Genomic DNA, 223,053 nt, shown 5'->3' with positions numbered 1-223,053 from the left:
TGCTCTACATGCCAAACATAATTATATTCATAAATATTGGGTCAGAGCATGGTGCTAGGGAAAATCTTTTAAAGTGTAAAACATGTGCCAAGTGTATCGTGTCTTTCCTGGTTTAGTTTCGTTTTCACTGTTTGCTCTGTTCCTGTTTGCCTGAGTTCCTAGTTAATTTCCCTGTTTGTTAATTAGCTTCCATAGTTCCTAATTCCACACACCTGTTATATTTCTCTCTTGATTACAATCTCTGTGTATATAAGCCCAGAGAATCCCTAGGTCATGTGTCTATTATCATCTATGTTATACATGGATGATGTATGTTTGTTAGTTCTCAAGCGATCGTCTGTTTTGAAATATTAAAGACTGCACACCTCCCAGGGAACGGTCCTCAGGAGGATTTTGCCTCTTTCGTGGAGTGAGTGCAGGTAAATAATGGATCTGTGTTTACCATCAGCCCAGCAGATGACATCACCAGAGCCCAGCCGGCCATCACCCCGCTGCATGGACATGACTGCAGAGCCCACCGCAGACGGAGAGCTCGAGTGTGCCTCGATGCACGTGCCAGCTCCTTTAAAGAGCACTAAGCAACATCATGTGCTGCCGTGGGAGTATTAGTGGAGTTTGAGGGAATGGAGGAAGACCCCGCCCACACTCCCACCACTGAGGGTGAGCTGCAGCTGGCCTTTGCAAACTGTTTTTTTATGATGACTTAGAAGAGGATGCACGCCTAAATCTCCTGTCCCCGTTGGTCCCGACCAGCTCAAAGTCTTCTGTGTCTCCAGAGTTCCCGCCCAGCCTCCCTCTCCAGCCTCCTCTTCAAAAGTCCGCCAGTCCATCAGCCCCGCCATCGCTAATTCCCTTCAGCACCTCGACTTCTCCTATAATGCCACTCTGTTGTGTGGATTTGCCTTGGGTTTTCCGGTCTCCAGCTCTGCCCAGTCAGGAGGATCCCTGGCTCCACCTCCAGCCTCTGATCCTGTCACTCCACCTCGGCCCGTCTACCTGTCGGCTCCTCCCTCCCTCGGCTCCACCAGATACCATCGCCCTTACTTCTCTATTGGGCTCCCTCGCCCCACCGGCTTCGCCTTGGTCAGACATCACTCTGTCTGCGCCACAGACTTCTCCACCCCTTCGGCTCTGTCTGGCTCTGCCCTCCCTCCGGCTCCACCTCAACCACAGTCCTCTGGCACCCTAGCTCTACCTCGGAAGCTTGTCACTGCGGCTCAGCCTTGACCTCCAGGACCACCGGTGTTGCACAATCCCATGTGCTCTTCATCTTTGCCTTGGGCTCCACAACCATCGGCTATATCTCCATCAGTCATCCTGCTGGTATCGTCAGCCAAGTCACCACCATGGCTCCTCCCTCCCTCGACTCCGCCGTGGGACATCGTCTTGGCTGTGTTCTGGGTCCCCATCTGGCTCCTCTAGCTCTTGGCTCCTCTCACCATCATCACCACCCTGGTTTCTCCCTCCACCATCTCCTCTTATTTCCTACCCTTTGCCAGCCCCTTGTCCTCCTTCAGAGCTGTTTATGGTGTACTGTAACGTGTATGTCCTGTTTTAGTTTAGTTTTTGCTCTGTTCTTGTTTGCCTGAGTTCCTAGTTAATTTCCCTGTTTGTTAATTAGCTTCCATAGTTCCTAATTCCACACACCTGTTCTGTTTCTCTTTTGATTACATCCTCTGTGTATATTAAGAGTTTCCCTAGTTCATGTGTCTATTATCATCTGTTATACATGGTTGTGTGTTTGTTAGTTCTCCAGTGATCTCCTGAGTTTTCTGTTTTTAAATATTAAAGGCCGTTTTTGTTCCTTTTACTTCATTGCTCACTTCTCTACACCCACCGTGACTCCAAGTACTTAGAAATGTATTTTTGTATTTACATTGGTTTCATATTTTGAAAATCTTTTATCATTTTGTAATGTTGTGTGTGTCATGTGGTGTAATCAATTAAACCGTAATATTACATTTAATAAAAAATACAATTTCCTTACACCTTGAATACATATTTTAATTGTCATTGACAAAGTTTTTAATATATTTTTTTAAAGATTTTTTTTTTTTTTACAAATATCATGAATTATGAATGAATGAATGAATGTCATTTTGGGGAGTTGCACCATGTGGCATTTTACAACCTTGCCTTATCATTAGAAGTTTAAATTATATGATATTTTAGAGACTTACTGACCATGACATTGTAACGGCTGTGCAAGAATGAGGCCAGGCGAATCCAAATGCTCACACAGATTTAATAACAAAAGACAAAACAAAAACAATCAAGACCAGAGAACAAGGCAAATAATCCAATCGAGAGCATAAAGAAATAATCCAAACAACACGGAAGGGAAACAAGGAACATACAAAAACCCCAGGTAAACTACATGCTACACCAACAACAACTCATAAAACCTAATTAAAAAGCAAGAGCTTAAATACACAAAGCAATGAGTACTAATGAAGGTGACCATGGTGACTAATATGACAACACAGAGGAATGGAAACCAAACACAGGAAAGGAACTCAGTCACAATGGAAACTCAGAATGCATTTCAACATAAAAGTACTTTAACAAGACAAAACAAAAGACAAAACAAAAGACCCGGAAGATGTCGCTAAAGGGGCCTGAAAAGTCACTAAAAATAGCGACAAAGGCGCTAAGTTGGCAACACTGCCCCCATGGCCATGACAGGACAAACAGGGTTTTCAATAAGGACCTCCGAGGCTGTGACAGGACAGGCAGGACTCTCAAAGATGACCTCCGTAATCGTGACTGGATAGACAGGGTTTTCAAAGGCAGCCGGCAAAAACTTAGAACAGCCTTGGATAGCTCAGGTGCAGCGAACGTGACGCCTGGAGACTCTGGCATGGGAGATGCAGTAGGTGTGTCACGATCCTCCTCCATGACACACACCGTAAAAGCAGAACCACTCAGTTGTAATACGATATCACTATAGTCTTCTAGGGTCCAGTTAGGATTGTGCAGTGGCATACCTGAACTTCCAGTCTACCTCCACTGCAGAGGTCGTACCTGAACTTCCGGTCTGCCTCGACCGCAGGGGTCGTATCTGAACTTCCGTCCTACCTCGACGTGACCGCAGGGGTCGTATCTGAACTTCCGACCGACCTCGACGTGACCGCAGGGGTCGTATCTGAACTTCCGGCCTACCTCGACGTGACCGCAGGGGTCGTATCTGAACTTCCGACCGACCTCGACGTGACCGCAGGGGTCATATCTGAACTTCCGTCCTACCTCGGCGTGACCCCAGGGGTCGTATCTGAACTTCCAGCCTACCTCGACGTGACCGCAGGGGTCATATCTGAACTTCCGTCCTACCTCGGCATGACCGCTTGGGTCGTATCTGAACTTCCGGCCTACCTCGGCGTGACCGCAGGGGTCATATCTGAACTTCCGGCCTACCTCGGCGTGACCACAGGGGTCGTATCTGAACTTCCGGCCTACCTCGACGTGACCGCAGGGGTCGTATCTGAACTTCCGGCCTACCTCGGCGTGACCGCAGGCGTCGTATCTTAACTTCCGTCCTACCTCGAAGTGACCGCAGGGGTCGTGTCTGAACTTACGGCCTACCTCGATGTGACCGCAGGGGTCGTGTCTGAACTTACAGCCTACCTCGACGTGACCGCAGGGGTCGTATCTGAACTTAAGTCTCCAGGCCCTCTTCCACGGGCCTGGCCCTCCATCCCTCCTACGTTCTGCCTCCGCTCCACCACCCTCCTGGACTTTTGTCTAAAATCTAGTATCCACTCCTTAAAGGGATAGTTCGCCCAAAAATGATATTTAACCCATGATTTACTCACCCTCAAGCCGTTCGAGATGCATATGCCAATCTTTTTTCAGACGAACACATTTTCAGTTATTTTAGAAAATGTCTTAGATCTTAGATCTTTCAGGTAGGCCGTCGAGGTAGGCCCCAGGAGCTAGTGTGAAGCTATGGGGTCCACCTCGTTCAAGTCCCAAAATGTGCATGCATCCTTCACAAAAGTAATCCATCTGGCTCCAGGGGGATAAACGAAGGCCTTCTGAGGGTAATCTGTGCGGTTTTGTCGTAAAAACACATTTTACATTTATTCATTTAGCTGACGCTTTTATCCAAAGCGACTTACAATTGCTATATATGTCAGAGGTCGCACGCCTCTGGAGCAACTAGGGGTTAAGTGTCTTGCTCAGGGACACATTGGTGTCTCACAGTGGATTCGAACCCGGGTCTCTCACACCAAAGGCATGTGTCTTATCCATTGCGCCACACCACCCCCACATATTTACATTCATTATTTACACATACATATTTAAAACTTTATAAACGAAAATAACTGGCTTCCGGTAGCGGTCGACGAGCGTTCACGGAGATGGATGCTGGCGTATGACGTAGGACGTAGCGTAGGAAGCGTCGTGATGTAGAACGAACGTGACAGCGCAGCCAGAGAGCAGAGCAAAACAAAACTCTACGTTCGTTCTACGTCACGACGCTTCCTACGCTACGTCCAACGTCATACGCCAGCATCCATCTCCGTGAACGCGCGTCGACCGCTACCGGAAGCCAGTTATTTTCGTTTATAAAGTTTTAAATATGTATATTTTTACGACAAAACCGCACGGATTACCCTCAGAAGGCCTTCGTTTATCCCCCTGGAGCCGGATGGATTACTTTTGTGAAAGATGCATGCACATTTTGGGACTTGAACGAGGTGGACCCCATAGCTTCACACTATAACCACTGAAAGATCTGAAAAAAGATTGACATATGCATCTCGAACGGCTTGAGGGTGAGTAAATCATGGGTTAAATATCATTTTTGGGCGAACTATCCCTTTAAAGGGGGGCTCTGTCATGATTCCTGTCTTGTGTTCCCCTTGTCTTGTGTGGACTTTTGTGTTATTTCCTATTCTGTGCCATGTTTTGTAGTCCTTTGTAGTTTTTCTTGTTGATTAGTTTTCCCCAGGTGTTTCCTATTAGCCACCCCCCTTGTTATCTTGTTAACATTGTTTCCCTGGTGTGTGAATATAAGCCCTAGTGTTTCCCTTGTTACTTTGTCAGTCATTGTTAGATGTGCTGTAGATGTTTGCTGTTCCTCATGGTCCTTGTTTCCCAGTGTTATTTTGTTCCAGCTTTATGTTCATTATTGTTTGTTTGTTTCATTAAACTCCACTGCACTTGGATCCTCCTCTCTGCCTGCCTTCCTTGATTCCCCTGTTCCGTTACAGACACACAGTCATGAGGTCAGATGTCCCCTCTATTACATGTATTATGTTTTTTTTTTTTTTCATGTTGGATTTGTTTGGGACAAAAGGTTTTTAAAATAATTATAAGCATTGCCATGCCACATTGCCACAACCATGTTGCTAATGAATATCTGGTGGTGACATGGCACTTGTAAGAGATTCTGCTTTACACTTTGAATGCAAATGTCTTGCATAGTATTATAAATGTAATGCTACAAATATTATATAATAGAAGATACCTACTCTGTATGGTCCCTGAATGACTTCTCTGAGATAAGACTATGTAGAAAACATGTAATAACTGAGAATTATATGAGAGAACATACAAGTCCTCTCAGACAAGTACATGCGTTATAAACAATACGTGCTGTGCTGATAGGTCACAGTGATGAATTTCCTGCCAGTAAAACATGACCAGCCCCCTCTGTAAAAGAAGAGAAGCTGTTAGACAGCACTGACCCATAAACGTGATGGACAATGAAACGAGAGTGAGTTAACGTACTGTGCCAGAAATGGATCTAATCTCTTACAATAGCTTTTTAATGCAGTCACTCAGTGTAATAGACCCAGTTTACTTTTCTAGAGCAGTCTTTAGAGCAAAATGTCTGTTAAAATGTGACAAATACTGTTTTCCTCTTCAAAAATGTGTCGACATGTTAGACACGTATAGATCTCCATGCATTTTTAATCCTCAATTTAATCCACAAAGATCTGCTTCATGGCATTAGTTTATCTTCAATTTTCACACGCATTTGACCTATTGTTGTGTTCTCTGTTATTCTGGGATTAATCCCTGAGGTCAAAGAAGCTAATTCAAACCATTATCTGTCCGCCTCTGGGATTTGTTCAAATCAAGAGCGGAATCGAGTGTACTCAGATTACACTGCAAAAAAAAAAAGAAAAAAAAAAGCAGGCTTGTCAATCACAATAATAAATCGCTTCCCATTAAGGCAAACATTTTAGGCAAATTTAATATGACTGTCTCATCATTTCTAAACGTCTAAAGATGCCAACTGCCATATGTCCACATGAAACAATCTGCGATATGGCATGCTTTTACTGTTCATTTACTGAATTAAGTCACACTATTTATACAGCAACATGGCTGACCCCCACTGAAAAAAAATTACATTGGATTCATTGTGCTATAGTTCACAGCAACAACAAATCAAGTTACTATTCTGATTATTGATTGTATTTCTCTAGTAATGGCATATTCAGTAGTATATAAAAGAAAGGATGTTCACAAAAACTTCCTTTTATAATGACTGCAGTTGTTACACTGTTCAGTGAAAGCATTGTGAGAAATGAACATGACGTTTATAAGAGTCTGTCAGTTGATCAGTGTTTAATAAAGCCAGACAACAAATATTATCAGATCTGTTAGAATTTGACATGCTTTTTGATGACTTAGGATTTTCAAGGATATTGGTTTACATTAAAGCAACATTTAAGCCATGAATAATACATGAAAAATTACATGCCTAACTGAAATCAGCTAATGATAATGCTTTATCAATGATAAAAAATATATAGGCCTATGTTTGTATAGTGTCACACTTATTTAACCCTAATTAGAGCCAAATTAATCACTGTTGTGTAAAAAGTATTTAAAAAGAATATATAAATTAAAGATTATTGGAGTATGTTCTACAAGTCTAGTCAAGTCAAGTCACCTTTATTTATATAGTGTTTTTTACAATACAGATTGTATCAAAGCAGCTTCATGAAAATAGTACAACAAAGTTTGTTTCTAGAAGAAAATTGCGTCATCGTCCACCTTAAGTAAGGCAGATCAATAATATTGTTGAATTTTAAATGTCCCCAACTAAGCAAGCCAAAAGCCATGGCAACAAGAAAATACTATTTCAGTTTTTTTCTACTTCAAGGTTTTATGTTTAATTTAATGTGTTACTAACTTTTTCTTTTGTATTTATTTGTGAAATTTACTCGTAATTCTTGAATGAAAGTAAATCCTACACCATTTTTCCCTCAGTGTGCAGAGTTTAGTATGTTTATACACTTTAAACAATTAGGCTGTATTTATTTATCTATATGCCTTCATTTTCCTTTCCCCCCTAAAAAACCCAGTATGCAGATGTTAAACTCTGATTTTTGTTGGTTTAGACTGGTATATGAGCGCTGATCAAAGACAAACACACATTACTAGATTGATTTTTTTTTTTTTTTTTTTTTTACAACCCTTTATCTGTGTGACGCCATGTACCACGTAGTCCTCTTTGGATTTTCCTCATTGACAATTTTCTTTTGTGCATGTTTTCAAGCACACTATAAATACATCATCACCATTGCCCGTGTACTATAGGTGCACAGAGCAGAATGGTGCCACTTGGCACAAAAGCCCATTCGCTTGAATCACTATGCTTTGTTTTTGCTGACAGTAATGCAGAATGTGTGCTACTGTCTCCCTATAGTGCTCTGTTGGGGCTGCTGAGCTGTAGATAAGACTTCCTGTCTTGTGTATTAATACTGGGGGAGATTATATTAACAGACTTATTTTATGATGTAAGGTGGGATTTGTAGGGTGCCATCTGGCCATTCACAAACACTAAGCCCCTTCCCCAATCATCTAATCATGACATGACCAAGGGGCTGGAATAGATTACAAGGAAATCTCCCCTCACACACGGATATGAAGTCAAACTACCTGTAAAGCAAAAGGTATAAGCATCAGTCCTTTACAAATATTCTTTTATTAGATGTGTGGTAGACAAAAGCCTTCAGACAATATTTTCTTCACCATCTCAGATCTTTTGGAGCAAGGTGTTACATGTATGGTCTGTCTCCTATGCTTCAATGTGTTTTTGGTTTAGTCCAGTGACCTAGTTTTCCCTAGTCTGTTTAATTAGTTATGTCATTGACCTGTTCCCTGTTAATTTACTAATTAAGTTCCTTTGTTTGCTCTGTATACTTAAACCCTCAGTTCGCCCTTAGTTTCTGTCCGCTCTCGTTAATGTTTGTGTGGCTTTCTCCTGAGTGTTGGTGATTAAAGTCTCTGTTTCCTGGAATTATTCCTCGTCATGTGAGTTTCTAATGTACCACGTTACGTGACACAAGTATACAAGCATTTCTTTTTGCAATATTGTACCACATGGAACAAATGTTTATCTTCAACCTTAAAGTCAAAGTTATTTCATCAGAAGTTTAAAGTTTGTTAGCCAGCCCCTTGAGATGCTTTGTGAATCACCTTACCATCATAATTGATTAAGCCTGTCAAACAATATTATACTGATCCTAATCATGTCCTGCATATAGGGAAATACAGTATATTGTACCGTCAAATCGATTTAATAGACTGAAGCACTCCTTTGTGTATCAGTCATAACACTTTATTTTAAGTGTACCTTTTGAAAGGGTACAGCCCCAGTGACAGCTTTCGTACCTTTTTTTCTGAGAGTGTAGTTAATACTTACTATAGTAATAATAACAGTAAATTATGCAATTACATGCAACTAACCCTCAACCAAATCCTAATCCTACCCTAACCCTATAAGTACATGTAGTTGCTTAATATTACTCAGTACTTAAATATTACACTGTAACCAAGACACCTTAAAATAAAGTGTAACCGTAAACCCTTACCGTAACTCTATATTAGTAGGCCTATATGTAGTTAATTAAAATTACTCAGTAATTATTTGAGTAAGTACAATGTAACTACATCACCTTAAAACAAAATGTAACCTTAGTCAGTCCTAAAATTGAATGTGGAACTTAAGAAAGTATGTTGAGGGACTTAATTATTATGAGTTATGAATGTGATATTATGTTAAATGTACGTTTCTGTGATTGTGTAAAAAAAACAAATAAAACAGAAAATTATTTTATGCAGGAAATAAACAACATATAGATGTGTTCATGAAATCCTATATATATATATATATTTGTGCTGTTTTATTTTCTTTTATGTGCTTTTATAAGGGTTTTATGTCCATCTATCGCTTCTACAAAAGAGGGGATGTGGATGTTTATTCGCAGCATATCGCAGCACAGGGAAACACCATGGATGTTTGGCAAGTCCATTACGTTGGCATGTTCTCCCCACATTGACATGGGTTTCCTCCGGGTGCTCCGGGTGAATTAGAGAAAATACATTTCCAGAGAGTGTGGATGTGTTTCCATCCATCCAGGATGTTTCCCTGCCTAAGATCCAAGAAGCTAGGATAGGCTCCAGCATTCCCACTAGGACAAGAAGTTTGGGAAATGGATGGATGTATTTTTAACATGTTTTATTTATTCTTTCATGGCCCCTGGCAGGACTTTTTTTAATGGCTCCCCGGAAGACTACTCTGCATGGCATTAAATGATGATGTTTCAACATTAATCCATTTAAATGAGCATGCAAAATCACTGAATTAGACTTCTCAGGGAATTACAATATAATCTTCATTGGAAATGTCAAGTGTTGCCATTAAGAATGACATTTCTCATAGGGAGAGTGTCTTTGATATACTGAGATGCAGCACAAATGGACGATAAGCTTTTACTCTGGATCGATCACGTCTTGGCATCGCCTTGGCATCCTGACATCCCGCTGAAATTATGCCAGAGAATTATCATGTTTACAGGCTGGGATTTGTTTAATAGGCCATCAACACATTAAGAGAATAAGATCAAATTACATGCCACGCCGCTGTATGATACCAAAACGATATGATTATAATAAAATGAGCAAAACTGGAAATAATGATTTCAACGCAGCGTCACATTATCATTAGCGGCGACAAAGCAAAAACAACTAAACAAAACAGTCACAAATGTTTCTGTACGTAGATGGAGCTGCCCGGAGAAATTCCTGCATCATTCTAGTTGTATTTCCCTTGTTGTTGACAAAATTTCATGTCGCTACACTGCTGCCAAAATCCTGATTTATGCCAAGATTAATTGTGAGCAATTTGTCCAGCAAAAACAGCTGCTATAATCACTGTTCAGTATGAGAGAGCCAGACGGGATGGACATGTGTTGGAAAGAGCCGATGTCGTGTTGCTTACAGATCCACATTCTGTCACAGAGAATATGCCCAGTCTCAATATAATACATGATGATTACATCGACTCAGTTTGGACAAAAACAAATTTAGAAACAAATGAAAAAACCGAATATACCACAACAATGCCAGACTCCCGAAAAACTAATCCTCAAGCGAAGCATGCATGTCTGTCACCAAGAATAATATGCTGGAGTAAAGGCGAAATCTAACTAAACACTCAAAGCAAATCCAGTGTTCATGAGAGACAATACAAACCTGTACACTGTGGCGAGGAGGAGGTATAGCCTCTTCAAGATCAGAGAGGATCATTCATAAAACATGATCATCTAAAAATAAAATCCTCTTTTACCATGACTCCTTACTAATCTGGGCCACTGCTTTGGCTGTTTGTGTCAATACATGTTATACGTGAACGTGCACATCTGGATCTGATGATCCATTGAGTGTTTGTGGTGTCAGACAACCTTAATTGTGCATTCTGGGATTGGACAACATTAATAAATGAAGATTGCACAGAGGATGTTTTATTTTTATTTTTATGTAAGCAGCATTTCAACAAAATGTGCAAAAATTAATTAATAAAGCACTTATATTTTAATAATAATATATATTTTTTAATAAATAAATAAATAAATATATATATATATATATATATATACTTTTTTCTATTTTTATTTTTAATGTTTTTGAAAGAAGTCTCTTATGCTCATCAAGCCTGCATTTATTTGATCAAAAATACAGACAAAAAATGTAATATTGTGAAATACTATTACAATTTAAAATTAATATACTTTAAAATTAGGGCTGTGCAGTGATTAACTGCATCCAAAATAAAAGTTTGTGTTTACATAATGTGTGTGTACTGTGTATAATTAAATACACACACATGCATGCATATATTTAAGAAAAATGTGTTATTTATACATAAAATATTTATATATAATATATATATATATATATATAAATATATATACAATACATACATGCTATTTCTTAAATATGCATGTGTGTTTATTTATATATGCATAATAATTATACAAACACACACACATAAAACAAACTTTTATTTTTGGATGCGTGCACAGCCCTATTTAAAATATAATTTATTTCTGTGATGCAAAGCTGAATTTTCATCAGCCATTACTCCAGTCATTAGTGTCACATGATCCTTCAGAAATCATTTTAATATGCTGATTTGATACTCAGTTATTATCAATTTTGGAAACAGCTGTGCTGCTTAATTTTGTTTTTAGAACCTGTGATACTTTTTTCAGGATTAATTGATGAATAAAACGTTAAAAAGAACAGCATTTATTCAAAACAGAAATCTTTTCTAACCATATTTATCTTTACTTTCAGTTTTTATCATTTTAACAAATCCTTGAAAGTATTAATTTCAAAAAAAAAAAAAAAACGAAAAAAATGACTGACCCCAAACTTTTGAACGGTAGTGTATATTGTTATATTGTATACTTTTGACTTCTTTCAAAAACATAAAAAATGGTAATGTTTCCAAACTTTTGACCAAGACAATACCCACACTAAAATAGTTCTACCCATTACACTACTGGATTAACACAGAGAAGTTTGTGCAGCAGAAGAGAAGCCACATCTCAAGATCAGTTTGTGTGTGGCTTTACATAATGCCTCCTCAGCTGAGCTTCCACGTAAACAACTACTACAACTTCTCGGCAGTGGATTGTTAAGTCAAAGCCGGTGTCATAACCGTGCATGTTTCATTTGGATTGGAAACACAATCTAGGCATAGCAATGTTCAATCACAATATTTACTTGTAAGAGCCTATATCCTCATATGGACCCTTGTTTACACCACTAGCCTGCTTGAGTCAGTAGTGAGTCTCCTTTAAGAAAGTGTGAAGTCTCACCTTCCCAACCCTGAGCTGAAAGGTAGCTCAGTCCCATGATTGGGCGGTCAAGGGTAGGGTCTAGAATCACGTGACATTCTTCCAACCCTGGGACGCCATTTTGGAGGAAAGTTTGGAATTTCTGACACATAGGAAGAAGAAAAAAAAAGGAGGAGGAGATAACGAAAAGAAGTTTGACGTTTAGGAAAACAATCCTCATTCCTCCGAAGGCGAAGAAGAATGAGGAAAACCTGCGGACGTGAGGATTTGAACCGCTTGTGTTGACACTGAGCCCTTGCAAGCTCACGCGCAGGGAGGGAGGTGTATATTTGCAGTTTGGGGAGTTTTTTTTTGGAAGCCCTCCTGCAACTGGCGGCGACATATGTTCAGTTTTTCCCCCGCAGCCGCGGAGCAGATTGGCGGCGGAGCCTGAATCGCAGCGTCTGTGTGTGTTTTGAATGGAAACGCAGGGCTGTCAGTGGAGTAAAGCTCGACTGTCGGGTTAAAGAAGTGCAGCTCGCGCTCGACTCTACAACCAAACGGCTCGTTTTCATATCAGCCCGAACCGTCCTCATGTTTTTTACCGGATAAACATTAGAGTTTCATGCCAACTGCGTCCGACTTACCCCCCTCTGACACTCTGGACGCACTCGTGTTGGGTGAGGAGCGTTGGTTTTATCATTGCGTGTTTTGTTCATTTCTGTCGCGAGCTCTGCTGGATTGGTTATCGTGCACGAGCCCAACCGAAACATGCCAGTCAGAAAAAAAGGTGAGATACACTTCGGATATACTTTTACACAATCTGGCACCGGAGCTGGTAAGTCACTTCTTTCAGACTGTAAAATATTAATATAATTTCTTATACCGCACTGTATCTCTTAGGTAACTGAAACTAACCTAAACTGTAAAATTCTTTGGAAATAAGACCGGTCATACATTTTTGTTTTGTCCAGTCATCACCACATAGGTTTTAAAACTTATACCAAAGTCATATACCACTTATTTAGGCTCTATTAGACTTCTTAAGACGGCAAACGTAGAGACGAGTTTTAAAATATTTTCTGCGTTATACTCTCGTGTAACGTTATTTATGTAATTAATGACAACCTTCTGTCTGCTCTGTATAGATGCACAGCGGGCTCTGTTACTGCTGGAGGAATACCGGTCAAAACTCAGTAACACTGAAGACAGACAACTGAGAAACTCCATCCAGAGAGTCATCGACATCTTCCAGAGTAACCTCTTCCAGGCGCTTATAGGTACTACACTGTGTCATTCAGCACTTCCCTAGTCATAATGAAAGTACTGTGTCATGCTGTGATCATCTATCTATCTGTCTATCTGTCATCTGTCTGTCTGTCTGTCTAATTTTAATGTTACTTACTATCTTATTTCACAAAGGGGACACATGACATTGACTAAACTTTGTTTGGAGCCCTGTAGGATATTTTCAGTATCTGTTTTTCATTTATGAAGGGTTCATATTCAGTGTGTGGAGGTTGCTTGTGACATTTTCCCTCCAAAAGTTTGTGAGAGCTTGTCATTGCACAGATGTGTTGAGTAGTAAAAGCCAACCAGGGCTGCGTGTTACTCGAGCTATACTGTCATTTAATGGCTATTGCCCCGTTTCAGAGGGGTGAGAACTTCTGACATGTAGGCGACTGTGATACTAAAGGGTACCTAACACTGTGCTGTGAATGGTAAATACTTCGAAGCAGTGTAAACTATTGTTTAAAGTATTATCTGAGGATGTTCTTGTATAAAAAGATCTGTATGCATTCATTTATCTTGCAGTTTGTTTTGAGGAGCCACAAGACAGTGTCTCTTAGTTTTCTTATTTATTTATTTTTGATAGGGACAGTGCACATCAATCAACAGTCAGACACTGTACATAAGCCAGAGGTAACCCAATAGGCTAATTTTCATCTGTTGCCCCTTGCCAACTATAATAAAACGTGTCAATATAATAAAACCAAGTGGTTTCCAAACTTTTTAGACTGGCATACCCCCGGAGGCATTTAAGATCCTTCTGCGTTTACGTTCTCTCTTCCACTTAGACTGCTTTCACAACTTTTCCGTGAAGGGACAATATTTTGCCCCTTAAATTGCTTTTAGGTGCAAATTTTTTTTTTTTTATCTTTATTAAAACAAAGATTTTCTAAACCTATTAAATGTATGTCATGTTTAATATAAAATTCTTAAAATTCCATTCATTTAATTATTAATATAATAAATAAAGCAATGAATTAAACTACATCAACAATTTGACTGAAATCAGTATCAACAAAAGCTATCTTTGCACTGCATTTGCATCTAGATGTAGCCTATTTAGTTGAATCTTGCTCAGTGGCATGAATTCAATTACAATGGTGTAAATAATGTTATGACAATGTTTTAAGTAAAAAAAAAGTTAAATAGAGAAATATGAAATTATGGCAAATGAAGTGATACTTTTAAATATCAAACTAAAACTGCCAGTAAGTGGTGGCAAGTCACTGTCTTAATGATTTGTTCATTCGTTCGTTCGTTCATTCATTCATTCATTCATTCATTCATTTATTCATTCAGTAACGAAGCAAGCGGCTGGCTGTATTTATGAATGGGTCATTGAATCATCGACTCTCCCGATTCGTTCAAAGCCGCAGATTTGTTCTTCTGCTTTGAGAGGCACACCAGTTCTGCTGCGGAATTTGTTTGAACTATTATTTTGTTTAGAAATAGAGCAAGCAATACTGTTTAATGTACATAATTTAAAATGTCCTTTTTCATTGTTGAACTGTTGGATAAAATAAATATCACATTTGCAATCATGTGGATATTCTTGGAAAATTGCATCCTTACTCGTAAAATATGTTATCAACATTAAAAACTCGAACTCACACAGGGTGTGTTTTTGTGTCGAGTTTGAGTCTTAAATCGATCTCTATGCACAGTCTGTGTCTATATTTGTTTGTCATGCTAGTAAGTGCTAAAACCCCATTTTTACAAAGGTACATTGTCGAGAACCACAGTAATGTAGTCAAGTCAAGTCACCTTCATTTATATAGTGCTTTTAACAATATTTCAAAGCAGCTTTACAGTGATAATAGGAAATTAAAGTAACAGAGATTGTTTTGGCTTTACAGCAGCTCTAGAATAGAGTTATTGTCCAGCTAAAGTTAGTTTTGATTGATTCACTTCCGTTGCTTCACTTCCAGAGATCATTAGTTATTAACTTAGGGGCTGCTAACACGACACCGCTCTAACAGAAAACCCTTAACGCACTCCGGCCCGCTCATCTGCAGAATTATTTATCGCTTCCACGTAGCCGTGTGAACGGGAACTATTTTGACAACTATTTTTATCTGTACAGAGTTAAAGGCCTTCACAGGGGAGAGACTAGGCTAGTTGACACTTAAGGACTGCGCTGTCGTCGCGTCCAGGCGCAGGTCCTTCATCAGCCCTGGATCCGGCGGACTGCGGTAAACCTCGGGATAAACAGAGAGACTAATATTATTGTAGACGCCATTCTTCTTATGATGTAACAAGTACATCAGGATTTATGTGAAGTGTTCCCGGTTCCGGCTGACCTAATCCGGCAGCCTAACATTGAATTATAGAAGTCTATAATGTGTTATGTGTATGCTAGGTTAAAGAGATGTGTTTTTAGTCTTGATTTGAACTGACAGAGTGTGTCTGCTTCACGGACAATGTTAGGAAGATTGTTCCAGAGTTTTGGTGCTAAATAGGAAAAGGATCTACCACCAGTAGTCGATTTTGATATTCTAGGTATTATCAACTGGCCGGAATTTTGAGATCGCAATAAACGTGAAGGACTATAATGCGTTAAGAGCTCACTCAAGTACTGGGGAGCTAAACCATTTAGTGCTTTGTAAGTAATCACCAATATTTTAAAATGTATTCGATGTTTAATAGGAAGCCAGTGCAGTGTTGACAGAACCGGGCTAATATGGTCATACTTCCAGGTTTTGGTAAGAACTCGAGCTGCTGCGTTTTGGATCAGCTGTAGTTTGTTTATTAAGCGTACAGGGCAACCACCCATAATAGCATTACAATAATCTAGCCTTGATGTTATGAACGCATGAACTAATTGTTCTGCATTTGTCATTGAGAGCATATGACGTAATTTAGATATATTTTTAAGATGGAAGAATGCAGTTTTACAGATGCTAGAAACGAGACTTTCAAATGAAAGATTGGTATTAAAGAGCACACCCAGGTTTCTAACCGACGTCGAAGCTTTGACAGAGCTGCCATACTGTTAGACAGTATTCTATGTAGTTTTTGAATGTAGTGCGATTTGCTAAGGCAACATACTCTGCACGCAACCTATCAACCAACCCATATGCATGCTGCTTGTGTGGATGCAGGCAGTTTTTGACAGCAAAGATGATTTAATTTGATTGGATGTCATGTCATTTTACCTTTCACGGCACTACCGTTTTCCTGTTTTTACATTAGAGGCGGCATTTTGCCTCAGCGTTTTGTTTGCGCACTCCCTCCGTCACCTCACATACCCTAGTTTGGGAACCACTGTCTTAGGCAAGCTGTTGCAAACTAGGCAAACAAAGCAACCTCGAGGAATGCTGAACAGCCAGTTTGAGTTTCTCTGGGGTTTGACTGGCCGTGTGCCTGCGTCTTCCTGTGTTTGACCCTCAAGGTGTGGAGGCTTCCTGTAATAACTCAATCCCCTGTTTCCAATTCTTTTGAAAAAAAACAACAACAAAAAGCATGAATGTTTTATTGCTTGAGAGTGCTACTGTAGGCATGCTTGGTTACTTGTTTAGGTTTGTCTGTTGAAATGCTCTTGTTTTAGGATAAAGACTGGTATAGCTTCCTCTTTGTGAATGTATTTCACTCATGTATGAAAAGCCAACTTAGAGACAGGGGGAACATTGCAAACATTTTAATTGCATTTCACAAGGCACGCAAGTTGTAAATATCTGCTTCTGTTGTCCAGGCCAGAGCACTGTGTGCCTCACTGTTCTGTATCTCAGAAAACCGTCTTACTCTAAGCTGCCATGATGAATCGTTGTGCTCAACATTGCTGGATAAGTTCATACAACATACGTGTAATCATCCTCATGCGTAGCCTCGTTCACGCGCAGAAATCCCTCTACACGTATATGTCCTGCATGCACACGTGTTCTTAAGAGTGCCGCTAATGAAAAATGCATTGGAGTGACGGATTCCAATTTGACTTTTCCTCAGATATGTATTTTAAAGGACAAACAAAATGTAATCCGTCTGTTGACATGATTACCCTAGTCCTAATCCGTAGGCGGATGATTTACGACGGTTTCTCTGAGAGAGCAGCGCATGCAGACTCGGTGCATGTCTCTCAATGATTAGAGCCTTAAGATCCCTCTCAGGATGCCAGAGAAGAAGAGTTAACCAGAGCAGGGCAGGTCTCCTCCTGCATGCAAAATGTGGGTCACAAGACAGACCAGGTTTACCCTTGACAGAACACACCCGCCTCACGAGTTCCTAGTTAATTGTTTTGAAAATGAGACTCAGAGTAGGGGTAAGATTAAATCACATTACCTAAAGTAGATAATGGCCAGGTTTTCTATTCACACACAGAAGAACCTTTTTTAAAAAAAAAGCTCTTAGTGCTTCATAAAGAGCTGGAGTGGTGAATCTGATATCACACAGGCAGGCTGATATCTTTTCCTAATCTTTATTCAGAGGTCCTGCGACTCCTGCTTGAAACAGAATATGTAATGGATAAAAATCACTTCCTCAAGTAGATGGGAAGCATCTCCTAAATCACACTGTAATCACTTGGGAAAGCGTCAAGCTAGCCAAAAAAGCAATAATATACACTACCAGTCAAAAGTGTGGGATCGGGATTTTTTATGTTTTTAAAATAAGACTTCTGCTCGCCAAGGCTGCATTTATTTGATTACAAATACAAAAAACCCCAGTGATATTGTGAAATATTATTACAATTTAAAACAGGCTGTTTTCTATGTGAATATATAGTAAAGTGTAATTTATTCCTGTGATCAAAGCTGAATTTTCAGCATCATTACACCAGTCTTCAGTGTCACATGATTCTTCAGAAATCATTCTAATATGATGATTTGATGCTCAAGAAACATTTCTCATATAATCAATGTTGAAAACAGTTAATTACATTTTTATTTCAGGATTATTTGATGAATAGAAAGTTCAAAAGAACAACATTTATCTGAAATACAAAACGTTTGTAACATTATACACTACCGTTCAAAAGTTTGGGGTCAGTAAGAATTTTTATTAGATTTTTTGGGGGAAAGAAATAAAATAAATCGATACTTTTATTCATCAAGGATGAATTAAATTGATCAAAAGTTACAGTAAAGACATTTATAATGTTACAAAAGATTCTATTTAAAATAAATGCTGTTCTTTTGAACTTTCTATTCATCAAAGAATCCTGAAAACAATTGTACACAGCTGTTTTCAACATTGTTAATGAATGAATGAATGTTGAAAAATGCATTATGAAATGAAATTAATGTTTTTTTGAGCATCAAATCATCATATTAGAATGATTTCTGAAGAATCATGTAACACTGAAGACTGAAATCATGATGCTGAACATTCAGCTTTGATCACAGGAATAAATTACATTTTAATATATATTAAAATAAAAAAGTTATTTTTAATCCCCCTGTATTTTTAATCAAATAAATTCAGGCTTGGTGAGCAGAAGAGACTTCTTTTAAAAACATAAAAAATCTTACCGATCCCAAACCTTTGACTGGTAGTGTATTTTAAAATGATTTCCTTATGTGGCTGATTGTGGTCTTGTAAATTATTGTAATCTCCAAAGAATATCACAATTATTTTATTAATTTCCTACAGAAAGCATCAACATAGCATAGTCTGTAAATGAGCCATCAGAAAATGAAGACATGTGTCAGAGGTAAAGAGACCCGGCAGGCTCTGTGAACTGGGGAAACTCTATCCTGTGGCTGCAGAGGTCTGTTAATCGGACGTCAATACAGCACTCTGTTTAAGGGCTGCCTTACCACAGATCTCATTCTGGAGGGAGAAAAGTGAACATGAGACTCTGAGAAACCTGGGAATGAGTTACACCTCTGTTTTGATTGGCTCAGAGCGGATCTCCAATCAAACATCCACACAAACTTAAGGAGATTAAGTCCAGTTACAGATCTTTTGCTTTTTGCATCCTATTATGAATCCACTGTCATTTACATTTTACATTAGCTGTTTTTTCTTCTGGTATTATAAAGATCACGTAAAACAAGACCATTTGTACTATAACAACTCGGTCATGTTACATGGTAGTACTACTAAAATAGGCAGCGATTAAAAGTGTTAGAGCTCCATTTTTATCATGCACATTACGTTCTCTCAGAGCATGGATGGGGTCACTGAACTGACATGAATAAACAGAAGGCCTCGTAATGACATTGGTATTATACTAAGGGCAGTATTAACCTCTTAATACTGATTCTCAAACAATGATTAAAACAGAGCTCCTCACTCATAAATTCATGCTCATTAGTAATTTGCTCCTTCAATCATAACTTCATCAGATGCCAGACTGATTTGCCACAGAGACCAGATTAAAGATCTAACTCATAACCTCACTGGTTATTACTTTTTTTATTCATCATATGCATGTTTTATCCTGGCTGACCAAAAGCCTTAGTTCAGCAATGTTGTTGACAGACCATACTGTTTAAATCTGCTAGAACACACAGATTGCTTTGGAGTCATCAGGCCTGATGTGAGAAATATGCTTTTAAGCACAATTTGAACATGATTGGTTTTCCAGATGATGTTTGGGTTATTATTAATTATTAACGGAGGACGTCTGCGATGTACTGATTGGGATGGGATTGGGATTTCTGTGTCTGGTTGTGGTCTGTGGGGATTACAGAAGGTAATGTGCTCTGGATATTTGCGTCACAAAACTCATTCAAATGAACAATTTATATATGTGATTATAATTATTACGTTATGTACTTAACTCAACCCGAGCTGCTGAGCCATTTTCAAGAAAATGCTGAAGACGCATCTTTTTCATCAACACTTGACCCATTAATACTAACACTTACTATTTTATATCCATTTACATGTACTGTGCTGGACTAACTGGGGACTGGTCACAGCAATTGCATATTGTTTCCCTATTGTTGGTTTGGTTGCTTCTGTTGCTCTCCTCATTTGTAAGTCACTTTGGATAAAAGCGTCTGCTAAATGATTAAATATAAATGTACTTTATTGAGTGGAGAAATTAATTAAGAAGATGATCATACCTCACACTGCTGCTCCAGTGGCTTTTTTTTTAGCAGTTTGCAATCGAACTCTCTTCTTGTCAGATAGGATTCCAGCAGTACGCAAGCCACTAACTGTTATTTTACTCAGAAAGTTGGCAAAAAGGTCAAAAGCGCATTGAGAAATGTAATTGTAATTACAGTGTTCAATGAAGATAAAAATAAATTAGCAAAAAAAATCATACACCGCAGTCTCAGACACTCATATCTGGACAGATTAGATTTCTCACAGATTTTCCCCCGGAGTCAGTTGATAGTTTGCTCTATAGTTTTTACCGAGGTTGTGTGGAGAAAACACGATTCGATTTCAGGGTTAACAAATTTGAGAAATACAAATTTACCAGACCAGGGAAAAGTAGTTTCATCCGAAAATCACTTTTGGCTGTTGGTCCATAGTTTCCCTTCTGTAAGCGGAGCTTATTTGAGACAAATGCAAGGCGAAACTTGGCAAAGTGTAAACGCATATGCTTGTTTAGGCTACTCTAATATTGGCATACTTAAATTTGGGAGCCCTGCAATCCACATGTAAGAGAGCTGCCATGGATGGAGCAAACTAAACTCAAACACTAATTTACTACTCTAAAAATACAAAAAGTATACTTCAAACATACTTGTTCAGCATAACCGTACGCGATTGATAGAGGGGTTTTCACCATCTGCTTCCTGATGTGCTTCAATGAGGTTTACAGATGAAGTTATGAAATATTTTGCTCAGATATTGCAGCTGACTCAGCTAGAGTGCTGTGTAAATGCACACTCTTATATAATGCATTTTTAATTTGTTTGATGCATGATGATTCAGCACTTGAAAAATCGTTAGGTCCTTTGATTTATGCGTCCCAGATTGTTTTCAGTAAGATAGCATAGTTTGTTCTCATCTCATCCCATCCCATCTCACCCCCACTTACTTTTGGACTGGTCGGTTGCCAATCTGAAGATGCACTTGACATTTTGTGTTCTACAATTCTTTTTCTATTTCTTAACACGTTAAAGGGTTAGTTCGCCCAAAAATGAAAATTCTGTCATTAATTACTTGCCCTCATGTCGTTCCAAATCCAAACCCGTTAGACTTACGTTGATCTTCGGAATACAAATTAAGACCTTTTTGATGAAATCTGAGTGATTCAACGTACACAACGGACACTTTGACGCTTCAAAAAGTTCATGAAGAGATCGTAAAACTAATCCATATGAATTGAACAGTTTAGTCCAAATTTTAATCCAGATTTGATTTGAATTTAAATTTAATTTGCAGCAAACGTGCTGCATAACACGAGAATGAATCTCATTGGTTCTTGCTGAAGCTCAAATGTGCTTCGTAACACGAGAATGAACCTCATTGGTTCTCACACTTAAAGCAAACATGCTTGAGCTTCCGTTTACCAAAACTGATGTGTTGATGAATGTTTATATGTGAATAAAAGTCTAAATTCAATCTGTTCATTATATACAGTGATCCAGTCTCTTCACTAAATTAGGACTAAACCACTAAATTAATATGGGTAAGTTTTACGAACTCTTTATAAACTTTTTGAAGCGTCAAAGTTGTAATTCTGTAGCTGTCACCAGAGAGACAGAATGCTCTTTAAGATTTAATCAAAAAGATCTTAATTTGTGTTCTGAAGATGAATGGAAAGTCTTACGGGTTTGGAACGACATGAGGGTGAGTAATTAATGACATTTTTGGGTGAAGTATCCCTTAACAGAGTTGTCACATTACCTGCTGTCAAATGTCATACATGTTATAAACAAGACATGCTTTGGAATAATGTCAGTCAGTAGCTATGTTTTCATCCAAAGTTGCACATTTAACTTTGAATAAAGCATTTGTTTCCATTCCATTTGTTCAGGAAAACAAAATCATCAAACTGGCACAAAATATATGGAGGTTGTTGCAATCGGGGAAGCCACTGTGGCTCTTTTTTTCCTTACATCATAAATGACTTGCGTCTCAGAACGCGCACACAAAGCGCAATAAACGCTGTCATCATGTTATCTTGCGTTTGGATGCCTTTTGTTTGAAAACACAATCATGCGAGACACTTCTGGCAGGTCATTATACCAAATCATTCTGATGACAGACATTGGCTCAGGCATTTCAAAATGATCAAACCAACATTTAAAATGCTGTGCAAGTGCAAAAGTTTTTTTGGGGGGGCATTTTTAGATTTGTCTTGGCGTTTCCATGCAGCATTTTATTTCATTTTATTTTTTATGCAATATACCAAAATGTGCATAAAATAGGTGGATGGAAACAACTAATGGCACAGTGACACACATACAAATGTCAGTTTCTTAATGTTAGGTGTTTCAATTTCCGGAAAGTGATCAGTGAGCACTTTTATGGTTTAGCATAATTTCCCCCCTAAAAAAGTTATATTTTTGAGAAAGTGAAATGAAGGCCATTGCATTTCACCTGAATAACTTTAGCGTTTCAGTTTCAGTAAATAGATTCAGTATTTGTTGTTCTTTCTTTCTTTCTTTTGTTCTGAGAGTAGTTGCATGACTGAGAGGTCAGTGAGATGTTAAATGGTAGGATTCTGTGACAGCCTCCAGCTTCTCTAAGGCTTACAGGGCCATTGACAAGAGAAAGAACAGCGATTAATCTCAAGAAATAAATCCTGGATTAGACACTTTCGTGTCCGTGGCGTGGAACAAAACTTTTCTTTTTGACCAGCCTTAATACAGGCACCAAAGTCACATTTCAGATCTAGATATAAAAAAATGCTAAATTATTAATGGTCATAGCAGGACAAATCATGATCATTCTACTACATTAGTTGGAGCTCAGTTACAAGCCAGTGGTTTTTTAAAGGGGCTGTGAAGTTACTGGACTCAGTATTTCTACAGGGAAACCAGAGATGAGGGAATCACCCCCACCAGCTGCGTGCATTATAAAAATATTTATTCTCATTTCTGTGAAGCTCCATGTGATCCAGCATGTATTTTCAGCCCTGTTACCCAATCTCTTCCATGCATAGAAGACCTGTAACCCTCTGCTATTTTCTCTCTCGGCTGTGCGTCGACCAGCATAGCCAACCACAGCACGGCATTCTCTCGAACAGTCATTTCCCCTCTGCTTGTGGAAGGGACTAGTTCCCTAATTTTAAAACCTTTTGCATGTGTGAACAGTTTCTGTTTGTTTGATTGTCACAGTGTATGAACTTTTTATCTGCCACATTTATACATAAATATGCCCTGTTTACTCACGACTGCGTGGTGGCTTTCAAATTTTCTTTATGCAAGACATTTTCATAATAAGAAGGTCATCTGTTGTTTTTGTTGAGGCCATGCGTGCTGACCCTTGTATCATTATGATTGTAACCTGATGAATGTAGTAACAGCTGTGAATGACCTTTAAATCTCCCATGCCCTCCAGCTTCAGTCAACACTCTTGTTTGTAATCTTTAAATTGTTGTTCACTACAGGATGTGTATTTATAGATGCATGCCATTAGCCACCAAATCACTTCAGAGACCCTGATCATTTATGAAGAAGATTTTAAAGCTGCACAATTAGTGTGTCCTTGAATGACCTTCAAAAACGTATCCAGCTCCCCGTAAAAAAGGGATTTGAATACTTAAGTGACAATTAAAATGGAAATTTTGAACACAAATTTGGGCACTTTATAGTTGTCAAAGGTTAGAGAAACACATGATGAACTACGCCCTGTGTGAACTTGAAATCATGCAGTCAATTGCTAGAATTAATAGCAGATATTACTTTTTTGATATGAAATGATCTGTGCAGTGAATACATTTATGTGTGACATAAGTGTCTACAGTAAATGGTTTGTGGGCCCCTGTATCTTGCTTTTCCTTTTTAGTAAGCTCTCTCAGGTATGACATTACAGAAAAATGTCCTGTTGAAAATGCATGTTTTCTCTTTTAACAGATATCCAGGAATTTTACGAAGTGACCTTATTGGATAATCAGAGATGCGGGGAATCGGTGAAAGTGCCCGATGTGATGCCCCCAATGAACCTGTGGGATTTCTCCAGCATTCAAAGCACAACGGTGACTTCAGACACCCTGCCCAGCCTTAGCACCAGCATAGAGGTAAGAGTGCTAACATCTCACAAACAGTGTAAAAACATTGATGTTTTTAAAGAAAATGTCATGCTGCTTGTTTTTCATTAAACAAGTCATGCCACAACATGGTCGTTTAATTAGACAGCATTTAGATTACTAAGCACCAACCAAACATGACATGATTGACATGTTAATTGGGAATAGATGGTAGTCTTAAATATTAAATGAAAGGATGCTGTGCTGATGCTGTCATTGGGGCTTTTTTGTTCTTTAACATCATTTGTAACTGTTCTGGGGTGCATTTCCCAAAAGCAACTATGGGAAACAGCGTTCAACGGAGCTTGCGACCATAGTTGGGTAATGATGCTTTTGGGAAACGCACACCTGAACGGGAACGGAAATGTCTCCCCTACATGAAACACTTGTGCTTTTGCTGTTACACACTCTGATGTTATCATCAATCAGTCAATCTGAGAATCTGACATCTTGCTTTGCATGTTACCACAGAAGTCATTGTTGGTGGAATTCACTGTAATCCATCTTAAAGAGTCTACTGGAAATCATTCGCTGAATGACTCCTCACACTCACAGAAACTGTCGGAAAAGACACTGTCCTCCTGGATTCAGGGGGAGTTTTTTGGTCTCAGTAGCTGTGCGTGATGCTGCTGAAAACAAATATGACAGAAGAGTCTTTACGCTCCATGGCTCTAACTGCAGTCTCTGTGCATGCTGTTTGAGAGCTTGAATACTTTAGCAGCAGATGTTCTCTTTCCCTGAGCAGAGGAACAGAATAATGTACTTATGCAGAATATCCTGAAAGAAAGCAATGTTCAATCCCTAAATGACCTCTTAAAAGCACAACAAGATAGATAAGTTGTTACGGAATTGTTTCATTATCCTTTTTTAAGTAACTAAACTGAACAAGCAGTGAAAATTTAGGATTAGATATGCAGATACCTTCAGACTTTTGCTGCTTGATGTTTGCTTGTGTGTCTTATTTCAGTGCTGGTCATTTCTCACCACACTTTTGAAAAATGTGGAGAAAAAATTGGCCGTGGACGGCGTGGAGAGGAAAAGAGAACATAACAATTGACTCTTCCAGTCAGTTTTATTTCTCTTTCAGTTAAACATATCAAAGGTTCACAATGCATACTACTAGTACTACATGCAAAAAAATTGTAAACATATTATACATGGTTTTGTAAGCTTCATTACACACCATTACACCAGTAATTATCTTTAATTTAATAGTAAAAAGCATGGTAAATATCACTTGTGAACCATTTTTATTTTGCATCATTTATAATCAAGCTGCAATTTTGTCAAATTATGCTAATAGTGTGAACATAGAAAGTGTATCAAATGTTTATTCTTACATAAGGAAATTGTGTGTTTTTAGAAAACATATGCCATGAAACATATCTTTATGGCAAGACAAAGGATTCAGGCTCTTTATTCCAAAGTTTCCAAAGTTCATTCCAAGTTTCAAATGTCATTCTACCATAGAATGCTATAAAACACTGTAATGAAAGAATTCTTCTCAATGTCCATTGTTGTGCATAGTTGAAGAAACACTCGTACTACTATTTTTAGTTTACTTGCTGTGTAGATAAGCTTTGGCAGTCTAAGGTAACTCCAGAGGTTATCTACCTTTTTCATACGCCCCATGACAATCAGTGAAAAGTTTTCTCTGTAAACGCAATACGCATTTACAAAAACTGGGTATAACGAGATGATATTATTCTACTCACCCTTCAACCATCGGATATTAAAAGGACATTTAAAAGTGTAAGAGCACTAACAAATTACTAGCACAGGCCATTAATAACCCCAAAAGATCGATTATTTCCGCTGCAATATACATGTTAAAAATCTAATAAAAAAATGTGCATTAACTGGAACATTGAGTAATAATATTTCAAAGTGATTTTCGTCATTGTGATAGACAATAGATATTGTATTTAAACAAACCTGGAAAGAGATGCGAGGATTTGGGGAGAAAACCAGAGATTCTTATGCATTCCAGTGAATTATTCATGGGATATATCATAAATTAAATTGGGAGAGCAGACCACAAATGCGCAGTATATGTTGTCTTTTTTCATAATGTTACAGTGGAATACAAAGGAAAAAAGAAAAAAATCAGGAGGAAAAGAATTCAGCGACTGAAAAGAGCTCTTGCCATAATATATATTCTCGTTACCATGACACATCATATAGAACATGAAGGAAATTTTACAGCTCATTCAGTCAAACTGTCGGATAAGGATTATTTGTAGCATAACCTTATGATTTGAAATGATGAGTCTTTTTGAGTGCCTCCCATAATCTAAAGCGCAATAGTCTTGTGAGGTCTTGTAAGTGTGGATACAGTTTGTTTTACTAAAGGTTACTAAACAAGTTTTGCTCAACTATAACATCTGACAATTGTGAAAGAACTAAAAAGATTATATATAAACAAACTAGTTAGTGACTTGTCAGACCACATTCTTGGTGTCTTACCATAAAAACATTGTGTAAACAGTGTTGATGTAGTTTGCATGTTTGGATCAGTCTGTTTGTCACAACACCACCACCTGCCTGCAGTGTGTAGACCTGTACAACATGAACACTCACTTTGAGTATGTTTATAAAAGAACAGATTATTGGATCCAGTCATTAGCTTAGTTGTGGAAAAAGGAACTCAACTGATTGACTAATATCTCAGTTACAACATTCTCAGACTGACCAGTGTCTTAAGACCAAATGGTGTTTACATTTCTATAAGTGAGTTAGTCAATAAGCTGATCTGATTCTCTAAACTTGTTCAGCTACTGTAAATATCACTTAGAAAACCTGTGAGGCTTGAACTGCCAGAGCCTGAAAAATTTACTTGGGATGATCCGTTATACCATTAACGCAATAATCACGTATTCAGAATAATTCTTCTCATTCAGCTCTAACTTACAGGGCTTTCTAATATTTTGTTTTATACAAACAAAATATTAATTGTTGCCTATTGCCAAGCTTTTAAACTTCATACTAGTGGAATGTAGGTCATTTTAAATAAACTTACCTAACTCGCACCTCTGCTGTGTATTTCAATGTCCTTTCTCTTTTCCCTCTTGTTTCTTTCTGTGTTAATAAAATGGCCACTCTCAGGACTCTCCCCTCCTAAATGAAATCCTTCTTGTGCTCGCTAAAGCGAAATCCTCCCACAGTGAGCTGGACCAAGTGAGTATCACACCGGCACGGGTCTGGTGGGTTGGGCATCCCCCATGGCCGCATGTCTGGGCCGTTCATTTCCTCCTACCCTCGTCGACGGGGTTTGCTCCAAGAATAGAGGGACTCATGGGTCATTGCGCCCTCATTCATTTAGGCTCGCCTCATGGGTCTTCTCTGGACATAGGTCATAGCATTATCGGTGGGATACCAAGTTTTGGTGGCCAAGCTGTGGGTTGCATTTTCACAATGCTGAAACTTTATTCAAAATGTGACACATTTGTTTCTGAATGCGATCAGCCGATTAGCTGATAACTTTTTTTAAATGATTTGTGGAATTGGATTTTTAATTACATGATTATTAAATTGTGCTGTTTAATGTAATAATTTCATAAAATAAGTTAAAGCTTGTGAAAATGTCAATTTGGTGTTGTAAGTTTAAAAATCCCCTTTTACCAATGTGTATTGGACTGTGTGATTAATGTTTTTTTTTTATATGTACCAGCAAAATGTGTATTTTATATGTCTTATGATTGTACCTGATATCAAACAAAATTTCACTATGGACTCATTACACAGACTTTAATTACAAATTTCTGATGCAATATTTAACATCATAAATGTAGCAAAGTTTATAACATTTTTTTTTTTTTTTAACTGTACATTTATAACACTACTTTGTGTTATATTCTACAGTACTTGCGAAGGGATTTATAATACAGCTTTTTTTAACTGGAACAATCCATCTTTCCAAAGTCATAGAAATGCAATTGTATATTTCTCTTTTACCGCTGGAAAAATGGAAACACAAAAATAATATTTGGTATGATGTCCCATGTACCTCTATAGAAATATTTGATGTATAGTTTACTTCTATGTTCCAAACTTGGTAATGTGAAAAGGGTCCATAATGGAAGAACTTTTTTAGACAGTAATGTATTTATATTCTGAGAGGCTAAGAGGTTTGTGTCATTACTTTATAACAAGGCTAATTGTGGGCAGTCTTGAGGGGAAACACATTACAAGTACGCAAGTTACGAATCGGCTTACTTTTTTCAAGAAACTAGTCAAGTAATGCATTGCTTTTGCAATTGCAACACAATATCTGTTACTTTTTCAAACAAGTAATGCAAGTTACTTTTTCCATTTATTGACTGACACACCACTTGTCCCCATGTGGAGATACATCGGAAGTGATCTCCTGACGACGCGCAAGTTAAAGAAGAACCCAGACGCAGCTGGATCATTTCCATAATGACTCAATCCACCAAGAGCAGCACAAATAAGCGTATTGTTTAAGACATGCTTTTTTGGGCATTAAATAATGGCACAAATACCAGTAAATTGACTAGCACAAACCTTAGTAAATCACCTTGCATTATTATTCATTTTAATACTCTCCTATAAATTGTGCATCGCAAAGGGAAACTCCTACAAATGCATATACAAAAAGGTCAGCCGGAAAAATAACCCTCTGCATGCCTTTCAGTGCTAATTTTTCACTCCGTAAATCCTGACAGAAGTTCTTTAACACCAAAAAAGGTTTTGCGCTGGCTCAAACTGTTAGTAAATCTGGCCCTTGGTGTGAAAGGACCTTTACATTTGATAAGAACTTTTGTTATACAACAAACAAAGCAGCAAGCCCTGCACAGGTGAAAAAAAGTAACGTAACATTACTTTCCATAAAAATAAAAGGCCTACTACCGGAATGCAGTTTCCATTTTTGTCAAACAGCGACCCCTGGAGTACTTGTATTTAACGTTACTCTCGTTAATACACGTGGTCAGTTTCTCGTTTTCTTTTCCTTGACTCCGACGACCGTGCTTTCTTTATTTTCCTCGTCGACTCTGCCATGATTCACATCTGAAATGTGTGCTAGTGTCTTCCATAGAGGCTGCTTCATATGTTGTTGACGTATGACCGTAAAGCAAGTCGTGATTCTCGCTAGGGGCGTGAACCTACACTGCTCTCACGGTTCGGTTCGATTATGATTATCATGTCATCAATTCAGTTCAATTCGATATCACGATGCATCACGATGCACTACATCCTCGATTTTCAATTTTATTTCACAAGTGATATGTGCGTGCGTGTGTTCGCCTGTTCGGGAAGTCGCAGTGACATTCCAGTTCAAGTTTCAAGGGAGTAAAGCCTGTTTATGCCATTAAGAAAATGAAATTCTGTCAAATCAGTTTTGTTTTAAATAAATGTTCATTTAAAAGCAGCGCTCATTCATCAGTGTATCGTTACCATTAGAGATGCGCGCATCAACTGTCGCCGAGTCCGCTGTTGAAGGGGACGATCATCCATTTATAATCACGCGTAACAACACATAAGAATAATTGTAATTTGACCATCGGGTGCGGACACTTAAATCAGAGAAAATTATTGGGGCGGGTGGATGATTTGTTTTTGGCTACGGATTCGGGTGACGTTGGAGCTCATCCGTTTACTCTAAAGCAGTCAGACTCTGCCAGGCGTTAACAGCTCGGGGTGAAAAAGGATTACGTGGTTTATCAAGTTAGTGGTATTACTTTCTGCATATTTTATTTGTGCGTGACATGAGCGCCCACAACGCGTGTCTTCTCCAGGTCGTGCTTAACAGGTTGTGCATAAAAGCCGAAATGTGCTCAGATGTAGGCTTTTAAAGTAGTTGGAGTATCGTCTCGCCTCCCTCTGCCATTGTATGCTACCGCGACAAAGCACGTACGCGACAAATGACGTCAGAAAAGCGTCAGTACATTATAATCGGTTATGGTCTATTACGGAACCGATACCGAATCGTCCTCATCTACATCGCGATGCATCGTAGAAGCGATTAATTTCGACACCCCTAATTCTCGTGAGATTTGGCGGGGCGCCACCTCTCAAACCTGCATTGCTGGTTTTGCCAGCGCCGTCCCCCCCTGCTTTGCTATCGGGATGATTCGCCCTTCTACGAGTTAGTTTACCATCAAAATGACTTCGAAGCTGTTATATTAAGGTACAAATCTTGCATAGTGTGCCTTTAACTAAGTAACGCAATTAGTTACTTTTTTTAAGGAGTAACGCCATATTGTAAAGCATTACTTTTAAAAGGAACTTCCCCCAACACTGGTTGTTTCCACCGACAGGGTGCTGGTGCTTGATCTGAAGCTGCTCCACACCCCGACAGCCTGCTGGTCTTGAACCAAAAGCCCCTAGGGCCCTATCATACATCTGGCGCAGTGCAGCGCCAGGCGCGACACAAGTGTTTTTTTGCTAGTTTCAGCCCGACGCAGTTATCATTTTCACGTCCTGCACCACGTTGTTTAAATAGCAAATGCATTTGCGACCATTTGTGCGCCCATGGGCGTGCTGGTCTGAAAACGAGGTGTGTTCAGGCGCATTGTTGGCGCGTTGCTATTTTGAGGCAACTGAAATAGACTGCGCCATTGAGCAACTGGAATCTGGTCTAAAGTCCAGGAATATTTTTTTTGTTATTTAAAGAGCGCGTTACTAATGTGTGCCTATAGGCGGGTCCACAACGCGTGTACACTAGAGATGCGCGGATGGGCTATTATTTCATCCGCAACCGCATCACAAAAATCATCATCCGTCCGCCATCCAGCCGCACCAACGTTTTTGACCAATTTTCAAAACCGCACCCGCCCGCCATCCGTTGATTTGTGTATACATATATTTTTCATTTGATTGGTTCAACCGCCCGCCCGCCACCCGCCCGAATTTAATTAAAATATTATTTTTCGTCACGTCATCCGCCCAATCCGCGGTTTATCCGCGGAGTCCGCGGCTGTAACCGCCAACCGCGCATCTCTACTGTACACTTTATTCCGTAGATCAGGGGTGGGCAAACTTTTCGGCTCAAGGGCCACACTGGGTTTTAAAATTTGACAGAGGGCCGGCCCAGTAGCAGATTATGAAACACGATTTCATCTTTTTTTTTTTTTTTGCGTGCATATGCTGCACACTGTAAACCCCTTGGTTAGGATTAGGGGTGCGGAGTGCGTGCCTATTACACGCCATTAAAGGGATAGTTCGCCCAAAAATGAAAATTCGGTCATCATTTACTGACCCTCAAGTTGTTTCAAACCTGTATGAATTTCTTTTTTCTGCTGAACACAAAAGAAAATATTTAGAAAAATGTCGGTAACCAAACAGTTGATGGACCCCATTGTTTTCCATAGTAGGAAAAAAAAATACTATGGAAGTCAATGGGGTCCATCAACTGTTTGGTTACCGACATTTTTTCAAAATATTTTCTTTTGTGTTCAGCAGAAAAAAGAAATTCATACAGGTTTGAAACAACTTGAGGGTGAGTAGCCTAAATGATGACCGAATTTCCATTTTTGGGCGAACTATCCCTTTAAGTGCGTATCATATGCACGCGAAAACTGCGTTTCATAAGAACTACAAATACAATTCGTGGTATTCGCACTTTCATGACATCGGGCTGAGCAAACACATTTACGTTGTGGCAACGTCTGCGCGAAATTCAACAACTGAGAGATGACATTCTGACAATACATTTTTTATGCTAGATATCCCCCATTTAGCATGTTATGTTTTGAGGTTAATTTTTAATTAGATGTTTGATAATTATAGCCTATACTTTTTAAATATTGTTTATCCTTATTATTATTTAATGGGCCTAACCATAAATTAGAAACAAAACACCTAAGTGTACACTTAGAAGAGTAAAAATGACAGAAGGTTACGTTCATTCAACTTTATTAAAACTGCATGGCAATCAATTTGCACTTCCAAAAGTCATACATTTGTGAGAAAAAAAACGAAATAAACGAATATACAAATTTATTTTTAGTATAATAAAATAAAACATAAAAAGCAAAGGCAGATCAGAACATTTAATGAACAAAACCGGGTTCAGTAGCCTATATGGCAGACAGGGGAGCGTAGTCGAAAGCCGGGCGAAAAGGTCGGTAAACGGATTAACGGAATCAGTCAGGAGGATCCATCCACAAATCCAGAGTAACGTTAGGCAAACTAAATAGCAGACAAATCAAAGGAAAAACTAAACGTGTGCAAGCGGTTACCAAACATTTTTTTCTCTGTGAGTTTTCAAAAAAAGGAAAAAACATTAACGTGCACCAAGTCTATGCCGCGGTCTGTTTGGTTTCCATGGTGACGCGTCTAGCTTGTTACGTGACACACCGCAGCCACAACAGCGCTGAATGAATGATGATCTGCTTTTATGTCATTTTTCCTTTTTTACATTTGTTAGCTATGGCATGAAATATCTGATATTCCGATTGTCAAATATATGCCACGCAATATATATAAAGCAAAGTATTGCAAGAAAAAGGCAAAATGAATGGGATCTTAAGACATTTTTTTAAATACTCGACGGGCCGGATTAAACAGCCTAACGGGCCGTATGTGGCCCGCGGGCCGTAGTTTGCCCACCCCTGCCGTAGATGGTCTGCATGCACTTTAACCTTGCGCACGAGCAGATCCGTTTCCTCGCTAGAGAAGCGTTCAGTTTTTCCGCTTGCAAATTCTACCATGTAAATAGCGAATCCGCCATGGCGCGAGTGCAACTGGCTTTTATAGGGAATGGGAGATGAGACTCTGATTGGTTTATTGCACGTTACGCCCAAAACACACCCATTACTCATTAAGAGAATAGAGACAACCCTTTTAGACCATGCGCCGGACGCGCCGACTATTTTTCCCGTTGTTAAAAAGTGGATTCGGACTTGAGGATTTGTACCCTTGCGCCGTGCGCTTTAGACCATGCGCTTAGATCCTTAAAATAGTGCCCCTAATGTTTAGAAGGTAGAGTGTCGAAATAATGTCAGTTTAAATAAAACATTTAAATACAGGTCAGTGTGGTAAAAATAACATAAAACTTAAATGCACAAACAAACAAACAAAATGTTGGGATCCCTTTCTTATGTTCAGTATGTTTCGTTATTGTACTATTAACAAATATAACGTGTGGACTTATTTAACTTACCATTGTATAAAAAGCAGCTCATAATGGCGTTGAGACACTGAATTAATTACTTAGATGTTTAAAAAATGTCTGCGATGAATGTGTATTTGTAAATCAACGTTCATTTTCACAAGTCAGAGGAAATGTTGGCCGTTTCTAAGTGCTTTCCAGCGGCCAAGTTCCGACTTCATTATAGCACTATTTTGTTGGAAACTAGGTTACCCAGTGTTCTTTTTGTTTTCTTTGGTCCAGAAACCTTTATGCAACAGCAGTGTGCACTAGTAGAGGCTGCTTCTGAAGGGAAGGGCTGATCACTGTGCACATCAAATATTTATTCTTACACTGCATTTCAGGGCAATCTACAGTATGTGCTATAAAAGGCTGCTTTTACACCGCCAGCTCAGTGTTAAAATGTGTGTGAGGTGACTGATGGTTGGGCCGCTTCTGCTGGGAACATGCTTGAGTTCTGCCAAAACACTTTCTCTGTGGGGTGTCTGGATTTCTCTCTCCTGGATCAGTTGTCACTTTCAAATCATACTCTGGTGTCAGTCTTTACAGGATGTGGCACATTCAGAATGATTTATATTGCAGTGTAATTTTTAAATGTTCAGAAAATGTACAACACTTTATAGCATAATAAGGTTCAGGTAAATTCCGGAAGTTTTGATTATCCTGAAGAGCCATTCATCAAACAATTGTAACAGAGATATTATTTTTTATTTGAAGATGTATGATTTTTTTACTCTGAAACGAGTTTTTTCTTTTTCTTTTTTTTCTTGCTAATTAAAAACATAATTTTACAATGTATTAAAGTTTGGTCATGGGTCGCAATTCTCCATGGACATTCAAATATGTCGCGAGGACTTTTTTTTTATTTAATCTGAAGCTGATTACATATAGATGTCTGGGACCGGTGAATATTGTTATCTCTATAGACAACGCGAAAAAGTTCTCCTGTCGATGTTTTTTTTTTTTTTTTTACCCCGCAGAATCCAAGAATGCGGGCACGCACTTCCAGAAAGACAGACGTTGTCCACAGCGTTTTTTTTAAATATTGGTTTATAGTCGCAATAAAGTAAAGTTATTCACTCTGCAGAGTTGCATTAGTGAGATGCTGGATGAAGCAGCGCGCGCTCTCGCTGATGCTCCTTCGGGTTTACTTGGAGACGTGCGCGCATCTCTCTCTCTCTCTCTCTCTCTCTCTCTCTCTCTCTCTCTCTCGCGAACTTCATCGGCATGGCCAACATGGAGAGCAAATACAAACACGTGGATGGCTGTTATTTTTCTCTCGTTCCTTGAGGAGTAGCGGTGAGCTCCGCATTTATGAACGGATTCAGCGTGATTCTCGTTAAAGAATGAGATGCTGAGAGGCGCGAGGTCTCTGTCCGATATGAGAGAATGGACTGCATTTGTATTGTTACTACCAAGGTAAGCGCACAGATTAACGATGATTTACTGCGACCATCTGAGTGATTGCATTTACTGCATTATAGTTCGTTTTTTTTTTCTGTGTACATAGCAGTAGGCTACTTTACTAATTACATAGTTATGGCAGTATTATCATCTCATCCTGGGAAGTCAATTTAATTACTTTAATATTCATAATAATATTTTAATATTGTTTTTATTGTTGTTGTTATTATTGTCTACTAAATAATAATTATAATAATAAGATTTTTTTTTTCTTTTTTTTCTTTGGACAATTTATTTGTTTAACCAACAATATAACCAAATATTCGAGATTGGGGGACCAAATGTCAATCTGCTATTTGAAAACCCTTATTGATTGAGCACTATTCAGTGTCCCTGTAATTGCCCTGTATTTAACCCAGGGCTTGCCCTGATCAGTTTGCTGCCCTATAGGCAAGATTTTACATGATGCCCCTTGCATTGCAGTCAATTCCACTGATCATTATTGTGTTCATATACTCACACCAGATCTGCATGATTCTGGATAAAATTTTTTTTTTTTTTTTTGGGATCACGATTCTGAATAGACAATTAAACAAAATAACATTGTAATTTACTAGAGGTTATTACAAAATGTTGATTGCTGCAGTCTATTTAAAAATATTGAATTATTTTGTTTTGTTCTGAATGAATGAATGAATCAATGACTAACTAAAGATTTCACTTGTTTCATTATTAGATGGATCAGTGTTTTTGAACGAATCTCTTAAATGATTCAATGCTCTCGCAATGCATTTTTTAACAGTCACTTGTTGCCAAAGATCGCAATCTTTTAACGATTAACCGTACAGCTCTGTTAGCTAGCTATTTCAAATCATGTAGTTACTAGCATCGTCTAACTATTATGCAATTAGATAAACTGTTCATTCATCACATTTCATTACCTTTGTCTTTATTCCCTTTTTCTTCCCTTCTCTTCTTAATTTTCTTTGGTGGGCACCAGAGGGCTTCGGTCTTTTTGACAATGTAGGCTATCTGGCTATAATGCTAATTTAGTCATGTGAAATCGGCCATCTGTCAAGTCTGTGAGTTGCATTTATTTTAATTTTTTTTATATTTCAAATTAAAAGTATTAAAATAGTATTCTAATTTTTAGAAAAACACGGCCCGGCCCTGATGTAACCGATTCTCAGCAGCACCTGTTTGGTTATCTGGCTTTGCTCAGCATCTTGAAGCTTTTGTTTTTAGGTCATCTACTCAAGTTTAAGACAATGTGCTGTTTTTGTTAAACTCATTCCATCCAGATATTATGATTTATATCATCCCCATATTTTGGGCCTCAGTGCTCTCCTTTCTGCCAAGCAGAGCTACTGAGCCCATATGATCCAGAAGCAGCCTGCCCATGAGCCATGAGACTTACCATCAGAGACATCACATGTCTTCTTTCCTAGTATCCCCATGTACCAACAATACCAAAAGCTTAAGGGACGTGCTGTCCAAAATGGCTGATTATATTACCACTGGTGTGATGTCGTGAAACTTCTGCACTTTCTTCCTCCTGTAGTTTCTCAGTGGGCTGTTGTTCAGTTCCTTCATTACAGCACTTTATACCATATCTGTTCATAGATGACTGAACACGCAATACTGAATTGCTCTTTTTTTTTTTTTTGCTGATTTGTTTGAAGAAAGAAAGATGGCAGCAGGAAGTCTTGTCAATATCTGGTGTTTTGTATGCAAGTCTTTCCCATCCTGCTTTAAAGCCGTTTATCTCAAGGGTCTTCTGTCATTGATCTTGACCTTCATGAGGCTGACGTCCTGTCTTTGATCTCTAGTACTGTCTCTCTTAACTGTGGGCTGAAATACCTATTGCTTGGGTCATATTGGACTCTTTATCAACAATACATGAATAGCAAGCATATTGAATATTGTGTTAATTTGTGGAACTTTTTGTAGTAATAAAACGGTTTTCATATGACTTGAGCTCAAAATACTCAAAATATTATTATATTTGAAAATTCTGCATTGTGTGTCTCTTGGTTTGGGAAACTGGGCCGTATGAGGCGGTCATTGTGACTGGGCCAGAACAGCGTCTGATGTGTAGTACTTATTTTCTGTTATATTATCATCCATGGTGTGAGAAGAATACATTTTCATTATTTTTTCATTATCAATGCGTGGTCACATTAGCAAAATTTTGTATGAATGAAGCACAGCTGTCTCGACTGTAAGCTGGACCTTTGATGACTATGTAAATAAAGTTGTATTGCACTGCAGTGCAAGCTGAATTTTGGCTCAGCGTGGAGTAACGTTTTGCACTGAACTGTACGCACAAATCGCTGAATGTTTACTTCATTTCTGTACTGTTTACTGTGATAAATATTTATTTTCAGCTACTGCATACACTTAAAATGTATCATCCCTAAATATAGACTCCACCAATGACATTTCTAAATAAACTGATGAATAACCTATGAGCTTCTGTTGTCAGAAATGTTGCAGATGAGGCTATTTCTGCTCGAGACTCAAGAGAGCAGCGTTTGTGTTCCCTGTGTGGGGAATTCTCTCTTTCTGTCTCTTCTCCTCGTTCAGACTGCGAGGCTTCACAGAAGACGGGCTCCAGTTGTGTGGAGTGACTGCATGTTTTCTGCATGCATGACTGCTCATTCTCATGTCTCCTCTGGTTGGTGCCAGCCTCAGGGCATGTCAGACTTGCAGTTAAAAGCACATAGATTTCCATGCGGGCTTTGCATCGACTTCAGCCAGTACCAGGAGGCAAAGTCAGAAAAAATGTTTTAATACATCTTTGGCTTTCTCACTGTCCTCAGAAAATACCTTTATTTACACCTTATACATTTATCAGAATTTAGTATCATGTGATTCGGAGGTTTTTCCTCCATAAACTTTCCTTTTAAACATTTTCTTTGCAAGTTACTGATGCTCTACCGTCCACATGATATTTGCTTGTCAACACTATGCACTCTGAAACGTTTTAATCAGGGTCAGAGTTTACAGTGCAGCTTTTATTAAGTCTACAGGCCTATTAAGCTTAGCAGTGGAAAAGAGCTCTGTAATAAAAAAGAACTAGCCATAAACTGCCCTGAAGAATTAAACAGACACAAGTAATTCAGCTCAGTTATGTGTGTGTGTGTGTGTGTGCACGTGCGTGTGTGCGTGTCTGTGTGTGTGTGTGCACCGCCTAAATATGGTGTAGTACGGCTGGGTGGGAGTCGTAGCGTAGCCTGCATCAAATGTCATGCTACACATCATCTCAATCCACGCAAATGAATGACTCATTGGTTCAGAAATGGACCATTCTCCTCTGGGCATTACAGTCTGCGCTAATCACTTCTTTAAAATATTCATCATCTTTGTCTGTCTTGAGAGGTCTCACAGCATTAATAGATTCAGATAAAAGTAGGAGGCACCATTGTCATCTAAACGTGAATTGCTATACTCTACCACATGGCTGATGTCTCTCAGGTCCCTGTTACTCTTGCCATTTTTTTTGCATGGTGGTGAAGATGCCAAGCTTTCTCATTCTCCTTGTGCTTTTATGCTGAATTATGCATTTAGTGGCTCTGAGATATCAAGCTGGAACACAGTATTTCTTCATCTAAAAATACTCTGCTGTTTTTGGGTCCAAGAAGCTACTGGTCAGCACTGATGGAGTAAAGGCCCGTTCACACCAAGGACGATAAATATAACAATAACGTTAAAGATATAGTTATACAAATTCTGGGGGGAAAGTCGCGTTCTGCAGGGCACTGCGATACGACCGAAAAGGGCACCTTCACTTTCACGATTAAAGGGGCAGGGGCCGTTCAAAAAGTTTAGGAGATTTTTAATGATACATTTAGATAAGTTTAAGATTTTTAGTGTTTTTAAAAGAAGTCTCTCATGCTCACCAAGGCTGCATTTATTTTATAAAAAAAAAGAAAAGAAAAAAAGATATAACAGAAATGTATACTTTTGCATTAAAAGGATGCATTAAATTGATCAAAAGTTACAGTAAAGACATAAGATACAAAAGATTCAATTTCAAATAAATGAAATAGAACTTCCTATTCATCAAAGAATCCTGAATTATTTTATTTTTTTACATATAGCACACAGTGAAAATGACATGAATATGTTACGGTGGGAACTGAATTTAACGTAGCATAGTTTGTCGATCGCATTCAATTCACACAGACTGCGTCGTGCATATCGTAACACGTTCATGCAGGCTACAAATGCACACCAGAATATCTGACAGCTGGATTCGACTAAGACTGCAAGGTTTGTGAAATTTAAATGTTTATTAGATATTCAAATAATTGTTTAAATCATAAAAATGCATATTTGCTGAATGCTGACGGTAAATACGATAAATGAGAAAGTTATAGTGTTTGCCTTTCTGTTGCTAATAATATAAAAGCTATACTTTTTCATATACAATTTACTTTCTTTACCAGTTTTATTTAGTAACCATAACTAATGAAGATGGAGAATGTGAGCGCTGTGTGCTCAGGCGCTGCCGTTCTCAGAGCACACGAGTGTATGAATGATGCATGAATGTTCTCAGTGCCATCAAAATAAGTCTTCGGCCAAACAGAAAAACATATCAACTACCAGTATCTGTTTATGCTCACTTAAGACATAACCGACAGTGTTAACGAGGACACACGCCAACATAGTTTTTATGTGTGACTGTTCAAGTGTATAAAGAAATGGAAAAAGCACTCAATTCGCATGCTGTTTGAGAGTTGGTTTTCTGTGCGCACACTTCTCAGACTAAACGCGAGTACCAAATTGAATTATCTTTCATGTCTCTTGTGCTTGAATGTTTAAATTGACAATAATTGTGCAAATGATAAACTTTTGTGATGCCACAGTACTGGTATCTTTGACGCTATCCTTGGGCCATTGGTCAGTCCTGACGATAATACCTTTCATAAGTATTTATTTTTAAAATATTGATCTCTATCCATTGTCTCCTAAGATCTCTTTTTACTCTTAATATTTTTTTTACAAGATTTTGCTCCAAGGTTTTGTCTATAAAAAGAATACAGTAGAGTACAGTACAGTACGGTACAGTCCGAATTTTAGAAAAGAACCGCCCACTCCACTTGCACATGCGCAACACTCTACCTGCTCCCGAGAGGGAACGCCTATTAAACGTGTGCGAGAGAGTTTACAATTTGTTTACAACTTACTTGCAAGCACGTATGACGGCCTTACGTAAACATATCACCAGAATGATTGACAATTAGGAGGACCAATAGTCTTGATGATCCACCCGGAAAAAGAAAATCCTCCACTATACCTTTAAGACCCTATGAAATCAAACTTGTTTGGCTTTTAGACCATGTCTGCCATCTTTGAAAACATTTATATGAGTACACTCCTCAAAGTTGACAAACTTTTAGAAGACTTAATAATTATCATTATAAAAAATCTGTCTATCTTTTAACTACATATTGAACAGCCCATTCAGTAATGACAATGCTTAGGTTTCATAAGCCTCATTTGCAGAATATCTGCTTAATTTAAAAAAATTTCATGACTGAAATGAATAACTTATCTTTGAGACTCTACGGAAATATAGAAATCTACCCTTTGTATGTTTTTTTTTAACCCTTTTTGTACGTTTTTGTATGGTAAACTAATATAAATTACATGTGAAACTCAATACCTACAAAGTAAAGATTACCTACCTACCTTATTCAGTTTCAGTGAGAACAGTGTTGTTGATTACCTTTTTTTGCTAACGCATTGAAGTTTGGTGTCAGTTTAGTTGTGGCAATTCTCAGGACAGATCTCAGGTGTTCATCAGGTAACTGGGATCTGTGGCGCGCTTTGTTGATGTTCATCACGCTGAATGTCAGCGCTCACACGTACTGTTGGTAGAGCCAAACAACACCAGCATCTTCTGTGCCAACTGTCGGATGTTTGGAAACTTGGTTTCGTTTAGTGAAGCATAAAACTTCGAACCTCTCCTTTAAGACAGAGTCACGCTGAAGATCTATCAGTTCCAATTGCAACTCCTGTGGCGATGTTTCAGAGTCCAGTAACAGGACACCAGCTGAAGTGACTTCTCAATTTTTGTCAAAATTAGAGAATCGATGGCAAAATTCTCTGTGCTGGTCGTCCAGTGATTTGCTGTATATCTTTGCTTGTTGAGGGGCCTCTTTCAGCGTCGCTGGTGTGGAGAAATGAGCGAATGTGTTGCTTGAAATTTGTCTTGAGAATAAAGTCAATTTGGCTTTGAAGGCTTTCACATTTGTATACATGTCATGCACAAATTGATATTTCCCTCGTAGCTTCTCGTTCAGCACGTTCATGTGTGCCAATATGTCCACAGTGTACGCAAAATCACAAAGCCACTCTGTTGCTCAGGTCAGGGAAATCGTCAGCCTTGTCCATTAACTCCAAAAATAAGCTTATCTCCCCTTTGAGCTCCCACTCTTGCTGACATGCTTTCCCCAAACTTAACTAATGGACGTTTGAGTGTGGTGATCAGCATCAGTTTCTTCAAGGAATTTAATGAACTGACAATGGTTAAGGCCCAATCCCAATTCTATTTTATACCCCTTCGCCTACCCCTTACCCTTGCTCCTTGAAACAGAGTGGCAAGGCGTAGGGGTGATAATATTCCCCTAAGAAATGGGACACCACTACTACACTGTTACACATCATTATACGTTGTCGCTAGCGCCTACGTCACAGGAGATGCGCCAATGTTTATCACAAACATTTGTCTTCTGAAGTTTGCAAACATTCGAAGACCTTTTTCACTTGGGCAGCCATGTTGCCTCTGTAGCAGGTGTATGCAGGTGTATTTTCACTCGTTTTGCTTTTTAATTAATATTAAGACATTATGAATTATAATAATTAAAATTAATTTCATCTACACCCTAAATTAAGCTTAGTGCTTTATTGTCAGCCCCAGTGCTACCAGATATTTTTTGTAGAACTCAGTGGTGCTGCTGCCCTCAAATGTTAGTCTGGAGCCCTGTGAACTTAAAATAAAATGGCACATTGTAATATCTGTACGTTAAATTATTTATTATTAAAGAATTTGTCAGTATTACAGTTATTTTGGGGGAAATTTGAATAATTGCATTGCAAGCTGATTTAAGGTGTGCCCCTAAATTTTCTGCTTGCGCTCCTAAAATTTTCTGTCAGAGACTACAGCGCTCCTAGGAAAAAAAGTTAGTCTGGAGCCCTGACGAGCTTTACGACTACCTTCACTACATGATCAAGCTGCAATAAACTTGCATAGGACTTCCTGGTAGAGGTCTTCACGGGTCCAAAAATTCGTGCCCGAACCCGAAAGAGACCCGTAATGTGCTAAACCGAACCGACCCGGACCCGTCTATTATTTCAAAAGCTGGACCCGGACCCGTGCAGATCCGAGAAATGCCTAACCGGACCCGACCTGGACCCGTCTATTATTTGAAACCTGGACCCGAAACCGCCGGGAAGACACAGACCCGACTGGACCCGATTGTCATATATTCCACCTTAAAATGCTATTACAAGTCAATAAACCTGTTGCGAAAAATACAACTTTTTGTCTTACCTAATTTAAGGAGCCATGGAAGCGTAGTAGTCTCCTCTCCCTTCCTTGTAACGTTAACGTTACCTGACTGGCTGTGATCATGCATTACAATCCTCCGACAAGAAAGTTATTCATGTTATTCCTCTAGTTATTCCAAGTCCAAGCTTAATCCACTCATTATTTCAGCTTCAAAAGTCCACTTGATGTCACGGTGACGGATGACAAATGCAACTTTGCACATGTAACATACATTCTGACTCGAGTAAACTCGCATAATAACTTTGACTGTTTGCCCTTTTGAACTAACGTTATAATAACGATTGCTCGTTCAGTGCCATGGCCGCTGACGTTATTTATTTGCTATCATCTCCGTGCTCTGCTCTGCATCGAGTCTGAATCTGACCACTAAAACTTTAAGATTAAACAAGACTGTTAATTTATATTGTAAAATCTAAAGCGCGGTTTGGCGGTCCCTCACTGAAACTCTGCTGGTTGCCATAGAAACATGACACGCGCTTGAGACTGCACATGCACGCTAGCTGGATCAACCTAAAATATGCTTTTTAACGCAATTTATTTTGAGTGTCCTAATTTTACAAGTTGCAAGTTACAAAAAAACACCAGCAGTGTCTAATCACGGTTTTCTCCGAGTCTGATCTGATGACTCCGATCGCACGGGTATTACACACAATGTTAAACAGACCCGGGACCCGAAGTAATAAATTCGGACCCGACCCGGACCCGGCTGATAATTTAAAATATAGACCCGAACCCGTACGGGTCCCGGGTCGGGTCCCGGGTCGACGGGTCTCGGGTTCACTGTGAAGACCTCTACTTCCTGGTGGATTATGCAGTGTAGGTAAATTCACATCCAACTCAGGGTTTTCCTCTTTTACCTTATCCTGGATTCTTTTCAACAGCAAATTTGGCGATCCTTCTGTGGTGACATTCACAAGTTTACACCATGGTAACTTCAGTCTCTCGATGACACCAGACAACCTGTCATACAAGTCCACTCCTCGTGTTGTCCTCTTTATGATCTCCATGGCTAAAAACTCCTCAGTGATCTCAAAATTATCATTAATCCCTCTGATAAAAATTAAGAGCTGCACAGTTTATTTGATGTCGTTACTTTCGTCCAGTGCTAACGAATAGAACTTAAAGGTGGTGGTATAATGCCCTTTTCACAAGTAAAATAAGACTTGAAGTTTTAGCTCAAAATACCCCACAGATAGGTTTATATAGCATGTTAAAATGATCACTTTTTGAGGGTGAGCAAAAACACACCGTTTTGTGTCTGTCTCTTTAAATGCAAATGAGCTGCTGCTCCCGGCACAGAGGGCGGAGCTTCAACAGCTTGTGCTCTTTTACCTCACATAGACATTCACTGAACTGATTTCAAAAACTTTAGGCTTCTATGCTCAAACCAGAGTCAGACAATGATGGAGAGACTCGAGAAGAAATGACAACATTTCTGGCTAATGGTTAGTTGATAAATTTATGTAGCTTATGTGTAGTTATCTTCTAGTCATTGATTAGCAAATTCTGTCTTGATCATCCATAAATCGTGTTCCGGGGGCAGGGTTTATGTAAATTCTAGGGTTAGTGATGGGAGGAAGCTCGTGTAGTCCATACCAGCCGTTTGTTGTAGTCCTTAAAAAGCAATTTCTTTTAAAAGAAAATATCTCCCTTTGCTTTGAACTTTGAGCATTGTAACTTTGCAGATGTTGTTTATGCTCAAACAGCAACATTACACACTGACTAAAGTTAGAAAATGAAATCATAACCAACCACCCCTTTAAATGACAGCTTTTTTTAAGTCGCTGGCCAAATCTTCGCCAATTAGTTGTAAACGGCGAGTCACTGTTCTGCGTGATAAACTCATTTGTTCAAATGTATTTTTGCTTTCTGGACACAAGAGACTTGCAGTCTCTACCATGCATTCTTTCAAAAATCCCCTTCGGAGAAAGGCTGCTGGCCTTTGCTAATTTGAATTAGCAGCAAATAACTTCCCTTGGTGCTTGACTGAATAATAGTGGTAAAATATTTAGCTGAACCTGTAAATTGGCTGCTAACCTCTGAGCAGTATCCGTCCTTTCTTGCACTTACTGGTTGCTAGCGTAGTTAGCGTGCTTGGTGGAAAAGTGTCAGCTGATATTGCATTCTTTGAAAACCACAAAGGTTTTTTGGCATATAAGACATACTGCCTTTGATCGGACTTATAAATATTTAGCTGTCCACTCTTCATTTAAAAACTCTGCACTCACTGTCCACTTTTATTTTCTTTGGTCCTCTCGTTGTTAAAGGAAACTGTTAGATTTGCATGTTTTTAAAACATTTTGTCAGTGATTCTAAATCAAGACAAGGATACTAAATAATTTTGAGCAATGTAATGTAAAATTACAAATCAGGCTTTCACGATAACTGAAGGAATAAGGCTATAAGGCTATGCCCTTCTTGTTTTTCACTTCAAGAATGTTTAATTGAATGTTAAATAAATTAATAATGATAACAATTCCACCAACTGGCTTTTTTACTTAAGACTGTGTACCATTGTTATTTGTACAGAGGCTCTAGGTTTGCACTAAACAAGCCTAAACAGACAGTGAGTGAGAGAGAGAGATCGACTGACCGCGAGCGATTACCTGCGTCTGTCCTTCTTCAGGTCAAACCATATATTCGTGAAAAAAATAAGTTTGCCGCAAAAACAAACATTTGTGCTGGTTTAGTGTTTCAGAGTTTGAACATTCGTTTTTTGATTGTGTGATGTCACTTCTCCACCTCACGTTGTTCAAATGCTCGAAACCGGTGCCATTTGTTTTGTGCTCTGTTTGTGCCGTTAAAACAAACACTGTAACTATTTTCCTTCCCCCAGATACAACAAATATAATTCGGGAGCTGTGATGTCACTCTCCATCCCATTTAGTCTAAATCACACAAAACCGGTATCCTTCATTATGAACAAAATGAACTGGAGAGGGGGAAGCTTTTCTTTGCTTTGTTTGCCAGAGAAGTGGTGTGTGTATCATGGGAGTTTGAATGGGATGGAGGACTCCTCTCATGAGACCTGTTCAGTGCAGATGCTGGCACCTCCACAGAGACTACTTAAATGTCTTTACTGCTCTCAGATCTGCTCACAAACAGATTCATTGTGAGAACAGTCATGGGATTTGTTGCCCCACATGCCCCACGGTCTGGGGATCATAGCGGTTCTTTGTGTGTATATGCTTTACCAGTTTAAAGTTAGAAAGAATTAATTGCTTATTCACTCTAAACCATCCTCAAAATGAAAAAAAGCAGGGTTGGCAAAGAGACATTCTTGTGATTAAAAAATCATTTGTGGCATAATACTCTTTTTGACCATCGCCCGGACGGTTGTAGTTGTGAAATCATTTTGTTCTGGGCCAGTTGGCATATCTACGCTTCTTTTTCCACTGTGGTGGTGATACACATTCAGGATTAGAACGTGCATTACCTCAGTGACACACGAGCTGGCGAGTTGCACTTTGGAGGATGATCTCGTCATCCGGGCTGGGACCGGTTTGTAATTGAACCGTTACTGAACCATGCTCAGATGGGAATGCAACTGGAACTGTTCATCATCATGCTTGGAAAAGCGTTCTTAAGTCGGGTCTCTATATTGTGCCCATTTCAGTTGCATTTGACTGAAAATTACTGTGTGTGACTGAAAAAAGATTTAGACTAAACTCCTGTTGTGCAGTGCAGATGCATTTTGGGAGCTGTTGATTAATTCCAGCTGTGATCAGCTAGTTTTCATGTCTTCAGTCAACAGAGAAAGAGTAAAAAAGTTATGTGCGATGTACAACACTTCAGAGTTTGTAATTATTTTTGTGAAACAGGTTAACTGCTTTTGTTTGTTAAGCTTCTGTTGTTTGTTTTCTGGTAAATAAACTGAAAATATTACATTTCATGGGGTAAAAACGTCACCAAAATAAAAACAAAATGCGACCACAGTTGCAAAAATGCCCCTGAATGGGTTCTTTCCTTAATATGTATAAAATAGTTAAGCAACATCACACAAGCAAGACTTCTAATTCTGCTTGTAACTGTCATGCTCCAAAGAATCACACAGTCCACTTTTTCTGAACTTGTTTGATTGCTTTGAGGTTATAATTTAAATTCTTCACATATAAAACGTTTTCAACCCGCCCCCTGTTCGAATCTGCCAAGATTTTCTGCTTAAGCACAGCATGCTTGACACCATCAAATTACAGGGAAACAAGACAGAGAAATCTTCTACCCTAAGATACAGGGAGAGTGTTATCAGTATGAATGATCTGCTGGATTACATTTCTAAACTGCTGGTTAGTTTGGTCACTGGACACTTTAGGTTAGGCTTTTGTATTCATTTGCTTCCCTCTCCTGGTTTTATATGGCATTACATACTGAAAAGCCCAAATCAATGTATAAAATTAATTGACGTGAAGAAAGGCTTGTCCAGCGTCTTCTGAAGGTGGTTGTACATAATGTACTTGCATGTTTCTAATAGCAATCAAAGGAGAGCAGATCAACTACTTTTTCCTCTTAGTTAGAATCTCTTGTGTCAACTGATAAAACATGCTCACCTTTGTGAAATAGAGATAATAGTAGAGTGTGTGCAAGCACAAACCCGTAGCATTAGATCCATGAGCTATAGATCTAGTCCACAGGGTGGAGCTGTGCACATTTATTTCAGGCTTCCCAAAGAGGTTTGCAATTGTGACAAATCCTTGATTAGGTTGGTGATATTACTCACCTTTACTCAAAAAAGAACTTGACTAAAAATAAATGGCTTTGAATAAAAGTTTAATTATCAAGCCTGTTGTGTCTCATTGTTGGGCTTGTGGTGAGAATTGTGCTAAATTACGCTTCTCAGGAAGTACTTGCATGCTCATTAGAAGGAAACTATTTTATGTAATTGTTTGTAATGAAGCAAACCCCCCGGGAACAGTCTGAACAATCTTGACCACAGTAACAGCCCAAATGTTCTTTTAAGAAAAATAACTGTACTTGCCACAATACCCAGCTTTACTCTGATTAATAGCTAAAATTATGAGTAGCGTTTAGCCACCCCAGCTACCCGAATAAATGTATAATTTGGTCAGTTCAAAATACAAGCTCTTGTTCCAGGGGTTTAGATGTTGCTTTTTCAATCAATACAGGTGGTACTTTTTTTTAAATATACTCAAAGAAATTGATAAATTGTTAAGTGCCACAGATGAAAAAATTAAAATTTTCAAACTTTCTCAGATCAGGTTGATAGACTCTCTGCTATCTGCTTATTAGCAGTTGTGGAGCTCTACACTGATAAAAATGATTTTGTGGTGAAGTAAATACTACAGGAAAAAAAAACAATGTAATTTACATGAAAAAGTTAGTTCAGGCAAGAATAAAAAATAAAAAAAGTAAATTCTATATTAGTACTCAATTCAAGCGTGTAGAAATGAAAGCGTAAATATCAACACTATAAAATTAAGTAAAATTACTCAACTTTTCTGATACTGGTGTTCCCATCATGTACTGGGCCTTGAATAATTAATGAGGTTGATTTTACACTGTTTTACAGCTGTATTTACACTGTTTTATCATTTAGCCTATCATTATCTTTTGTTGTTAGGATTAGTAACTTGCCATTTTGTGACATTTGGATTAAATTTTCTACTCAGAATGACACATTCAAACACAAAAACGGTCCATCAAATGTTACCGTCATTGTGTATTGTCTACCAAGTATGGTCTCTGCGTTCACGTAATGGGTAACATCTGAATTGTAGATATGGTGTCTCACACAGATGTTTCTAAGTAAAGCATATACTTTAAAAGTGTGGTTTAATTCAATGAGTGAAATGTATTGCAGAGGAAACTTCAACTAAATAGATATTACTCAACCTTTTACTAGCCAAGTTAAAATTATTTATTTTCTTTGTTACTTTCACTTAACTTAGTTAAGTAGAGTTTACTTAATTCCATATGTGAAATTTACTTAAAAAATGTGTGTGAAATTTACTTAAAATATTTGTACAAAAACTTGCCAAATACAAATTAAGTAAATTCTATTTCTTGTTTTTTGTAGCTGCCAGAACTAAATTAAGCTGCAATTTGGAATATGCCATTACACTGAAAAAAATTATTCGTTGATTTTAATCAATTTTTTTATCGTAAGTGGTTGCACACAATTGATTTTTGCTACATTTAAACAAATGCATTAAGTTGAACTAAAATGTATTAAAGTCAACTTAATGCATTTGTTTAAATGTAGCTAAAATCAAATGTGTGCAACCACTTACGATAATTTTTTTTATTAAATTCAACAAATAATTTTTTTTCACTGCATATGAGAGAAGAAACTGAAATATCTTAGGGAAACCAATAAGATGGCACAACAAATTGTGCAGTTGTTTATTACAATATTGTTTTGCTTTGAATTTAGTCAGATTTAGACAGATCATAGCACATGTATGCGCACGTTGCTTACGAACATGATCTCATTAGCTGTAAGGATTGGATTAGTGTGTATGGCAGTATTTTGCTACATCCCTCTTAGCTTGACTGCTGATTTAAAATGTTCCTGAAGCAAAGTCAAAGCCTGATCTTTGTCATTGCAGACCCTCCCCCATGTTACTGCCCCTTTTTGGCCAATGACCCGAGCGGTTTGTCCTGTCTGACCGTTCCACGGACATCATAATCAAACCTTATACAATGGGATAAATAGACTAGAGTAAAGCTTAAGAGGTTCTCTGAGTGACCCTGTCATGGACCACTTTCTCCATCGTATGGATTCCTTCAAGAAATGGCACCATTCTCAGAAGGTCACAGCCAGACTGTCCAGTCAGCTGCCAATGACATTCTGTCGTCTTATTGGCCAGTCTCCGAGCTTCCCCTCCCCCTGCCCCTTTTCTCTCCTCCGTGTAAACGTGCAGGAAGTCTCTCCATTATTGCTGCTCCTCCGCCATGTGAGGCTGTGCTCCCCGAGGATGTTAATTTGCTGTTCCTCTATCTCACTGGTAACTGCTTTAGCTTTTTTCCTTCCCCTCAATGTATCAGGTGACGTAGAGCACCCACGCTGAGGATGAGACAGAGAGAGACTCAACCCAACTCCTGTCTGACGGAGCCCATGTGACAAACCCCACGCTCTACAACAGCTTTACCCTCCCCTCCCTCCCCTCACATCTCTCCTCCTCTTCCCCTCATTCTCTTCACAACTCACTGCGTTGTGTTCACTGTGGCGTTCTCCACCTCTCTGTTGGGAAAGAGGTGCTTGTCTGGTGTCTTGTGTGATGGAGAAGATTTAACCAGAAAACCTGAAAGCTGTACTTCACGCATGCACGCACTCTCTCGCACACGGCATGGCTCCAGCGAGGCCTTTGTGTAAACATCTACTCTGTGACTGACAGCCGTGAGGTCGCTGGTCAAAAAAGGAGAAGGACGGACCGTGGAAGACCGGTAAGAAGGTGCAGGGACAGATTCTTCATTGCAAGCAAGTGAAGCAGAAGAAGAAAGGCACTGAGAGACAGCGGAAAACAGTGGTGACGGAGAGGGGGGCGTGTGGAAAACTCGCTGGATGAAGGAAGCAGACTGGCTGTCCCTTCCCTGGCGTGATGGAGTGAGACGAGGAATGAGGGTGGATGGTGAGAGCGGGCAGCAGCAGCAGCAGTGGAGGGGCAGGAGGAGGAGGCGGTGCGGGGGGAGGTGGTGGAGCAGGAGGTGGCCGGAGAGGCAGGAGCAAGTGTCGCTTGCGGAGGCGAGTTTCTGGCTCTTCGCTGGCCGAGCGGCTCAGCTGCCATAGCAGCGAGAAAATGTCGCCCAGCATCAAGAAGTTGGACTGTTTCTCGCCCATGCTGTGCCATTGCAAAGTGGCCTGTACGAATAGCACCATCTCGCTCATGTTTGGATGCAAGGTGGGTGGCGGAGCTCTCTGCTCTGTTTCTCAGGTTTGCTTTATGGTAGAGATAGAGGACAGACTGTGAGAATCTGTCCAGCATGTGCATCCAGGTGTAGCCAAGTGTTGCTGCCAAAATTTTATTCTATACAGCAGCCAGAAAAATCAAGGAAGAGAAAGTCTGATCTCTAAGGCACATACAATCAACTTGGTGAGATAAGTGTTGTCTTAAAGATCCAGCATACACCAAAGTAGAGATTTTCCCATGGAGAGCTGACACAAAACATGTCCATGGACATGAAATATATATATGAATGTATAAGAGAAAGTACAAACATTAGGTTCTTTCTTTTAGATTTTGTTTTGGTTATTTATTTTTGGCATTGGCCTTTATTTATAGGATAGTTGCGTATAGAAATAAAAGTTGGAGAAGTGGGATCAGGGCATGACCGAAGTCGGACCCGGGTCCTTGTGAGCCGACAGCTCTTATACGTTACATACATGTATACATTTTTGTACTCACCAGTGTATATTAACATGAGTTATAAAACCTGATAATAAATAAATAAAACAATCAAATTTTGTTTAAAATAGTTTTAGATAGAATGTACCATGTCACACGACATATCAACTTTCAGAATGTGTTTTATGTTAACTAGCAGCATGTTTAGAAGTATCAGTGCATAAGTCAGGGGTGCCTTTCCTCTATCCACAGCTTTCTCTTTTAATCAGCCATTGGCTTATCTCTGCTCTGACTATAGTTAACACTCTGCTCTCCAGTAATAACTCTCTCTACACTGATGAAGATTGCACACATTTCATTGTGTTAGCTCAGGGTAAAGCCTGCTTGTGCCTAATGAGTGTCACAGTAATGCGTTAGCTCTGGCATCACCAGAGCACAAGAAACTCCTGATCAAACTCTTACAGAATCTCATGTATGAAACATCTTGATTTGTATACTGAATTATTCAGTACAGCGTGATCATGAAATTGTAGGTAACATATAGTTTTGTAAAAGTGACTGATTGTTTGATTAGTGCCACATGTTCTAATTTTTTTTAACTCTCAAGCCTATGAAGCCACAATTAATTCAAATGATAATGTCGTCAGTCACTCAATAAACCGTCAGAAGTCATTGGGATAGGCAGCGTTTAACTAGTGCCCTTTGGCCTCTGGCATGATTACTGCCTGTATGGTGCCGTATGGCGTCTTATGCCACCTCGAACCATGGCATTAACTTCTCAAATCCTTGATGCACAGCCCATAGGATTACATTCCATCTGCTCTGCTCGTGATTGACATTCAATTGGAATTCTTTGTCAGTTGTTAAAAAATGGTGAATTCTTGAGGGGCAAACCTCAAAATACTACAAGATTATTGTGAACTTTTATTACAAGAACTTCACCATAATTAAATTGACCAGGCCAAGATTGTTTCAATTTCAACCATTCCTGAAATTTCTATATTGTGAAGACAGCACTGAACCATACATATGACAGGACTTCAGACTGACATTTGAGAGCAGTAGCACGGTGCCACTAAGTTCTCCACCAGCTCCTGATTTGGTCAGGGTTGGGGGACTTTTAATCATAAAGTTAATTTAATAATACAATTTATATTGTTTTGCATCAATAAGTGCAGTAAGTGCAAGTGCATGTTTATTTCTTTGAAATGCACATTTGACAGTAACACACTGAGCTTGAGTTGAGATACAGATCAAATTTACTTTTATTAACATTGTACAACAGTAACATGTAAAAATCTAAATTTAATTTATTAAAATTTTTGGTCATAACATTAACATTTAAATTGGATAATATTTAGAGCTCTAAAGTGCTGGGAAAATTGTAAAGCACTTGAAAAGTGCTTGAAATTTCACACTCAAAAGGTTGTACGAACCCATAAATGAATAATGTAAAAACATTTGACTATTTCTGCCACACTACCATGGTTAACAGTTAGCATTACTACATCAAATCCATGGTGAATGTTGGTGATTTGTGGACTAGAAAGCCTTCTTTAACTTGTTCATTCATAGCACAATGTTTCTCCTGGTTTCCAAATCAGTGCTGTTTGATCTGATATGACTTATAACAGAGAATTCTGCGCTGATGCTTCTTACTAGATCTCACAGCGATGTTAATACTGTGCCGAATTCAAGCGCATTCTCACTGGATCTCCCAGCGCTGTGTAGTTAAGGTGTCTCGTGACCAAAGATAGGCCTGCGAGTAAACCTGTTCAGAGGTCACGCTACGCTGTCTATTATTAATCTGAGCTGACAAACAGTCCGCACTGCGCAGCTCAAACAGGAAGCGCATTTTCGTTATGCTTTCGTTTCGTTTGTCATTTGATGTTTTTCATATGCAACAAGAAACGATGGAGCTTATCAGTTGGGCAACGTGGTGGTGACACCTGTGTGACCTCTAACAAAATGTACCTGCACCGACTAGAAAAAAGGTTGCAGTCTTGAGCCCTGTATGAGATGTGTAATATGCCAGCCAATATGATTAACCCTTTCTTCAGATGATCAGAAGTGCTTAGAAATTTTTACATTCCCACTAGGGCTGCACGATGCGATAACTCATTAAATAATGCGACATGCGATACGATAATGCTTAAAGTGTGTAGAATAAATGTCAATTATCTTTCAAATATATTCAAAATTATATAACCTACATATGTTTCACATTCTTTTTGTGACAAGAAAACATCCCTTCAACTTCTGAAAGTGAACAGCAGTGTTTTACTGTAGCATAAGAAGTGTTATTTTAGCATCAGTGTAAACCACAAGGTTTAGGGTTTCAGGCCTACGTTAGGTTTATTTAACAACAGAAACTGAATAATCAAATGTAAAAATAAAACACAGCTTAGTTTTCACTGTATGAATTAAATATATACTGATTCTTATTAAAGCTGCAAAAGTGATTCAGCCAAGAGCAGTGAGTGATTTTTCTCTTTGTCTTTTGTTCATGACCCCAGTTATTGCAAGCCGTTGCGATATATACATTTGCGATATTTCGATAATTTTGATATATTGTGTGGCCCTAATTCCCACTTTGAGAATTGAAGTACTTGTAAATATTCTGTTGGTTCAAGTCAAACATGGAAATGATGTTTTTAGGTGTAATATGTAAGTAATGACTGTTTAAAATGACTCCAAGCATTTCTCTGATTAAACTAGAGGGGAAAACGGCAGTGTGACAGTGATGTATGAGGGAGCCTATGCTGGCTGTTGGACTGCTGCTTGTGTAAATACTAATTTCTTAGTCAATCGTCCTTTTGTTCCAGAACACGCCTGCTGAATATACAGCTTCTATTTTTAGTTTCTTAACAAACATGGGAGGTTATGATGGCTTTGGTAGGCTTCCTTTCTCTTTTGCTCTCTGTTTCTGCCACGCTCCGTTGATTTAATGATAAGTCAGGCTATATATCCCAATTTGTGAGCAGCGCAACACCTCACCACGTTAACACAGTTAACTTAGAGGTGCACGTACGCTTTTCACCAGCTTCTCTGGTCTACTGCTCGCAAAGTTCTCCTTGCAATCTTTGCCTTTAAAAGGCCTTGTTTGATTTGAAAGAGTAGTGGCTGAGCGGAGGAGCTTATTCTGCTCACTGGATTGCCAGCTCAGTTTTAGCATCTGATCACACAGATGGGATAATTGCCCAAATGCCATGTCATGTCACCCCAGTTTTTGTTGTTAAAACCGTTTCTGATGATTGTCCTCTGGCACTGGAGCCAATGGCTTGTGTGAGGATTTAGTTACAGGCGATGTAAAGCATTACCATTCGGTCACCCTGTAATAACTGTAGGACAGCACTTATCTTGCTGGTTAATGCATTATTTAGACAGATGTGGAGCTGAGGCTCATTATGCAATTGTTACAAGAAATTATACATTCAAACATGTATATTTAATTGTAGCTCCTGGTTATGTGTGTTTATAGTAGGGCTGGGCGATATGACCAAAATTTTTTTTTTATATCAGTCGATATCGATAATTATCACGATAAAAGTCAAATCTTTATTTCTTCCAAGTTTAAAGGCAGATTTTTGCTCCTAAGTGAAAGTTGTAGAAACCAGAGCGTTAATTGTGGTTTTAAACTACTCTTTATTGTCAGAACATATCATGACAAACGCTTGCCAAACAGGTGAACATTTCACAAATCTGAGGTAGAACATTCAAACATTTGTCATTTTTCCTTAACAAAATAAATATCTTTATTGGACAATTAATTTCTTAGTTTCTGCATGTGCTAATTTTTATTTGGTAAAATGTAATATTCTGACTGTTTGAGTTTTATTAAACTTAACCATTGGTCATCCAGTATCATGCATTTAGCATTGATAACCTCACTAGTATCATGGCAAAATGTAACTTTATGGTTTCTATGGTATTTGTATGAAAAACAGTAGCCTAAATACATTATTAAATACTGTAATTATATTCCATCAGTCCTTTAATACATCGTATACATTAATAATATAATACAATTCAATATGTATATCCCACATTTCATGGTGCAGTTAATATTACTAGGCTAACGTTACAGTAAATCCATGGTAAATGATGGGAATTTGTAGACGGAAAAGCCTTTTGCGCACAGTGTTTCTCCTGTTTGTCAGAGCTGTTTCATCTGCCTTTAAACTGGTTTAAATCACTGAGACATTGTGTTCTTCGCTGAATTCAAGTGCTTCTCACTGGATCTCGTGACGAGAGCGATCAGAGTAAACGCATCGGCTCTAGTGAGCTCGCGCTGCGCTGCCGTTTGGACTTTGAGCCGAGCGGATAAATGGTCAGTGTGACGCGCGGTTCAAATGAGTTTCGTTCCGCTTTTGGCGCATAAACATTATCGAACTCTTGATATCGTTTTATCGAGAAAAATTATATCGCGATAATTATCGTTATCGTTTTATCGCCCAGCCCTAGTGGTATTTATTTTTTATTAGCAGAATATGAAAAAGCATTCACAGATATGTGCATTTAAATTTTACATCATCCAGGTTCAAATGGATCCAATCTGCCCCCTTATTGTTCTTGTACTGGATGCTTCCCTGTATTAATAAGGAGAAAAGAAGAGTCTGTTTACTAGAGTATTTCATCCTAATCCTTAAGGATAAGCTTATGTTCTAGTGAGTGGGATGTTGACAGTGTAATTTTGACAAGACCTCTGAGGCACATGTGAACCAGTTCTGACACTAACTGTAACTTCACTTTTTTCAGAGATTGCAAACTTATAAATGACGCAAGGAAAAAGAAACTAAAGATCCTTTAGTTCTTTGTCTATGTCTTTATGAAATCTTTTGACAAATTTTTAAGAAACCCTAAAAGCTTAAAACGGCTCTTAAAAATAATTGATCCTGCTTGTCAACTTGAAAATACTAGTCTTTTAAAAATGTTCACATTTAATGTCAAATTAATATGTTATTTGAAAAGTTTATATCTGGAGCATAAAACAAAATCATTTCATTTTACCTGAAAACCTACTAGATTTTCATTTTCTCATGGCAGGTTCAGAGAAATGTCCTCTTGGAAGATGAGCAAGGTGAGGGAGTATTTTGGAAGCCTACTAAAACTCTTCCGTTTTTTTCTGTCATGTCAAACTAGTAGGCTATATAACAATTAAGAAAAACTGAAAGAACTGATTGAGGAACGACCACTCCTCGAGTAGACAAAGGACCTTGCTGGAAATTAACATTTGAACTCCCCCTTGTGCACTATCGAGACGAAAGTCTCACCTCCGAGTCATCCTAATCTACATTTCATTCCCTCATCCCTCACCCTCTCTCTCTCATGCTAAGATCACCTGAATTCACCCAAGAATATATGTAGTTTAATGTGAATGATTATCATCGAGTATTATACATGTTTAGTATCATTTGAAATGTCTCAGGGCGACTGGTACAAATGTCTCATTCCCAAATAAGTAAAACAAAAGGTAATAAGGTTTTTAAGAGTTTAGAGATAACTGGCAAGGCGGGTTGATCTCTAGACAAATGGTCTCCTACCCCGAAAAGGTGTCAACTCTGAATGCAAATTACCATTGTTAGCAAATGTTTCCATGTGAAAGAGGTTCTGTCTATATAACGGAATGCAGCAAAGGGTTCGGGGCCTTCTGTACTTCAGATTAGCCTGTGAGGCTCATGTATTTCTTAAATGTCGGGTTCGCATCCCTTCTCTTTAATCCAGAGCTTTTGATGTTTTGTATTGATTATCTTTGAAATTATTATGTAATTGGCATGATACATTTACCTGACATAATAAATTGTTACATTTGATTATTCTAACTGACTTTGACGACATTCCCATTAAAGAGTTAAAAAGAATAGTGAAACATTCGCTCACATTTAATGATGCACAGATATCATTAAAACGTTTTCATTTATAGAGTCAGATGAAATAACGAGAGAATACATATGAGAAAATGTATTGCATTTAATCCAAAATACTTTGCCACGAGAAAAGACAGTAAAGACCTTCCGCCCTGGTCGGATGCCGGACTTTGGGCCGATCGAGCGCGAGCTTACACTTGCTTATAGGCTTGTTATAATGTATAATATATAATATATAATATAATATAATATAATATATATATATATGTGTGTATATACATTATGTATATAAATACCATCATTGTACCTGACCCTGTGAGCAGTCCATGATCAGACTCTTTTTTGTTTGGATTATTTATTTATTTAAATAGGAGTGTTTTCTAAGGCAACCATCACTATTACGTTTGCTCATACTTGAGAGGTTATTGATTGCTCAACCCCTTATTCTAAGTATTAAACATAGGCACAAAACTTGTCCCGCAGTGATAGTGCCATGTAATTCATTGTAATTTAAAACTTTTCTTCACATCAGACTTAAACTTGTGGGTAAAACATTTAATCTTACTGACAAATTGCCACATAAAGCAGGTTATTGCAGTGTGTGTGTGTTCTCATTTGAAGCTGTGAATGTTGGCACAGTGTGCAGAGGTGGAAATTGGAGTCAGTTTGGATTCCAGTCTGCTGTGGTGAAGTATCAGGTGTATCCCAGGAAAGCTCCAGATTGAATAGAGAGCTGCCTACCTCAGTCACAAAGGACCATGACTCAATAGTGAGTGGTCGTGGTTGCCAGGAGACCCTCCTCCTCATGTGCTCATGAGGGAAGACTGTGAGCTCTCGTCTTCTATCATGTGCTTCCTCCCACATGCTCCACACACCGAACACCTACAAATCAATCTCAATGATAGCAATTCTTTATTCCGGTCTTGCTGACATTTCCATTTATGGTTTTTAGAGAGGATTACATAACATGGCAGCATTGTTAGGGAAACACGGAACATCCCAGACTGCGAACAGATAAAGAAATGGCTGCATCTTTAGATACCTTTGACTCTATCTATGTTGACTTTATAGTGATATAGGTAATTTACAGTTAAACTATTAAAATATTACCTCACTGGATTTTATGAACTACCGTAATCTTAAAAGTACCGTTTACAGAACAAATACAATAAAGTCCTTTCTAACTTAGATGCCAAGGATCCCCTTCCTAAATTATAAAGACAGTATATTTCCATGCATAAAAATGTATTTGTACTGTATGAGAATATAAAGAATGAAAGCACAGAGAAACAATGTTGCATAAAAATGTGAAATAATATTCTTAAATTAAATAATTGACTTACAATTTCAATGTACTGAAGCCAAAGCAAATGATTTAAACAAATGATAAAGAGAAACATGTTCTCTAAGTTCAAATTTATTTCTACAGGCACATTAAGTTTTAATTACTGTTAAACGTTAGGGCTAACTTGTATGTTCTGTTTCTATTCAGTTATAGTGTTTCTGTGTGCCTCATTTCTTCAATCAGTTTGGGAGCAAGGCACTTGTGTGTCATAATAAAACCGATTGGAACACACCAGGAGAAGGGAGCAATGAAAGAGTCAAGACCACGTATTTTCCTCATTAGCTTCACATTAACACGAAAAAGTTAGTCAACGACAATAGGAATATCTTATTGTTGTTAATAGTACATTTATAATGAAGTTTTTAAAATATGCCTTAGATGTGTGTGTGTTCCAGATCTGCTCTTAAACAAAGCAATTTACACATTTCTTACCTCTGATACTTTTTTAAAACTTAATATGAAATGCATGACGAAAATGTAATACTGTATATCACAACAAAACAACTTGTATTATTCTGTTTATACATTAACTTCAACTTTCACGCCATACCTAGATTATTCACTTCGTGAAGGGATTCACCGGCGTTTGGAGCATCCCTGCAAATGGCGTTCTGAAGTGCCCTTCAAGGGTGCAAAAGCGCCTTTTGAAATTCGTGCTTTGTCTCCATAATCATTCATTAAGTTAAGTAGGTGTCTTGTGTGAAGTTAACGGTCTCAGTGTGTGCCCTCAGTTCATTCTGTTCTGTTCAAAGCAGTTAAAATATCAGAATGCAATAAATGTGATGCAGTATTTACATAAAGCATTTACATTAAACATTTAATATCTTAAGTTAACATTTAAAGTTTGTCAGCCCTAAAAATACATTTTGAATTGGATTGTCCCATTGAATTGCCTTGATGAGCTCAGATTTTATTCATGCTTTGATGCATTTCCGACTGAAACAAGAAGTCAGGGTGGGCAAAATTATGAAATAATTTAAAATTTTGATTTAATATGAAACTGTTACTATTAGGGATGACAATTTACACAAATTCCCATGATCGATTGTCGTTTAAATTAACGATCAATTAATTGATTGATCATAGTTTTAAAACTGCAGTGTGAGTCTACTTCAGTTCAGCCAACAGCATGGTAGGGTCTGCTGTTCAAAACGCCATGTTCCTCACCGAATGAATGAGAAGGGTTTTTAGTCTAAATAAAAGGCTAGTGGGATTTTAAAATGAGTAGATGTTATTGATCATTTAATTAAATTCATTATTTAATAATAAAATATAACGATTAATACAACGTGTCACCAATGCCGCCTCAGATGCGTGCTCAGAATGTGCAGCTGCTGTTGTGGATGCGCTCTACTGTAACAACGCGCTGAAACACGACAACTAAACTCAGTGAATTCACAACGTTTTATTACAATAGTGTTCTCTTTATAATGTTATGTAATATGACAGTCCCAGTCATAGTTATTATTAGTCGTGCATTGTTGTTTGAGCTGCATGCGCTGAAGCTGAAGATGATCAGCGGCACGCTTTACTACAGCGTTAATTCTTAACCAAATGCATCCTATATGAGATAAATCAGGTATAGATTGGCCTACACAAAATAAACCATATAGAAAATAGTAAATGTGTGAACAATTGAATTGACCAGCATAGGGGCCGGGAGACTTCAGATTCTAGAGAGCATTTGATTGGACAGAAAATCTAAAAAGAAGCAGAAGTGTAGAATGATGCCATCAAATTTGCAGATCTGTATTGGAGGTAGAGAGAAGCTGCAAATTTTGAATGCTTCTAAATGATTTTTAAATAAAATCTAAAATACTTTAAAATATCTTTCTGCGAAACCCTTAGTGCACTCTTGTAGCCCCATAGGGGTCCTTCAACTCCTTTTATTCTATAACAGCTTGTTGTTATACATGTATATTTCTGGATACTCACTCAGGTCTATGTTAAATATGTAACTGTATCTCAGTTAAAATATGTAACTGTAATAAATGGACAACACATATTTAAAGGTAGCGTAGGCAATTCACGCACTCCATATTGTGACCGTTATTTAGAGATGACAACCCGTGATGCTCTTTATGGAGCTGTTCATGTCCTCACAGACTCGGATTTATGTGTTTGTGTCAACACTATCAACGCCGAAATTAATCTGCTGCATAAAGCTCTTTAAATTGTTTACGTTCAATATTATTATTAGAGATGCACCGGTTGATCGGCTGGTGACCGGAATTGGCCGATTTTCACGTGATCGGCCGTGACCGGCGACCGGCCGGTCAGTCTGACAAATGCCGATTTTATGCCGGTCAAATGCACTCGGGCGCCATGATTAACATCGCGAAACATCAGCATCACACGTGCACACGGAACACACATGTTGGAAACCTCGTGAATTACGTCCGTTCAGACCGCAAGCGCGTATTTTTTTTTCGGCGTGCATGTTCATCAATGGGTGCATTCACAACGGAGCAGGAGCAGCGTGTGAGCGTCAAGTAGGAGCGTCGCGAGCAGTGAAGCGCGTGTTTCGGCGCTGAGTCTATTTGCTGCACTGCTCACGCTCAATTAAAGGGAAAGCACACTTTTGATGGACAAAATAGCCTAAATAGGGTTTCACAAAAAAGTGCCCAAAATGCACAGAATTTGCGTGTTTAACAAGAACTGGAGTAGGCTATGTCAGAAAAGAAGACTAATATTTATAGAAAATGTACCCATTTAAACTTGTTTTATTATTCAGTTTGTACAAGTGATTGCAATAGGCCTGTGTGTGTGTGCTTTGAGAAATATCTTTATACTGCAAGGCTATATTTATTTTATTTTTTATTTATATATTATTTTATTGCCATTCCCTGTTTTCATACAGACGTTTAGTTTGCTAAATACATATATAAAAAAAATGATTGGATATTGAATGTGAAAAGGAAATGGTTCTTCCATAACACTGCACTTCAGATGTGTGTGAATTACCCACACCTGGAGTAATTTATATAGTTCTATTTTATAGCGTTTATCTGTTCAAAAAAAGATGTAGGCCTACTTTGCAAATTGTAAAATGTTCTATAACAGGAAAGATATAAAATAAATATTTGTGTGTGCTGTAAAGTGGTTAGAAAAAATGAAATCGGAATCGGCTAAAATCGGTATCGGCAGGTCAAACTTAATGAAAAATCGGAATCGGCCCAGAATATTGTAATCGGTGCATCTCTAATTATTATAACGTTATGTGCTTTGAGAAATGTAGTTTAATGCTGTCTCGTATGACGCGTTCATGTGTTTTGGATGAGGCGTGGCTTTGGAGACGCTCTGAGGGGAGGGGGGGTGGGATCTAATGCTTTGCTCCGAAATTGCCTACACTAGCTTTAATTATTTCTTGACATAAAGTCTACTTGGAATTGAGCTTTTGACAATACCATTAACTGAAGGAGAAAGTGATGTATGCGCACTGATTATGCTTAAAAGAATATGAGGACATCTGTCTGATGGATAGATAGATTAAGATGTAGAATGACATGTAAGATGGTTGTCTCGGTTGTCCTGAACATCCATCATTAAATATATTTTCTAAAACATTGTGGATGATGGACATAATTCCCTTAAGTAAGTAAACCAAAGCACTTTACAGTGTAAATTCCCCATTGATCTTTCCTGTAATCTAGCTACTGATTATACACCATGCAAATTCTTAAAGCTAAGTGGTTGAACTAGTCCAGTGAGGCTTATGTTGGCTTTAAATAAGGCTGCTTGAATCACAGGCTTACTCATAGTGAGTAGTCAGTATCTGATAAACCTGTTGCCATGGCAACTGTGTCCATCCTCCGCCTGTGTGGAAACAGCTCATCAGTTTTCTATGAAAGCATGTTCCACTGAATGTATTTTAGAGGGAGGGGAACCCATTCATCATCATGTGAAAGCGCTACTGTAGTGCAATGGAATGGGTTGATAGCAAAGTCCCTTTCAAGGAAAGTCTGTGCAGTGGGCGGCCATATTTGCTACGCCTCCGAACGCCTCCGGGCAGCTATTTCGGACATCCAAGACCAAGTCCTATCTGTCTGAATAGCGGAATCCTGAAATTTCAAAAACTGCTTTCCAAACTCACAATGAAATAACATATTTCAAATCAGCAACAAAATCTGACATTAAAGGGGTCATCGGATGCAAAATTCACTTTTATATGGTGTTTGCATATAAATGTCTTTGCAGTGTGTGGACACAACCACCAAACAATGAAAAAAATCCATTCACTCCTTTTTTTTTTTTTTTTTTTTATCCTCAAAAACCTAAACACTCTCAATAATCAATCCGTTTGGATTTTCTGAGCAATATGATGTCATATTGCTCATGCTCCGCCCACGACCACTGACGGACTGTCCCATATTAGCATATTTCCTCCCTCAGCCATTTGTATACTGTCCACCAAGGCAGCACTTTGTGTCTTGTGTCGACATGCCCCATGGAAGAGAGGGGTGGGGTGAGCAGTTGCTCATTATCATTTAAAGAGACATGCACCGAAATGGGTCGCTGTGAACAGAGCTGTTTTTGAGGAGGTAAAAAGGGTGTTGATTTACACAACCATTGAGGAATTTTAACCAAAGTATGTTACAAGCTTTACATGAAGACCCTAAAGAATCATACCAACTTGTGGAAAATGGGCATCCGATGACCCCTTTAACTGTCCCGTAAATGTTGTTTCTTAAAGCGTACTTTTCTGGCTAGATCAGCCAATGCACATGTGCAGTCCTAAAGTCTCTCTAGTCTTCTAACAGCAGCTGCTGTGACTTAGAAGGTGGGACGTAAACCATGTTGCGCATTGCAGTTTCTCAAATTCGTAAGTAATAGAAGTGCACCATTTATAGTCTTTGGTTGATAGTCTTCTGTTTTTCTAGAATCAAATGTGGATAATTGTAGTTATTCACAACATTTATGATACTTAAGCTCTCGCTTAAAAAGTATATTTTGAAATGTTGAAATGAGGGAATACAAATAATTTACTCAATCATTTTGCATTAAAACTGTATGCTTTTGACTGTTGCTCTACAGTCCAGTCAAGACACTTCACTGCATCTCTATTTTCAGTCAAGGATTTCCATAAATTTCAGGATTAAAGTATCTGCAACCAAATTCCTTTTTCATTCCTTTTGCACCAACTACATGATTACTAAAATCACCTAAAGCCAGTCTTTTTTTCATCATCCTCCTAATTTCACATTTTTGGTTGTCTGGATATGTCTGGATATCTTAGCTCTGTTACAAAACCTAGACAGATGTCTTGCTGTCTAGTTCCTGCATAGACAGCTGTGTTGTAAGGCAACTTCCTAACGATCATAGAACCTCATAAGTGACTGATTTTTAATGCTGAAGCAGAAACTCTGCGCACAAATCTCCTAAAAAAGAGACTTGACTATTTCTTTCAATAAGTTGGCGTCAGCATGTTGCTAAGCTAACATAAGCATAAAATTATATAGTGTACACAGACATTGGGTAAAATAACCATTTAGATTAAACTGAACTATTTTTTTAATATTACATTTACATCTCATGTACATTTTGGGATTGGCTTCTCTGACAAGGCCTAAATAGTCTTCAGAGGCATTAAATAATTAAATTACCTACCTTTTAAAGCAACCTTCATTTCAGAAGCCTGCTTACGATGGCTTAAAATTCTGCCTCTGTAGGAAGTTTTCAAATAGTATTTTTGTGACTACATTATCAGTGCAAACCAAGCAGTTTTCAAAGGGAAAATAAGATCTCAAATCTCTCCTCAAGCATTCATCTTTTCTGACTGGTCACTGTTGTTCTTTACAGAAGTACAGACAACATGACGAAGACACAGGATCTCCACAGGAGCAAAGCTCGCCCCAGTTCACCGATGAGGCTCCTGGGCCAGAGCTGGTCCAAGTGGCTGAGAAGAACCTTTCCCAGATTGAGAACATCCATGGCTATGTGGCACATGCACATATCTCCCCAATGAAGGTAGGCTCTGGTCTTGGAATCTACACTTCCTGATCAGTTCACCTGTTTTAACATGTGCCATTTTGTCTATCACCTCATTGTCCAAATTCTGCCATGCAGTTATAACTGTGTGTGCCTCACTCTTTACATACACAAAACACAAACACACGTTTTAGGTTTTAGAATGGCTTCCCCTTTCTTGCATTATTACAAGAAAAAGCCAGACAACCATATTACTGCTACTGCTTTTGTACATTCAGCTGTTTTTTTGTTGTTGCCACAATCGATCAAAACGAATAACTTTGACTAAAGCATACAATGAGGTCAGAATGAGAAAATGTTGGGCAAATAGAATGATTTTGCTAGATTGGCTCTTAATCCACCAATGCACTTGGTTCAATGGGATTCTCATTATTAGTGTGCAAAGTGCTTTATAACACAGAGGGGGTTTCAGAGCCCACAGGCTCATTGGACATTGATCTAAACCACACCGCTGAAGCATATGAAAGACTGGCACAATGGACACAAAGACATGTATCCCCGCCTTGCTACTTGCTCTTAACTATAGCGTTTGTTGCAGGTATACATAAAACATGGGACACATCTTTAATGTTTTTAGATGAGCAGCTTTTAAATGTATTCTATTAGATAATAGCTTTTGTGATTTAAACTTCAGTGGCAATGAAAGTAATAGAGATGAGAAGTTCAGTTAATTTCTTAAGTTCTTTTGTTCAAAGAATCGATTCAAAATTCATGATTCAACCATATGTTTTTGCATTATTACTCAGAAAAGTTCACAGATTTGCCATTTTGCATGAGTTTAAAATGCTCTAAAAATGTCTTGATATAATAGTTTAGTATGTTTTGAGTTTCTAAAGGAAAGGTAGCAGGTTCCCATTTTGACAAGTTTCTCTTTTTCGGTGGCTAAGATTTTGGTGCATTACTAAAATAAATCTGTATTAGCTGTTTTGTATGTTTAATGTATGAGCATACAAATAAAAATGATTAAATATTCGATCGTAAGAATTCTGACATAATTTACACACCCTAATCTGGTTCCGAACCTGAATTAATTACTCAACACTTAATTCTCAGTTATGAAGAAAATTCTGGTCACTCTTTTGCAAAATAATGAATGGAGCTGTTCAGCTCCAAAAAAAGCATGATAAAAGTGGTCTGTATTACATACTGATATGTAATTTGTTACTCATTTACATTTTTTGAACAATATAAGGTTGGGTAAATTTAATAGTGTAGAATAGAATTAATTGAGTTTTTCAGCCATTTTGACAGCCCTAGTTCTATAGTGTGTTCAGTCAAATCCATATTACTGAATATTAAGTGTCCCCAACTTAGCAAGCCAAAGGTGACAGTGGAAAGGAACCCAAAATCCATCTGGTGATAGAATAGAGAAGAAAACCTTAGGAGAAATCAGGCTCAGTCAGGGGACCAGTTCTCCTCCGGCCAAATGAACAAACATTATGTGGCTCCATTAGATTGTGGATTGATATCATTCAAAATATTTCATGTAACTCTTTCTGCTTGAAGATCGGCATACATCACGCCAGAATTTGGTTGGGGGGAAGAGGAACTTTTATATTTGATTTTATATTTGCCACAGACAGTGCATTTATTGTTGGCTTCTTTGAATATGTATGTGAAATTGCTCAGCCCTTTATTTTCTCAGAGTGAAGCACTATCTCTGTGTGCTAAGTGGAAGGCAGTAGAGTGACTCTGTCCAGAGAAGGTGAATATACTGTGAGGCAGGAAGTGATATGTTTGTGTGAACATTTACTAGGACTCGTCCTGCGCCTGTTGTGCTCCAGCGCTCACTTCTGCCTTTAGATTTATGACCCCATGGCAAGCTCCTCCTCAGTCCTGATCAGAGCCTAAGCCAAAAGCATGCACACAACAAACCACACATGAGAAATCACACCTGCCACTTCTCATAACCTTCACTGCTCTCACTTAAACCGGCACCTTTTCATTCCCCCAGCCCGCCTTGCAATGTGCCATCCATCTCAGACACACCCTCACAATACAGTACAATCCAGCATCTCCTCAGAGACTCTCTAAACAGCCTTTTTGACATTTTTTTCTTTTCTTTTTACTTTAAGACCTCCCATGGCTCAACATAATATTTGAAGGCCCCTCCATATACACTAAGATATTCCTGTATTTCAGCTGTAATTATGAAATAAACAATTGCTTGGTTTAAATTATTATTTTTTTGATATATTGAATTAATTCAAGTGGTTATTTAATTTAATATATTAAATTGACCACAATTAATTTTGTGATTCATACATAATATTCTGTATTCTAGAAATCTGTTCTGTAATAAAAACCAATAGTTTTAATAGGGAAAATCTATCCATCCATCCATTCTCCAAACTGCTTTATTCCCTGCAGGGATGCTGGAGCATATACAGGTACAGGGATATGCAGAAAGCTTAAAGTCCCCCTGTAGTCAATAATTTAATCCCTTAAAACTCATCTTTGATCACCAAAATGACGTATTAAATTCTTCATGCCTTAAAATAGCTTGAATGTAACTACAATCTTGCTTCATGGTTTGTCTTAAAGCATATTAAAAACACAACATAGACATATAAACAACAGTAAAAAAATAATAACTTGATTTCACCACAGGGGGTCTTTAAATATATATTAACTTTACTAATGTACACCAACATATATTCTTAATGGTTACACCACACAACATGTTAGAAGACAGTAAATGTAAACATTTCTTCATAATTGTATAAAAGTTACAAATAAATAGATAAAACCAATTTGAATGCAAAGAGTACATTTCTAAGAATATGGTACATGTGTTTTGAACTTCTTTTTTTAAATTCCTTTTTCTCTATTGTGGACACTTTTAAATGTTATCGACCCAGTAATTTATCATTTGACAATTTGACAAGGATACTTTGTGAGGGAAACTTTTGGAGATTAGTGGTTCAATCCATCGCAGTGGTGGGTTCTATTGCCACCTTGTGTTACATAGCAGTCGTTGCAGTTGTACATGTCTCAAACTGCTGATACTGGTCATTATGTACCAATGATTTACATACGTTTGCTACTGAATGTGTTCATGGAGGTGGGAGTGACATGGTTGAGACTGACATTCTATCCCAAGAGTCTTTTCATATGTGAATTTGTTTTACATTGAGTTTTATAGTGTACATTTGTATCTTTGTATATTAAAACAGTCTGCATGATCCTCATAGTTGCCATTTGGGATTAATGTTTCCATCCCGGTGATTATATACAGTCTGTGTTCCATCGACATAAGCGTCCTTGTGATACCACTCTCCGTTTGCTGACTCTTAGGCTTTGTCTCAAAACCTAGTGAGCTTGCCTAGCCTAGGGACTGCATTTTTGGGTATCATAGGACGTTCAAACATGCATGTGATGCCCCAGACCGATGACTAGATGAGCAGCTCACTAGCTCTAAATCCTTACTCCTCATTTTGTCCTATTGTCTGTCCTCTCTTTATCCTCTTCTCATGATGATGCAATTGTAGGCAATTTGAAGTCAAGCTTATATTGTAATACTATGAGTTCAATGCCCCTCTATAGGTTGAATCGCTGGAATGCATCTTCGATGGGCCGTCCGCTGTAGTGAACGAGGAGAGTCCTCCGTCTCCTACTACTCCTACTACTCCCCTCTCCAACCCGTACCCTCAAAGTCCTGTGACCGTCCAGGTAACAGTCACCCCTCCAACTTGACGAGCATCTTTATGTGCTTCTGATGTAGTATTTGTGGCTTGCCAATTCTGTGTTTGTCATATGGCTGTCAGTGGTGTGGTCTGGTGTCGATCATCTCCGTGTGATGAGAGTGGCTGGTCGATGCAGCTTTTTATCGTTTCATGAGGAATCACGTACGTTTTATCAGACAGGCTTGATGCTGACACTAGAGGGTACATTACAGTACCTCTCGTTGGTCCTTCCTGTTTGTATAAGCAATATTTCATTTTGATTAGTGCATGAGCCTGCTATAATCTACATATGTGGGTTCTAGTTAAATTATCAACTTGTGTTGCAACTTGTTTTAAATGCAACAGTTGTTTGTCTATGAATGTGGAAGCGATAGCTTTGCTGTTGCATTCGTCATCTGTTGGTGCATGCTGTCATGCATGGAAGCACCTTTGCTTCCAGAGCGCATGGCCAGTGTTTTTCCGTGCTGTAGATTCCAATTAAAGCCTTGGTTCCTGCATGAAATGGTCATGTTATATGATCATGGCAAATTCCTGGTTTACTCCTTTTCTGACTGCACATAAGCTAGGTCTTGGGATATATGAAGTGAAAGTGCTAATTCAGGTCTAGAAACCTAGAAGTTTGTGTTTTCTTTGCCACATGCTTCTAAGAATGAGGCAGTATTGGTATGGGTTTGAGGTGAGGCTGTGTCCTTCAGTCACTTTTCTCATACAAATCATGAGCCTTGAGCTGCCTCCCATTTCTCGTCAGTGACGTCAGTCCTGATAAATCTTCCCATGAGGCTTGAAGTTGAATGGCTTTATCGCACGTTCAAGAATGCATTAGGCGAGCACGACAAATGCAAAGAGGTCAAGGTTCTAGAGTGCCATCCCCTACAACCTGGGAATTTCCATAGGCACAGGAAAGGATATTGCCCTGCCTCATCTCCAAGGCAATGTGAGGAAGAAGGGGAAAACATCATCCTCTCTTTTATCACAACGCAGCATAGAGACACTGCAGCCGTTTATCAGAGAGTACTGTCTGCATCGCAAACCTCTGGACTCATTTCTTTCAAGCAGTCAGAGAGGAGCGCAGTCAGTGCTAGCCAAGTCAAGCACCCAGTCTCACTCTCTCAGCTTCCTGCTGACTCATTTTGAGCTGGAAGAGACGAACGCAGGCACCTGCATCTGCTCGCATCCCACCACTGCACAGCCGCGATCGCATCAGCGTGCCAGGAACTGCACCAGCCACAGCAGCGAGAGAAAGAGAGAGAGAGAGAGAGAGAAGGTGAAACGAGTAGCGTTACTGGGGGCTAGACTGATTGTAAAGTGCTTTATTTCTGCTGCAGTTTACGTGCGCCAGGGAGCCTGTGTTTTTCTCTTTCCCTGCATGCTGCTCTTCGTAGGTACCTGCACCGTATGTTTTTGTCGCCGACGCGCACTATGTGCAGAAACTGGCTTTAAGATGCCTGCGTAAGAAGAGGTGGAGGGGGCAGGTCAGAGTCGGGAAACCAGTTCTATTTTACCGGAGCGTGAACCCCACACACGCACACTCCAGCCTCAGCCCACAATGCTCAACTCGGTGTGGTATGCTAAAAAGATGGGTCGCCGGATCATGGGTACCCTCAGGAGAACCAAGAGGCGGCGTCTGCACTTGTTGGTAGGTCTGGAACTCCGCAACAAGAAAAAGCTGCGTCTCAGTCACGGCAGTGAATTCTTTTGGTAAAGCAGATGATAAATGCTTAAACTTAGTTTTGGATGTTGACAGAAGTTACTTGATTTGCCTTGTATACAATTTATTGTGCATCATTTGCAACTGCATTCATCTGATTCGTGGGAACTTAGTAATATGTGTTTTCACCCAAAAGACCGAATGGACCATATAATCACGCCTTAGATTGTGAGAAAGCAGAGTAGCGTAATTTTTTGTTAGCACGTCATGGAGTCTGAAAGGCACTGATTGACAGACTGTCTCGTAAGGCCACAGTAAAGTCCTTTGTTTTGTTGTGTGAAATATGAGCATTGATCTGCATTTACATTGTGGCAGTCACCTGCGTGAGTGTGTGATGTCAAACACACATCAGTGTGTTTCGATGAGAAAATGTGAAAGCACATATCTCTTCCCTCTGCTGCCTGGCAACCTGCGTGCCTCTGTCATGCAGCAGTGCTCGCTGTGTCTTACACACACACACACACACACACACACACACACACACACACACGGTGTGCACTGCACAAAGCGTGCACGTTACAGATGTGAATGGTAGCGGTGCTTTGCCACTGATCCAATCATGGTTGTTGAGACACTGGAAAGATTAAGCTCATTTAACTAGTCAGATTTACTGTAATGGTCCCTAGTCGCTAAATGATGCATGTAATTTGTCATCAAATGCATGTTACATGTTTAAATACCCATGGTAGCGTTGGTTGTGCCTATTTATGGGTTTGCTTGTTTGTGTGTATTTACTTGCAGTCCCTATCAAGACACAATTGTTTTGCTATTGGCTACATTTAAATCATTTAAATAATGTAACCGGCACCTTAAAACCCAACAGGTAACCAGTCATGGTTCAGGTCAAAGAAGTGAGTATGTTTGGATGTTTAGAGATGTTCAATTAGCAGTATTGAATACATGTGGAATCTGCACACAGAACTGAAACTCAACAGATATCCACAGAATTGTGATGTGCCTTTTTAGGGCTATACAGATTTCCCAGTTTGATTCTGTAGCAGACTGTTTTCATTAACCGGCAACTTTATTTATAAATAATCATTTTTAAGTTAATTTTTCTTTTATGCCATAGACTTATTGGCAGTGCTCCGACATATCTTACAGTTTAAGACGTATCTTGTCATCGTTAAAAGATCAGCCTTGGCAGAGTCAGCAGAGTCAGTTTAATGCGCTGGCATTCTCAACAACACTGACGCTGAAAACGGGAGAAACATTGTGCCACAACGATATAGTTTAACGGTCTTTCAATCCACAAATCACCAACATTTACCATGGATTTATTGTGGAACACTAACTGTAACCATGGTATTGTGGCAGAAATGTGTGATATATTAATATCAAATTTGATAATATTATAGGTGTTATATGTGGTTTTAACTGTGGTTATTGTGATATTCAAATGTATGATACTATGGAAAACCAATAGTTAATTTTAATATGAGTAGAATCCTAGCTAATACAGTCAGAAAATGTAAATTTTACTTCATAAAAATTAGGTTGTTACAATATTACAATAAATGTATATCTACATCCCAGCTCAAGCTACTGTCAACTCAAACTACTGTCAAAATGAATGTTTGTAAGAGACAAAACATGTACAGTAATATTATTAAATTAATATAATTATTCCATTTTCCATTACTGCAAATAATTTAACCTATATTAGACCAAACACTAACATATATTTGAGATGGGTACCTGTTAATCATGTTTGTGCTTTGATAGTTAATCTGGTGCATCTGAGTGCATTAATGTATTGAGGATCTCTTTTGATAAAAGTAAATTTATGGGTTATAGTTTTGGGCAGGATCGTCATCAGCAGCAGTTCTTTCATGTTGCCTGAACAGAACAGGCTTTTATCAGAGGCTGAATACAGAGAAAGGGTGGTGACAGGAATAGCCAATACATCATTTGTGGATTCTGACTCTGCTATCAACATCTATTGAGAAGCTGACCAGCAGTCTGACCCTGTCAATAGCTGGCCTAATTTGTCTGCCATTGTGTGGCCTATGGAAGATTTGAAAACGGATATCCAGCGTTAGGTGCCCATTCTAGCTATAGAAAGAGTCAGACGGTACCTTCATGCAGTAGCTGTTTTAGTTGCTCTAACACATGATTTTTTTATCTCATTCTTTTACTCTTAACGTGTTAAGACGGTCAGATCCGTGAGTTACTATTATTGGTGTGGATTCCCCATGCTGTTCAGTGCTGCAGCGTGGTGGTTTAATCGTCAATTAGCAAGGTGACAGGATGGCTCGGTTCTGAGAGGCGACTATAAATGGGGTTTGCTGGCATCTCATTAGATATGCACACAGTGTATTCGGGGATAATTTGGAATTTATTATTGATGTCCTGCCATATCTATTGGCAATCTTTTCAGAAGGAGGTGGTGGTTTAGCATTGTTGTTTGGGATGCCATCTTACCCTCCGAATCAATAGTTAAAGCTAAGTCCAGACAAGCCAATTCTTCAGTATAATTCAGTGGTGTTTATGTGCAGAAGGCTTTATCTGATTGCATGAGGGGATGCAACACTATCACAGCGCTTGAGCCAGCATGGTGTTGACACGCGAATGATAATGTTTTCGTACCATCCAGTCCCTGCTGTAGGCTCTAGTGCACTAATGAATATGTCAACAGATGAAGCCGAAGAGCATGTTTACTGTGGCTTCTGGTGCGAGACAGGGGACCGGAGCATGCTCGGGAAATCCTGCTGGCTCTCTTAGATGTGCGAGCAGTTGCCATGGCTTTATGCTCCTAAGGGAGTGGAGGCAGAGCCTGGTGACAAAATCAGCCAACTCATCCGGCACCTGTGGCACATCTACGGAACTGATGAACGGAAGAGGTTCCTTCTGAGTACCGGTGTTAAAGATCGGGTACTATCTCCACAGCGAATGGTAATGCAACTGATCCGGACCTGGAGAATACTTCATACCTTTTTGGTCTAATTACTGACAACTACTACACTTTTGATGGCATGGGAAAGCCTTCTCGGAGGAATGGAGATTGAACTTTATTTTGGAATGATGCATGTTTGGGTCCCGGTTTTCACTTTATGAAAAAAACTGAGGGTCAGTTTTTAACACTTGGAAGCATTGTTGGCTGGGCTGAGTGACATTCCCAATTGGACTTGGATAGGCAGCTGTTAATCATTCAATGGCCTTTAAATTTAGTATCTTGGAAGCACATCGAATTGCACAGATGGTTTCATTGGAACAAAGTAGTGCCAACTCGTAATTTGTCCAGCTACTGATCACCGTCTTTGAGTTTGCTTCCCCATCTTCTTGTGGCTGATAAAAAGGCAGCTAGCTTTGCGTAGAATACTTACTTTCTTCTTTTCTCTCTGTCTTCTAATTTAATCTCTGTGGTGCATCTGAAGCGAAGCAGAGTTGGATGATTGTTGCTGTTTCACTGGCCAAGTTTTGAACGGCATGGAGTATCCAGGGTCATGAGGCTTTGTCCTGATGAAAACTCCTGATATGGCACAGCACAGGAAGCCACACTCATAATTAAGGAAGTTGTTTGGAAATGCTCTTAGACTTTGACTAGATTTCTTTTCCTGTTTTTGTCATCGACACACTCCTGAGAAGTGACTGGCGTGCATCCATAGTACATTTGCAGTGATGAACTACATTTTCGGTGGAAACACCCTGTACACCAGGGGAAGTCGAGGCGGCAGCACCAGTTCGGGCCATGGTGGTTCATCTGGACCCAAGCTTAGACAGTGGTCCATACGTAGTTCCTCTGAGGAGACTGCAAAACAGACCCCGTCCCGCTGGCGCAGAGTCCTTGCCACCCTCACCCACCTCAATACCTTCTCTGACTGCATCATGTCAAGCACGAGTCAGGTAAGTTCTGCAAGCTCATGCAGAGGTGCCACAGGACACAGACATCAAGAGCTAATGTTAGCTTTCAATCCTTATGAGTCAATGACAAGCTATCTCTTTCAAATAAACGTGTGTATGTGTTTCAGTGTTTACTTCCACTCTGCCGTTTATTTTTATTTTTATATATACAGTTGAGCTAACAGTGATGTTTAGTATAATTTTGTCGATGTTATATTTACCCAGATTGTTGATGATATTTTTTTGTCTGTTTGTCTCAAGACCTTTGATTGCAATGACAGATTATGAACTTTTGAAAGTTTTTTTTATAAATGTAAGCAGTTTAATTTAGAGCATACAAAAGTCCCTAGGATATACATGCTTTAAATTATATTATATTATAATACTGTTGTTTGCAATGCTGTCGCCAGGACAATGTTAGTTGTCAGTTGACAGGCCATGTGATTAGTTATCCTATTAATTGTGTTTAATCGTTGAGCTTCACCTTACACTATGTGATCGGCACATATGCTAATAATTCACAAATAATGCCACTACATGTTGTAGCAGAATTTCTTGCCCAATCTCTTGTTCCTTTGTAATTGTAGTCAGGTGAAAATGATTTGACAAATAGCAGCAGTTTCACTGAAGGTCAGAGAGATAATTGAACAGTTGAATCCCCTCACACAGTGTAAAAGAAACTCTCTTTTAAAATAAATCTCTGCACATGCATGAATATGTAAGTATTATGCAAAACACTGTATACTTATTTTTAAATTGAAATTGAAATATCCTTTTCAAAATAATTATTAATACTAAATTGTATTTTCCATTTACAATTTACAGTTGTTGGTATCATGTGTTAGTTAGTAGAGAACATGCAAGCAAAATTGTCCAAGAACCTTGTGTTGGTTGTGTGGCCAGTAGGTGGCACTGGAACTGCATTGTTTTCTGAGGTAAAATGGCTTGCTGTAAACTTGATCTGAATCCTGACCACATCCTTAATTTTGGATTTAAATCTCTCACTTGCACCTGAAATGAGCAAAGTTTAAGAAGCTTAAACCGTGGTCTACAGGGGGGCACACTTTTATTATTAATAATACCATTATACTGTTAATACATTTTTTGAAGCATTCAGAGAGTTAACTTTTCAGCACTTTTCAAATTACAAATAGACTGATTCTCACTCGTAAAACTAATGCTGTGTGTTTGACACTGTAACATGACATTTATTAAACTGCACTTTAACCTGCTTATTGTATTCGAGTTCATCCCAGCTGACACACGTACTATACATGCTGAAGCAGTGGTTGTTAACAGCTTGGCACACTCAGACTCATCAGTTCAAATCCACTTATAAAATCAGCCTCCAATCCAATGGCCTGAGTTGTCATGTCAACGCAGCTATTCTAGGCCATTTCTCTATTCATAATATTCCCAAAGGAAAAATCCTTTGCATCTATACACTTATGGTAAGCCATCTGTCACAAAAAGGGGTCATATGTAATATACATTATTTTGTATGTTCTTCTGTTGTATATGTATCCTTTTATTATTGAGTGACATTGATTGAATGAAACTGAAATTCAGACCACAAACAAATATTTGTGCATTTCAGGCGTTAAAATCTAATGGACAATCGACTTAAAGAGAATTTTTATATATAATATCGGTAACACTTTACAATGAGGTCTCATTTGTTAACATTGTTTTAACTAACATGAACAAACAATGAGTAATTCATTAGTTAAATCATTAGTTAATAAAAATCCAGCTGTTTGTTCGTATTCGCTCACAGTGTATTAACTAATGTTAACAAATACAACTTTTCATTTGAATAATGTATTAGTAAATGATGAAATTAAAATCAACAAAGATTAATAAATGCTGTAGAACGGCAGTTCATTATTAGTTCATGTTAACTAATGTAGTTAACTAATGAAACCTTATTGTAAAGTATTTCCATATTATCTTATTCATCCTGACTATGATCACACAGAACATCAGAGAAAAGCTCCCCACAAACGCCATGCTGACTCAAGTGACGCAAGGAGGTCAGATATGCTTAATTATGTGGGTGAGGAGCTGTTTGCTAGATGGATCCCCCTCATGCGAGGTTACAGTCGCTCTGTGTGTTGGCGCTGTTTCAGCAGGCTGGCTTTGTATGTGAATCGGAGCTCAGCATTGATTATTCATGCCAGGAAAAAGCCCCTCCACGCCTGATGGCTTTGCCCATTGGAGCTCTCTAATTGGCATGAGAATCCAAAGAGATGAGAGGAAGGGTGAATGAGAGAGATACAGAGCGCGCAAGAGGATCGTTGCGCACACCAACGCGTGAGAGACTGGGGCTGAATTTTCCTCCAATCGCTGTTGCCAAGGCACTGCACCAAAACACAGCAGCTTTTTCAACGTCAATCTTGTTCTCCTTAAATTTGACGTCGTCTCCTAACGTTTTGTCCACGTGCCGACCATGACGACCTTCTACTCTGGCCATGAGTACGGCATCCGGAGAGCAGACAGCTGTGAGAAGAGGAACGACTCTCATGCTCGAGTCCACCTCAGGCAGAACCCGCCATCCTCCTCCATCCTCAAGCAACCGCACCTCCAGCAGACGGTGAGCCAGGAGGGCTGCTACAACTCTTGCACCCTGCCCTTGAACATAGGAAAGACCAGGACCAAGTTCCTCAATCTGCGTGACAGCGTGAAGAAAAGCCCCACCAAGAGCACGGCCAAAGTGAGTGGACCAGGGGAGAGGTTTTCCTTTTGGGCCTCTGTGTCATTCGATAAGGTAAGTTAGAGGATAAGGATGAGCAGCTCCACGCTTTGGACCTTAATTGACTCGGGATGCTTTTCTATTCTTGCTGTTATTAAATTAGGTTCCTCCTTTACACTCATGGCTGGTGTGCTCTCTTACATTTTTGTTGATCTTGTTATATCTCATTCACTATCGTGTCTCTTCAATCTACAACACTGGAAGTGGTATTTGTCAGCTCCTTAGTGTTTTCTGGTTTGTTACTGCATTTTTTTGTAGTTTTTCTGCCCCACATTCGCTTTATTCTCTTAGCAAATGTGTGGGTTGTTGTATTTTATATATGCACTTTTTTTTCCCTTTCAAATGTCAGTTATCATCAGGTCGACGCCAAGCTTCTTATTTGCTAATGTGTTGTTTTTCCATGTTAAATTCATTTAGAGCAATAATCCCACAATTAAGGGTCTATAGTGGGACACCAAAGTGGAACTCCAGTCGATGGTATTGACAAGCCCTAATTTTAGTTTCCGTGCAGATCGTGTGTTTGCGGTTTTAGGCACCACAACAATTAAAGTGGCATCAGTATTGTTTAAAATCAAGCAAACCCTATATATATGGGTCAAAGACAAAAAGGGGTTTCATGCATCAAAAAAATAAATGTGTAATACAGTTTTAATTTTAGTTTTTTCTGCCTGTGCATTAAAATTTTGAAATCTTTATACTTTGCTAATATCCTTCAAACCACTAGGTTTTTTGTAGTTTTTGTAAGGAAGTGTAAGGAATATAATAAAAAAATTGGCCCCCAAAAATTACTCCTTGCAGCTATATTTATGAATACTTTTTGTTTGCCAACATAAATGACGTTATCAGGATAAGTCTTTTGGGTGGAGAATCCCCTCAATGGTCTCTTTTGAACTCTCTGTTCAAAAATCTTGGTAAGCTATTATTCTGTCAATCGCAATCCTGAATTCCGTTTTCTTTTCCTTGCTAAAGGCCGTTTACACCAAGTATGATAACTATAAGGATAGTGATACAGATATAGTTAAAAAAAAATCATTCTAAGATGTAGGCTAGTTAAAAAAAATCATTCTAAATATTAAAGAATAGTAGTTAACACCACAACTATAACGATAACGGCACAGAGAAACGATATCGTGGAATCACTTTCAGAGCCATTTTTTTTTTCCAGCTAATGAGTGATAAAAACATTGAAAGCCAATCAGAATCCATTCCACTTTAAAGAGCTTCAGCATTTAAAGCGGGGCTCAGTAGTTTCGGGATTTCTTCGCTGTATTCTCGCTTTTTGCTCGCAGGTTTCTCTCTAGAGCTCCCCCCACAGCTTCGGAATAGATATTTGACAACAGTGTTGTAAAAACTCGTTGGCGATTCTCAGACACCAGAGGCTAGCAGATCAACGACATCAAAGCAGATGGGACATTCTTTAAAACGTCTTCTTCATTCGGGTTCGAACAGCGTGAGGGAGCGCAATAATGACAGCATTTTAGCAGATTTCTTTTGGCCGTAAAGCAATTGTTTACATCGCGAGACCTGATATCACGCGATACTTCCTGATGCGCCGGCCGGCGTCCCGCCGGCTCAAAGTTGCAAGTGCGGATTTTCCACTCACGGGCACCAGGGGGGTGCGAAACGACCACCATTCAACCCGAAATAAGTAATATAACCATTCCAATGACTCCGAAGCTGTTCAGTTAAGGTAAAAAAGTTACCTAGTTCACCTTTAAAATGGCAGATGACAAAACTGCAGTACATGCTTAGAATGAACAGTGTTATCATTCATTGGTGTGGACGCTAATATAGTTACTGTTATAGTTATCTTTATAGTTATTGTTCTTAAGACTGCCGCCCTAGATACTGGGTCTGCATTTGCTTTTTGTCATTTTACAGTGTCTTTTAACTCTGTTCGTGAGCATCTAAAATGAATCAATAACAAATTAAACAATACAAAAATGCATTAAAATATTAATATTTATTAAGTTTAACAAATGTTTTCAGTGCTAAACATTCCTTTTTATCTGTAATATGAATAAGATGCTATTTTTTTTATTTATACAGTGATACTGCCATTGTGTAATAAATGACACTTTGGTGTAACAATTTATATACATATTTATGCTAACTAAGGCTGTGTTTATTTGATTGAAAATACAATAAAAACATATTCATTATGTAATCAAAATGTAATTTATTCTTTGTTGGCAAAGTTGAGTTTTCATTACTCTAGGCTTAGCCTAAGTGTCACATGATCCTTCAGTGATCATTCTAATATTCTGATTTGGTGATGAAGTAACATGTATTATTGATGCTGGTTAATATTTTTGTGGAAACCATGATTTTATTGTAAACTGCATTGTTAGCATGAACTAAAAATGAGCAGTATACTTCTAGAGCAAGAGTCTTCACCCGGGGGTCTGCAGCTGTACTGTAGGGGATTAGCCAATTAATGTTTGATCATAAATCATTTTTTGATGACTGGCAACTTTTTAGTCTTAGTAAAGGGGGTGGACTTTGCTTGCTTTTGAGGTTTTATATATATATAATCCCTTAAAAAAAATGTTTTTTCATGATGCAAAGAGGCCCGATGGCTTTTACATGCTGCAAAATTTCAGATGTGACTGACATCTGCATATAAATGCGGGATTCACTCCGAAATTGCAATTGACAGTGATAGCTAGCACGGGACAAAATGTGGCATGTCAAAATAGATACAGTACGTGCAATGTAAATGCAGATGATAGATTAATAGAAAAATATTCGTATCAGTATATTTTTTTAATTCCATTTATTTGTAAAAGTAATGACTTGTAAATAATCTTAAATGTCTCACTGTATATTGTCTTGTTATGGTGGAGCCATTGCTTACACATTAAATCTGCACTTTACTGGAGAACCCTCACTAATTTCAGATACTCAGTGATTTGATTCTTAATTGTCCATCTCACAGTAAAATTAAAACTTTGATGTTTTAGTTAATTTGAGGCTAAAGTTCAGGTAAATGTTTAATTGTCCAACTGACTTGTAAAATTAAAATGTATGACTCTGTAAATTAAAATAATTTACAACAACTGTGAACAACTCATGAATTTTTATCACAACATGGAAACCTATAATAAGTGTTTATATTCAGACTATTTTAGACTGGTACGGCCGTTCCAAACTGTTTTCAGTGGCAAAATGAAAACACAGATGTGTGTAAATCCTATATAGACACTTTAATTTCTGACTGAGTGAAATGCCTAAACTTTCTTCGTAGGATAGATACAGCGTTAATTGTGAAATCTGTGCATATTGTACATCAGTGGCTGAGAATCGCCTGTGATCTCAGTTGGGGGATTGTGAGTGTTATGTCCGAGTAAGTCCAACTCCTCCAAGCCATTCCCCAGGCTGGATGTCAAATAATGACGTGGACATCTGCCCTGTCATAGTGTTACAGTCATGCTCATCGTTCTGCTTGTCGTCACACAGCTCAGTAGCAAGAGTCTCAATAACACTCTATGAACACAAACAAATGCAAGTTCACTGCAGACGTTTGGCCATTAAATGCCTGTTTTAACATACTTAAAGGTGAAGTATGTAGTTTCTGAGGCACTAGTGGCACCTAGCAGAATTAATAAAATAAAGCATATTTTAAAAACAACCTTGCAAACGCCCCTTACATGCATTGTGCCTCCCCCAAATCAAACATCACATAGAGCTCTTTTTTTTTCTTTCCTGCAAGAAACCCATCTACATAGTGTTGATAATTTACGTCTTAATCGTGGTTGGGAGGGGCAAATCTTTTATTCTTCTCTCCAGGCAAGGGTAGATGTCACAAATAGTATAACAGAATGGCCTTTATATGATTATGGAACTGTTGAATTTTCAAGAGTTCGTCATACTTTTTCCCCGATTGATTACTTTTTTCTGGATAATGGTTCAATCTTGTGCATACTGAAGTATTGTCATATCAGATCATGCTCCTTTAACTCTTGACTTGACTTTTTTTTAACTTAGCTCCTTCTAGGAGAAATTGGCATTTTGATATTTCTCTCTTGGCAGATGAGAACTTTGTCTCCCTTAAAGCTGATCAAATTTCTTTCCTTTTAAGCGTCAATAAATCAGCAGACGTCTCCAATTCAACAGTGTGGGTTTAGGCATATGTAAGAGGCCATATTATTTCTTCTGCCACTTACAAAAGAAAACACTCTAAAGAAAAGCAAATCTTTCTTGCAAATGAGATTTCTAGGTTGGATGAACAATATGCCAGGTCTCCTACACCGGACCTGTATAAGAAGTGTCTTAAACTGAAATCAGAGTATGGTTTGCTTTCTTCCAATGAAATAGAGAGCCTTTTGAGAAGAACTAGAAGTGTTTATTGTGAAAGTGGGGAGTAATCTGGAAAACTACTGGCTAATCTACTGTAGGATCTGCGCAAAACAAATTATCAGTGATCTTTGTTTGGATAATCGGGAGGTCACAACTGAACAAAGCATAAGTAATGATACGTTTAGAGACTTTTATTCAATTTTGTATGCCTTTGACTAGGAACGCTCCAATCAGGATTTTTGCAGCCAATACGACTACCGATTACTTGTCATGATGATCAGGCCAATACCGATCCTGATCATTCAAGCTTTATATGAGTGATAGCTCTCAGTTGTGTTTTAGATAAAGTAATACCACAGATGTGGCCTTGGTTATATTATTTACAGTAATGTTTTAATTATTTTAATTGAGTATCAAATAAATAAGCACAACAAATATTTTAAAAAGGCCTTTAAAAAAGAGCTTAAGCAAAAGTTGCACCTTTATTTAGCGCTTTTTACAATACAGATGGTTTCAAAGTAGCTTTACAGTTCAGCTGATGTAAGTTCAGTGTTGATTCAGGTCCATTGTAAAGATAATAAATGATTAAATTAGTTAATTTTATCTATAAAGCAGATAAATGCTGCAAAAAATTATGTCAGGCTACCCCAGAGCATGTTCTCTTGATGCCATGAAGGCATTTGATAGGGTGAAGTGGGAGTACCTTTTGTTATTTTTTAGAAACATTTGGATTTGGCCCGGTCGTTCTTGGCCCGGTCGTCACTATTATATAGTGCTCCCTCCGCAGTAGTCCTGACAAATAGTCTGTACTCTAAAGTCTAGACCATTTAATTTCTACTGTGGGACTCGACAGGTCTGTCCTTTAAGCCCATTTATTATTCGCCATTGAGCCTTTAGCAATTGCCCTTTGCGAAAGTCAGTAGATTACTGGAATTACCCGTGGTGATGTTGAACATAAGGTAATAACAGGTCAGGCATCTGATCAAATTGATCTTTAGATATATTTGAGTACTTTTTCGAGGAAGATCCTGGCAGACCACTCTCGGATGGCACATGGGACCATATCCGACCCCATGCAGGTCCACTCATCATCAGTGTGTGCTCGGTACTCGCTTATTCAGTTCAAAGTAGTACATAGAGCTCATATGTCAAAAATGTAATTAGCTCAAATTTTCCGTGGTACTAGTCCCATGTGTAACAGATGTCACTAAATTAGGGCACTATTGGCTATCTGTATTTGACACTCTTTCAGCTCCAGCACAGGTTAGTGCCAGATCCCCTGGTGATAATATTTGGAGTTGCCCCAGAAGAGTCATGGTTATCAGCATCAGCGTGTAAAGTCCTTGTTTTTTTCTTCCTTGTTTGAACGTAGAGCAATACTACTAAAGTGGAAAGAGGCTGCTTCACCCACTCACATCCAGTGCATCAGAGAAATAATGTCTTGGTTTTGCCTTGAAAAGATCAGGTTCTCGTTAGGAGGATCGGAAAAACAATTCCTTAGGATCTGGCGCCCCTTCATTGATTATTTTGATCAACGGCTTATTATTGACAATATTTCTCTCTATTAAACCCTAAATGGATGCCAAACCAGTGTTTTTTTATTTCTTAATTTTTGTGCATATAAGTGTGTGTTTATGTGTGTAGGTATGCATATGCTACTTTTCAATTTTCAATTCTTATAGTAATCAATGGTCAGCATGGATGTAATCCCAGGGATTTGTTGGTGTGGGTCGAGGGATTGTTGAATCTAATTTGTATTGAAAAACTCATAAAAATTTTTTAGCGGTGTTGCTATGTCATGAGTAAACAATTGAGTAGGCTAAAACGCAATCATTTACTCACCCCCATGTCATTCCAAACCCATAAGACTTTAAGATCTTTAAAACAAAGTATTTTTAATGGAACCTGAGAGATTTCTGCACCTCTACTGAAAGTCCATAAATGCTTCATTCATTCATTCATTCATTCATTCATTCATTCATTCATTCATTCATTCATTCATTCATTCATTCATTCATTCATTCATTCATTCATTCATTCATTCATTCATTCATTCATTCATTCATTCATTCATTCATTCATTCTGATACTTCAAAAAGTACATAAAGACTTTATAAAAATTAATCTATATGAATCGAGCGGTTTAATCCAAGTCTTATAAAGAGACACAGTCGCTTTATAGACCTTATGTAGCCCCGCCCCTTTTCAGCGCTGCGCTTGTTGTCTTTTCTCTTCCGGTCTGTATTTTCTCAGTGATCTTGCGTATGAATGAACGGCTCGTTTTAAAGTCTTCCCGGTCTACTGACATTTGTTAAGACATCTGGTTTAAACATTACAATCCGCATGAGAACTTTCGTTAACTTTACAATAAGTAAATCCACTTCACCAGCTAATTACTCCTGGACAGCAATGCCATAGAGATATACAGAGCGACCGCAAAAACGGAAGTTTAAAGACTATTCTAAGGATGGCTGCGCGCTTGTTTCTCTGGCGCATATGATTACAATACATTTTTGCTTTTATTCACAGATAAACATTGATCAACACACATCAAATATGGTTAACGGCAGCTCAACTGTACTTGCCTGAAGTGCAAACAAACCTCACTTACTTGCAGAAGCACTAATGTACCTGCATGACACACAACATCATTGTTCTTGTGTGTCAAGAAAGCAAGTTTAGGCTTACGTTTACCATATTTAATGCGCTCAATGTATGTGTGTCGATCTATGTTTATATGAGAATAGAAGCCCAAATTAAATCTGTTTATCATATAAAGTGACCGTGTCTTATCAAAAGACTATTAGTAAACCGCTCAATCTATATTGATTACTTTTACAATATCTTTATGAACTTTTTGAAGCGTGAAAGCTTTGGTGGAATGGATAGCTATTTGAGTGAGCTATCACTTTGAACATGTTTTCTTTACAGTATTGTAACAAGCTGGATATTATAAATATATAATAGAACTCTGGAGTGACTTTGGATGTTTGCAGTGGTTTTGTTGATTATGTCAGGAGTAACTGTACCATGTGCAACTGGGTGGATTATGGCCGTATTCTCATTCACATGCTCATTTCCATTCTCCCCTCATCTGAATTCTTCAATAATCACTAACGGAGCGTCTCGCATCCCCCCGCCCTCCACCTTCAGATTTGCTTCAATCTAGCACACATTCTCATACAGACACCTACTTGCACCCATCCTCCATGGCTGGTTCCTGTGCAATGATGTGCATTGTTGTGTTGTTGTGTATGTATATGTGAACTGACCTCTCCCCTTCCATGCTATTGTTCAGCAGACAGATGCTGTCCCACCCTCCACTCTCATAATCCCTGTGATCCCAATCTCCACTGTCCCTGCGGAGCCCGCTGTCATCTCTCCATCGACGTCACAGGTCTTTTTTTTTCTTTCTCTATTTTCCCACTCACCCCTCCCTTCTTTTTTTTCCGCTCTCTTCCTGTTGGTCATTTTTTCTTGATCCCTGCCATTCCACTGCTCGTTGATGGGGCTGAAGGATTATCGGCCCTAGAGTCGGGTAAAGTACCACGGCTCCCCTTGACTAATAGCCTCTGCGTGTCAACCAGCCGGAGGAAGTGGAAAGCTCCACAGAAAGACAGACAGACAGAGAGATTGAGCGAGCGAGAGAGAGAGAGTGGATTTAATTTTAGGCTACTTTTGGCTCGTAATAGCATTCATGCTTCAGCATTGCATGTTCTGCAGTATAAAATGCCATGTACGTACTTATGCTGGCAGTGCTGTGTTAATCTGGTGTGAATGCCAGTGGTGGTAAATGTAGCATCATGTGGAGAGTAAGTGAATATACCTTTGCTGTGTAGAATGCTGCAAGCTTAACACAGCTTTTCCTACTTGCTGCATCTACTAAACGCTTCCCGTTCCAGGTTCAATTTGGATGGAACTAGAAATGTGCTGGAATCGGTGCCTTAACTGGACTGTTTTCTCTTGCAGGCAAATCCTCCCCCTGTCGTGGTAAATACAGAGAGCTTGGATTCAGCTCCATATGTAAGTTTTCTTTTCACTTATTTACACTTTATTAACTTTTTTTATTTATTTTTAAATTCAGAATTCCCTCAGACCAGCATGCCACATAGTTCTATCGGTTTCCTTTTTGTAAGCAAGCTGTTATTTCCAAGCTACTTTTGGTGATACCAGCAGAAAAAGATGTAATACCTTTTAAAATCAGGTGGCATTCCCATTTTGCTTATATAATGTCATGGATTTTCAATAGAACCTGGATATCCAATAAGAAAAAATATTGGGTGGCTCTTGACTTTATATATCTCAAATTGATTGGATTGAGTGGGCATCCTGTACCAATATGGTGACTGGAATGTGATGCCTGAATACACTGCCATTGTGGGTACAATAGCTTGTCATTGGGTCAGTACCCTCAAAGGCACATCTTTGAACCTCATTTACACCTAAAATGTTGTTAATATTATCCTAAGGGTACATAGTACTTGTAGCAAAAAAAGTAATAGGAGTTCATATTACAACTCCAGGGTACTAATATATCTCGTTTAGGCATAAATAAGGTACAAAGGTGTTCCTTTAACGATAGTGCCCCAGTGACAACTTGTTGTACCCCAAAGGGCACAAATTTGCATTACATAATACAATAGCTCATGCAGCCAAGGTGACGTCAGCATAAAGCCACCTCAGAGGCGGAGCAAGTTATTACATTTTGATGAAAGATCATGAAGACAATAATGTAATAATATCTGAATTACTATAAGTGTAGTCAATATCTTAAACTCATGTTTTATCAAGATATATTTTCTTCAGTCATATTTTATTTATTGCACTATGTGCTATTACTGGATTCTGTTTTGTGTCACTGACTTGAGCCTAGTACCAGGGTAGCTCTGGACCTTCAATGTCATGATAGCATAGAGTTTGGAATATCGTTTCTAAGGCCCATTAGTCTAGTGTGGTGTTCATTCAGCACTGTAGTGAACTGACATCTCTTGGGTTTGTTTTCCACTTCATTTCCCTTGAGTCTTCCTGTGGAGTAGTGAGGTCAGTAGTCTTGATTGTGCCACTCAGGGCCACTACGTCTGTTTTTCTCATCAAGCACACACATTCAACCACCACTTCAGCCTTTCTGCTGGATCAGCAGTGCTACAGGTTCTGGGTAGCATACAGAGCCTCATGGGACTTATGTGATCGGGGACCATAATTGACTCCTTGTGGAAATTATTTTGTGAAGGCAAGTGGGGTGAGAATAATGTTTTTAGGTTTGCTTGTTTGAGTTGAGATGAGAATTAAATCAGACTAATATCTCTATCATTTATTGAATTTGTTGACTTGAAGATTTAAAAGGAATCTGCACACCTAATCATAAATTAAATGGCAAATTCAAAGTAACGTGTACACTACTTTTCAAAAGTTTGGTGTCGTAAGATAAAAAAAGAAAAGAGGTCTTATGCTCACCAAGGCTGCATTTATTATATCAGACATACAGTAAAAACAGTTACATATTGAGAAAATTGATTAGAATTTAAAATAACTCTTTTTTTTTTTCAATACATTTCAATATATTTTCAAATGTAATGTATTCCTGTGATTGCAAAGCTGAATTTTCAGTAGCCGTTACCCCATCATCAGTGTCACATAATTCTTCAGAAACCATTCAAATACGCTGATTTGGTGCTCCGTATTTTACTGTATAGTTGTGCAAAGTTTACACCTGCTGAACCAAAAGGTGTACATTGTGCAACTAGTTAAGTCCCTGATCTTAAATACTAAATACACTCAATATAAATATCAAATCTTGAAAACTACTAATCACAAATAAAGTGAAATCAATGAATGGAAATGTCCTTGCTCATTATCTTAATGTACGGGGGGCTTTGTGAGTGTGGCACTGTCTATGTGCTGAGACCAAACCAGACGTAGCCAGCTACAAAGCTAATGAATACGTAGACTCATTTCCTCTATGCATTACATAATCAAAGCTGAATTCTTCTGGAAAATTGCTTTGACACATTGTATGGACATATTGCAGTCACATATTGTATAGACACAGTGGTTTAAGGGTCATCTTTGTCATTTTAGTGTCAGGAGGTTTAAATAGACGTCAAAAGAGTCTTTACCATTCATAAATAATGAATCACATAGTACTACAGCACACCTGAGTATATATTAGCACCGTTTGTTGCTTTTGCAATCTGAAGGAGTGTTTAGACCTGGGAATTGTAATGTGTGATGTCAGACTTAACTGATTTAGTAGTAGTAATCTTTATTTGTCCCTTCACAGGGCAATTTATGCAGCATCAACAATAAAATACAAACTGACATAACATGAGACATCACAAACACATGAACTACAAAAACCCAGCCGTACATCAAATTTTCCTCATAACTTTAAGATGTATATATAAAAAAAAAGCCTAAACTTTAAAATTCACCGGTATCCTTATGCTTCAAATGAGTATTTACAGTCAAAACTGCATTTGACACAAAAGCTCTAGAAGCTCTAACAGTCCTCCACTTATAGACTATATCGTCTTCCCGAAGGGAGGTGTTCAAATTCCAAATACAACATGTGAGATGTATCATCTAAAATGGTCAATGACTTTCTAAGATAGTTTTTCTCACACAGAGCAGACAAACTTAACTGTACAGAGCCTGTAATTTTTGACCCTAGGTTAACAACTCTCTGCAATTGTGATCTGCTTTTGATACTTGATCCATACAATAAACAAATCAGCAAAGGTTAAAACTCATTCAATAAAAGATCTATAAACATGATCAGTATAGATTTGTTTACATCGAAAGACTTAAGCTTCCTCGTCTGAGCTTTTGATACAACAAGATTTTTATTTTAGTTTAACTTTTCACCTATAGCTGTACAGGTACTTCTATAGCTGGAAATTCGTTGCCCTCATGCATCGAGTATTGGGCGCCCAACACCCTGTCGCTGGTTTGTGATTTGTTCCTCCTTGGACCACTCTTGGTAAATTCTCACCACTGCTGAACAGACCTTGCCGTTTCAGAAATACTCTGACCCAGTCACCTTGCCATAACAATTTGGCCCTTGTCAACGCCTTTTCTCCTGCATCCAACACGTTACGAGAATTGATTGTTTGCTTATACCATTTAATCCACCCAGACCTTGTTAGGAGATGATCAGCGATATTCGCGTCACCTGTGACTGGTCAATGGTCATACTGTTTTGTTTATAGGATCAGTGTATATATGGCCAAAAAAAAAAAAAAAAAAATCAATAAGGAATCAATATATGGTCCCTTAAGATACAATCTCTTTGCAGATTATACACCACGTGATGGGAATATGGACCTCTGAAGCAGCTTCTTTGAAGCAGTTGCCAGTTTCATTCATTGTTTTGGTCTTCATAATACAAAGCAAAACATGGTTACAAATAGCGATGCACAATTTTTTTGATGGATTGATTACTGGCCAATATTAGAGTTTTTTTATTTATTTACTGGATGTGTATTGGCATATATTAGAGACATAATTGTGCATGGTCATTTCCTTTATTTTAACATTTAGATTATCTCTATACCATCAATACTTTCTTAATCTTAGTTATTTTTTTTCTTGCAGTACATTATAATGTTGTAATGCTTAAATTAATTGTAGCATGTAAAACTAAAAAAAAATTTGATTTATTTTTTATTTACACAAAATAGTATATCATTTTATTATCTGCTATTTATCAGTTTATCAGTTTTCGGCGATAACAGGAAAATTCATTGTGAATCCCTAGTTATAAATGCTTTTTCCAAAATTTGTTTATCACCAGGCTGTCTCCATAACCAAAGTTGTTTTAAAGAAAGAAGTAAAAAAAAAAAAAAAAAAGAGATTTATGGAGTTTTACAGGTTTACTTGGTCTGTTTGCATTAAGTTTTATTTTCCTGAATGAAATCTCATTGCCTCCCTGTATACCCAACATGCAACAGTCTACTAAACAATCCATGAAATGAATACAGGTCTCCTGTAAAAGATAATGAATTGAGTATTGAAATATGTAAAGAGTCTCTGACATGTTGTTTTATTTACAGGTTAACGGTACCGAGGCTGACTTTGAGTATGAGGAGATTACACTGGAAAGGGTGAGTGGACTGATCAGTACTGCTTTTGTTCTCTGGTTTCTCCATAAAGCAGTTCCTACAGGCCACTAAGGGAAGCTTTAGTTCAAAACAGAGCACGTTTTGCATGAAAAATCGGTAATGTGAAAGCTGTCGTGCGATCCCGGGAGCGCACTGGGGAACCGAACTCGAGGCTACCTGTAGTAGGTGGTCTGAAGTGGAACTGTGGTGTGATTCACTTGAATGTGAAAGCAACTCTGATTTGGGTCCGCACTTGTTCGAGCAGTAAAGTAACCTGCATGTGTGTTTTAGCTGATGATGATGTCACTAGTTCAACAAAACAGATATAGGGGATGACAGTGGTGATTTACCCTGGATATGAGCGAGAGTGAATCTGCAGTGTAATCGTGCAGCAACAGAAAGCCACCTTCATTTAACACACATACAGTAAATGCGAGTCGTTCACTCTGATGCACATAATAGCACCAAAAAAACCCCAACAACAATATATTGACCAGCGTTCTGTTTTCAATTAAGGAGAGAGGACCTTATAGCTCAACTGAGTGGTGTCAACTGCGTGTCAGCGTTCATTTTAATGTAATATAACAAAGACAGACAGATTTTTTTTTCTTTGAAATAACATGCACCAAAAGGTCATTCACAATAATCTGGTAAAGTAAATGTGGTTGGTTTTGATTAAGTATTGACTGATAACAATTTGCATAGCATACAGGACAATAACAAATCTGTAGATTAGAGCTGAGCAGTGTGCAGATGAATCTTTTTAGAATTGTATCACAGATCCCTCTCCGTTATTTCCCCTCTGAACAGCTTGTGTAACACTGACTCGGGTTACTGTGTACTTCTCCCGCAGCCATTCCTAAAGTACAAGCGGATACGCAACCAAAGCTTTAAATACCCCACTGCAGTGACTCCATTTAACAGCTCAAAGTCTGTCAATTAAAATGCAATGCATCAGAGCCATCAGCGCTTGAGAAAGAATGAGAAACGCTAACAAACTCACTCCATCTCTGCAGAGTTACCAGGGAGGAAAAAAAAAGAGCACCATCTTGCCTTCCACAGTCAAGACTTAATCCCCGACTCTGCCTAAGGCCCCCCCCCCCCCCCCTTCTCATCATGCTTTTTTTGTGACCCAATTCAGCACTGCTCTGTAGTGCACATTTATTAACTCTGCATAAATAAACAATGCTCCTCCACAAGCTGTTGTCAGCTCAACTTTAAGCCTGCTTCTTAATCGCAATAACAGAATAACTTGATGTTGCAATCCACAACTGGAGCACTTGAGGTGTTTTTTAGTGTGGGCATCGTTTCTTCATGCACTTTGTCTTGTTGGCTTATAATAGTTAGCGTGTGACCAAAAAAATCCACATTATTAGAGCATTCTTCTAAACATGTTTTGAGTATCACTGTAAAAGGCAGTGAAATAATGACAGTATTAAGTACTATAACAAATTCTGGTCATTGTTATTGACTGTGGGTTGACTTTAACTGTGGTAAGAGCTATTTCTCTGTCCAGGGCTGCAACAACAAATCAATAAAACCAATACAAATACAATACATATCAATGTGAAGCTAGTTGACAGCTGTAGCCCTTTTTATTGTGGCATTTATTTTAGGACTGCTAACAATTATTTAGATTATTTCTTAGATTTATTGAATACAAATCTTTTTCTGTATTTTCTTAAACATGCAAATCTAGCTCACTGTTCTCCTGCAAGCAATGTGCAAATAAAGGCCATACAACAGTTCCAAATGTATACATGTGCAAAAATGTTTAAAATATAAACATTAAAAAACTGCAACTTTCTCAACAATGTTAAAGCACCATGACTAAATACATTAAATTATAGATGTGGGATTTCAATTAAATATTTTAATATAAAAGTAAAATGCAAGTTGTGAAAGTTATGCACTGAACTCAGGCACTTTTAAACGGTACAGTCCATACCATAGAGTTTTATTAGACGTGGCCTTTGATGTCAACAACAAAACATATAGGGAAGATTTTGACGTATTAGCCGAAATAGACTGTTGTTTTAACTGGGTAGCAAAACAATCTTTTATATATAATTTTCCTGAAATGCATTTACACTCACAATTAACACATTTGAAATTTCATTTTTGTTAATACCGCACAATGAATGTAGCCAAATTTAATTAATTGAAAATGCATTGCACAAGGTTTTAAGCAAACCCTGTTAATACACATTTAGTGTCGATTAAATAAAGAATGATTTCTTCACTTATGCAGTGTATATAGTATATAATTGATTAGTACATGGCCAATGTAGAATGCGGTCTGTTATTTCTTGATAACAGACCGCTGCGAAGTATAACACACCGTTGCCATGAAAAACAGAGCGTTGCTATGGACCCAGGATTCTAACCGTAGAGACGGAACGGACTATTTTCTTTAGCGGAAGCTATACAAACGTTTTTAAATCAATAAATTCCTTTTTAAATCAATATTTTGTGTCAAATTATTGATTTATTTGGTGGGTAGCCATGTAATAAGCGGGATAATGTAGAGTGAGGCGGTTGTTATAGCAAATACAACCCCTTCAGGCTGATTCAAGCCTGTCGGGGTTGTATTCGCTATAACAACCGCCTCGCTCTACATTATCCCTTACGTACGTGGGTAGTTTTAAGCCAGTGTTTATTAAAATTATCCCAAAAATATGGTCCATTGGTTCCTTTATTACTTTGATCAAATTATAGAATGAAGATAATAGCCTAAATAAATGAAATATGACACATTTTCCAATGCATTACTTTCATATTTTAGAATTTTCATTTTCGCCGTTGTAATTTCAAACGCATTGCCAGTTGATTTTAGCCAACATTATGTTCCCATAGTCACTGACCAAAGCATAGATTGATGTTTTAATTGATGTTCCTCCAGAATCTAACTTAAGGTTTCCTCTCCTCTCCTCTCCTCTCCTCTGCTGTGTAGGGGAATTCAGGCCTGGGCTTCAGTATTGCCGGTGGCACGGATAACCCTCACATTGGTGAAGACCCCAGCATTTTCATCACCAAAGTCATCCCAGGGGGCGCCGCCGCTCAGGACGGGAGATTGCGGTAAGGCTACGGTTCTCAAGAAAAAGCTATGGTTCTCACATGTTTCCTGGTTTATTCTCGTTGCTTTTCATACTTTAAACAGTTAAACAAAACATTCCATGTGGTCAATGACGCAGCAGTTTTTTTAAGCATCGTGGCATAAGTGACCTTTTTTCAATTTAATACTTTTAACAATCAGTTCATTCAACAGCAAACAATGCAAGATACATGTTTCAAATCACAGTTGTTGCTGAAATAATTACAGTAATACAGGCTACAGTTGCCACATTAGAAGTAATTGAATCCATAATGTTTGTAATAGTATCTTATTAAAGTTTATAGTAGAGTTTGCTGGCAATACAGTAAATGATTTCACTCTATACCATTTGACTGAATCTATACTGTAGTGGACCTTTACAGATGAAGGTTGAGTTACAGTAATTCAGTAGTCTCTACCATGGTAATCTGTTTACAGTATTGCATACATACTGTAATGTACTGCACACACACACACACACACATGCGTGTGCACACACACACACACACACATGCGTGTGCACACACTTTGTATGAAGGTAAAATGATGCCATAATGAATTGCATGCGCAGGGTAAGATTTGTGAAAGTGTACATAAGATTGCAAGCGTAAATTAAATTTGCATGCGCAAGATTTGTAAAGCTGTAAATCGCCTTTCAAGTGTAAGAAAAAAATATTTGCAGCATTTAACTGTTATTCGTAAGTGTAATTCATGTATTGTGAAGCTGCAGCTTCATGCTAACGCAAAATAAATAGGATCTGTATTCATCTGACTTCCATTTTTCCGCGCTAACACTTTTGGCACGGTTTTTGCGCACAAATACGGCCAAAAGCACTGCAGGCCTGTGAACAGCAATTGGCAACCGAAAGCAACAGAGTTAGGAACTGCAAAACAGATTCAGTGCGTAAAATCAAACTTTGTGTAAAAAAATAAACTGTTGCAAATGTCTATATGACTTGTTGTGTACATGAGGCAAAAAAAGTTACCGAAATAACCCGATTTGTACAGTTGCGTCTTTCCTTTACCTGCGCTTCCAGTTTTGGCACGGTTCTCTCACTCAATGAGTTTTGCAAGCGTGAAGAGGAGGGCGGGTCCACCTTCTTCATGTAGCCAATCAGATGAGCTTCTCGCCGACTCTAGGTTTACTCTTATCTGATTGGTTCAATAAACACGCCAGTCACCAGAACACATCTTTATCTTCATTTGGCTCAGAAACGGTCTCGTCGCCGAAATGGTACTTTTAATGCACACATACATGTTAAATAAACAAATAGATCATGATTGCTTAATAGCCTGTGAACCATTAGGCTGCCTATATGAGTCCATACTGAATTTCGAGCTGGTGTGTTAAGAAAATTAAGTATCTGCACTACTGCATGCATAGGCTACTATTATTATTTAACTTAAATGAGTTACAATAATATTTTTTTTTTTCCCTTTAACATGTATTTTAAGAGCATCTCTGAATTATGCACCATTTATCACCTGCAATGCCAACCACTAGATGGCTGTATAGCCCTATATATAATCATATCAAGAGGCTGTATATTCCCTTGGTTGCTGGGTTTTTATTCAGACATAATTAGTTACTTTTTGTGAAAGTTTTTGATTTAGTATTAGTTTTTCATTACAGTCAAATCTGGACACAGAGAAAGCATTTTGTTATTCATGCTAGCTACATAAAATAGCTTGATCAGTCACAGGAAAGTAATCACTAATCAGAATGAATATTGACAGTGCGACCAAGACAATATTTCAAAATATAGGCTATAACTGAGTGTTAATTACCATGAACAGAGACATGATGTGAAAAACACTGCATCAGAATGGTATTATTACATAAAGAATGGTTATTAAATGTTTTGATTGTAAAGTTTAACATCTGCTCAGTGGTGTAACAGATTATATAATGTATCAAATTTCAATCCAATAACGTTAACACCAGCTTGAAATTCAGTATGAATGTTAGTCAGCCTTAATCAGCCTAATGGTGCACAGCTTATTAAGCAATCATGATGTATGTTTATTTATTTGTTTGTTTATCTATTTATTTAACATGTATGTGTGCATTAAAAGTACCATTTCGGCAACGAGAACGTTTCTGAGCCAAATGAAGATAAAGATGTGTTCTGGTGACTGGCGTGTTTATTGAACCAATCAGATAAGAGTAAACCTAGAGTCGGCGAGAAGCTCATCTGATTGGCTACATGAAGAAGGTGGACCCGCCCTCCTCTTCACGCTTGCAAAACTCATTGAGTGAGAGAACCGTGCCAAAACTGGAAGCGCAGGTAAAGGAAAGACGGAACTGTACAAATTGGGTTATTTCGGTAACTTTTTTTGTCTCATGTACACAACAAGTCATATAGACATTTGCAACAGTTTATTTTTTTACACAAAGTTTGATTTTACGCAATGAATCTGTTTTGCAGTTCCTAACTCTGTTGCTTTCGGTTGCCAATTGCTGTTCACAGGCCTGCAATACTTTTGGCCGTATTTGTGCGCAAAAACCGTGCCAAAAGTGTTAGCGCGGAAAAATGGAAGTCAGATGAATACAGATCCTATTTATTTTGCGTTAGCATGAAGCTGCAGCTTCACAATACATGAATTACACTTACGAATAACAGTTAAATGCTGCAAATATTTTTTTCTTACACTTGAAAGGCGATTTACACCTTTACAAATCTTCTCTTGCGCATGCAAATTTAATTTACGCTTGCAATCTTATGTACACTTTCACAAATCTTACCCTGCGCATGCAATTCATTATGGCATCATTTTATCTTCATACTTTGAACATCGTGGTGGTTATCTATAAATCAGTTATGTAAAAATAATTAATTACATTTGGTTATCCATATCAGAAATTGCAAACAAGTTCTATAGAAACTGTGTATTGAATCAACATCTATAGAAATCTATAGGTGTACCAAATGATTCATTGATTAACCATTAAGATCAGTTGGATTAAATAATAGACAAATGTATTAAACTGAACAAGAAGAGATGCAAATCAAAAGTTTGATAGTAATGGTATTATGAAAGGCAGTTACTGTGAATGAAACATTTATGTAGATAAAACACTTATTTTGTGTTGTGAAAAGGATACTTTGTGATTTTGTGTATTGTACTTACACAATTGAAAACATGATGAAATGTTTGAAAAAAGTGCACTTTTGATGATCTGTTGTGATGTTAGCACTAAGAGTTTTGAAAATGTACACCTAACTTGTGAAAATAGTACCAAAGCGAATAAAAAAAACCCTGTAAATGGCCTCTAAGACAAGCGTCTGATCAGGGTCATGCGACCACACATTCCTTATAACAATGTTAAATTTTTTTATTTACCAGTGTGAACCTTGATTTAATGTTATCTAATGCAATGACGTCCAGACATGTTTTAAATGTGTCCAAATACTAGGATGTACATGAGGACAGCCTTCAGTAAAAACTGTCTTTTAAATGTCTGTTAAAGTCTCTGTGAACCAGAAATTACAACCAACTTTACTTCAGTTTTGTTATATTTTCCAAGTGAAACGGAATATTGAATAGAGGTCATGGTTTTATTTTAGCGCTCCTCCTCTCCGTCCCTCTCTCATAGCAGACTGAACCCAAGCTATCAAATTGACGTCATCAGAGAAGGAACGCCATTCCAGAGCAGAAGCAAATTTTCAGATTTTGATTAAAGATTACCACGAAAAACACATTTTTTTCGATGTAGTAACGGATTAATTGTTCACCACAAGACTAGTAATGTGCGCTAACAAACTAAATGGGGTCAATTTTGATTTCATGAGGACTTTAAAATCAATTTGATATGTATTTCGATATGAGATAGTATTGTATTGACCATTGAGCGTTGTAATAGATTTCCTCCTCTTGCATGTTTTGTTTGGGGATGGATTTTTCCTGTTTTGGAGTGGTTACTAAGTGATGGAGCCCTCCAGTGTCTCACTGCTGTCAGAGGCTCATTAATCCAGCGCTACTGAGGTCCTGACAGCATCACACTGACAGCTCAACCCACACACACACACACACAGAGAGAGAGAGAGTTTAAAGAGCCAGCCCTACCACTGTATTGTAAATTGAATTGTGTGAAAGAGAGAGTTAATTAATATGGTATGTCATGAGATACTTTGATATGCTTACAGACTGTAATGTATAATTGTATAACTTCAGTTTGTTTCGATGGACTTGATAACTTACTTTTATAGCTTGTAATTTTTCATGCCCAGTTAGAGCTGTCACTGAGAATTGAATTGTAGTTTTGGTTAATGCTCAAAGTTTGTATTCTCTATTCTTGTGTGAAGATGCTGTGTTGAAGTTCTGCATTTATGTTATCAGGTCAATTTACATGAACATTGACAGAGCAGGCAACATTCAAAATAAAGAACACTGTACGTCACCAGGAGACTTTGTATTCAGTAACAGCTTGACAAAGCGATCCTCATCAAGATGTAATGCAGTGTCCAAAGAAATCAGTGTAAAACATAAATCTAGCATAACAACAGAGTACAAGATTAAGTACTTTCTGCTCCACTAGCGGCACTAAGCAATGACTGTTGTTTACTCAAAGAGAGTCCCACTCAACTATTGGTTGCTAAGTGTTGCTGTGTCTGGCTTGTCTGAATGCTCAAACAGCATCTTGATAGTGTCACAAAGCGACAATTTTTATACATGTCTGGGAAATCAGTTTATGAATGCCTTTATGTATAGCTGCCTTTGCATATTAAAGGAAACTCCACCCAAAAATAAAAATTCTCTCATCGTTTACTCATCCTCATGCCATGCCAAATGTATATGACTTTCTTTCTTCAGTGGAACACAGAGATTTTCAGAAAAAGAATCCGAATCTGTGAGTCCATTTAATGCAATGGGATCGTAACCCAAAAGTTGACGCCTCAAAAACCACACAAAATTAACACACATGACGAATCAATTGATGAATCAGTTGATGAATCAATGTCTTCTGAAGCAAAACGATTGGTTTGAAATGATAGAAGAAAGAAAGTCATACAGGATAGTAGAAGTTACAAACTTCAACTTTAGAGTTTGCTGTTGATGGTCAGTTTGCCTTTGTGATGTCTTGGTTCTGTTCGCTGTACTTGAGAAACAACACCGAAGGTAACTTTTTGTCAACAGAGTAACAAAAATGTATCAGGACACTTGATGATTATTTTCGGTTGAACAATGCGAGTAGTTAAATGGGATGGTGATGTCCACACACCTCAGTGTTTCTTGTGCATGTGTTTGACCTGTGCTTTATTCCACACAGGGTGAATGATGTGATTCTGCGAGTGAACGAGGCTGATGTCAGGGACGTGACCCACAGTAAGGCTGTGGAAGCACTGAAGGAGGCAGGGTCACTGGTCAGACTGTATGTCAGGAGGAGAAAGTCTGCATCAGAGAAAGTCATGGAGATCAAGCTCATAAAAGGACCCAAAGGTACAGTAAAACCAACCAACTCTTCATTACTGCCGTTGATCGTTGCATCTTATTTTAGACTTTTAACAGTGTAACTGGGATATTAAAGGTCTTGCCAATTCTAAATGTTAGGTCAGTTTTTCATTTAAATTGGTGATCTTGGGTAGTCAGTTTTTGGTATTCTGTGTTTCACACTGTTAAACGATAGGTCCATGTTTATTTGTGTATGAATTTGGTTAATAACATTGATTAGACAAGTACAACGTGTGGAGCTCGCAACATCTTTGTGGTTGAACCTCTTCATCTATTTAGTTAGCATGTTTTCCATCACTGTTTGATGTTTACTTTCAGCATTGAAAGCTTTTTTTAGAAATAGTTTTTTTTTAAAACATATTCATTAAATATTCATGATCATTTTTCAGTTGCAGAAATGTTTATTTCATTCTACTACACTCAGAACATTGTGGCACCACATAGTTTCATTTCAAAGTGTATAAATGTGAGAAACATTGCTTAACCCAGGTTTAAAAGCAACTTTATCCCAGAGTTAAAACTATGCTAAACCAGGGTTAAGAATAGCATGAAAAACCTGTAATTATGCTGTTTTTTTTTACACTGCATACAATACATCTTGCCAATCAACAATGAAATTATTGATCAGAATGAATGTGCATCATGTTGCAAGTCTTTAACTTAACAATAGACTTGACTAGTCTCTAATGTTCTAAATTATGTACAGTTGTAATCAAAATTATTCAACCCCCATTGCAAATCAGGTTTATTGGCAAGATTTACAGACTTTCAGCTGTTTGCAATGAACAAATAAAACAAAAGTAATTGAAATAGCTCAACACAACAAATGTTTCTATTGGTTTCCCCAAATTCAACTGAAAATGCAACTTTTAATGACTTCTGCAGTCTCAAAATTATTCAACCCTTTCATGGCAAGCATCTTTAGTACTTAGTTAGTAGAACAACCTTTTGCTATTATGTCTGTACATTTTCCCAGTAAACCTGATTTGCAATGGGGATTGAATCATTTTGATTACAACTGTATAAAGTTATAATTGTGGCTCTTGCTCTTTTAAAAAGGATAAATAGCATATAACAGCCATCCAAATGTGGCATTTTCTAGGTATTTACTCCTCCTTAATCGAAACCTCTAATCCTTCCCAGCATTACACTGAGGAAGCAAGAGTGCTGCTAAATCATTTCTTCAGATCAGAGTTAAGAGTGTGCTGTTGTTCACACTTTAACTAGAGACCATAGACATTGTCCCCTCTTGGGAAATTATATATATATATATATACACACATACACACACACACACACACACACACACACACACACACACAATACGCAGTGGGGCTATTTTAAGGCCAGCCATAAAGTTTCCACAACACTGCAAAGACTTTAAGCTGCTGTTGCCATGGAAACATTCCCCTCCCATGGTTTTATAGACAGTTTGTTGTATAATTTATGCAACAATTTATTTTTCTGTATTCAAATTTAAAGATTACAGCATAGTATTTGTATGGCGTGTGTGTGTGTGTGTGTGTGTGTGTGAGAATGTTCATTATGACAGATATGGCTGATTATTTAGCTACTAATAATAGCTTTTTTCTCATATTGTCTGGTTGATTTTTTTCATGTTTTAGGTATAGTGCCAAATGTATTAGAGCTAAACATTAATGTTGTTGTCGCCATCAATTAACCTTTTGTTTTTCGTCTGTATCTTTGTTTATCCCAGGTCTTGGTTTCAGTATAGCAGGGGGTGTTGGGAATCAGCACATCCCAGGGGACAACAGCATCTACGTCACTAAGATCATTGAAGGTGGAGCCGCACACAAAGATGGGAGGTTGCAGATAGGAGACAAACTTCTTGCTGTAAGGAAAAAGGACAGTGCTTATTGCTGACCATGTGCTTGTTAAATAGACTAAAGTCTGTGTTTGTGTGTGGTTTGGTGGTCTTAGGTGAATAGCTCCTGTCTGGAAGAGGTTACCCACGAGCATGCCGTGACTGCCTTGAAAAATACTCCAGACGTGGTCTACTTGAAAGTGGCTAAACCCAATAGTGTCTTCATGAATGACAGTTTTGCTCCTCCTGACATCACCAATTGTGAGTTCCTCTTTAAAATGACCTGACTAACATCAGAAAAGTCACAGATTATATTCTTATGGTATGAATTAATGGTAAATACAGTGAAGGAGTTGTCAGGTAGGCAGATATTTAAAGCACAATATGTCGCAAAGTCTACAGTATCTACTAATAGCATACATGCTGGATATGAAGAATGAGGTAGGTTATGTTATGCATTAATACCATTGAAAAGCTCCCTCAAAACATCTCTCAGTGCCACTGCACATAAGCCTCGATGGAAACATTTGTAAAAGCTGTGAAATGTGGTGGTGGTGGGATAAAGTGTGGTACTTGTGCAGACCAGATTGTTGCGTGCGGTGTGTGAGGCCCATGCCCGGCAGTGAGTGTATTGATCTGTGCTCTGCTCATAGCCCTGCCAGCAGGAGCACTAATAGGCCACAGAGGGGAGGACTAAACTAGTATCGATTGCTCTTGACTGAACGTGCCGCCCCCGCAGCCATTAAAGCCTACGTTGTGCTTAAGTGCAGAGGAGGTGAAGTCACCGCTGTTCAAATGCCCCCTCCGTGTGTCTTCCTGCCCTTAAACATGAGACTAATTACTCAGAGTAATGCTGAGGGCTGGGATCTCCCTGACAATATCATCTTTATGTGTCAATCAACTAGGGATGTGGAAAACACACGTTCAAAATAGACTAGTTGGTTGGTTGCCTGAATCACTATTAAACCAATTGGAAGCCCTAATTTGGCTAATTGCAGGTTCACCTGACCCCATTTGAATGTTTTTTTTTCTTTTTTTCTTGGGGCATTTACACAGGATTCATTCTTACAAACAGCTAAACCAGTGGTTCTCAACCAAATTTCCAAGGGAGGTGGATGACTTGAAAGTATTTAAATTAATAAATTATTTTTACTTTATTAAAATAATCTGTAATCTATAAAAATACACTAAAAACACTTAGAATTATATAAGGGGTACACAAATTTAAACTAAAAACATTTTTCCATTATTTTTCTCAATTGTTTTTATTGAAGAACACAGTTACATAACTTGAAAATGAATCTTGGTTAATTATTTTAAGCACTTTAAAATAAACCATGTTAATTAAACCATGGTTTAAAGTCAAAAAGCTTGAGAACCATTGAGCTAAACGGGAAGCAACCTTTTGAGATGCTTTTTGTCTGACTACTAGCGCTGTTAAATTATAATTCGAGTTTCGAATATTCGTCGAAGGCAGCATGGCATATTTAACTATTGCCTTCTCGTCTTGCAACAGTGTTTAGAAAGCCATGTTAAGTTAAAAGAAGTTCAAAAAAAAAAAAAAAAAAAGTGTCTCGAGACACTGTGGAGTTTTTTAAATGCAAAAAAAAACCTCTGTGTGATCATCAGTTCTGCTCTTTGTATTAAACTGTGGTAGGTGTACATGATGCTGTTTTATTCATAATTGTTTATGCAATGCACAAAATTATATTTGATTTATAAATGTTAGTTTAAATGTTATGCAATTTTTGGACAGTCAGTCATGTTATTTGTAAACAATTTAATTTGGTGCATTAATATTTTGCTCATTCATTGCTCCCTCTTGTGGCCTCGGGAGACAAGTCAAAAGCTTTTTCCCCCTAACTGAAATTATGTCTTTTAAATTTGAATATAATTTGAATATTAGTAATATTTAAGAATAAAATTCGAATTTAGTTTTTCAGCCATTTTGACAGCCTTACTGACTATTTTTAACATGTCTAACAACTAGAGAACAATACGCAATCATCAACATGCTAAACAAAGCACCATAGCCAAAAATATCACAACTAAAAAAATAAATCCAAGTGAACTTGTCCATCTCACTTATCAACTAGTCAGTTGTTGGGCAACTGAAGGCTGGAATACACTCCACAACTTTTAAAATGTGAACTGTTTTTAAAACTCCTGCCATCACACACTTGCTGATTTTGTAAATGGTAAGTGGATAAAAGTTGTTCTGAGGTCCGAACACAACAAACTCGCACAGAAACGAGCACCTAAATGCTAGGATACGTATAACAAATGAAGACAATTTGTGTTCTAAAATCAGCTCAATATATTCAACAGGATATAATCATAGTCTAAAGCTGAAAATTAGAGTCTGTTCCCATCATACAATATGCAGTTTTGTCTGTCAGATCCGACTGCTGAAAATCTCTGACTGTCTCTGACTTTTAGCAACTAATGTTAACATGTCCAAACTGGAAAAAGTTATTTAGTCTATTCCAGCCTTAATTCACTTGTTGATCGTCGTGACCCATCCCTACAGTCAACATGATTTGTCTCTTTTGATGGAAAACCCGGGTGAACACAGATGAACATGTCCTTAAGGCCTTTAAAATATGATTCATGTCGGTGTTCCCCGGTGCAATACATCAAGCTATAGTATTACCTTCGGCACTGCATTGTAAATGGGTCAAGCATTGTAATGCAATGCCAAAAGGTAAGCAGGTTCAGCTTTGACACCATTTGTTGTTGGCCTTTCTAAGCTGAGACAACGATTGATGCATCAGCATGCATGTCTGTAGCTGATCCTCTGTGTATCTAGATACATTAATTTATTTGACACATCTGTTGCAAATATAAACTCTACTCAAGATGCTTATTCTCACTCCAAATATTTTTGTCTTAATGGCTCTGGCCAGAAGTGACAGGTCAAAGATGTCCATCTGACGCATGTGTTCATAGACATGACAATGAAACAACTGCGCTGACAGAGCATGAGAATGCCACATGTGTGAACAACCCTCATCTGCAGTGCTGTTCATGTGGATGTCAAAGCACCACAGGCTGCTTGTTTTGAGAGATGCGAGCCTGACGCAAGTCATCTGAAACTAGCTTTGTGCTGTAGCTTCAAAGCACTACAGCTTTTGACCTGCAATATCTTGACTTTTGATGATGGACAGAATAACTTTCCAGTAAGCTAAAGTCTGTTGAATGAAAGTTACCGCAAAGTTATTGTACCCACCCCATGGGTGCCCACAGTTACATTTACATAATCAACCACCTTTATTCTCCACTGCTAAGCCCTCCAACGGCTGTAGACCCCAGACTCATACAGACACAACATCACACCATCAAATCAGACACGCTTTCGTCATACAAAGCCCTTGATCTCTCTACCTCTTCTGATGTGCCCCGCACATCTCTCTTTAGACACACTCGTTTTTAATCCTTAAAAAGGATGCTTGCCATGTACCCTAATACGATGAAGGATGACTACTTTCTCAAAGTCAAAGCTTGCACAACTCTGCTCATTTGCGCTGATCCCCCTTGTGTAATGGACAATTAGACAAAACCACCCCCATATCGGTCACAATTTGTGACCTATTAGACACAGATGAAGTCTAGAAATCAGTTCAAAACCACTAGAAGAGAAAAGGTCCCTGACCCTAATTAGAAGGATCACATGCAGAATACTGCAGCCAAGGTATATTGGTGCCTTCATAACACATGGAATGATAAATGGTTGATTGTTGATGGCAGATCTAAAGAAGAGATACAGGTACTTCTTTCAGAACCTTGCAAGCTGCATTGTTGGCTGCATCCAAAAACTTAAGCAGTTGACTTGTTATCTCACTGCGTTATCAGGCAATGACTTTGTTGGCAGCAGGTATCAATTTGGCCCATATAGTGTAATATAGTGAGAATACAGAGGGGAAAAAATCTGAATGTCTTTTTAAATCAGAATGTCAATTCAACTTAATCTTCCAGTGAAACTACAGACTTTTCTCTGGTCATGTATACTGGATTTCTCTGATAATTTAGTCCGCTTAAACCCTGCCCCTTTCTTACAATAGACTGCAAGCTTACATTCAGATTTGCCTCCATCCAAGTAACAACCATCGGTTAGAACCACATCCCCACTGTCTATTTTTGTCTATTTATTCTACTACCAGTGCATCACAATAATATTACCTGTATTCTTTGGAGAGGCAACCCTAGCATTAATTACGTACATTCAGTGTTTCGTTCAGTGCCAAAAATTGTTAAAAAGAGTTTCTGCCTATGTAGCACATTCCAAATCAGTCAGTTTCTTAACCGTTAGATGATAAGCAGGCAGCTCATTAGGCTGTGGAAGATAGCTAGGGTTGATATAGCTACAGAAAGACTCGCACCACATCTAAGACCCATCCATACATAATAGTGGAGCCAGCAGACAAGGATGCTTTGCTCTGCTTGGCTTGAAAGACAAATAGCAAATTCAATCATGGCTGGGATCACATAGTCAAGTCTGTATTGCTAATCCAAGCAGCAATATCCTAATGCAGTGAGGGCAGCATGTGGAACGATGGCACACTGGCCTCAGAGAGCCAATCTTGAGTCTGAGATAATGAGAAATAATTCTATTGAGTGTGCACAATCATTCAGCAGCCTGACTCAGAATGGTAATAACGCTGTTTATAGCTTGTAGATGGTGTGCAAGCGCTTTTCTTTTTTGAGTGTGGTTTTTGGGCACTCTGATCTGCTTTATTTGGTTAGTGTGTTGCAGAGGGGGAGCCTTCGTGTTAGTAGATTATATTTTTGTCCCCATGGAGAGCCATAAAGCATGCATTTTACCATCTGTTGTGCTTTTTTTAATCGTGCCACTCTGTTCTGTTCTGCCTGAGGGTAAAGCGAGGTTTCTGCTGCTAAACCTCTCGTTCTATTATATGCCACAGTGTAGAACTGTAGAAGAAAAAGCTACTGTCACTGCTGCTCCCAGCCAGCTGGGCCCAAATATACATCTCACAACCATCAGAGAGCTCATATCACAGGACAAACAGTAGAATAAGACCTGGATAGGCACATTGATGAATAAAATGGCTTAACATGGGTTTGGAGAAACTAATTGGAATTGCATTTCATTTTTAAGACTATCTCACATTTTTTATTTATATAGCTCTTTATGCAATACAGATTGTTTCAAAGCAGCTTCATATTAATAAGCAGGAAAATAACAGCGTTATTGTGAAATTCATCAATTATGCAACAAATTCGAATTTAGATGTAAAGCAGAACAGAAGACAATAGTGTCATTATGCAGCTCAATATAGTTCTGTATCACTCATCAAATGTCACAAATCAATATCACTCATCAATACATCAGGAGAAAGATATTTGGTTTTAGCATGGGAATTTACCTAGATCTTTGCCAATGGATAACCAGATAATTCAGGGAATTTTACGTACATTTTATTTCAGCAATTGTATATTATATTATATTATATTATATTATATTATATTATATTATATTATATTATATCTAAGTATAAAATTGTCCCTTTCTTTCTAAAATACATTGTGGTCTTGAATCTTGGACTCTGAGAGCACATATCTGGTCTCATCCCACTAAAGTGGTGTCACATCTCATGACGGGAGCTTTGATGGTCAAAGATGGGATCTTTGTTACCCTGGCTTTCACCACTACAACGTTTATCATGTTTAAGCATGCATTCCACACTAGTGACATTACCACTGTAACTGTTGATGGCAAATATCGACAAACGGACATTATTAGCGATGTTGGGAAAATTATTTATTTACTTGTCTTGGTTGATGTATCATCTATTATATCCATCTCCTTCCCTCATCCCATTTACCATCATTCTGTCATTATGCAAGTACGGATCACACTTATTTCCAATAAACAGAGCTCATTTTAGGATGCACCGATACCCAGGCAGCCTTTTGTCATGAGCTCAGCTAACTGTCTGCTTCAAATGAGACATTTTCAGAGAGACAAAGACAGGTAAGAGAAGGCTAGTTTAGGCTCAGTTTCACCCTGACCTCCAGGTCTTTTTCACCCACATGGATGGCTATGTAAGCGGAGCCGCAGTGGAGGCGCAGGTGTTAAAAGCTCAGGCCGAGGTATCATTTACTGTCAACGTGTGTCTGTTTAGCTTAGGTATGCTAAAGAGCTTCTGAAAAGCATAGTTGTGCAATTTTGGAGGATTAGGTTAAGTTCTTTGAGATCCTAGAAATGATTGGTGCAAGCTTCTTGGGGAATGCAGATCAAGATGTTATAGACTTGTTTCGGTGACATGTTGAACTTGTTTTTCTCTTTCCCAGCCTATTCCCAACACATGGAAAACCATATCAGCCCTCCAAGCTATATGAGCCAGCCGATGCCCCCAGTGCATTCTGGACGCTACTCCCCGACCCTAAAGACCAATGCGGGGGAAGATGATGTTTCCAGGTATTGCCTCAAAATTGGCTACATAAACCTATTATGGTGCTCATGCACAGACTATTTTGCAACAATGAGACACGATGCAACACCGTCTGTCTGTATAGACGAACGTTTTACATATTAAAGTTGAAATAAATGTTTTATTACACAAAACTAATTCGTAGTCCTTGCTAGGGCTGGGTATCAATACATATTTCCTCATTCAATTCCGATTTTGCATTCTGCTTACATGTAAGAGACATTTCCTGTCATCTAATGCTTTAAATTATAAAGGTACCTTGGTAAAACTTTTAAAATTGGCAACAATAAAATACCCTATTTAACATAATAATCAACACAAACAAAAACATAACAACGTGTTGAGTTATTTTAAAATGATATACTCTTAAATACTTCATGAAAGAGTAGTTTGAGTCATTTTCAGTGATTCATTAAAAGATTCATTAAATTTATCAGACTACACCGATGGCGCGATCACCAGTTGAATACCAGATTAATCCTGTTCTTATAAGCTTATTGTTTGTGAGTTCAGCAAATGGGAAGCTTCAAGCTGTTCATGATTATTTTTTATAAAGTGTTGCCTGAGCAGGTCAGTGCTCTGATGCTCACTTGTGATGTTCAGGATAATGTCATGACGTTCTATGAACTTTGATAAGAGTTCACTGGCATATCGAATTGCTATTCACCTGACCCAAGCTGCAGTGCTTCACTGAGGGAGTTGTCAAATGTGAGGGCAGATAGCAGTTCCCCTCTCAGCACCTCCCTCTATGTCTGATAAACATATGTATTGATTTTACAGGGTTAATCCCATTTTGATTTTAGAATTTCCCCACTTTAAGAGAGCACAATCAAAAATCAAACTGGATGCAAAAAAGAGTGTGGTTAAAACATTTATCCAGATGCAACAGCAGAACTTTAGAGAAATCCGACCTGAAATGACACGTCTGTGCCGATTTAGCGATTTAATAAGCTCCAAATTTAGCCCATCCACGTCACGTGTTGGTTCATTTTCATAAAAACCGCAGCGCATCATCAAGCCTCTTAACCAGCTTGCCAGAAAATGAATAAACAAGATTGTCGTAATCCAACAGAACAAACGATTCTATTAATCTGACCATTTAGGTGCACGGGGGGATTTGAATTTTAGCACAACAATCAAGCATACAGTACAAAGTAGCCTGAAAAGAGCATTCTAGATGTCATTGTGTTCGGTGTTGTTGGTGTTGTTTTTTCAGAGGAACGTTCTATTTAATAGGTAAAAGCTGATGTGATCAAATGGTGTTTGACTACAGGATCAGTATTATAAGATAGCCACAGGGGTGTTTTTGATGGTGTTGTAGAACAAGGCTGTGTGCAGTAGAGTAGACCAGCAGTGCCTCCAAGAGGCCAGTTATATACACCGATCCTGCACTCTTAAAGCAACGTTTATTGTGGCATAATATCGATTACCACAGAAAATAATTGAATTTTGCCTTTCAGTTTGTAAATCACATAAACAGTAATACACTATGGACATACAGGAGCAATATATTCAAGGCAATTACATTCACTTAAAAGCAGAAATATGATGCTTGTATATTATTATAGTATGTTATTTGCTCCATATAAAAGGTGCTTTGTTGATAGTTATATCACATCTTTTTCTGAGATTCTTGCATGCATCATCCAAAAATTACAGGATTCCTGCATTACCTGCATTCCCCTTGACAAACAATTTTTGATAAGATGTGCTTTTAACTGCAACAGACTCACGTATAGTAGATGTTGTGGATTCATTGCATTTATGAATGTACTTTTTGAATGTACTGATTCTGATTGTTAAATTTTTTTTTTTTAGAGTCACTGGTGGTTTTGCATCACTTGCATTTGTACGCTATCTAAAGATCCTGTAAACTCTTTGAAAAGACTATAGTTTACAGTTTTATACACACAAATTATGAATGCACAAATTAGTGTCCCATTACTTAAAAAACAACAACAACAAAAACAATAAAGGCAGAAATCCCATGTTCTTTGGAGATAGAACTATTAGATATATTAAACACATGTATAGCCATAAAATGGTATTATGGCAACACCATCCATGTGTATATTGGTATAATACTGTTCATGTGTTTTAATGAAACCATTTCTTTTTATACACTAATATTCTCCTGTAAAGTCTATTATACACACAAATGTCTTATGATTGCATTCTGGCAGTATTGACGTTTGTGGCCTTGTGTTTTACGTGAATAGCCTATTTCAAAGTCAGAATGGAAACACAAATCAGAATATTAGAATGATTTCTGTAGTAACATGTGACACTGGAGACCAGCTTTGCCATCACAGGAATAAATTACATTTGAAAATATATTAAAATAGAAATCCGTTATTTTCAATTGTAGTAAAATTTCACAATATTGTTAATAATGACACGTACAATACAAAGAACACAGCACATCATTTTTTTTTTTATTCAGGAAAATGTAAGGATTTTTTGCCAGCTGTTTGTTTCGGACTCCATGAACAGCTTGTGTTCAATGCTATATGAGTCTGTAAGTTTAGTATTTATGTCAGTCTATAAGGACATATGTTGTTTTGCAGGGAACCCAGGAAGGTGGTGCTGCATCGAGGCTCTACAGGGCTTGGCTTCAACATAGTGGGTGGAGAGGATGGAGAGGGCATATTTATTTCCTTCATCCTGGCCGGAGGCCCTGCAGACCTGTGTGGAGAGCTGAAGAAAGGAGACCGCCTGGTGTCTGTGAGTATTTCAGTGGCCACTGTCACATTGAAGATGAGTTTCTAACAGCACAGTATTTCTTACAGTATTCAGCAGACATACTAAGCTTAGTGCTAAACAGTCTGCAGATCACTGTCATACTGCTTGCCCTATAGATGTAAAAACGACTGTCCCTTTCTTAGGTGAATGGAATAGACCTACGCAGTGCCACTCATGAACAGGCTGCAGCAACCCTGAAGAACGCCGGACAAACCGTTACCATCGTTGCCCAGTATAGACCAGAGGGTGAGTCCTTCTCAATGTAAGACAGTGCCATGTCAATCATTTTGATCGCCCATTAAAAACAAAACAGAAATCAATCAGCGATCAGCAGGAGTCTCTTAGCTGTGTTGTTGCGAGAAGTAAAAAGCCAATAAACCAATACTCCAGTTTTATAGCCATCAGTTGACTCATCTGAGTCATTAAGTCAGGTCAGGGTCGGAAAGAGAACTCGTAAAAATTTGATTTGGAGATTGAATCATCCAAGGCTGACCGTACAACTCGTCCTACAGACCATTATTATACTGTTAACAATGCCAGTAAATTTGTAATGCTCTTCCCTGCATTCCCCTTGATAAACAATTTTGGAGAAGATGTGCTTTTAACTGACTAGTGTCCTTTCTAAAAAACCCATAAAGGCAGAAATCCCATGTTCTTTGGAGATTTGATTAGATTAGATATGTTAAATAAATGTATTTGCCATAAAATGGTATCATGAAAACACCACCCGTGTATATATTGGTATAAATCTGTTTTGTTTAAAAAAAAAAAAAAAATGTATACACAAATATTCTTCTGTGAAGTCTATTATCTATTATACACACAAATGTCTCATGACTGCATTGAACAGCAGCATTCTGGGAGATGGGCAGTATTGACGTTTGTGGCCTTGTGTTTTTAGAGTACAGCCGATTTGAAGCAAAGATCCATGACCTAAGAGAGCAGATGATGAACAGTAGCATCAGTTCAGGCTCAGGATCCCTGAGGACCAATCAGAAGAGATCACTATACGTCAGGTACTGGACAAATATCCACCAATATGTTACAAGGGACTGGTCACACCAGCATGTAAAGTCACCATGAAATTAAAATTGACAATTCTTATTTTTGGGGGGAATATTGGAGTTATTATAAATAGTTTATTCGTGCACATCATTCTTTTTTAATCTCGCAATGACATCTCTTCTCTGATGACTTGAACACTGCACAAGGGCAATAAAACAAATCCTCTAGCAACCTGTCACTTACATGAGATCGCAGCAATTAGCTAACAACAGCGATCCAATGGTACAATCAATTCCTGATGGATATCAAGTGCCGCCCTACATTTTTTTCTCATTCAAGAAGACGTTTCACTCAGATATTCATCACTGAAGCTAGGGGGAAAAAAAGGCAGCGATTTCTGTTTCATACCAACTTTAAAGGCCCGTTTACACTAAGAACGATAGCTGTAATGACAACTATATTAGCGTCAACACCAATGGACAATAATGTTCTGTTTATTCTAAGCGTGTGCTGCAGTTTTGTCATCTGCCACTTTAAACGCTCAAGCTCTTTAAAGCAGGATGGATTCTGATTGGCTGTCAATTTTTTTTTATCGTTCACCAGCAGGAAAAAAATCGTTCTGAAAGTGATTCCAGTGATATCGTTCCTCTGTGCCGTCATCGTTGTGGTGTGGACTCTACTATTCTTATTTTTAGAACTACATCTTTATTGTTGTCATTATAGTTATCATCCTTGGTGTGAACAGGCCCTAAATGTAGTGTTTTTAATACATTTCACAATTGATTTGAAATATTTACAGTTCACACACATTCATTGTAAATCAGGGTGTCAAACTCCTGAAGAGTCACAGCCCTGCAGAGTTTAGCTTCAACCCTAATTAAACGCCCCTGTTCCAGATAATTAAGTCCTTCAGGCTTATTTATAAACTATAGGTATGTTTGTTTGAAGCAGGGTTGGAAGTGAACTCAGTAGGACTCTGGTCCTCCAGGAGCTGAGTTTGACACTCCTGATTTAAATGGGCCAGCAATTTTTAAAGCTTCTTGTCAGACTTCACCGCATGCACTTAGATAATGCATCAGGTATCTAGTCTGTGTTTTTCTTGTGGTCTTATTTTGACTGTTTTCTGCAGGGCACTGTTTGATTATGATAAAACTAAGGATTCAGGGCTGCCTAGCCAGGGCCTGAACTTCAAATTTGGGGACATCCTGCACGTGGTGAACGCTTCAGATGATGAGTGGTGGCAGGCACGGCAGGTCACTGCTCAAGGAGAGGTGGAGGAAATGGGCGTTATCCCCAGCAAGAGAAGGTGAGAGATTGAAGCTTAAAAAAATGAAAAAAACAAACAAATAAATAAACGCACATTGGAATGTTAAGGTTTACTTTGTAAACTTTGGATTTGTACCAAATAATATCACAATCACAGGTCCTCCAGCACCTGAGTGTATAGCTGATAACTTACCCTCTGTAGCCTAAAGTGCAGGTCTTCGGCCCTGTTTACACCTGGTATTAAGATGCGTTTTGGCCGATCGGATTACAAGTAGACGAGGGAAACACATTCCTGTTTACTCCTGGTGTTTTAATCCATCTCTTTTGTCCACTTTCAACCGCACATTTATTCGAGGGGAGGGTGTATGGGCGGGTAAATGTGTGGACTTTTTCAGATCTTTCAATCTAATGAATGAAGTAAGCTCAAGCAGTTTACATATAAACACTCCCAGAGACGACAGAAAAACATACGGAAGCATCAGATTTCGAAATCAGAAATGGAGAGAGAACATCGCGCTTGAGACGTTTTTCATCTTCAAATCAAACTTGGGTCTCCAGCCAACAAAGTTTAAATCCCGTCTTGCTAGTGCGCTTCCCATAATGTTTACGCAGTAGGTCAGTAGGCGAACACATTCGACCACATGAGCGTCTACACTACGTTGCGCTCAAAACGTTTTAGACCTCGTTTACACCTGCATGGGATGATGCTTATGGAGGACTGGTAACTGAACAGACAAGTGTCACTCATTTAAGAGGATGAGAGTTCCCGATGTGAGCCGTCAGCTCTTTGGAGACGTTAGTCAGGCCTCCACAGACAGCGTCCTGAGCGAGATCCAAATCCACATGAATGGCCCGTTCAATGGCGCAAGCTAGAAAAACTCACTGTTAAGAGAGTCAAAGCTAGTCCACAGTCTAGTAAACGTTGGCAACCTCTTTAAGTTATTCTTGACTGTGCTGATGAAAGAAATGTTTGCTGCTTGCGCCGACTTAAAACATACATAAGAAACACCATGAGACAGAAGAGACTCTCGGCCATTGCAGTATGCTACTGAACATTGAACAGGCCATTCGTGTGGATTTGCATAAAACACTTAATCGCTTTGATGCTGTGCCTGGTGGACTTCATTAAGCCCTTCACAATGGCGTTAGCGGACAGGCATGCAGGGATTTTGGCATTTCCAGTCAATGTAATAAATTATTATTATTACTATGTTACTTTTATTATTAAATTCATTTTACAATTAATTTGCCCCGTATAACTGATGCGTTGCGAAGATAATAAAAGATTGGTTTGATTAGCTTACTCCTCATTTCAAAAACAACTTGACACGAAATACTTCTTATTTTTTCATTATGGGCCAGAAGAGAAATATTAAGAAATATTAAGTCTATTAAGAGAATAAGCAGAATTTACACATTGCTTGTGTGATATTCACTCGCTGCCTTGGCTTAAAATGGAAACATTTTTTCTTTATCACCAGTTGCTCGCAAAATAATAGACAATAATTTCATTTTCCATGATAATAAAATTAAGTAAATTTATTAAATAAATGAGTAAATCAACAAGTAGGTAAATAAACAAGTAACAAAAGTCATCCCTCATCATCTGTCCTGATGAAGATTGCAGTGTAACATGGATTTAAAGTGGATAACAGCAATTGTTATCTGAGATCCTTGTGTTTTCTCTCTAGAGTGGAGAAGAAGGAGAGAGCCAGGTTAAAGACAGTTAAGTTTAACTCCAAGTCACGAGAAAAAGGGGTGAGTGAACCATTTCATACATGCATACAGTACTTACTAAGATACCAACAATATTCTGTTCTAAAACCTAGTGAGTTGCTTTGACTTCTAAGACCACATCCTTACTGAACTTTAACTTTGTGACTGATTTGCAACACTTTTCCCATAATTTCCCATAAATAAAGAACCACACAAAAGACTTGACACTTAAATTTTGTTGTTCATTTTGTAAGATAATTTTAAAATTATGTAATAAAGAAAAAAATACCTAGCTCACTTAAATATTGGGTAAATTTGGGTCAAGTTGTGTTAGGATTTTCTATACTTTTCTGTTAATCAACATTTCTCTCAACTTGACTGCCGTCTTGAATAAAGTTTTGAGCTCACAGTGTGTCCTGGGATTGTATTCTCTGCAAACCAGACACTATTGTTCAAAAGTTTGGGGTCGTTTTTTGAAAATACAATAAAAACTGTAATATTGTGAAATATTATTACAAATTAAAATAACTTTTTTTCTATTTTAATGTTTTTTTGTAATGTTATTCATTCCTGTACTGACAAAGCCATTACTCCAGTATTCAATGTCAAATGATTCCTCAGAAATAATTCTATGCTGAGAAACGTTTCTTATCAATGTAGAAAACAGATGCATAATATATTATGATTCTTAATTTTTTGATGAAAAGAATATCTTTTGTAACAAAAATGTTAATTTAATGCATGCTCGCTAAATAAAGGTGTTCATTTCTTTAAAAAAAAAAACTGACCCCAAAAATTTGATTCATTACATTGGTAGTGTACATGTTGATTTTGGCCAAAACAAGATATCTTAGAAAGCAACACAATGTTGTTTCCTTCCTTATGGAACAACCTCAGGATTATGATGTCTAAAATGCTGTAGAAGTAGGCAACTCACTAAGGATTAGAACAAAACTTCTTTGTTGCTTATATTGTGTGTCTAGAATGACATTGAAATGCATTTTAAATTACTTTACGAATTAGTGTTGGGTAATGTTCCTACCTCTGTGAAAGTTAGACCATTTGATATTAACTCACATTTAATAATGCTCAGTCAGTGCATTCAGTGGAATGTAATATTCTGGATGACGTTTACTAATCAGTCTGCCATATGAATGGTCCGGTCTAAATTAACAGCATGCGTAGCTGCAAGTGTTGCAGGCCCAAAAACGGCCATATGTTATATATAACACATATAACAATACTGTAATACATCTATAACTCATTTATGAGGCATAGAAGTCAAAACACCAGATTATCTAACAGCCGACAAAACATGCATGATAGGAAAACGAAGGACAAATACGCTTGCCATTGATGTCGGACTGCTCGTCCTTCTGTATGCCACACCTCCTCCTTTCCTGTCCTTCATCCTCACACTCTTCTCCTTCTGCCTACCATGCCATGCTCTCCAGTAACTCAGTGTTGCAGTGCAAACAACCAGGCTTATAACTGATCTCTGCGTAAGAATGGAAACGCACCTATAGTCCTGGTGCCGAAGAACAGAGCCATGTAGTTACTATTACTTAAATAATTTCACATACAGGCTCTGTTCACAGCAAAGGATGTCATACTATATTTTGAAAAATAAATCAGCCCAACTTGCTTTGTTTTGTGGCATGTTGCCACAACCAAAGCAGTTATAGGCCTCCACATGCTTCTGGCACACTCACAATGCTTTTTACCCTCTGCATGCAAATCTGAACGCTTCGAGATTTCCTGCTGCTAGCTTTTTTTGAGTCTTCGACTCAAAATCCATTCATTTGTCCACTTCAGGTCATCATGCATTTCATGTACAATTCTTACTTTGTGACGTCCTCCATTAATTGAGTAAACACCTATCTATGAGAAATTGATCGTCAAATGTATCTTGAATCACTTGCAATGCCAGTGGCATTTGATCAAGTCATCAGAGGTCCACAAAGCCAAGAGCAAAACAATCATCTTTTATTTTTGCCATATGGACATTAGACAGCCCTCTTTCCCTTCCCTTCTTTTCTTTTGCCCTCCCCTTCCTTCTCTTCCTCAGCAGTCCCTCAATGACAAGCGTAAAAAGAACCTCTTTTCCCGCAAGTTCACCTTCTACAAGAACAAGGAGGCGAGTGAGCCGGAAACAAGCGATGTGGACCGTAAGTACAGAAAGCGGCACTACAGCGCAATGTTGGGTGAGAATAGGGCAGCAGGTCATGAGGACAGAGGTGGGCACTGCTCCACTGGACACAGCAGGCATCACAGCCTACTTTAGACACAGCAACACCCGTGTACAGAGAACGCTCGGTGCCTGCTGTGTCCAGTGGCTGGACCAGGCCTTAGAGTGTCTCAGTAACCCATGTACTCTTGTGGTTGTTGTCTCTCTCGTTGCTCCCTTCCTGACCGCTCCACAGGACAACCCAGATGACATGCTATCCAAAGGCCTGAGTAAGTTCCCCATGTGGATGCCCATTTGGTCACCTCTGGACCAGATCTCTCTTCCTCTCGCATCTCTCATTCTTCACTCTCATAATTCATGCTGATCTTTCTCTCGAGGGCACTTTTAGTTTGTCCCAGAGTTCAAGAGCTTCTCCAGACACGCTTAAACTACCAGAATAAAACTGTTTTCTCTTTCTGTTGTTGATGGTGAGGTGAACGGTTGTTTTCTACTGTCTTTCTCACCGTTCTCTATGGAATCTCCCCTCATTCAGTATCTGCACATTTTATTTTCTCATGATGTTCTATTGAGAAAAATGATCTATTGATCTGATATTTATTTGCCATCACACACTTTAGATCTAATTACAGTTTACTGCAGAGTCATGCACGTGGGCGCGGGTACCCGACGGGTGAACTGCTAATGTAACGGGTGGAATAACATTTACGTGGTCATTTGCGGTGTGAGTCGTGAATCAATAGGCACGGGTGCACTGTGGGTCCAATAGCCAAGACTATTTCGACTCGTTCGGTACCCACTGATAGGCAGCTGCTTTCAAACGGTCTCGTGCTTATCACGCTCTGTAGTTTAAAGAGTAAAGAATGTCAAAGGTTTCTAATTACAACACAATTTGCAGCGTTGAGCACAGCGTTTGTGCGCTGCAACTGAAGCGATTGACAGCTTCAGTCATTAAGGGAGCGTTTCTGTATATAATCAATTCGCAATTTGAACAAGTTTTATTTTTCATGCTGCTAAGAGGACCACAATTATGCCCATATGTTCAAAATAGCCTTTATAGTTAGTTTATAGTTTTGTATTGTTAACGCGACAGATCCACGTTCTCAGCTTGTTTTCTTTTCATTATTACCATGTTGTTGGGCTGCGTGCCTATTTTTCTTAAATGCATCAACTCAGAATGCCTAATGTTCATTTGATTGCTTGTTACTTGAGAAAATCAATAGTTTTTCTTTACCAGATTTAATGCGGGTGTGGTGCGGTTTTCTTTTCTGTGTTTAGTCATTCTTCAATTGCGGTTGGCAAACAAGACACAAAATTTGTAAAAATCATGTTTTATTTTTAAATAATAAAATGCATTGCTACATATTTTAAATTTGTTTAATATGATATGTCTAGTAAAATGAAAGCTTAATGATTTTTTTATTTTATTTTTTAGAAATTTAAATCAATACTGGTGCCACAAACATTTATGTCTGTGGTGTTACCAGTATTTGAAGTATGCTATATGCAATAGTATGCAGTAGGAATGTGCAACTATAAAATGGTCTTTGGTGTCAGGTTTGGGTGAAGGGATTAGGCTAGGACTCAAGATGCAAGAAGCAATGGGCTTTATTAATCATACAAAATCAATAAAATATAAACCTACCCTGAGGGGGGAAACAGAACTTGACTTGACTGGCACAGGACTGCAAACACAAGGAGAATAGGGCTGCACCCGAAAACTTAGGCAGCTGACTTGTTGCCTCGCTGCCCTATCAGCCAATGACTTTGTAGGCAGCGTTTGCGCATGAAGGTACCTCACGAAACTGATTTGGGACAGACTTCTGAGGCAGCTTCATGGTTTAATGATCTACAGCTAAATAGAGCGAGCTTCGGTGAAAACTAAGTGAATATTTAATGACTACAATAGTGATTTCTCGCTTAATCATAAGTGGAAAACATTGATCAAAAATGTACATTTACACACAAACTGATGACCAGCCACAACTTTCAGACACCATCTTTATTTTTCTAGCTCAACTGTCACTGAATGCAAAGCACAGGATTGTGGGATATCAAAGACAGAAAGTCTGCAAAGTACACATCTATGCTGCCTTCAAAAATCGATCAGATGAAGGAATCTCAGGAGACAAGAAGTGAAGCTAACATTGCATTCAGACGTGCCTTTATGCCTTCCGACCTTGGAATGTGTCCTTAGAAGACAGCATTTATCAGTTTTCGGATGCAGCCTAGATAGGGAGCGAACAAGGCAGGTGACGAGTGAAGACAGGTGGGGCAAATAAACCAATAATCAGGTAACAAGATGGGCGGAGTTAAGACAATAGACAGGACATGGCACAAGGAAACACATGACAAATTCACACCAGACATGGCTAAATCACAAGCCATGTGCTCAAACAGAATGAGACACGGACACACAGCCAAAGAGACACTCATAAGCCGTGTATTCACACAGAACATGACAACATGAAAGCACGCAGCTGGTGTTTTTCACTGCTACACAGAACGCGTGAACTCGCTCAGACAACTCGCTCACACAACAGAGCAAATGCTCATCCCGTGCGCACACAACAGAAGACAAACACAAGGAGCATTAATGTCTGAATCCCGACACAAAACCAAAACCAAACTAGACCGAAGTGCCGAAGAGTCCAAACACCACGCCCCGCACATGAAACAAGAGCGCAAGCCTCGAGCACGCTTGAAACCGCGCACTCAGACAAAGACAAGACAATACAGGAGTGTCAGGGCTCTGTCATAAAACCTAGAAATAAACTAAAGGGACAGAACCCTGACATTTGGTACCTTTATAACTTTAAGATCTCAAAACTTTTAATTATATTAAATGGCTATTGAAGAAAGAAAGTTCAGATATATTTTTGAAGTAACACCAGACGTAAAATAATATCATAGACTTAGAACAAGGTCTATGCTGTCTATAAAGATAGTATACCTGACAAGAGTGATACAATTATATGATTATGAATGTCCTAAAGCAAATTCTGTAACACTTTACAATAAGGTTTCATTAGTTAACTACTTTGGTTAACATAAACAAATAATGAACTGCACTTCTACCGCATTTATTAATCTTAGTTAATGTTAATTTCGACATTTACTAATAGATTATTAAAATCAAAGGTATGTTAACATTAGTTAATGCACTGTGAGTTTACATGACCAAACAATGGCAGACTGCATTTTAATTATATAACATTAACAAAGATAAATAAGTATTTAAGTAATACAGTATTAAATGTATTGCTCATTGTTTATTAATGTTAGTTAATACATTAACTAATGTTAACAAATGAGACCTTATTGTAAAGTGTTACCGCAAACTCTATGATTTTTAAATAGAACATTTCTGTTTGTGTATTGTCTGTGGATTTTCTATGGAGTCATGCGGTGTTACCATGAGAGACTGTACCACCACAGATTAGCACAGATCTAGACCTTTCTAAAATGGAGGCTGCTCCAATCATGATGGTTTCAACGTCTGGCGACATTTTAGAAATATTAATAAGAAATATTCATTTAGAAATAAAAAAATCTGTTAGTTATCAGCGTAACATCACAGACTCTAATAAAGGGTGATGCATGAAATTGTTATAAATTTAGCAAAACTTATGAAAATTAATAAGAAAGAATCAACTCACCATGCCACCCCTGCAATGACCTTTACCAGTTACAGTTAACTAGTCCAGTTACAATTCCCCCTTTTCTTAAATGGACAACATCCATTACTGTAACACCACTGAGATGAAGTTGGGAGACACAACTTGTTATGAAAAAATATAACAAAATGTCTGCTTTTTTTAAACAATTGAATTCAATTGTACCTGGTAAATTAAATCGAAATCACAATATAGCCATTTAATTTGTTCTAAAAATGTTATTTTTGCAATTACATCCCAGGATACGTCTGTATGGCGGGAACATGCAGATTTTGTTGCACATGAAATTTCTCAAACTCAATTAAATATGTACCAGTTTAAACATGTTAAAACAGTGCACAAATTGTTTCCCCTCTACACAATATAAAAATGCAAACATTTAATGATGTATTGGTTTTTAAAGTTTATTTTAACTGTTACAAATTGGGGGTAACTTGTCGCTGCAATTGAAGAATGGCCCCGTTGACGGATTTTGTTTTGAATCAGGACATTGGTTGTCATTTAGTAGCTTTTAATTTACATCACAACTCAATAAAACCACACTAATATGGACAAAGACACCTTCAGAAAGGAAATTATTTTTTTTGTGTCAAACTTTAAATGTGCCTGCGTATGCAAAATGGGTAGTACATATTTTAAATGTTTTATGTTTACACCATTTTATGTTTAAACCGTTGCGTGAGCGTGTGCTTAATACCCTGTTTATGTTGTTTAGATTAATATTTGCTGCAAGGAAGGATTAATTTGTTTACTGTTTTTTTTTTCTATTTTCATTCAGATTTATAGGCTATTTTATGCTAACACTAATTTTAGATGTATAATAAACCTGATAAGAAACCTAAAACTATGGCTGGTAATAAAAATAATAATTGTGATTAATCTTATGATTTCTGACCAGCATTTAGACAGCAGAATGAACCCGTAATAATGTCACACTCTGTACTTTTAACTTTTGTTTTATTTAATATTATTATTATTAAACATTTAAAAAAAAAAATTCCATGAACTTTTCTACAAAGCTCAAGCTTGCATTCCCCTGGGGATCGTCAACCACAGTTTGAAGACCCCTGCGCTAGTTAACTTTGTCAACTTTTAAGAGACATATTAACATATAACTTATTTGGACTAAAGTTTTGATTTCTTGTGGTCTTTAAATTGGAGAGGGACACAGTTACAGTGACGATTCTCAGGTGGTGTACTGTGTCCCTCAGTGGTGTGTGTGTCTGTACTCCACTTTGCTGAGACTCAGGATTGCTCTTCCACTCTTATGTGAAGTCACCTCATGCATCATCATGTGCTCCTGTTCTTGGTTCTCATCATCCATTCCCCTCTGTTATGATTTCAGAGCATGTCACCTCTAATGCCAGTGATAGTGAGAGTAGTTACCGTAAGTTCTTCTTTCCATTGTGTCCTTCATCCGTCGGCCTCGTCTGCTTTTCTTTCACATTTAACACTGTTCTTCTCTCTCTCTTCCTCTCTGCTGTGAGTTAACGTGTATGGGAGATCCGATTTAATAATACAATATAAAAATAAATATATCGCCGAGCAGTGTTATTCTGGACTTCTCAAGAGTTCACATCGCCCACCCCCTTCACCAGAGCAGCACTGCAGTGAGGCAGGCTGGGTAATGTTCCACAAGCCACACAGATACAATACCAAAATCAATCAGTGAGCCCTCCGCCAGTCTCCATAGCAACAGTGCACCCCCATCCCTACCCAGCCCTTGCCCTCTCTCTGTCAGAGACAGTCAGAGTCACAGTGTTATATCAAAGCCACTCTGAAGATATTACACACCGCTGTGATCAGCACTGCAGACTGTGCATTACCAGCTACTGCATGATACCAGACACTTTGAGGCACGATTATATGCGTCACAGCATCATAATGGGATCGCCAATGAAATTGGGGCAAATTTAATGAATGCAAACATAAATAATAAAAGATGTATGCAAGCAAGGGCCCACTCAAAAAATTGTACTCAGCCACTGGTTCAAATTTGTACGTAGCTTCTTCAATATTTCCACTTGTTCTGCTAAATCACCGTTCAAAAGCTTTGAGATTTTTTTCTTTCCTTCTTTTTTGAAAGAAATTAATTCCTTTATTTAGTAAGGATGTATTAAATTATGTAATAGTTAATTACATTTAATTGTAAAGACATTTATAATGTTACAAAAGTGATCTATTTCATATAAATGCTGTTCTTTTGGTCTTTCTATTTATCAAAAATCCTGGACAAAAAATTTTTTAGCAATTTATTTTATGCTGATATGTTTTAGTAAATGTTAAGTTTTCATTTCTTCAGCATTTATGTAGTTTGCAGTGATATGGAAATTGTATAGCTACAGTGGAGTGCAATGAAGCTCCATCACAGCAATTCATTCATAAATAATTGTTTTGCTGGAAAATGTCGTCACACAGTGCAGGACCTGCACTGACCAGTTGTAATAGTATAATCAGTATTTGATTGTATCGGCACAACCCGGCAGTACAAAAGCTTGTCCTGTAAAATCAAGTCTTCATTGAAGCTGTACTTTGTGTGATTTCCTTAAGTATTCTTCGTGATCTTTCATACATGTGATGAATAACTAACAAAAACAGCCAGGTTATTCTGCACTAACTCACAGTGTTTCACATTGCTTTCTTGTGGGGTGGGAATAAATGCATAATATTTCATATGTACACTACAGTATGATGCAATAAACAGCACTAGCATGGCACAGGCCCTTACAAATCCTAAGGACAATGTTCATTTATTTACAGCACGTTTCTGCCTCTAACTCATAGTGCACAGGCAGGCCTGCTGAGATCCACAGAAAGAGCTGCACTTTAATCATTATGACAGTCTCACACCAACCATGACGGAGGACTCCATTGCCTTAACAGTGTTCATTTGTGTGGCGTAGAGGACCTCTAGCGGCCTCGAGTGGATCTCGCATAGCTTTTGTTGCAATTTCACACATTCAATAATAGACTGGTGCAGGTATGACGTCAGAACCCAGTTCGCCGCTGGTTCCTTTGAGATTTTCCTATGTGGTTTTATAATGGCCTTTTTTCACTTAATGAGTAAAATAAAGCCTGTGGTAAAAATAACTTGACGATACTTTGACGTTTGTTCTACAACTTACACTGCACACACTCACACCTCAAGCAGTCTTATCTAGTTACTTAATAAAAACTTGCGTTTTTAAAAATTAACATAACTGCTTCAAAATTCACCTTTTTGCTCTGGGCGTGTGTACTTTATGTTGTAGAACAAAACGTCCAAGTATATTCAAGTCATGTTTTCCACAGTTTAATCGAAAAACCCCATTATAAAAACCCATAGGAAAATCTCGAAGGAACCAGCGGCGATTTAGTCTTTGGGTTCTGACGTCATTCCTGCACCACTCTATAATGCATGAGCAGAAAGCATTGCATTGATTTTAGTGTCTTAATATGCTTGGCTGGATACCGTAAACCAAATGATGAATTGTACGGAGATATTTTTCCTAAGTTTAACTGTGTGTATGTGTGTGTATTTCTCAGGTGGTCAAGAGGAATATGTGCTCTCTTATGAGCCAGTCTGTCAGCAGGAAGGTAAAATGCTTATGATTCTCTGTAACATCAATATTAACCCATGAGATTTAACATGAACAGTTATTATTAGGAAAATGTAATTGATTTCACAAATGTTATTTCCACAGTGAACTACGCACGGCCAGTGATAATCTTGGGTCCGATGAAAGACAGAGTAAACGATGACCTGATATCGGAGTTCCCTGACAAATTCGGTTCCTGTGTTCCCCGTAAGTCTCTGTACACCGTGTGTATGAGCTGATGAGATAATATGATGAGGGACACATCGTAACAGTGTCTGCAGTGGATATTACAGGATGGTTTGATGAGATGAGAAAAGCAGTTTTGACTACATTGACGTCTTTTTTTTTTCTTTTTTTTTAATACAATTCTACTAGTAAGTAATGTTAATTATTATTCCCTGTGAGGTTATTAATCTGGGGAATGTCTGTGATTTAATTAATTTCCCTTCAAAATGGAGTGGACTCTGACCATTCATGGTGCGGTTTGATTAAAACGGGTATTAAGAATACAGAAATATGGCACTATTTGAAGGGACAGCCATTTGTAATGCTGTCTGTCACCATAGTGGACGTTATCGAGTGCACTCATTCAATTCCACAATGCACCGCAATAACGAGCGTACAACCGATGTACGCTCAACGGCTAGAAAATACCCATCCACCGAGAGTCTCGCCAGAAGATGGCACTCACAGCTGAATCATCCATCCATCCATCCATCCATTTCCCAAATCACTTATCCAATTTGGCTACAGCGTAATATCATATTAAATTGTTCAATTAAGGTTTATACATGATAGTTTCCACAACAGAGTTAAATATAAATATTTTCATTACTACTGGAGCGTCCAGTTTGCTAAGTGTCAAATGATTTTGAATCAGCAAGCACAAACTACACAAAAGTGGCAGCCCTTCTGGCGCACCCAGTGTCCGAATTCACTTACTCGTTTTCATTCACTCCTTAAAGGCTGGGACACACCAAGCCGAAGGTCGGCCGTCGGGCCATTTTTGAGCGTCAGTCAGACGAGTTTTTTTGCTGTGTTCCGCACCATTGGCTCTAGTCGGACGCCGTCAGGTTTTTTGGGCCGATACAGCATGTTGAAGGTTGTACAGGTTTCAGTACAGTTTGTACATCTGCAGACCTAGTTTCAGTGTCCCTTTTTTGAATGACGAAAATACCTGCTGATATAGGCAGATATTTACTTACATGCAGACACAGAACGCACGTGCTAGTTTACAGTTGCCTTTAGTCCTTTTGGTGTGTTCAAGTGCAGTTTTTTGCCCGAGAGACGACAACACAGTCAGCTTTAGTCGCCGCTAGTTCTTTGACGTCGGCTTGGTATGTCCCAGGCTTTAGATGAGGGAGACATCCAAAATGAGCAGTGGTCCCCAGGACAAGTTTGAGAAGCACTGCAATAGCTTCCAAAAAAGTAACTGAGGCCAATGGTTCTCATCTTAATTTTTTTTTTTTTATATAAGCTTATCAGGTAGAAATTGTGACAAAAAATATTTGTACTGATCTTTTTCCTAATTCTTACAGAATAAAACTCAAAGGCTTTCGAATATTGTTGCACAGCATAAACTGGGTGGCTGTGTTCTGAGACCCACAATAATAATGATAATAATGTAGCTTGTGCTCCTCTCTGTCTCAGATACAACGAGACCGAAGCGAGATTACGAGGTGGACGGGAGAGACTACCACTTTGTCGTGTCCAGAGAGCAGATGGAGAGAGATATACAGGAGCACAAGTTCATCGAGGCGGGCCAGTACAACAGCCACCTGTATGGAACCAGTGTGCAGTCTGTCAAAGAGGTGGCGGAAAAGGTGAGGTCATTACCAACACCAAGTCTACTGTACATACATTACATTTACCAGGCAACAGAAAACAGTATTTGAATGTCATTAGTCAATGTTTGCATATGATGTTATTTAGGAATTGGAGCTTAGCATTATTTCTGGAGAAATAAGCACAATATGCATGATACACCTGCTCAATTGCTGACAACACAGGAGTCTAATGCTTAACATGCATCCTTAATGCTAACCAGATGAAAACACTGTGTGTGTGATACTCTCTTCAGGGCAAACACTGCATTCTAGATGTATCAGGCAACGCCATCAAGAGGCTGCAAGTGGCTGTGCTTTACCCCATCGCCATTTTCATCAAACCAAAATCAGTGGAGAACATCATGTGAGTGAAAGACAAGAAATCAAACTAGTATTTACAAAGAATGTCATGCCATCAATGACTAATACATTACTATGGTGCTGATGGAAAGGGTGGGATGTCTATTCTCTACCCTATTTTCCATTGTGTCATATGTTGTAAACTGTTCCCAGTCAAAGGCATCGGGGTGCCGTCAAATCTATTTATTTCTCAAACCTTTTTTAATGTTGGATCACTCACTAACCCACAAGCAATGCAATACATCAGTGTGTAATTAGAGGGCAATGCTGTTTGCTCTGTCCTCAGGGAGATGAATAAAAGACTGACGGAGGAACAAGGCAGGAAGACATATGACAGAGCCATGAAGCTAGAACAGGAGTTCATGGAGCACTTCACAGGTCTGTCTCTCATACAGGTGTCAAGACTACAGCCTACCACAACTCACATTTCTGATATTACAATACACTATACAGTGGGTACGGAAAGTATTCAGACCCCCTTAAATTTTTCACTCTTTGTTATATTGCAGCTATTTGCTAAAATCATTTAAGTTCCTCATTATTGTACACACAGCACCCCATATTGACAGAAAAACACAGAATTGTTGACATTTTTGCACATTTATTAAAAAAGAAAAACTGAAATATCACATGGTCCTAAGTATTCAGACCCTTTGCTGTGACACTCATATATTTAACTCAGGTGCTGTCCATTTCTTCTGATCATCCTTGAGGTGGTTCTGCACCTTCATTTGAGTCCAGCTGTGTTTGATTATACTGATTGGACTTGATTAGGAAAGCCACACACCTGTCTATATAAGACCTTACAGCTCACAGTGCATGTCAGAGCAAATGAGAATCATGAGGTCAAAGGAACTGCCTGAAGAGCTCAGAGACAGAATTGTGGCAAGGCACAGATCTGGCCAAGGTTACAAAAAAAATTCTGCTGCACTTAAGGTTCCTAAGAGCACAGTGGCCTCCATAATCCTTAAATGGAAGACGTTTGGGAAGACCAGAACCCTTCCTAGAGCTGGCCGTCCGGCCAAACTGAGCTATCGGGGGAGAAGAGCCTTGGTGAGAGAGGTAAAGAAGAACCCAAAGATCACTGTGGCTGAGCTCCAGAGATGCAGTCGGGAGATGGGAGAAAGTTGTAGTAAGTCAACCATCACTGCAGCCATCCACCAGTCGGGGCTTTATGGCAGAGTGGCCCGACGGAAGCCTCTCCTCAGTGCAAGACACATGAAAGCACACCTGAAGGACTCCAAGATGGTGATAAATAAGATTCTCTGGTCTGATGAGACCAAGATAGAACTTTTTGGCCTTAATTCTAAGTGTGGAGAAAACCAGGCACTGCTCATCACCTGTCCAATACAGTCTCAACAGTGAAGCATGGTGGTGGCAGCATCATGCTGTGGGGGTGTTTTTCAGCTGCAGGGACAGGACGACTGGTTGCAATCGAGGGAAAGATGAATGCGGCCAAGTACAGGGATATCCTGGACGAAAACCTTCTCCAGAGTGCTCTGGACCTCAGACTGGGCCGAAGGTTCACCTTCCAACAAGACAATGACCCTAAGCACACAGCTAAAATAACGAAGGAGTGGCTTCACAACAACTCTGTGACTGTTCTTGAATGGCCCAGCCAGAACCCTGACTTAAACCCAATTGAGCATCTCTGGAGAGACCTGAAAATGGCTGTCCACCAACGTTTACCATCTAACCTGACAGAACTGGAGAGGATCTGCAAGGAGGAATGGCAGAGGATACCCAAATCCAGGTGTGGAAAAACTTGTTGCATCTTTCCCAAAAAGACTCATGGCTGCATTAGATCAAAAGGGTGCTTCTACTAAATACTGAGCAAAGGGTCTGAATACTTACGACCATGTGATATTTCAGTGTTTCTTTTTTAATAAATGTGCAAAAATGTCAACAATTCTGTGTTTTTCTGACAATATGGGGTGCTGTGTACAATAATGAGGAAAAAAAATGAACATAAATGATTTTAGCAAATGGCTGCAATATAACAAAGAGTGAAAAATGTAAAGGGGTCTGAATACTTTCCGTACCCACAGTATATGTAGCAATGGCAAGGTCATTGGTTTGATTCCTAGGGAACCAGGGCTCTGAACCAGTTCAAGAAACGAAAACAAAAACCGGAAATGAAAGAAATTTTAACAGGAACATAAACGAAAACGAAATCAAGTTTAATCATTCTAAACAGAAACGCTAGTTTGAAATTACCTGTAACCGGTTAATAATGTTATTTTATCATTCTATTTAATATTTTAACTGTAATTTCTAAAAGAGCATTTTACCATCAGTTACTGTTATCACAGCTTACAGGCGGTCACAGTTACAGTAGCTTAGGACACTAAAGAGAGCTTTTACCCGTGATCACCCGCATGAACATGCCATGAGGACTGCAGATGTGAAACGGCTCATGTCTCAGTTGTTAAATTTGTTCACGCAAATATTTACACATTTTAAGAAATGTGCTGAAAAAAGCAGTTGAAAGTGAGAGGATGATTATATCGTTAAATTATACAACTTTGTGGTTTTATGTTGACAAATTAATCTACAAAAAAAGTGTTCTTGTGGAAGTTGCATTTTAAGTGCCCTTGTTTCAGGGGCATGTGACTCTTCTGCTCTCTGAATTCATCCCTTTTAAAGCACCACTGCTAAAATGTAAGACTAACTAACTAAAAAGCCTAGATAAACTCACTTAATTGACTCATTGGATGACTGTTCCACCATTCCAGCTGTTGTCAGTTTATACTGTATGCATGAGTTTCTCTACGCTGTCACCTCACTGTGATGGTCTCTGCATTGCAGCGATCGTTCAGGGCGACACCTTGGAAGAGATCTACGATCAAGTCAAGCAGATCATCGAGGAACAGTCTGGGCCATACATTTGGGTGCAGTCCAAGGAGAAACTATGAGCGCCTTCAGGAGATTATCGTCCCCTTCTCTCTGCCTGATTTATTTATTGATTCTCTCATTTTTTTGTTGTTCTTTTTTTTTGTTGATAATCTCAAGTCGGGCTTCTCCAACCGACAGCGTTCACTCAACAGATTAATTCCTTAATCCAACATACTTGGATCTCTGTTCAGTCCTACATCTGCACCTCCTGACTTTCAAGAGAAGGTGATCTGTCCTCCTCAGATCTCCTCTGCTTCCACGCTTACAGAGAGCAAAAGCTACGCCAGAGCGGCATCTGTTTACCAGGGGTTTGGAGACGGGACAGTTCCTTAATGTTTAAGGGAGGTTACTTTGTAAGGACAAAGACAGCGATCTGGATTTTCCGACACGCGTCTCTTCGTTTGACCCGTTCGTTTCTGTGTTGTTTTTTGTGTAAATGGTAACATGGAGCCAGAGTCTCAGGCATCGGATTCATTCGAATGGTGAGAGAAACACAAAAAGGCAAAAGTTTGCACGTTGTAGCTTTTAAGACCAGGTGTTTCTCCGGCCCTTCTTTCTCGTTGTCTGTTCCGCACATTGATCGTCATTGATTTACTTCTTTTTCTCCCTCGACTGTTGTATTGGCATGCTTGTTGTTCTCCTCATTCTAATCGTCTGCGTTTCAGAGCCGTTGTGTTTAGATGATGTCCCGCCACCGTTAGAATGCCGGAGTCTACAATCAGTGTCTTACACAGAGTACATGTTTTCAACTCTCCGCCATTTGTAAGGAACTGATATTTTTAAGAGGCAATAAAATGCCAGCGCATATGTGGAAGAAATTTATTGTACAATGAGATCTTAACAGATATTTAACCCTCCATAAACTGCCTATTTTGTTATAATAAAAGTCTATATTGAGCTTTACTTAAGCACTATTATGATGGGAGTTATTTTCTTGACATTGTAAAATGTATATTAGAGCAAGATATTTAACAAAAGAAATAGTATGAATATATTTTTTTTCCCCTTTTTCTGTTACCACCCTTTATTTTCCCAAACTGAAATGAACGACAAGATGCAGGGCAGCGAGGAGAGCGCAGAGAAAACAGAGCCAAGACGATTATTGACACAATATTTGAGGCTAGTTCTGTCTCTTCCTCCTCTCTGCCCACCATTTCAACAACATCATCATCATCATCATCATCAGCTGGAAGAAGAGCTTCACAGAGACTCCTCCTTTTTTTTTCTTTTTTCTAAACCCGTCCCGGAGAAGGGGTCCCGTCTGCTCTTCCTCCGACATGATTGTTTTCTATACTAAGACTGCTTGTTCTACCACCTCAACACCTCTGCTTTTTAGGGACATTTTGGGACTGGACAAAAAAAAAAAAAAAAGAAACATGTAAATAACCTACTGATCTGATTCATTCCATTGATCACAACGAACAAGAGAATGGTTAATTCAAGAACAATAAAACAAAATCTTTCTCGTACAGCACAGTGCTGGTGTGAGTCTTCCTTCAGATGGAGTGCTGGAGTATATTTACATCTGCAAGGACGTAAACATCAATACACTTCTGAAAGTTGTCACAGTAGTGATTATGGTAATGCAAGGCCATGTATGGCACATTAAAGGGACAGTTCAGTTTGGTATGATTTATTCGCCCTCATGCTGTTTCAAACCTCTATTATTTTATTTCTTCTGTGGTCCATACAATGGAAGTCTGTGGTCATCAAAATGGTTACCAACATTTGATGGAAATGATGACAGTTTTACAACACACTGTCACAACTATTTTACAATTTCTGCGAATTGGTAGCTAATTCGTATAAAGTCTTACAATTTCATTGGCAGGTTTTCATATGATCAGCTTACTCCCCACTGGCGGTCAGGTTTAGGGGTGGACCTTCTTAAAATCATGTTTTCATTCAAATCATATCATCACCTCATAAAAGTTGTGTTTTCTCTTGAGATTGGGTTGGAAGTTCACTGTCCCTTTAAGTGTTGAAGCAGTGGCACAGGAACTGATGTGGAGCTGCTGAGATTCAGTAAACAGCAGTATGATTGTAATTAACAAACATCTGGAAGAACAGTGAAACATTCCAGTGCTTCATAAAGTATCTGCACTACTGGAAAGTTGCTTGTCCAGTTTGTGAAGCGTAAGCTTTTCAGACATGAGCTTGTAAAGATAAGTGTGCGTGGTTTCATCCCACTGATAGAGCCTATTTGTTTGACATTACACACAGTTAGACTTCTAACCAGCGCTTGTTGACTTCATGTATTATAGAAATCCACCGCCGCCTCAGAATAAAAGTAAAAACGGAAAATGTGAGTTCCAATTAAAATGGCCACATATGTGTCAGTGCATTTTTTCTTTTATAATTTTTTTTCTGATAAATTCATGACAAATGTCCCTTTATTCTATAAAACCATTAATTGTTTGTACTTTTAAATAATGAATATTAATCTATGTTTCATCTTAAACCCCCAAAATGTCAGGTTGTGCAACTGTCCGAACAAATAAACACTAAGAAAACTATTTAAAATAAAAAATATATATATATCAAACTAAATACAATGACATTATTTTAGGTTTGAACCATTTCAAATAAACAATTTTTATTATTATCAGTAGTTTTAAAGCTGTTGAGATAATTGAAAAAACCTTTGTCTGTGAATTTGTATATTCTCAAATGTCAGGGTGGCACAACTGCAATATGGCTCTTTTATTATGAATTGACAAGGTAATAACAGAAAACATGATAATGCATCATCCAGATCCTTGTGGCAGAGTGTAAAGGTTTGTAGATCTCTCTCAAATACTGGTAAAAACTGCTTATTTCAATTATGGGTTGGCTGATACATTTTCCATGTCAGGTAGTAGCCTACAACTACAGTATAAACAATTATTTTGGTTGTACCGCCTGACAGAAAAAGTCAAAAATTGAATTAAACACTTTGAAATGTTATTTAACAACTGAAACTTGTTTAAACACATTGTTCGTGACCCAAAAATATGCAATACAACCGTTTTGAAACGATTTAGTTTTTGTTTTTTAACACCTTTTTTAAGATCATTTGTCAATGTGTAACCTTTGAAGTGTTATAGAGACACAAATGAGCTACATAATCTACCTTGATTTTACATTTTTGAAATTGAGCTCCTGCGCTTGCTCAGGTCCTCATGAAACTCAATAAATCACTGTAGCTTTGAACTGTCTTTATTTAATAATCTGGCAACACATTTTGTTACAATAACGTGACAACGAATCCCAAACATTCATTTCAACCATTTATTTCTCAAACAACATGGCACTCCCGGTCATACAAGCAATCTTTACAGTGCTGTTCATTTAAGTTAAATAAGTCTATTAGGGGCCACAGAACTCCAGTCTGAGTCTTTAAATGACGCTGTCCTCATATTCACAAGTGGCACAGAATATGAGTTCTCTGTTCACTCATTCAGCGCTTCAGCAGTCACTTTTTGTCTTTTATCCGTCGGTTGGCGTCCTTCATTCCCTCTTTCACCTCCTTCACAAACGTCTCCCGCAGTCTTGAAGCTCTCCGACCCAACTCTCCCACATCCCTGGGAATCTGTGAGGTCTCCTCGCGTATCTGGCGATAAGTGTGGGATGTGAGCAGCTTGTTCGAGGCGTTTTTCCCGGCGATCTGAGCTTTAGTGATGGCGAAGACCGTGATCTGCGCAGCGCGTCTGATGGCTCGAGACTCCGCGAGCTTCTCCACCACCTGAGCGTTATTTATCAAGGCATGAAAGATCCGCCCCAGCACCATTTTGAACCTGTTACAGATATATACATTAGGTTTTAATGACATTAACCACGTTCACGTTTAATACATGTTTAGTTTAACTATTATTTCGTGATGTAAACAGTAAATTACCTTCAAAGGTCCCCAATCGAGCTCTCTACACTCCACTGAGCGGGTCTTTTTCACTAGGATTTGCATCACCGTAACTGTTTACACGACACAGCGCCTCGACAGGCGTGGAGAGTAATGCATTTTACACAAACAATCATGTAATTTGCTTAAGTTCAATTTAACAAGTGTTTATAAACGTGTCCATCCAGGTTATTGTGTTATATTTACAATGTTTTTAATAGTTTCCCTGAAACCTCACGATTTCCTTAGATATAAAGGCAATACTACCACAGGGCAAAGAATAATCTGTATAGTCGTAGGATTTTAAATGCTTTATTTGAACATTTAGTTTACTATGGTACAACAAAATTTGAAAATCACAAAAGTTAAGAATAACACCAATAGAGAGAGAGTAAAAAAACGAAACAAAAACATGAACAACCAGTATCATAGCTCAAAGTAAAAACAGACAGTCTAAACTATAATAACTATAGCTTCCGACAGACGGCCGTACGCATCGATTTATTTTCAAATGTATACAATGTTTAATAGGGAGCCAATGCATTGTTGACAGAACCGGGCTAATATGGTCATACTTCCTGGTTCTGGTAATAACTCGAGCTGCTGCGTTTTGGATCGGCTGTAGTTTGTTTATTATGCGTGCAGGGCAACCACCCATAAAAGCATTACAATAATCTAGCCTTGAGGTCATGAATGCATGAACTAATTGTTTCGCATTTGCGGTTTTACAGATGCTAGAAACGTGACTTTCTAATGAAAGATTGGTATCAAAGAGCACACCCAGGTTCCTAACCGACGACGAAGACTTGACAGAACAGCCATCAATTGTTAGACAGTATTCTAGGTTAGTAGGTCCGGAGGTTTTTGGTCCAATCATTAGAAACTTTTATTAAGTAATAGGATTTTATAATATTTATATCAGCTATGCATTCCGTTAACTTCTTGAATTGGCAAGTTTTGTCGAGGTGCGAAGAAATATAGAGCTGTGTATCATCGGCATAACAGTGAAAACTAATGCCATGCTTCCTAATGATATCTCCCAAGGGTAACATGTACAGAGTGAACAGCAACGGTCCTAGCACTGAGCCTTGTGGTACTCCATACTGAACTTGTGATCGATATGACATCTCTTCATTTACTGCTACAAACTGATAACGGTCAGATAAGTATGATTTAAACCATGCTAATGCAATTCCACTAATGCCAACATAGTTTTCGAGTCTATTTAAAAAATGTTGTGGTCAATGGTATCAAATGCAGCACTAACACTGTAACACTAACACTAATCGAGTAACACTGATAGAGAGATACAACCACGATTGGATGATAAGAGCAAATCACACTGTAAAAAATGTCTAACCTCCCTAACTCAAAATTTTCTAGTGACTGATAACATCAACATTTTTCAATTGGCCCAAGTGAAATTCTGTAAATTATAAAATTAAATGTACAGATTTTCACTTGGGCCATTTGAAAAATTTAGATGTTATCAGTCACTAGAAAATTTTGAGTTAGGGAGGTTAGACATTTTTTACAGTGCATTTGTGACTCTAATGAGAGCTGTCTCAGTACGGTCAAAATCCTGACTGGAAATCCTCACAGATACCATTTCTTTCTAAAAAGGAACACAGTTGTGAGGATGCTGCCTTTTCTAGTATCTTTGACAGAAAGGGTAGATTTGAGATCAGCCTGTAATTGACATTCTCTGGGATCAAGTTGTGTTTTTATTAATAAGAGGTTTAATAATAGCCAGCTTAAAAGTTTTCGGTACAATTCCAAGTGACAAAGATGAATTTATGATATTAAGAAGATGATCTATGAACTCTGGAAGTATCTCTTTCAATAGCTTAGTTAGAGTCTAACAGACATGTTGTTGATTTAGATGATTTAACGAGTTTAGACAATTCTTCCTCTCCTATAGTAATGAATGAATCGAATTTTTCCTCAGGGAGACTACAGGGCTTTCTTCTGTAAATAATATGCCTTTGTAGCACCATCACCGCCTGGTAATAAAGACACAGGACACGGAGCTGAAGCATCACCTCTGTCTCTGTATTGTCTGAGCAGCGCGCTCACTCCCCCAGCAGTTGAAGTCCAATGGCAAAATAATCGATCGTCCATATGCAAAGAATATCGCCATCAACCCAAATAATATGCATTAATGACATATAATGGCATTTCCTTTTCCAATGACAAAAACATATTGTGATGACACTAATTATAGATTTTTCTTTTCTCTTTTTATATTTTTTGTAACCACCACACCATCACTTGTAGCCTATTTGTTCCTCAGCAAGTGGGAAAAAACGTAATAGGCTACTCTGTCATTTATAGTCATACAGATAATATGACATCATTCGAAACCGTAAAATGTAGGCTATATCTTTATTTGTGTACATTCAAAATTACTACAAAATGTCATGCCTTTGAAAAATAAAGAAAACAACAGGATGTGCTGCTTTAGCGTGTCTCCGTCTCCTTGAACATCTTTCTGGCGCACACTAAAAATGAACCAAAATACAGCAAATAGACTTCTTGGCGCGCCTGCTTTTGAAAATCAACATTTAGATTATTTGAAAAAATTGCATTATATAGGCCTAAATCACTTTGGAATAAATCACAGCGTGTTTCATGATAAAAAAAACGTGACTTTACAGTCCGGAAAATAGGATACGGTAGGATATTGTTAGATTATAAATAGAAAAACAATGTTAGCCTACCAGAGCTTTTTTGTGAATTATATTATGTATTAGAAATGTGTGTGTGTGTGTGTGTGTTTTAATAGCCTATCTGTTGACTAAGTTTGGTTGAGTGGTTATGCTTAATAATAAACTGTAGCATATGCCCATCTGCAGCGGCTTCCGTTTAATATGCACCAGCTGCAAATGCAAAAAATGTTTTATTCATTTAAAATGCTGTCACTCTTTGTATTTGTATTGCATGTTCAGTTTTAATCCAACTAAACAGCCTATATAGGTCTCCCATCACTCACAGACCTGTGTCATCGATTAACGTCATAATGATCGCCACATTCCTTAGAGGCTTAGAATGTTTCTGTGAGTCATTGAGTGCAGCGCTTTATGCATTTAGTAGCGAGTTGGCGAGTGTGTGTGAGTATGCTTTTTACACAGGGTTTGGAGATTTGAATTTTAATCTTTTCATAACTCGTAGAAGAATCTGCTTAAACAGTGGAATATTGTCTCAATTTACAGTACATTTAGGCTAGACAAATAAATGGGCATGGTACCCAGTGGCGAATTGAGAGGCTGATATGTAAATCAAGAATTATCAAACCATTTTTTCTATATAATTGTTAATAATTTATATTTCATTGATAGCAGATCTGATAGCAGATCTGATAAGTGATATTGAAAGCTGATTGACCTTAAGCTGATTGGTGTAGTCGATAAAACTTGCCTGGACTATGGGACATAGAAAATTATTATATACTTTTACATTATGTGCATCTGAGTTATGCACATTAGTGCACATATACATAGAAATTAGTATATGTGGGCCTGAAAACAAGCTTTCAGGTTCTTATACTGTATGTTTTTCTCAACTCTTCCTTTTCTCTTTTTTCATAGTGTTTCACAGATATAGATTGCAAAAAGTATTGCTCACTCAAGATCATCTTTCATCATCAAATCTAACATCAATATGAGTATGCCCACCATTTATGAGTGTGCAGAGCCGTCCACATCTGCTGAATTGTCGGATGAGCTCAGTACGGCCCTTGCTGCGGGGCGGTGGTGGGCAATAATGGAGGTTTCAGACCCCATATCTGAGGAGCCTGTGTATGGGGACCTCATCTCAGGAACAGTTGAGGCAGGAGATACTTCATGGCCCACATCTCTGGACTTCAGTGAAGCATCTGAGAAGGCTCAGTCCCAGCAATCAGTCTTCTCAGATGTTACACTGAAGACCACAAAGCAGTGGAGGCAGAAGACGACGCAGGGAGCACCCTTTTCTGCCAGATCCACACAGGATGCACGTCTGTCCTCCAGATCCTCACAGGATGCACGTCTGTCCTCCAGATCCTCACAGGATGAACGTCTGTCCTCCAGATCCTCACAGGATGCACATCTGTCCTCCAGATCCTCACAGGATGCACATGTGTCCAGATCCACACAGGATGCACGTCTGTCCTCCAGATCCACACAGGATGCACATGTGTTCTCCAGATCCTCACAGGATGCACGTGTCCAGATCCACACAGGATGCACGTCTGTCCTCCAGATCCTCACAGGATGCACATGTGTCCAGATCCACACAGGATGCACGTCTGTCCTCCAGATCCTCACAGGATGCACGTCTGTCCTCCAGATCCTCACAGCACTGTAAAACCGGATAAGTTAATATAACTCAAAAAATAGTTGAAACTGATTACATTGAAAATTTTTGAGTGATACTAACTAAATTTTATAAGTTAAAGAAACATCCTTTTTTTAAGTAACTGGTACTAGGCAATTTTAACTGATACTTACTTAATCTTACAAGTTACTATAACATGATTGATCAAGCCATTTTAAAAGTAGTTTTTGGGTTCACAGTACATATTAAAATTAATTAAAGTTTTTTAAATTAATTTAAATTTTTTAAATTTTTTAAATTAATTAAAATAAAGTTAATTAAAATTACATTACAATTTTTTACCTTCATAAAAAGTTAATTTATTAGTAACAAATTACTCTATTCATTTTTGTAAGTTTTTAAATTTACATTATCAAGTAACTAAATTGCTAACTATACACATTCTGAAATAAAAAAACAGGTTAACACAGACAATTTAAATTCAAGTTACTCTTTTATTAAGAAACCAGAAAACATCAACAATTAATTTTTTGTCAAATGGAAATTCTCCAAAACAGTGCAAGGCCCTTGAGAAATGTTTGCTCAATGATTTACTACACTGCACATAATAACCTTATTAGAATACAGAAATCAAAGATATGATTACTACATCGTAAACTGCAATGTACTGCTTTGTCGTACTGTACGTTGAACAATCATACTTTAAAACACATCTGTAAGCTGTTTTCAAAAAAACGAATTTCCTTGCTCTATGGTGTGCACTAAAAGTGCAACTGTTAAATTGCCACTAATGAAGAGGAGACCGAGTGGTACGTCATCAATATCTGGTTCATCAGAATGTTCTACCTGAAGACAAGAACAGAGAACTGTTACTCTAAACTTCCAAAGGAGGACAGCTAATAAGTGACATATATTTACATCTATTCTATTCCAAACCATTCTATCCCATACAATAACTACAATTATAAAAAATAATATATTAAAAACCTGGACCTAGAACCAGGATGACATCTGAATGGCAAGTGAGATTGTTGGTAACCAAACAGTGCAACACTTACATCCCATGTCTTGAAAAAGTTGGAGTTGCAGATAGGTGGGGAGAGCACGGAGGACGGCAGCTCGTCATTCATGGATGTCCACGTTTTCCTTCAGTGTGAGAATAAGAGACTTGAGTATGAGAATCTTGATTTAACATGGAATATAATCAGCACAGCCACACGATACTATGCATTACCCTAAAATGTCTGTAAATACAACAAAAATATTTCAAAATCCACTGCAGTTTCTATATCAGGCATCAAGAAGTGTAACCAACTGACCTGGTCATATATCCTGAAGAGCTGACTCAGTACTTCAGACGGGGAGCATGCTGGTCCAATACGTCCAACAAGTGGTTCTTCAGGTTGACATTGTAAGATCTGCACAAATTAATAAGTGATTAAGTCAAGGTATATGTACAAAATGTACATTTGTGATCCTATAGAAAAACAACTTGTACTGCAAAATAACATTTTGTGTAAAGTTTAGAGAACCTGACACTGAAAACGAACCAAAAATAAATATTTGCTGTCAGTTTACTCACCCTTTGGCCATCCAACATGTAGGTTACTTACTTTCTTCAGTAGAACACTAAAAAATATTCTTTAGTTTAACCTGTGGTCTTTGGTGATTAATAAAATGCAAGTCAACGGGTGCCACCACTTTGTGAGTCAAAAAGCTGATATAGACATCAGATTCTAACATTATTACCAGGAAAACGTCTCTGGTTACTTGCGTAACCTATGTTCTCTGAGTAGGGAACGAGACGCTGCGGATAGCGCAGTGGGATATTCTCTGAATGTGCCGATTGTCTGAAGCCCTATAGAATCACGCCAATTCATTGGCTGATGGCGCCCGCGCAATCTGGCTCCGCCCCGACACTCTTACGTCGCATCATTACATATTCGCGCGCGCCATCTGCTCCTCAGATTTCTCTGCCGAAAAGAAAAACTGTCAGCAGCGCGAGGAGCTTGGCAGCTAACGCAGCGTCTCGTTCCCTACTCAGAGAACATAGGTTACGCAAGTAACCAGAGACGTTCTCTTTCATAGGTTCACTCAACGCTGCGGATAGCAATGGGAAAGGACTACCAACCTCGCCAAGCTAGAGCGCTTTCAATGACTGGTACATAATGAGACAACGACCAAGATGAGTTCAAACAGAAAGAACCTGGGAACCCGGGGTCATGTCAAGATCCAAATTATAGAACCTTACAAAAGTGTGCGGAGAGGACCAGCCTGCCGCAACACAAATGTCTTCCAAAAGTGCTCCTCTAAAAAGAGCTTGAGAAGATGCCATACTTCTGGTGGAATGTGCTCTAATGCTAAGAGGTGAAGGCAATCCACGCACCTCGTAAGCCAACGAGATAGCTTCTGTGACCCAGTGAGAAATCCTCTGCTTTGATGCAGCAAGCCCACGGCGGCCAGCACCGAAGCAAACCAGAAGCTGGTTAGATTTCCTCCAACCGCCTGAGCGGTCTACATATATCTTAAGAGAACGAACCGGGCAGAGCAAGTTAAGCTTCCTATCTTCCTCAGAAGAAAATGGAGGAGGGTGGAAAGCGTTAAGGTTAACCACCTGCGAGCGGAAAGTAGTGGAAAGAACTTTGGGGACATACCCTGGTCTCGGCCTCAAGGAAATCTTGACCAAGCCAGGAGCAAAGTCCAAGCAAGACTCGCTAACAGAAAGAGCTTGTAAGTCTCCTACCCGCTTTAATGAGGACAAAGCCAACAAAAGAGAAACCTTGAGAGTCAGAATCCGCTCCGGAGCTGACTCCAAGGGCTCAAAGGGGGCCTTCGTCAAACCCTCTAGGACAACAGAAAGGTCCCATGAGGGAACTCTAGGGGAGCGAGCCGGTTTCAGGCGCTTAACCCCACGCATGAAGGCCGAAACTAACCTTAGTTTCCCCAGGGGAATCTCGTCCGATTCCCTATGTGCTGCAATAGCTGCGACATAAACTCTGAGAGTGGTAGCAGCTGCTCCAGAAGCAAACTTCTCCTGCAGGAATTCCAGTACTGAACCAACAGGGCAGTTAACTGGACTCCTATCATGTGCTAAGCACCATGTCTCAAAAACCTTCCATTTGGAAGAATATAGCCTCCTTGTAGAAGGGGCTCTAGCACTCGCAATGGTCTCCTGAACGTCAGTTGGGAGATCAGAACTTAATGCTAATGGCCTCTGATCGGCCAGACATACAGCTTCCACATGTCTGGGCGAGGATGCCATATCCTGCCCTGCAGCTGGGACAGCAGGTCCTCCCTGACCGGGATCTTCCAGGGGGAAGATTCCAGCAGAGGAATTAGCTCCGAAAACCATGGCGGAGACGGCCAGAACGGAGCTACCAGGAGGAGGCTGACTCTGCTCTCTCTCACTCTGGCCAAGACCGCCTGGATCAGTTTGATGGGCGGGAAGGCATAGAGTTTCTGCGTTGGCCAAGGGTGAGCGAACGCATCTATCCCTAATGGGGACAGCGGGCATTGGGACGACTCTTGAGATGCAAAGAGGTCCACTTCCGCTTCTCCGAAAACCTCCCAGATCAGGGCCACTGTCTGGCGGTTCAACATCCATTCTCCCGATCTGAGTTTCTGCCTCGACAGAAAATCTGCTGCGAGGTTCAGAACCCCTGGGACATGAACTGCTCTCAGAGATAGGAATCTGCTCTGAGACCACAGGAGAAGGTGACGCGCATGCCTGTCCAGGGTGCGCGACCGAGAACCCCCCTGCCGGTTCACATAAGACACCACTGCCATGTTGTCTGTTCTGACAATTACATGGTGTCCCTCCAGAAGAGGGAGAAAATGATGCAGAGCCAGAAAAACGGCTCTTAACTCCAGGCAGTTTATGTGCCAAGAGAGAGTCTCGCCAGTCCAGACCCCACACGCTGGTCTGCCCTCGAAAACTGCTCCCCAGCCGGTGAGAGAGGCATCCATCGTAATCATCTGGCGACGAAATACCGCACCCATGCTGACCCCTTTCCGAAGAAAAAGAGGGTCCCGCCAAACTGACAGGGCTCGAAAGCAACTGCGCGATACCTTCAGTAGGCGAAGGGTTGGCCCGGAGGGCCGAACCCCTGAGAGACACATGATGGCCTAGCGAAAAACGGGCCAAGCATGACGTCAGGCTGGAAATCCGTGCAGGAGCCAAGCGGGCCTGCATGAGAACAGAATCCATGTTGACCCCCAAGAAAATGGTGCTTAGAGCCGGAGCAAGAACACTCTTCTCCGAGTTCAACCTCAAACCGAGAGACTGGATATGACTCAGGACGATGTCTCTGTGGTGGGTCACTAGCTCCCTGGACTGGGCTAAAATGAGCCAATCGTCCAGGTAATTTAGAATACGGATGCCCTGGAGCCGCAAAGGGGCCAGAGCTGCATCCATACACTTCGTGAATGTCCTCGGGGCCAGAGCGAGGCCGAAGGGAAGGACCCTGTACTGGAACGCTCTTTCTCCAAAGGCGAAAGACGATACCCCTGGTAAGCGCTCCCATTCTTGAAAGAAATGTGAAAGAGGAAGAGGGATGTTGTAATGCAGACGACATACCTGAGTGAGGGTGCCGTGTTGACGTTCGTGAGGTAGAGAAGTTGACTGTGCAGGAGAGCCCTTGGTGTCCTGGCACGTGATGGGAGGCATCGATGCTGGGGTCACGGTGACCAGGTCCGCCTGCTCCGGAGGAAAGCGAAAAGTGCCTCTGAGGATGCGACCGGCAGTTATAGAGAGTGTCGGGGGTGAGGGGAGAAAGCAAAAAGCGTCTCCTTCCTCCCGTGCCGGGCTGAGTAGAGATGGTGAAAAATGGCCTGCACTTCGAGACACTCTGAGTGGCGAAGGTGACAGGGCAAGGAAAGGAGAGCTGGGAGGTGGGCAGAAACGCTTGCGCGGTCTGTCCCAACCTTGAGGAAGCAGAGGAGCTCTCCTTTTTCCGACCGGAGGGTCAGGAACGGCTCTGGGCCGCCGGAGCGGTCGGTTTGTCGGACCGCTTCATCTGGAGGCGCTTGTGAGGCCGTTGACGGGGAAACGGGCGACCGCGGGCTCCCCAAACCGTGGAAGGTGGGGGATGCACCGGTTCGCTCCTCCTGGAAGAGAACTCCGGTCTATAAGAGGGACGTTCTCTGGGTCGAACAGGGGAGGGAGCAGAAGGTTCCCTAGCCCTCCTGGGCATGAACTGTCTGAAGGCGGCCGATTGGGATTTGGAGGAGCGGAATTTCTCAACCACCGTGTTGACCGCCTCACCAAACAATCCTGTTTGAGAAATGGGGGCGTCCAGGAGGAAAACCTTCTCCTTGTCACGGATCTCCGTGAGATTAAGCCACAAGTGGCGCTCCACCGCAACGGAACCAGCCATAGAGCGACCTATAGTGCATGCGTTATGCTTGGTGGCTCTTAAGGCTAAATCTGTAGCCTTACGAAGCTCCTTGACCGCTTCAGGGGTCACGCCGTCGCCCTCGTCCATTTCCTTCAGGACGTCCGCTTGGTAGGCCTGAAGAATGGCCATAGTGTGCAGGGTCATGCCTGCCTGCCCAGCCGCCATGTAGGATTTTCCAATGAGAGAGGAAGTAGTCCTACATGCTTTAGAGGGGAGGAGGGGGCGCGACTTCCAGGACGGCGCAGACGACGGAGCAAGATGGTCGGCTAAAGTCTCCTCAATCGCCGGAATGGCGGAATAGCCCTGTTCCACAGAACCTACTAGGTTGGTGAAATCAGCAGCTGCCGCATTAGTGAGGCGCGCAGAGAAAGGCTGCTTCCAGGATCTGGAAATCTCGTGATGCAGATCACTGAAAAATGGCAGCTTTCTCCGTTGAGGCCTAGAATTAGGGCCACTGAGAAGTCTCTCGTCGAGTTTCGACGACTGAGGTTCGCGGGGCTCGTCGGGCCAATCAATAGCGAGCTTCTCCGTAGCGCGCGAAAGTACGTCAACGAGCTCCGCGTAGGCCGCAGTAGGCCGCGCTTCCTGGCCGCTCGGCGGGATAACCTCGTCGGCGAGAGTAGGCCCGAAATCCTCGGAGTCGGAAGCCTCGGTCAAAAGTACATCCTCCAGCCCGAAAGAAACCGCGTCGCGTGCTCCCGGGCTGGGGCGCAAATAATTGTGTGAAAATTCGACTGGCGTGCCGAGGGAGAGCAAGAACGGGGCTCGTCTGCTCGAACTCCACATCCTCAAGCTCTACATCCGAACCCCAAGTCGCGGATCCTCGAGAGGCCTCGGGAGCGCGACAGGGGGAGACGAATGATTCCCTCTCAAAAACCGCGAGCCGCGATTTGAGGGTTTTGAGCAACAAATTTTCACAGAATTTGCATTTAGACGATCCTATGACTGCCTCGCGCGCATGTGAAAAACCCAAACATTTAACACACTTACTGTGTAGGTCGTCGTTAGCGATGTAACGAGCACATGGCGGAGTACAGCGTCGGTATTCCATGGCAACTTCACCGTAAGGAGAAACAGAGTTCCGCTTGAACAGTCGCAGAAGCGCCGAGAATAATCCAGAAGTCGTTTTGAGCTCAGAAAAATCACGAGCGAAGGGCAACGTGACCGCTTCGTTCTGAAGGCAGAGAAATCTGAGGAGCAGATGGCGCGCGCGAATATGTAATGATGCGACGTAATGAGCGTCGGGGCGGAGCCAGATTGCGCAGGCGCCATCAGCCAATGAATTGGCGTGATTCTATAGGGCTTCAGACAATCGGCACATTCAGAGAATATCCCACTGCGCTATCCGCAGCGTTGAGTGAACCTATGAAAGAGAACAAGAGTCTGAAGCTCAAGATTTCTGTCTCACAGGTATTAATTTTGTGTTGCTTGTTTATGTTTTTTGACTCGCAAAGTGACGGCACCCATTGACCTGCATTTTATGAATCACCAAGGACCATTAGTTAAGCTAAAAATCATCTTTAGTGTTCTACTGAAGAAAGAACGTCACCTACATTTTGCATGGCCCCAGAGAGAGTAAATTAACAGCAAATGTTCAGTTTTGAGTCAACTATTCCTTTAAATATAAAACATTTTCAAGTGAACTAAGAAAAATATTTTTTACCTGTGACTCCATTTTAAAGGCAGGCCAGCGTTCCAGGATCTCACCAAAGGTTAGGTTATCAGTGATGACCTCTTTGTGCCGTCTTCATTAACTCCTTTTAACAAAGATAGCAACACAAAGTTTGCACTTCAACGCACGCCATTGATTTTTTTTTCCCCTTTTCAATTTGTTTTGTGCACCAAATAATATTAATTCACTTTTTTTTTTATGCAATGAAAGTGTATTAAATAAAAAAATGGACATAAACATACCAAACTTAACTGCCAGCTGCTTCACTTTTAGCCTGAAAAGAGAGAGATTGAGAAGTTAGTCAGGTTGTAATATTTGCCAAAATACTAGGAAAAATATATGTGAATACACATGTAACTTAATAGGCATTATGCTCAGTCTGATCACATAAAACAGACCTTAAACGTTTAATTTTTTTTATAGCCTACTGTACAATTTGCTTTTTGAAATGTTACATTTTAAGTAAGAACAAAATAAATGTCTCTCCTAAATAACACAAGCTTTAACGTTTAGGTATGGCTTGAGCAAACTATTTTAATACATTTTATAAATATATGTCCTTACAAAAATGTACAACACGTGGAACAAATTGCATCAAATAATTGTCAAACCTCTATGAAAACCACTAGGCTACTGTTACTTAAGCATGTGTGCCAATTAAATATGAGTCACAGCCCGCCATTTTGAGGACATTCAAATTGCTGCCCGAAAACTTGTTAATGTGTGCACAACCGATGCAAAAACACAGACTATTAATTTTTTTTTACTAACAGTTAAATACAGTTGCTTTATCAAGTCAATTCATATTAACGTTACCTTTAGTGAGGCAGGATAAAATGACTCAAATCCTTATTCCCTTTGCAAATGCATAAAATACATTACGAAGACACTAAAACTATTTGCAGAAAATAAAACAGGGAACTTACCAGATCAGTGCGCCCAAAGAGAAGAGGAATATAATGGTGGGCAGCACAATGAAGAAAAGCTGTCACCGGCAGGTTCAGAAATCAGTTTCCTCACAGACAACACCGATCGAAAAATATCATATCCAACGCTCTTTTTTATTAAATACGAGCGAGGTTTTCCAGCGTTGCAAACTTATTTTCTTCCGAGGCAAGTCAGGCGCAGCAAAAAACATGGCGTCTTCGCGAACTTGCAAAGCTAGTTGAAGGAGGAGGAGCACGTACGCAGGTGCGTGACGTCATACGGGATTATAGTAAAACTATTTGAGTGAACTGAAAAAAACTAATTAAAGCAATTGAGTGCAGAATACTTAAAATTTCACTTTCGTTCTAATTACACAGAAAATTAAAGGCGAATTAACTTTTTAATTATTTTGAGTAATTAGAACCCATTTTATTTATCAAAGTTGTACTGTTTGGTTTTACAGTGAGGATGAACATCTGTCCTCCAGATCCACACAGGATGCACATGTGTCCAGATCCACACAGGATGCACGTCTGTCCTCCAGATCCACACAGGATGCACGTCTGTCCTCCAGATCCTCACAGGATGCACATGTGTTCTCCAGATCCTCACAGGATGCACATGTGTTCTCCAGATCCTCACAGGATGCACGTGTGTCCAGATCCACACAGGATGCACGTCTGTCCTCCAGATCCACACAGCATGCACGTCTGTCCTCCAGATCCTCACAAGATGAACGTGTGTCCTCCAGATCCTCACAGGATGCACGTGTGTCCAGATCCACACAGGATGAACTTGTGTCCTCCAGATCCACACAGGATGCACGTGTGTCCAGATCCACACAGGATGCACGTGTGTCCTCCAGATCCACACAGGATGAACTTGTGTTCTCCAGATCTTCACAGGATGCACATGTGTCCAGATACACACAAGAACATGTGTCCTCCAGATCCACACAGGATGCACGTGTGTCCAGATCCACACAGGATGCAAGTGTGTCATCCAGATCCACACAGGATACACATGTGTTCTCCAGATCTTCACAGGATGCACATGTGTCCAGATACACACAAGATGAACATGTGTCCTCCAGATCCACACAGGATGCACGTGTGTCCAGATCCACACAGGATGCAAGTGTGTCATCCAGATCCACACAGGATACACATGTGTTCTCCAGATCCTCACAGGATGAACTCGTGTCCTCCAGATCCTCACAGGATGCATGTGTGTCCAGATCCACACAAGATGAACGTATGTCCTCCAGATCCACACAGGATGAACTTGTGTCCTCCAGATCCACACAGGATGAACTTGTGTCCTCCAGATCCACACAAGATGAACGTGTGTCCTCCAGATCCACACAGGATGCACATGTGTCCTCCAGATCCACACAGGATGCACATGTGTCCTCCAGATCCTCACAGGATGCACATGTGTCCTCCAGAACACTTGTTCCACCGCGTTCCCCACAGCAACCTCCCGGGTCTCCCCAGGGAGCATCCATGCCCAGTTGGAGTGAGAGGGTGTGTCCATGGAGCACTGAAGCTTCTGTAAGTCCCTTCTATCTCTTGTTTTTACTCATTTTAAGATTTATTCAAAAAAGAAAACACTGCCTTTTAACTATGCTACTATGCATTCAAGGTCCTTTATTTAAAATCGTTTTATATTTCAAAATGATCAAAAAATACACCTTTAGATTTAGTCTAAGAAGCACTCATTTTGAAATTATTAAACACTTTAATAATTTAATCTGGGACAATAATCATATCCTTTTCAATTCTGATCCCTCATATTGAAATGGTAGAAGCAGTTTGGCTTTAGATTTTCTTTAAGAATCATTCATTAAATCTGGTCAGCATTACATGATTATGTCTGTTCCTTCGACAGGACAATGCAGGTGTGGACAAGTCATCCCCACAAAATAAGCAGCACGTCAAAGTCAAGAACCACCAGTCGGATCCAGGCCGCTTAGAGCAAATTGACTATTTATTTACCATATTCACAAAATTTTGTGTAATTTCAAATATTTAATATTTAAATTGTGTTTGTACATGTGTTATATGAATGCATGTATAAAAAAAAAAAAAAAAAAAAATCTATATCTATATATATACACTGTGTATTTATTTATTTATTTGTCAGTGACAACACACATTAATGACAACACACTGGGCTGATTAAATTCACACACTAAGCCAAAGGATAGCATTGTAACAACATATGAAGACTTCAGATGCAAAAGCCTCTAAGTCCGTCTAACGGCAAAATTTATGGGATGATACAATCTATCTTTAAGTGGAGTTTGCATATGCCCACTTGCATATGAGAGATCATAAGTGAAGGCTTTAAAACCAAGCAGAATCCTTTGTCGGCTGATCGCTCCCGCGTATACATTTCAGTAAAGATTGGATGAACAACATTATTATTGTTCACAAGCCCAACATCCAGCCACACAAGACATGCAATCTACCTGATGAAAAGAGAAGGCGTCTTTCACTGTTGTAAGACAGCCTAATGCTGTTAAATAGAAAAAAAACATTTTACATTTAGCATCTTTTAGTGTATCCTTATAGTCTTATTATTGTTCGTTTTTTTCCACAGAAATGGAAGAGCCCTGAAGACCCAGAGATGGGTCTTGTGCATGTTGCCCACTTGGGTCCCACCTAGTACCAAGTGCAATCCTACATTAAATTCATCTGGGCAATTAACATGGGGCCATTATGGAACCCGCGGACAATCCTACATGGGGCCCTTTTTTCAGCCCATTTCATACCCATACTGTGTCAAATAAATACCTAGAGTTGTGTTTGTTTTCTTCTAAGAAAGTCGTAAAATAAGCAGATCTAGCATTTTTTTAAGGTTTCTTCTGTATGCAATCGTGCTCTCTTTCCATGAAATTCGAAAAACGTCTAGTTTTGTTTACCTCCAGTTGCGCTCCATTTTTCTGGCTGCTCTCTTAAGGGCCCGAGTGTGCTCATTGTACCACGGCGTTGGACTATTTTCTTTAAGTGCAAAGGAGCAACTGTGTCTAAAGTGCGGGAAAAGAGAGAGTCAAAAGTTTCTGTCACAATATCGAGTTCTTCTTAAGGTATCTGGGATGTGTCACAGAGTTAGCCACACCGTCACAACCCCAATCATCACAAAATTCACCAGGACCCGCCCACTCGTTCACAATCACCAGAGTACTGACTCGCTGCACCTATACTCCCTCATTAACACACACTTTAGCTGTGTCCCAATGTGAAGGCTGCATCCTTCGAAGGACTGCAGACTTCAAGGATGCAGCCTATGCGTCCTTCGAAGGACGCACCATGTAAAAGTACTTTTTTCAGAAATATACTCTTAAAAAAAAAAAAAAAAAAAAAAAAAAAAAACTCAGTGACATGGGAGCCGTCGATTGAATTTAGCGGATAGTGTAAATATGCACTCAAACACTCTGGAGACCATCCCAGATGATGTCCCACCAGAAGAAGGCCTTACCAGGGTCTCTATTGTGGAGCCCATCCCGGTCCAGCGGCTCCACGAGGGGCTCCCTGCTCAGCTCAATAAAAGTCTACATTAATAAAAATGTAAACTTTACACATTTAAAGTTGCATAAAAACAATGTACAGATTTTTTACCTTTTAAAAAATAAAAGTGAAAAAAAGTTGAGCAAGAATATGTAGAAAAAATATATTTTTTTCAATCATTCTCTCAAGAAGAGAAAACGTACTCGGTTACTAACGTAACCTCTGTTCTCTCTAGAGAGGGAACGAGTATTGCGTAAGCTAGCTTACGCTGCGGGAAAGTCTCTTTTCTCGAGATACTGAAGCCAAAAATTATCCTTAATTTTTTAAAACTTGTCAACGCAGTGCGGCAGCCTGCAGACCTAGGGCAAGCGAATCGCGTGCCCATTGGCTGCTCTCCTGCAACTGCAGCAGCCTCTGGCTGAGCCTTGCGCGTGACGTCACGTCCAATGAGCGCGCTTGGCGCGCTTAATGCGTCACAGCCCGTCATTAGGGGTGTGGCTTAGCGTATATAAGCAAGGAACAGAGGCTGCTTCGCTGGTTTCTGTCGCATGAAGCGAAATGAGCTCGTGGCGAGAGCACGGCGGGTTACGCAATACTCGTTCCCTCTCTAAAGAGAACAGAGGTTACGTTAGTAACCGAGTACGTTCTCTTACGAGAGGTTCTCTCGTATTGCGTAAGCTAGCTTACGCTGCGGGAACACCTTTGTCAACGCCGTGCGCGCGCCCAGCATCCTGAATGAATCCCATGGGGAGCCCAGGGAACGCGAAGCGGAGCTGGGCGGCCACGATACCACAGTACACAAGCACATAATATGGGGCAGGGAGCGGCACAGCCGGTCCAACTAACACTTCCATATAGTGTAGCTCAACCAGTAGAGCTAAATCAGCAGCGTAGCCCGCGCACAGACAGTGGGCTGGCTTACGCGAGACTTAGACTGATAACACTTTGGCCTGCAAAGCGGGAACTTCCAGGTTGTAAAACCTAACAAATGTGGAGGGGGAGGCCCAGCCTGCCGCTGCACAAATGTCATGAATGGGAATCCCACTGGACCACGCCCACGATGAGGCCATGCCTCTGGTGGAGTGTGCCCGAATGCCCAAAGGGCACTGCAGGTTTTTAGATGCGTAAGCAGCTGCGATAGCATCAACTATCCATCTGGACAGGGTGTGTTTCGAGGCGGCGAGACCCTTGGTGCGCCCACCAAACGAAACAAAGAGCTGCTCTGAACGCCTGAAGGCGGCGGAGCGCGAAATATAGCTTCTCAGCGCCCTAACTGGGCAGAGGAGATGACTATCTGCCTCGCAGCCAGCATTCGGCAGGGCTGAAAGGGAAATGACCTGCGCTCTGAAGGGAGTGCCCAAAATTTTTGGGACGTACCCATGCCTCGGTCTGAGAATAACTTAGAGTCATTGGGTCCGAACTCGAGGCACGCAGCGTTAGTGGATAACGTGTGAAGGTCTCCCACACGTTTTACTGAAGACAGTGCTATCAGAAAAACGGTTTTGAGCGTGAGGTATTTCATATCCACAGTTTCTAAGGGTTCAAAGGGATGTGCTTTCAGTGCGTCTAAGACCAGTGAAAGATCCCACATAGGAACCGAAGGGGGTCGCGGGGGGTTCATCCTCCTCGCTCCTCTAAGGAAGCGGATGACAAACTCGTTCCTTCCTAATGCGCGGCCCGGCTCTGAGACAGAGAGCGCTGAAATGGCCGCGACATAGACTTTGAGCGTGGAGGGGGACCTGCCCGCGTCCAGTAGCTCTTGAAGGAAGCACAATACTTGCGAGACCCCACATGTCTGTGGATTGAGCCCTCTGGTAGTGCACCATTTGTTAAACACAGACCATTTAGACGTGTAGAGCCGCCTTGTGGAGGGGGCTCTAGACTGTATGATCGTGTTCATCACCCCTTCTGGTAGATCAGCATGTAATTGTTGAGGCTCCACGCATGCAGAGACCAGTGCTCTGGGTGGGGATGCCAAATCGAGCCGCGGGCTTGAGAGAGAAGGTCTCTCCGCACCGGAATCGGCCAAGGGGCTGAGTCTGCCAATTGTATGAGTTCCGGGAACCAAGCTTGGTTCTCCCAGAACGGGGCTATGAGGAGCACTGTGTGGCGCGCTTTCCTGACTCTCTCGATGACCTGAGGCAGCAGAGAGACTGGTGGAAACGCATATAGCGGGCCGCTGGGCCAAGGCTGGGCCAGCGCGTCCTCGCTCTTTGAAAAGAACGCTGGGCAGTGTGCGTTGTCTTTTGACGCAAAGAGGTCGACTTTCGCTCTGCCAAAGTGGCGCCACAGCGACTGGACTGTTTGGGGGTGTAGAGACCACTTCCCAGGGGGAACGTTGTCCCTGGACAGTCTGTCGGGGCCCTCGTTCAGATGGCCAGGCACATGCGATGCTCTCAGAGAGCGCAGAGAGTGCTGAGCCCATACGAGGAGGCGTTCCGTCAGGGCGCAGAGTTGCTTTGATCTGACACCGCCCTGGCGGTTCACATAGGCCACTACTGAAGTGTTGTCCGTGCGGACTAGAACATGGTGACCATGGAGGAAAGGGAGGAAGTGCATGAGCGCTTTCTCGACCGCGAGCATCTCTAGACAGTTTATGTGTAGGAGATTCTCCTGGTCTGACCAGTGGCCATAGACCGGTCTGCCTTCGAAGAGCGCTCCCCAACCTAGGTTGGACGCGTCTGTTGAGACAACTTTCCGGTGTGAAACCACTCCCATATTCACTCCCGTGTGATACCATTCGGCTGCTAGCCAGGGCTGCAGGGCTGAGACACAGACCTGAGTCACTCTGATTAGCGAGCCGCCGGTCGCCCAGGCTCGATGGGATACGCGCGTTCTCAGCCAGCGTTGAAGCGGGCGCATGCGCAGTAAACCCAGCTGAAGCACTGCTGCAGCTGAGGCCATATGCCCCAGAATGCGCTGAAATGCCTTCAGGGGAACCCGGTTGCCTTCTTTGAAGGATGCAGCGAGGCGCTGGATGCTGCGCGCGCGCTGCTCCGACAATCTGGCCGTCATCGCCACCGAGACTAGTTCTATTCCGAGAAAGGAAATCGACTGCCGGGGCGAGAGCGAGCTCTTGGTCCAGTTGACCGCTAGACCCAGACCCTCCAGGTGGTCGAGTAGCGCTGTTCTGTGAGACACAAGTTCTGTCTCTGACTGCGCTAGAACGAGCCAATCGTCCAAATAGTTCAGAATTCGCATTCCCTGACTCCTCAGGGGAGCGAGAGCCGTGTCCATGCATTTCGTAAATGTACGGGGTGCTAAAGACAGGCCGAACGGCAGGACTGTGTATTGATAAGCTCGACCGTCGAAGGCGAATCTCAAAAATGGCCTGTGACGGGGAGTTATCTGGATCTGGAAATACGCGTCTTTCAGATCGAGAGAGATAAACCAGTCTCCTGGGCGAATTTGCGCGAGGATCTGTCTGGTTGTAATCATCCTGAACGGCCGTCTCATGAGAGCCTTGTTCAGATGTCTCAGATCTAAAATAGGTCTTAATGCTCCGTCCTTCTTGGGAACGAGGAAGTAACGGCTGTAAAAGCCTGACTCGCTCAGGGAAGGATGAACCTGTTCTATGGCCCCTTTTCGCAGCAGCTTTGCTATTTCTGCTTGAAGCAGATGTGCTGTTTCCAAACTCACTTTCGTTTCCGTCTGCGCTAGAAAGCGCGGAGGGCGACGAGCAAATTGGAGCGAATAACCGTGTCTTATGGTGTTGAGCACCCATTCTGACGCGCCCTGAATAGCCTCCCATGCTTTTGCATGCATAGCTAGGGGTCGAATGGTCTCTGGGTTCAGATCGCCGCGTTGCGCGGGATGGGGAACCTGTATCAGAGAAGACGGGGCGGCGCACGCGCCGCCGATGCTCGGACACGAGGGCAGAAGAACAGGGCTGGCCGACTGTGCAGAATTTAGTAGCTCGATCTCGGACGATGGAGCGTGAACTGCTGTCAAATAACCCAGGCGCGAGAGCGGCGTGGGGATTATGGTGTCTGAAAGTGGGTGCGCGTGCTCGTGAGCTGGCGCGGGATTTGCACTTATGACACGGCCAGTGTTTGGGGGCTTTATGAGGTTTGCAACCTGTCTGGCAGAGCGGGCAGTGGGCAGGTGTGAGCACAAGGCTGTGGGCACATTTCCTACACTTGATGCTCGAGCGGAAAGTTTCCGCTTTAAGAGATAGCGCTCTGGACGCGTTGCCATGGGAACCTGGTCTGTGTGAGGCAGTGAGCACACGGGAGTGGGCACTTTTTCTACACTTAATACCCCTGCGGCTTGAGCCGTAGCAATTTGAGGTAACTGAGTGACAGAGCGAGCAGCGAGTAGTTGTGAGCACGGAAGTGTGGGCACATTTACTACATTTAGTACTCGAGCGGTGTGAGGCCGCTTTATGAGAGAGCGATCTGGGCGCGTTACCATGGGGATTGTACTTGTGTGAAGCAGTGAGCACATGGGTGTGGGCACATTTTCTACACTTAAAGCACTTATACTCTTTTTGAGATTTATCTGGGTCGCCGTGAAAACGGCGTTTGAGTGCAGGCGAGCGAGTGTTAATACTGGCTCGTTGGCTGCGGTGTGTGCTGCTGCAGTAGCCTGAACATAGGGGACTGACAGAGCTGTGCGTTTTGATGGCGGTCCGGCCGTAGCGGGACTCAACCATCTTTTCCTCCTTGCGGATGCTAGGAGGACTTCGCGGGCTCGGGCTTCAACGCGATCTTGGGCCGCGGGCCCCGTGGGGGCGGCGGTCTGTGACGGCTGGTCGAGCGTGACCTGGGGCGGTTGCCCTGGCGTCGCTGCGAAGCGCTGGGGGGCCTGGAAGAGCGCTGGTTAGAGCTGCGCACAAGAGGCTGAGTTTGAGGGCGGCCTGTGGCTGGGCTCGAACGGCGGGGCAGGAAGAGGTCCATCGCCTGCGACGCCTTCTGTACTTCAGAGAACCGATCCACAATTCCGCTGACCGCAGGGCCAAAGAGGCCGGTGGGCGAGAGTGGTGCGTTCAGAAATACAGCGCGCTCTGACTCACTCATGTCCGCGAGCGTCAACCAAAGGTGTCTGTCGATGACGGTGAGCGCGGCCATGGATCTGCCGATGGCTTGAGCAGCGGTCTTGGTAGCGCGTAGCGCGAGATCCGTAGCGCTGCGCAGATCGGTTAAGGCAGACTGATCCGAGCCCTTCTCGTCCAGTTCACGGAGGAGGTCGGCTTGAAGGATCTGAAGAATGGCCATTGAGTGCAGGGCGGAAGCAGCCTGGCCGGAGGCGGCGAAAGCGCGGCCGGCGAGAGCTGAGGTGGTCCTGCAGGCTTTAGACGGCAGGGCAGACTTTGAGCGCCATCTAGCAGACGGCGGGCAAAGGTGCGTTGCCACAGCATCCTCAACGGCGGGGATGCCGTTATAGCCGTTCTCGGCGGCTCCGTCCACCTGGGAGAGAGCCGAGGAGACTGGCGAGCGGAGTCTGGTGGAGAACGGAGCGTTCCAGGATTTAGTGAGCTCGGCGTGGAGCTCAGGCAGGAAGGGTGCTGACCTAGAGGCAGGCGCAGGGCGGCGGCTAGGCAGAAAAAACCCGTCAAGGCGATTGGGCTCCGGCTCCTTAGGTGGGGACCAATCCAGTCCCATTCTCTCGACCGCTAAAGTGAGGAGGCGGAGAAGCTCTGCGTCAACACTAGCGCGGGTTCTAGAAGACTCCAAAGTCGAGGGGGCGGAGCGGTGAGAGCCCGACCACTCCTCGCTGTCAGACGCGAGCAGAGAGCAGCTGTCAGCGGCATCATCTGCAACATCCCCCAGGACGACGGCAGTGCGGGCAGGGGCCGGCCGCTGCGCGTCGGTGAAGGGTGGGGGGGAAGGAGAGAGCGAGGCTCGCGGGAGAGGTTCCGGCGAGCACTCAGCTGTAGCGTCCAGTTCCGGCGGCCTTTGGGAGCGACGTTTCTTCTTACGTGGCCCGGAAGAAGTGGCCGGAGAAGGTGGAGTTTCTTCAAATTTAGCGAGTCGAGCCCGTAGGGTCGACATCGGTAACTCCTCACACTGTTCGCAGCCGCCCTCGGAGAGAGCGCGAACAGCGTGGTCGAAGCCCAGGCAGAGAGCGCACAGCACGTGGCGGTCTCCGTCGCTGAGCGCGGCTCTGCACGAGCCACAGGATGTGCGAGGCATTTGAAACAACGCCTCGCGCTCTTTTAGATGCAAGTGTGTCGCGGCGGACACACAAACACACAACACAGAGCAGAAAAAGGATATATATGCCGGATGGCGCAGCAGGCAGGGAAGGCTGAAGGCGGCGAGCGGCCGGCGTCCTCAGGCTGAAATCCTCGGCGTGCTGGTCGCTGGATTCGACGGCGGCTTCCTCGGAGATCAGCGATGCGAAGAGCTTCACTGAAGAGACAGAAATCAGCGAAGCAGCCTCTGTTCCTTGCTTATATACGCTAAGCCACACCCCTAATGACGGGCTGTGACGCATTAAGCGCGCCAAGCGCGCTCATTGGACGTGACGTCACGCGCAAGGCTCAGCCATAGGCTGCTGCAGTTGCCGCACTGCGTTGACAAGTTTTAAAAAATTAAGGATAATTTTTGGCTTCAGTATCTCGAGAAAAGAGACTTTCCCGCAGCGTAAGCTAGCTTACGCAATACGAGAGAACCTCTCGTAAGAGAACAGCCTGTCAATCCTCTCCCTACTCTCCTCCTGTGCTCTCCTCACCTCTGCCTCCCTTTCTAGTTGCCCTTTGTCTCGCCGCCTTCGTGCTGCTGCTGCTGCTGGTGCTCCTGCTGATGGTGTGGGTGCTAGTGCTGGTGCTGCTACTGGTGGTGCTGGTGTTGCTGGTGCTCCTGCTGCTGCTGGTGTTGCTGCCCCTGGCTCCTCCTCACCGTGGGCACCCACTGCTGAACTCGGCCCTGGTGTGTCCTCAGGGATTGAGGCAATGACTGTTCCAACACCTCATCCATGAGGACAAACCAGGGCCAAGTTTCAACAGTGGGTTTCCCACTCACACCCTCACCTGTCCCAGGACATTAAAGTACTTTTTCCAACTATTAACAACATACGTTAAACATATCAAAATCAGCATAAACATTTACATTTACAGTACATAAAATAAGAAAAAAATGATGTAGACTTTTATTGAGCTGAGCAGGGAGACCCTGGTGAAGCCGCTGGACCGGGATGGGCTCCACAATAGAGACCCTGGTAAGGCCTTCTGCTGGTGGGACATCATCTGGGATGGTCTCCAGAGTGTTTGAGTGCATATTTACACTATCCACTAAGTTCAATCGATGGCTCCCATGTCACTGAGGGTTTTTTTTTTTAAGAGTATATTTCTGAAAAAAGAATAACTTCTAATACTGCATTGTACTTTTAATAACTTCTAATACTGCATTGGAGAAAAACTACTAAAACGTACTCGGTTACCTAATGTAACCTCAGTTCTGTCTAGAAGAGGGAACGAGTATTGCGTAAGTTGCTTACGCTACGGGTAAAGTCATCTTTTCTCGAGATATGAAGCCAAAAAATTATCCTTAATTTTGTATTTATTGTCAACGCAGTGCGGTAGCAGGCAGACCTAGAGCAGGCTATCTAGCGTGCGGCAACTGCAGCAGCCTACCACTGAGCCTTGCGTGACGGAATGGGGGTGGCTTAGCGTATGTAAGGAAGGGCTCGGGGGCTGCTTACCTGGTTTTCATCGACTGAAGCGAAATGAGCTCGTGGCGCGAGCACGGCAGGTTACGCAATACTCGTTCCCTCTTCTAGAGAGAACCGAGGTTACATTAGGTAACCAAGTACGTTCTCTTACAAGAGGTTCTCTCGTATTGCGTAAGTTGCTTACGCTACGGGAACCCCTTGTCAACGCCGTGCGCGCCAAGCATCCACTACATAAGTACCAGGGGGGAAAGCCCGGGGGACACAGATAAGTGGGAATGAGGCGGCCAACAGAGTGGGCCCGCACATGTACATAAGCACACAGAGCGGCGCATATATATACTGTATATATATAGAGCAGCGCAGCCAGTCTGTACTGAAAATGTTTTGACCCTTATAGTGCAGCTCAACCAGCAGAGCTAAATCACGACTTAGACTAATAAAAGTCTAGCCTGCAAGATGGGGACTTCCAGGTTGTAGAACCTAACAAATGTAGAGGCGGAGGCCCAGCCTGCCGCCATACAAATGTCATGAATAGAAATCCCGCTGGACCAAGCCCACGACGAGGCCATGCCTCTGGTGGAATGAGCCCTGATGCCCAGAGGGCACTGCAGGTCTTTAGACACATAAGCTGCCGCGATAGCGTCCACTATCCATCTGGACAGACTGTGTTTCGAGGCGGCGAGACCCTTGGTGCGCCCACCAAACAAAACAAAAAGCTGCTCCGAGCGCCTGAAGGTGGCGGAGCGCGTGATGTAAATTCTCAACGCTCTGACCGGGCAGAGGAGGTTACCGTCGACCTCGCTGCCAGATGCCGGCAAAGCCGAGAGCGAAATGATCTGCGCTCTGAACGGGTTGCCGATCACCTTGGGGACATAACCATGTCTCGGTTTGAGGATGACTTTGGAGTCATTAGGTCCAAACTCGAGACACGCGACGTTAACAGATAACGCGTGTAAGTCACCCATGCGTTTGACTGATGACAGGGCTATCAGTTTTGAGCGTGAGGTATTTCAGATCCACAGTATTTAAGGGTTCAAAGGGATGAGCTTTCAGGGCCTCCAAGACCAAAGAAAGATCCCAAATAGGAACCGATGGGGGCCGCAGGGGATTCATCCTCCTGGCTCCTTTAAGGAAGCGGATGATGACCTCGTTCCTTCCTATTGCCTGGCCGAGCGTCGACTCTGCGAACGCTGCAATAGCCGCAACATATACTTTGAGCGTGGAGGGGGACCTGCCCATGTCCAACGGCTCTTGAAGGAAGCAAAGCACCCACGAAACCCCCACAAACTTATCTAGTCTAAATTTTTGTTGGTGCACCATTTAGTAAACACAGACCATTTGGACGCGTAGAGCCGTCTCGTAGAGGGAGCTCTAGACCGTGTTCACAACCCCTTCTGGCAGGGCAACAGGTATCCATTGATTATCCATGCATGCAGAGACCAGCGCTCTGGATGAGGATGCCAAATCAAACCGCCGGCTTGAGAGAGGAGATCTCCTCTCACCGGGATCGGCCATGGGGCTAAGTCTGACAGCCGCATCACCGAGTGGCGCGCTTCCCTGCTTCTCCTGATGACCTGTGGTAGCAGTGAGATCGGAGGTAAAGCGTACAGCGGGCAGCTGGGCCAAGCTTGGGCCATCGCGTCCTCGTTCTTCGAAAAGAACCTTGGGCAATGAGCGTTGTCTTTTGACGCAAAGAGGTCGACTTTCGCTTTGCCAAGAAGATGCCATAGTAACTGGACTGTCTGTGGGTGCAGGGACCATTCCCCCGGGGGAACTTTGTCCCTGGACAGTTTGTCTGGGCCATCGTTCAGGTGGCCCGGCACGTGCGCGGCTCTGAGCGAGCGCAGTGAGTGCTGAGCCCAAACGAGGAGGCGTTCCGCCAGAGCGCAGAGATTTCTGGATCTGACACTGCCCTGGCGGTTCACGTAGGACACCACAGACTCGGTTGGAGGCGTCCGTTGAGATCACCATTCGGTACGAGACGACTCCCATTGTCACTCCCAACTGGTACCATTCGGCCGCTATCCAGGGCTGCAGAGCTGAAACGCAGCTCTGAGTCACTCTGATTCGCGAGCCGCCGGCAGCCCAGGCTCGGTGAGGCACTCGAGCATTCAGCCAACGTTGTAGAGGGCGCATACGCAGTAGACCCAGCTGGAGCACTGCTGCAGCTGAAGCCATATAGCTCAACATTCTCTGAAATGTTTTCAGAGGAACAACGCTGCCCTTCTGGAAAGACGCGGCCAGATGCCGAACACGGCGCGTGCGTCAAGCGACAAGCGGGCCGTCATAGCCACCGAATCCAGCTCTATTCCCAGAAAAGAGGTAGACTGACGGGGGAGCAATGAGCTCTCGGTCCAATTGACCGTGAGACCCAGGCTTTCCAGATGGCTGAGAAGCACTGTTCTGTGAGATATGAGTTCTATCTCCGACTGTGCCAAAATCAGCCAATCGTCCAAATAGTTCAAAATTCGCATACCCTGACCTCTCAGGGGAGCGAGGGCCGCATCCATGCACTTTGTGAATGTACGGGGTGCTGAAGACAGGCCGAATTTGCGCGAGGATTTGTCTGGTTGTGAGCATTTTGAACGGTCGCCTCATGAGAGCTTTGTTCAAATATCTCAGATCTAAGATAGGTCTGAGAGCTCCGTCCTTCTTGGGTGCGAGGAAGTAACGGCTGTAAAAGCCTGACTCGCTCAGAGAAGGATGTACCGGTTCTATTGCCCCCTTGCACAGCAGCTTTGCTATTTCTGCACAAAGTAGGTGTGCTACTTCCAAATTCACTCTCGTCTCGGTCCGTGCTCGAAAGCGCGGGGGACGGCGAGCGAACTGTAGTGAATAGCCCTGCTTTACAGTATTCAGCACCCATTCTGACACGCCCGGAATCGCTTCCCATGCTTTTGCATGTATGGCTAGGGGTAGAATGGACTCTGGGTTCCGATCGTCGCACTGCGTGGGGTCGAGAACCTGTATCAGAGGTATCGGTGCGGCGTGCGGGCTCTCGATGCCTGAATACGCCGGCTCGCTGACAGCGATGGCTGGCCGGTTTACACTCAATGACTCGATCACTTTGGACGGAGAACATTCTGTGGCGAGAAAAGCGGGACGCGTGAGCCGCGCCGGGGGTAAGTAAGTGTGAGCGCTCGTGAGCGGGAACAGGGCTTACGTTCACAACACGGCCGGTATGTGGCATTAAAGGTTCCGTCTCCTGGGATAACCGTGTAACAGAGCGGGCAGTGAGTAGGTGTGGGCACTGTATCGTGGGCACATTTCCTACATTTAACACTCGAGCGGTGTGAGAGTGAGAGACACAGGGGGGATCGTGCTTGTGTGTAGGGGTGAACACTGGGACGTGGGCACATTTTCTTCACTCAGAACACCATCGGCGTGAGCCAGATAACCAGAATTGTACTCTTATGAGATTTCTCTGGGGTGCCATAAAAACGGTGTTAGGGTGCAGGCGAGCGGATTGTACAACGCGCTCGTTGGCTGCAAAATACACATCTGCAGTCGCCTTTTTAAGGGGACTGACAGAGTGAAATGCTTTGAAGGCTCATATGTTTAGACGCTCATAAATACTCGAGCACCATCATGTGAGCGGGAGGGTGCGAGAGGCGAGTTCGCTTTCTGTATGTAAGAAAGCTGGCCGCGAGCTCGGAGAAGCGAAAAGCATAATTTTTATCTGCCGCCAGAGCCAGGATTCGAAAACGGGTCTCTGGCACGAAAGCCTAAGATTTTGCCACTGAGCCACAGGGGGAAAACACATAAGCTTTCGGTTAGCGCAAGCATATAAGAGAGCGTCATCATGTTTTGTGTCTGCGTTTGTTTGCAGGCATGCGTGTATTATAACAGGCTCGTTTACTGCAATATTAATATTTCCAGCCGCCTGAACTTAAGAGGGGACTGAGAAATGTGAGAGAATTGGAGGTTGGTCCGGCCTCGGCGGGACTAAAAACACTCTCTTTCCTCCTTTCGCCGGTGAGTGAGGCACGCGGGGTGCTGAACATTGCTTGTGACCGTCTGCTCTGACATCCCTTGTGAACGGCACAATTTGCGCGGCTCAAACAAAAGGGAGAGAGAGCGGGAACAGGGGTCGTGATAGGCGAACAGCCAGAGAGCGTCATCATGTCTTGTGACGGCGTTTATTTGCAGGCGTGCATGTATTATAACAGGCTCATTTACTGCAATATTGATATTTCCAGTCGCCTGAACTTAAGAGGGGACTGAGAAGTGTGTGAGAAATGGAGGTTGGTCCGGACTCGGTTGGGACTAAAACACTCTCTTTTCTCCTTTCGCCGGTGAGTGACGTGCGCGAACGGGGCGCGAGGGCGGGGTAGCTTTCTTGTAACGTAAAGAAAGCTAGCCCCGTGACCGTCCGCCTCTGACATCCCTTGTGAACGGCGCAGTTTGCGCGGCTCAAACAGAGGGAGAGAGCGCGAGGAAGCTAGCCCCGTGACCGTCCGCTTCTGACATCCCTTGTGAACGGCGCAGTTGTGCGGCTCGAACAGAGGGAGAGAGCGCGAGGAAGTTAGCCCCGTGACCATCCGCTTCTGACATCCCTTGTGAACGGCGCAATTTGCGCGGCTCGAACAGAGGGAGAGAGAGCGGGAAGTGAGAGGTGCGAGGCATTTGAAACAACACCTCGTTGGAAATTTCTCTTTTTAGAAGAAGAGAGAGTATGTGTCGCGGCGGCGAACACACACAGCAGAAAAAGGATATGACGCCGGATAGCGTAGCAGGCACGGATGGCTGAAGGCGGCGAAGACGACCGGCTTCCTCAGACACTGTCCTAAGCTTGCTGGTCGCTTGCTCTCCAGCGATGCGTAGAGCTTCGCTGAAGAGATGAAAATCAGGTAAGCAGCCCCCGTGCCCTTCCTTATATACGCTAAGCCACCCCCATTCTGGCTGGCTATGACGCGTGAGCGAAGCGCCCTCATTGGGCGTGACGTCACGCAAGGCTCAGTGGTAGGCTGCTGCAGTTGCCGCACGGCAGCCAATGAGCACGCTAGATAGCCTGCTCTAGGTCTGCCTGCTGCCGCACTGCGCTAACAATAAATACAAAATTAAGGATAATTTTTTGGCTTCATATCTCGAGAAAACTCGAGAAGACTTTACCCGTAGCGTAAGCAACTTATGCAATACGAGAGAACCTCTCGTAAGAGAACCTTAGTTAAGCAAAATGATCTTGCATACTCTAATGTACTTAAAGTATCAAGAGTAAAACTAGAGGTATGTATTCTGTAGGGGAAAAAAACTCCTTGTCAGGGTTTTTATGATAGTTTTGTATTTATATTATGCTACTACTGCATTTTACTTCTGAATATTTTCAAGGTTGTTACATTATATACTTTTGTGTAGTTTAATGTAAAATCATATGTGAGGGAAAAAAAGTACTTCAGTAGGTTACTTCACATTTGTATGTGAATACTTAATGAAATATGCAGTTCCGAAAATTAAAGTAACTAAATGTAGGCCTATTGTCACAATATTAACAAATTGTTGCTAACTACAGCTGCGTCCCATATGAAAGGGCGCATCTGAAGCACTCGGACCGGTCTAGCCTACGGAGGATTGTTCTTGTCGCCTGGCAACTGTGACAGCTGCCGATGACGAGCGCGAGAAATACTGGACTTTTTTATATTCAATTGGGTTTTATATTCAAACAGGGCTAAACCGAAAATACATGACCTGGCAGCGCTGGGGCTGAAACATCCTCACCATGTCCTCCAGTAAAATATAAAACATAAAAATGACAATAGCCAATTCTGGCTCCATAGCTGTTTACTCAATTATATGAAATGAATGATCAGGATGGTAGCTGTCCTTTCACACCGTTGCTTGGCGCCAGGAGTGGTGATCAGAAACACCTGGTTGCGCAATTAGGAAATCCTACGAAGGCTACATGTTGCGTCCTTCGAAGGACGCATAGGCTGCATCCTTGAAGTCTGCAGTCCTTCGAAGGATGCAGCCTACACATTGGGACACAGCTAAAGTGTCATATTACTAGAGAGAAGAGCAGCACCATCCCAGGAGGGATGAATACCATCATCCCTATTTTGCAGACACCACTTAGATGTAATGTAAATCTAACTGTATTCGTCTGAAAGAAGACTGTCATATACACCTAGGATGACTTGAGGGTGAGTAAATCATGGGCTAATTTTCATTTTTGGGTGAACTATCCCTTTAATGGTGGTTGGCAAACCAACCTAAAGGTGCATTACAGCCACCTACTGGATTGGAGTGTGGACAGCCGATTGACAGGAAAATAATTAATAAAATGAATAAATTAATAGATATCCATACTAAATTCTCTCACTTTCCCCAGTATTTTTTCAAGATAATTTATTAGGAGGCTGTACTTTTCCAGATGTTTTTCCCAGCAAATTCTCTAGTGTCATGTTTTGCTTTCCAATTTGCATCTCTAACTCTGTTCTTTCTTCCTCACATATTTTGCAATCTAATATAATGCGTTTACCGTTCTAGAAGCTATAGGGACATTTTGGCTCTGATTATTTTCTTCCAACCACTACAATGCCAATCAAATTCCTAATAGATCTACAGTATACACTGATAAAGTGATCTGCTGCTCTTTTATGATAATGAGGAATGAAAAAAGCAGTGCCAGTACGGCTTGTCTCTGACCGCTTTGATCCATCTGTAAATAATATGAATAGTTTATTCTGATAATGGTCCATATAGCTTGGAATTATTATCCACTGTGGTAGGCTACTATTTTAGATTTCTCTTTGAACATTTGTTGTAGACATTGTGTGCCTTTGCATTTCCTACCCATCTGAAGCTGTAAAAAATAGTTATACTATGATCTGAACATTCTTGTAAGATGGCCTTTGTGCGGTAGCTGTTAATTTAGCATTAGGACCACACTTTAATTGATAAAAAGCTGTCTTTGTGAGGCTGTTCTGTAAAGAGGTGATAGTGTATCTGCTGGAAACAGTCCTCAGCACGACGCACACACACGTCCAAGCTTGCTTCACTTTCAGTGGGATTGCATCATCTGTGGGGGGGTGGGCATCTTTTTACGTTGAGGTGGGCCGAATTAATCAACGTACTTGGTCTTCAGCATTGACAGAAGCTACGTTTACCTTCCATCTTTATTTTGAGTTTTTCCCTCATAATAGTAACCTGTTTATGTAAAAGTCATTCCTCTCTCTGTTTTCTATACAGGAATAATTCAATTTAAGTGAATATACTGTGTGAACTGAATGTTATGTTTTCGAACACTTAACTGCATGTAATTTGCAAGTGAATGAAAATGTATTAGTTTGAATTTATATTAAATGCAATTATTTAAACATAAGTATTTTTTGACCGACATAAGTAGGTTTAAAGTACATCTTTATACCGGTATGTTATTTCATAATTACTTCTGTTGTCTGAAGGTGTACTGTCAAATGTACTGTACTGACAAGCATTTATGGTAAACTAAAATATACTTTAATGTCATTTCTATTGAAACGTTTCATGTATTTAAATACAAGTGTACATTCAATACAATTAAACACACTTCTTTTTCACAAGAAAATACATTATTAAATGATTGAGATTTTGGATGAACTGTCCCTTTAAGCCTGATCACTTAGAAAAGTAATAACACACCTCTCCTCAACAAGCGGTGCATTAAAGGGTCAGTTCACTCAAAAATGAAAATTCTGACATCATTTACTCTCTCAAGTTGTCCTAAACCTGTATGAGTTTCTTTTTCCTGCTGAACACAAAATATATTTTGAAGAATATGGGTAACCAACAGTTGATGGGCCCCATTGACTTCCATAGTATGGGGATAAAAAATACTAAGGAAGTCAATGGGGTACATCAACTGTTGGTTACCCATATTCTTCAAAATATCTTCCTTCGTGTTCAGCAAAGGAAAGAAACAACTTGAGGGTGAGTAAGACAGAATTTTCATTTTTGGGTGAATAACTTTAAGATATGCGCAACAGTAATGCTAACACTAATAAGCCACAATAATTAAATGAACAGATGGAGTGGCAAGATAAAAAGTTAAATAAACAAGTGTGTTTGTGTTAGGAAGACAAAGACAGAGTGTGTTTGAATGCTTATGGTGGATTTCTGCCTACTTCAGCTGCCACAGCCAAACAGGAAAACCTTTAAATAAGAATAATTTTACCACTGAACGTCTGAATTCACACGCACTTTCCATTCAACTCTGTGAACTCCATGTGAAGTTTCAGCATGGCATTGAGGCCTCACATTTACTGTAACAACAACACTTTCTGCTGTGAGTAAAACACTCACAGATTCACCTCTGACCAAACCAAACATAAAGAAATGTTGAAATGTTCTTAACACAATATCACTTAATAAAAATCACTCCTCTCATATAACACACTGACTTAGCAGCACTGTTTTCCCAGCATAAAATGTTTAGGTTACAATATTCTCAAAGAACAATATGCTTGAAACTGCCACACTTTAATTTGTCACTTAAGAGGCCGTTTACACAGAATGCGTTTTACCATTCCACTGCCTTACTTTTGCATTGCTATTCAATGTAAACACACGCCAGATGGACATGTTTTCAAGAATGTACAAGTCACCGTTTTTGACTTCAAAAGCTTTCAGACTTCAAAAAATGATATATCACCCATATCACTTGTGTGCTATAGAGTCATGCAGGTTTGTATGATATTAGGGTGAGTAAATGACAGAATTTTTTTTTTTGCATGAGCTGTCCTTTTATGCCATACTGTATAAGGATAGTCTTTGGTCAGTCCTGCATTGTTTTCTGCTTGATATTGCTGAAGCTCCTGCTAATGCTGTTTAAATAATAGATTAGATTGTAATCTGAGAAAACTGCAGTTTAGATGGAATCAAGGGGTCAGAGAAGGGCAAACCTGCGTATCTTCCACTATTCCCCCTCTCTCTCGTTGTGTGTGCCAGACCTCTCCCCCTGCGTGTGGGACCCTGATAACAGGATCTTCTGAGAAAGTGAGGAAGTCCTTTCAGGCCTTGGGTGTGTGCCTCACCAGAAAGAGAGATGTGCCAAAGGATTGTGTGCAGAAACGTGTGTATGTGCGCAGCAGCTGTAGGAAAAGCTTGTGGCCGTGGCGAGTATCTGAAGCTTCTTGTTGAAGGTCGTGGTGTTCTGTGCGTTGTCAGCAGAGTCTGCTGCCCATATCCAGCACACTAACACCTTGAAAAGAGCCTGTCGCAGATGTGGAGACAACTGTCTGATTACTAGCCTTCAACTAGTTATACAGTAAGACACAAAGAGTCTTATTGATGGTTTAGTTAAGAAAGATTGGTTTCTCAGTAGACCAAACGCCAAAAAACAAACAAACAAAGTTGACATTTCAGAACACAGTGAGTAAACCAAGTGTAGCCAGATGTTAAAGTCCCCCCTGTAGTCAATAATTGTATCCCTTAAAACTCATCTTTGATCACCAAAACGACATATTTAAACGTTTTTCCTTGGGGAAAAAAAATTCTTCATGCCTTAAAATAGTTTGAATGTAACTTTACACACTTGCCTCATTTAGTATACGCGGTTCTTTGAATATGCAAATTAGCCCGGCCTCCACATCACTCACACCAGCTCAGAGATCCACTCGTTGACCTGATTGGTTACAAGGTAGTTTGTGACATCAGAAACACCAGCGATTTCAAACAGTGTTTTTGAGACAGTTTTAAGGAAAAAAATACTCAGCAGTGTTGACTTATGAATTTGCACATTTGTCTTAAAGCATATTAAAAACACCACATAGACATATAAACAACATTAAAAGCTGGATTTTCACCACAGGGGGACTTAAAAAAAAACAAAAACAAAAAACGTATCGACACGAAATAAAGTAAAAAAAACAAGAGAGAGTTGGTTCTGTCTGCAATCCCAGTACTCACCACACACACACACACGCACACAGGGTAACCCTTCAAGTTTTTACTTTATACAGTAGTTAAGAATAAGGTTGATAACAGTAAAAAATAACACAAATATAAATTATTATAAGATGCTTCATGCTTCAGGACGGGGTTAAAGCCAAAATACCAAACAAAAGGGTAAGTTACCTGGAAATAAGGGAATCTAATTAACATCGAACAAAAAATTATTGAATAAACAACAGATCTCTTCCCTGACTACCTTACTATCCCAAAAACAGTTGAAAAGCAGGGGTTAGTAACAACAAAAGGGGCACACACCTCCCTACTGCATCAACAAGCAAATATAATGGGGCACACCAAGCTTTCTGCCACTACAGCCGCTACAACAGGCTTTCTTAAAGAAGCATTACAGCTCAAAGCGTAGGCTACTTCATTCAGCAAAGTCTGGGAAAGTGGGCAGGCCATGTTCTCTCTGGTCAACAACCAGTTCCCTCTGTTTAAATGCAAACTCCTCTCCACAAACTCTGATGAGGAACAGGTGGCATCAGTTATGCTCCTGCCAGAGGACAGGGGCTGCGTTCCAGTCCCCTTTTAGACACGCACTTGCAAACTTCCCTAAGCACTTCCCCTCAGGGGAATCCCTGCCGCCATTTTGAAGTGCGTTCCACTCTGGACGAGGGAAGTTTATATGGACAGACCCTCGTTCCCTCGATTTTGACCGAGGGAGCGAGTCTACTTCATATGTACACTTCAGGTACCTATATGTCCCACAATGCAGTACGATTGTGACGTCACCACATATCTCGTCTAATCACCACCACAACAAACAACTCTATGATATATTAATTATATATTTTTACATTTAAAACGACTATATACATTTGGATGCTGCATTAAACAAATTCTTAAAGGGAAAAAATTTAAATAATAAATAAACTCCATAGCTGATTCCAAGTGATCAAGGGCTTAGGACATTCCAATTCAGCCCGCCGCAGTTTCCGCCAGTAGTTGGCACTCATGCAACGTAAGCAATGACGTACATCCGAGTGAACGAGACGGAGGGAAGTTAGCGAGTGAAGGGCATGACAATTTTGGACTGGAACGCAGCAAGGGAGGAAGAGAGGAGAGGCAAAAACTACAGCAGGGAAACACAATTACACACACTTATATTCACAAAATTAACATTAAATGACATACTTCCTGGGAAGTAACAGTATATATTGTAACCTGCACCATCATTTCCCTTCATTTGAGTTTTATGCAAACAAAAAAATTATATTACTAATAATATATCTTATAATAATTAATGTAATCATATATCATATAATATCATATCATATCATACAGTTGCAATCGAAATGATTCAACCCCCATTGCAAACAGCTGAAAGTCTGTAAATTTTGCCAATAAACCTGATTTGCAATGGGGGTTGAATAATTTCGATTGCAACTGTTTATATTTGATAGTCAGTTACCATTACCAAAGAAAATGGTTTAAATAGGCAAATGCTTGAGAGTCTATGATTTGGACCATTATTTCAGTGATTATGTTTATATCATGTTATTTGATTGGCATCAGTTCTTCTAACCCTAAATGATAGAGTGTGTAGCTAGACAAGAAAGACACAACACACAATGTAGAAAGACACATCATGGCCATATTCCAGGATTACAATGACAAGATTCATCAGGCTCGATTTGTGAAAGAATGTTTGGGTGGAGCATGAAGAATCATTTTCACACATGAATTGGCATCACTGAGTCCAGAGCTTAATTCACTGAAAGTCTTTGGGATGAGCTGGAGGAGACTTTACAGAGTGCTGGACTCTTGTGTTATCAATACAAGATCTGGACCAAAAATGTATGCACCTCTTGATGGAAATAAATGTTGTGATTTTATTTCCATCAAGAGGTGCATCCATTTTTTAAGTCAAGATCTTGTGTATATTATATTGATTTCTCTCCTATTATCTGACAGGATATTGGTTCAAATGCTGGGTTTAAATGGCAAAGCATTGAAAATGGATACTTCCTCATAATTACTGTTTGTTGTCAGGACACGCAGATGTTCTCAAGGTGAGAATGAAAGCCGTTTGTGGACAGATGTTTATGTGATTAGTGTGTGAACGTTGCACAGGTGTGTGGGGGCGAGACACTGTTATGATTTTCTCTGGCTGGTTCATGATATCCGTCTCAGGACTCGCACATACTATGCAGCAATATTTACTATCAAACAGAGATGGCTGCAGGGGGGGTTTATTTGTTTATAATTATTTATCTATTAATCTGTTTGTCTAACAGCAAACATGGAACTGTTCTCGCTAGAATGAAGAATTACAGTGCAACCATGAGAATGTCAGAAGTACTTGTGTGGACATGAATTTGATTTCATGGGAAAAGGGAAAGAAATGAGAAAAGCAAATCAGCTTGCAGTTGAACAGCAGGAAAGGTCATGAAGTCTGATTTACTGAAACTAATTCAGTCTGTGCACAAGAAAAAGACCATGTTAATGAAGCTTTAGTGAAGACATAAATAACACTTCATTGTCTTCTTGTTCTGTGGAGACTTGCATAGAAATAAAGGAAAAGACGTCTACTCACAGAACATTTGTTACCCCCTTGCACAGAAAAAGTACATTACAAAATATCTTTACAGTGATGATCATCATAAAGAAAAAGTTATCATACTTGGGATGTTTATAATGGTTGTAAGAAACGGCTCAGCCCAGCAGCAGAGGTGCAGGATTCGCTCTGAGCCTCAGTAATAGTTCGTTATAGAGGCATAAATCAGAGACCACCCATTGTGTCAGAGATCGTGAAGAAAACTGTTTTGGTGTCTTGGAAAAATGGGGTTTCCTTAATACTAGCAACATAATAGTGGGTAAAAGTTGCTTATGAAACATAAGTCGCACTAAACAATATTTAAGAAACAGTATAATTATTGCTACACACACACACACACACACACACACACACACACACACACACCCACGCACCCACACACACACACACACACCCACACACTCACCCACCCAAACTCACCCACCCACACACACACACACCCACCCACCCATACACACACACACAAAGATCTCATTTTATCATTGTGCCCTTGAGTAAAACCTAATAACATCATGGTGACTCTCCAAGTCGTAAGTTGTTTCGGCTAAAAGGTGATTTGTTTTCATGAGCAGTATGAACTTGAAAAGGTCCATATCCAGATCAGATGGCACACAACCTGCCTATCCTGCCTACACACAACCACAAAAATGTAGTCCGAACTACCCCTAAACCTAACCCTACTCATAAGTTATCCCTAAAATCAGAGGGAAATGATGGGTGAATAACACGCCTAACCCTGGTTTAAAGCCTAAACTTGACATAAACTGTAAACTTGTCCCTCAAATCTGATTGATTGATTGGAATGTTGTTCAAGGATCAACAAAGATGTTGATCCAGAAACATGTTGCACTTGGTGAAATCAGGTTCTGTGTACAGACCTTATAGCCAGCTTCAACTCCCCTTCCACCAAATTCTGGCGTAATGAACCCCGATCATCAAGCAGAAGGAACTGGATGATATCAATCTACAGTGTGACCTGTGATGCAGGCTGGAATTATAATCACATTATGTTTGTACGTTTGGCCAGAGGAGAACTCGTCCCCATCTGAGCCTGGTTTCTCCCACGGTTTTCTTCTCCATTCTGTCACCTGATGGAGTTTGAGTTCCTTGCCACTGTCGCCTCTGGCTTGCTTAGTTGGGGACACTTAATGTCCAGCCAATTTGCAGGCTCAGCTCTAAAAAGAAAATGGTGTCATTATTCGGCTGAAATCAGTTCAGTGTTGATTCAGTTCTGTTCAATAACTGTGTAAAGTTCATCAATTATGGAATAAGTTCAATTCATCTAAAAAGCAGAGAAAACAGTGATGTCATCGTCCAGCTCAGACTCAGTTCTCATCCGATAGCGTCAGTGCAGTCAAAATCAAATCAATAATATTACTGAATATTAAAGGGGCAGTTCACCCAAAAATGAAACTACTGTCCTGTACTGTCCTGTCAAACCTGTATGAATCTCTTTCTTCTGTTGAACACAAAAGAAGATATTTTGATGAATATCGGTAACCAAACAGTTGATGGTTCCTATTGACTTTCACAGTGTGGAAAAAAATACTTTGGAAGTCAGTGGGGTCCATGAACTGTTGGTTACAAACATTCTTCAAAATATCTTCTCTCAGCAGAAGAAAGAGATTCATACAGATTTGAAACAACATGAGGGTCAGTAAATGATGACAGTAGTTTCATTTTTGGGTGAACTGCACCTTTAATATTCAGTAATATTATTGATTTGATTTTGACTGCACTGACGCTATCGGATGAAAACTGAGTCTGAGCTGGACGATGACATCACTGTTTTCTCTGCTTTTTAGATGAATTGAACTTATTCCATAATTGATGAACTTTACACAGTTATTGAACAGAACTGAATCAACACTGAACTGATTTCAGCCGAATAATGACACCATTTTCTTTTTAGAGCTGCATTACAGCAGAATTGAATTGTGTTTGCATCATTGATCAGAACCTTTCCTGTTTATTGATCTTTCCTGTTTATTGCTGTGAAGCTGCTTTGAAACAATCTGCATTGTATAAACTCTAGCTATATAAATAAAGGTGACTTGGCTTATTGCTAATTGATGAAATTGTAAAATTTCATATTTGGAGAAACATGACAACATCAGCCATGTTTTTTGCTGTGTTCCTGAACACACACTACATGTAATCAAAGAAACGTACAGTTGCTTAAATGTGCTTCAGCGTTCCGAGAATTAAGCATCTCCAACATTTGCACACATGCACAGTTAAAACTAAATCTGAGTTGCTACCGTATTACGCACAGTATTTTCACAGGTGCTGCTGAATTTTGACGAAAACCCACATTGGTTGTGTCCTTTACTTTTCCTGAGCTCCTCCTGGAAAATGTCTCACAGGTTAGATTACTTTGGCCCAAATCTTCTTCTTCTTCTTCCTGCACAGTTACAGATGTTGGCGTGTGAGTCTGCTGAGCAGGCACTTTGAAAAATAAAGCAATCTTTTCATTAGCCTGCTTACAAAAACAAGAATAAACATGCAAGACCTTCCTTACTGGGGGAGAAGATACATAAAATGATTACACTTATCTGTGACACATTGCACATGTTATTATAATTAATTAAAAAACGCTATGCATAATAAGCAGATCCACATAATTAATATTAAATATATGCTAATTAGTATTAGCTACCCAGATCTTATGTAGCTAAATATTCAGTAGCATACGACCATATTTTATAGCCTACTGGAGTGGATACTCTTAGAATATAAATGACAATTGGAGATTAGGCTGAATTTGAAGATATAGTTAATACAAAATAATAAAAAATAAATCTTAGTCTTGAACCTACTGAAGGAATAATTCCCTAATATAGAAACCCGGAAGTGACACCAAAGCAAAAGCACCCCGCCTCCCGCAATATGAAAGTCCTGCGGGGTCTCCAACACCAAGGTTATTAGTGCATGTGTGTCGCTCGCTCGCGGTGGTCGTGACTTTACCTTCAGTGACAGGAGCTCGAGAGCATTGGTAAGACTTATGGTCTTCTAATAGAAATGCGTTGTCTGCTGAATGCTGTCGATCATTTCTACTGTAATGGTGCAGAAAGAGGGGTGCATAGCTTTCTGAACCATTGAAGTTAACTATTATTTCGCATAATATTGAATTAATAAGTGAAATGATTAGAATTATAATGTAACTAATCGCTTTTAATTCGTGTGGAGGCTACTGTAAATGCTTGTATACAGAGCAGGTGCGGACTAGACTTTTCCTACAGAGAGAGAGAGAGAGAGAGAGAGAGAGATAGAGAGAGAGTTCATGCACGTGCTCTGCAAACCCTTCTGACCTTCACACAGATCGTGGCAAATCATAGGACATGGTTATTGTTTTACGTGGAAAATTAGTTTAACGACAAAACTGACTTTTTGGTGATATCTTTAAATGGCCTCATAAATATGAATTTATTTTTAATATTAATTATTTTAATATTAAATAATTTTACTAACGTTGTAGTTCGATTTCCATTTTTATTTTTAGGAGTTTAACTAAGTTGTATCTTTCCATTGTGATTTGGTGGCAGGTAGATGTGACATTTTCTTCAGGGTCAGCTCTGAACATTTGTCCTTCCCTGTGTGTCTCTTCATCTAAATTATCTCTACTAGCTTGAAAGGCACAATATTTACATTGCAGGGAGTCTTACTTGCATGCAAATAGAGTTAGGTAGTAATATAATTTTATGTATTACAATTTTATAAAATAAGCAGTTGAGCTAATTTTAGCTAATCTGAACCTAAAAATGACTGATTTGTTGCACAAATATTAACTTTTAGTTCATTTTTAGGTTACCCAACAAAACATCATTAGACTGTACAGTGATTTTACACAGTGTGACCATCACATGATTCGCTACAGTTTAATCCTCTCTGCCAGTTCTGGAAAGATTAATCAACAATGTCTGCACATTCTTGGAAAACTTAGATCCTGATCCAAAATAGTATGACGTTAATCTGTAGGGCCAAAAAAGTACAGTTATGCATTATTGACGCATGCGTCTAGAGAGGTTATTTTAAAATGTGAGTAAACGACGCAAGTTTAGACTAATTCGTCCATTTATGTCTTAGAAAATATGATTCAAGTGGCGGTGGCACAGAGTCACATGAAACAGTAGCTTGGTGTATTGCATGAATGGATTGAACCAACAGCACCCTTTACAAAACCATTGAGGATTTTTGGCCAGAGAAGATTTTTTTTTTCCATAAAAGAACATTTGACTGACTTGTCCTTGAACATGACTGGCTGTAACAGACAGTCTCTGAACTTTGGTTTAGTTTCTCTGCTAGTGTGATTGTTATTGTTCTGTTTTCAAGTGTTTTAGCCTTGATTGATAAAAGTTTCCTTTATAGTTTATTGGGCTCTCATTGTTCCCACAGTAAGTCGTATAGTTAAGCACGAGGGCTAAGGCACCCATAGACAAGGTATGAGGATTAGTGGGCCGTCATGAAAGAGCTCAGCAGACTTCTGTGTAGTTTCTGAGGAAAAGACAGTACGAGGTTAAAAGTCAGGCAGGCCCCAACGGACATGAGGATTGGTTTGATCTGATTGTGTTCACAAGTTTTTTCCTGGTAGGGTGTAGCCCGAATGCTTTTCCCTATCTCTAGCATGCATGTGTCCAAGCAAGCTCACACAGTGCATTTGGCGCAATTCTTCAGTGTGACTTTTTTCTCTGTCTTTAGTTATTTCAGAACAAATTCATTGTTAGACTTTTCTTCTCTGTTTGCTGAATGAAACTGCTTGCAGTCTTTTGTGCTTTGGGTTATCATATTTCTTGTAACCTTCAACCACTGAAAAAACAGATCTGGTCCTTTAGATGTCTCTTATTCCATAGTCCTGCTTGTAAAATTTTATAATGAATACATTTTATAAACATGCCATAATATTTATATATTATATAATCTTTATAAAAAGATTAGCCTAAGGGTTGATGTGAAATTTCTAGCAGTTTGACGGGCTAGATTTAATCTAAAGCTGTTTTAAACAACACTTTCCCAGTTCTTGTACTATGCACTATATGGTATATTTGTATAAAAAAAAAAAATATATATATATATATATATATATATATATATTTCACTCCACCAGACTATTTTAAAGGGATAGTTCAATGAAAAATAACAATTCTGTCATTGAGTTTTGTATTAAATCATTAATACATATGAAAGCTTTCAACTCGATGTAAAATAGAGAGAAACTTGATCACAATATTAGCAATAATGACCATGAAAATATAATTATTAAATAAAATAAATAAAAATAGCTATGCTTCACTGTTCACTACTGATGCACATATAATTGTAATTATTTAAATTTTATTGCCAAACGAAATTTATGAATCATGTACAATAAATAAAGAGAAAAAAAGCAAAGTGCGTCCGCCCCCTTTTTCAGCAAACTAACCGGTTCCGGAAGTATTTATTTTCCTTTAATTTCTCTCATAGAGATTTAAGAAAAGTCTGTTAAAGCGTTATAATCCATTAAACAAGCCAATCCACTATGAGGTGAATCACAACACTATAAACTTTGTCAAAAAAAACAAAAACAAGAAGACGTTTACTAAATCACTTTTCGCATGAAGCATTGTGAACAGCATAATCAAATTATTAGTGATTGCTGTTATTTTTTGTACAGCATCATGATGAGTAATGTAGTTTTCCACCATGAATCCTGCTGTTGAACACTATAAGTGGAAATAATGCAGGATTACGGCTTCAACAGAAGCAAATAGCATCGATTATAACAACCTTGTAGCTCACAGCAGGGTCATCTTTAAAGTTTTTACGTCCAGAACCTGACTGTTGCACTCTATAGAAATAAAATCAACTCGTGTTTTATTTTATTTTATTTTATTTTATTTTATGTGTGCTGTATCAGCAACTATCAAGATTTAGTTCTAAATCCGTATGCTGTTAATTTTTCCATTAACAAAAGAATATTTTTAAATATCTTCATGCATTTTTAAAATTTTTATTTAATGACAGTTCACAGTGACCACATCTGTCACGCCCCCAAAATATATGATCAAATATGACTAATGAGCTATAGGCTAATTTAAGTCCTAGCTCAGACTAAAACAGACTGATAACAACCTGATGTATTCATCAGTGGTTAATAGAGCATCTTTGCAATGACACATGTAACAGAAAAGTGTGATTACACTAACCCTACCTCTAAACCTATCACAGAACACATTCTGCATTTTTACATTTTCAAAAAATCTTGTATGATTTGTAAGCTTGTTTCCTCATGGGAAGCTCAATTTAGGTCCCCAACAGTGACACGAGGCCCCATGAGTTTGTGTGCATTCAGGTTTAATTCGCCACCGGGATAGAAAAAACATGTACACACACACAGAGGTGTCAAGCTAAGGTCAAAGTTCATGAGCACTGTCATATCAGCTAGAGAAACATAAACAAAACATTGTGTAGTGCACCTTCACCAACATTACAATATAATATCATTAAACAGCCCTTTTTTGTTGACATAAGGAATCTATCTCTGTTTATGATAGGTTTATCTCCTATGATAGGTTTATCTTTAACTCCTGTGTGATTTCTTTTTTTTTTTTTTTTGGGTTCCACTGAACATTTCTCATTCTCTTGCAGAAGTTATTTGAGGCCATGGATCAAGCCAGGACAACAATTTCAAAAATCGTAAGACAATCTCCTCATACAAATGTATTTTGCCATGGCATTATAACTGAGTTATCTGAACCAATCATTTACCATTTGAGAGAGAGAATAAAGAAATCAGTTTCATTATAATAAAGCATGAGGTCTGTGGTCACTCACATTTAAATGTTTCTCTTTAATCAAGCAGATTTTAGGAACTTCAGCTGAAACCTCCTTAATGTTCCTGATATTACTTTTACTTCTTGTGCTGAAAAATCTTCTATATTGAAGAGAAACGCTCACACTTCATGACTTGCCCTTAAAGGAATATAGTTTACTTAAAAATGAAAATTCTGTCATAATTTACATAATTGAAAACTTTAGAATTTAAGATATTTTGAAGAATGGCGGTAACCACCAGACAGTTGATGGACCCCAATGACTTTCATAGTAGGAAAAAAAATACTATGGAAGACAATGGGGTCCATCAACTGTTTGGTTACTGATATTCTTCAAAATATCTACGAGAACCCAGGACAGTGTTTCATCTTGGTGTCTTGCAACTGTATTTTTCCAGTTCAATGGGGAGCCGCGCTCCTATACTCGCTTTAACCTGACCCAGAACATGGAGGGTGACAACAGCCATGTGGAGATGAAGCTCTCAGCTGACATGGATGATGAAGTGGAGGCTAACGGTGTTGGGGAAAGCATAAACCAACATAATCGTCCATATTACCCAAGCAAGCTGAACCAGCGTTCTCCCAAAACCATCTGTGGATTTGTCATTGCCATTCTGTTCCTCTTCATTATTGGTAAGCCGATGTGCCGGCGTAGTTTCAAGCTTATTTCATGGCCCTCTTGAATACTTCATTCTGATTGGTCAGTCGTAGAATTCTGTGGTCAGATGTTTTTGTGTAAGACTGCTAAACTGTAACCATTTTTGAGCATACAAATAATGTTTTTGTCTTTCAGGATACCTCATTGGTTACATGTCTAATAGAAGCACAGTCAAAAATGAAATCAAGTCAGATTGTCCGGTTTTTAGTGAGCCTACCCCAGAAAGACCACAACCAGTTTATTCGTTGGACTGGAGTGATCTCAGGACATTGCTGAAAAAGAAACTGACAACCGACAACATCAAGAGCAACCTCAAGTAAATACAACTGCTCTTTTGCTTTTTCCATACGGTGAGATGAGCAGGTGCTCAAGTTAAACATGTTTTGTTTGGTCTTTCTGTTTCTCTTTCTCCCTCTTGCAGGGAATTCTCTAGTGCCAGTCACCAGGCGGGAAGCTCAGGCGATGAGGCGCTTGCTAATAAAATCATGGAAAAATTCCGAACATTTAAAATGACCCCCTGGACCGACGAGCACTATGTGAAAGTCCAAGATCGTGGTACCTCAAATAAAGTGCTGTTTAGTGGTAACGCTGTGGGAACAACCGAGGGGTATTTGGCATACAGTGCAGTTGCTACAGTGGAGGTTAGTTTTGAATGTTCATTTATGTTGACAACCAACTGACAAAAGAGCACCATAAAACTATCGTAAAAGTAGTTCATACAACTTGTGCAATATTCCAAGTCTCTTGAAGCCGTGCTGGATTACATCTGAGCGTATGCAAATTGTTTTTGCTAAAACTACACTAAAGCTCTGTTCGGACTGGACCAGCTTTCTAAACGACGTTTGAGTTACAATTCCAATTACTCCGTGTGGGAGTGTGTGGGTGATATGGCTGTGGCAATATATGACATATATGTCCTTTAAAGCCGGGGACACACTTAACGACTGTAAGGCCATTTATGAATGTCATTTTTAAAGTTTAAAAGTTTCAAGTTCATAGAAGTGTCTGTTTATACTTAAACCCACATAAGTGAGCAGCGAAATCTAGACAAGTATCTTACTCTTACCTGACACTCTTAACTTACATTAAAATGGACAGTCTTCGCAGTTTCCGCCATTTGGCTCTATTAATTAATTTTATAATTTAATTATTTCATAGGATACCATCCATATTGAAATAAAAATGAAAGCATGCTGAAGATTGGTATTTTCAGCTTCAGAATCAATATTTTTATTCTGGTGGTGTCACCATTGTCCTGTGCATTGGGTTACCAGCACCAAGTCCAAGCCTATTCATTTACACCCACAATGTAATATCAAATTTTGCATTTTAATCAATGTCTTGGAGTATCGCAATAATATCGTATCGTGATGTGTATCGAATCGTGACGTGAGCCGGGTATGTCTAGTGATTAATCGATTTGACCACACTAGTTTCAGACGATTTCTTATTACTTGTTAGGGCCCGAGCACCGATGGTGTGAGGACCCTCTTGGAATTGCTCCGTTTATTACTGATTCTGTTGTGTAGGGAACCGCTCTGTATGCCCATTATGGACGAGCAGAGGACTTCAGACGCCTGCGAGAGCTGAATGTTGATGTGAATGGAAAGGTTGTCTTGATCAGAGCTGGACTATTAAGTTTTGCTGAAAAGGTTGGTGCTCTCACTCACTCACTCATATTTTAAGACTGTTAATATTTACTTATTAATCCTCTGGTTTTCATTTGCTTATTACAGGTGGCTAATGCTGCTAGCTTGAATGCTAGTGCGGTGCTAATTTACCCAGATCCTCTTAACTACGAAATTAATGACGACACTGCTCTTTTTGGCCATGTAAGTTGTGGAACCTTTCTCTTATCAGATCATTTGTTTAATTCAAAGTTTATGTACAGTCGATTCATGATCTTTTAAAACGCTCTTTTCAAAGGTCCATCTTGGCACTGGTGATCCCTACACTCCAGGATTCCCTTCCTTCAATCATACCCAGTTTCCCCCGGCTGTGTCTTCTGGCTTGCCCCTCATTCCGGCCCAGACTATCACCATAAAGCAGGCTACTGAGATCATGAGGTGCAGTTGTGACCGCAAGTGACATTTCTCTTGCTATTTACTATCACTGTCTGTTGCTGTTACTGATATACTCATTACTATCATTAATAGTTTAGTGTTTGAAATGAAAATTGAATGGTGTGTTGAGGAAAGATGTTGTATAATTTTTTTCTGTTGGATGAAAAAGCAGGCAAATCTTATATACTTAGAGGACCAATTATGCTTTTTTACATTTTCAGCAAGTGTGAAATGTTGCTGTTTGAGCATAAAAAGGGTCTGCAAAGTTACAAAGCACAAAGTCACTCCAAAGGGAGTTATTTTCTATATCAGTAAACACCGTTTCTGAACTCCCTGCTCCCTAACTCCCATCTGCACATGCAGATGAAAAAGTTTTTATGAGCGGCCCGATTCTCCCGCTGACCACTCCGGGCCTGCCCTGGGATATGCTTTGATTGTAGTTTTGAGTTTTCTTCCTGGAACTAACACGTCACAATATTCTTTGTTTAAATACTTCCCGCCCAAGGAATGCAAAATAAAAGCTGTTTTTTCCATCCCGGATCTAACACGGTTATGGTAAGGGGCATGACATTTCCGAAACGCCCTCGAAGCGGTTGACCAATCACAACACACTGATCCAGCCGTCCAATGAGAGCACATGTGCTTTTCAGAAAAAGGTGCTTCATAGAGACAGGAACTAAACGGAGCATTACTGAAAGACGGGGAGGAGAGATGCTGCAACAATGTCAAATATGTAAAAAAATTATGTGTTTTTTGAACATTCAAGTATGAATACCTATTCTATTAGGCTTCAAAAACAAAATCAAGACTTTGTAAAAGGGCATAATAGGTTCTCTTTAAGAAAAGTTTATTAATGTTCAAATTTGTATGTTTACATATTTTATTCTTAAGAATCTTATTTATTTATATATATATATAATGTATATATATATATATGTATATGATGTAAATGTATGTGTATATATTTCATGAAGAGCTTGTCTGAGGCAGTCTGTTGCATTCATTCGCTCTCTCGCTAGAGTCTCGTATTTGTGTGTGTGTGTGTGTGTGCGCGTGCTGAGAGTGAACGTGTCCAATGTATGTGTGCTAAATGTTGCCAAAAATTATATCAGAATTATAAAACTAAAAACGAGTTCCCTATTTGACTTGTTTTTGAGTTGTGAAATTTTTCTGAATTCGTAAATCAGTTGCATCATATTTAATGATGTCTGATTACATTATCAGTCAGTGGTGTCACTTTTGTGTACTCGTGCTCATCCTTTGTAATAATAATATGTATTAAATGTGGCTAGTGTTTTATTGTAAAGTATTAAATATCTTACCTTTGAGGATGTAAGAGATTATCCTAACTTTGAGAGGTTATTTACAATGATTTTAAGAACATTCTTTTTCAGGAATTTTTCTTAAGTTTTCTCTTTGGAACTCTGAAAAAATATAAGAACTTTCTTATGAAATGATTTTTGGAAATACAGAATATTTTGAACTTTGTTTAATTAGAGAATAAGTATAAAATAGCAGTTAGTTTTATGAATGTTTTGTGAATCTGGCCCCATAATATAATATAGGTTTGTAATTGGAATCTTTTGACTTGAGCCAGCAACAACCTACAGTAGCAACCACGCAGAACACCCTAGCAACCATCTATCGACCCCATGACAATGCACCAAAAAAAGAAATGTCTTGGAAGCCACCCAGATCACTCTAGTATCCTGGCTGCAAGAACCACTCACATTCAGTTTTCTGTCAATGTGGTTTGTTATGATTCCCTTTATTTACGTATTTGTCACATTTGTTCGCAGTAAGTTAGGCGGTCGGACTTTACCTGATGGCTGGAATGATGGGATGCTCTGGGATACCAGGCTCGGCGATGAAGACGACAATATTACCGTGGAAGTGAACAATGTCCTTGTTCAGAGAAAAATCCACAACGTGTTTGGAGTCATTAAAGGTTATATGGATGCAGGTACTGTATACTGTTACACTGGGCTTTAAACAGCACATCAAACAAGTAATTGGTCCCAGTCCCTAATCACTTGGTTTTTGTCTTCATCCTTTGCTTTAGATCGTTATATGGTGATCGGAGCTCAGCGAGATGCATGGGGCCCTGGATTTGCCAGAAGCACAGTTGGCACTAGTTTACTGGTGGAGTTGGCCAGAACTATCACAGACATGATCAAGAATGGTACATTGCAAATAAGTAGTTTATTTACATACATTTATTTCACATCACAATAATGAGGTAAAAATTATAATTATTAATTACCGGTAGCAATAATTCTTGTTGATTATAAGTGCAACTTTCTTTTCTTTCAAGATGAATTCAAGCCAAAGAGGAGCATAGTGTTTGCCAGCTGGAGTGCTGGTGAATTTGGTAGTGTTGGGGCCACAGAGTGGTTAGAGGTATGAATGCATCTTTGATTGCCTTCTGTTCAAAAATGGCCTTGTTAAATATGGGAGTGAGTTTGTGTGACCAAATAATATCAAACCAGTAAGCATACATATTTACATAAATTTCTTCAAACTTAAATCAGACTTAAAGTTTTTTGAATTACTACAACCAATTACTAGTATAATACCCAGATAGAAGCATATCATTTTAAGCCTTTAAAAAAAAAAAAAAAGGTTTTAAAAAATTGGGGCTTTTGCTCCGGAGGAACCTTTTCATAGTTTCTAGAACTAATGGCGGAAGTACCCGCTTTTTGGCGTGTTCGCACCACAGGAACTGGGAATGATTTTAACATTTTAACTAAACAAGCGCGACTTATGCCACTTCAGAGTTCGTACTGGCGGTGCGTATTCAACCAGAAAAATGGCCTCGGGGAACATTTAGTTATTGGGGAACCACCCTGGTGAAGAGTTCAAATAACGAAGTTCCTAGAACTACCAGGTGCGAAAGACCCTAATGGGGCCCATCAACTGTTTGTATAGTCTGTTATATTCTATTTCATCATTAAAATCTATTTTCACATTGATCTTGACTGAGTGGTGCCGGACCTGCTACTGTAGTATGTTAGGATGCAACTCCAAACATAGACTTTGAATTTACAGTGTGAATTTATATTTTGTGGCTTTTGTACCCATAGGGCTACCTGACCTCCTTGAATTTGAAAACGTTTTCTTACATCAGCCTTGATGAAGTTATTTCAGGTTTGTAAAGGGTTATTTCTTAAAGAGTTGAAGTTGAACTTTGTTCTTGAGTTGATACTGATCATCTGATATTCTCTTTAGGTTTGGACTCTTTCAAAGCATCTGCCAGTCCACTGCTGTATGACTTACTAGAGAGCACTATGAAGCAGGTAATGTATCACATAGGGGTGTGTGCGACATTGCCAAAAAATATCTCAATATTTTCTGGGATTTTAACGATATACACAGACTGTTTAATGTTGCTCAGAGGTGACATGAATGCATTTAACCTGCAGTTACAAGTGCATAAAGAATGTTTATTAGACTTTGTTTTAAACTATTTTCATTGGAGATATGGTAAAAAAAAAAAAAACCTGCCAATATTGTGTCTAAAATGTAAGTCACATAATATGAATGTTTTCTTTATTGAAATGTTGTATAAAAGCAATATCACATTTGTAATCGTGTTGATATTTGGAGAAAAAGTGGCACTCTTCGTGTGATATTAACTATATTAAATTATATAAATATAAAAGATATAAAGGGGCATTTTTGCACGTGTGCCCTAAATGCACAAGCGCACTAGCCTAAACTACTAGACTGATCACGTAGTGTATGCGTGCGCTCTCTGAGTGTTTTGAAGGACATACTCTATAATTTCAGATCACATATCATTAAAACAACAATTTCGATATTATCGTAGACAATATATATCGCACACCCCTAGTATCACAAATGCTGAATCTTTGTCATTAATCTTCTTATAACCTGTCCTGAGCTGTCCTGTAAAGAAAAATAACTTCTTCCCCATGCAGGTCTCCTCTACAGTTGATGCAACCAAATCCTTGCATGAACAGTTTGCTGGATCCAACTGGGATAAATCTGTGTAAGTTGGTCCCGCCCTGCTTATGCTCGGCAATTTGACTATCATTTATATGCTATTTTATAGTATTATTAAAGGGGTGGTTGATTATGATTTTACTTTTCTAACTTTAGTTAGTCTGTAATATTGCTGTTTGAGCATAAACAACATCTGCAAAGTTACAATGCTCAAAGTTCAAAGCAAAGGGAGATATTTGCTTTTAAACAAATTGCTTTTTAAGGACTACAACAAACGGCTGGTACTACACGACATTCCTCACGGGTTAGTGACATCACAAACCCTAAAATTGACATAAACCCGCCCCCGGGAACAAGCAGTCCATGTTGAGAAGAGGAAGAGTTGTTGTAGTAGAGCACATTTGTGAGTCTGCTCAAGCTGTTGCATGTGTCACTCTGGGGACAACAGAGGCTTATTTTACATATTGTAAAAAGGGGTATTATACAACCCCTTTAATATTTTAAATGAGCTTTTATCTTTTTTTTCAATTTATTTTGAAATTTAATACATTTTCAATTAAACCATTTTTTTGTTTGTTGTAGTAATCTTGTAATGTGCTCTTGTCTTTTTTTTTTTTTTATTAGTTTATTTTAAAGATTTTTATTTAACTTTTAATGAAAAATAAATAAATAAATTTTAGTACTTCACCGTAGTACTTCATTTTAGTACTTCACTTGCTGCAGTCTGTAACTTTTGGCGCTCTAGCGGTTAATAAACAGAACTGCGTGTGCGTCTTGCGGAAGAACATTGTAGCCGGATCTACTTCTCTATGTTTATGTCTATAACGAGTCACGCAGGGACTGGGATACTCCGCAGCGGTACGACCCGAACCAGTCTAAAATAGTCCAAATATAAACACTTCTTATAGGTGTACTGTGGTGATTCAGGATAAGACAAAAACACGGTTTGGAAAATTGATTCATGATGTGCGAGTACAACAAAACTAACTGGAATAAAATGCATGTTTTTAGGCAACATTTCATTTTATTTTATTCAGCTTTATGTCAATGAATTATATTATTTAATAGTTCTAGTCCAGTACCAACAATGTTAAAAACTCTCTACCTTTTTCTTTCTTCACAGAATGGAGCCTATGGGTTTGTCTCACTCTGCTTATCCATTCCAGAGCTTCTCGGGCATCCCGTCGCTTTCCTTTCGATTTACTTCGGTAAATATTCAGGTTTTACTGAAGATGACAAAATAAAGTAAGGTTCAGTTAGTTTCTTGATGGATGATAGGAAGTAAACCTCTGCCTGATGTTTTTCAGAGTTCAAAGTCATACCCGTTTGGCACTTTTGAGGATACCGAACTAAGTCTGGACCGGTACACTTCCTCTTCCACTCTGAAACTGGCCAAGACAGCAGGGGAGGTGGCTGGGCTGGTTACTCTTCGGCTGGTACACGACCACCTGCTCAAGCTGAACGTGGCAAAGTATACCAGCGTGATCCGCACCTATGTGTCCCAGATCAGGGCTAAAGTTGAATCACGCCAAATGGTGAGTCTATGTGTTTACTCTAAAATAATTTGGGCTTAGTGTCTGTTGAATATCTACAGAGCACCTAAAGGGACATGGTGATGGAAAAAACATGAAAAATTAATTTCAATGCTTTGCATTTGCTCGTAAAAGTGTCGCGTTCCCCTGAGAAACTTTGCATTCACTCGCAAAAGAGTTTCTCAGGGGAACGCAAAACATTTGCAAGAGAACACAAAAGCATTTACTCCCATCTTATATATTTTTTTCCTTCAACTTGTCCCTTTAGGGCTCTGTAAATATCTGTAAAGTACAGAAAGCAGCTTTAATTCACTTTTTGCATTTTACTTGTCAAGGTTCGCCGCCTTCCTTCCACTTTGTCGATGCAGTGGCTTCTGTCAGCTCAGGGGTCGTACGATCGTGCCGCCAGCAACCTTGTTTCTGTCATCCGCAACAGCGATCTTGGCGACATGGAGCAGTGTCGCATCATCAACGATCGCATTATGAGGGTAAATAACATGACACCCGTCCAGCCATTTCATTCTTTCCTGTGTTGACATTAGGGCTGTCAAATTTTTTATTTATTTCTTAAATATTAGCAAACTTCTAATAGGCAATACTTAATGTTAGTCTGTATAGGCCTTTATCTCATTTCCTGGTTTTGGAACGTTCGAAATCGCCAAGCAGTGTACTCGCACTTCCGGTGGTTACTTAGTTACACATTTAGATGAAAAGTAGGTCAGTAAACTTAAATAAAATCGCGATATAGACAAGTGTCTGTCAATATTAAACCGCATAAAGACTATTTAAATAGGAATCATGCATGTTCTGCGTGTCTCTGTGAATGAATGGCACCGATGCGTTTCAATTACCACACACACACACTGAGGCACGCATGACGCTCGCGATTTTTTTCAGCCTTACGTATTAACATTAATGCACTTCATCAACACAGCCGCTCTGAGAGTCACTTCAGCAGCATTTTAGCTTCATTTGAGAGAAACTATCATCATAAAACACAGAGACTCAAAGGTCTACACGGCAACCCGTCAAAATAAAAGTTTGGTTTAACCTTTGAAGAAATGTTTGCTTAAATCATTACATTTTAAACAATTGGTTATAACAATTTAATTAAACCATTCAAATGGAATCAAGAAAACAAAAAAAAATGAAACTTGGGAGATGCGAGAGCGAAGTAGTCCAGTGATAATTAACATGCAGCCATGGAGAATGCAATAACCGGAAGATGCTGTACACTGCTTCGAGGCGTTCTATTGTGTTGTGATAAAGGCCTATTGTCTCCTATTCCCACAAGAGGGCACAAGCGAGCACAATAAGCAAATACAAACCAAATCAAGCATCCATCTTTTATTGAAATTAAATGACATTCACTTTTTAAAGTGCATTAACTTTTGAAACAATTGTTCTTAAATCAAATATAATTTCCTTAATGTCCATGCAAGGAAAATTAGGTTACAATAGTGCATAAAACTGTGTAAGTGCATCAGTAACCTGAGAAAGCACGCTTCAACAGACAGCGTAATGTACTACATGAACACAAAATGGCAAACTGCCAAACAGAAACAATCCACTTCTACTCACTACACATATTGTTCGTCAAAAACACCAGACGGTCAACGATCTGCAGCGAGTGCCAGGTGTGGTCAAGTATGTCTTTGCCAGCTGCGCAATATGTGGATACATACCACATGATTTTTGCCACCAACTGAGAGGGTTTTCGTCAGCAAGTAGCCTTTTTCCATAATTTTTCAAATTATCAGCGCTGCCTCACTGTGCTGTAAACTGGATAAGCTAACAAAAGCAAACCGCGTCAGTTATGTCATCATGTCTCGCGTGCCTCTTGACACACCAAAAATTCAAATTTTTGCATATGAATGTTGTTTTTTTTGTGTTCTTTTTGACGAATATTCGAAATGAAAAAATTTATTTCACAGCCCTAGTTGACATATTTCCTATTGTAAAAGAAAGTTGGGATGGTATATATCAAAGGGCTGCTGCTTTGCTGCTATTGATAGTGGTATTAGGAGGAGGGTCATTCTCGCGATCAATTGGACAAAGTTGGATATGATGATGAGATAAGTCATTAATATTTCTGTTTTGCTTTCTCAGAAGATAAAATGTAAATTTTAAACAAATTTTAATGCTATATTCCTGCAATACCGGAGGTTGCAGTTTCAGGACTACATTTCTAGGACCCTCGTTTTTGTGACAACGCCACCTAGCCAATCCTACTCCAACAGAAGAGACCTGAAATAAACCTAAAACAAACAGACTAGACCTAGAAGGATTTCTGTCAGACTTCTCTAGTTATTTTAGCTGTGCAAAAACAGTTAATTATAATTGACATTGTAAACCGGTATTTGTTTTGATATTGTTAGTAACATACTAAATTACACACTAGTTTCTAGGGCAAACAGTTTTTACGGTTAACTGCACTTTAAGTCGGTCACACACCAGACGAGAAGCGTCACACCGAACTGTGACTAATTAAAAGGAAGTCTCCTGTCTTTCTTTCCATCAAAACTTAATTTAAACCAGAATATATGGCCTCATATATTGAAACAAATTAGGTTAAATATTTCAAGAGATTTACCAATGGTTGTGTTTAGAGGTTGGTTAGGACAATATATAAATTAAATTGACATAATAAACTACTAAATCATTCCTGTATTAATACGAATACAGAATTGAACAGTAAGTGCTCTGAAATAGTATAAACATACGGAAAAAAAAGAGGGTCATATAAATGCAGTCCTGAAACTGCAGCCTCCGGTATTGCAGGAACACCCTACTCTAATTTTGCTACATTTTTAGATCCAGTTTAAATGAATTGCTAAGCATTAATTTTGTCAACTTTTACACTAGAATATAGAGTACCTCAAATGTAATAGAAATAGGCTAAAAACAACAAAATAACAGCCTTAAAAATCTTTTAAAGGTCAGTCCGCTTGCATTCTAGGGATATACAGTTTTAAAAACAGTGCAGAGCTGCAGTTGTGACATGAAAAAGACAGATTTTTTTAAAAGTTACTATCATGTGGATGTTAACACTATGTGTCTGTGTGAAGGTGGAAGGCAGTCTCCTCTCTCCTTACGTGTCTCCACGTGAGAGTCCGTTCCGGCACATCGTGCTGGGCTCTGGCTCGCACACACTGGCAGCTCTGGTGGATCACCTCGAAGCCATTAGAGGAAATCTCAAATCTGCTGACGTCGACCAATTCAGGAATCAGTTTGCTCTCGCTACCTGGACCATCCAGGGCTGTGCCAATGCATTGGCTGGGGAAGTTTGGAATATGGATAATGAAATTTAGAGAAGCAGATTCAGCTCACCTCTTTAACTATTTGATAACTTTGAACCATCACTCAAGACAAAAAAGGAGAAAACGATATTGGTGCTCTGTTAACGTAAATTTATGATTAGAGGTTTACCTCAGTATTTAAAGCAGTAAGTTGACCCAAGAATAGCAATTCTGTCATCCTTTACTCACCCTCATGTCCTTCCAAACCTCTTCTGTGAAACACACATGAAGATATTTTGAAAAATGTACTGGTTGCTCTTTTACATGACATTACTGGAGATTTCAAACTTCAATACAGGACACAAGAGCACCATAAAATATCATAAAAGTGTGCTATGATTCAACTTTTTGAATCCATCCAGAATGTATGTGTGAAGAACAGAACAAAATGTATAAGAGGTTAGAATGACATCAGGGTCAGTAATCCAACATTTTTATTCTTGGGTGAATTGTTTCTTCAAGATCTAGTTTAGATTACACAAATTTGGAATGTGTTATTGGGTTTATTTTCATAATTTTCAGACTCATTTTGGGAACATCTTGCGTAATACCTGAACAGTCTGGATTTAGAGGTTGATGTTTATTATACAGGCTACAGTTGGAACCTAACTCACCTGTGATAACATGCATCCTAAAGCACAGTATTTTTCCAGTTTTTAGGTTGGATACGCTTTTCAGATCAATTCTGTCAAATAGTAGAAAGAGGCTTCCCTATGTGGCTCTGAAATATCTATTTATTAGTTTGTTTTTATTTATCAGTGACAGGGATCACTATAAATAGCATTTTGTAACGCCTTTTTTAACAAATGTATAATTATCGGAAGCAGTGCCTTCCATAATTATGACAGTTATACTGTCGAAATGTGAAAGCAGCATCTGCTACGGAGATAACCTTGTTTTCAAAAGCTATGACCAGAAACTACCACAGTGCATTTCTTAAAAACAAAAAACATAAAAAACATACTATTTTCAGAAAATTACTGGTGTCTATTAGTCTCTGGCATCCTCCTTTTGAATCAATGTTATTACCTGATCCAGAATAATTATCGGGAGCAGTGCCTTCCATAATGCGAAGAAGATGATGGTAGATTTTGCCTACCGATGTGTTGATATCGAGGGCAGTGCCCCTCATATTTCACTGTGGTGTGGATGTAATTATCGGGAACAGTGTTTCCCATGATGATGTACAAATTGTCTATGTTCACACACTCCTACCATACTAGTTATCTGTTGTGAGTCATGTAATCTATTGAACAATCAAGTGCTGTTACCTTCTTCTGCCTTGGATGAATCAAATGTGGAGTGGGTGAGGATCACAGCAGAGATCGAAAACTATAGAAACCTCTGTAAGATCCTGTCACAAGATTCTGTCCTGATCTTATTCGGTTTTCATATTTCTTCTGTTTCTAGTGTATCAATTACTTGTTTGTGCCTTGTAGATTATGATGAAGCTTTAAAGATTGAAATACTTTTCCTTTTTTTTTCTTTCTCTTTTTTGTGTGTATTTAACTTCAATCAAATTGTATTCAACTTCTTCAAACAGATTTAATTGAAACTATTCAGCTATTTGGTTTTATTGGTTACCAGTATCATCTGTTTATCATCATATCATGGCCGTTAATATGAATCGAGTTGCAATTAGAAAATAATGTTTATGCACTGATAAAGAGAAAGACACTCATGTACAACTTTGAAATGTGTCCGAACATATAACATGGAAGAGATGAAAATGGAGATTAAAGATTATTCTAACAACTATGTCTTTTAGTTATCGCTTGCAGTTTCATGATTGTCTATATATCCATATCTTTTAAAAAGTTTCTGAAGAATGCTATGTAATGGCTCTAGTAGTTTTGTTGTGGACACAATTGGTTTATCGCATTACACATGCGCTGATTCTCAGTTTTATGTTAAGTCTGCAAGTGATTAATAAAAAAGTTTGAACAAACTCATTTAAACCGAAGACTCTTTTGGATCCATGGAAGCTCTTTGTGTCAAGCTAACTGTGGAGCGACTCTCATCTAAAGTTACTACATTGAAACTAAATTTAGGTTCTTTCATCACTATTGATCTAACATTTTTAACCAGGACATCTATGACTCAATTAGTATTTTTTTTTTTTTTTTTTTAAGAAATATTATTCATAATCATAGTTTGCATGTGCCATGGCACACCAAAAGATTTCAGTGTGATTTAAAAAAAAATCTGATATTGCGCTTTTCATCAGAGAAATTGGATTGTACATTTCAGCTAAATTTACACCAGTAAAAGTAGTAGATTACGTCTATTACTTTAGATTTGTTAAATAAATTTCACACACTGAACTGATGTTTCATTGTATTATACAATCACCAGTATTTGTGTGTAGGGACCTGTCTGCAATTCTTCAAATGACCAGATGGTAGAACTAGAGTACTAGAGTAGAATTATCTTTGAAGCTCTTATGACTGTGGCACTGCCATCATTTATTAAACAGAGGTTTTGTCAATATAACTCGCCTTAACAGCCGTCAAATAGGTACTATTTGTTACTAACGCAGTCTCGTGTTTTATACTGAAGCTTTATAGGTTTTATAATGAAGGTGCTTTTCAAAAAGCAATACATCTTCCCCTAACAATGTACAACTATGACATATTGAATAGACTCAGAATGTACCAGTTATTTGGTGGTAAAACTGTGGACTTGAGTTTAAAATTAAGTTTAGTGTCGTCCATTGCCATGTGGAGTGCTGTCATAATAAAAGTGTCCTGTCCCTTTAAGAGTGGGTTGTCAATAGATGCATATGTACAGCGCGAGTGAGATTGAGTAATCAAAGCGACAGAAACGCGAGGCAGAAATGAGTGAGAATGCGACAGCGGTTGTAGAGCACAATATATATTACACACTGAAATAAATTAATAAAACGCAAGAATTCCGTTGAACTTTAGGTATACACTCACAGGACCAACTTCGAGTGAAGTTTTGTTCAGTCACACCTGGCGTTATCGAGTGAACACCGAGTCTGACAGGTAGGACTCAAAGACAGCGCGTGTATCATCACACAGATAGTCGAAACATTTTACCTACCACTGTTTTACAGTTTTAACGGATAAGACGGCGTGGAAAAAGAGAGGAAATTGTTTTAACGTTTCCTCATTTCTTAGTGCTCGCGCTGATCTCATTCTCAAGGTCTCACCTGCGCGTGAGGAAAGTGAGTGGCGGGAATTTGGCTCCTAAAGGCTTAAAGATTCACCCGCAGTCTCGGAGTAAGTATTTATTTGTGTTAATATGATTGAGATTTCACAAAAACCGCGTCCAATTGTACGAGGTGTTCGGTTTACCATTTTAACAGTGTAACTCATCATGCATGCAACTGTCTGAACAGTTCTTGTGGAGTTCAAGAAACAATCCCATCTCTTCTTATCTAAAAGTGTATAATTTCTATGTGTTGAGGACTCAAATGTCTGAAATCAAAGTTGATCTATTCTACATTAAACCGTATGGCTTTTGCTGGTGTCTCTTTCCCTGCTTCAGCAAGCAGAGCTGGATGAAACAGTCTCCTCTTCATATGTCAGAGACCTTTAATCATTCCTCTCTTTCTCAGATAATCGTCGTTCTTGTTGCATCTTCATTAATTTGTGACATTAGAAGCAACAGCAGCCTCATCTCTGCATTGTTATTGCATTTCTGTGAACAAAGAAAGACTCACTTGTGATCAATGCTGAATTACAGTCACACAGGACAAAAGGTTGATTCAGATGGAGAATGTATGGCAGCTCAGGGTCACAAGTATAACTGCAGCTGTTGCTCTTAACCTACATTGTAGCAGAATGTAACTTAAGTGTGAGCAAGTTGCGTAATGACTGGCATAAAAAGTGTCATTATTTGTATTATGGCAGGCAGCACTGCGTGACTCATCCAGGGCCTGTAGGTTAGGGGTGTGTGTGTGTGTTTCTGAGAGCAGACCTTCGGTGTGTTTGCGAGGTGATGAATGGTTTGAGGGCCACCTATTTAGTAGTTTCTCGCTTTGTTTGTATTGTAGGGCCCTGTAAGGTTCTGCCTTTCCTTCTAGAGCTCAGTGTGCAGGAGATAAGCACTGTTGTTCAATAAACGCTGCCCCTAGGCCCAGTATCTCGGTCTAAGTGTGATAAGTGTCCCTGCATGTAAAGGCAAGCCAGGCCGCAAAACTCGCTGCCGCCCGGCTCTTCTTTTATGTTCGTGGAGTAAAGAGCTGACGGAAGACACGCACAGATCCTCTCGCCCCAAGGTAGATTCGTTCTTTGGTACCTGGGGATCAATGGTCTGATTTAACATCTAAGGGGCTGTTAACACGACACCATTTTTTAACTAAAAACGTAAAACTTTGTATGCGTTTTGGCTGTTCGTTTACACTACAACAGCGTTTTAGGTGGCTGAAAATGCAAACTTGTTTCAAAGTGCACGTTTTTGAAAGTGGTCACCGTGTAAATGACAAAAACGAATCTCTGAATATGATGATGTTATGCACATGCGTATTACGTGTTAAGTTTATGGTGTGTCATCACCATCTACTGGCCTGGCAGCAGAATACAGCATTTTCAGTCGTTTTCGCGGATCCGTGTGAATTGGGATCGTTTTGACAATGTGTCACCTGTACGCGGAAAACTCTAATGAAAAACTTCTCCGTTTTAAGCATATCGTTGTCGTGTAAACGTACCGAAAGGCTACGTCCACATTAATCCGGATACATTTGAAAACGCGTGGACAGAACACACTAGGCGTTTTCAAGCGTTTTCCAAAAGTTTCTCATCCACACTGAAACGTTGGAAAACGCTAAATCCACCTTACTGCGCATGCATACAACCTCATAAAAGCTCACTGAGATGAGAGAAACGGAAAAATAAAGTTATCACACAGGCTACCATATTTTAGCAACCGTGTGAAAGTGAATATCACATGACAGGCACAATACCTCTATAAACATGAATATCTATTGGTACAATATGAGTCACGTGACTAAACTTGCGTCATCGTTTTTAAATACCTCCAGTTTCACAATCCACACTACAATGCGAAAAATGTGTTTTCTAATTGATCCACTTTGGAGAGCGTTTTCAAAAAACGTTGTTTTCATTAATAAAAACCCCGTCTCAGTGTGGACGGAAGGCCAAAACGTAGAGAAAAAGATGCGTTTTCAAACGGAAACGTACAGTATTAGTGTAGACCAGGCCTACATTTCACTAGAACTACACCGTTCCCTCTGTGTCATCATTATTGTGTCTTATGCTTTTGACAAACTGTGTGTGTTGTACCCTTGACCTCACTGAGTAGCACCAGATGTTAAAGATCAGTTTCAGCCTCACAGTGACGGCATCACAATTTAAAAAGAAATCACACGGAGATCAGCCTTTAAAAGAGGATTGAAATTCTGAGAAATTCAGGATGCAAGCTGATAAGCAACACCATGCTTGTGTAGTCAGCAGATCGCGGACTCAGGTGACGGCTTTCATTTTGACACAGGCTCAGTGAGCCCTGGATTACCTCCACTGGCTGTGTGCCCGAAGCTAACAGCAGCATCCCTTCACCACTTATGAATGTGGCCACATGCCAGTCTTCTCTATGGCAGGCCGAGTCCAAACTGGTAACAGCTTCCGATGAGAGATCACAGAATAAACGGCTTGCGTGAGTTGTTGGCTCGGTTAAAAAATCACATCGAGCCCTTTAGACAATTTTTTTTTTTTTGTATGCGGTTCGTTATTATAGTGAAGCATTTAGACCAGTCAATTTCACAGCAGTTCGGACTCTAACTGCTCATTGACTGAGTACAGATCAATGCCTTCACTGGATTTATTAGCTCGTTGTGATGTGTGCCTGTTTTCCTGTCTCTGTGTCTGTGTTTTATTCATAACCTTTTTCATATATCATGTTTAATTTGAAGCTTTGCCCATGATGGTGGTGCACTTCACATCAGTCGTCTGCTTGAGTGTTAATAAGTGCTTTCATTAATGTTGTTCTCTTGTGCGGAGATGCCAAGAACATTTCTAGTCCAGCTTTGACTCGATCTTTACTATCATAGCTCATATGAACTCGGCCGCTGGGCATGACAGATGCTGGCCGTTAATGGCAGGACACGAGAGATGACGGAGAGCGGTCCAGATTTCACATCACGGCAGTTTTCTCCCACATCCCATTTTAATTTGAAAGGTTTCTCTACAAAAGTTTGTGTTGGCTGGTTGGGAATATTCAGTTATTATGATAGCTCGGCAGCACTAAGTTGCGTTTACTCGTTTTACATAATTTAGACTAATTCACATAGATTATTATCTCATGTTGTAAATGTTTATTACAACCATAAAGCTGAAATTATGTCTTTACGGTGTAATTAGTTGGACAAAACCTGTAATTGCAATCTGTGCAGTGCAGATGTAGTAATTGTCTGGTAGGAAGAAGAACTTTTGCTGAGTGTTTACTGACCCCATTTGCACCGGGTAGTTCTAGAAACTTAGTTATTTGAACTAGCCAGGGTGGTTCCCTGAGAACTAAATGTTCCCCGAGGCCATTTTCCTGGTTGTATTCCAGTAGGAACTCTGAAGTGACGTAAGCCGTGCTTGTTGTGACTTTTATTTTTATTTTGTTGTGCGCTCCCATTCTTCATTAGTTTACGATCTGTCTAACTGTCCTGTCTAATACGTTATTCGGTAGAACTGTTATACAAAGAAAGTAGACAGTATATGAAAAGGTATTAGCGTATGCCGTATGGTTGATGCCCAATGTCGCTAGCCGAGAAGAAATACATTATCATGTTTGGCTTGGTCCGCTGAAAGTAAGGATTTTCTCCTCAGCGTAAAGGTTGAGAGGCTACATCATTCACCTCTGACAATTTGTTCTTTGTAATTATCTGTCCATTAGCATAAGTTAACCTTGGAATGTATTACTAACCAAAACTATGGGGTGAGTTTAGCCTTTAGAAAATGTGTTGTGTTGTGTCACCAAATAGAGATGAATATCCAGTTGCACTATGAGGCAACGTATTGATTTCTTTCATTTTACACTTGAATGGGTTGTCATGTCACTTTCTGACTGATTGACCATGGGACACATCTGTATTGTGGATAAAAGTATTTCCCCCCCAAGCATTCAGTATAATACCTCTTTGTATCATTAGCAGTGAATCCAGGATGTTGAATAAGCTTTTTCTTACTTGATCAGATTCAGATTAGTCTCCAGTTGCCATGATCAAGTGAGTAGGTTCAGGAAGAGACACTGTCAGTCTGTTGACTGGCTAGTCAACCATCACCATACCAGAGTTCCTGCGGGTCCTTAAAAAGTCTTAAAGCCCCCTGTTGTCAATAATTTTATCCCTTAAAACTCATCTTTGATCACCAAAATGACATATTTAAATGTCAATTGACATAATGTAAATGACATAAATTGATTTTTTTTTTTTTTTTTTTTGAGATTCAATAAATTATTGAACAACACATGATGGTTATTGATGAATGTATCTTCCTCAAAAGATAAAAGCTATGACAAACAAACATAAAAGTTTGCTCGCTGTCTTCCCAAATATATTTCCGCATAATTTTTTTCCAATGGTGAATTTGAAACAACAACAAAAATGAATAGTGACGCTTTTTACAGTAAAAGGGTTTTCTGTAAAAAAAAAACATTTGACTGGTTTTATTTTTTGAGCTGGGATTATTTAACTGACTGCTAAAATGCAAAAAAATTTTTAACCATGACATATAAAACATAAACAAACATATATAGCTTCCATATTTTTATTCAAAAAGATGAGTTGCTCTACATGTTCAGGTGAGAGCTGAGTGCGAAAGGCTTGCTGCCTTATTAATTTTGTTCTAATGTAATGTAAAAATGTTCTACATTCTGTTGAGCCCCAGTATAGCGTCCCGACGCACAAACAATCACTGCAAGAATAGATGCTCTCCATGAAAGGATTGCCTCTTGATTAAAGACAGCGTGTCGAAGCCATTCACTATGGACTTGTGGACCTCGCTAACCACTGAATCCTATGTAACACTAACTTGCTATTACATCACTGAATGGGAAATTCACAGCACAGTATTAGAGACACACAGAAGCTATCTTTGACCTCACTGCACGTTTTTGAAGACATTTATCTGTCAGTTGTCATATCAGACAACAAGGTGCTGCCATAACCAATCAGATTTTTTTAAGCCCACACATTTTTATGATTAATCATCGCTGTCATGTTTGAGTACTCGGGTACTCATGCCTATCCTTAGCAATAATGTAAAGTTTCTGGTGTATATGCACCCCATGATCCGTTAAGGGTGTAATATCTCTTCACGTAGTTAGAGTTTGGTCTTTAAAAATAAAATAAAAGATAAAATAAAATAGGTGTTATTCTGCAGTAGAACATTATTAGCATTGCCTCCTAGATTTTAAGACCATTTTTAAAATTTGAGTCACTTTATAACACCAAGTTGCGTCTTCACTTGTTAGTGGGCGGCAGACACACTGGACACATTTGCATTGAAATCCCCGTGCTCTGCCTCGTCGAGCATGTTGACAAATTATACCATTTGACTCTTTTCAGGTCGTTTTTTTTGCTTGTAGATGTAGCATCCAGGTTTAACCAGTAGTCTTGTGTATCATGTTGAATCATGATACTCAGAACACGTTTATTGTTTCTCTGTTGTGTATTAAAATTGTGTTGTCAAAAGTACCAGATCTTTGGTAACAAGTCTCGCTACTGAAATTTAAAAAATGTGACGAATGCCAGCATTTCTGCAGTACCGGTAGAACGGAGTACAGGTATATTCGATACTCCCTGATAGACGCCTGTGTAAGCGCTCAGTGAAGAGCGTCAAAGGTTTCTATTTACTACGTGTTTTTGAAGAGTTGATCATTGCAGCCAATCACAGACCTATCTGTTGAGCGCATGAACGCAGTGGCCAATCAGAGGTATTTAAGTTAGTCAGAATCTGCTGAACACGGCTCAAAAGACCAGGGGCCTCATTTATAACCGTTGCGTACGCACAAAACAGGCCCTGAAAGAGGCGTACGCCTAAGTTGTGATTTATAAAAACAAACTTGATGGGAAAATTTGCGCACCTGCACGCAAACTCTGACCCATGCGTACGGACATTTTGGAGATGGAGCAGTTTGGCGACACCGATGGTGAGCTGGAGTTAAAGGTGCATTAAGCAACTTTTCATGTTAAAAATACCCGTTTTTCTAACCCATACATGCTTAAACAATTGCCTGATGGGCTGAATGAGCCCTTCTATGATCACTGCGATTGCCTCTACAATCCTGTACAGTAAAATAAATAAGAGGGATTCGGGACAGAATCGACTGGGAGTGACGTCATGCGCGTTCACGCTCACCTGGCTATGTCTGGCAGGTTTGTGTATTCGCCGTCATTATCCGCATCAGCGAAGACAACTCAAGCGACTTTTGCAAAAGTAGAAGATGGATTCAAAGAGACCGGCTTCTAGTTCATCCCAAACCCCAACGCAAACTCCACGTAACCGCGTGCACAACTCTGGTTGCAGTTTCGCGTGTCGCCAGAAGGGGGCATAGTTCTGCAAAAACTCAGAGACTCAGCACCTTTAAATGTCTTTTTGGTCACTTTTAGACAGAAAATCTAAAGACATATACAGAAAGATAATACAAAATATAATTTCACTCACCAATCCTGTCACTTGAAGCAAATATCCATCCCTTCTTAAATGTCCGCGCCAGCGAGCGCGCTGGGCCGTTTAGTGAAACTGACGCAAATAACAGTTTAAATAAATAAAATAATGATTTAAACTATGGTTTACTTCTGATATAAACATTTAGATTAAATATGCCATTCAAATTAATGGAGTTTAACACTTAAACATGAAATCATTACTGAGAAGTTAATTATTTTTTTTTATATTCAATCAATAGAAATATTTGTTGTGGATGCGATGTTTTTGAACACTTTTCCTGTGGCGTGCTGTGTTTTAATGTTTTAACCACAGAGATAATTGCTTATCATGATAATACCAGATTGTCTGAGAAAATAGTTTCGTGCAAATAATGCCCAAGGCCTATCTGTTTCCATTAAAAATATAAATAAATTAAAAATACAATTCGGCCAGTGGAAAAGATTGAGAAAAACTTTCTCTGAAATGTTTTTTACACTATTTAATTGATGTATTCAAAAACAAGGCAAGATATAGGCAACTGCTTGATTTTTATTAATGTAATGTGTCTTGTACCGTTAAACGTTATCACGTGGATGAATAATCATATGCAAATGATATGCAGGATCTGCATAGTAAAACTAGGCGTTGTAAGCTCCATATATGGTTATTTCGGGGTGGAGACGCATGTGCGCACAATCTTCCGCTGACTGGGATTTATAAAGTGAATTCTGCGCAGGTTCTGGCTTACGAACGGTTTTATAAGTCTGAATATTTTTTTGTGTACGCCATTTTTGGCTTTCAGGCACACGTACACTTTTAGTAAGGATCCTACGCACAGTTTTACAAATGAAACCCCAGAGCTTTTGCTCACTGCATGCTTTAGAGTTCTGCATGCTCGCAAATCCCTGGAAATGCAATGTAATTAAGAGATTCAATTGTGCATTGTAGACAGCTTTTTTGATTATAGTTTTGCATGAGTGTAGATCCAGTGAACAGGCGCTTAACGTAACCTAAGAGATTGACAGCTTCAGTGATTATAAAAGGAGCTCTCTTTGCTTGCTTGTATACAATTAGAATTTTTTTTTCTTCATGCAGCTCTGGACACTGCAAAATCTGTATTTAAATACACGATTGAATCCGAAAATGACAGTGATATAACTCATTTTAACGTAAAGACGGAACTAAACAATTTGTTACTGTATATCAAAATAGAACTTGTTCTATTTAATGTGTATTTGTTTCTTTGTTCCTCATTTTATTACAATTTTTTTGCTTGATCTTTTTATAAACAATGTTTAAACCACAGACTGTAAAAAAAGATGGACGACACCCCTTCACTCTCTTCCATTGGTGGAAAGTGAAGCCGCCAAAGTCCTAATATGGCACTGACATCTTGCGCAGATTTGGGACCTGCTTCTGCGCGGTAATGAACGCGGGACCCTGCAGTTCTGAGCCGGAAGTCAAATAACGAACAAAGGGCCCTTTCACACCTACCTTGTTTGGTCCGGATTTTCAGACTTTTCAGTTTGGTCCGAATCAAAATTACAGGTGTGAAACCTCCCCCGGACCACGGTCCGGACCAAACTGAACAAGATTTGGTTCGTTTCTAGTGTGAAAGCATTTTCTGTATGGTTCGGACTTTCAGACCATTTACAGGAAGTTCCGGTGGTTCCCGCGTAGCCTAAACAACTGAAGAAGAATATTTATGTTTCTTCCAGCTGATTTTCACACACACACACACACACACACACACACACACACACACACACACACACACACACACACACACACACACACACACACACACACACACACACACACACACACACACACACACACACACACATAATAATGCCATAATAATAAAAGTATAGTGGCGACGATATGCGTCTGTTCATTCATTCTTGATCGATCGAGACGCTTTGGCTTCACTTTTGAGCACTTGTACGGCACGCTTGGTTTAAAGATTTGAAGTAGTGTAGTGTTGCACGATATCCTAGAAAGATATCGCAATACCCAGCTATGAAAATTGGTACGATATGAAATTTTATTAGTACCGTTACTTTAAGAGTGGCAGCACTCTAAATAATAAGAGCAGTATTTCTTTATTTTGCGTCAGGATATGTGTGCAGTGCTTTGCTTCCACTGTTTTACATTCACTAAACAACAGAAGCAGAACAGTAAAATATATACGCACAACACTTGACAAAGAAACATGCATGCATGAGAAACTAAAGCGCTCAGACCTGAAGCACGCGCACGCCTTTCAAGGTATGTCTTTAGTGAACGTAAACCGTTTGTAAAAATAAATCGTATGCGTTTCATTGGGTAGCCTACGTGCAGGTCTTAAAGGGCCTAATTTTCTGTGCTATTAATGCTTGAGTGAATAAATTTGATCTAGCCTATTTATTAAGAGTCAGTCTATAGTTAATTTATAGGGTGAAGACTTGATTTTTTCAGCTACAGTACTTGGTCTATTTAACAGTAGCATTCAAAAAAGAAATTAAGCACTGTTTATTTTATTTTATTTGTTTCTCATAGTATTTGTCATATTGTTTGTAATTTGCTTTTTTGCTTATTTTTAATAACAAAAATCAAATCAAATTAAATGTCTAAATTGTAATTATAAAATTACATTTAAAAAATATTAAATAACTCGTTTCATGAAATAAGATTTTGGTCATCCCAACCTGTTCAGAATTGTGAAAGGTTAGCAAATGTTAACATGATTGATAATAATGTAAATGTTGCAAACATCTTTGTAAGGATGTACACACAGGCATGCAATTATTATTATTTATTTATTTAATAAAGGAGAGGGAATGGTCAAAAAGCAGGGCAGGAACAGAGTTTTTTTTATTAATTTATAAAACAATGAATTGTAAGTTCTGTAAATGTTTCAATTACTTTTACTGTTTTAGTTTTTTTTCCCCATGGTATCAATTCAGTGTCGGTATCGAGGTATTTTAGTCTGGTATCGTAGCAAAGTCATAATTTTGATATCGTGACAACACACTAATTTGAAGGCTACATGCTGTTTAAATGTATTATGTACTTATATTTATCATCAATTAAACAAATTTATTTTAATATTTGTAATTTTCAAATAGTTAAATAAAATAGTTCCAACGGTTTTTGCTATGGTACCGTTTGTTATTAGCCTGTTACAGTAGTTTTCCATTAACTGACATAGGGTGCCAAGAGTGGTCCTCCTCCCTTGTAAAGATGACGTTATGCAGCTCATCACAGATGTAATAATGAAAAGAATTACTCAACACAGCTCCCTATGATTCAGCATTGATGGCAGATGTGTAATGTTTGTATATCACCCTCTAAAAGAAGTGGATGAATTTCTTGCTGTCCCACACAGTCTGAGTAGTCAGGCTGTTGCTTTACCCTCCATTGTTCATGATACAGTTAAAGACTCCTGCATTCACTCTGTGTTTATTTAAGAGCCTGAAGTTCATTTTTCAGATACATGAGCAACCTGTCAACCAACCCCCTGCCTGTGGCTCTGTTTCTTCTTATTTGCCTATCAATAGTTTTAAGCACTGTGTCTAACTTATGAGTGAAGCTGTTGTTCATGCTTACTTATGATTCATAAGGTTCGTGCTACGGTTTGTGCTTGTCAATTGTGACATCATGGACCAAATTCAAACAACAGTGACTTGCTATAATCCTTTCTGTTTAGTGTGGTTCTGATTTTTTGTTTGTTTTTTTGTTCAGTCGCAAAATTTAGGCTGAATTCTATGGTTTTGAAAGTGTTAATTTATAGGGCCGCATGTTATATGGCATGCTGTACCACAGTAGTACACTGGTATAATATAATTTCAGTACCTAATCTGGACGAAAATGTAGTACAGTTCGGCAATACAGGCAGTGTGACATGAAGCATAAAAGTTAATGTGAGATTAATTAAATGGGTCAATGACATGTAAGAGTGCCCACCACAAAGCAAAGTAAAAACCTTTTAATAATATAATTTAAAACTCCTATTTTTGTACCATTTTGATGAACATTTGCAGTATAATACATTTTATTTGCATTTAATATTTTATTTAATAAGTTAATAGTTCCAAACAAAAACAATGAGCGTTGTGCCATTGACAATGCAGCATCTGTTTTCCCCACCATCCTTTGGCGTTACATTATTTGATCACATACTTATTCATGCAAATGCTTTTAAACCATTCAAGCGCGATAAGACAAAAGAGAACGCAGTGTAGTCTTGAATTTCTTGTCTGTGTGACACACACACACTCGAGCGCACAGAATGACATTTTTAGACAGTGCTTGAACGGACAAAAACACACAAAATTAAATTAGTTAAATGAAGTCTTAAATGAACATAAAGAGTTGCAGCAGGTCTTAAAGTGACAGCAGCCTAATAAACCCGCTGCTGTCTGTCATTAAGAATAATCATAGCTACCTACCTGAAAATCTTAAAGCACTGTTTACAGTGGTTATATGGTTACAGCACAAGGTTGTGTGGGTCAAAAACAATAACATTTTTTACAGGGCAAGTAAAAACTGGTCTGACTGGACTAATAGAAAAAATTGAAGGGCACAGGCAAATGTGTCATTTATTATAACAGGTTTATATGAAGATTCTTTTAAGTTCACTTAAAAGAACTTAAAAGGAGTGAGCTTTTAACACATTATAGTCCTTCACGTCTATTGCGATCTCAAAATTCCGGCCAGTTGATAATACCTAGAATATCAAAATCGACTGCTGGTGGTAGATCCTTTTCCTATTCAGCACCAAAACTCTGGAACAGTCTTCCTAACATTGTCCGGGAAGCAGACACACTCTGTTAGTTCAAATCTAGACTAAAAACACATCTCTTTGACCTAGCATACACATAACACATTATAGACTTCTATAATTCAATGTTAGGCTGCCGGATTAGGTCAGCCGGAACCGGGAACACTTCCCATAAATCCTGATGTACTCGTTACATCGTAAGAAGAATGGCGTCTACGCTAATATTAGCCTCTCTGTTTATCCTGAGGTTTACCGTAGTCCGCCGGATCTGAGCCGTATCCAGATCTGATGAAGGACCTGCGCCTGGACACGACGACAACGCATTCCTGAAGTGTTAACTAGTCTCTCCCCGGTGAAGGCCTCCTTCCCTTCCCTTTACCTCTGTACTGATAAAACGTTGTCAAAATAATTCCAGGTCACATGGATGCGCGGAAGCGAAAAAAAAAATCTGCATTATGAATTTATAAGGCCAGACAAGTAATTTGGTGAGATCAATTTGTAAAGAAAGACATATTTTTCACAGATTCGCGTTTTCACCGCCACTCACCGTCGATTTGATTATTATTATTATTATTATTTTTTTTTATAAAATCATTTAGTTCGGTTAGAGAACAGACACTATTAAACTGAATGTTTCTGCTTAATACACTGTGAGCCGAATGAGAATCGCAGCACAGATCAGCAGCAGGAGTCAGATTTCATTCAGCACGAGAGTGAGGTGTTCATTCAGCACGAGAGTGACAAAGGTGACTGCAAATATTTGGTGTCAAAGCGAAATGTAAAAGCACCTATTTAAGCGAATTTGTCATAGCACTGTTTTGTTGTTGTGTTTTTCATTAAGAATATAGGCTAATGAACTCACCATTCAAGCAATCCACCCCGAATTGGCGCTAGTTTGAAAGTGAAACTAAAATGCGCACGACCTCACGTGTGCATGGGTGCGGAGCGAGCAGAACAGAGCGAGTGTTTTTTCATAGGAGTGAACTGAAAACGCTTGCTCTGCTCTGCTTGCTCCACGCCCATGGACACGTGAGGTCGTGCGCATTTTAGTTCCGCACCATTATGAATGACCGTGCGGACGCGTGCATTTTATGTTTGCCTTTAAATTAGCAATTTAAAAAACCCCGCCGGTGATACCGGTATTAATATACTGCTTCTGTCTTTGTTGTTTCTACATCAATTTGGCAATTAATTAGTTGAAATATTTAATTGTTTGATAATAATATATATAATACATAGGGCTTGCAAAAAAAGAAAGAAAAGAAACCCCCTGTTTGCATGAATACCCTGTTTAATATGTAGTAAAGGTATGGTGACATGGATATTTACTGTTATGGAGAGCTTAAATCTCTCTGTGGTACAGTGAATGACTGCTGTTATTGTGGCACAGTGAGCGCAGAGCGCCATGGCACTGTTCCCTCATCGTGGTGCCATGATGTCAGTGACACTCAGTGCTTTGAAATGTGCTCAAGCACGCAATGTCTGTGTGTTGTCATTTTGTCTAAAAGTTGTGCTCTGTCATTATTTGGAACCAACAGTGTTCGCCTACGGTAATGAGATGATTAGTGATAGTTTGGTAAAGCAGTTTCCTCCCACAACGCCCCAAACACAGCCCTTTCCCTGAACTCTAATTACATAATGTTTGTCTTTCGGCTGAAAAAGTCAGTCATCTGCCGTCAGTCCCCACAACAAGTTACCCAGGACTGCAGAGGAAATGGTCAACTGTGTATGTCTGTGTGTGGACAAAAGTGTTCTTTGTGTGCAGGAGAGTAGAATGGGCTGGTGTGTCTGACGCTGAACTGCCTGTTCCTCGCTGTAGGTGGAGGTTTGGTGGCCATGTGAATCAGAATGATTCAGGTCAAGGCGCCTGGTGGCATTCCTAAGCTTCCCACTGACTGGTGACTGGGCACAGACTCCGCCCATCGACCACTATCAAGCCAAGTCACCTTCATTTATAGAGCGCTTTTAACAATATAGATTGTTTCAAAGCAGCTTTACAGTGCTAATAGGAAATTAAAGTAACAGAGATTGTTTTGGCTTTACAGCAGCTCTAGAATAAAGTTATTGTCCAGCAAAAGTTAGTTTTTGTTTTTTAGGATCCCTCCTAACCAGGCCACCGCCCGCCTGCTGCGTCATGTCTGACATCATCGAAACACATACACATACAGTACACCGTTATGACGTGCCTCCCTATATGGAGTGCCTCCCTTTAAAGGCACACTATGTCATTTTTCGCCACTAGAGGTTGTTTATTCAAAACAAAGGCGTAGCTTGATGACGCCTTGATTTGGTGGGAGAATGAGTTGTCAGAGTTGTCTTCACCTCTGCAGCTGCTGGAGAATACGACCGGATTTGGGCAGAAATCATATTCATGGATGACCAGTAATGTATGAAAGATTTATTAACGTTACGAAAGTCGCTGGAGTGATTGCTAATGAGAGAACAGTTAAGCTTTTTTTACGCCACAGACGCGCCGCTTCCGTTTCTTCCGGTCATGCGTATGTGGGATAACGCAGCGCTGTTTTATCATATTAAATACATATTAGAGTGTGATGAAAGTTGTTATAATGCTACTCTGTGCGTTCCCTCTGCGGCTACTATATGAGACACTTGTTGCACACTGCAGTGAGCTAGATCGATATTAGGCATGGTAAATATGGTACTCTCTGTAAATCAAGAAAACGATAATGAGAACAATAACTGTTGATGAATGTATCCAAACAGTTGCTCACCTCTCTAATAAAACATGAAATGTATTAAAGCGTCTTTGGTGTTTCCATGGGTTCTACAAAATAAAACCGGAAATCGAGGGTAACGTGGGTATGATGTCATTGATAGGTGACGCACGGTTCCTGGTTAAAACTGCTTATTTTTCTGGATTTAAACATTCTTAGAAACATTTGGGATAATGTAAGTACACAAATCAACAAAATATATAACATTGTTCTAGTGGTTTTTTGATATTTTGATCCAAAAATCTTACATAGTGTGCCTTTAATAAATACGTTTACAATACTATACTACGCTTAATACAATACTACATTCCTCTTTCACAGGTCGTAGATGGCTCTATTTGTTTCAAAGCAGCTTTACAGAAAGTCATACTGTGATGTCTATAGTGCCTTAATTCACCCAAAATTTTTAATTCTGTCATTTACTCACCTTCATGTCGTTCCAAAGCCATAATACTTTCGTTCATTTTCGGAACACAAAGGGAGATATTTTTAATGAAATCGAAGAGATTGCTGTTCCTCCATTGACAGCTGACTACCACTTTCAGTAGGGGAACAATATGCAAGCTCCATTGACCAGTCCCTGTTAGTCCAGCATAGTACATGTAGCAAAGTTTTTATATATTTTTTATAGGTATGGAATAGTAAGTGTTACACATTATAAACCCTGTGGGTCTATTTGAATCCTTCTGTTTATCATGTAGTATTATTTATTTAGCTATTGTTAACAACAACTCTTTATTTATTGATAAGGAACATGGAACAAATTCCATTCCGTTCCTTTGGAACAACTTGGAGCTTAATAATGTACAATATCTCCGCAATGATGTTGCAAATTAATTTATTTTTCAGACACCCAGTAGAACTGCCAGACCTGTGAATGTGGTGAAGTAATTTTAGCTGTGCATAGAAACATTTCTCGTCTTCAAAATGGATATTTCCTCTTGCTTGTCCTCAGAGTGGATATTTCTCTGATCCCGCTGCGAGTGACAGAGGAAACGAATGCATGCAAGGTCTGAGGTCGGTGAAATTAAATGGTTTTCTGCTCCAGATATACTCTTAATAATAATTTATTTATTTTAAATCATAACATTAACAGACCAGTAATTTGAATGTAGCATTTTGTAAAAACATAAAGCAAAACATAAATGTGAAAAAAAGTAAACTACTAGTATTTCCATTGTCGAAAATTTCCATTTTTAAAATCATGTGAAGTTTTCAGCCATGTGTGTTTGGTGCATCACAAAAAGTAAAATAATGGGTGCTGAGTGGTGTAGGATAATGGTGTGAATCATTTGTTGAAAGACACTGCTTTGGGTCTTTGTGTCAGTGCTAGATAACGAGTGATATTGAGAATGGCGTACATACAATGCCCAAGGAGAGATCTCACTTTCAGTTTCTGCAGTTTCTGTGTAACCCAGTCTAGTTCTCACTCATACATTTTCAGTGATAATAGTCTCGCCAGCAAATTCCCTCCTTACTTTTCATCCAAAGTAGGTAATTTATCTGTAAATTACCTACCTAAACCTGCATGTATGGCTTCTGTCTGGTCCTGATCAGAGACCAGATGCCTTCTGAAAACAGTCCAAGTCTTTGAAAGAGTTAAAATAATATTAGCAAATGTTCCTGAATTGACTTTGTTTAAAAAACACGTGTGGATTATTTTCTCTGTTTTTGTCTCATACCCTGTTTAACCAAGCAATATACAACAAAACTGTAAAAGTTATCAGCTCTATTCATTTATTTCTTTTTGGCAAAATATGGCAAAAGTTTTGGTTTGGCAAAACTTTACATTCTGATTAGGCCTGATAAATATGTTTTTCAAAGGTGCTTTTGCTTGTTGTCCCGAAGAACATATTTCCAGGCTATGGTAAACACAGCTGTAGGATACTCTGTGGGATAATTACAGTACATTCAAATGAACTTTAAATGCTGTAAGCCATTTAATGTTATGCTCATTCCCAGCAGGCCTGAGTTGTATGTGGGTGTGTAAGTGTATTCATACAGATTGGCGTCAGAGTACAATCAGCAGTGTGCAGGAGTGATACTATCAGCTCAGGCTTTTTCATAAGAGTTGACAGGGAGTACATTATACATATTTGAAATATATGCAGCAATGAAGAAAACATGAGTTGGTGACTAGGGCTGGGTTGAAAACATTGATTTCTCAATTTTACTTGATTTTCACTTCAAATCCTAAGAATTGATATTTTAGTCTATTGTTTTCAACTGATGCGTGAACAAAAGCGCTCCTCCCATCCAGTGAATCACAATAAGTTTTGTGCTTTGTTGCTTTTGATATGAAACAAAGTTTAGCTTTCAAATTGTCAAGATAATTACAAAATTAATTTGAACCTTCAATATGATAGTAATGCACCAACTGACAGGGTTCCCTGTATAGTTTACTAGGGCTGGGTAAAAATAAAATAAAACTTTGATTTCTCGATTTTAATTGATTCTCATTTTGATGAACCATTATCAATTCTTAAACCATTAAATTCTTTTAGTCAATGCTGTTTTCAGCTGATGAATGAACAAAACTTTGTATAATAAATTTGTTTTGAAAAACTAAGAATTTATTTCACAAAAATTGTTGACACACACAAGTACGGTCCCCCTTTACTTAACATATACATAAATTGTAAGAGTAATAGGCTACTGATTAATAAATAGAAGGCCTAAGGTAAGGCTTTAAATAGCAGTCCCAAACTAGTTTTTGTTAATACAATTAAGTTGGTATGAGCTACCACAGTCATTTAAAAATACACAAAATAACACAAAGTGGAAATATGGCATTTTGGTTTATGGAAACAACAGTTACAACAACAACAATGGTGAATAGACAATACTAGCATGGAAACTGCTCCTGAATAGAATGAACATCCTACCTGCATGCAAATCCTTCTCAACATACCAGTTATGTAATTTATTGGTACTTTACTATTATTTCATGACTTACTTATTGACAATTGAACTACGACGTTGCATGCTCGTAGTTTCTTTTGCGCATAACCCCAATTTATACTTCTGCATCGAACTCACGCCGTAGCTATGTTGTAGGCTGTGTGTAGCACACGTACCCTGACGTGCACCTCTTAAAAAATTTAACAATGCGTCAATTCTAAGCGGACCGCAAGTGCTGTGATTGGTCTGCTAGAACCCCTCCCCTGGGTTTCTGCATGTGTAATTGCACGTCAAAGCGGACAACGAGGCAGAAGTATAAATGAAAACCGACGCATAGCCTACAGTGTAGAGGCTATGGCGTAGGTCCGACACAGAAGTATAAATCAGCCTCAAGTGAAGTGATACAGCACGTGCCGCCGCATTTGGACGTACAATTGAAGAGTGCGAGTTACGAGCACAGTAAAACATCTGACAGGAAAGTTCGTTTTCTGAGGTGAGAGACTTTTTATTCTGTAACAAGTTACGAAAATAACGATAGAATAATGACACTGACATAGAGCCTGACAGCATCTCATCTGACCGCAGATACTGAATCGAGACGGGACAACACATTTTTCTCAGGCACTCTTTACTTAAACTGCATCTGTCAACCTGTTTCATGTCTTTCAAAATAAAAGTCTTGCATCAGAAAAACATTTAGAACCGTCGAACATTTAACACTTTAAAAATCATAAAAATAACACAAAAACAAAACGAAAGTAAAAAGTATGTATATAAACAAAACACAACATAAAGTCCAGGCCTGGTCCTCTCTCGTCCTTCACTGTCATCGCTCCTCCTTTTATGGTTCCGTACCTCCTCCGTGAGAGATACGAGACCGGTGCAGCGCGCAGGTGTCGCTCATTATCAGTAATCACGCCACCAGCCTTGCGCCATTCTCTCACGGCCCTTGACTCACTTTTAACCACCATTGAATGTTTGTTAATTTCCGATTGCAATCTGATGTGGATTTTAGTCATATAAAATGATAATAATAATACAATTTTAAATAAAATTTTACTGCTCCCGATCGCATCGCCTCCACGATCCCAATAAAAAAATATAGCTGCAAGCAGCAATTACCGGGGCCAAGCAGAATAAGACAAGACATGCCAACATTGCTGAAAGTGTCAGACCAACTGCAACAATGAGCAATTAAAGACATTTAAAGAGGATTTTAGGCGAAATGGCTGAAAAATCATAAAAATAGTAATTAAAAATATGATTTAATATGATTATCACTTTCGACCAATAGGTGGCGCAGTTACAAAACTGATGTGATGTGGTCAGAGTGAAGTAACAATGACACATACAAAGTTTGGTGTCAATATGTCAAGGCATTGCAGAGATAAAGCCTGAATAATGCTTTTGCCATCATGCCTCAACTTTGCTGCTGCGGTATTTGAAAACAGTTTTGTCTATCGACACGAAATCCATAACTTTTAGTCAGCACAGTCTGGAGATGATAAGATTCGATTTTGGTGGAAATCAGACAAATGGTCTAGGAGGAGTTCGAAAAAGTATGCATTGAATGAAAATCAAGATGGCGAACAGGAAGTTAGGCCATATAAGGAAAACTTGGTATCTATATTATCGGCTTGACCCAAGGAATCTATTAAGAACAGTGTCATTTTGCATAGGCAGATTTATTCAAAAGTTATTAGCAGTTTTGGGAATTTTGTTATAACTTTTGACCACAAGGTGGTGCTGGTCCGAAACTTCTCATGCTCCTTCAGGGCATCGTGCTGATGACCCATACCAAGTTTTGTAACAATCCGTTCATGCGTTCTTAAAATACAGCATCTTAGCACAAAATTCAAAATGGCCGATATAGTAAAATTGGATATCAGTCGACTCGGCATGTTGCAAGACCAATTTTTGTAGGGCCTTATGGGAATCTGGACTTGGCCACTCTACCACAGCCTTAACCCTCTGAGGTCGGCAAACGCGCCCACGCGTTTTGCTGGATTTTTTTCAGTTCAGTTCAAAAGAAATAAATTTTGCTCTGTTGACTTTGATATTACAAGCAAGTTTCATACATCAATCGATTCTGTTAAATGTGTATTATTTTTGTGTATACTCACAATAAAAACAAACTGTTGTGCTTTTTGCCAAATAAAGAAAAATAAACGTGATGCTAGTTCTGCCTTATCTCTGTCAGTGAAGACCATTCTGAAACGCGTCCGAAAATGAACAATAACTCAGCGAATACTGAGTCAAACAGGCATACAGACATACAGGCATGAAGCTTGAATTCTCTTCTTTAAAATGAGGTAATTTATATAAAAAACAAATATTCTCATCTTGTGAAATCTGTATTAAAAGAGAGCGATTCCAGTCGAGCTAATTAGAACTCATTCAAATGTAATGTGACTCCGCCCACGGAGAGCGCGTGCTATTCAAACGCAAATTACTGAGGCAAACCTGTGAACGCCCCCCATATCAGCTCGAGAAAACACAAGTTTATTCAGATCATTGTAGCCTACGTGCTTACACCATCTGGCAGCGCTGTGAGGAATAATAATAACGGAAAATCTACCTCAGAGTGCGGGTATTGCAGGAGAGAGGATCCGAATATGTAGTAAGTTTTTTTTTCCTTCTCAAGTTAATCGCGTTTCTGTGAATGAATGAACGGCAGCCGCAGAGATGCGCGCTGTTTACCACAGCTCGCAAAAAGACAGTTTAAATTTAAATTGTGTCTCTGTGTGAATGAATGATGATGTTTTAGCAAACTGTATTGCTATACTGAGCTGAGTAAAAATCGACAGAAATATGTTGAAATAAAATGTAGGCTATTTGTATAAGCAACGTATTAAACTGAAAATTAACATTTATATGCCCTAATATTTCATAAAAACAACGTTACAGTCAGGCGTTTCTGTTTGTGAATGAATGTTTCGGTTTTAGCAAACTGTATTGCTATACTGAGTAAAAATCGACTGAAATATGTTGAAATAAAATGTATTTGTATAAGCAACGTATTAAACTGCAAATTAACATTTATATTTCTTATAATAAAAATGAAAGACCTATGTTACAGACATATAAGACATAAAATATCTGCCAACTCAAATAAGCTTTTGTTTGCCAATATTTGCTCATGTTAAATATAGCATGTTTTGTCAAAAATAAAGTAATCAAATAATCAATCAAATCCTTAACTTTGAAATATGTATGATAAAATGTATACTTTAGTTTTTACAAAGAAAGATTACACTTGAATTGTTGTTGTAATTGTAACCTTTTTAATAAAAAAATATATTTACAAGGTAGATGTAAACAAACTTTTAAAAGGTAAATATAAGCCTTTTCTTTAAATAATTTTTATTGTGTTTTATTAGTGACAAATTTGGGGAGAGGATAAATATTCCAAAACTGAAAATACAGTATGAGAATTAACTGCACAATTACTAGACATGTTTTCCTTGGATATTATAGGCCAAATTGCAAGCACAATATGTGGAAAAATAAAAAAGAATTGAGATGCTTCCAACTGTTGCTCTTGCATTCTTGTGGCTCAGTGACTCACCTGAATGAATGGCTAATTAAGTATGCAGGCCCCATTGTCTCCTAAGGTGTGAACCACTAAATATGCATGATCTGTGACGCCCACTCCGCATATTGCCTTTCCAAACAGAAAGTGCTTTGCAAAATTCAAATCAATGTATTGTGTTATGTGAATGATTAGGCAGGGTGATTTTCACATCATTTTGAAGAAAAAACACTAGGCAATGACATCTATTAGACAAAAGTCTTATTGGCACATATTTAGTATGTGTTTTATGGTCTTATTTCAGAAACTTTAGTTTTTAGTTTTTTCAATAACCACGCATAAACATTATTCTCTCAAAAATGCAGACATGTACATTCTTGTTGCTCACATATTATGGTAGCCCTGTTTGTGCTAAATAGTGTGTAATTTTTTTTTGCCATTAATATGTTTATAAGCAACTGAAAAAAGCACAAATGTCAGGGCATGTCAGAACATCTCAAGGACCCCAAAAACACCTCAGACCCCAGAGGGTTAACCTTATCAGGATCCATATGCACTCCCTCAGACGAGACGATGTACCCTAGAAAAGAAACAGGCTGTGCATGAAAATCGCATTTCTCCGCCTTGACAAAAAGTGATGTTGTTCAACCCCCGGTAATCAATACAAGGTCGCAGAGAGCTGTCCTTCTTACCCACAAAAAAGAACCCCGCCCCCGCAGGTGAAGAGGAAGGCCGGATGAACCCTGTTGCTAGAGAATCCGAAATATATTTCTCCATGGCCTCCCTCTCCGGGACAGAAAGTGAATAAAGTTTGCCCTTAGGTGGAGACGTACCTGGTAATAAATCTATTGCACAGTCATAGGGACGATGCGGAGGTAGAGAAGCAGCTCGAGACTTACTGAACACTCTCTTCAGGTCGAGATACTCGCTGTGCACGTTTGACAGATCCATATGCTCATCCTGAAACACAGAACAAGACACAGAAGGACAGGCAGACAACAAACAAGCAGCATGGCAACTCTCACTCCAAGCGAGAATAGAATTCTGACTCCAATTAAAGTGAGGGTTATGAAGCACAAGCCAGGGATGCCCAAGGACTACTGGCGTAATGGGAGTGTCAGTAAAAAAAAAAAAAAAAAAAAGGTTTCAATGTGATTACCAGAAGTGATGAGTCTTACTGGACCTGTGGTGTGAGTGATGGAAGAAAGAGATAGACCATTAAGAGCATGACCAGCAATAGGCTGGGAGAGAGTAACCACAGGAAGTTTGAGTTTATGAGCCAGATCAGAGTCAACAAAATTACCCTCAGCACCAGAGTCAATTAAAGTCTGACAGTCGTAAATGGATGAGGGCCCTTGCAATTTAACAGGAAAAAGGGTAGCAGCAAGACAGGATTTAGTCAATGTGACCCCACCCGTCAGTAACCTCTTACCTACTGACGGGTCCTGGCTTTTATGGGACACTGCGCTGCGATGTGTCCAGCAGCTCCACAATACAGGCAGAGACCCTCATTTTGCCGTCTACGACGGGACCTGCCCACCTGCATGGGTTCCGGTTCTGAGAAAACGACATCAGCATCGCAGGAGGTGACGGGAAGAAGGTTCAGCAGATTGGGTGTTGGGGCTCGGCGCGCACGCTGACCTCTCTGCTGCAATCTGTTATCCAGCTGTATAGCTAGACTGACCAAATCATCCAGCGCTGTAGGCAGCTCCAGTGAGTAAATCTCATCCTTGATATAATCAGCAAGTCCATGTAAAAACACATCCCACTGTGCTTCTGAGTTCCAACGGCACTCCGCTGCCAGGGTGCGGAATTCAATGGAGTAATCTGCGACGCTCTTATCACCCTGACGTAACTCCGCCAGAAAACCAGCCGCCTCTCTGCCCGAAACCGCCCGATCATAAACCTTTTTGATCTCCTCCGAAAATGATTGGAACGTAGCACAGCAAGGAAGCCTCTGCTCCCAAACTGTAGTACCCCAGAGAGTTGCGAGTGTCCCGCGAGTAGCGTTATGACAAAGGTTACCTTCGATTCCTCAGTAGGAAACGACGATGATTGCAGAGAAATGTGTAGAGAACACTTGGCAAGGAAAGAGCGGCATTGTTGAGGCTCACCAGAATAAAAGGCTGGCGGCGGAAGGCGGGGTTCGGTGAAACGAACAGTTCGATCTTGGTTAGCAGACACAGGTGGATTAGACGCAATGAGTTGCTGGATAGACTCAGGCTGGAGACGCTGTACCTGGATGGTCCGCTCCGAAACTTGAGAGACCAGGGCTTGAACAGCGCAATTAGAGGCTGCCATCTGTTCCTCCTGGCGATCAATACGTGAGTTACTGTGTGACAATAAGTCTCTAAAATCTGATGTACCCGCTGGATCCATCTTGATCGGATCGTTCTGTCACGAAACAGAAACTCAAGATCCAATTGCGAGTCAAATTAACAGTCTTTATCAGACAACTCCAAACACACAGTCTCAGTAGAAGTGCAGAATAATCCGGCCGTGCAAAGTCTTCAGCAAAGACAAGGAATAACTTCATCCAGTCCTCACCATCCAGAGAATGAGAGAACAGCAAGCAGTAGAATACAGACTCGAGTCACTAGGAGAGCTGACAGAGAGCAAGACAAGACATGAGCAACAACGATCCGATAACACACACACAGAACGCCAGCCAAATAAAGACAGTGCAGATGAGTTACACCTGTGCCCACTCTGATTAACTCATCAGGTGCACAGTGATTAATTAACCCTAACAAGCTCAACGAGTGGACCTACACACAGACATTGGCTGTGTCCAAATTCAGGGTCTGCATCCTCCTGAGGATCCTTCCTACCCGGTTGAAGGAGGAGGGGTCCTCCGACGACCGCAAAACCCGGAAGTCGGTGTTTGTGAATTTGGACAGCCTACCCTTCTTTCAGTTCCCTCCCGTTGCTCATATTCTGTCGCCTAGCAACCGTGACAGCGCTAAGCAAGAAGCGGGAAAATGGACAAACAAAGAGTTATTCTCCTCATTTTAATTCTTTTGGAAGAAATAAAGCAATATTTTTTTGAAAAGCCAGTTTTTAAAAAACTTACATCGAAAAGCATACTCCTCTGCCACTCCGCTACCGCTCGCTTCGTCCGCCATTACGCTCTGCCGAAAAGAATTATGGGATAGGTAGGACGGGAAAGGATCCACCACACCCATCCTTCCAATTCGGGGAAAAGGAGGACGTATTTGTGGGCCGCATTTGAAGGATCCTACGAATTTGGACAGCCTTCGTCGCGGCGCTGTGACGTAACATCCTTCAAATGAGTACTCCGAAGGATGTAGACCCTGAATTTGGACACAGCCATACACACACACACACAGAAATTAGCATACGGATCCATGAACCGTGACAAAAAGTTATTAGCATAAACATGAGTGAAACTTTGGACAGTTGGTGGCGCTAGAGGGATTGAGTTGGAGACTCCAAATTTGCTATGGTGACTTCAGACTGTCCTCTATCAGTGTGCCAAATTTCATAACTTTCCCGCAATCGGTTCTATGGGCTGCCATAGACTCCCAGTCGGAAGAAAAAGAAGAATAAGAACGGGAACAGATACAATAGGTGCCTCCGCACCTTCGGTGATTGGCCCCTAATTAAATACAGATGATGTTATGCATAGTAACACTTAGTTAGGTGTTATAAGCTCCATATATGGCTATTTTGGGGAGGAGATTTGGGGAGTACGAAAAATCTTCCGCTTCTCTGTTTTATAAAGGGAATTTTGCGCAGGTTCTGGCGTACGCATGGTTTTATAAATCTGAATACTTCTGTGTGTACGCAAAATCTAGCTTTTGTTCATATGGATACTTTTAGGATGAAATCTACGGAATGTTTTATGAGGGCCCTGGCTTGGTGTGCCAACCCCTAGTACTAAATGCTGACTTCTAGAGAAAGCTGTGGAGTTGTTACAGTCCCACTGAATAAATATTGTCTGCAGTTGTACTTGAATCCAGTGTTGAAGCTTGCCTTTTCAAAGAGGAAATGGATGCAAAATGGCATATTTTATTTCATAAATAATCCAACCAGATCTGTCAAGGTCGCACTGGTGCCACTACCAATTTGGCCAAACTGATAAGCGGCGTCGTCAGGTAGGCCCAAAATACAGCGCAGTGCGAGATTGAGCGAATGCATTGGTTTACTTGCTGACCGGTCTCGATCATCCGACTACTAAACATCACTGTGTGATCCAGTGAGAAGCTCACTGAGTTTGAGTTCTTCAGTACAAACCAGAAATGTCTTGGTGATTTAAAGTTTAAAGCCTGATGAAACATTGTGCCACAATGATCCAGTTTGAAGGCTTTTCAATCCACAAATCACCAACAATTGCCATGGATTTACAGTAATAACACTAACTGTAACCATGGTGGCAGAAATGTGTGATATATAAAATTTTATTATATGAATTATGTAGACATGAAGAACTTTTTTTTTTATTATTTTTTTTATCACCAGCCACTACAGCTAGTGGTTTTCCAAAGCTACTAGCAACTCAGCATTTTCACTGGCCATAATTTTGACATCGAAACCATAGGGAAAAACTGCCATATAGATATTTCTAATATTATCTCATAATTTGGGAGCTGGTATATTTGGCTGCTGTCGCTTTAAGACCTGACGCATGAACCCATTATACTGTTTTATATTGCCATGTATTAAAGGAGCAATGAAATATAATATTGGTATTTTCTGTTGTTAAGCTATAGCAGTTTTTGTGCATTACTGTTTTTATAACCAATACCATAGAATTTACGAGGCTAGCTATGGTAATGAGGTGCCATGCATGGTTTTACCTGATTTTTATGATCTACAAATGTATGATACTATGAAGAACCAATGGTTAATTTTATTAAAAGAGTCCTAACTCAGTCAAGTGCTGTAGAACTTTGTGGCACCGGTGCCACTGCTCTCAAATGTTAGTCTGGAGCCCTGTAATAATCCACTTCTTTTTTTTTTTTGGTATTACAGTTGCAGTGGATCCACATGGACGGAGATGTGCACGATGGTGTGATGGACTTAGCAGCCTGTGAAGTCAGCCACTGCACAGACAGCCTGCCTGCGTGCTGTGTGTGAACCTATTGCTGTGCAACACACACACACACACACACACAGCCCATAAAGCTAAAGCAACCAACAGTCCTCCTACATAGCGGACAGCTGGGTAAGTGTACTATGCATTGTGCTCATGTCATCATAAAGGTGTGTTACCTGAAAATAAGTTGAAGTGTGTGTTTTTTGTCCAGGGGGTATTTTCTGTTGTAGCAATTTCGTTTTTGAATGAAAGCTGGTGTTGACTTCAGTTATGAGAGACCTGGCATTTGGAGCAGGCACTATTGTGCGTCTATACATGTGTGTTCTTGCGTATATGTATATCACTGCACTGCGCACATGCCACACAGCTCTCTACCCATGTCCCATCCATCATTAGCTGTGCGGAGGGTCAAATGGACAACGAAGGTGAGGGCTCTGTATCTTATTACTCCGTGAACTGAAGTGCCTGGAACTCCGTCATTTGACTCTCTGCTCGCCCATGTTATCCAGAATCAAACACCCTCCGTGTGGTCCGTAGCCTTGACCTGCCTCCTCATGTAGCCCCCCTGTAGTTGCTTCGAGATCTGTCTCTTTTGCCTGATTTGGATGTACTACACTCCTCCACTGTGCAAACACACCCAAGGGTGTGCTTGTCATGTTATTTGTTTCCTTTATAAACAGAAGGCAAACATGTCTGCCCCATATATCTGACTATTTAGAGATATTTTCTCTCAAATCACACCACAAAGACTGCACTGTGCTGTTTTGGGCTGAGATAAGCCCAAAGCGCATGTGTGTGTGACTGTCTGAGTGCCTGGCATAGCGTCATGGTGCAAAAGTTTTGCAGTCAGTGAAAAACATCAGTCTGTGCTCTCAGTACTGTTTGCTGAGAGGAAATGATCTCTGGCTGAGTGTAATTACTGTACGCTTATCTACTCTGCATGGCTCAGTCAAACGGCACTATAATTAGAACAGGGTTTTAAAGAGTTCATTACCGACACTTTTAGATTTTTATCTGGAGGTGGAGCAATTCTGACATACACCTGCTGAAATGCCTTTGTGCGTGGGTAAGCGTTTGTGACCGTGTCGCACGTCGCACAGTTCATGTCTCCTGGCTTGTGAGTCGAATTCTGGATCCAGAAAATCTTTTTTGATTCTGATATACAGTGTTGGTCTTTGGGATTCTTTTGTAGCAAGGTGATAAACTCAATCTGTGACGTTCACATCAGCTCTACCTCTCGATAAGAATATGTCCCTGAGCGTTTTTTTTTTTAGAACAGAAGGGAGGCTCGCAGAGGTTGGGGGGTTTAGCTCCCATCAGGGGAAGTGTGTTTATTTTTACCTCATAGGAAGTGTATGTCTGTGTGTGCCGAAATAGCCACGAGCGTGCTTCTTGTGGAGTGGTGTTGCGAATGCCTGGAGAGACTGAAGAGCCAAGACTGACAACTCTGGGGCTCAACTCTGGGGCTCTGCATGGAGGTACGAGGAAGGAGCTCAGAGCATGATGTTATTTTAACCCTTCTATCTGTCACTTCCTGTGTGTCACCCATACCCACCCCCACCCCATTTCTCTGTCCACTTATTCAAATGGACCAGCATTGCCTTACAGTGCCCCCACCTCAAGGACATATGTCAGTGGTGACAAGGCTTCCTGGAGTGCTACTAATGTGGTCCTTGGCAGTGATTTGGGATGAAGACCGATGGGATTTGGGATGAAGACCGATGACACCAGACAGAAGGAGGGAGCAGGTTACAGAATGATAAGATAATTCGCTGTGTGTCATATAACAGAGCAGGATATGATGCAATAGGCCAGGTCTCTTACAGAGAACACCTCTGTTTTCAAACTAGCACGCCCACACATGCACATGCACAGTCACTTTGTATATAGTATGGCATGCCAATGATAGCCACCCACACAGTAAAAAAATCCATTCATAAAAACGGCGCTCATGCCTGCTGCTTATGCACCACAGACAAAATCACTGTTAAATATGTTAAAGTACTAAAAGCAACAGTAACAGATAAATAAAAAATCACCTTTTCAACATAATATGCAAAGTTTTATCCTTTTCACTGTCTCCTTTTATGTCTCTAACCCTCACTTCCTGTCAGCTGACTGTCTGCTCACCTGACTTGGTGTGTCTCTAAGGACCTGGTTTAACTCAGTCGAGTAAACACTAAGCCCATGAGTTACAGTGCTGCTTTTGCCTGTTAACTTTAACAGTCACAAATGCAAGCTTACATGCATGTCAACAGCCGTATTTTGCTTGAAATTAGACTTTCGTCAACCAAACCCCTTAGATGTAAAATATTTACTTGAAGTACCCCCATTTCAATAATAACACATTCTCTCTCTCTCTCTCTCTCTCTCTCTCTCTCTCTCTCCGAAAAACATAGATACTGTACATTTAAGCGAAATACAGAACACAGACAACAGGGTTGACATTTTATCACATCACTTTATTAACAAATCAATTTCAACACAGGATATTTGGTAAAAATAACTAATTTTAAATAAGGAAAAACACAGAAATACTGAAGTCTTCTGCATAACAAGATGTCTTGATATGGGGTCAAGAAAACGTTCAAAAGCCGCACTGGATGGTTAAAAACCTGCAAATAAAAATACCATAACATTAATGACAAAGTTCCCCTGCATCCCATCTGGCAAGTGACATAATTTACTTCATTATACTGTACTTAATTGACTTAATTGACTTAATTATACTGTATACACTTGAACGAGTTGCTTTCAACCAAGTATCATCTTTCATGTCAACCAATCTGGGCCCGGTTCCCCGATAACGCTCACTCTTAGCGCGCTAAGAAGACTCGAAAGATATATCTTACCAAAGTTGTTTATGTTCCTAAGTGTGTTCCCTGAAGTGTCCCTTAGGAAGCTTCTTAACACGCTGCCTCTTACGTTCGACGTTACAAAGGCGCTGTCCCAAGTGAAGGTGCTGAATTAGTTGGCAGCGATTGCTCAGGAATCGATTTTCCACTTCACGTGAAGGTGCATTACGGCGTTAAGAAAGACAACACGTTCTATGCAAATGAAACATTCCTCAAATTATTCCAGTAACATTTATTTTAACATAGTTTAAGTTATCAGTAAAATATAGACTATTAATTAAATTATCAAATTGTCAGTAATATGTTCACACGATATGTTGTGACGGGTAGACGAACCGGGTATCCCTCGCTAATCATCCATCCTCCTTATCCCGTTGTGCCACTTGTGCCGCTTCTTGACATTGGTTTAACGACTTCTAAAAATTATGTAATACACTTTTATATTAATGGTAAGGTACTTTACAATCAGAATTGATTGGTAAGCAGCTGCAGTTTCTTCTGTTTAATGCGGTATTGATTGCCAATGGTTAATGTTTTCAATAAAAAGCAACCTATCTACAATGAACAGAGAGAGAGAGTTAGATACAGAATATGGTGGGGAAGCAACGTAAAAAAAGGGCACCAAGCTTCTCGTCAGAGGAACTTGAAGTTTTGCTGGACGAGGTGAGCTTACATAAGGTGACACTGTTTTCCAGCTTTCGTAATAACTTGTGCAACAGCAACAAAAAAGAGCTATGGAGTGACATAGCAAGGAAGACTGCTGCACAGTGGCGGCGACTAGCGTCTTGAGCTCAAACAACGCTAAGAGAGAGCTTACGAATGGTCCAGGCATCACAGGAACTTCCCTCCACTGGTTTGAGTCCTATCTCACAGGTAGATTTTTCAGGGTCGCATGGAGAGGCAAGGTATCCAAAGCACATCAACTGACCACAGGGGTTCCTCAGGGTTCAGTTCTTGGACCCCTCCTCTTCTCCATTTACACCACATCACTGGGACACATCATACAGGCACATGGTTTCTCTTACCATTGCTATGCTGATGACACACAGCTCTTCCTCTCATTACAACCAGATGATTCCACAGAAGCTGCACTGATCTCAAGCTGTCTGGCGGACATCTTGACATGGATGAAGGAACATCACCTGCAGCTCAACCTGGCAAAGACTAAGCTTCTCTGCCTCCCTGCCAATCCGTCTCTACAGCACGACTTCACTATCCAGCTAGATTCATCATCAATCACCCCATCAAGGTCGGTCAGAAATCTTGGAGTAATATTTGATGACCACCTGACCTTCACAGACCAAATTACAACGACAGCTTGATCATGCAGGTTTGCACTGCACAACATCAGGAAGATCAGGCCTTTCCTAACTGAGCATGCAACACAACTTCTCGTCCAGGCCCTGGTAATTTCTGGGCTTGATTACGGCAATGCTCTTCTGGCTGGACTTCCATCATGTGCAACTAAACCTCTACAAATGATTCAGAATGCTGCAACCCGTCTTGTCTTCAATGAGCCCAAAAGGGCCCACGTCACTCCTCTGTTCATCTCTCTGCACTGGCTACCACTCACTGCTCGCCTCAAGTTCAAGGCATTGATGCTTTCTTACAGATCTACCACAGGCTCAGCTCCCTCCTTGTTTCAGTCGCTCCTACGAGTCTACATCCCTACCAGAAGCCTACGATCGGTCAATGAGCGACGGCTTGTGGTACCATCACAGAGAGCCACAAAATCACTCTGCAGAACATTCTCATTCACGGTTCCATGCTGGTGGAATGATCTCCCCACCCTCATCCGGAATGCAGAATCCCTGACATTATTCAAAAGACAACTGAAAACTCATCTCTTCCGTGAGCACGTAACCTCATAAAAAAATTAAAAAAGAATTCTTCCCTTTTCCTTGTATCCTCCCTTGTCTGAGCAATGCCTGAACTTTGTATTATGAGCACTTCTTGCGTTGCTTTTGCCTCTTGACGATAACTCGCTTAATTCAGTCCTCATTTGTAAGTCGCTTTGGACAAAGGCGTCTGCTAAATGTATAATGAGGTAGTAGATTTGACGTAGATTTTGCTTTATCGTTTAGTTTGTGGTATGTAAATATATCCAGCTATCAGGACTGCTTAAAGTTACTCACACAAGTAAAAAATAAAATGAATGGATGAATAAGAAAATCACAAGCTTAACGTGTTGAAGGTGACATTGAAGACACATTACATTAATACTACAATACATATTTTTGCATCAGGATAATTATTTGGAAGTATTTATTGTGCCAATATGTAATTCTCAATTTCCCGTTTTTTTTTTTTTTTTACCGTGCTGCTGATGGATATAGTTATTTTTAAGGGTGTTCACTCTTTACAAGAGCTTAAACACTTTTTAAGTTATAACACAAATATTATAACACATTGTAATTATACAATTATAACACAAATATTGATGTATTAACAGGGCTAGACAGTGCAAGCATTTTACTCACATTTGTGACAAAAAATAGATGTGTGTGTGAACTAGGGATGCACAATATATCGGCCACCATATCCGTATCGGCTGATATATGTAAATTTTTTATGTTATCATGATTGAAAATTTGGCAGATATAGCTGTTTCTTCAAAATGGCTAAAGACTGGGGTTGAGTTGGGCAGGTAAGTTGTGTAACATGATCTTATTGGAAGGGCCTGATCTTCCTAATGTTGTATAAGGCAGATCTGCAGAATGAGGAAGTTCTAGCAATGTGGTCTGTTGATCAACTGATCATTGATCATAACTCCAAGGTTTCTAGCTGTCCTGGACAGAGTTATGGATGACGAACCAATCTGAATGGAGAAGTTGTAATGAAGTGAGACCACAAGCAGTTCTGTCTTCGCAAGGTTGAGCTGAAGGTGGTGGTCCTTCATCCAGCAAGAAATGTCTGTCAGACAGACTGAGATGCAAGCAGCTACCGTCGGATCGTCTGGCTGGAATGAGAGGTAGCCATGTTTCTGAACGACAGATCCTAGTGATGGCATGTAGATGAAGAAGAGAAGTGGTACAAGAACTGAGCCCTGAGGCACCCCAGATGCCAGATGTTGCGACTTAAGCCTCTTTCACACAGTGCGTTGATCCCGGGAAATTGCCGTAAAATTGCTAGAGTGCCTTCTGTGTTGAACGCAAACAGGTCCCGGGATTGATGCCGGGATTGATGCCGGGATGGGGACCTAGTAACATTGGTGGGATCAGTCCCGGAACGCACCCTGTGTGAACAAAATCCAGGACCAATGCCATAAGGGGTGTGTCGTAGTGATGATGCACGTGCCATCGCAATGATGTAGTTATCGTGCGACTCTGTTGCTCTTAGAAGAAAGTTTGTGTTCGTCATCAACAAAGAAAGAACGAAAAAATTTCTGCAAATGGGAATGAAGCAGAGACCAGGGAGCTCCATACTATCCGCGCTGAAGCTGAGATTGTTCGCCAGCTTTGTGGAACGGTACGCGATGCATTAGTGTACGACCGAATCCGGAAAAAAAATGCTCGAGTGTGGTTTCTCGAGATCGAAAGCGCAGATCATTAGTAAACTTAAGACGCTGCGTAAAAAATTCCACCAAGTGCATGACTACAATGGAAAGAGCGGTAGCGGAAGATTAGACCGGCCTTTCTACAACCTATGCTACAGCTCATGTACCCATGTTGTTCAAAGCAATGCAAACACCTCCGCTGTTGTACCACAACATGTTTTCGATGTCACGTGTCTTTACGGGATCTTTATGGGATGTGTGTGAACGCACTCACAGATTCCGGAAAATCACTGGCAGTGTGAATGAACCAAAATCAACCGATCCGACAAGTTATCCGTGTATTTTCTGGAATCTCTGTGTGAAAGGGGCTTTAGACACCTGAAGAACCTACCTGAGAGGTAAGACTTGTACCATTGGAGTGCGGTTCCTGAGATTCCCTTCGTCATTAGGGTTGACTGGAGGATCTGGTGGTTAACCGTGTCAAAAGCAGCAGAAAGAGTACTGAGGATTTGGAAGCTGCTCTTTCCAGCCTCAGAGCTTCAATAACCGAGAGTAGGGCAGTCTCAGTTGAGTGTCTGCTTTTGAAAAAGACTTGTTGTTGTCCAGGAGGTTGTTCTGCGCAAGAAGGGTAGAGACTTGTTTGAACATGATTCATTTAAGTGTCTTAGCAATGAATGGAAGAAGGGACACTGGGTGTAGTTTTCTAAAAGTGTTGGATTTAGAGTAGGTTTCATAAGCATTGGGGTTATCCGAGTCTGCTTAAATGCTGTGGGAAAGGTACCAGTGTGAAGAGAGGTGTTGATGGTGTGAGTGAGTGCAGGTACAACTAAAAAAGAAGTGGCTTGAAGGAGATGAGTGGGGAAAGGATGAATCAGAAAGAAAGTAGGAAAAGATGAGTTTGGAGACTTCTGCATTCGAAAGCGGACAGAAGTAGGGGAGAATGTGTGTGTTTGCTGTTAAGATGTGTGTCGGTTTGTGGTGTGGAAAATTGGCTGCTGATGGTTGTTGTTTTATTTATGAAGAATGTGGCAAAGTTGTCAGCTGTTAGGGTTTATGAAGAGAGGAACTAAGAAGACAGGAAAAGGTTTAATTGTTAGGAAAATGTTAATTTAGTTGTGGTAGTATGTACTCTTAACAGTAGAGATATTTGCAGAGAAGAAAGGGAGGAGGGAGTGATACAAAGAAGTTAAGACCTGAATGACTAAATGTAATGAAGTCTGCTTTGTTTACAGCGGAGTAAACAAGACAAATAGGAAAAGAAAGTAATGTACTAGAGGACATGAGTGTTAGTAATAGTAGGGATTTGGAAGCACATAGTGAAGACGGCACAAAAACAAACAGGCGTTTAAAATTGTTTGAATGTGTAAATTGGCAAGACAAAACGCATCCAAATGATGATCTTTCATTCTATGATGGTTAAACTTAGCAGTTAATTCGCAAATCACATGCATGCCGAACCCTTATCCCCTTTAGAATGAATGAATTATATATATATATATATATATATATATATATATATATATATATATATATATATATATATATATACACACACACACACATACATACATACATACATACATACATACATACACATACACATATACACACACACACACACACACACATACACATACACACACATACATATATATATATATATATATGATTGATATATATATATATATATATATATATATATATATATATATATGTACATGTATGTATGTATGTATGTATGTATGTATATGTGTGTGTATATATATATATATATATATATGTATGTATATGTGTATGTGTATATGTGTCTATATCTATCTCAATCAATCTATCTATCTCAATCAATCATTCATTCATTCATTCATTATATATTATCATTCATACATATACATATACATATACATATACATATACATATAGCGCTTTAATATGTACTACTGTAAACCCAAAGCGCTTTACAATCATATCAGGGGATCTCTCCTCAACCACCACCACAAGCATCCACACGTGCTCCTTGGGGAAAAAATGAAGCATCAAGCCCTGCTTAAATTATTCACTTTCATTTTACAATTTGATTAAAATAAAAATCATTGTTTTATTTTGGTTTATTGTGCAGCCATTTGTTAATTTTAATGTTTCATTCGATTTAAATAATAATTTGTTTTTCATCAACTCCCAAACCCCCAGAGGTTTACAAACCCTGAATTGAGATTTTAGTGTCTAAATGTCTTACTGATGATTTATTTTTAGAATGACAGTCTCCAGTGATCAGCGGTGCCTGGTTGACACCCAACTTTATTTCCTGTGTGAAACACAGCACAGTTACATTTTTGTAACTTCTTATGAATGTATAATTTTTTTCAAATAGTAACAAAGCACCAAATCATGTGTAAGATAGCCTATATAGATTTTGTTAAAGATCTTTTACATCTTAACATTTGTGAGAAGTAAAAAAAAAAAAAAAAAAATGAACGTTTCCAATCTGTTTGTATAAAACTTGACTTCTTTGGGGCTACCTTTTTGCTGAATCAACACTGAATTTACTTCAGTTGAACAACAGTGGAAATGCTTCATTTTCCTTTTATCGCTGTAAAGCTGCTTTGAAACAATCTGTAGTATATAAAAGTGACTTGGCTTGTTTTAGGCTTGTTTCACTTTGCTTTGCTGCCTCCTGTGGCAATTGTCTGAAGTACAGCAGCCATTATTATACACTATTTGTAGTGCTAAAAATACTTATGTTCAAACATATTTTGGTTTTTAAAGTGACTCCCTTAAATTTTCAATCTCACAACTGTATTTGAGTGAAAGTGAGTCTGCTTATGTACTGTATGCACAGAACCACAGTCAATACCTAGTTAGTGTGTAGCCCTGTTGACACATGGCATGCTTTGCAGGTTTTTCATTCCTGTCAGTCACTAATATTAGGGCTGTCAACCTTTCTCAGGTCAGAGAAAATGGGTGTTGGACTGGAGTGGAACTAAACATTTGCAATAGAATGAACTATCATTTTTAAAGGCCCTTTTTTCCTGCTGCTGTTTAATATTATTTAAGCACATAAATCTCATTTGCAGTAGGAACATCTATTAGTAACCCTGCACAGATCACTTGTTTGTCTGTCATTTATAGCACATTGCTTATAGTCTGTCAGTCTCTCTAACGGTCTCACTGCGCTCAAGCGTGATGCAGCTGGATGCCATCACTCCAGGCTCAGTGGATTAGTTTGATGACCCCAGGATACACCTGGGTCACCCTGTCCCCTCCACTCTTCACTAGAGATCAGTAATCCTCTCGCCTCGCATACCCTCTTAAACCACACCTGTTAAATACACACAGACACGCTGCCTTGATGCCAGCTTGGCTCACATGGCTGCACAAGGCTTTCTAGAAAGATGCCACAAAAGCAGAGATTAGTCAGCCTGCACACACACTCACA

General features: G+C 39.7%; 5 protein-coding genes across 38 annotated transcripts in view; 4 read left to right on the top strand and 1 right to left on the bottom strand.

The window, feature by feature from the left end:
• Positions 1-317: 317 nt before the first annotated feature.
• On the top strand, positions 318-1,995 carry LOC311292810 (uncharacterized protein). Of its 2 annotated transcripts, none has more exons than XR_014627808.1 (2): positions 318-660; positions 754-1,995. XR_014627808.1 is itself a non-coding variant. In XM_084412625.1 (2 exons), exons 1-2 carry the CDS (start codon positions 624-626, stop codon positions 1,187-1,189), a joined length of 450 nt encoding a protein of 149 aa, XP_084268751.1. In that variant the 5' UTR covers positions 318-623; the 3' UTR covers positions 1,190-1,995. The 2 variants fall into 2 exon arrangements, 1 of the variants encoding a protein (XP_084268751.1); XM_084412625.1 differs by having other exon boundaries at positions 777-1,995.
• A 10,147-nt stretch (positions 1,996-12,142) lies between these two features.
• Positions 12,143-128,006, top strand: dlg1b (discs large MAGUK scaffold protein 1b). Of its 32 annotated transcripts, none has more exons than XM_084411695.1 (27): positions 12,229-12,927; positions 13,238-13,369; positions 24,299-24,462; positions 27,577-27,648; positions 63,881-64,048; positions 67,616-67,741; positions 83,656-83,754; positions 84,327-84,380; positions 88,409-88,459; positions 91,410-91,534; positions 96,823-96,992; positions 98,722-98,858; positions 98,946-99,090; positions 105,142-105,268; positions 107,849-108,005; positions 108,167-108,269; positions 108,925-109,039; positions 110,158-110,334; positions 111,986-112,052; positions 114,079-114,178; positions 119,218-119,259; positions 121,398-121,448; positions 121,556-121,657; positions 123,101-123,273; positions 123,531-123,640; positions 123,923-124,014; positions 126,445-128,002. In XM_084411695.1, exons 1-27 carry the CDS (start codon positions 12,861-12,863, stop codon positions 126,549-126,551), a joined length of 3,033 nt encoding a protein of 1,010 aa, XP_084267821.1. In that variant the 5' UTR covers positions 12,229-12,860; the 3' UTR covers positions 126,552-128,002. The 32 variants fall into 32 exon arrangements, with proteins under 32 accessions (XP_084267837.1, XP_084267833.1, XP_084267821.1 ...); XM_084411717.1 differs by having other exon boundaries at positions 12,258-12,879; positions 114,082-114,178; XM_084411706.1 differs by having other exon boundaries at positions 12,258-12,879.
• A 1,781-nt stretch (positions 128,007-129,787) lies between these two features.
• LOC311292032 (protein NCBP2AS2-like) lies at positions 129,788-130,480 on the bottom strand. The gene is made up of 2 exons (XM_084411465.1): positions 130,409-130,480; positions 129,788-130,307 (listed from the first exon to the last, which is right to left on the bottom strand). The coding sequence occupies exon 2, from the start codon at positions 130,298-130,300 to the stop codon at positions 129,986-129,988; it is 315 nt and encodes a 104-aa protein (XP_084267591.1). The 5' UTR covers positions 130,301-130,307; positions 130,409-130,480; the 3' UTR covers positions 129,788-129,985.
• Positions 130,481-169,217: 38,737 nt separating this feature from the next.
• Positions 169,218-186,411, top strand: tfr1a (transferrin receptor 1a). The gene is made up of 18 exons (XM_084412164.1): positions 169,218-169,322; positions 172,952-172,999; positions 173,535-173,769; positions 173,930-174,110; positions 174,216-174,435; positions 175,324-175,446; positions 175,531-175,626; positions 175,721-175,860; positions 177,657-177,820; positions 177,920-178,039; positions 178,172-178,257; positions 178,941-179,004; positions 179,086-179,153; positions 179,799-179,869; positions 180,947-181,031; positions 181,131-181,358; positions 181,691-181,843; positions 184,424-186,411. Exons 2-18 carry the CDS (start codon positions 172,967-172,969, stop codon positions 184,664-184,666), a joined length of 2,310 nt encoding a protein of 769 aa, XP_084268290.1. The 5' UTR covers positions 169,218-169,322; positions 172,952-172,966; the 3' UTR covers positions 184,667-186,411.
• Positions 186,412-187,447: 1,036 nt separating this feature from the next.
• Positions 187,448-223,053, top strand: part of tnk2b (tyrosine kinase, non-receptor, 2b) — a gene marked incomplete at its 3' end in the record, with an annotated part of 98,241 nt that continues 62,635 nt past the window's right edge. The window contains exons 1-3 of one of the 2 annotated variants that reach the window (XM_084411554.1): positions 187,448-187,662; positions 187,798-187,899; positions 213,206-213,398. The remainder of the gene's footprint in view (positions 187,663-187,797; positions 187,900-213,205; positions 213,399-223,053) is intronic. The other variant, XM_084411553.1, reaches the window with a different exon arrangement.

Source organism: Rutilus rutilus, assembly GCF_951802725.1.
Source record: "Rutilus rutilus genome assembly, chromosome: 6".
NCBI classification, from domain to species: Eukaryota; Metazoa; Chordata; class Actinopteri; order Cypriniformes; family Leuciscidae; genus Rutilus; species Rutilus rutilus.
The sequence above is the reverse complement of the archived record's forward strand: the minus strand, read 5'-3'. Positions and strand labels throughout refer to the sequence as shown.

What these genes read in the sequence shown, in the direction of transcription:
- LOC311292810 (XM_084412625.1), top strand. Translation starts at nt 624, where the DNA reads ATGGAGGAAGACCCCGCCCACACTCCCACCACTGAGG. An exon ending in CCACACTCCCACCACTGAGG is followed by an intron (nt 661 to 776) that starts GTGAGCTGCAGC and finishes CTGTGTCTCCAG; the next exon opens with AGTTCCCGCCCAGCCTCCCT.
- dlg1b (XM_084411695.1), top strand. Translation starts at nt 12,861, where the DNA reads ATGCCAGTCAGAAAAAAAGGTGAGATACACTTCGGATATACTTTTACA. An exon ending in GCCTTAGCACCAGCATAGAG is followed by an intron (nt 24,463 to 27,576) that starts GTAAGAGTGCTA and finishes GGCCACTCTCAG; the next exon opens with GACTCTCCCCTCCTAAATGA. An exon ending in CCCACAGTGAGCTGGACCAA is followed by an intron (nt 27,649 to 63,880) that starts GTGAGTATCACA and finishes TGTTCTTTACAG; the next exon opens with AAGTACAGACAACATGACGA.
- LOC311292032 (XM_084411465.1), bottom strand. Translation starts at nt 130,300, where the DNA reads ATGGTGCTGGGGCGGATCTTTCATGCCTTGATAAATAACGCTCAGGTG.
- tfr1a (XM_084412164.1), top strand. Translation starts at nt 172,967, where the DNA reads ATGGATCAAGCCAGGACAACAATTTCAAAAATC. An exon ending in AACATCAAGAGCAACCTCAA is followed by an intron (nt 174,111 to 174,215) that starts GTAAATACAACT and finishes TCCCTCTTGCAG; the next exon opens with GGAATTCTCTAGTGCCAGTC. An exon ending in TTTCCTTTCGATTTACTTCG is followed by an intron (nt 181,032 to 181,130) that starts GTAAATATTCAG and finishes GATGTTTTTCAG; the next exon opens with AGTTCAAAGTCATACCCGTT.